The 272,114-nt window shown below is 44.7% G+C and overlaps 2 protein-coding genes across 7 annotated transcripts; both read left to right on the plus strand.

Annotated features, from left to right (window-relative positions):
• Window positions 1-63,119: 63,119 nt before the first annotated feature.
• Window positions 63,120-181,181, plus strand: ST6GAL1 (ST6 beta-galactoside alpha-2,6-sialyltransferase 1). Of its 6 annotated transcripts, XM_080809686.1 has the most exons (9): window positions 63,120-63,208; window positions 90,452-90,595; window positions 122,073-122,137; window positions 147,022-147,157; window positions 151,907-152,525; window positions 159,210-159,307; window positions 174,482-174,580; window positions 175,696-175,870; window positions 178,276-181,181. In XM_080809686.1, the coding sequence occupies exons 5-9, from the start codon at window positions 151,940-151,942 to the stop codon at window positions 178,515-178,517; spliced, it is 1,200 nt and encodes a 399-aa protein (XP_080665812.1). In that variant the 5' UTR covers window positions 63,120-63,208; window positions 90,452-90,595; window positions 122,073-122,137; window positions 147,022-147,157; window positions 151,907-151,939; the 3' UTR covers window positions 178,518-181,181. The 6 variants fall into 6 exon arrangements, with proteins under 6 accessions (XP_080665812.1, XP_080665813.1, XP_080665814.1 ...); XM_080809687.1 differs by lacking the exon at window positions 122,073-122,137; XM_080809688.1 differs by lacking the exons at window positions 63,120-63,208; window positions 90,452-90,595; window positions 122,073-122,137 and adding an exon at window positions 139,437-139,488.
• A 79,331-nt stretch (window positions 181,182-260,512) lies between these two features.
• RTP1 (receptor transporter protein 1) lies at window positions 260,513-263,018 on the plus strand (the record flags this gene model as incomplete). Its single annotated transcript, XM_080803798.1, has 2 exons — window positions 260,513-260,784; window positions 262,499-263,018. The coding sequence occupies 2 exons, from the start codon at window positions 260,513-260,515 to the stop codon at window positions 263,016-263,018; spliced, it is 792 nt and encodes a 263-aa protein (XP_080659924.1).
• Between the last annotated feature and the right edge of the window lie 9,096 nt (window positions 263,019-272,114).

Consider the following 272,114-nt stretch of genomic DNA (forward strand, 5'->3'; position numbering starts at 1 on the left):
CTTCAAATATAATCATGCATTTTTTAATTTCTCTTCAGTTCTGCCAGCTTTTGCTTCCTGTATTTTGGAGCTCTTCAATTAAGCACATACTCATTTAATAACTATGCCTTCTCAGCGAATTTATTCTTTTATCGTTATATAATGTCTCCCTTTTTCTCTAGTAATTTGCCCTATTCTGAAGTCTACTTTGTCTGAAAGTAATATAGGCACTCTAGTTTTCTTTTGATTACTGTTCACATGGTTTATCTTTTCTTATCATGTTACTTTAACTCTTTCTATACCATTGACTCTTGAGCAATGTGGGATTTCAGGGCACCAACCCTCCACATAGTCAAAAATCTGTGCATAACTTTTGACTCTCCAAAAACTTGTCTACTGTTGACCAAAAGCCTTAACAACAACATAGTCGACTAACATGTACTTTGTTTATTATATGTATTATATGCTATTTTATTCTCTTTCCTAACTTCTTTCTTATTATTTGACTATTATGAAATAGTTATCTTAATTTATTTATTGAATTTTTGGCTATGTCTTGGTATTGTTTAGTAGTTGCTCTAAGAATTACAATGCATATATCTAACTTTTCACAGTATATTTAGAATTAATATTTTACCACTTGAAATAAGGGTAATACAAGCCTAATAATCAAATAGGGTTCTGTGTCTTGATCCCTATATGTTGTGGTCAGTGTATATATTCCATTGAAATATTACAATGTTATAATTTTTGCTTTCAACATATTTTAAAGAATTTAAGAGGCCCCCAATACTCTATTTATCTAGATATTCACTATTTCTTTTGTTCTTTCTTCCCTCATCCCAAAGAACTTTCTTAGCCATTTCTTTTGGAACAAGTCTGCAAGTGATAAATTCTCTTAGTTTTCCCTCATCTGAGAATATCTTTATTCTGCCTACATTCTTGAAGGATGTTTTTGTTGGCTATAGAATTCCGAGTTGACAGTTCTTTCCTTCTAGCACTTCTTCTTCTTCTTTTTTTTTTTTATTAGATTTTATTTATTTATCTGACAGACAGAGATCACGAGTAGGCAGAGAGGCAGGCAGAGAGAGAGAGAGAGAGAGAGAGAGAGAGGAGGAGGAAGCAGGCTCCCTGCTGAGCTGAGAGCCCGATGTGGGGCTCAATCCCAGGACCCTGAGATCATGACCTGAGCTGAAGGCGGATTCTTTAACCCACTGAGCCACCCAGGCGCCCCTCCTTCTAGCACTTCTTATGTTTAAGTAATCTCTACACCCAATGTGGGGCTTGAACCTTGAGATCAAGAGTCGCACGCTCTACCAACTGAGCCAGCCAGGCGTCCTTCCAGTACTTTTTATGATTATTTATTTATTAATTTTTCTTCTAGCACCTTAAAGATATTCTGTCATTGTCTTCAGGGCTCTGAGTTTTCTGATAAGAAGTAGTCATAGTTTCCCTTATGTGGAATGTGTCATCATTTGTTTCCATGTGCTTTTTTTTTTTTTTTAAAGATTTTATTTATTTCTTTGAGAGAGAGACAGTGAGAGAGAGGGGAGACGGTCAGAGGGAGAAGCAAACTGCCCTTGGAGCTGGGAGCCTGATGTGGGACTCGATCCCGGGACTCCAGGATCATGACCTGAGCTGAAGGCAGTCGCCCAATCAACTGAGCCACCCAGGCACCCTCCATCTGCTTTTAAGATATTTTCTTTACCTTTGGTCTTTACAGTTTAATTATGATATATCTGGGTATTTTTTTTTAACTTAACCTGATAGGATTCACTGAGCTTCTTGAAATTAAATAGATACGTTTCACTAAATATGGAATGTTTTCTGTCATTATTTCTTCAAATACATATTCTGACTCAATCGCTCTCTTTTTGTGAGATTTCAATGATATGAATGTTAGATTGACAAGCACCTAAGGTTACATTAATTTTTTTCAATCTTTTTCTCTCTGTTCTTCTTATTGTGTAATTTCTCTCTCTCTTTTAAAGGTTTTGTTTATTTATTTGACAGACAGAGGAACAGAGAAAGAGCAAACATGCAGAAGGAGAGGGAGAAGCAGGGTTCCCACCAAACAGGGAACCGGATGCAAGGCTCGATCCCAGGACCCTGGGATTATGACCTGAGCCGAAGGCAGAGTCATAACCAACTGAGCCACCCAGGCGCCCCTGTATAATTTCTCTTCACCTACCTTCAGGTTTTCTTTCCTCTGTTGTCTCCATTCTGCTATTGACCACATCTAGTAGAACTGTGAATTTCAGATATTTTATCTCCTAGTTTAAAATTTTCCATTTAGCTAAAAAAATTGTTTTACTTTCTCTGCTAAGAACTTTATCCTCTTATTTATCTCAAGAATGTTCATCTTTACCTTGTGGTTATAATGGGTGTTATCAAGTCTATGTCTGGTAATTCCAGTTGGGGCCATCTGTTGATTACCTTTTCTCCCGAGTACTGGTCAGACTTTTCTCGTTCTTCGTGCATTCAGTAATTTTGAATTCTATCCAGAACATCTTGAATATTACATTAGGAGATTCTGGATTCTGTTAAAAGTCCTCTAAAGAATATTGAATTTTTGTTTGCTTGTGTTAGTGGGCAATCAGTTGGCTTAGGTCCAGACTGCAAGTTGTACCTCACCTTTTGGGAGTGGGGATTCCGATGTCAGTTCAGTTTTCAAACCTTTGCTATGGTATTTGGGTCAATCTGTCATATACACAGCTCTGAGTTTTGCCTGGGACGAACTCTTGAATTCTTGAAGCCTTTGCTACACTTCTTTGGGTCTGCCATGCATGTGTACAATTAGGATATTTTAGATATTTTTTTTTTGCATTCTGTCTAGAAATTTTGTTGCAATCAGTGCGAAAGATAGACTATTGTTGGCTCATTGCAACTTGGCTGGCACTGGACATCTTGTGTCCTGTGATACTCCTGAAGAAGGAAAAGAAGAAGGAGATAGCAGGAACCCCAGAAAGTACGGGATTTACCCTGAACTTGATAGAGTTCAAAGACAATAAGCCCAATCTTGAGATAGACCCTTGTTAAAGAGAGAACATGGAAGGTACCAAAAACTCCTTGACCAAGGGAGGCTGGGCCAAGCAAGGTTTTGATTGTAATCCCAACCTCTGACTTTTAGTGAGTGGTAGATGATGATGTGTTCCAAGCTGTGCAGAGACTAAAGAAGTTAGCATGACCCCACCAACGGGGACCAAAGCAGAAATATTTACCTCCAAATTCAGAAATCTTATTCTATATACAGCGTTTTACTTAGGAATGTTTGGAAATATCCAGGTTTTTAAGAATGTTTAGAAAGAACTAGATTTTTTCCTTTTATCTTTTAGTTTTTACTCAGGTGTCTTACAGTGAGTAAACATGATTTCAAATAAAATTCACTATGTAAAAACCACATTTTCTCAAAAGGAATTGAAGCACGATCTCGTCCCTTTCTCATTTATGTGCGTTTCACAATGTCAGTGTAAATGGAATTCCTGGGCCAAGATTATTAATGTGCAGCTCAGTTTGTGGTTAAGATTAGGGCTGTGCCACTTTAAGGGTCAGTGTGTGGTAGGGGCTGGGTGTCATGGACACTGCTGCCATTTCTCCATGCACGGTGGGCCTCCTCCTGGCTCTTCACTTCAAGCGGTGAAGGTAGTCCGTTCTGTGGTCTGTTCTGATCCCTTTCTCCTAGACGCCATTGAATGGAAGAGGGCAGGTGCTTACTCTAAGCCAGGCAAACCAGAGTGCCTCCAGGAATATGAAATAGGATGGCGGCAAAACATGCAGATTCAAAACTCATAGGTGGCCATCTTCTGCCAAGCAGTCTAGAGAGAGAAGAGGCTCACCTTGGACAAAGAAACAGTCGGAGAGAAACAGAACTGAAAGTTGGAAGGAAGGGGAGAGGAAGAGAATTCTAGTTCCCAAAAGCTTTCCTTTTTTTTTTTTATTCCATTCCTTCTTGACACTCATCTATATCCCTGCCTATGTGTCGCATGAGAGAGCAGTTCTTAGATTTTTGTACAATTTCTTCTTTAACTTCAGGTAGTTTAAATTGATTTCTGTTGTTTTCACTCAAAGAGTACACGGGGTCAGGAATTAGTTTGTGAATGTGCTCAGGAACCGGGCTGAGATCTAGTTAGGAAGAATACTTAGGAACAATGTAACAGAATTAAGTCACTAGATTAGAATTTAAAATAAAAAATTTTTTTCAGAAAAAAAAAAAAAAGAAGTTGCTAGGCCTCATGAAATCAAACCTAGAACTCAGTTTTATCTAGATTTATTTTATTTGCAATTAATTTCCTGACTGGCAAGTCTCTTGTGGGCATAGACTTTCTATTTCTTCTCTGAATTTTTTATAGAGATCTTTTAGTCATTCAATAAATATTTATTATCTAAGATGTGTCAGGCACATAATTTTAAAAAAAAATAGCAACAATAACAGTATAAATAATCATCTTGGGGCACCTGCTTGAAATGCATTTTTTTTTTAAAGATTTTATTTATTTGACAGAGATCACAAGTAGGCAGAGAGGCAGGCAGAGAGAGAGAGGAAGGGAAGCAGGCTCCCTGCTGAGCAGAGAGCCCGATGCGGGGCTCGATCCCAGGACCCTGGGATCATGACCTGAGCCGAAAGCAGAGGCCTTAACCCACTGAGCCACCCAGGCGCCCCTTGAAATGCATTTTTTTAATTTAATTCTTGCAATACCCTGTAAATGAAATATCATAGACCCAGCTGTCCCATGAGAAAATTGGTGCTTAGAGAAGCGAAGTTGTGGTTCAAAGCCACGACTAGTGAATTGCAGAGCCAGAATTTGTTCTCAGAGCTGCCTGACTCCAAAGCTTACATTTGTAGAACGAATGAACCCCAATTTCACCAGCTTTTTCTTCTTTCCAGTTTCAAGACATTGGGAGCATGGGGCATTTATACAACCTGTAGCTCTATGTTAGCAATCCTGTAAATACTAATAGTGGAAAAACTTGTCTTTGTAAAATGAGTCATTAAATTTGCTGCATGACAGAAAGTCTGGTTGTTAAAAGGAAATATGATGAAATGTCTCACTCATCATTCATGTGGACAAGTTCTGAGGACTGCACTGAAGTTCTTTGTAAGTGTGGTACAAGAAAAAAAAGGACCTTGCAAAATAGCTTGTTTATGCCAGCTGAAATAGGTTGAGTCAGTGTTCAACCATTTGTTACTGTAGTGTTTTGTGAATTAGAAATAGAATGCCATTTCCTTAGCATGATAAAGAATAACAAATTCTAAATAGTGCCTTGTGTTATAATAAGCAATGCACACCAAATATGTCCTTATCAAAATTGGGTGCAAAACAAGGACAACTACTTTTTCTCTTCGTGCTTAACAATGTTCTGAAAGTTCTGTTGCTTTATCCTCTTGTCGTTGAGCTCCCTCTTTTTTTTTTTTTTGCTCCCTCATTTTTTATTCATGTTTTCATCACTGTTTTCCATTGAACACACACACTTGGGAAGTATTTATTTTTTTAAGATTTTATTGATTTATTTGTGTGTGGTGGGGAGACAGCAAAAGTGGAGGTGTGGTGCAGGAGGCAGAGGCAGATGGAGAAGCAGACTCTCCGCTGAGCAGGGAGCGACACGGGGCTCCATCCCAGGACCCTGAGATCATGACCTGAGCCAAAGGCAGATGCTTAACTGACTGAGCCACCCTGGTGCCCCAGGGAGTTTTTTTTTTTTTTTTTTTTTAATTTTTGCTTGGCTTCTATTTTTTTCTCCCAGCCTGGGTTCTTGGCTCCTCTTTGGCATGTGCTTGATTACTATCTGATTAATCAGCTTGTTTGTGTTGAATGTGGGCAGCCATTTCCAGACCTTCAGCTTTCCCTGAGACAGTGAGGATGAGTTCTCCATGACTTCCATCCCCGACATGCGTGTCTCCCCTTCAGACTCCAGGGTGGGGCTAAAGTCTCGAGTTCTCTCTGCTCTTCTGAGACTGAGGACAGAGAGGGTAGGAAGAACACTCTGCTGGGGCTGTGTGCAGCCTTTGTTGAGTAACCTGGGTTTTAGTCTCTCTTCTGAGATCATGTTAAATATCTGGTACCAGGAATTAATCTATCATGTTGGCCATGCATCCCGTCTTCATGGTAGAATACCTCTGGGTTCCTGAGAGTTTCCTGGGGCTTTTCCTGCGTCCACTGATAGCTGAAGTTGGGGCCTTACTCTGATGGGTGTTTTCTTGGGCTGTTTGCTTACCTCTGAATCTGCTTTCCTCCCGGTTAGGCAGTACTAGTGAGAACGCTCAGGAATTTGTCCATCTTCTTCTCTCCTCAGGCCCATCATGGTGGGTAGGAGGCTGCAGTGGGATTAGAAGCCAGGCCTTGCTCTGACAGAATCTTTCATCTCTTTCTGCAATAGCCACATTTTGAAGTTTCTGACTTGTAGTTTTACTCCTTTTCTTATTTTGTTGCTGCTGCTGAATTTTCAGAGGTGTTAGTTTTTTCCTTTTGTGGTAATCACTGGAAAGAGCAAACAGATGAGAGGATATGAGAATAAAATTTTAAAAATAAAAACTTACAAGTGGGAATGGCAGCTAGCCTCAGTAGTTGTTGAAGCACGTTACAAAAACACAACAGTTAAAGTAGGGTATTCCAGGCATAAGAGGAGACAGATTAATGGAAGATAAGGTCGACCAGAATTAGACCCTAAGATATGCATAAAGAAGCCTTATGCATTTCAGTTGTTTAGAACAAAAGAAAAATCATAGGCTTTCCCTCATATATGCTTGAAAAAGATTGCACATAGATTAGATAGTTAAATGAACTTAAAGTAGAAAGTAAAACTATTAAAAATACTCTAAAAGTATGTAAAAGTGACTGCCAAGACTCTAAGTGGGAGAGAGAAGACTCTTGAGTTTAAAATGAGAGGAACAGGGGTGCCTGGCTGGCTCAGTCAGCAGAGCACTTGACTCTTTTTTTTTTTTTTTTAAAGATTTTATTTATTTATTTGACAGAGATCACAAGTAGGCAGAGAGGCAGGCAGAGAGAGAGGGAGAAGCAGGCTCCCTGGTGAGCAGAGAGCCCGATGTGGGGCTCGATCCCAGGACCCTGGGATCATGACCTGAGCCAAAGGCAGAGGCTTTAACCCACTGAGCCACCCAGGTGCCCCAAGCACTTGACTCTTAATCTCTGGGATGTGAGTTCAAGCCCCATGTTGGGAGTAGAGATTACTTAAAAATAAGTAAATAAATACACTAAAAAAAAAAAAAAGGAGAGAGAAAGAGAGGTCAAATTGGTAAGAAAAACACAATATCCCCAGTAAACATCTGGGTAGGGACAAGAAGAGACAAGCAACAAAAGGAAAAAAACAAATGACTAATAATTTTATGCAAATGCATTTCTCTCTTATAAATACAAATTAAAACAACAAAGTTATGCCATGTCATTTCAACCAATGAAAGATCATTTTAAGTGGTAATATTTAATGTAGTCATCAATTTGGCATCTTTATACACTTTTGCTGAGGTTATTAATTATACAACGCTTTGGATATAAAGTTGTCACATTTTATCATGGACATTAAAAAGTGTTCGTATGTTTTGCATGGTAATTGAATTCCTGAGATTATATATGAGGGAAATAATCCTAAATGTATGAAAAAAATCTCTGGGTGCAAAGATACATATTGTAGTATAGTTCATAATGGAGAAAAATTGGAAAGAAGTTCAGTATCCAATAATGGAAGGATTATAATTATAGTATGGTTGCATGATGAGATTTCCATGAACAGTGATATTTGAAAATAATTTTGAATTACTCAAGAAATGTGTCCATAATTATGTTAAGTTTTTTTGAAAAGGATATAGAATTGTGGTATATGATTATTAGTATGCAGAGAAAACGATTGGCATCAAAATACACAAAAATACTACAAAAATCCAGTAGTTTTTTGATGGTGGAATTAACAGTACTTCTTTTCCCCTTTTATACTTTTCTGTTTTATTGTTGACTCTCGGTTACAAGTAACAGAAACCCAACGCCAGCCAGTAGGAGCAAAAATAAACTTTTACCAGTTGCATAACCAAAAATCCCAGGGGTAAGAGCACACTTCAGTCTGGATCCAGGGGCTCCAATGACATGGTGATGAATCTAATTGTCCTCTCATTTCATCTCATCCCTGTGGCTTTCAGTGTATCAGTAACGTTTTTCCTTGATACAGATGGCTTCTTCTGTGAGACCAGAGACGATGGCTGAAAAAGATGTCTACTTCTGTCATTCTCATAGCTCTGTATTCCAGAATGGAAGACTTTTCTGATGTCTGTATGTCAAATTCTCCTGAGCACAAACCGGTGGTTGCCAGAGGAAAGGGGTGATGGGCAAAATGAGGGAAAGGGAGCAGGAGGGCGAGCCTTCCAGGTATGGAATGAATAAATCGTGGGAGGAAAGGCACAGCGTAGGGAATAGAGTCGATGGTATTGTAGTACTGTTGTATGGTGACAGATGGGAGCTGAACTTGTAGTGAGTGTTACGGAATCACTACGCCTGACATCTCAAACCAATGAAACATTGTGTGCCAACTATATTTCAGTTAAGGCAAAAACAAAAAGCCCTGCAGTATGTGATTACCCTTGTTAGGTCATATGGCCACCTCGTTCTAAGAAGCACACGCCCACTTCTGTTGCTAGTACTGGAGGAGTGGGGGGAAATGCTTGCATAGAGTTAGTCACCCCTGAATCACTTTTGATGGGAGATCTGCAGGAAAGAATGCTTCCAAAATGAGGGGAAAGAGGAAAATACAACAATATTCTACAACAAGCAAGTATCACATATAAACGGAAAAAGCAAACATTTTTTCTTCTTAATTTTAGTTAAAAAGGGTGGTAGAGGGGCAGAGGCAGAGGTAGAATCTTAAGCAGGCTCCACACGCAGTGCAGAGCCTAAGGCAGGGCTCTATCTCACAACCCCAAGATCATGACCTGAGCCGAAATCAGAAGTCAGATGCTTAAATGACTGAGCCACCCAGGGGCCTAAACTTTATTATTATTTTTTTTTAAGTTTTATTTATTTGAGAGAGAGAGAGAGAGAGAGAGAGAGAATAAGAAGGGGGAGGGGCAGAGGGACAGGGAGAGAGAGAATCCTCAAGCAGACTCCCTGATGAGCACAGAGCTGGATCCCAGGACCCAAATCATGACCAGAGCCAACGTCAACAGCAGGTCGCCCAACTGATGGAGTCACCCAGGGGAGACTCCCAGACCTTACTTTTTTTTTTTTTTTTTTTAAGATTTTATTTATTCATTTGAGAGAGAGAGAGACAGAGACAGAGAGCACAAGCAGGGGGGTAGGCAGAGGGAGAGGGAGAACCAGGCTCCCCACTGAGCTGGGAACACAATGTGGGGCTCAATCCCAGGACCTGGAGATCATGACCTGTGCCAAAGGCAGGTGCTCAACCACCTGAGCCACCCCGTCACCCCCCAAACCTTGTTTTTAAGAGCAAACTACCACCATTCACTCACCTCTCCCCAACCCTTCACCAAGAAAGGAAAAAAAAAAAACAAAAACCCTCAGCATTATTCAGATTTGACAGCTAAGAGTGTGTCATTTCATTTAGAAACTAAATGAATGAATTAAAAGAAAAAGAAATAATTCTTATAATTGAAGGTGATACACAGTTATAAATTATTGGAAGCACCAAGCCTAGCAATGAAGTGAAAAGCTATTTTGAAGTAAAGCTCATACTATTGGAGAAACAACATATATTAAGTCCTGAGTTAGGATATAGAAAATCAAGTTTCAGGGCATCTGGGTTGCTCATTCATTAAGCATCTGCCTTCGGCTCAGGTTGTGATCTCAGAGTCCTGGGACTGAGCCCAGCATTGGGCTCCCTGCTCAGCGGGAGGCCTGTTTCTTCCTCCCCCACTCCTCCGGCTTATATTCCCTTCCTTGCTGTCTCTGTCAAATGAATAAATAAAATCTTAAAAAAAGAAAAAAGGAAAATCAAATTTTGAGTTAAAAATGCTGTCCCATCCCTCGAAAGACCCCAAAAACCAAAACCAAAAAAAGAACTCAAGTAAATAAAACCTTCAAAGACATGAGAACTGGCTTCTATCCAGCAGCAAAGTGTTAGAAACTCTGATGAGAATTTGGGGACCATCCCACTCACAAGGCTTCCCACATAACATTTTCTTATAAAGGGAACTATTCTCATGGGAACACAGTAGCTGAAGGCTTCGTAAGTAAATAAGCAGGGGTGAGGTTAAGACTTAGGACAGTCTTACTCAACCCCAATCACTCATGTTGCCTCATGCATTGGCAGTTTGTTTTTCACGGCTCCATGATATTCCATTGTATGGATGGAGCACAATTTGTTTAGCCATTGATGGACATTTGGGGTTTTTCCAGTATTTGGCTATTATGAAAAAAATCAGCTATGAGCAGTTTGTACAGCTCTTTTTGGGGGCATATGTTGCTATTTTTCTTGAGTAAATACCTCGAAGTAGAATTCATGGGCCAAATGGTAAGAGGAAAATTTAACTTTTAAAGAAGCTGTCAAACTCTTTTCCAAAGTAACAGTACCATTTTATATTTCTGCTGGCAGCCTATGAAAGTTCCAGATGCTTCACATCCTTGCCAACACTTATTATTTTCAGTCTGTTTAACTGTTAGTTATTTTAGTGTATGTGAAGTGAAATTTCATGTTGGTTTTGATGTATATTTCCCTGATGACAAATGAGATTGGTTAAAAAATTTTAAATGTGCTATAATGAGTATTTCTACATACTCCTTTATGAAGTTCCTGCTCAAATCTTTTGCTCAGTAAAAAAAGAAAAAAAAAAATCGAAAGGAAGGTGCAGAGAATTCTCATGTTCTCCCCACCACAAAATTATTAACATCCTCTGGCAGAGTGGTACATTTGTTACAACTGATGTACCCACATGGATACAACATTATTATGCAGGTTCATAGTTTATGTTAGGGCTCACCCTTGGTGTTGCATATTCTGTGGGTTTGGACAAATGTATAATAATATTTGTTCTTGTTCTTTTAAAAAATGTGACATTCGGTATATATTAACTATAGTATCCCATGGAGTGTTTTCACTGCCCTAAAAATTCTCTGTGCTCTACCTGCTCATCCCCTGACTCCAAATCCTGGCAATCACTGGTCTTTCTACTCTCTTCATAATTTCACAATTTCTAGAATGCCATATAGTTGGAATCATACAGCAGTAGGTAGTCTTCTCAGATTGGCTTCTTTCACTTAATAATATGCAAACTGTCAACCAGTTAATGTTTTTATCTTTTACTGCAAAATTGCCTTATGGCCAACTAGTTATGTGATGAAAAGTCTTGTAGTAATGTCTATGGCAAAGATGCTTATGGCCAAAGTACCTACAACCCAAGTTTTCATTTCAGCTATTGTATTTTCCAATTTCTGGATGTTCACTTGTTTTTAATATTTTGCATTGCTGATCTCATTATGTTGTTTTTTTTTTAATATCATTGAGAATGTGAAGCATATTTATAATAGCTGTTTTCGTGGCCTTGTCTGTCCTCCTGCTCCACCATCTCCAGCATTTCTGCATCATTTTATGTTGAGGAACTTTTCTTCTGGTTAGGAGTCATGTTTTCCTTCTTCTTCATAGACCTAGCAATGCTTGGTTGAATTCTGGACATTGTAAATTTTAGATCATTGTGCTTTGGCTTTTGTCGTATGTCTTTAAAGAACAGTTTGTGTGTGTGTGTGTTTGTGTGTGTGTGTGTGTGTGTTTTGTTTTTGTTTGTTTTCGTTATGCAGTTAAATTATTTCTGGATTCATCTTCTAGGGAGGATCTAGAATAACCTATACTGTAAAGTTAATTTACCCCCACCCTTAAGCCTGGACCTTCTAGAGTCTCTTGCAAAGGCCCTGTGCTGCCTCTCTACCCGGAGTAGTGGGGATTTGAACAGTTCCTGGATCTTTCTAGGATCCAGTGAGTTTTTTCATTTTCTTTCTCTAGAAGTCATTTTTTTGATGTTGTGGGATTTCACCCTACCATGTGCAGACTTGTTTTTAGTGAAATATTAAAAGGGATCCTTAATCAAATTTCTGGAATTCTTTCTTGCATTATTCTCCTTTCAGGAATTACGACCCATAAATTCAGCCTCCTCAGCCTTCCAGAACTCCAGTCTTCCTCTCCTCAGGTCAGTTTGCATGCCCTCATCTATTCCACAGCTTGGACATTGAACCTAGGTGGAAAGGTTGGGCAAGTGGAGGGCTTACCTCATTTCCCTCCCCCCTTTCTCAAGGATCATAAGCCTACACTACCTGTTGTCCAATATCCAAAATTCATTTTTCCTATGTTTCCTCCAGTTGTCTACTTGCTTGTGGTGGAGGGATAATTCCAAACTCCATTACTCTGGCCTCGTTGGAAATGCAACCCCAGAATTTAATGATACTGGAGAATTGTCAGTTTCAGTTCCAACTTATAAATTTTGGGCTCTTTTTCCTTTCAATTTTATGAACCAGCAGACTTTTAAAAGTTAGTAGTGTTATTATACATTTGGTATTTCTTTGTTAATGAAAAATAAAGGCACTTGCTTTTATGTAAGTTGCTGGTCATTTATCAGTGGCCAAAACATTTAATAATAGATTTGGATTTTTTTCTGATTACAAAGATATGAATTTTCATTGCAAAACAATTGGGAAGTACAAAACAGTTTAACAACAGAAAAAAATCATAATTCCAGTTCCTGGAGACTATTACAATAAACATTTGATTCTATCAGTTCTTTTGCATATATATATATCTCTTAAGCTCCTGTATTGGGGAGCAAGGTAGGGTGTCACAGGTAATCTCCAAATTATAATTTTTTTAAAGCTTTTTTTTTTCTAAGATTTTATTTATTTATTTGACAGGACAGAGATCACAAGTAGGCAGAGAGGCAGGCAGAGAGAGAGGAAGGGAAACAGGCTCCCCGCCGAGCAGACAACCTGACTCGGGGCTCGATCCCAGGACCCTGAGATCATGACCGAGCTGAAGGCAAAGTCTTTAACCCACTGAGCCATCCAGGCGCCCCAATAGATTTATTTTTTTGTGTGTGTTTTTAAGATTTTATTTATTTATCTGACTGAGAGAGAGAGAGATCACAAGTACGCAGGCAGAGAGAGAGAGGCAGAGAGTCTGATGCGGGGCTTGATCCCAGGACTCTGAGATCATGACCTGAGCCAAAGGCAGAGGCTTAACCCACTGAGCCACCCAGGTGCCCCTCCAAATTATAATTTAAACAAAAATTGTCAGAATATTTTAGAATACAGTTTGGAGGTAAAATAATTCTATTTAAAGCATTTTTAACATTGAAACAGCTTAGGCTACAAACACATATAGCAAATCATGCTGTACATAGGAAACTAATATAATGTTATATGTCAGCTATATTGCAATTAAAATAAAACACTGCACTAGAGGAATGAATGTTAGCTTTTATGCTGGTACAAGCGTTGATAATCTTTCCTAAGGACAGGTTGAGTTTTCATTGGTTCACTCGCTCAAATACTGAAAGAATTGTGGGCATTGTTCTCAAGAAATGTAACCAAGTGTGTTGAAAAGATAGCTGATTCTTTTTATACTATTCTTGGTCCCTCTGAATAGAAGGTCAGCAAACCTAGTAATAAAAAAAATTCACATTAAAATGACAAAGAAACCCAACCCCACCCTAGATCTGTGTTCTCAACATTTTTTGATTTGTTGCGTACGTTGAATTCTAGGAATTCTGGCGGCACTCAAGAAGGGTTTGGAAAACAAGTCAATAATCATTCCTGTAATAATTATACCTCCCAGTGTGTATAAAACACCTTAGCTAACATACTAGTTATTTGGTTGCCTTACACACTGCCTCACAGTTTGAGAACTCTGAGTTCCTTGACTTTGCTCTCATATATGGTTTCCGATAAATGGATCTCAGGGTGGAATGAATCTTTGTTTAGGCGGTGGCATTTTCCAGAATGCATAATTTTTACAGCAGAGAAAGAGGCATTTGAAAGAAGGACGAATTACAGGACAAGGGAGTCAGGTTAAGAATGAGTTATTCCTGCAAGGGATTCCTGTGCTGGGATTAACTTTGGGGGCTTTTTTTGGACTTTGGCAAAAGCCATACTCTGAGCATTTCTTTCGGTTTGCTCTTCTTACAATGTTGTAATTTCCTTAATTTTCCTGAGCCCTTTATCATAGACTTTTGTGGTAGGGTTGGGGACAAGAAAGGAATAGGGCAATCAAATAAGGTGAGGCTTGCCTCACATCAACCACTGATGTTGTGGAGAGGAGGGAGTGAATTGTGGGGCTAGGTTTCCGTAGAGTCTGGTGGGGAACAGGTGGTCTGTGGAGAAGCTGCCGAGCTGCTCCACTCACGCAAGGGTCACCTGGCGTGACCTAAGACAGAACCTTTGCTTTTCCAGTATTTTTCATGGAAGAAACAAACCCTTAAAAGAGATAGGAGGAATAGGAAAGTTGGGGTACACAGCATATTTGTTGAAAAAAAAGTTGGGACCATAAAGAATATCCAGCATTTGCCCTGCTTTCTCAGATAAGTTGAATGTCATAAAATATAGTTTGTAAATGTGAATTTTTTTTTTTTTTAGAGACCACCAGATCATGGGGGAAGGGGCAGAGAGAGAAGGAGAGAATCTTAAGCAGAGTTCCACACTGAGTGGGGTTTGATCTCACCACTCTGAGGTCATGACCTGAGCCAAAATTAAGAGTTGGTCACTTAACTGACTGAGCCACCCAGGTGCCCCCAAAAATGTGATTTTTATATGGATGCATAATCTTCCATTATATGGATGTTCCTTAGTCAGTCTGGGCTATTGTAATAGAATATCATAGACTGGGTGACTAACACAATAGAAGTTTATTTCCCAGTTCTGGAGGCAGGGAATTCTAAGACCAGGGTGCCAACACAGCCCAGGTCTGGTGAGGACTCTCTTCCAGGTTTGCAGATGGCCATCTTCTGGCTGGGTCTGACTTGGTGGAGAGAGAATGATCATTTTCCTTGGGTCTCTTCTTATAAGGGCACTGATCCCATTCACTAGGGCTCTACCCAACCACGTCGCAAAGGCCTCACCTCCAAATACCAACATATTAGTCATTAGGCTTCAATAATAAATGAAATTCGGGGAGGGGACACAAAATTTTAGTTCACAGCAGGGTGTCACAGTGATTTGTTACAATAATGTTTATACCCAGAAATGAGACATGTTGGCAGATGTGTATATAGACAGGGCAAAATGCCTGACTATTAGCTATTTTGGGGAATGGTGTCAGAGCCCAAAAAACTTGGAAATCTCCATGCGGGGCTGTTTGGCTGAGTATTAATGACAGCTGGAGGATGGAGATGAGGAGAAGGCCTCCCAGACTCACAGATGAGTTTGGACAAATGTTGTTAACAGAGTAAACTGTAAAACCCAGGCTTATGAAAGTGTAACTGTTTTCTGTAACTTGAATTTGTAGAAAACTTCCTTAATATTCTGGTCGTGTGTACACACAGGTGTTGACTAGTGGAGGTCTAGCAAAGGTCAAGTCAGGGCTCAGTTAAGAGTTGAAGTAGCAAAAAAAATAAAAAATAAAAAAAAATTAAAGTAGCAGTTTCTTCTCAGATTCACGCATTCCTGTTGACGTATTCACAGTAAGATCCTATCTGGTTCATAGTCTTGATTACTTGGCAGGCACGTTTATTTTGGTAAACAGGAATACATTACATCCGAATCCTGAAGACAAAGATCTTACTGTCTTCCTTAGTCATGACAAAATCCCAGCCACAAAAAAAGGAAGCATGACTTCTGGTATTCAAATGAAGAAAAGTTCTATTGAGTTTCTTTCCCACCCTGGAAAACTTTCTCTCAGAGAATAATTTCATGATGGGTAATTCTGTGAGGAATAATACAATGCTGCAAATGTCCTCATGCCAAACTGCTTTCAACAAGGCAGTGTTTTCTCTGGAACTGGAAATCGTGACAGCTCAGGCAAGAGCTTACTCCCTGTCTTCAGTCATAAAAGAGAAGGCGCATTGAGTGGAACTCAGGTATAACAGAGGTTTAAGATACTCATAAGTAGCAACCAGATCAAAGATAAGATGAAGATTTGTCCTGATTTCCCCTATTTAACAAAAGAACGTATCATTACACCCCATCTTTTTCTATGATGGAGAAGTCTCACACACAAAAAATCTGCACTTTTTAAGAGAGATGGCTTCAAAATGTGTAGGGAATTATGGTTCCCACAGTGAACATGTGAACCTGTCATTTCCTTTGCTGTTCACTTGTCTTTCTTAAATGTGAGTTTCTCTCCTGAGGGTTAGTATTATAAAGATAGGTATTTTGCATTCAATATAGCAAATGATGGCAACCATTTTGTGTATATTCAAAATTCTTCTTTTTTTTTTTTAAGATTTTATTTATTTATTTGAGAGAGAGAGTGTGAGAGAGAGCATGAGAGGGGAGAAGATCAGAGGGAGAAGCAGACTCCCCATGGAGCTGGGAGTCCGATGTTGGACTCAATCTGGTACTCTGGGATCATGACCTGAGCCGAAGGCAGTTGCTTAACCAACTGAGCCACCCGGGCACCCTATATTCAAAGTTCTTAGAAAGGGTGGTTAAGGGTAGTTCTAGTAGATTTGGCTATTGCCTAAAGCCCGTGACACAGAGGACTGGAACACCCTGTTATTTGCCTTTGTATTCTTTGTATTCTTGTTGTTAGGTTGGCCCCATGACTAGGTCCGGGCAAAGGAGCAGAGACAGAGTATCCCTTCCAGGCTGAAGTAATGAAGTGTCTGTTGCACCTTCCCACACACTGGACTCTCCTTCCACGGGGAGAGGGGAGGCCAAATGTTAATAACGAATCATGGGAGTCACAGGATGAAAGGACCCTGCTTGCCCAAGCCACCTTCGAAGGAGAGCCTCCTTAGAGAGCTCTTCAACTTACATCAGACTGTGACATGTGCAAGAAATAAACCTTTGTTTTGTCAAGATTTATTGTGTTATGAAAAGTCTGGGATCATTTATTATTGTTGCTAGCATTTCTTATCCTTTAGAAATCATCTTCCCACCTCCACTGTCAACTGTCAGATAAACTCAGTTCTCTATCCATGCTTTCTCAAGACAGAGCACACTAGTTCCTGGTTGCAGTCCTGGAAATAAACATGTAATTGTTGAAGAGCCCATCTGAGGTCAAGGTTTTTCATTCAAACTCTCAGTTTCAAGTTTTTCATAAATTGGTAAGGGGGTTTATCCTGCTAAGAAGTGATCTTTAAAATACTTCATGTATGATTTTGGGGAGTAATATGGTAACATTTCCTGATTCTTGAATTATATAATTAAATTAAATATATCAATTTCACTGGGCTCTGAAATGAATTCTCTCACTTTCAGGTGCCTCCTAGATACATTTGGGAAAACTTCTATTCTTCCAGGCCAGATTCTAAGGCATGTATAATCACGAGATGGCCTTGAAAGGTGAAACATTGATATTGTTTCCATCCATCCATTTAGCCATTCAACAAAAACGTATTCATCACCTACTATTACACAGGATCTGTGGTGGGTGAGTAGAACTGTGTTGTCCAATTTTGTAGCCACTGGCCACATGTGCTTTTTAAAGTTAAATTCAAATTAATGTAAATAAAATAAAATAATTTGATTCTTCTGTCACACTAACCACATTTCAAGTACCCAATAGCTACATATACTTTATTGGACAACACAAAAGAACATTACCCTCATCCAGAAAGTTCTACTGGACAACACTTACCTAGAGGGAAGACAGACATTTAAACTCATAATTTCCCTTTATCATAATAATTGTTTCCATAAAAAATAATAAATTGTGGTTGAAAGTTAAGAAAGGAGGAGCTTTAGGATAACATTTGAACTAGATCTTAAAAAAATGAGAAGGAATTTACTAATCTGAGGAGCAAGGGAGGACATTCCAAAAGGAGTAAAGAGCAGATACAAAGTCAAAACAGCATAAATAGGCTGAAAAGGCAAGGTGAGAAATTCAATGTGACTGGAAAGAAACATATGTAAGAGAAAAGACCAAAGATGAAGTTGGGTATGGCAAGCTCAGGAAAAGAGACTAGTCGGGTAGAAAGTGTTCAGACTTCATCTTTGGTGATGGGAAGCCAACAAAAATCTTTTAAGCAAGAGCATAATACGATCAGACTGATACTGTATTAAGGTCACTTGCTGGCATACTTGCTGTTGAAAGACCAGATTAGAGGCTCCCCATTAGGAGTCCCAACAAGTGAAGAGAAAAGCAGTAGTGATTGAGTTGAGGCGGAAAGACCCCATTCTAGAGATATTTCTACATTAGAACTATAAATTTAGGATATAATCATAGCCTAGTTTTTGCTGTTTCATTCATTTGGAGTGTATGATGAGCCAGGTAAGAGAAGTGTGGGTGTGTCTTAGGTGGGTGTCTCAGCCCCTGCTCACAGGGAGCAGATATAAGATTTACACACGTCTCTATCCTATCACACTAAGGCTGTGTCCTTGAGAAAGTGGTGCGTATATGAGTTCAATAGGGAAACTCACGTGTGACCTTCTTCACCACTGGACATGAACAGAAGCCCACTTCCTCCTATGAAATGTTTCACTGCAGGGACTCTTTGGATGTTATCTCCGTGTTGAGAATTACTACCTTTTAATGAATTTATTCCATCATCTTACATTTCCATAATGTACTTGGAGTTATTTTAACTCGAGTCTGCCTATATATCGAGGGATGAATTATGGGTAGCAGGAGGTGAAGTATTTGGAATTTATATGAGTCTTATGAAAATAACTTCTCAGCCTGACAGGTATCCTGTATGTGAAGAGCTTTTAAGAGTTGATCAGAGTTGACAGGAGCCTGGTTCTTCAATTATGATGAGATTTCTGACTCGCTTTTTAGTCTAACCAAGTAAACTTTCAGGTCACTTTTGGTTTCTCAGAAAAGAATAGGAAGTATTTATAGTGGAGTCAGTTGGCCATATTAACCAGACGTACCACTTCCCTTTGTCAGTTAATCACTGAGCCTAGTTTCCTCCTCTACTGGGTAAACATCCTTTTTATATCCCTGTTTTCCCTCGAAGTCAGCACTTGCTTAATGATTTCCTGTTTCTGAGCAAAATCTTCCTGAACTCAAACATGAAATCAAGCAGGAGAAATTCGTAAGGCTGCCATGAAGAGAGAATTTGAAGTCCTAGAATTTGTCTGGGTTATGAGAAGTTCAGGAATTAGAAGGTGGAATGTCAGGGGTCCTCAGCCTGCTACCCATTCCCTTCCCACAGGACTGTCTGCAGTGATAGAAGGCACCAAGGGACCCAAATCTCTCCATGAAAGTTTCTTTATATAATTCTGTGGAAAAGAAGTATTTAAGCACCTCTTCCTCTTCTCCTCTTCCTCTTCCTCCTCCTCCTCCTTCTTTTTAAGATTTTATTTATTTATTTATTATTTATTATTTATAAGATTTATTTATTTAGAGAGAGCATGTGTTGGGGGCAGAGGCATAGGGAGAAACAGACTCCCTGTTCAGCAGGGAGCCCAAGGCAGGTCTCCGTCCCAGGACCCAGAGATCATGACCCAAACTGAAGGTAGAGGCTTAACTGACTGAGCCACCCTGGCGCCCTTTGAGCCCCTCTTCCTTTTTTTTTTTTTTAATTTATTTATTTATTATTATTATTTTTTTATAAACATATAATGTATTGTTAGCCCCAGGGGTACAGGTCTGTGAATCGCCAGGTTTACACACTTCACAGCAATCACCATAGCACATACCCTCCCCAGTGTCCATAACCCCACCCTCCTCTCCCTCCCCCACCCCCCCCACCCCCCAGCAACCCTCAGTTTGTTTTGTGAGATTAAGAGTCAGTTATGGTTTGTCTCCCTCCTGCTCCCATCTTGTTTCATTTATTCTTCTCCTACCCCCCTAATCCCCCATGTTGCATCTCCACTTCCTCATATCAGGGAGATCATATGATAGTTGTCTTTCTCCGATTGACTTATTTCACTGAGCATGATACCCTCTAGTTCCATCCACATCGTCGCAAATGGCAAGATTTCATTTTTTTTGATGTTGAGCCCCTCTTTATTTATTTATTTGTTTATTTATTTGACAGACAGAGATCACAAGTAGGCAGAGAGGCAGGCAGAGAGAGAGGGAGAAGCAGGCTCCCCGCTGAGCAGAGAGCCCGATTCGGGGCTTGATCCCAGGACTCTGAGATCATGACCTGAGCCGAAGGCAGAGGCTTAACCCACTGAGCCACCCAGGCACCCCGAGTCCCTCTTCTTAAATGTAAAAGGATTAAGTGAGAAATAAATGTTTCTCACTGAAGAATGTCCAGCAGCTTCTAATCAGTGTAGGGCTTATCTCTAAGGTTGAAGGCTAGAAATGCTTGAAAGGGAATATATTTTTCTTGCCTCCTTTATGCTGTGGTAATTTTTCCTGAGCCAATAACAATGTTATTAGGGGAAAAACCTTCTCCTAAGTGATCATAGATTCGATAGTTTATTTTTATTATACGCAAAAAAGTCTTTTTTGTTTCTTTTGACTGTTTTTGTTACATTGTTTATATTATTATGTCACAGCTCAGGGTCTAGTAGGAAAACTGATGATGAATTCAAACTATATTCATCGAAGTAAAGTGCTATGGAATAATTTTACTAATCCTTTCTTAAAGCTGCCTTGTATTAAAACCTATCAGAACTCAACCTGCCATGGAGTTCAGATGAACACTTTACTTGGTCACCTTCTTCTAACAGGGGAAACAAAAGTGATTCGGTAGTTTTCCTGAATATTAAATACAATGGAAAAACTTTGCTTTGTTTAAGTTGTTTTGACAGCCCACAAACCATCCTTTCCTCAATTCCTACAAAACACACAGTAACAGCACTGGTCTTGCTTGCTGAGACAGGATTATTACAGAGAGAATGCACAAAGGCTGGCTTGCCGTGGGCACCAGAAATTCTGTTTTGCAACAAGCTCCTGTGGGCATGATCTGGAAATACCTACCCGTTCTTCATGCTCTCCATCTGTTCACTGAGCTATTGTGCCCTCGTTGAGGAATCCTGGAGATGCTGCACTGCAAGCAAGACTAGCAGGTAGCAACACAGCGGTGAAGACCAATCAGAGATTGTAGGGAGATTTACCCCCACTCTTTAATAATCCACTCAACAATGGATGGGCCTGACATTGTGTTGCCTGATAGAAATAAAAAAAAATGAGATTCAAAATATGACATGGTTCATGCACAGAGAGACAGTATTATAAAAATCAAAATTATAAAAAAATTATTTAAAAAAATCTCAAATTGATCTGCAGAGTCAATGTGATTTCAATCCCAAAAAGGTTTTCATGGAACCTGACCGGAGGATTCTAACATTGCTATAGAAGAGCAAAGGGCTGAGAAGAGTCAAGATTGTCTGAAAAAAGAACATGGTTAGAGAATTGGTCCTTCCAGGTAATAAGACTTATTATAAAGCAAGAGTAATTAAGACAATGTGGTTTAATTCAGGAATGGACAAAGAAATGGAATCAGATATGAACCCATGCATATATGAAAATCTCATTCATAATGAAGGCTGCTTCACAGATCAATGGGAAAATAATGGGTAATTCAATAACTGATGCTGGGATAGTTGGTTATACAGATTTTAAATACCATGAAAATGAATCTCTTCCTTGCATCATACACATTAATGTATCCTAACAATAAGTTAAAGACTTAAACATGAAAGAGAAAACTTTAAATTTTTAGAAAAAAATATGGATAAGAAAAGATTTATAAACAAGACTCAAAAGGCATAAAAAATGAAGAAACATATTTTTAATCTTATTAGAGTAATATTAAAATCTTCTATTAATCAGAAAACGTGCCTAGAGAAAGTGAAAGGGACAAGCCACAAATCGGAAGAACTTATTTACACCACATATTACCAATGACAAAGAATTAGTATTCAGAAGATATAAAGAATTAAAAAAATAGTCCTATAAAAACTGAATAGAGGTATGAAAGAATACATAATTGGTTAATACATGAAAAGATAATTTTTTTTAAGATTTTATCTATTTATTTAACATAGAGAGAGACACTGAGAGAAGGAACACAAGCAGGGGGAGTGGGAGAGGAAGAAGCATGAGAGGGAGAAGCAGGCTTCCCGATGAGCAGGGAGCTGGATTCAGGGCTCCATCCCAGGACTCTGGAACTATGACCTGAGCCAAAGGCAGATGCTTAAAGACTGAGCCACCCAGGCGCCCCAGAAAAGAGAACTATTCTTATTAGTAATCTAGGAAGTTAAAACTAAAACCACAATGAGATGCCACTTTAAATACAATTTGTAATAACATTGAAATATTTGGAGCTTCTATGTTTAATATTATAAAACATGTTGGAGCGCCCAGGTAGCTCAGTGGATTAAGTATCTGACTCTTGATTTCAGCTCAGGTCATGATGCCGTGGGTTATGTGTTCAAGCCCTTTGTTGGGCCCTGCTCAGCAGGGAGGCTGCTTGAAAGATTCCCTCCCACTGGCCCTCTCCCAACTTGTGCATGTGGACACATATGTGCACTCTGTTTCTAAAATAAACAAATATATCTTTAAAATTACAAAACATGTTGGTAAATTTTAAAAAATCTAAGTAAATTGCGAGATACATCACGCTCATGGATTGGCAGTTTCAATACAGTTAAGGCGGCAGTTCTTCCCAAACTGACCTATAGACTCAATTCAGTCTCCACTGAAATCTCATCAGGACTTTTTGTAGAATTTGACAAGCTGATTCCAAAATGTATTTGGAAAAGCAGAAGACCTAGAATAGCCAAAATGATTTTGGTTGGAGTTTTATACTACCTGATATATAAAAATATATGTCAATATATATGTTTTATATATTGATATATATAATATATTTTATATATTAATATATAAAAGTTGGAGATTTATACTACTTGATTTCAGGACTTATTATTTGGCTATAGAAATCAAGACAGTGTGCACTGACAGAAGGATAGTCATATAGATTCATAGATTAGAATCCAGAATCCAGAATTAGACATACACGTTAGAACCCTCACGACTCAATAATAAGACAGATAACCTTATTATTTTAGAAGGGACAAAATATGAACAGATACTTCACAAAGATATATGAATGTGCAATAAGCTCATGAAAATATACTTAACATAATTAATCGCAGAAAAATAGAAATTAAAAAAACATGGGGGAGTCTGGCCGACTCAGTCCGTTGAGCATCTAACTTTTGATTTCGGCTCAGGTCGTGATCTCAGGGTCATGGGATGTAGCCCCACATCGAACCCCACATAGGTCTCTGCTCTGGGCAGGGAGCCTGCTTAAGATTCTCTCTTTCCTCTCCCTCTGCCTCTCCCTCACCCCTTGCTCTGCCTCTCTTAAAAAAAAAAAAGTAATAATAAATTAAAATCATGAAGAATGCCCACTTCATAAGCACCAGAATGGCTAAAATGAAGCAGCGTGACAATGCCAAGTATTGCTGAGAATATTGGGCAAGTGGAACACTCTGATTTTGTTGTTAGGACTAGAAAATGCTATGACCACTGTAGAAAAGCAGTTTGGTAGTCTCTTAAAAAAAATAATAAATCAACGTACATTTACCGTACACCCCAGAGAAAAGGAAAAGAGCTACAAAAAGAGTTGTATGGGGACGTTGTCATGTCAGTCTCCGATGTTACGCTTTTTAATTTTAGTTTAGGTGCCTGACATTAAGCTATTGATGGCCATGGCGTCCGTTTCAAAATCCTCCGTCTTGAATAAACACATCACCAGCCGTGTGACACAACTACTAGCGAAACAACCAGATAAAAATTCGCGCTGGCCCCACCCATGAAGTCCTCTCTTCAGAAAGCCCTGGAGAAACTAAGTAACTGACCATTTGAGTGACCCCATTTCTCCCTTCCTATATCCTAGTTCCCTTCTATGCTTTAAATTAGCCAATAAAGCATGAACCATTGAAATTCTAGACATCCCTACCCTGGGACCTTAATAAAGGCAGAACCTCAGGTCTATTCTCTCTCTCTCTCTCCCAACCCCCAACACCAGCTGCCACCCAGTTTCCTTGCTGTGTAGACTTTGGGTGTGCTGTGTATCATCTAGGACCTGTGAGTAGTAAATCTTGTTCCCCAGAATTCTCTGAGGGGTTCTGCTCAAGTATGTCCTGCAAGAAGAACCACAGGGGCTGGTCCAGCCACAACACTGGCCCCAGTTGGGGAGATATCTGTGGAGGCTCGCTACAAGTAATGTGGGCTCGGGAAAGTACCTCAGGTTTTTCTAGCGAAGACCACTATCCATAAACTGAGACTAACACAACGAGTGTTCATTTCTGGTTTATCCATAATTCCTAATAGCCACAAACTGAAAATAACCCAAATTGTCCACTACAGATAAAAGGATAACCACACTGTTGTACGTTCAGTCATGCAATAGACTACCACTCAGCACTTAAAAGGAATCAATTTCTCATTATTTGCGACAGCATAGCTTGACCTAGAACGTGTTATGTCGAGTGAATGTTATGTTGACCAGAATTGTGACTACTGTAGGATTCCATTTATAGGAAGGTATACATCAGGCAGAACTATTTTGTAATGGTAGAAATCAAATCAGGTGGTGGCAAGGGAGGATGGACAGCAAAGGCCCCCGAGGACAATCTGTATTTTGATGCAGTGGTTGCTCCATGGGAGTACACACTTTTCAAAACTCACTCCCTCATATGCTTAAAATGTGTGCATTTTGTTGCATGTAAGTTTTACCCCAGCAAACTTGATTAAAAAGGTTATACTTCAGTAAACACTGTGAATGTACTTAATGCCACGTAACTGTACTCTTAAAAATGATTAAAATGGTCACTTCTAAGTTATATATATTTTACCACAATAAAAAAAATACAACAAGGTATATTTTTCTTAAATTTTTAAAAGATTTTATTTATTTATTTGGCAGAGAGAGAGAGAGGGAGCACAACTAGACAGAACAGCAGGCTGAGGGAGAGGGAGAAGCAGACTTCCTGCTGAGCAGGGAGCTCAACGCAGGGCTCGATCCCAGGACCCTGGGATCATGATCTGAGCCAAAGGCAGCCACTTAACCAACTGAGCCACCCAGGCACTCCTATGTTTTTCTTAAATTTTAACATTTAAAATTTCAGACACATACACAAAATGTAAAGAACAGTGTAATCATTCCCTGTATATCCTCTGTGCATTATCAAGGTCTAACCATTATTAAAACAAATATGGTAAATTTTAGCTACATAAACACCCTAGAATAAGCTTAAATTTATAATTATATTATTTTGATTATTAAATTTATTAATATTGGGGCGCCTGGGTGGCTCAGTGGGTTAAAGCCTCTGCCTTAGGCTCAGGTCATGATCCCAGGGTCCTGGGATCGAGCCCCGCATCGGGCTCTCTGCTCAGCAGGGATCCTGCTTCTCCCCCTCCCCTCTCTCTGCCTGCCTGTCTGCCTACTTGTGATCTCTGTCTGTCAAATAAATAAAAATAAAAATATTAAAAAATAAATTTATTAATATTTATTGTATTTATTTTACCTGAGTAAATTAACAAAAATTCATTAATATCATTTTTTATTTAGTCAAATTTCAAATTTTCCCAAGTGTTCCAAAATTTATCCCCAAATTTCTCTTTTATAGTCTTTTGTCCCAGTTAAGATTTAATCAAGGTGTATGTTTTGTTATGTTGTTTTAGTCTCACTTAGTCAAAAACTATTTTCTTCCTCCTCCATGATATTGACTTGCTAAAGGCACCCAGTCAGATAGGGAGAGTCCCATATTCTGGATTTGTCTATTTCCTCATAGTATCCTTTCCCTTGTCATTCAATTGCTTTTACTTCTTGTGACATGGCAACTTTGCCAAACGCTTGATTAGATTCAGGTTAGTATCTCTGGCAAAAACTATTTGTAGATAAACCTATATAGTTAATACGGCATCATATCATGGGACTCACGATATCAGATGGTACCACTGTTAGTGATGCCAAATTTGGTCACTCACCTAAGGTAGCGACAGCCAGATCTCTCCATTGTAAAGATGCATTTTTCTTTTTGCAATTTACAAGCAATGGTTTTAGTATGTGCTAAAGATCTCTGATGATCCAGTGTTCCTTTGGGGGTAAGAAACCATTCAAATCCTACTATATTGGCAAAAATTAAAAAATCTGGTATTGCCAAAGTTTAGTGGGAGTACAAAACCCCTAGATCTCTTACTCACTGCTGATGGGAGTGTATGTTGATTCAACCACTTTAGAAATCAAGTTGGCATTATCTGGTAAAGCTGAAGATGCTGATAATTTATAAACCAAATTCTTTTTCCTTTTTATCTCTTTCTTAGGAGAAATTCTCATACCAGTGCACAAAGAGACATATGCAAGGCTTTTCATAGTAGTATTGTTTTGTAAGAGCAAAACTTGGAATGATCCAAATGTTCCTTTAAAAAGAATGGATAAATAAAGTGTTGTATAGTCAAACAATAGAGTAGCATAAAACAGTGAAACTGAATCGCCTAATGCCATGAGCCCAGGTCTGCTGAATCTCACAATCATTACACACACACGCGTTTTAGGAGAAAACATGCAATACTTTTGATTAAAGATGGTGGGATTGGGTCCCTGGGTAGCTCAGTTGTTAAGTGTCTGCCTTCGGCTCAGTCATGATCCCAGGTCCTGGGATTGAGCCCCACATCAGGCTCCCTGCTCGGTGGGAAGCCTGCTTCTCCCTCTCCCACTCCCCTGGCTTGTGTTCCCTCTCTCGCTGTGTCTCTCTCTGTCAAATAAATAAATAAAATCTAAAAAAAAAAATATGGTGGGATTAACATGTACATCTATCTTGGCTCTTTCTCCAAATCCCAGTAAAACACAGCAAAAATTTTTTAAAGCCATGTTTGCACAAGAATAAATAGGAGTGTAGACAGTAGCAACAAAATCTATGAGGCATACAAAGAATAGTAACCAATTTATTGGACTGGAACATTTCCTCTTAAGCTGGCAGGGAGAATGCAAAGGAGCATTTAACTGTGTGCTCTGAAACACCCAATGGGTTTAGGAATTGGTGGGACCAAGTATCTTTCGAAGTCTGACGTGGTCCTGCCATGCTGGTGAAGTCAGGTTCAGGCCTTCTGGTCGGTAGTCCCTGCTGAGCCCAGCTTTCCAGCTCTCCCAGCCCAGTGACCAGACATAGGAGCTGAGGAACCGTACGGCAAGTGCACCCTCCAACCCGATCTTTTGCAGTGCTCAGCCATTTGAGTTGCCCCCAGATGTCGGCATCACCTCAGCCGAGGCCCTAGACATTGTGGGGCATCTTAAACTCATGATGCAGCAGAACCTGTGAGCTTAATGAAATGTCTCATGCCACTAAGTTTTGGGGTGCTCTGCTATACCGCATTGGCTAACTGGAACAACCATCAGGTCTGCAAGGGACACGATACAACAAATGACAGCCAAGTTTCCAAGGTGGGAGAGCCAGTTCAGTGGGAGAGGCAGGCAGTGAACATGGATGGAAGGGTCTCCAGAGTGCAGGGAAATCAAGCCAAGGCAGAAAGTACCTTTGGTTCCTTGAAGGTCAGAACTGACTCTTAGGAGTTTTCTTGAAGTGACTGAAACTTTGAGAAAGATGGTTGTACATGAAAACTTGAGAATCAGATGTTGTGAGAATCAGAATCCTATACCCTTTGGTAACTTATCACTTTTTCCTAAGCGCTCCTTCCTGAAGTCTTCGTTTGGCTATGAATGGCTGTAGTACGAGATATGGGAACATTACTACCAACACCCACTGTCATGCTGTCTCCCCCTAGGACTGTGACAGTGTCTCTTCTCGTCAGGCACTGACATGGCCCGGTTCCTCTCTGGAACTGCTAATACTCCTATTTATGTCTTTGCTGTATATGAAGCTCAAGGTGAACTCTAGCCCAATCAAGGTGGGGAAGTTCGCTGAGTAGGGGGAAAGGTGGAAAGAGACTGACAGTTCAGATACGGACAGGGTGATCTGAGGACAGGATATCCTGAAGAGAAGAGTCTGGAGAACCTGAAACCTCACAGATGTAACCGGAGACAGGACTCAGGGTAAAATTTCTTCCTTGTAAATAGGCTGAGGCTCCCCTTCCCTCACTACCTCTGACCTCTTCAATATCTATCTCCTTGGAGCTCCCATCTACTGTGATTATCGTCATGATTACTCAAGATAGCCTTGGAACATCCCTGCCACAGTGGTCCTGAGCTGTTGTTGAGGTAACAAGTTCTTGCTCTGATTTCCAGTTAAATCACAAGAAGATTGCCCTCCGGTAATATGCTCATTCATTCATTTGGCTTAGTCCATTCATCAGTACAGCCTTAAGTGCAGTAAGGACTTGAGAGATCTTCTTGCCCAGCCTCCTTCTTTTACAAAAGAGGAAGCTGAAGTTCAGATTGGTGGGGTGATTTATAGGGACTTACAGTAGGATCGACAGGGGTAGATCTTGATACTTGGCAAAATGTCAGTTACGGATGACATTGAGTAGACTCGATATCCTTAATGATTAGATGAAACAGTGTAAATTTTTCCGACGACAGGAATCTACAGGACAGCAGAGTAACCTTATGGACACACTGCAGTCAGTCATGTGGCATAGCAGATGAAAGGGGCTCTTTTATAATGTACACCAAACCTAGAGGGAAGCCTGCAGCCTTTGGGGGTCTCCAAACGAAAGATTGACACTTCAAAGAAAGAGCGAAGGGAAATCTTTCAGATCCTAACTTCATAAAAACTCAGGGAGGGCAGAAAACATTACCTATGATATTCTTAGCAACATCCCCATTAAAAAAAAAGATTTTATTTATTTATTTGACAGATCACAAGTAGGCAGAGAGACAGGCAGAGAGAGAGAAAGGAGGAAGCAGGCTCCCCGCAGAGCAGAGAGCCCGATGCGGGGCTCAATCCCAGGATCCCGGGATCATGACCCGAGCCGAAGGTAGAGGCCTTAACCCACTGAGCCACCCAGGTGCCCTTGCAACATCCCCATTTTTACCCACTGAGAGGGAGGTGCTGTCCAGTCTGCACAAGACAAACTGGGAGATTTGGGGATGAGGATACTACAAGAAATAAGTTCCTCAAATTGAAAATTATTCCAGAAAGGAGGGAGGCAAATGAGTTTGGACAATGACCAGAAATTGTCTTTTCATGAGAAGACCTGGTTAGCCTGAGGTCAGTCCAACAGCCAACCGATCAAGCAAAAAATAACATTACACCAAAAATATAATAATCTTGATGTACATAAAGAGATAAAGTTGCTCACCACAGCAAAGTTTGTAGAATAGCCCAAGTGCCCAAAAAAGAGAATTAGTCAATGAATTCTGGTAGCTCTAACAGAATAAAATATCATTGAGGCAGTAATCAGGATAATGTCATTCTATGTTCACTGGCTTGAAAAATTTCCATAATCATTTAATGAAAAATATTATATAATTTACATGAAATACACATTATATGTGTGTGTGAGGTGTGCGTGTGTGTGTGTTTGTGTCTGTATTTAGGGAGACCTTAAAAAAGATTTCCCATAAAACTTCTGAGAGTTAGTATTTTTGTTCTTCAAAAAATTTTTTTAAAAATGTACTATAATCAGAAAAAACAACACAGTTATTTTAAAATCATGAAAGCATGTTGCTTGGAGAAAGGAACCCCGGAAAGGAAAGTGGAATGGAGTGGAATTAGAGGCACCTGTGGATACCAGCAAGCAACCTCAACTCTAAACCACAGCAGGTGTGGTTATCCCCACTTACAAACCTGTACAAGGGAGAGGAGGCTGTCTAACTACATTCTTCCTTTCCTTGTGGTGGATGTCCTACTGGACTTGAAGTTCCAAGCATGCAGTGTTTTAAACCATATGCCTTTTTATTTGCCTAGAATGGCTTCTTACATGGCCAACTTTTCTAAGTACTTCAAGGACCACCTCCACTTTGAAGCCCTCCTGGGTTCCTCCAGGTAGCTACAGAATTATAAATATGTGCTTATGTATCATCTGACTGAGCTAGATTGTGGGTGTCCAGCAACAACCACGGTGATGGTGAGCATCCTCGGTGATGTGTCCTGGGGTATTGAGAATGGTAAATGCTACAGGAAAATAGGATTTGAAATACCACAGAGAAACAAACATCTGGGGCCAGGTTAGTGGTTGTGGTGCCCAGACCTCCATACAGGGTGGGAGAAGAAAAATGCTGAAAATTTCAATTCTGAAGTTCAATAAAATATCTAAACATGTGAAAAGTCACTTAACTTTTTCTATAGCAAGTATAAGATACTATTTTTCACCCATTATATTGGGTGAAAGCAGTTTTATGACACCACATATGGACAATGTTATGGAGAAACAGAAACTTTTGCTGACTGGAGAGTACACTTGCACTTTTTGGAAGATGATTCGGTAATATCTGCCAAAATTTTAAATCCATTTATTTTCAGCCAAGTGGTTCTACTTCTAAGAATCTATGTCTACTTCTAAGAATCTGTGTCTTTGGGGTAAATACCCAGTAGTGCAACTGCAGGGTCATAGGGAAGCTCTATTTTTAATTTCTTAAGGAATCTCCACACTGTTTTCCAAAGTGGCTGCACCAACTTGCATTCCCACCAACAATGTAAGAAGGTTTCTCCATATCCTTTCCAACACTTGTTGTTTACTGTCTTGTTGATTTTGGCCATTCTAACTGGTGTAAGGTGGTATTTCAATGTGGTTTTGATTTGAATCTCCCTGATGGCTAGTGATGATGAATATTTTTCCATGTGTCTGTTAGCCATTTATATGTCTTCATTGGAGAAGTGTCTGTTCATGTCTTCTGCCCATTTTTTAACATGATTATCTGTTTTGTGTGTGTTGAGTTTGAGGAGTTCTTTATAGATCCTGGATGTCAGCCTTTTGTCTGTACTGCCATTTGAGAATATTTTCTCCCATTCTCTTTGTTTTGTTGACTGTTTCCTTGAGCATGTGACTCTTGATCTCAGAGTTGAGAGTTCAAACCCCACATGGGGAGAAGAGCCTACTTTAAAAAAAAAAAAAATCCATGTGCAGGAAAACTCTGGAGTCTTTAAAAAGAATAAAGCAGCTCCATGTATACTGGCCTGGAGTGATCTCTAAGATGCAGTTTTACATTTTTTTTAAAAAAGATTTTATGTATTTAGAGAGACAGAATGCATGCACGCACACACACAAATGGGGGCAGGGGGCTGGTCAGAGGGGAAGTGAGGGAGAAAATTCCCAAGCAGATTCTGTGCTGAGCACGCAGCCCAATGTGGGGCTCTATCCCACAACACAGAGATCATGACCTGGGCCGAAATCAAGAGTTGGATGCTCAACTCACTGAGCCACCCAGGTGTCCCTAAGATGTAGTTTAAAATGAAATAAAAGCAAAGTGCCTAACAGTATCTATAATCTGTTAAAACTGTGGGAAAAAAATACATAGTTTAGTTAATTTGGGCTGCTATAACAGAGCACCACAGACTGGGAGGCTTATAGAAACAGAAAGGAACTGCTCACAGCTCTGGAGGCTGGAAGTCTGAGAACAGGGTGCCGGGACAGTCAGGTTCTGGTGGGAACGCTCTTCCAGGTTGCAGACTGCTGACTTCTCATTGTGCCCTCACATGGCTGGCAGAGGGGAGCTAGCTCTCTGGTCTCTTCTTATAAGGACACTTATCCCACTCACGAGGGCTCCACCCTCCTTTTTGATCTAATTACCTGCCAAAGGCCCCACCTCCTCGTAATACCATCACCTTTGGGGTTAGATTTCAATATGTGAATTTTGGGGAGAAAATTCAGTCATAGATGTAGGTATAGGTATAGGTATAGATACAGATACAGATACAGATACAGATATAGATATAGATATAGATATAGATATAGATATAGATATAGGTATAGATATATATCTCCCCAAGATACACAGAGGTGTATTAGTTTGCTAGGGCTATGGTAACAGAGTGCCATAGGCTACCTTAAACAATAGAAATGTTTGGGGGCTTCTACTGTCCCGGGTTTCTTCTGGGACTTTTCTCCTTGGCTTGCAGATGGGCGCCTCCCCACTTGTTTTCTTCTGGTCTTTCCTCCTGCCTGTCTGTATCCTAATCTCCTGTTCTTATAAAGACATCAGTTTTATTATATAAGGGCTCTCCCTCATGACCTCATTTAACCTTAATTACCTCTTAAAGATCCTACTTCCAAATGCAATCATCTTCTGAGGTACTGGGGATTGGGACTTTGGCATATGAATTTGGAGCGTGTGACATAATTCAGTCCCTCACAATGAGGTACACTCGTCCTCTTGTATGTACCTTTAGGAGGCTACGCTGCCAATGGCCATCATGTTTGCTTCCATGGGAGGGGAATGCTGGACAGACAACAGGTAAAGGAAAAGACACACTTCCATCCTTTGTAACTTTGTAAGCAGCCTATGTAGGTAGTACCTATTTTAAAATTTGATTAGGTAAAAATAAAGGAAAATGTTTGCCTCCCAATCTTGTTTTTTTGTCTGCATTTTGAACATTTCTTCTTTTCTTTGCTGAAGATGAACAGTGCATGCATGAAAATAAGCCTGAAAAGTCTGGCTCTGCCTCCTTTTGAGTTTCTCTAACAGAGGAAAGCACTTGCTTTGAGCAATGCCAGCCAGCACCTGCTGGGACTTGTCCCACATAAACTAAGTACCTATCTGTCTGGGAACAGATTCCTTGACAATTCCTTTACATCAACTCTATAGAGCGGCGGTAGAAATTCTTCTTATGGGTCTCCCTTCACAGCTGGTATAACCCCTTTACAGTTAGATAATGTCACTCTTCTGTTCAAAACCCAGCAAAGGCTGCCGTTTCACTCAGAGCAAAAGCGAAGTCCCAAGAGCAGCTACGAAGCCAGTGTGATCTGCGACTCATCCTTCAAAGCAGCCCCTCTGTGCTCTCTGCCGCTTGCTCACTGGCTTAGCTTCTCAGGTCCTCTGCTGTCCCTGGAGAGCCTGTTCTGGAAGCCTCCATGCTCTGCTGTAGCTACAGGACTGTTCCCCACCATGCCTCCCGTGGTCCTCACCTCCAAGATTTTGCTCTGGCTTACTTCCTCCCACACCCCACCTATCTTGGCCACTGTATTTACCTTCACACCTATCTCCTTCCCTCTACCCCACATCATTCCCTCAGTCCTGATTTCCCTTCATGCTCTCTTTTTGGCCTTTCTTTTTTTCTATAACATTCTTCATCTCCTCATAAACTGTGTGTTTGAATTATCTGCCTTCTCCACTAGAATGAACATAAGCTCCATAAGGGCAAAAATCTTTGCCTGTCTTGTTCACAAATGGATCCCAACCATCTGGAATCAGTCCTGGTACACAGTAGGCACTCAATAAATTATCTTAAATGAGGGGCACCTGGGTCGCTCAGTGGGTTAAGCCTCTGCCTTCGGCTTGGGTCATGGTCTCAGGGTCCCGGGATTGAGCCTCGCATTGGGCTCTCTGCTCAGGGGGAGTCTGCTCACCGCCCCCCACCTGCCTACTTGCGATCTCTCTCTCTCACTCTCTGTCAAATAAATAAATAAAAATCTTTAAAAAAACCCAAACTATCTTAAATGAATGACTGAATAAATGACTGGTGACCACGTGCCTTTCTTTTGTGCCTGAGGAAAGGACCTCTCTGTTCCAGACTTCTTTGGCCCTTCTCTTTTGCCATTCCTCCTCTGTGGAGAGACACAAATATCTGTTCTGATGAACAACCAGAGTCACCGCACCTCAAGTGACAGGCTGGGGAGGCACTTCACCGATTACACTTTGTACACTTATAAATGTAACTGTACACTTTGTACACTTATAAATGGTAAGTCGCTCACTCAGGGTTATCCACAATTGAACAAGAGCCCCAGAACTTTCATGCAAGACTTTCTGTCATAAAGTGAGATCAGAAGCTATCTTTCTGGAAACGCCTCTGTTCTTCTCTGGTCCTCTCTCAGTCACCAACTGGCTGCTTATCCATCTTCCTAAAAATAAAATCTGCTTTCCCCTTTAATAGGAATTTAATGAGTGAGGGCAGCAGAATGGTTGACTGAGAGCCGTGTTTATGCCAGATACATTTCGTGGTAGAATCAGATTTATGAAGAAGGTTCCTTCGAAAAACATTTTTTGGGCTCCTGCTAGGTACCTGGCAACATGCCAGTCTCTGGGTTCTTAAAATGACCTCAAAGGGACTTGCGGGTAATCATACAAATTACTCCTCCAACCCAGCCTCTAGTTTAATGTGAGTTCGCCTGGGCAAGGGCACACTGGTCAGTGTTAGCCCCAAACCCACATGAGCCAGGGTGTGTCCATCTTCTTGACGGTCAGCACTCCTGATTTTAGACTAATTCAGGTGAGGGTGGGAGTCAGATATGATTTTGCACAGCAAAAAAAAAATCCCCAAAATATCTCTTACCAGGGAATTGCTATGCTATTTCTTCAGAAGTAAATTTGCTTTCTTAATTATGGGTGCCTGGGGCTACAATTACAGATAAATAGCATTTCCAAAACTTCACGTTCTTCCTGCTTCCTTCTCCAAAGCCTTGCTGGCAAACTTCCTGGGCTATCAGATCCTGCCGAGGTGGGAGGGGCAGGCCGGAAGGTGCAGGCCTGACCAAAAGTCCTGAAGCCCCAAAGCTGGGGTGGGGGGGGGATGGGTGGGGAGTGATGGGTGGTCATCATGCAGACCCACTGTCTATACACACTCCAAGGGAATCCTGGCCACCCAGCAGTAGGGAGGAGTCAGCTCTGTCAGACTCTGCCTCGGCTGCACAGTGGCCTCATGGGTGGTCACATCCTTCCTGTGCAGCCTCTGACGAGGGACTGTGTGAAATGAGGGATCTCCGTGCCCCATCTGAGGCCCGATGAAGTCCTCACCGCAGAGCTACCTACCAGGTTCGTGGAGATTTTGCATGGGCTTCTCCTTGTTCCTGGGCCTGGTCCTGCCCTCCTCTGTCTTCCTTTTGTAGATGTTAATCCCCAATAAACATAGCACACCATCCAACTCCAGTAGAGGGTCCACCAGAAAACCCAAGTTGTGATGGAGGGTCAGAGGACAAGGGGTAGGCCCAGCTGCAGACACAAGGAAGAAGGTTCATGATCAGGGGAGCCCACTGTTGGCTTTAGTGTGCTTCTTAGAAGAAGGGGTGTTCTATTTTTTTTTTAAGATTTTATTTTTTATTTATTTGACAGGCAGAGATCACAAGTAGGCAGAGAGGCAGGCAGAGAGGAGGAAGCAGGCTCCCCACCAAGCAGAGAGCCCGATGCAGGGCTCGAGCCCAGGACCCTGGGATCATGACCTGAGCCGAAGGCAGAGGCTCAACCCACTGAGCCACCCAGGCGCCCAGAAGGGGTGTTCTAAGTGGGGGGCAAGAGCCTAGACATGCCAGCAGTGCCCTGAGCCCCCAGTGCCTGTCCCTCCCACAGCTTTACTCTGTAAGGGTTGCTCCTCTTACCATCACTCTGAGTGCACAGGCTTGCCCTCTCTCTCCGGATTCATTTTGTAGGCTCCTAATTTCTCAACTCCCACCAGACGGATTGCTGTGAAACCTAGATCTGATCACCCTTCAAAGGCTCTTCACCGACCTCGGCATGACAGTCATGTGGGTTAGCCGTGCCCTAAGGTCTGGCCAGGTTTGCCTCTCTGGGCACATCTAGTATAGCTCTGAGCTCAGCCCACACCTCTCACCGGCTGAGGGGGCTTCCCTGTTGCTTCAGGCTGTAGCACCCTCCCCTTGTAAAGAGGACCACCTCCCTGGGGCTAGCTGAGAGGTGACAGAACCAGACCCACCACTCCAGTGATCACCACACTCTTGCCCAAGCCTGAGGAGGAGGGAGGGTGTGGGGAGCTGGGGGTTGGGGATTGTCAAAGGCAAACAGCAGAGCATTCTGCTCAGGATGGTGAAGGTCAAGTGGACACAGCTTGCTGGCACCTGGCCTTGGAGGGCTGAGTGTGGGGCCAGCTCACCCATCAGAGGGGCAGGCTCTGGGTGGGGGCAGCAGGGGTGGGAGGCTGTGGAGGAATTGAGCGAGCTCCCATCTGGGGTCCCTCAGAAGAGTTCTCACGGGAGCCTGTGACTGACCCAGCCCTTGGCCATCTGTCACACAGAGGACGCTGGGCCAGCCAGCCAGTATTAACCAGAGAGGCAGCTGCCACCGAGGAGAGGATTAAGACCCTGGTGGGTCAGGGAGAGCGGCATTTCCTCTTCTCCCTCTCCCTCCTGGCCGCCCATCATTGGAAGTGCTGCCCATCGTGACAATCTCGCCTCCAGCCGGTAGAGGTGAGTTTGAAGTTTTAAACCACTTTGTAATAAACCAGAAAGGAGGATTTGAAAGACTGTGGTTGAAGACAGGGATTGAAGAAGAAAACGATTTTGTGTTTATGTCCTGCTGAATTCTATTTTAGAATTTTGCCACCCTCCTTAAACTCAGACTAGACCACCTGCTGCCTCTGAAGCACTTCCAGGAAAGAGTAGGGATATGGGGCTGGAGCCACCTCTGCTCTGTCCCTCCAACCTACAGACTTTGATGGACCATGGACCCTGTCATTTTCCCATCCTTTCTGTCTCAGGGTAGCAGCGATTGGTTAAGTATGTTCCATCTGGCAGGCGGAATTTTAAACTCTTGATGTGTTTTAACTCATGCTATCTTTGTAAACAACTCTTTAAGGTATATATTATTGCTTTTAGGGAAGTTAAGCAGCAGAGAAGTTAAGTAGCTTGTCGATCCCTTATTTAGGTCTCCATTCCTGTTGCTATAACAAAATGTCATAGACTGGGTGGCTTAAACAACAGATGTTTATTTTTCATCGTTCTGAGGCTAGGAAATCCAGGATCAAGGTATTGGAAGGTTCAGTGTCTGGTGGAACCTGCTTCGGTTTGCAGACAACTGTCTTCTCCTTGTATCTTCACATGGTGGAGGGACAGATATGGAGAGAGAGGGAGAGAAGCAGGCTCCTCGGTTCTTCATTAAAAGGCACCAATCCCATTCAAGAGGGCTCTACCTTCACTTGTGATCTAATTATCCAAATACCATCTGAGGACTGGAGGGGGTTAGAGTTTCTGGGTATGACTTTTGGGAGGTCATAAACATTCAGTCCTTAGCCCTTAAGCAAATGACAACAGTAAGATTTGAATCAGGTAGTTTGGTTCAAAAGCCCTCCCTCCCGGGCTTGCCTTCTATACCCCGCTGTCTCCTGAGCTCTGGAAAATCTTATCCTCCAGACTTCTTGGGAAATCTTATACTATTGTTTATACTTCCCTTTTCTGACTTTTGAATTTCTGCTTCTCCTCTGGCTTTCTTCTCACCCACCATAAACTATGACTCTTTTCACTTCTCCGGGACCTCCAGCTCATTACGTAAGAGCAGACCATACCAGGTGCCTCGTTGATCTCCCTTCTTCCTCTAGAACTGCTCGCAGCTCATCAGTACTGACCCTGTTGAATCTCTCTAGAGTTTTTGCTGCTACTGACCCCTTCCCTGCTCGGAAGTTCTGCCTTGCTTGGTTTCTGTGACATCCTTCCCTGCAAGGTTTCTCTCCCCACTTCATACTCTTTTTCTGACTCAGACTGGTTTCCAGCAGGCTCTCCTGCTATGCCTTAATGTTGATATAACCCTAGAGTCCATCCTGAGCACTGTTTTCAGGGCAATTCTCTCCTTTCATAGAGACATGTTCTAGTAGTGTTCCTCAGGTGACCTATATTCAACATTTCCCAGATTGAAACATCTTTTTTTAGGGCCTATTCTTGACATAATCCCTATCAGGAGAATAGTTCTGGAACAAGACCAAGACTGGTCTCTTGATCTCCACCAAACATTTGCTCAATCCTATTGTTTTTATTTTGTAAACCAGTAAAACTTTCGGTCTCTGGATTCTTGTAGACTCTTTAAAAAATATATATCTATATATATAGATAGATATAATTTGATGGGGGTAGGGGGACAAGCAGGGGCAAGCAGCAGCAGGAGAGGGAAAAGTGGTCTCCTCATTGAGCAGGGAGCCCAACATGGCACTTGATCCCAGATCATGACCTGGGCTGAGGGCAGATGCTTAACTGACTGAGCCACACAGGCACTCCTCTTGTAGACTCTTAAAAATCATCTATAATCCCCCAAAGCTTCTATCTCTATGAGCTATATTTAAAGATGTTTATGCTATAAGAAATTAAAAGAAAAATTATGAAATATTCATATAAAATAATAATAGACCCATCACATATTAACATGGATAAAATATTTAATGAAAATAATTCCATTTCCAAAGCAAAAAAAAAAAAAAGAGAGAGAGAGAGAAGAGTTGCATTGTTTTACATCTTTTTATAAATCTCTTTAATGACTGGCTTAATAGAAGACAGGTGGATTAGCATATCTGTTTCTGCATTCGATCTGTTGCAATATATTATTTGGTTGAACTCTGTGGAAACAATCCAGCCTTAAACTGATAAGTAGCTGGAAGAGGGAGAGGGGTTTCAGCAGACTTTTCAACTAATTGTAGATCTTTTCCTTTGATACTACATCAAAGCACCAGTGATAGTTTCTTTTTTTTTTTAATTAAATTTTTAATTTATTTTCAGCGTAACAGTATTCATTGTTTTTTCACCACACCCAGTGCTCCATGCAATCTGTGCCCTCCCTAATACCCACCACCTGGTTCCCCCACCCTCCCACCCCACCCCTTCAAAACCCTCAGGTTGTTTTTCAGAGTCCATAGTCTCTCATGGTTCACCTCCCCCTCCAATTTCCCTCAACTCCCTTCTCCTCTCCATCTACCCTTGTCCTCTATATTATTTGTTATGCTCCACCAATAAGTGAAACCATATGATACTTGACTTTCTCTGTTTGACTTATTTCACTCAGCATAATCTCTTCCAGTCCTGTCCATGTTGCTACAAAAGTTGGGTATTCGTCCTTTCTGATGGAGGCATAATACTCCATAGTGTATATGGACCACATCTTCCTTATCCATTCATCCGTCGAAGGGCATCTTGGTTCTTTCCACAGTTTGGCGACCGTGGCCATTGTTAAAGGTCAGCTGTGATGTGAATTCTGAGACCTCACACTGAACTCTTTGTACTGTGTTATCGTACAATGTATCAGTCTACTTTATACTTTCAATGGCTCTCTTACAGGCATGATTTTATAATATTATACCTTGGGCTTTTGGAAATACTGGTTCACTGCTTTATGCACATTTTTCAAATGCTGACACACTTTCCTCTACAGTATCAAATACCCACATGTGGTGTTACCATCACTGTATTAGCTTCCTAGGGTTGTTGTAATAAAGTGCCACCCACCGCATGGCTTAGAATGACAGAAACTTATTCTCTCCTATTTCTGGAGGCTAGAGGTCTGAAGTTAAGTTTTGGACAGGGTTGTTTTTTTTCTTAAGGCAGGAGGGAGAGTCTCTTTCATGCCCACCTCCCAGCTTTGGGTAGTTGTGAGCAATCCTTGACATTTCTTGACTTGACTTGACCTCAATGTCTACCCCATCTTTACATGGCCCCATTTCCTGTGTGTGTTTGTGTTTGTGTATGCAAAACTCTTTTTCCTTATAAGAACACCTTGTAAGAACACCTTATAAGATTGGAGTTAGGGCCCACTCTAATCCGCAGTGATCTCTTAAATTGATTACATTTGCAAAGAGCCTGTTTCCAAATAAGGTCACATTTATAGCTAGCAGGCATTAGGACTTCAACATGTCTTTTGAGGGGAAACAATTCAACTCATAACTATCACCTCATCGGAAAAATCTTTAAGAACTGGTAAATACAGGGGCACCTGGCTGGCTCAGTTAGTAGAGCATGTGACTCTTGATCTCCGGGTTGTGAGACTGAGCCCCACATTGGGTATAGACCTTAAAAAAAAAAAAAAAAAAGAAGAAGAATTGATGAGTACAGCCCTGGGCAAAAGTTTTCCAATTCTAATTTTTAAAAATTTTTAATTTTTTTAATTTTTAAAAGATTTATTTATTTTGAGAGAGAGAGAGAGAGAGAGAGTGCCTAGGGGAGAGGGGCAATAGGGATAGAGTGATAGGGAGAGAATCTCAAGCAGACTCTGTGATGAGAGCAGAGCCAGATGTGGGGCTTGATCTCACAACCCTAAGATCATGACCTGAGTAGAAACAAAGAGTCGGATGCTTTAACCAGCTGTGCCACCCAGGCACCCCCCAAAATTCTAATTTTTATGAAGATTTTAGTTTTAGGGGTGCCTGGGTGGCTCAGTGGGTTAAACCTCTGCCTTCGGTTCAGGTCATGATCTCAGGGTCCTGGGATCAAGGCCCATATCAGGCTCACTGCTCAGCAGGGAGCCTGCTTCCCCCCCTCTCTCTGCCAGCCTGTCTGTCTACTTGTGAGCTCTCTGTGTCAAATAAATAAATATAGTCTTTTAAAAAAAGATTTAATTTTAAGTAATCTCTACACTTAAACTGGGGCTCGAACTCACAACCCTGAGATCAAGAGTCACATGCTCTACTGATTGAGCCAGCCAGGCACCCCCCCCCCCCCATTCTACGGTTTGCCTAAAAACTCAAATTTCATTACTGGTAACAAATACAACTAGTAACAAATACAATAAAACCAAGAAGAAGTTTTTTCCCTTCAAGTGACAGATTCAATTTGTTCATTTTTAAGAAAATATTTCCTAAATATTCCGGGGTGAATAACCTTAATTAGTTAATCAATTCTTTCTTATTCCTCCCTTAGCCGAAAATGGTGTTCCATAAAAAAAGTGGTCAGTGCAGCTCATAACTCACTTGCAAATGTGTTTTTCTTTGAGACAACAATTGTATTTTTCTCTGTGACTGCGATGCTTTAAGTATCCCGCCTTAATGCATCATATAGAGTATTAAAAAGGGGTGTACTCGAGGCCGAGATTTAATGAAATTAATCATTGTTATTCCTTCATCGAGGACATTTTGCAGAGGAATTGACTTTTTTCCCCCTATGAATGGATGAAGTTAAGAGTGCAAGACTATTAGCGGATTTAGTGTCTTTTTCATTGTGCTAAGGCAGCAGTGGTGTTACCCATCGTCGCTCTTGCACTGTTAGAGCAAATGTCAACAGTGAAAAAGCCAAATACTGCCTTTGTATTATTGCAAAAATATTTTTGACCTTGCAGCCCACCTGAAAGAGTTTCAGGGACCCTAGTAGTCTATGGAGCACATTTTGAGAACCATCGTCCCAATCAGCTCTCCATTGAGACTCTGTCTCTGCCTTAGGGGCCCATCAGCTCTTACAGGGACAGTTGCAACAACTATAACCGGGTTTCCGTCTCCAGAATTGTTCCTTCCAGTCAGTTCTCCACATAGCAGCCAGGGGCTCTCAGAAAAGCATATGTTCCTGGGACACTCTGCTATTTCAAACAAAGTCTTTGGTGGGCCCCCATTGACTTTATTTTTTATTTTTATCTTTATTTTTATTTTTTTGGATATCCAGAAAGGTGAAATTATTTATTTATTTATTTTAAAAATTTTTATTTTTTAAATTTCTTTTCAGTGTTCCAGAATTCACTGTTTATGCACCACACCCAGTGCTCCATGCAATACGTGCCCTCCATAATACCCATCACCAGGCTCACCCAACCTCCCACCTCCCTCCCCTCTCAAACCCGCAGCTAGTTCCTCAGAGTCCACAGTCTCTCATGGTTCATCTCCCCCTCCAATTTCCCCCAACTCCCTTCTCCTCTCCATCTCCCCATGTCCTCCGTGTTATTCCTTATGCTTCACAAGTAAGTGAAACCATATGATAATTGACTTTCTCTGCTTAACTTATTTCACTCACGATAATCTCTTCCAGTCCTGTCCATGTTGATACAAGGTTGGGTATTCATCCTTTCTGATAGAAGCATAATACCTCATTGACTTTAAAGGGTCAACTCCTTAGCATAGCATGGCACAGGAGGTAATCTCAGATCTATCAGTGACTTACCTTTCCCACCTCTTTCCCAGCCGCGTTTCTGCATGACATTCAATCCAACCACACCAGTTATTTTAATCCATCATGCTTTGTCTTGCCTGAAATGCCCTACTATTCTCCCCTCTTACCTGGCTAAACCCTACTCTTTAAAAGTCAACTTCTGTCCTCTCTTCCAGGAAGCCTTCTTTGACTACCTTTTTGAATTAGCTGGATTTTCTCCTCTAGGTTTCCATGCCATCATGTACTTAGTTCTGTTATAACATTTCTAATAACATACTATAATATCAGTGAATAATAATAATGACTATTACAATCACAAACACTTATTTCCTACTTAAATTTGCTGGACCTGATGTCCGGAACTCTAAAAGAACCATAATTTCTAGCAAATGCAGTTATTACACACATTAAGACTTGGAGTTCTTTAACCCCACCCAGGGTTAACCCCACCAGGGTGTAGGAGGTAAGGCAACAAAGTAGGTAAGTGCATGTTCTTTCTTTTTTTAAAAGATTTTATTTATTTATTAGAGAGAGAGAGCATGAGAGAGCACAAGCAGGGGGAGGCAGGGCAGAGGGAGAGGGAGAAGCAAGCTTCCCGCTGAGCAGAGAGCAAGACCCTGGGATCATGACCTGAGCCAAAGGCAGGCGCTTAACCAGCTGAGCCACCCAAGCGCTAATTGCATGGTTCTTAAAGTGTTTGAGACTTGAGTTCATATCACAGCTTCAAGTTATGTGAACGTAAACAAGTTTCTCATTTTCTTCTCTCAAAAATCTTTGTTTTTACCGAGGTGGTATATGTTATACAAAAAAGCACAAGTGAGAAAGCGATAAATGACCCCTAAATCCCACCATTCAGAAATAAAACTATTATTTGTAAACATGATTAGAAATATTTCCATGTGGGGGCGCCTGGGTGGCTCAGTGGGTTAAAGCCTCTGCCTTCACCTCAGGTCATGATCCCAAGGTCCTGGGATTGAGCCCCGCTTCAGGCTTTCTGCTCAGCAAGGAACCTGCTTCCCCCTCTCTCTCTGCTTGCCTCTCTGCCTACTTGTGATCTCTGTCTGTCAAATAAATAAATAAGATCTTAAAAAAAAAATAATTCCAAGTGGATTGGAAGGTTAGGGCGATACATCAATAAACCAAAAATTCTAGCCAGAGGATGATACTCCATATTCTATTGTTTGGAAGTAGAAAAACATAACAACAAACTAGTGAAATTCAAGGGATTGCTGAAATTACGATAAATGATTCTTTACCAGCTGGGATATTGGGATATGGATAGTTCCTTTAAACTTCTCTGAGAGCAGGACCCTCACCTGCGCCCATCCAACTGTGTACTGACCCACGCAGGCGCTGTGTGCTTGGACGCACGCAGTTTATTTAAACAAATAGAAGCTAGAGCATGTCGAGCTCTCATCCTTTCCACTTCACATGCTCCCTGAGCACTAAGTACGTGGGCTGGGGAGCCAGAATGTTGGGGTTTGAATTCTGATTCCATGACTTATTAGCTTTGGGTGGTTAGCTGACTTCCTTGTGTTTTATTTCCTCTTTTATAAAATGAGGCTAGTAATAGACTGTACTTTATGAGGTTACAGACAGGATTAAATAAATTAATCTGTAAAGAGCTTAGTGCAATAAGCCTATGGTAAACATCAATAAATGTTTGCCATTACTACTTGCTATCTGGCTCCTGTACTAAGATGAGGGGGCAAAACGATGATAAACACCATTAAAAGTTGGAGTCATTATACTTCTAAAACTGTCATATTTTGATTTTAGATCTCACCAGCTGATGGCTTGCTAGAAGATAGGAGACTAGCACCGTGGCAGTTCTTCCCACCTCTTTCTCCCCTCCTATCAGTTTTTGCTTGTCAGTATTATTTCTTTGTAAAGCTTACAACCATTCTGTTCCATCACTTCTCTGTTATTTAACTTTGCTTTATATTTAAATGGATTTCATGCGCACCACCAGGGTTTTTGCCCCCCCATTTTTATTTCACAGTTGTTTTATGCCGAGTCAACTCTCGACCAGGGAGAGCTTGTGTGTTCAAGAAGGGCTCGTGCATGCATGCTCCATTCCTTGTGTTCTTGTATATTTGAGAATGTGTGCCTTTTGCATTTATACTCAAATGGCATTTTGATGGGCTGTAATGTTGGGGTCACTTCTTCCTCTGGGAACTTTGCAGACATTACTCCACTGTCCTCTTCCATTGAACATTGCAGTGGAAAATCTGATTTTTCGCCCTTCTAGGTGATTAGTTTTTTTCCCCTGGATAGCTGAAGAATTATTATTTTTTTTTAAAGATTTAATTTATTTATTTGACAGACAGAGATCACAAGCAGGCAGGGAGGCAGGCAGAGAGAGAGGAGGAAGCAGGCTCTCCGCGGAGCAGAGAGCCTGATGCGGGGCTCGATCCCAGGACTCTGGGATCATGACCTGAGCCAAAGGCAGAGGCTTTAACCCATTGAGCCACCCAGGGACCCCTAGCTGAAGAATTCTTATTTTTTTTTTTCTAATCTTTCAACTTAAGTTAATAAGCATATATCTAAATATCTCTTTTTTTCTGTCAATATTATTGGAAAACAATATATCTTTTTGATTAAAAGTCTTAATTCTTACGCTTTGGAGAATTTTTTCTTTATCACATTTTTCTATATTATAGTTTCTTTCCTTAATTATTGCAAATTTTCACTTTCAAGATATCAGGGATTTTTATGTTAGATTGTCTTTCTCATCTGTTCTTTCGTTGCTTTACATTTCATGTCCTTTCCCTCAGTATTCATTATGATTATCTCAAGTCTTCTGTCCACGAAAGTAATTTGATGTTCAGCTGTATCTCTTCTGTTCCATGTTTATTTTTCAAAGTGATTTATTAGATCTGAATGAGGCTTTGGCTACATGCTTTGTCTCTTAAGCACTGTAATCTCCCTTTTAATCTCCCACCGTTATTTAATCCTTTTGTCTTTGCGTTCTTCCTTTGTTAAAGTCCTATTCTTGGAGTGCCTGGGTGGCTCAGTTAGTTAAGCCTCTGACTCTTGGTTTTGGCTCAGGTCCTGATCTCAGGGACGTGAGGGCAAGCCCTGGGTTGGGCTCCATACTCAGTAGGGGAATCTGCTTGAGATTCTTGCTGCCTCTCCCTCTGCCCCTTCCGTGGCTCTCTCGCTCAGATAAATCAATCAATCAATCAATCAATCAACCAACCAACCCTTAAAAAATAAAGTTGTATCCTTTATTAGAATAGGTATTTTTTTTTTCTTTTTAAGATTTTATTTATTTGACAGAGAGACACAGTGAGAAAGGGAACACAAGCAGGGTGAGTGGGAGAGGGAAAAGCAGACTTCCTGCTGAGTCTCGATCCCAGGACTCTGGGATCATGACATGAGCCGAAGGCAGCCGCTTAACGACTGAGCCACCCAGGCGCCCCCAGAATATGTATGTCTGAAGAGTGATGAATCCACAGAGTATTCTGCTGTTTGGTTGGTTTAAGCTAGGTTTTCATCCAGACTGGGTTGATTTTTTCTCTGTATGGAATATTTTCCGAGTTTCTGTCCTGTATCTTTTTGATTTAGCCTGTGACTAACATGGACTATTCAGTTTGATATAAAATACGGGTGACTTCTTGAAACCCTTCCTGTGTTATTTAAAACTCCGTTGCCTCCCCCTCAGAACTACAGCCTGTGGGCTGCGGCTGGTTGCCTGCTATCTACTTTTCTGTAGTTTTAGGAAATGGGAAGTGGCTGGGGTTGCATGCAGCCCTGGTTGGGGACCGGGGACTGGTGCTTTTCTGAGACCCAGTAAAATATCCAGTTGCCACCCCGCTGGGTGTATCTATCACTCCTTGGGCGTGCCGCCAGCCTAGCTCAGTGATCCGGAAACTGTCCTGCCCTGGGTGCCCTTCCTCACTCCCTCATGGTCCTGCTGTGGAGGGCAAGGGCTTCCGCTCCCAAGTGTTTCCTTGTGATTTCTCTCTAGTTGCCTTCTCATTTGCTCAGTCACATTCTCTCCAAATGGGAGCAGGGGTGGGGCAGTTCCTGAGTGTTACCAGGATTTTGCCATTTCACCTGTTTTCCTCCATATAGCTTCTCGGGAAGGAAGGATGAGATTATGATGCACGTGGCACCATGTCAGAACTCTTTGTTCCTTTCTTTCTTTGTTCCTTCTTTTCAACATTCATGGCATAAAGTTTATGATCCTCTCTTTTGTTTCTTAAATTCCACATTTCAGTAAGATCATATGATAATTGTCTTTCTCTGACTGACTTATTTTGTTAGCATAATAATACCCTCTAGTTCCATCCATGTGGTTACACATGGCAAGATTTCATTTTTTTGATGGCTACAATATATATATATGTGTGTATATATATGTATATACATATATATGTATATATATGTATATATATATACATTTGGGTGCAGGTGCCTCTTTGAATCACTACATTTGAATCTTTGGGTCATAGGGTAGCTCTATTTTCAAATTTGGAGGAAACTCCATACTGTTTTCCAGAATGGCTGTACCAGTTTGCATTCCTACCAAAAGTGTAAGAGGGTTCCCCTTTCTCTGCATTCTCGCCAACACCTGTCATTTCCTAACTGGCTAATTTTAGCCATTCTGACAGGTGTGAGGTGGTATCTCATTGTGGTTTTGATTTTTATTTCCCTGATATCAAGTGATGTGGAGCATTTTTTCAGTGTCTGTTGGCCAATTGGATGTCTTCTTTGGAGAAATGTCTGTTCCTGTCTTCTGCCCATTTCTTGATTGGATTATTTGTTGTTTAGGTGCTGAGTTTGATAAGTTCTTTATAAATTTTGGATGCTAGCCCTTAATCTGATAAGACATTTGCAAGTATCTTCTCCCATTTATTGGTTGTCTTTTGGTTTTATCAACTCTTCCCTCTGCTGTGCAAAAGCTTTTTATCTTGATGAAGTCCCAATAGTTCATTTTTGCCTTTGTTTCCCTTGCCTTTGGAGCTGTGTCTAGCAAGAAGTTTCTGTGGCTGAGGTCACAGAGGTTGCTGCTTGTGTTCTCCTCTAGGATTCTGATGGACTCCTGTCTCACATTTAGGTCTTTCATCCATTTTTAGTCTATTTTTGTGTACTGTGTAAGAAAACAGTCCAGTTTCATTCTTCTGCATGTGGCTGTCCAATTTTCCCAACACCATTTGTTGAAAAGACTGCCCCTTTTCCACTAGATATTTGTTCCTGCTTTATACAAGTTTAGTTGACCATAGAGTTGAGGGTCCATTTCTGGGTTCTCTATTCTGTTTCATTGATCTGTGTTTCTGTATTTATGCAAGTACCATACTGCCTTGATGATTACAGCTTTGTAATAGAGCTTAAAGTCTGGAATTATGATGCCTCCAACTTTGGTTTTCAACATTCCTTTAGCTATTCAGGGTCTTTTCTGGTTCCATACAAATTTTAGGATTATTTGTTCCAGCTATGTGAAAAAAGTTGATGGTATTTTGATAGGGATTGCATTGAATGTATAGATTGCTCTAGGAAGCATAGACATTTTAACAATATTTGTTCTTCTAATCCATGAGCACAGAACATTTTTCCATTTTTTAGTGTCTTCCTCAATTTCTTTCATGAGTGTTCTAGAGTTTTCTGAGTAGAGTATCATGTCATCTGTGAAGAGTGAGAGTTTGACTTCTTTGCTGATTTGGATGCCTTTTTTTTCTTTTTGTTTCCTGATTGCTGAGGCTAAGACTTCTAGTACTAATTTGAATAACATTGGTGATAGTGGACATCCTTGCTGTGTTCCTGACCTTAGGGTAAAAGTTCTCAGTTTTCCTCATTGAGAATGATATTCTCTGTGGGCTCTTCATAGATGGCTTTTATGATATTGACGTATGTGCCCTCTATCCCTACACTGTGAAGAGTTTTCATCAAGAAAGGATGCTGTACTTTGTCAAATGTTTTTTTGCATCTATTGAGAGGATCATATGGTTCTTGTCCTTTCTTTTATTAATGTATTGTATCACATTGATTGATTTGCAGATGTTGAACTTCCCTTGCAGCCCAGGAATAAATCCCACTTGGTTGTGGTGAATAATCCTTTTAATGTACTGTTGGATCCTACTGGCTAGTATTTTGGTGAAAGTTTTTGCATCTGTGTTCATCAAGGATATTGGTCTGTAATTCTCCTTTTTGGTGGGATCTTTTTCTGGTTTTGGGATCACAGTAATGCTGGCCTCATAGGAAGAGTTTGGGAGTTTTTCTTCCATTTCTATTTTGTGAAATAGTTTCAGAAGAATAGGTGTTAATTCTTCTTTAAATGTTTGGTAGAATTCCCCTGGGAAGCCATCTGGCTCTGGGCTCTAGTTTGTTGGGAGACTTTTGATGACTGCTTCAATCTCCTTGCCGATTATTATTCTGTTCAAGGTTTCTATTTCTTCCTGTTTAAGTTTTGGTAGCACCCTGAATATATCATGCCAGTCCTTTCTGGTGTGCCAGGTCTCTATGATAGGTCTGTTGCCAATTTAATTTTGCTACTGTTGTAGGTTACAGACCTCTTGTCCCAAGCTGCTTTCAGGATTTTCTCTTTGTTTCTGAGATTTGCAAGTTTCACTATTATATTTCAAGGTGTTGACTTATTTTTATTGATTTTGAAGGTGACTCTCTGTGCCTCCTGGGGTTGAATGCCTGTTTTCTTCCCCAAATTAGGGAAGTTCTCTGCTATAAGTTGCTCCAATACATCCTCTGGTCCCCCTTCCCCCATTCTTCTTCTTCTGGGATCCCAACTATTCTAATATTGTTTCACTTTATGGTGTCAATTATCTCTCGAATTCTCCTGCTGTGATCCAATAGTTGTTTATCTCGCTTTTGCTCAGCTCTTTATTCTCCACCACTTGGTCTTCTTGCATGATACCACTACACCAGCGGCACGGACAACCCCACTTGGTCTTCTATATCACTAATTCTCTCTTCTGTCTCATTCATCCTAGCAGTAAGAGCCTCCATTTCTTACTGCACCTCGTTAATAGCTTTTTTGATTTCATCTTGAGTTGATTTTAGTTCTTTAATTTCTCCAGGTCTTTAATTTTCTCTAGTGTCTTCTATGCTTTTTTTGAGCCCAGCTAGTAACTTTGTAATTATTATTCTGAACTCTCATTCTGACGTCTTACTTATATCTATACCAATTATGTCCCTGGCAGTCAGTACTTCCTTCTTGTTCTCTTTTTTGAGATGAGTTTTTCTGTCTTGTCATTCTTACCGAAAGTGGTCACTTTCCTATTTGTAGAGTTGCAGCTATTCTTTTCTTAGATCTCCAGTTGAATTTGCAGGTGTTCAGAATGATTTGGTAGCTATCTAGCAGGATTCCTGGGACCAGACAAAATTCAGGTCAACTCTTCCGCCATCTTGGACTATCTTCCACTGGACATAATTTAACAGCTGCCTGGCAATCCTTAACTAACTGCAACATCTGGATCATAGTGGGATTGGTATCAGTTGATTGTCTTTTCAGCCCGAGTTATATTCCCTGGTTCTTTGTATGTTGACTCGTTTTGAATTCTATCTTAGGCATTAGGAATTTGTTTTTTTTTATTTTTTTTAAAATTTTTTAAAAGATTTTATTTATTTATTTGACAGAGAGAGATCACAAGTAGACAGAGAGGCAGGCAGAGAGAGAGAGAGGGGGAAGCAGGCTCCCTGCTGAGCAGAGAGCCCGATGCGGGACTCGATCCCAGGACCCCGAGATCATGACCTGAGCCGAAGGCAGCGGCTTAACCCACTGAGCCACCCAGGTGCCCCGGCATTAAGAATTTGATGTTATAGAGATTCTATGTCCTTTTGTAGTTCTCTGAGAGAGTTGATTTTTTTTTTTTTTTTTTTTTTTTTTTTTTGTTTAAGAAGCAAATAAACTTAGGTAGATCCAAACTTCAAAGCTGTCCTTTGGGGTACAACTCAACTCAGCTCATCTCCCCTGTCTTTGGCTTGGTTACTTTGAGTCTGTCTTATGCTTGATTGGTTTGGGGTCTGACAGAAACTTGGTCAGTGTTTACATACAGAATTTGGGGCTCTCTCTCTTTGGATCATACCTTTCCCCTATTTCCCCTTTCTTCTTGCTTTCTAGCATATTCTGTCCTTTGGTTCTTTAGGACAGAAGGACTGTAGACTTTTTATAATTTAAGTTTTAGCCACCCCACATGGTGCTGACTTCAGCCTTTTTGCAGGTTAAAAACTACAAAAATAGGTAACCCACCCCTTGCCATGACATTCTTCTAAGACTTGACTCCCCTCCAGATTCTGTTTGCTTCTGTTTGTTCTCTTGTGCCTTTAGGTTGTTGTTATTCATATTTTATCCAGAGTATATAGCTATTATCTATGGGACAGCATGGTCTGGTAGGTGTTTGTTAGTAGGAATTACTGATAATTTCATTTGCTGTTTTGTTGTTTTTATTTTTGCTGGTGTGTGTGTGTGTGTGTGTGTGTGTGTGTGTGTGTGTGTGTGTGTTAAATATTGGAAAAGAGAGATGTTCTAATTTTTAGAGTTATTTGACCACCTTTACCCGGAAGTGCTTCTGTGCAAGTGTCTAATTCTCCCTGAGCTTGAGCCCTGTAATCTGTGAAATGGGGGTACAGTCCCTGCTTTGTGGAGTTGTTATAAGGGTTAGATGGGATAGTGCAGGTAAAGTTTTTCAGCACAGTGCTTGGCAGTGAAGATTATTGCCATTATCTTTGGTGGCCATATCTCATCCCTAACATAGTCCTTGGTATATGAAAGAAGTAAATAGTGATCATTGAATAAATGAATTAGACTCATGAAAACAGAGGAAGAAGAGAATGATTATAAGAAGTGGTGGAATTGTAGGGAAACTGAGGAGTGACCTCAAGATGAGCATTTTCCCCTTAGATGTGGGCACGTAGCAGACACACAGGCCTGAGGCCAGGTAGCTCTTCCTTCTGGCCAGGCTTCTATTTCACAAGGTGTTCTAACTCATGAGGTGATTCATTATGCAAGCTGCAGCAGGAGGCCAAGCCTTCAGAAGTAGGTGAAGAGGTTCTACATCCTCACTTTGTATACTTTCCAGGAGGCACAGGGGAACTTTTTGGGATTCTGGAGCCTGAGGGGGATATTCCACACCCCCACCCCCTGCGCCCCGCACTCGCACTGGCTGTCCCATTTGTGTGAACACTGGAGGAAATGGGGGAAAGTTGCATTTGTGTGGAGCAGTATCAGAGATAAAATGAAGAGGCCTGGGGACGGGGGAGGCAGCTCATTGTCCAGACATGACAAGCCTGTTAACACCCTGACTTCAGGGAGGAATAATTCTCCACACGGGAGGGCCAAAGTGCCAACCCTTAGCAGGCAGTTACATGCTCCAAAAGCATAATGGTGTTTTCCAGGGCAACAGGGTTGGTTGGGGTGTTCGGGCATGAGCTGTGGCCATGTTTCCGCTCAGCATCTGGGGGGCCACTCTGACAGGATGGCAGTGTGACCAAAGCCCAGGCCTGGGAATCTTGCTCACCTGAGAAAAATACAAGACTCCAAAAATATTATTAATGGAACTGGATGTGTAAAAATGGCTAAAATGGCAAATTTTGTATTTTACCACCACTAAAACCAAACACAATTATTAAAATAGTGCACACCCACCGTAGGCAGTTTAAAAAAATAGGAAATATTTAAAGAAACAAAATTATCCATATTCCTTCCTTCTAACATTTTGATGATTTCCTTTCTTTTCATATGCAAATAGTATTTTTACTTATTTGAGATTATGCTATATATAATGTGTGGTGGTTTTTTTTTTTTTTTGACTCTTATAATCTGAACATACTTGTTATCCACTATTGTTTGAAAATGTCATTTTAATGGTTTAAAAGTAATATATTTTACAGATTTATCAAATTGTATTTGGTTTCCTCAGTGGCTATTTAGGTTATTTCCAGTATTTTACAGAAAAAAAATAACACTTTAATAAACATCTTTAGATGTTGAGTCTTTGTCTAAGAGATCTTCTAGAAGTGTGAATGTTTTTCTTTTCTTTCTGTTTCATCCTGCTCAGATCCTTCACTTTCTTAAATGCCTGGTTCAGGTCTGGCCTCCGCTAGGACACCCTCCCTGAGCACTTCAGCCTGCAAAAATCCCTTCTTTCTCTGATTCCAAGTGCATTCATTCATTTCATTCCATCATTTACTCATTTATTCATCAAATATAATTTGATAGCATATCAAGTATGCATATATATGTATATACATCCTCATCAAATACTAATTTCTTCTCTAATAATGTGATTACTTAGAATAATAGTTATGGTTAATGTCCTTTGAGTATTTACCCCGTGTTGGCACTTTTAAAGTACTTTCCATGGATTCTCTCGTTTCATCTTAATAGTACTATGCATGCTTTACTATGGGAAAATTGAGGCACAGAGAGGTTTAGTCGCTTGCCCAAGATTGCTCAGCTATTTCTTGGGTGCCCTGGGATTCAATTCCAGCCTCTATGTCTCCTCAGTGGAATGATTCTAAGGACTGGGGACAGAGGAGTGAATAAAACAAGGATACTGCTTGTACTATGGCGTTTGCTGCACTTCACTCTGGATCGTAAAAGTCTTGAGCTGCTCCATCATGGCTGTGCCTCTTGCTTCTCCCACCTGTGACCTCCTGCAGGGCTGGGGCCTTGGCCTCTGCTGCCTTGCATTCCTAAGAGATAGTGTGCAAGGAGTACTCAGTAATGCCTTTAAACTGATGGCAGGGAGGGTGAAATAAATCGGATTTTGCTCTGGGCTCTGTCCCTGGGCGACACAGGAGGATTCTCTACCAGTCTGGCACTCTTTTCCTCATGAAGGAAAGGAGATAATCTTTGACATTCAACGAATGCAGTAAAACCTCCAGTATTACCTTAGTTTCTTCTCAGATGGTGAGGAGCAGTCACAAGTACAAGACCCTCCTTTGGCCTCTGGCTCTCTGATCCAGTCCAAGGCCTGTTACCTGAGGGTTAAACGTGACAACGCTGTCTCCATCTTGCTTCTTTTTCAATAGGACAGATATGAGCAACACTCTTTTAGAAGCTAAAAAGCAGTCTATTTCATAAAGTAGGCTTCTTAATCTGTTCAGGCTGTTATAACCACAGGCTAGGAGGGAATCCCACTTCCAGTGACACCAGAGGCTGGGTGGCTTATAAGGAACAGAAGTATATTTGTCACTGTTCTAGAGGCTGAGTGGTTCACACTTAAAACACCAGCAGCCTCAGTGTCTAGCAAGGGCTGGCTTCCTGACTGACAGATTGTCATCTTTTTTGCTGTGTCCTTGTGAGGTGGAAAGGGGCAAGGTAGTTTCCTCAGGCAGATTTTATAAGGGCACGAGTCCCATTCTTGAAGGCGTTTAGTTAGCCTTAGGACCTCACCACCTCCCAAAGGCCCATCTCCAAACACTATCCCCTGGGGTATTAGGTTTATAACATGTGAATTTCAGAAGGACACAAATAGTAGGTAATTGTGGTTACAATGTTTAATTTTTAAAGGGATTAGAAGAAGAGAGAAGGAAGAGAAGGAGGAAGCATTTTAGGCAAGACCAAAAGCATTTATGTTTTTTTCTGACTTGGTCCCGGGGAAGCGAGTTGTTTGCCTCCTTTTGGTTGGGGCCACATCTCATAATCGTCATAGCTATCATCTTTTGAGTACCTACTGGATGCACGTAATAGTATTATTGCTGATCCTTACCGTGATCCTTCAAACGCTATAGTGCTCCCACTTCATAGGCTCAGAGGGGTTAAGGGTCTTTCCCAAAGCCACCTGGCTAGTGAAAAGCAATGCAGGGGTCACATCCCGTTTTGCTTGACCCCGAAGCCCGCTGAGATGCCACTACCACACAGAGAGCTCCTGTCTCATTTGTTATTTAAGGAACGGGCTGTGGCACCAGGCTCCTGGAGAGGACACCTCAGAGGCATGGCCTTTCTGGAATTTTATTAGAGACCTTGGAGGGGTTCAGAGAGGAACATGTCAGTTAAGAGGAGCAAGTCTGTTTCCTGGCCATGGATAAAGCCAGGAGGGACCCCCACTTCCATACTTCTATGATTCTGGGCCCAAATCTGGGGCGTGGCTCAGAAGAAGATCCTGAACTGAATCAATTCACGTCTCTGAATCTGATAAAGGAAATTTTTGTCCTGATTTGTGGACTGATTTATACGAAACAATGTTTCTATGTAATATCTAATGTGTATTTATTTGAAAGTGTATTTAAAAAACCCAACCTCACTTAGGGATTTATTTAAAGAATGAAAAAAAAATACAGTCCTGGGAAATTCCGCAATTGTTTCTAAGACTTTCAAGAAGGAAGAAATGGTTTTGGACTCAAGGCTTCCTGCAGATGTTCAGGGTTGAATTGGACTTTAGAGGAGGGGCTGCGTTCAGGCAGGCAGAGCGAGACAAAGAGGACATTTCGGAGAACTGAAGAAGTCCAAGCCAGCGCTAGCGGCAGAGATAATGAGGAGGGGAGTCAGGCCAGCCTCACATCATCTCACCTCCGAGGAAAAACTGATGATGAGCACGATGGTTAAAGAGTGGCTTTGAAGTCTTGCACGCGTTGGTTCAATCCCCAGCTCTGCCAGTTACAAGGCACGTGGCCTTTGGCCAATTATTGAAACCCCTTAAGCCTCGGTTATCTCCTTTGTAAATGCTGGTAATGACGCACACACCCCGGGTCTTTGTGAGGATTAAGGACGGCATAGTTCAGTTGGCCGGGCAGTCATTTGAGGAAGTCATTACCTCTCAGATCTTTCTGGAATATCCCAATCCTAATCTTGACATGCTCCATTTCACCTCAGTAATCAATAACTGAGAATTAGGATTTCTAGCTCATAAGCTCTCCGAAGCAGTAAGGCCCCCTCAAAAATGCTGAGGTGAAGGAAATGTACCATCAGGGGTCTAGCCTCACACGAAGCTATCTCAGATGAGCGACTTCCTTCTTCCCAGCAGAAACAATAACATTTCACCAGGCTTCTGGCCGTTCTCTGCCAGCTCCATTTATCACCTTCTATGTTTTTCTTGGCCCTTTGAAAAGACAGGCTGAAAACCAGCCTAATGATCCCTGACCATTCTGAGGAGACAGAAAGTAATGAGCAGGGCCTGATTCCTCTCAGGGGTCTCCTTATGGGAGGCTGGCCCACAGCAGTTTCTGCTTTTCAAGTCTCCGGTTCTCCCTATACTTTCTGAGCTGCTCTGTGGCCCTTTATTAGCATCTGTAACAGTCAGAAGATGTAGCCTCTAGTCCAGATTTGGCCACTTTTTAGCTAGGTAATCTTTGTCAGGCCATTTGAGTCTCTAGGCCTCAGTTGATTTACCTGCAAAATAGAGATCAACCGAAAGATGTATAGCCAAGCACCTTGGGACCCGTTAAGTGAGGAACACATTTTAAAGGGGATAGATTAAAATCAAGCATCTACACTGTGCCCCTTCCTTCTTAACCCAGCCATTAACTGAGGCCCAGATTCTACAAATAAAAATCTCTCCCATATAGTTAGTTCCCTCTGAATGCGGACTTAGGAAGTGTGCTTCTGTTTTGGGCCAGGAAGTGAGTCTCCTACTCTCCACCCTTTCTGTGAGTTTGAGAAAGGCCTCACAGAGGAACTGGCCAAAGAGGGGTGACAGATGGAATCCTTGCTCCCTGAGATTACAGTTCATTTGCTAGGACCCCAAGCTGATTTGATACAACCCTTTAACTACAATGGTATATATTTAACACAGGTGCCTGTACGCCCCCTCTTCCAAACCCTCAGGGACACATATAAATCTTCGGCCTCAGTGGGCCTGCCCTGGTGTCCCTCACTTCTGGATGGAGTCACTCTGAAGCCATCAGGTCATGACTCTGCCGTGCTCTGAGCCATTTCGGTTGAGAGGTACAGGCTGTTACTCTCATTATAGACCACCTGCTTGCTAATTGAACTTGACAGTTGAGCTCTCTATGTTATCAGCAAAGGAAGGCTGTAATGGGTCATGTGGCATTGTTCGGAGGCTACTTCCTGCCCTGAGCTTTGTCAGTGCTCCTCCAATGCCTGATTGTGGACACACTTGGACCTTAGCAGAATTGGTTATGGATGAATTAAATCTCCAATGCCCACCCTGACTTCTGGCAGGATGAAGCTGCCACTGTCCTCTCAGGTTTCTCCTAGGAAGCCCCCGACGGTTTTGTGTTGTACCCTACACGAGGAGGGGCTGGAAAGCTCATGCAGCTTTCTGGGAGACATTTGACCTTTAGGAGCTATGCCAGTGATGGGGAAATGTGGTTCTTTCCAAAGAGTATTGTCCAGCTGTTGGTGGCCCATTAATTATTGGTGATGATGGTCACCAACAACGTGGCTGAGGCTGCAGCCATGTCTGAGGCCTTGGCAGAGGGTCCCTCACTCAGGGTGATGCTGGGAGAGAAGGCTCCTCTGGGTATGGAGTACAGCTGGTGGCTTTTTATCCTGTTGGAGGAACTTCTCTGGGACAAGTTAGAAAGAGCCTTAGGTGAAATCTTGTAGACTCATCTGCCAATCCTGCCATCGTCAACACTGCCTAGGGACCATGCTAACAACTACAGATACCCAAGCTCTGACCCCCTGAACCACTGAAATGTTTAGGGGGGGATAACAGAATTTATATTTTAAATGATTTCTGCGTGTGATTTAAAAGATCCCTTTGGTTGGGAAACAACTAATTTGTCCAAGTGGCCTCATTTCACAGACTAGCAAAGGGGAAGTACTTGATCTGATTTCTGCAATCTGAATTGCGAATGCCGGGGGTAGAATTCAGGCCTGCTGACTCAGAGACGGGGGCACTCTGTGTTGTGTACCTTGTCTCATGAAACGTCAGTTCTTTGCGGAGAAGCTGGTGAAGCCCAGTAAGCAAGGACATGATCCTTTGAATGTCTAACCCACCAGAATTCAACCCTGGCTGTTGGCTTGCTGTAATTCATCAGATGCCTTGGTTAAGAATCCAGCTTCACTGCTGATTCCTTGTGTGACCTTGTGTGACCTTCTCCTTGTGGAGAAGTCATTACTTCTTTGTTTCCTCAACTATAAAGTATGGACAATAAAATTGATCCTCTCGACCTAATGGGTGGCTGCAAGTGTTCCATGATGGAATGTTTGGAAAGTACTTTACATAGCGCCTGTTCAGTAACTATCAGTTATTTGTTTTTTGAGCCTTTTCCATGTGCCAGACACTATATGAAAAGCTTCGTGAATGTCATCTCTGGGGGTCACAACACTTCTGAGAAACAGGCATTTTTAAAAAAGATTTTATTTATTTGAGAGAGAGTGAGAATGAGAGAGAGAGAGAGTACATGAGTGGGGTGAGGGGTAGAGGAAGATGCAGGCTCCCCGCTGAGCCAGGAGCCCAATGTGGGGTTTGATCCCAGGACCCTGGGATCATGACCTGAGCTGAAGGCAGATGCTTAACTGACTGAGCCACCCAGGTGCCCCAAGAAAAAGGCATTCTTGATCCAGCCTTCTCAATGAGGGCGTGAAGGGAGGACTGGCTGAGTTTGTACTTTCTGCTGTATTGGTCATTTGAAATGAGGTATTTTGTAATCCCTGTCCACATAGGTGATAACATAGAAATACGTCACGGTGAAAGTTTAGTCCTGGACATAACAGCTGTGACATTTTTGTAACTGGCCGAAGGTCTTGGAGAGATCGGCCTGTCTCTTGTTCGTCTTGGTGTCTCCTGTTCCTTTCGGTGCTTCCTGACTTGGCCTAAACCCATTCTGGCCCACAGAGCTCAACAAATATCTGCCACATAGAATTAAATGTCATCTCTTCAAGTTGATTGGATGTCTCCTTCCAAGGTAAGTTTTTCTCCTGGGTCATTTATCCTGAATTTCTGAATTCTTAATACCTTATCTTGGCACTCAAATGTTTTCACAGCAGAGTCTCAATCTACCTTTCCTCCCCTGATGCATGCAGTCAATGGTTTATAGGTCTATTTATGATAGTGGAAGAATTGAAAGCAACCTTAATGTCTACCTGTAGAACAGTTGAATAATTTATGATGCAACCACATACACCATATATTGCTAATAGCTACTACTTAGTGCTTACCATGACATCTATTATTCTAAGCACTTTTCATGTAATTAACTCATTTCGTCTTTAGAACACTTTGCGATGTAGATACTACTATCCTCATTTTATAGTTTGGGAGATGGAGACAGAGTGGTTAATTAACTTGTTTGAGGTCACACAACTAGGATGGGGCAGAATCAGGATTCAAACCCAGGCAGCCTGACTCCAGTAAGTACTCTTAGTCCCTAAATGGTCTCTTGTACAGCCAACAAATGGTACAATACACCACTAGCAACTTGACTAAGAATGTTTGCTTTGCATCTAATAAGGGCTGACGTGAATGAATAAATTTATTATGACATACATATAGGAAATGTTTATGTTATACTCTCCATGGAGGGGGGAAACCTGGATATCACTTATATAGATGATGATCTCGACCATGGGAAGTTGCAGAAAATATATAGCAAATAACTAGAAGAAAATAGGCCAAAAGGTTAATTCTGCCTATGGCTGATGGGCTGACAATATTTCCCCCTTGCTTTTTTAGAACTCTCTGATTTCTCTAAATTTCCTGAAGCAAACTTGATCTGTAAATTTAGAAAACAACTATTAACAATAGCTTCTTTAAAACATGAGACCCTACAGAGGCAGGTTTGGGAGACATCACCAACAGGCATCAGATAATGATTCTTTTCCCCCCAAAACATTTGCTGATTTCAGAGACCTGATTTGTTGATTTCACTGCCTCACACAGGCTCTTGCACAAAGCCTGACCATTACCATATTCTTCTGAAGGTCATCCTCAGGTAATAAACACACAAGTTTTATTTGGTTACTTTGGTTACTGATAGAAGTCCACTTTGGTTACTGATAGAAGTCCCTTGAGAGAAGCCAATTTCCTGGATCTTTTTGAGGGAATTTATTATAAGCGTCTTTGATTTCTGAGCCTTTTTGCCTCTGCACTTCCTTCCATTGCTAGTGAATGTCATTTCCTGGGCATAGCTTCTGAGTCCTGCCCTGGGGCTCCAGGGCGGCAGTTCAAGCAGACTGCCGCCTGTGAAGTGTTACTGACAGTCTGATGCTCCCTTCTAGGCTTTTGCAGTCCTGGGCCATAGGTGGTACGAAGGAAAGAGGCCTTGGTTTCAGGGCATGGCTCAACACTCACTGATGGACTTTAGGCAACTTGCTTTACTTCTGAGCCTCAGTTTTCTCGTCTGTAAATGGGGATAATAAGGAGCCATACCCACCTCACAGGCTTTTGTGCGTCTGCAAAGGGCTCAAGTGGAATAATGTATTTGTAAGCCATTCATAAAGATCTATATTCATGTGCATTGTCTTTATTTATTTATTTATTTCTGCATCTTCCCACTCTTTTTCTCACACCTTTTGTTGTCATGGAGAGAGGCTAGTTCAAGTTCAGGGAGACCTCTAGAAGGAAGGACTTGGGAGGGGGGAAGGAGCTGGAGGAGCATCACGGGAGGGTGAAGGAGGCTGAGGAGGCAGGTGGAGAAATGTGAGAAGGTGATGTCAGAAGTAGAACATCAGAGAAAGGGATGTTGTAAGCAGATATCTAGGAAGCCCTGCATCTTGATGTTTGATGTGACCCCATTTTGTCTCCTTAAGAAACCAGCAGGAAAGATCTCTCGCTTTTTCATGGTCTTGGAATGAGATTGTAGCCGTCTCCTTGCCTCCCTTACATTAATGTCATGCTAAGATTGGCCTTAAGGCAAGAACAGGAGGGTAGCCTAAGAAGACTTAGGTACACCAGGGTTCTAGAATGATAACCCCTCCTCCAAGTGAGGATTAAAAGAGAACATGCACATAGATTGCCTTGCACACAGGAGAGGTTCAGTACATGGCAATTATTACTATTATGAACCAAAGATACTTGGCTAAAACATAAATGATTTGAGAATTAAGACTTGGTTTCTCCTTGTGTCTCCTAGGACAGGACTGGACACTGAAGCTGATTGGGCAAAGCACAGTCGAATGACACTTGTGCCCACACTATATGTCCATTTCTCCCACCATGCCTGCTTACACTATACCCATATCGCACTCTGAGGTCTTGGGGCTGTACTCCTTGCTGTACTAGGCATGGTCCGGCCAACCAGTTCCCTGTCCTGTGGCTGTGGTCCTCCCGTGAGGCCTGTCTCTGGTGTCCAACGTCTGCCCCCTAGTGTTGTTCTCCTAGAGAAGCTGTGATTCTATTTCTATTTTCTGACTTGGGTTCCATAGACTTAGCTGTGTATAGGTATCTTTATCCTTGAAGCTGAGAGCAGTGAGGCCCAAGTTAGGGGTGCGGACAGAGCCTAGGGCTGTTCCTTTAACCCTGAGCCCACTCTTACATTGGACAATGGGTGCTGAAGGTGTGCAGAGAAGAACCTTGGGGGCTGTCGAAGGTTCTATGTGAACATCTAGAGTGGGATGAGGAAGAAGGGTTTGCGAGGATATTTTCAATGGCCTGTGCTTTCTTTATTCCCTACAAGACTGTGTAATAACACGACCTCCGATTCAAGAGTGCTATGAAAGTACTGTCTGTGCGTGGATTGTTGCAAATGGACATCATAAAGTAGCGCATTATTTGTACGAGCGAGTAAACTGCCTAAAATGATGACAAGAAAGGCACATGAAGGGTGGGGTGCTGGAGATAGTGTCCAGAGGGAAATTAGATATCTGTACTTCAAAGAAAATTAGGCTGTCAAGGCAGGGGCCCCAGAGACAATGGGTGGGGAAGCCTCCTCAACAGGCTGGGGAGGACAGGCCTCCTGTCTCTCACTTATAGGTCAGAAAGCCCCAACTGCAACTTTGGAGCCCCCAAAGGGAAGGGCTCCACAGCTGCTCTCACCCTGGACATCTTCCCTACCTGCCCACTCATCTGCCTCAGCCCCAGAAACTTCTTGGGCTTTTCTTATCATCTCTGGTCATCGGGTGCCTGTAGGAACCCAGAGTGAGCCTCTTCCTTTGTTTTCTCCAAAATTTGGCTGTATTTCTCCTTATAAAGAGTACTGTGGAATGGAGACTGGAGTACCTTCTAGAAAAGCCTCTCCTCTGTTTCTTGTTCTTCATTTTTGTGTTTTTTAAGTTCACTTATTTACTTTTAGTAATCTCTATGCTCTATACTCGTGGGGCTTGAACTCATCACCCCCAGATCAAGAGTCCCATGCTCTTTTGACTGAGTCCCCTTGTTCTTGGTTCCTAAGTAGTGTTGACACAAAAGTGATTGGGAGGGAGGAAATGATTAAGTCTTTCCATTAATGTGGAAGAGGGCTCAAATTCTAGCTCTTCCATTTTTCTTGGTGATTTCAACTTTCTCCTCCATACAGTGGGGCTAAGGCCATCTTATGACCAGGAGGGACAATAGGATAAGGCAAAGCACTTTTGGTCCCCAAATGATAGGTGTTATTTGCATGTCTCTTTTTCATTCCTGCTGTCATTGCCTCAGTTCCTATTATATTTCCATGGATGGCAGCTTGCAAGCTGGTCTCTATGCTCTATGCTCACAGTCTCTGCTCCTGCCATCCATTTTCCAGTAAGCTGTCAGAAAAATGAGTATCAAACACAAGGAGGCATGCCATGCCCCTGCATAAAATCTTTTAAGAGTTTCCCATTTTCCAAGAATAAATTCTGAAATCTTCAATATGGCATCGTCCCAGAAACAGTCTTACGAATTTGCCTGCTTCCACTCTTTCACACATACATTTTACTGTTATAAGCACCTTCTATATGCCAGATACTAAGCTAAGGGCTTCATAGAGATTGTTTCACATAATCCTGAAAACAACACTGTCATTAATATCTCCGCCATACAGAAGAGGAAAGAGGGTCAAAGAAACTCATAGGGGTTGAGGAACTCAAACCAATACACAGCTAGTTGGTCAGAGAGGTTTGAATTCACTCTGCTTGGCCCCCCCAGCCAACTGGAGCTCTTTGAACTGAGCAGTAATGCTCCCTCAGGAGTTGGGAAGGGCCAGAGGTGTAGCAGGAGGTCCAGGATCTGGGAAGGGAGGAAGCAGTATTTGGAAGAAAGGTGATGGAGTTGAGATGAGGATGTGAGCGCCCTTTCTCAAGTGGGTTGTGGGGCGTGGTCACCTCAATTTGGAGATAGAGTTCTGTGTCTGGGCTTCAAGCACTAGTTGCGTTTCTCCCCATTGTGTCCCCAGAGGACCCAGACTACCTTCCACTCTGCCATTCCCTCTAAGCACAGAGCCTGGTGCCAAGTGGGTGATCAAAATACATTTGGGAGATAATTATTGCTATTGGCAGTCACATCTTGTCTTTGGGGACTGGGGTGGGAGTCCAAGGCTGCTTCTGGCCCTCCTGTAGGGTGGTTTTCTGTCTAAGTGGCCATTGGGGCCTATATCCCAAGTATACAGCTGTGTTTCTTGCTTAACCTGCAGTTTTCTCTCGCCTCCCCATAGAAATCCCAGATCAGCTTCGGTGAATGGAAGGAGCCCCGCTCCTACACCAGCCCCCCTCAGGCCTCCCTCTCCCCTCCTGCCCCCCCCCCCCCAGCCTGCAGATAGCTCAGGCCCACACTCCCCTTTTGTATTTTCGGGGTTCGAAAGCACTTAGTGCGCGCCCCGCCTGCAGTTGGGAGGTTCTTGTCAAACCCCGTGAAGGAGATTATGTGTTTTCATATTCTACATAAGAATAGTTCAGAGAGGTTAATTGACTTCCTCAGGGTCACGCAGCCAGTGGTAGCAGAGCTAGGATTTATAGTTCCCGCTTGAAAAGCCCGAGAGAGCGTCGGCTTAACCCTCTGGGACCTGCGGACTGGGGAGGTGAGCCAGGATTTGGGGACCCCGGCCCAGCCGCGTCGCCCCAACCCCCTGTTCCTCCGTCCGGCCTCCTCAGCGGGAGGCAGGGTCCCAGCATCCCGCGGTGCGCTCACCCGGCACCCCTCATCCGGAGACCCGCTTACTAGCGACCCCCCGGAGGGCCACGCCAGGGGGTTTGGGGCGCCATGTGACGGGGGACCCACCCCGTCGGCCCGACTATTTGCATAACGGAGACCGTCGCTTCCCCCGCCCCTCTGCCGCGCTCTTCTCCCTTCCTTCGCCGTCCCCTCCACCCTCCTGCCCCGGTCCCCCACTGTCCCTGGCGAACCCTCCTGCCGGGATCTGGCGCCGGGCTCCCAGCGGCCGGGCTCCCCTGCGGTAGCGGGGAGCGGAGTCGGGCGACACCTGGGGGGAGGGGAGTGCGGGGCAGGGCAGGGCTGGGGAAGACGCCTGGGGCACTGCCCGGCGCTAACAAAGGGAGCGGCTGCCGGCCCGCGAGGGCGCGGAGCGGGCGGAGCAGCCGCAGCCCGGGCGGCCGAGCGCGCAGCGAGTGAGTAGGGGTGAGCAGGGCGGCGGCGCTGCCGGGGGCCCGGGCGGAGGGGCGCGGGAGCGGCGCGGGAGGGGCGCGGGGCGGCGGGGCGCGCGGAGCCGGTGCCCGGCGCCGCCTCAGCCTTCTCGCCTGCGGGCCGGTCACCGTTTGGGCCGGGGTGTCTGCGCGTTGGTCCTGGCCCAGGGACCGCCCTGGCTTTCCCCCCGGGCTCCGCGAGCCTGCGGACCCACAACAAACCCACGTGCGCTCGGCCCCCGGGAGCCCCGCTTTCTCCCCCGCACGGTCGGTAAGGTGTGGGACGCCTGGCGGACTCCGGGGTCCTGCGTCCCCACCGCTGGATCTGCAGACCGGGAAACTGAGGCCTGCGGCGGGGGTGGGGGCTGAGGCACCATAACAAACGCACGTGCGCTCTGCCCCGGGATCCCCGTGCCTCGCGGGCCGTGGAAGGGCCGCCCTGCGGCACCGGGCCATTGTCTCCAGCCGCGGGGGAGGGAGCGGCGCTCGGGGCGCCCCTGGCCGGAGGAGGACGACAGAGACGTTGAAAAGGTACCTCTTGGCCGTCGTACCAAACTGCCAGGCTGCAGAAGGGGGAAACGAAACGCGAAAGCAGTTACAGAAAGCTTACCCCAGGCCAAGAGCCTGTCCCCGGCCGTGGTGCGCTACTTGATGGGACCAGGACAGCCCCTCACTTCCACCGCACGTCTTAAAGACCTGGGCTGAATGAAGGGTCCGTGGGTTATCCTCCCCAAAAAGCCTGTGCCTAGCGCACCATTGTCCCTGCACTCTGGCGACCGCCCCTGCCGGGAGATCGCGAGCGCCTCCCCAGCCTGCAGAAAGAACCGTCCAATTTAAACAGCGCCCGGCGCGGTCTCGGTCTTCTTGGCCTTTTGCTTGCACTGTGCCTTGTAGGTCCTTCTCTTGCGTCTAGCCGGCCCGGGTTGTCACTGGCCCCTTTTGGCTTGGGGCTCGTTACATTTGTTTACAAGCAAGTCTAGCCAAAGCCTCCTGTTCTGAGGAGGGACGGTCTATCTTCAGTTCTATCAGTTTGGGAGAAATTCTGAGGTCCAGATAGGAGAGCACTCTCGTTTGTTTTGCTTTTTCTTTGCTTTCATATGCCCTGCTCAGCTTGGCAGATTCTAGTTAATCAGACCTGTTCCGGCAGTGGTGACGTGGGTGGGAGGGTGGATTGGCCCCACAGGTGATGGTGTGGGGGCAGACAAGCCCCTCAGGTTGTGAGAGTGGGTGGTTGGTATGCGCGGGAATGGAGGCACTGCCCTCAGAGTGTGCCCGCTGAGCCATCCTGTTGCCAGGACCCGTGGCAATTAAACCTGTTCCTGGGGAGAACTGGAGGGCTTTTAGCCCTAAACCACCGCTCCTGAGGATCCAGAAGGGGATCTAGTGAATCCTCTTATTTTACAAGCAGGAAACGGAGTCCTGAAAGGTGCAGCCACTTGTCCGAGTTGAAACCGAGTTGAAACCAAGTGAAATCGGAAAGAGAGAGCACTGGAGGAGGGGCCTCCCAACTCCCACACTGCCCCCAGGCCTTGCCAGGAACCAGAAGCAAAACCAGGATTCTGGGGTTGGTGTAAAAGTCAGCAGCCATAGGCACAACAGAGTTAAACAAAGAAAGTAATTCAGATTGAAAGCTGTACTCTTCCATTATCCCTTTCAAGAGTTCTTTATTCATTTGAGAAAAGATAGATTTAGTAATCCTTGACTCTTCTCCTAGCCTTTTCCTAAGCTTAGTTATTTCTCTCCTCACTGCCCCTTTCCCCTCAGATTGGAATAGGGCCAGCTGTGGAGACTTAGATGTTTTGCCTCTCATCCCTGTGCCAGGAGGCCTTTGTTTGGGCCTAAGCATTGGGCTGTTGACATCAGCCCCGCAGGGAAGAAAGTGTCTCTAAGCGGGCTACTCCTGAGCCACTTGTGGGAGAACAAAGCATTGTTTTCATTGATTTTATTTAATTAAATTCTTTTTGAGAGTTCCGCGGAAGTAGCTGCCTATTTTTATATTTGGCAGAGGAAAAGTTGGAAAACCAAAAAAACACTTCAGGTCTGGGTTTCCCCAAAGTGAATGTGCTGTTTTGTCCTGTCCCTGTTAATCTCCTGGCTACACTTGTTTCTTTTCTTAGGGGTTCTAGACTAGTGGAGTGTAGTTTTCTTATCAGGATGCTCACCTTATAAGGAACTTCAGAAATCTCCCAGTCAGACCCTTTTCTTTTCCAAGTGGGAAAACTGATGCCCAGAGAGGAGAAATCTCCCGACCCAGGACACGCAGTCAGATGTCTGCTTTTAGTGTCTCTTTTTGCGTAAAAGGGCTGTTGTTGATACCCCAGAGTAAAGTCAAAGTTATGATGGTTGTTATAACAACACCCTTTAAGTCAGAGAATGAATTCCTTAAGGACTTAAATAGGTGTTGGTTATTAAACAAAGCCGTGGATCCCAGTGGTCGCTATGGTAAGGAGTATTACAGTCATCATCAGGGATCAGTTTTCCTTAGTGTTTACTGAATGGTTTCCTTTCCCCTTGTTCTGACCTCCTCCCTGTTCCCCTGTCTCTTGCTTGCTTGTCCAGTAGGGAGCTGCTCTGAGTATCTCATAAAGCAAAAGGCAGCAAGAAGCCAGAAGACAGAGACCTCACTTAGCTTTTTGTGCTGCTTACCTTCCTGGGCTGCAGTTTCCTCCCTTGTGGAGTGAAAGTTCTTCCTGCCCAGTCTCTGCACAGGCTGTACTAGTGGGATGGAAGAGGCTTAGGCCTTGGAATCAGAGGAATGGGTTGGAGTCAACCCTTCTCTCCTGTGTTCCTTGAGGATATGGTTGTATAATGTGAGGGGAAGGATGGGTATGTGTCTCCTGGATTTGTTTTGGGTATCAAGTCATGTGACATGCTTATGACTGCTCAGACCTCTTGGCAGGCTTGGGTGCTCACCAGCTTTTTAAGTGGTAGAGAGTGTTGGTGGGACAGTAACCCCAGAGAGTAAGCCCTCTGCTCAAACTAGGAGATCCTCTCCAGTTAGCAAAGACGTGTGAATGTCTGCCAAATTGTAAAGGGGGCCTTGGGTAGTTGTGAAGTATGTGTGATTCTAAGGTAAATAAACCTAGCAAGAAACAAATGAAATGCAAAACCATAACGTTCATACCCAAGTTGTGCAATCGGAAGTGATTCCATTCATTCGTCTCATATTCACTGAGGAGCAGGCAGGCTCAGGGTGGGGTCCCAGGCTGACCTGGAGTTACAGAGAAGCAGATCCATTGTTCGCTCTATCACCCTTGCTCAGAACACATTTGGATCTCCCTTTGGAAATTGTCCTCAGATACCCACAGAAAATAGATTTAATTTATCTCAGTACTAACCTGCATGGGGTGGAGGGTTCCCCTTTTCTTCATGAGTCAAACTAAGAGCAGGGAGTAAATGAGCCAGTGGAAGAGGGAAGGCTTCAAAGAGAATGTAGCTCTCTACTGTTGTGAGGATGTGGTTGCATTAAAAAATGACAGGAATAGTTCATTGATGAAATACACACTAATCTGGAACATTGGAATATGGAGAATTTGCTTAGACCCAGTATCAGTGATTTGTTCAGTAAATATTGAATTGGGGAAAAACACCTTTTTCTTGCTTGTATGCATGTATACTGAAATGACATGATGACATTCTGGTTCCAATAGATGGACTTTTTATAGTCTTATCTGTAACAATAATGTAGTAAGCAATGCAGTTTCAAAGTCATTACTAGGGTCATGGGTAGGGTTCAGGGTACCCTTCCGAATCCATTTGGTGATTTAAATTTTATTTATTGTTCTGATTATAAAAATCAAGTATGCCCATTGAGGATAATTGGGAAAGTACAAAAAAGTGTAGAGAAACAGAAAAAGATTTCATCATTCAAAGGTAACCACTGTTAACATTTGGCAGTCCCCCCCCTTTTTAAAAAAAATATTTTATTTATTTATTTGACAGACAGAGATCACAGGTAGGCAGAGAGGCAGGCAGAGAGAGAGGAAGGGAAGCAGACTTCCTGCTGAGCAGAGAGCCAGATTTGGGGCTCGATCCCAGGAGCCTGGGATCATGACCTGAGCCAAAGGCAGAGGCTTAACCCACTGAGCCACCCAGGCGCCCCATCCCCCGCTTTGTAAAAAATTTTTTAAAATGGATTTATTTTCTCTAAATGGTTGAAATCGGGGCACCTGGGTGGCTCAGTGGGTTAAAGCTTCTGCTTTCAGCTCAGGTCATGATCTCAGGGTCTTGGGATCGATCCCCACGTCGGGCTCTCTGCTCGGTGGGGAGCCTGCTTCCCCCCCTCTCTCTGCCGGCCTCTCTGCCTACTTGTGATCTCTCTCTGTCAAATAAATAAATAAATAAAAATCTAAAAAAAAAAAAAAAGGTTGAAATCCTGGTGTATGTGCAGTTATCTCTTGCCTTTCTTGTTTGACCCTCAGATAAACATGTCATGGTTTACGTCAGCATTACGGCTGCGTCTTTCATTCATCACCCATATCAGCAGTTCAGCATGTCTGAGGTCACGTGGCCCATGAGAGCTGATCACTTCAGTGATATTTCAGCAAGGGCCTGTAGAGGAAGGAGCCTCCAGCATCCTCCCCCTAGCCCAAACTGTCTCAACCATTCAAACTCCAGCTATTTATTTTTTTATTTTTTATTTTTAAGAGAGAGAGAGCGAGTGCGACCACGCATGCGTGAGGGTGGAGGGGCAGATGAAGAGGGTGCCAGAGATGCTTAAGCAGACTCCAGGCCTAGCCCGGAGCCCGACACAGAGCTCCCTCTCAAGACCCTGAGATCATGACCTGAGCTGAAACCAAGAGTCTGGTGCTTAACCGACTGAGCCACCCAGGTGCCCTGAACTCTAGCCATTTTTATGTAATTTTTCATTTGAGGAAAAGTTTACTAAGGTGGAGGGGAGGGGCCCTGCGTATGACCTTGGGTTCTAGTCCTGCTCTCGTGACTTTCAACAACTTGAACAGTTTCTGTAGGTATCAAATAAGCAGCTCCATGGTCATTTACTAATTTAGTCCTCACATATTTGAGTGCCCACTCTGAACCAAAGATGTGTGAGAAGAGGTCAGCTTTAAAGAAACTCGCCGTCTAGTGGAGGAGACTGGGGAACAAGAGACTGGTACAGGGTGCTGTGGGAGCACAGCGTAAGGGCAAGCACCCAAAACTGGAGCATTGGGAAGGCTTCTGGGATACAGCATAGCCCAACCACTTCTAATATGCCCTATGGTAATTGATGCTGTGATTAACATATTTGCAAATACATCTCTGTCTATATTCTAAGCTAGTTTCCATAGGATAGAATCCTAAGGTTAAAATGATTGGGTCACATTTTAAAGAATATGATCATTTAAAAACTTCATAGGAGTGCCTGGGTGGCTCAGTCGGTTAAGCATCTGCCTTCAGCTCAGGTCATGATCTCAGGGTTCTGGGATCAAAAGAGCCCTGTGCCAGGCTCCCCACTCAGTGGGAATGCTCTCTGCCCTGCCCCCTCTAGTACTCTCTCTCTCAAATAAATAAATAAAATCTAAAAAAAACCCAAACCAAAATAAACAAAAACCCCTTACAGATTTAGTCCCAATTATGTATAAAGTCTTAAAGTACTGAAGTATTACATATTGTGGGAGCAGTAGAAATTAAGAGCCTAAGTAATTCAGGATTTGATTTGTTTTTGCTGAGCCATAATTGACATACAACATTATATTAGTTTCAGGTGTACAACTTAGTGATTTGACATTTGTGTATATTGTGAAATGATCACCACAATATGTCTAGTTAAGGGGTGCCTGGGTGGCTAAGTGGGTTAAGCACCCGACTCTTGGTTTTGGCTCAGGTCGTGATCTTTGGGTTGTGAGATGGAGCCCCACATCAGGCTCTGTGCTAGGTGTGGAGTCTGATTGTCTTGCTCCCTCTGCTTCTCCCTCTGCACGTGCTCTCTTTCTCACAAATAAATTTTAAAAAAGTCTTGAAAAAATAATCTGTCACCATATATAGTTACAGAACTTTTTCTTGTGATGAAGGATTTGAATTCTTGCTCATCCTTTATCATGAGTAGAGATCTGGACAAACTATTTTAAGCTCATTGAACTTTAGTTTCCTTTTCTATAAAATGGGCAGCACGGACAGCCCTTACTTCCCTGGGCCATTGTAAATATTAAATGGAACAGAGCTAAAGGGTCTAGTACATTGACAGGTATACAGGTAACCCTCAGTAACTGAAGGCTATTATTGTTCTAATTACAATATTTCACAATCTGCAGAAACTTTGGCCCTAGTATTTTTTCTTAACATGATAGCAGGCCATTGTGTGGCTTTCTGTGCTGAGGAAAGCAGAAAGTTCATTAAAATGAAATAGCCTACCAGGTGACAAATTGAGAGGGAAGTGGTCCACTTGCATGATGCATTATTAAAAAAGCCTTCTTCCTCTTCTTCTTCCCCTTCTCTTCTTCTTCTCTTCTTCTTTTTTAAAGCAGGCTCCATGCCCAATGTGGAGCCCACTGTGGGGTTTGAACTCACGACTCAGATCAAGCCCTGAGCTGAGATCAAGAGTCAGATGCTTAACTGACTAAACCCCCAAAAACCTCTTCTTAAGGACAATTTCAAAGATGCAGAAGTAGAAAGAGTAGTGTAATGAACCCCTGTAAATAATCACTTATCTTCAAAAATTATCAAAATTCATAGCTGATCTGTAGCCCCACAGTCTGGCCCAGTGAACTTGGAAGCACATCCCAGACATCTTAACAGCATGATGCATATCTGAGACATTGAGTGGTCCTGCCCTTGGACCCTGTCTTTGGTGTCACTGTTATGAGACTGTGTGTGTGTGTGTGTGTGTGTGTGTGTGTGTGACAGAGGGAGAGAGAGAGAGTGACAGCTGGCGAACTTCTTAAGTCTTACTACTCAGGTGAGGAGGCTTTGCTGCCTCCCAAACTGACAGCATAGAAGGAGCCCCGAATTTAGAGTCAGGAGCCCCTAATTTTGCAGAATGTCCCCCGCCCATTACCAGTTGTATGCTTTTGAGCACATTTATAACCGTTTGGCAAGTACTGCATGAGGTCATCTGTGCGATAACCCAAGCAGCTCGATGGTAGGTGGACCCAAGTCAGACTGGACTCCAGCCTTCCCTTCCTGAGAGGCAGAGTTTCCATATGGAGTCAAGGTCACAGATGCCGGCCCCACCACCCGGGATGCTTTCAGGGATGCCAGTCTTGTTCTGAGACTGTGCTGCTTGCCCAGATGAACCCCCGGCCCACAGAGCACCCCATGCCCCTGATTCTCGCCTTGTCCCCTCTCACTTAGCCTTTCCCTCTGATTTATCGATGAGGGCAGGAGGCCCCAAGGAGGGAGGGCCATCCAGCTGTGCCTGTATGACAGGCCCCGAGGCTGAGACCCCCTTTCCGTCCCGGCTCCATGAGCTTGGTTTCTTCTCTCTGGCTCTTCACCCAAGCAGGAATTTCTAACTCAACCAAAAGAAGGAAGTTGATTTGTTTTAATAACTTAGTTGAAGCCCTCTCTTTAATCCCCTGGGGGTCCCATTATGCCAGCACTCTGCCTGGGCTGTGACTGTGGTCTCCGGCTGTTGCTAGCAAGCTGTGTGTTAGGCAAGAGGTAGGCCACCCTGGGCACCCCGCCTCAGGGACCCGACTCTGAGTTCTCCAGGCCCCTTCCAGCTCTGAGGCGACCAGTGACAAAGGGGCAAATGTAAACCTAAGGTCAGGAGGCTTCTTCATACACTGTAGTAAATGAAATCTGATTTGGTATTCAAACAGGATTAAAAACGAACCACCTCACTTTTTGCCATTTTCCCTGATCCCACTTCTCCCTGAAGTGACTATCTTTGCTCTTCACGGGTACTTCAGCCCCTTTGGTATATATGTTTATGTGTGTATTCGTGGTTATATGCAGATAACATTTTTTAAGAAATCAGTAAATAGGGGCACCTGGGCCTCTCGGTGGATTAAGCTGCTGCCTTTGGCTCCCGTCATGCTCCTGAGATCAAGCCCTGCATGGGCTCCCTGCTCAGTGGAGAGTCGGCTTCTCCCTCTCCCTCCGCCTGCCACTCCCCGACTTGTGCTCGCTCTCTCACACAGGATCTTTGCCTCTCTCTCTCCAAAAAATAAATAGAAGTTTAAAAAAAAATAAAAAACCAAAAACTCCGTAAATAGATTTCATTATAACTACCACTTTACAAACCTGCCTTTTTCACTTTACTATACAAATTGGAGATCTTTTCCTATCGGTATGTACAGATATTTTTCTCATAGTTGCATTACACTCTATATTTTGATGTTTACTTAATCATAAATATGTTCCATAAAAATATATTTCTAAGTGTATTTAGATCCTTGACATGTGGAACAATGGTTGTAAATGTCAGTGGCTAAATGAAGCCAATCCATTAAGCTCTGGGAAGGGTGGCGAGGGAACGGACGGGCACAGGGACACTGAGAACCACACCCTGGAAAGCTAGAATGAAGGGCCCCTGGGAAATTACTAAGAGGCTGACTGTTTGGACGGGGTTATTTTTGGAGATAGCCTCCCGGCTTGGGTGCCTTAGGCTGCAAGGGAAGACACAGAGCTGCGTCATCACCTTCTCCTCCTTGCACTGACCCTGGCACTGCCAAGTTTGTTTTTGTTCCCAGGGCCTGAGATACTCAGGGGGAGGTCTGGACCTGGAGGGAGAGGGATGAAGGAGGGAGAAGGCAAGGGGAGGAGTATTTGATATCAGGCTTGGAGGATGAAGTGCCCCAGTGCTACTTGGCTCTGTCTTCCTGATCAGACCCATCTGGAGGGTTCTGTTTCCCTGGCTCTGAAATAATACAGATCATGGTAAAATGCAGCACACCCAGAGATGGGCTGCTTGGAAGACAGAGGTTTAGGCCACTGTATTGGAGATGGGATGAATGTGGAAACTGGGCTTTCTAGCGGGCAGGAGATAAGAAGAGGCACCTCCTTCATGTGGAAAAAGGATCAGAGGCACACTGGGTGGCTGCTGTGGAGGGGAGAACCAGCATAGGTTGGGGGAGACGTGGTGGCATGGCAGATTAGGGAGTACTTACTCAGCAGAGCTGCCCAATGGTGGAACAAGCTATGTCACAGGGCAGTGAACTCCCTGTCAGGGGAGTATTCAAGCCAACGTTGCATGTGAACTTGTCTGCCATCAGAAGATTCCTGCTTTGCAGACCAGTTGACCTAAATGCCTGCGAAGAAGGCCCTTTCCAACCTTGGGTGTCTATGGCCACCATGGGGCGGGAAGCAGAACAAGGCAAAGTAGGACTGCGGGGTTGGGGCAAGTTATGGAGGACTGAGGATGTAACCAGAGCAGCTCTCACCTGCTTTGTAAAGGTGGAAAAAAATGGATGCTTTCAAAGGAGGCTTAACCATTGTTTCCCCTGGATCTTGGCAACCCTCCTCCTGTTCTGTCCTTGACTTCAGCCTGCATGACTTTATATTCATAAATTATTTCCACAGTAATAAATATATCACATACACTTTAGATGACCAGGAAATCTGGCAACCAGAAAAGAACTACATGTCCCAGGAGGATGATTGTAAGTTTTTTTTCATTACAGTCTTTCCAAATCTGCATCCATCTTCTGGTTTCCCTAGCACAGAGCTGACATGTCATTCAGCTTTAAATTTAGCAATACTCTGCCCTTTGCAACCTCTTGAAAGTCCTCTGGGCTTGAGTTGACAACACCCGCCATATTGAATGCTTGTCCCTTTCCCAAGAGGAAGAGCCTCTTGGACTTAAGTGTTAGTTCACGTTAGGCCACGTAGCAAGTTTACCGTTTTCAGGGCTTTTGCTGTGCTCCTAGCCTTGATGAGGCACTGCGTATGTTCTCTCATTTAGTTCTCATAGCCACACTGTGTGTGTGGGTATCATTAGCTCCATTTTGCAGATGAGAAAACTGAGCTTCAGAGTGAGATAGAGACTCACTCAAAGGTTCACTGCTGCTAAGGACTTAGGCTGGCATAGGACATAGCTTTTTCTCTGTGTTACATTACCGGTTTTTTTCACTGCTAAGAATTCTACGTCTTTTGAGTCTGAGAAATGGTTCATTCTTAGTTTCGCTGGAGGCTTGGCTGAATTTCTCCCTAGAGGTGCTGATGGAAGTTTTCTGTCTTTCCCCTGAGAACATATGAAGGAAAGAATTCATGGGAGAGTCATGTGTGGATAGCATTTGCTTATTCCCCTTTTTGGTAAGAGTTTGTGTCAAGCCTGGTTTGCCCTTTTTAAAAACTTTTTGCTTGCCCTTTAAAGCTACGAGATCCACCTGACTCATTATCTGGTTATGACTGGGCATAAACACACTGGTGGTGAGTGGGGCCACAGATTCTCAGTTACCGCTGCTTGGCCTTTAGCTCGTAAATGCGACTCAGAGGCATTGTGAAGGCCTTATCTTGCACCTGTGGTTCTAGGCTCTTAAACAGTTTCTTCTCTTTTGAAGTTTATTTGACATTAATTTATTCACCAAATATTTATCGAGTGCCTATTATGTGCTAGTCATTGTGCACAACATTAGGAATATTTACATAAAGAGCCCGTGTTGTAGATAGCGCACACACACACATTCAGTGTAATGAACAGGGCCTTGGAGGTCAGTGACTGACAGACTTCCTGTGTCACCCTCTCCCTCTTCTCAGAGTCCTTGCTTTGTTCATTCAAAAACTTCGAATGTGTGCCGTAACCTCTGTACAATGTGCACTTTTAGAACAGAGACCCAAACCGTCCCACAGTTCTGTTCTTCAGGAGCTTGGTTGAAGGAAGACATGAAGGTGTTAATTATAATATTGTATGATAAATATTATGAAGTGGGGAAGAAGGTATAGTGAGTCTGAGAAAGCTTTCTGGAGTAGGGGGCACCTAAGCTGTGTCTTGAAGGGCAGTGACCATTAACCTCCAGGGAAAGGGCATTTGAAGAAGGGGCTGAGAGAGCAAAGGTGTGGGGTGAAAAACGGCTCACTGGTTGTGGGGGGAACCACTAGTAGGTTGGTGATCCTGGAAAGGAGCTCATAAAGCAGAAAGTGGTGGGGATGGAGCTGGACCATTTCAGGCATTATCTATAATTTTCATAACTTCCCTATGTGGGCTCTGTACCATTATCTCCATTTAGTAGGTGAGGAATCAAAGGCTGAAGGAAGTTCAGCGACTTGCTCAAAGTCAGCCAGGGAATGAATTGAGGTGCTTGTACTTGAATGTAGGCCTAATCAGCTCCCACAACAGTACCCGCAGAGGCAGGTTGGGAAGGTCTGGCTTGCTGGTAAGGTGCTTGTTCCTTCCCTTTTGATCTTTGAAGGGTAATAATCCTGCTGAATCTTCTTCCTTCCACTGGCATCATGGTGTTTTCCAATGTAGTGAAATTGGAACTGGTGGGGCTGGTGTTGAAGGCTACCTCTGAGTATTGGTTCTAGGTTTTGCCCTGCTTTTTATTCAGAAAATCAGTACCCCAGAAGTCTTCAAGGAAAACCTTTATGTGCCTAACCATGTACGAAAAGGGAGATGAAGATTCACACCCTTTCTCAAAAGTTCCAGTTTCACTTAGTAGCCCAAGCATTACCTGTGAATGTTTAGTTCCAGTAAACCCCTGGGGACTGGAGAAGGAGCAGTCAGTCTGGGATGGGAGAGTCTGGAACAGGGGGCTCTTGTGCTGTTCCTTTAAGAATGAGTAGAATAAAGAAGGTGGATGACTCACAGATGACCTATGAGTAAAATTATTCTGTCCTGGCCAGTGAAAAGTGGGATCCCATTGACCTATTCTCCCCAACTCCCAAGCTAATTTCTGGCTTGGAGTTGGCTCTTGAGTTGGAGAGACAATATCCATTCAAGCATTCAAGCAAAGTTTTTTTTGAAAAATAGTAGAGATCTCAGAGACAAGATGATCAAACTATGGAATGAAATAAAGAATAAGGAAACAAATGAGATACATCGCTATGGAAAAGTTAATGAAGGAACAAAGCAACATACAATGAAAACTAAATTGTTTGAGAGGGAAGGCTTGAGGAGAATCACAGTGGATGCCAAGAACGATAAGGAAATTAATCAGAGAAAATCAGAGATCTAAAAGTCCTCTGGAGGTGATGTCTCAGAACGGTAATTGGGGCATCCACAGAGACACACGTCACTTCTGCTCACAGTCTGTTGCCCAAGCATGGACACACCTGAGTGTAAAGGAGGCTGGGAGAACATCTCCAGCTGGGGAGCTGGGCACCCACTGAAAACTCCAGTTTCGGGAAGGCGTTCTATAACAAAAAAGAAGAGGAGGAGTATGGGTATTGGGAGCCATCTGTCTCTGCACAGAGCAAAAAGTCCTCTTGGCCTCTGGCTTGGTCAGCAGCAGGAAAAAACTTGAGAACATGAAGAAATGTTCACAGGGTTCTGAGGGAAAGGCAGCATGACTGAAGACTTCTGCACTGACGTAACTCACTCCACAAGCATAAGGCAGGTGGCCAGTTCTCATGCGTGCAAGAACTCAGGGATGTAGCACATAGGAGCCCTTTGTGGGAAAACCTACTTGTGGGTGGAAAGGATGAATCCGAAGTGCACTTAGGAAGGCATGGTTAAGGGTCATTGGGTGAGCCCCCTCCTTTTTTTTTTCTCCTTTTTATGATTATTTATTTATTTTAAAGAAAGGGGGTGGTGAGCCCTTAATCCACTCAGACAGAGAGAAGTGCAGCAAGGGTGGGCAGGATGGCGAAGGCGTGGAATGTGAGAAGTAGCAAGAAGGTGAGGGGGGTAGAAGGCTGGGACGTGGGAGCACGTGTGTGTGTTAACTTTCCCTGTCTCAGATGGTCGAAAGAGAAAAGTCACGGCTCCAACCTTTCAACTCATTCTTTTCTTAAACTGGGAGGGATCTTTAAGGAAAATATCTGTTTTGGTGGAGAAACAGTTATGAGAAGTAAAGCTTTTTAAAAATTTTACTTTTTGGTAGAATGGAAATAAAATATAATGTAAAAATAAAAAGTAGCTATTTTTTCAAGCTCCTTCAGCCATCCTTGTTTCATGCATTCTGTCCTCCTCCATGCTTCTATCTGCATGTAAATGTAGAGACATGCAAAGAATGATATTAATCTTTTTCTTTTCTTTTTTTTTTTTTTTGTTTATTCTGGGTGGTGGGATATTGGGTGGCTTTCAGTTCTATACAATTTTGTGTTAAGCATCAAAGGTATTGTTGGGGTGCCTGGGTGGCTCGGTCAGTTAGGGGTCCAACTCTTGGTTTCAGCCTCAGGTTGTGACCTCAGGGTCTTGGGATTGAGCCCTGTGTGGGGCTCCCTGCTCAGCACAGAGTCTGCTTGTCCCTCTCTGTCTACCCCTTCCCCCACTCACACTCCCTCCCTGTCCCTCCCTTTCAAATAAATGTGATCTTTTTTTTTTTTTAGATTTTGTTTATTTATTTGAGAGAGAGACACAATGAGAGAGGGAACATAAGCAGGGGGAGCAGGAGAGGGAGAAGCAGGCTGCCCGCTGAGCAGGGAGCCCAGTGCGGGGCTCCATCCCAGGACCCTGGGATCATGACCTGAGCCCAAGGCAGGCACTTAACAACTGAGCCACCCAGGCGCCCCTCAAATAAATAAAATCTTAAAAAAAAAAAGGTATTGTTAAATACTGATGCTCAGGTTGTGGAGAGCAGGTGGGAGATACAATGCGTGAACAAGACACTGTCTTTTCATGGGGAAGTTTGCGAGTCAGTTATGTGAACACTGAACTCTAGGCAGAATGAGACACTGTAAACCAAATGACCCAGTGGGTGGCAGGGCCCAGAGGATGAAGGGGAAGGTTTCAAGGAGATAGGGTTTGAACTGGATGCTGAAGTATAGGGAAAGCTCTGATGGGTGGGGGATGGGAGAAGAGCATCCCTGGCCTAGCAGGGAGCCAGAGCACGAGCTTGGAGCAGTGAAGGTCGGGGTAGCCCTGAGTAATTGGTGGCGGTTGGAGAACAAAGGATGGACGAAAGAGTAGCCACTGTTCATTAAGTGTGCCCAGTGTGCCAGGTATGACGCATCATATCTCTAGGCTGCCCAACAGCCCTACTATAGAATGAACATAATTATCCCTATGGTACAGATGGGGAAACTTGAGGTTAAGAGAGATTTATTTGCCCAAAGTTACACAATGGGAGACTGTGGCTTGAACCCCTCTAGCTGCCTGCACGCCTAAGCCCATGGTTTTTCTACTGCGCTGTGATTTGTGGTGCACAGGAGACTGAAAGTGGCCACCTTTGGGCAACATAAAATATAGAAATACAAATAAATATAAAAAGATATTTTTTATAGGTAGGCTTTCTAGATAACCAAACTTTATATAAATTTTATCTACATAGAGACTTATGAAATAGAAATCTCTTTTCCGTCTAAGTTTTAGGCAAATATAAGAGCCAAATTGTGGTCCAGACTGCAGCTGTGCATAGCCTCAAGCTACTTAATCCTAACCCTAATTTCCTGATCCATAAAAGGGGATAATAATTGTGGGCCTGCCTACTCTCAGATTTGTTTTTATGTTCAAATGAGATCATAGATGTGAAAAGATGACAAAGAATAAAAGAACCACACAGAAGGGTTTGTTATTGCTGGCACGCCCCTTGCCCTTCTGAGAACTTACAGACATCTGTTAGAGCATCCACAGGTGTCCATAAAAACTCCCACAGTCACGGACCTGCTCCCTGAAGGCTTGCAACAAACTGCTTGGTCACCGGGCAAGAAACTGTGGCCTGCTGATTCAGACAAGCAGCTGGGGATTATGAGGGGAGGTGGTGGACAGGGAGGGGGCAGGTCCTCTGTCTGGGTCTCTCCCATTGCCGGCGGAGAGAGGACTCCTGCCTGCCTTCCTGGTTGCTGGCAAAGTCTGGGTGAGAGCTGAGTTGGGACCGCTGGGAACAGCGTGGGGAGCTCTCCTGGGCAGAGGAGGGTGTCCCAGACGTGCCGGGCCACGGGAAGGAATGCCGGAGCTGCCAGGCAAGCAGGCCCCTGCCATGTCTGTCTGGGAGAGGCTTGTGGTCTGGAAAAGGGATAGGAGGGACAGAGATGCCAGGGGCCTCTGGAATAGGCTTTACTTTTCAGGAGTGCTGATGAGAACAAGGCAGGGCCCTGTCCTCGAGAAATTGGTCTCTAACACAATTCATCAGTGTGGGCTGGCAGCCAGACTTCAGGACTGAGCTGTTGTGGCCTGAGGCAACTCACATGTGCCCCAGGAAGGACTGGGATTGTTCAGGAGTCTGGACTGGGACCTACCATGCCACTGGGGTCGGGAGTGGGGTGTCCGAAAGCCCTGTTGTGTATGTTGTGTGTGGGGTGATGGAATGGTTTTAGTGAGAGCCAAGCTACTCCTAACTGCTGAAGAAACCAGTTTCTTCATCCTACTGGTCTCTCTGCTATGCTGACACAGGACTTTAGCTCCGCATTAGCTCAGGATGGGCCCCTCTAGTTGCTGGCCCCTACAGCAAAGAGAAGACGTTTCATCTCAGACACCATACTCCTGTTCCACGAAGTCAGCTGTGTTAGACAGCCGCCCCTTGGATGGCCCAAGGCCCAGCACAGTGCCCAGACCTCCCCGGGCTGGCCCTCTGCCCTCCGAACCAGGGCACCGTCAACCCCAGCGAGCGTGAGAAGGTGCTCTCTAGGGAAGGTCAAGGTGTGAGAGCACAGGGGGAGAGGCAGGAGCCCAGAATGGGGAACACTCAAGGCAGTCCTTTTTAACCAGTCACTTCTGGGCTCGGAAGTGAGACCTAAGAGGAAATGCTCTCTGGGCTGATCCGTGGAGCTGAGCCCCCGGGCCGGTGGAGTCAGGTTTAGGATCTTGCTCTTCTTTTTCTTATCCTGTTGGAAACCAGGATCGTAGGGATTTGTCCCAGGTCAGAGGAGGGCAGGGCAGTGAGGAAGCTCTGACAAAAGCAGTTGGGTCGGGCCTTCATTTACCCAAGCAGACAGCCTTTGTCAATTGTATGGTGGTGGGAGGATGCTGGCCCTGCCTCGGAGGGGATGGTTAATGACGGTGTGAGGGATAAATCCTCAGAAGATGCTTCCTGCCAGAGGGCTTGTGGCGGTTCCTTTTTTGCCCTAAACAATGAACATTTTATTCTGCCCATAAATCGGGAGGAGAGGAAAGATCAGGTATGGAGGAGATGGATGAAGAGTCCTCCTCCTCTTATCTCCTACATGGTCCGGGTGATGCCCAGAGTGGGGGCTGGGAGGCAACTCCCTGACTTGCCCATTGCCATCCGCAGGGTCCTCTTTCTCAGAAAACCTTATAATGTGAAAAACACCACATGCTTTGCAGCCAGATAAACTCGGGTTTAATTCCACATATGCCTCTACTTCTTCTTTTTCTTCTCGTTCTTCTTCTGACCACTTACTTCCCTGTATGAACTTGGGAACTCACCTTCTCTGACCCTCGGTGTCTCGTCTGTCATCTGTATTAATCACTGCTACCTCATAGCATTGGTGGGAGTCCTGTGTCGTGCCTAACCTCATCCCAGCACGTAATTAGTGATAATAAATGGTGGCTCTTTTTAATGTCATAGTGATTTTCAGTTATTGGCTGCCTGACGGGTCTGACGCTGTGCTAGGCACTGCGGATAGGAAGCTCCGTGAGGTCCAGTCTTTCCCCAGAAGAGCCTCTGTCTAGGAGGAGAGGTGGGCGCAGAATCAGGGCACAGGTCAATGGGAGCTGCAGGAATTGCTGCTGGAGCAAGAGGCAGGGGCTGGGCGGAGGAGCAGGTGAGATCGCCATGGGGGCTTAACCTGTGCAGTTGGGTGGGGTAGAAGGACATTCACACCCAAGATTTGGCATGAAATCCACTGATAAGGGTGGGTAGGAGTTGACAATGGGGAACACTGGGGGACCAGTAGGGGAGCCCCCAGGGCTTCTGCCCTCTGCTGGCATTCAAGCTCACACAGTTTAGGCTCAGGAGAGAGTCTGCAGTCTTTTTCCAGCAGTTGGGTAGACACGGACAGGGTCCTAGCCAAGAGTGGCTCGGGGATGGGTTGTTGAGATGGCATGTGTCACCACAGAGATCTCTCCAGGCCCAGGGCTAGAATCAAGGGTGGACCTCCCCAGAGGGAGTAGCACATCACCAGACAGGAGTTGCAAATATGGAACCCCTAAAGTGCAGGCTTCACCAAAGTTTGGCACAGAGCTGTTGTTGTCACATTAGGACTCGGGGAGGCTGGGCGCGAGGGGTGGCCAGTGAATTCCAGTGAACCCATATGTAGTGCTGAGTGTCACAAAGAACCACAGGACACCTCCTTAACATTTCAGGATAGACATCTGTGATTTCAGTTATTTGCAAGTGACTTCAAAACCCTGTGGTAGATACAAATCGGGTGAATCATTTAGATGAGATAAAAACAGAATTATATTTGATATTTGCTACAAGGATAGTTTATGTCACTTTGCTGGTGATAAAAATAAACAGCAGCTCCCATTTACTGGACTCTTAGGATGTGCCCCTTACCGGGGTCTCACGTAACCCTGGTTCCCTCCAGCTCACGGTCCCGGCCACGTCTGCGGCCCACGGCTGAATGCCACAGTAGAAAAGCAAGCAGCTGTCTTGACGGCTCCCGCTCTAATTCACAACCACCATCCTGAAGTGGACTTGGGCATCGTCAGGTTATCTTCACGCCTTGGCTCTGGTGGTTCTCAACTCTGGCTTCCATTAGCATTACTGGGGGGGATCATAACAGGTGCTGCTGCCTGAATGCCATCTAGAATGAATGAATTCCAAGTCTTCACGGAGAGGACCTGGATCTCAGTACCCTTTTTTAAAGCTTGGCTGTTGACTCCAACGGGCAGTCTTGGCTGAGAACCGCTGCGCTTCTCTCTAATCCGGGTGACTGTTCACACCTCTTTCTCGGTCTTCAGACCTTTAGTGCCTCTTCTCCCTTCCTTACTCTTAGTCAGAACTTTGTTTCCCACTTAGCTGAGAAGGTAAAGGCAGCCAGAGAACTTTCACACCTTTCCGCCACCAAATGTATGCCCATAAATTCTGCTTTCTGCCTGTGACAGTGGATGAGGAGTTATTTCTGCTCCTTTAAGACCAATCCCTCCACTCATTTACTGTATCCTGTTCCCTTACTTAATTAAGGACTTGACTCCAGCAATATTCCCTTCTCTTTCCAATGTTTCTGTCTCTCTGCTGGACCGTTCCCATCTGCCCGCCCCATCTGTCTATCTGTGGCTGTTGTTTTTCTCCCACTGAAACCCACCCACACGCATATGCACATGCACTTCCTTCCCCGATCTCATCTACCCCACCAGCTGCTGCCTCATTTCTTTGTTCCTTGAAAGAATCATTTGCTCCCTGTAGTTCATCTCTCCTGATTTAAGCCCAGTTGAATCAGTGCTTCGCCTCTATCACTCCACAAAAAGCACACCTGTCAGGTTCACCGGTGACCTCCATATTGTCAATCCCAATGGTTAAATCTCAGTCCTTATCTTGATTTATCAGTAAAGTTTGATATGGTTGGCTATTCCATTTCTCTTGAAAACGTGTTTTCTCTTGGCTTCTGGAATAGCGCACCCCTTGGTTCTCCTCTTCTGTCGCTGGCATCTCCTCCATTTCTTTTGTCAACTCATATTCACTTGTTCATTTTGGAGCACCTCAGGGAGCAGCCCTTGGACTTGACCTCTTCTCTGTCCCCTCATCAACAACCCTCAAGTTATAGCTCCATTGCAGACCTTTCCCTGAATACCATACTCTTAAATTCAGTCACCATATTTTCTTGGGTGTCAAATAAACATCAAAATGACAGCAGGTCCAACACTGAACTGCTTTTCCCTCGAAAACCACCATCCCTGGGGCGCCTGGGTGGCTCAGTCGGTTAAGCATCTGCCTTCAGCTCAGGGCATGATCCCAGGGTCCTGGGATTGAGCCCTACATCGGGCTCCCTGCTCAGCAGGGAGTCTGCTTCTCCGTCTCCCTCTGCCCCTGCTCATGTGCTCTCTCTCCCTCCCTCATTCTGTCTCTCAAATAAATAAATACAATCTTAAAAAAGAAAGAAAGAAAGAAAGAAAGAACACAGCCATCTCCACTTTAGGAGATGAAAACTTCATCTTTCCAGCTGCTAGGACTTCAGACTTGGAGTCACTCTTGACTGTCCTTTCCTCATGCTGCATCCAGGCTATCAGCAAACCACGTCAGCTGTACTTGCAAAGTAAATCAAGGAACGGACTACTTGTTTGATCCACTGAATTCTCGCTGGTCCAGGAAAGCTCAATCTCTGCTTTTATTTCCTGGAAGAGTGTCGTAACTGTTCCTTCTATTTGCATTCCTCCTCCTATGGTCTCCTCAAAACAGTAACTAGAATGATTGTGTTGAAAGATGTTGTATTGTGTCATTTTTCTGTTCAGAAACTGACAGGGGTCCTCATTTCACTCAGAGCCAAAGTTCTTAGAAAGGTCTACAAGGTTCTGCATGATTCAGTCCTCAGGTCCTCATAGACTTCAGCCTCTACAATTTTCTGCCTCTTCATTCTGTCTTATTTCATGTCCCTTAAACATAAAGCACTCCCCGCCCCCCCCCAGAGCCTTTGCACTGCTGTTCCACTCAGTTGGAATACCCTTCCTTCATGCACTCTCATTGTGTTCCCCTTCTTTTCCTTCAGGTTTCTAACTAACTGTCATCTTATTTGAAAGGTCATTCTGACCACCTTGTATAGGATAATCTGGTGCCAGCCTCCTCCCTCACTCCCTTGGCTCTCTCTCCTTTATCCTGCCTGTTCTTCAGTGGCCTATGTGGTCACCTGACTTACTTACTCTGTGTCTCTTCTCACTGAGAAGTTGTTTCTACCAGGGCAGGGACTTTATCTCTTTCATTCGTAACTCTTTTCTGAGGACCCAGAGCAATGCCTTGGCAATGGTGGCTGAATTTAACTTAACCCTCATGAAAATACTTTAGAATTCATTGGAATTACCCACAATTTATAGATGAGGACATTGAGCCTCAGGGAGGGTAAGTAACTTTTTCAAAGTAACAGAGCTTGCTAGAACCAGGACACACATTTCCCAAGCGACTATGCCACTAGGCGCCCTCGCTGTTGAACCCGGCCTCCCCACACCCCCACATTCCAACTTGTCTCATTTTTTCCACTTCTCACTGCAAGTAGGCAGACCCACAGAGTGACAAAATCCCTGTGAAAATGCCCCAAGTGTGACTGGAGGTGTAGGAGGTACGTACGACACGCACACACCATCTCTGATCGGCAATTTCCAAATCCGAAAAAATCTGTGAAAACCAAGTTTTATTTTTAACCTGTTTGGTGGCAAAACCTGTCCCGGACTCATGTGAGGCTATTTATAAATCCTTAACCTACTTCATATAAACTCGTATTTATCCTGCGGCAGAAATACTAATCCGTATCATTAGGAGGAGCTGGCCCACCGGCTGGCCCACCCCGGCTGCAGATGTTAGGCCATAGGCAGTGGGGGCGCAAACCGCTTTTCCACAGTATGAAGCATTCCAAATCTCAACACTTAGCAGGCCTCGGATATGCCTGATAAGTGCCTGGTAAGTGATTATGAACCTGTGTTAAAGCTTGCCTAAAGGTCTGGCTTTGAAACTATGCCAGGAAAACAAGCTGTTTTTATTTTTATTTATTTTTTATTTTATTTTTTTTTATTGTCTTAAAATATTTTTTATTTCTTTTCAGCGTAACAGTATTCATTGTTTTTTCATCACACCCAGTGCTCCATGCAATCCGTGCCCTCCCTAATACCCACCACCTGGTTCCCCCAACCTCCCACCCCCCCCCCCCGCCCCTTCAAAACCCTCAGGTTGTTTTTCAGAGTCCATAGTCTCTCATGGTTCATCTCCCCTTCCAATTTCCCTCAACTCCCTTTTCCTGGTCACTAAAACTGCTCTTGAGGATCTTTCCAGGAACAAACTCAACTTTAAGACCTGACTAAGATCAGGCAGAGCAGGCCAACCTGAGAAGGGCATGTGTGAGATGCCTTTCTATAAGAGGGAATGAATAAAAGCCTACATATTGAACAGTGAAACCATCTCTCCCCAACTTTGTTTTTGTGGTGGTTACCAGTGACTAGAAGCTAGGGGTGGTTATCTCCCCTTTTCCCTAGTCACGAGCTTAGAGAGGTCTCTCTGCATAAACTTAACAGCCCAAGAGAAAAGGAAAAGGCCTATAGATATTGATATTTAGAGTTCTTTAAATAAAATGGTGGGATTACTCTCAACCCTCCTCTGGTAAGCCACCGGCCCAGCAGTTCTGCCCATACAGGGAGCTTCTGGTCAACCTTTAGTGTCTCACTTTTGAATTTAAAAAGACCAGTAAGTATCTCCAGATATTTGAGAAAAGTTTGAAACATAAAACACAGAAACCAAAAAGAGACAAACAACGACCACATGATAAGAGACTCTCAAGAAATAGAGACAGTGCAGGGAGAGAAGCAAACGTCACAAAAATTATGATTACTGGTGTCCTGGAGGCAAGATAAGGTAGCACAGTAATAAAATACAGTGTGCCACCAAAGGAGTATTCAGAGAATAGGAAAGAACCCCTGGAAATTAAAAGTATGATAGAAATCAATGAATCAGTACAGGGTTTGGAATATAAAGTTGATGAAGTCTTGGACAAAGGCTAGAAACCAAAAAAAGGGGGGCTATGCATGAAAAATAAGAAAGGATCATTCTGAGAAGTTCGACTTCTGAATAGGAGGACATACAAAAAAAAAAAGAATAGAGAATAAAGAATAGATAGAATAGAGAAAAAAGAATAGAATGGAAGGGAAGACTCATCAAAGAAATGATACAAGGAAAATTTTGAGAACTGAGGAACATAGGCTTCTAGATGAAAAAACTCACTTGCATGCCCAGTGCTATGAATGAAAAAAGACACACATCAAAGCACATCATTGTGGAAAAAAACCCACAGAAACCAGAAGCAAAGCTTGAGGACGCGAGGGAAAAAACAAATCCTAAACTGATTACATAGAAGAATAGAAATCTGATTCTATGGCAGCACTGGAAGCTAGAAGGCAATGGAGCCATACCTTTAAAGTTCCGAGAGGGATTTATTTCCAACCAAGAATTTATATTCACAAAAAGTATTAATCAGATGTGAGGGAAGAATGATGGCATTCTCAGATATAAGAAACTTCAATTATTGTATCTCCCACATATCCTTTCTGAGGAAGTGACTTGAGATATGTTCCTTCAAAATTGGGGGTGGGTAAATTAAGACGGACCAATAGGAGTCTTCCTTGAAGTCTGGAGAGCAAGCTGCTCAGTTTGGAGTAGGAGGACAGAAGATTCCAGAAGGGAGAGCTTCAAGGAAAAAAAAAGTTGGAAATTTGAGGGCTAAATTAGTGATAGGTATGTAGAAGATGAAGCTGATAAATAAGACGTGAACGGACTCCAGAAATGACAAGGAATATACACGAAAGGAGTGAACCATAGCACACCACAGAGCTTGCCTGTGAACAATCATTTGTCTGGTCGTAATCATGTAACATCTAGTGTTGACTTAACGAAAAAAAAAAAACGGTTTAACTATATTAGAAGTAGAAGAGGTACGTGGGATGGTGGTAAAAGCAAGCTAAAAATTCTCGTTTTCCATAGTAGGAAGTAATGAATAATATCTAACATTGAACAACAACCAAAAAAGCCATGTAAGTATGCTATTTAGATACACGGCGATCCTTCTAGAATTAGATCAAAGAGCTAAAAGTCATTGCATTTGGGCGGCAGAGATTAGGGTTCTGCAGGACTGGGGCAGGGGCTGGAATCATGTATGTGTATGGCTCTGACTGTGGAAAGGGCTTATATGTCTCCGTGTATATCCAGGCTGGCAGCTCAAATAGGCAGAGTCAAAACCGAAGGATTGTCGCCGACAACATGTTAACAACACAGTCAAAGAAATGAGCAGGAGCTCCCCTCTTTGGGTGTTTTACATACGGTGGTGGCAGAAGAGCTTCCTTTTTCTGTTTCTCTGGAAATACATTCTTTACACCATTTCTTGTCTTGTCAGAGCCCATGTATTCAGTGTTGAACTCCTTTTTAATTTTAGCTTTTGTTGAGAGAACTTGGCGGAGTTCTGTCCTAACACTGGCAGAAGAAGGCCTTGGGGAGACGGGCCAGCGTGTAGAATTCTGGCCTTGTCAATTCCCAGCTTTGGGCCCTGACTAGTTACTTAAGCCCTTTTCCTCGTCTGAAAATGGAGAAAACACTCCTTGCCTCATAGGATTGTACGAGGAATAAATGAATAATTTAGTATATTAAGTGCCTGGCACACAGTAGTTGCCAAAAACATTTAAATTAAAAAAAAATAAAATAAAGGAACACTGTGGTTAGCCCTTGGTCTGGTACAGAAGCCCTATATAATATTGGGTCTGGGCCCTGCAGATGAACCTTCCAGAAGAAACAAGAGCTTGCAAGGAAAGGGAAGGCAGAATAATCAAGGAAGTCTTTTGATTTTAGCAGAAATTCTTACTGTATTTTGGTGCAGTGTCTTCTGATCTGACTATAGAGCTCAGCAAATTTGTAGAGACCCAGACCCTGGAAAGTTTTATGTACAAGGATCGATAAAAGCTCTTAGCCAATTTAGATTCCATATCCAAACAATCAGAGCAGTCGCTCACATTCCAGATAATGTGGAATAATGGAGTCAGGGTTCACAGGGTTATCTGTTACCCCAAGGCTCCTGTGTGCCTTACGGTGATGGTTCATTTAAGCCAGGGACCTGGGGCCCGAGCCCTACTCTTGGGATAGGCTGACCCATTCTCTGACTCAAAGCCAAGCCCATTGGTAATCGTTCTTGTTTGAGGGATGCTTATATCAGGGGATGCAGGGCCATGAAATTCTGTATGTGCTTGGCTCATTTTATGACTTCTTTGTGTTCTTTGGGTCTTGGTGGGCCGTCTGTCCTGGCTCTGGTCTGTGATCAGCACCCACACCTTGTATATCTGAAGGAAACACCTACATGAAGCGTGAGGGAGTAAGGTGGCCTCTCATTTATCTGCTTTCTTCCTTAGAACGTTCTTCTGATGCTTTGGGGGCTGCCAGAGGGCCTTAGCTAGGAGCTGCCAGAGGCAGTCAGGTGAGGGAGTAGGGCAGGAATTGATGGGGCAGAGAACAGGCCCCGAGCACACAGAAGGCATGGAGTACAACTTTGGCTGGTTAGGCCGTGGGAGACAAGTGGTGAAGCCAAAGCTAGATGTCAAGCCAGTGACCCTGGTGGAATTGGAGGGAAGTCAGGAAGCACAAGACACTGAGATTACAGGGGCCATCAGTTTAGCAGGTGCTGTATGAACACTGCAAGGAAGCTCACCAGTATATAGGTGGCTCCGGGGCAAGGAAACACAAGGGTCCTCTGTGGTCAGCCGAGTGGGTCACACTGGTGGAGTGATAGGAGGAGTAAATACAAGCCACTTAATAGCAAAACCGTTTTATAGAAAAATCTACGGTCTGTAATTACTGCTCTGTTATTGTTTATTTCTTATGTTTCTGCAAAGTACAAGTTGTACTTGCAATCCAAGACTGTCCCATCAAGTTGCCTCATCTGTCAAAAATCCAGCTATAAACTTGGGAAGGAAGTTAAAAAAAGAAAGAAAGAAACAAACAAACAGGCTTTTGAGCAGCCACAATGGATGGCCAAAGCCCAACCCCAAAGCCGTGCACTGGGTGATGGTGGGAGAGCTGAGGAGCTCTCAGTCCCAGCCCTGGAAGACTTCAGTGAGCTGGAGCCAGCTGGGACCCCAGAGCTGCTCTGAGCCTAGCTCTTCAGGGGTTTCTGGAAGGGATTCAGGGGATGCTTATAGGAACAAAAAAGAGGAAGTACAGATGAGCTTTGTAGTTTCTAGAACATCACCAAGCATCTGCTCTCTCTGGGGTGCAGAGTTTCCTGTGTGCCTCTCCCTGGGCCTCTCCCTGGGCCTCTGCCCTGCCAGCTTCCTCTCCTGCAGTGCCCCGTGGCCCCATCACTTGATCTTGTGCTTGACGTTATTTCTTCTAGCACCCCTACTACTCTCCCTTGAAGCTCGAGGCTCCACCACTAGCTGATTGTAGTCTTTCTTCACAGTTGCAATTTTGAAAGTATCTGGCCCAGCTCCTTTATTTAGATGAGTTGCTTTTAAGTCCAAGTTCCACCCGTTGTCCATCAGGGGAGGCCCCACGTGTGAGTATGGGTTGGGTAGCAGGGAGACAGGTAGAATGTCTTGCCTATTTGAGTAATATGGGAGCTCTGCAAGCCATCTGCTAAAGGATTTAAAAAGCATAAATGGAACCTCGCATTCTCTCGGTGGTCTGCAGGTTGCTGCGGCTGGAGTGTAAGGTGCCTGGGGTGGAGTGGCAGGGGTGCTGGTCAGCTGGGAAGGGGCATGAGGCTTGGCTTCCTAGCGTCTTTGCCTGGGTCACAGGGCCACGGAAATCCATGAAGTCTGTTTAGACAGATTATGTGGTGAACTATTCATGTCTCACTGGAGGTTTGGCCTGGATCCAAAGGAGGGATGAGGAAGGCTAGCTAGAGAGAGATGGAGAGAAGGGGCCTCTCTTCTGTTACAGGGGCAGGTGCATCAGCAGCTCCTAGTACCCCAGCCCTCGGAGTGCCTTGCTCCTTCCCTGGGGAAGGCTGGTTACAGGCAGGTTCCCAGGTGGTCACCAGGCCAGCTGCATTTCCCCTAGAGATCTCTTGCCAGCCTGCCCCAGTCGCTGCACCGTGACTGTGGTGCCTGGTGTTTTGTAGGCATCAACCATAGACAGCAGCAAAGCACCCAAAAGCTGCTAGTGACTTTTTATTTTCTCACATCCCCTGATGCCTCTGTCCTTGGCTCTGCGCGCCCCGAATCTTTGCAAGACCTCGACATTTCCATACCCTCAGTGGCTCGCTTCATCTTCGCTTTCATCTGGTGGGACATCCTCTCAGTGTCTGCACTCTCATGGCCGCACTGTTGTTTCTCATGACATCCCAGGGTCTCTTCCTCCTAGACACCACACTTGTGTGTTACTTCTCCTCTCTGTTCCGCACAGCTTTCTCACCATTCCCCCTTCCAGTTCCTTCCTGCACATCCCCTCCCCAAGCTTGATTAGGGAGAGCTCGTTTAATCATCAGGGCTTACACTTGGGCTGAGCTGAACGTGAACAGGACAAGTGTGCTGAATGTGCTGGCACCGGCTGCTCATTTGCACTGAATGTTACACTCGTGGTGAAGGAGGATGTGGGGGAGGGAGGGGCTGGGTAGAGGGGAGGGAAAGGAGGCTAGGTCCGGGCACCTCTCACCAGTGCCCAGAGGGGGTTATACGGCACCCAAATCCTGGAGGCAGCAGGCCAAGGCTGAGACATTTGGAAACTCCTTGACTGGGTCTTAAGGAAATAACCATGGATTTCCCCGAAGATTTAGTCTTAAGGACTATTTGTAATTACCAAAAAAACATTGGTGGCGGCCCAGGTGTGGGCTGACAGTTCTGGTCTGGCTGCCGAGGGGCAGGTTCCGTGACCCCGCGAAAGGCCGCTGATGACATGGTGCTAAGCCTTACCTCGTTTTAGTGCATCTTGGTAAAAACTCCAGATCACCAAAGAAAACCAGGAAGGGTGTGTTATCTGTGGTTATCTTGGAGAGAGAAGAATAGGTAATTATTTTCCTTTTGTTGAGTTAACTTTAGTTTCTAACATTTCTAGATTGTTCATAAATTTCTTTGATACTTGGAAGACTAACAGTCACTTTCAAAACAAATGGCATCCACCCAGCCAGCTATAACAATAATAGGGTTGAAAACTAAGTTTCCGTTAAAAAATGCTGTCAAAGTAAATCAGGACTTGAATTCACGTTTGTAACATTACACACCCTGTGCTGTCGGTCAAAGGGAGACGGGGAAAGGGTGCAGTATTTGTTGATTGAAATCAGCTATCCATAAGCCATATCTAAACATGAAACTTGGGGCCAGAACTGTAGTTTTCTTTTCTTTCTTTTCTTAGTAAGAACAGCAAGTAGCAGAGGATTAAGGGGCCATGGTAGAGTTTGCTTTGCTTCACCTACAGCTCACGGAAGTGGCTCAGCCCCAGAAGGGGTAGGTCTGGGCCAACAGATGGGCGGCTTGAGCCCTGGAAAAGCGGCCGGCTCTTTTCAGGTGGGGCTGTCCTTCTGGAAGGGGCTCCCAGGTGTCAGGAGTGACCAGGGTGGGGCGTGGGAGGAGGAAGTGTGCTAACCCTTCTGCATGTATTAACATTCGTGCTTCTGGAGCTCTGTCTGCAACTTTTCTTTATGTGCCTGTGTTTTTTTTTTTTTCCTCTGCAGGCAAGGTAGAGCCAGCTGTGTGGAGCTTTGAGGCCAGCAGCCCAGAGAGAAGCAGTGAAATCCTGGAGCCCAGCTGAAATGAACTGGCCTCCTTGAGCGGGCCCCAGCCCCCGTGCCAGGCCAGGCCTCTGTCCCAGCACTGAGGTAAGACTACCTGAATCCCAGGTTGGGGGCAAAGAGGGTAGAAGGCCTCTTCTTCTGAGGAAACCTCTTCCTTTAAGGCTCAAGGGAAAAGGAGCAGTTGTTTCTGGTACAGTCCAACCATCTGCTTCCACCTCTGCCTGTTGGGGGGCAAGGTCATCTGATGGCCGAAGAGGCTTTGATTTTTCAGAGTACGGCTCATTGACTTTTTTTTTCTTTTAAATATATTTTTTTAAATTAACATATAATGTATTATTTACCCCAGGGGTACAGGTCTGTGAATTGTCAGGCTTACACACTTCATAGCACTCACTATAGCATATACCCTCCCCAGTGTCCATAACCCCACCACCCTCTCCCTATCCCACCCCCCAGCCCGCACACACAACCCTCAGTTTGTTTCATGAGATTAAGAGTCTCGGCTCATGGACTCTTAACAGGGAGTTGTATTTTTTCGATTGCTGGTGAAATTGGAACTCCAAAGGGAGGATGAATTTGCCCTCCAGGTAAGACTGCACCAGATTCAGGTGAATGGCTAAACTTGGGTGCACCTGCTCTGTTCTCCCAGGGAAGTTGGGCTCTTAGGAAACTCTCTCTTTCTCTCTTATGCCCAAGGGAGACAGAATGACAAATGATGTAGGGAGGTGATTGCAAAGCATTCCACTCAGCTCACTAAAAAATGACTCATTACTCAGGTATGTTCTGATTGCAAAGGTACTATGTGCTCATAAGATATTTGGGAAAATAACAAACGTGGAAGAAAATGAAACATGGCTGAAACCCAACCCCTGCTAACAATCCTTCAGGTAGGTTTCATGATGGTTCCTCTTTCAGCCCCTATAGCACATCTACTCCTCCTGGCAGGGGGCAGAGAGATGAGACAGAAAGAACACTCAACTAGGAGCCAGGAGAATTGGCTTCTAGTCCGGAGGCTCTCAGAGTGCTGATTTTTAAATATTCAGGAATTTTGCAAACTGCTTGTTAAACATTGTTGACAGCCGGAAATTGGCCATGGTGGGGAAGTTCACAGCATGGAAATTAGCTAGTGCTATAAACCAGGGCCTTTTGGTTTCGGAGAATCACATTTCCAGCTTGCTGTACCACCAACAGGCTGGGAGCCGTGAAGCAAGTGCTTCCCTGCCCCGTACACCCCTCTCCCTCCTCTCCTATGCCTCTCCATGAGCATTGGTTACATGGATGAACAGGAGAGTTCTGGTCTTCTTATCCCCGAAGACAGTTGCGAGGCTCCCTGCCCATGGGAGGGGGTTTAGTTGCTTGGTAAACCTTTGGTTTATCAGTGGAGAGAAGTCAGCTGGCTTTTCCCCCTGCCTTGGCCCTCACTTCTTGGGAAATCTGTGAATTACTGACGCCCTTTTATAAGAGCAGATAAAAACTCTTCTTTTACTGACAGACATCTGGGGCATATTTCCTTCCTGGAAAATTCAAGGAGTTGGTCAAAGAAGTGTGAAAAGGAAGCCCCAGTGCTGCTAGATGTGAGAGCCAGGACTGAAATTAGAGCTTTTGACTCTTGAACTCCACTGGGGGTGATGGGGGGTGGGATAGAGGGGGGAGGAAAAGAAGGACCACTTCCTGCCAAATGTGAAATTTAAACAAAAGCCTCTTTCTTCAAGGCCCTGCCATGGGCAGATTAGAGCTAATTAAATTAGCATAATGAAGCCTCAGCCTCTGCCCTTCTCCCTCTACTTTCAGAACTTTTGGGCTCCCTATGTCCCCCCACCCCCCACCAACCCCTTCATGTATCTGAGAGGAGGGGATGGGGAGAAGGTGGGGGCATCAGTAAATACCAGTTCACCTTGTAGAATTGTAGTTGAGAAAGATTATGAAGGTGGAAAGGACTAGAGGGGCCGTTTGGTCCCACACCCTCGTTTTAAAGAAGCCAGGTCACGCAGCCGGTGACTGTTGGTGGCTGTGGGGGAAGGCAGGAGCTCCTGGGAGGCAGAGAACGAGGTTGGTGGGATGGGGACTGCTCAGGAAGCCTCTCAATCACTGAGCCCTTGTATGTGACCAGCAAGGGGACAGGGTGGACGGTCACCGGGGCCAGCCCTGCCTCTACCATTCTCAGATCCTTGTGGCTGCTGCCACAGCCCCAGCTCCCTTCATGCAGCAGGCTCCCTGGTGTGCTTGGAATTAAGACCCCTTTCTCATCAGGGATTTGCTTTTCCAGGTCAGTGAAACCAGCTGGGCAGATCTAATTCTGAGGGCTTTTAGGTGTATGAGGAAGGGCAGGGAAGGGTAGGGAAAGCTTAGTCGTGGCTCTAGGCACTGTGCTTTGTGCTCTGTTTAGGATCTCACTGAACTCTGCAATGACCTAACAGGGTAGGTTTTTCTATTCTCATGAGGCAGATGTGGAAATGGAGTCTCTTGCAGAGGTGAAGAGACTTGACCGAGACTGCAGAGCCCACAAGCAACAGAGATGTAAGCTGAGCTGGGCTGGGACTCCACAGCTTCTCAGAATTAGTGGGTGCCCCTCACAGCAAGTCGGCGCCTACATGGGCGGCGGTTCCCAAATGCAGTTCCGACAAGCAGGGTCCCTTCCCTCGGGGTACGCCCTTCCATCTCTGCCGCTCTGTGAACAGCTGTGGGGGAGTGCTTGGAGCTTCACAAAAGGCCACACTGTTCCTCTCAGAGGAAGAGGGCTCTTCAGTCTACAGTAAGATAGCGTCAGAGCTGGGAGCAACCATAGAGTTCCGTAGCATATTCCCTTCACTCATGTGACACCCCGGGAGGTGAGCTGGGGTGCTGCTGGCCCCAGGTCTCTGAGTCATCTGGAAGTAGAGGCCCTCACGAGGGAACATGCCGAGGTGGATCTGTTTGGTTTTCCTCCCTGTTTGGGTAAGTGATTATTCCTCTGGCAAGAGGGACTTAATTCAGCTTCCTCAATACTGTGTACCGAGCCACATATCCTGTTTGGGCAAAAGAGAGTCTGGCTCGGCCTTGAGTGTACAGGAATGACAAGGGACAAGGGGAGGAGCACTCCTAAATCGTGACTATATATGACATATATTAGCTCATAGTCCTACATCAACTCTAAGAATTCTAACGGGAGAAATTGTGTGTCCTGGGACTCCCAGACCCCTAAAAACAGAATTTTCAGTGCTTACCCTGCTAATGAGGGAACAAAGCAGTAAATGGTGGGTCAGGGTCTTTGGAAGATTGTTGCAGAGGAGGTAGGGCTTGGGAGAGGAGGCAGAGGGGCAGAGGGAGAGGTTTGGGTTGGCCCTAAGTGGGGCAGGTGTCTTTGTGGAGCTGGGGTTGAGGGGGAAGCAGCATGGACGGTTTCGTAGATAATCAAGAATCCTTTTCCTCTCTGGCACCCATCAACTTTAGGAGGAGGAAAAGCTCACTTCAGGGGGGCACTCGTAATGTGAATCAGGGCTGAAAGCAGTCCTTGGAAAGCTGGTCAGTTGGCCTTCACATCTTCCATCTGAGGAAATGGAGGCCCAGAAAGGGAAAGGGCCTCATCTAGGACATGAGTGGAACTGGAGTCTGCTCTCCTGAGTGTCTGGCCAGGGTCCTTCCCACCAAGCAGCTCTAGCTGCACAGGGAAAGATGTTCCCAGGGGCAGGTCTAGCCCTCTTCCTGACTTGGCCTGTCTGGCCCAAAACCTGTGAGGGGCTGGGTTTGGACGTTGGAGGAATTTGTGGCAATGGCAACCCAGTAGGGAGAGGGTGTCCTCTCAGTGAGGCCACAGATCCCTGCAGGTCTATGATGCCAGGCCTTCACCCTCCTCTGTTCACATCCTAGACATCTTGTGGAGCCACGGGGTATCATTTCTGGCTTCTCACTGGAAGTTCACCATTGTTGGAAGACCTCACAATACAGAGAAAAGTGCCCCAGCTTTGAGGACATTTGAAGTGAGTTTGAACCTCACTTGACCATAGTTGCACGACTACCTAGCCTTTCTGACTATTTCCACACATGTAAAATGGGGGCTGAAAAATCCCTACCTTAAGTGAAGATTAATAATTATTTATATAATGCTCTTCCCACAACTAGATGCCTAGTGAATCGTCCCCATTATTTTTTTTTCATGCAGTTCCATTGAGGTCTAATTGACAGACAACATATTGAAACCTTTACAGCTAGATGAGTTCTGACATATGTATACACTCATGAAATTCTCCCTACAGCCAAGTTAATGAACATAGCCATTACCCCCAAAGCCTCCTCCTTCACCTTATCCTTTCCTCCTCCCATCCTGCCTCCCATGTCCTGCCTCCCATTCCCAGACAAAGCCTAATCTACTTTCTATCACTATAGATTAGTTTGCATTCTCTAGGACTTTATGTAAATAGTATAATACAGCACATGCTTTTCTTACTTTCAGCATAATTTTTTAAAAGTTTTTATTTTTTTATTATTTTTAAAAAGTTTTTATTTAAATTCCAGTAGTTAACCTACAGTGTAATGTTAGTTTCAGATGTACAATACAGTGATTCAATACTCCCATACATGACCTGGTGCTCATCACAAGGACGTTCTTTAATTATTTGACATTCATCCATGTTGTGTGTATAAATAGTTCGTTATTTTATTGCTGAATAACCTACTATAAGGAAATAACCTACTATAAGGAAATAACACTATCTGGTTATCCATTTATTAACAGATGCTTGGGTTGTTACCAATTTTTGGCTATTAAAATAAAGCCAATGTGAGCATTTGTGAAAAAATTTTAGTGAGGACCTATGAATTCTTTTCCCTGCCTCCACACCCAAGAGTACAATACTTGGGTCCTATGGTGGGCGTGTGTTTCACATTTTAAGAAGCTGCCCGATTGTTTTCTAGAGTGGTTGTACCGTTTTACATTGTCTCCAGCACTCCGTGAGAGTTTCAGTTGCTCCATTTCCTTGCCATCACTTGGTATGGTCAGTCTTGTGAATTTTAGCTATTTTAATAGGTCTGTGGTGGTATTTTGTGATTTTATTTGCCTTTCCTTAAAGAAATACTCATTTTAAAAAAATTTGTTTGTCTTCTTATGATTGAGTTGGGTTCTTTATGTATTCTACAAACAAGTCCTTTATCAGAGGAGTCTGAAAATACATTTTCCAATTCCAAGGCTTGCGTGTGGTGAGGGATAATGGCCCATAAAGCCATAATTATAATTCAGTTGAGAAAGTATGTATAGGGAAGTTCAAAGAAAGATAAGTAATGTTTAAAAAAAAGGATTTATTTATTTGAGAGAGAGAGAGAACGCGTGCATGAGAAATCTCACAGGGGGGCAGGCAGAGGGGAGAGAATCCCAGGCAGACTCTGTGCATGGAGCTGGATGCTGAACTCAATCTCACAACCACGAGACCACAACCTGAGCCAAAACCAAGAAGTGGATGCTCACCCAAGTGTGCCACCCAGGCACACCCCCAAAGATCAGTCATCTTAGCACAGGACGTCAGGGGAGCTTCTAGGAGGCGACGGTGTGCCAACTGGGTTGTAAAGAGAATGGAGAGTTAGCTAGGTGGAGGGAGGGCCGTCTGGGTAGAAGTTTGTCTGTGCAGAGGCATGGCAGTATGAAATATCTTGCTGCATGTGAAATTATATGTAATCTAATCGGAGGACTCCGATTTTGGAGAAGGATGTGGGCTGTAATCCCAGCTGCCCTGCTGATAGCCTATGCACCTCTTTTTTATTGTGTTTTATTTTGAAACAATTGTAGGTTCACTGGAACTTGCAAAGATAGCACAGAGACGTCCATGCATCCTTCAGTTTGTTTCAAGGGCTTCATCTTACATAATTAGAGTATAATAGCAAAACCAGGAATGTGAGGTTGGTACAACGTGTGTATGTTTCTATGTCATTTTCTCACATGGGTGGATTAGCAGAGCCACTATTGCAATCTGGAGATAGACTGTTCCATCACCAGAAAGATCTCCCTCCTGCAACCCTCTCATTTTCACACTGCTGCGGCCCCTCCCCTCTGTGTTGCATTTCTATGATTTTGTCATTTTGAGAATGTTCTGTACATAGAGACCTACAACATGCAACCTTCTGAGACTGGCTTGCTTTCAGTCATCATCACACACTTCAGGCCCATCCAGGTGGTTGAATGTATCAATAGTTTGCTCTTTTTTTTTGTGGCTGAGTGGTGTTTCATGGGATGGATGCACTAGTTTCACTATTGACCTTTCTTGAAGGACCTTTTGGTCATTTCCGGTTTTTGGCTATTACAGATAAAACCGCTCTGAACAATTTTGTACAGGTTTTTGCGTAGATGTAAATTTTTGTTTTTTCAGGATAAATGCCCAGCCATGCAATTGCTGAGTTGTATGGCAAGCGTAGTTTTAATTTTTTACGAAACTGCCAAATTGTTTTTTAGAGCGGCTGTACCATTTAACATTCCGACCAGAAGTGGGAGTGGGAGAGACCCACTTTGCCTAACCCCTTGCCAGCTCTGGGTAGGGTCATATTTTCATGTTAGCTGTTCGGATACATGGGCAGTGGTGTCTCATTGCCATCTTAATTTGCATTTGTCTGATGGCTGGTTGTGTGACTTTTTCTGCACCTTCGCCTCTGGCTGTACGAATCTGGACCCCGTCCTTTTAAATGTGAGAAACAAGAGGAGCTCATGCTGATAACCCCCGTCCCTCATTTCTGGAGCTGCCCTGAAATCTGACTTCCTTGTCCTTTAACCCAGTTAGCAATTCCAGGAGATCTTCTTCATTGTTCTGGGTGGCTCCAGGAAAGTGATATTTTCTAGAGCTGTGTATTTTTCCAGGGAAGGTTTTTTTTTCCTTTACCACAGACGAGCAAACGACCTGTGAGTGTTGATTTTTTTTTTTTTTTTTTTTTTTTACTGTTCTGTGGGATAAGTTCTCTCTCCCCGTCCTGTCCTTCCCTGGTACCAGTATGCCAACATCTGTATTTACTGGCAGCCGAGAAAAAGAAGCCTCTGGAATTAGGCCAGGGTGGCTATTTTCTCAGTGTTTGCAGGCCTGAAATGCCAAGGGAATCTGCCATGGCCTCAGGCCTTCCCTATGCTCAGCATTTCACGTTCCTTCACTCACAAATGGAGAGGCAGCTTTAATGTGCTGGGGAAAACGTGCATATCGCTAACAATTCCATAGCATTTATTCTGTGCCAGGCACCAAGTGCTTTCTACGTAGGCGCTCATTTAAGGCCCATAGCAACTCTGAGTTAAGTGCTATGAATACCCCACTTGACGAATGAGGAAACTAGGGTCCGCGAGGTCTCATAGCGAGTACGTGGTGAGTAAGTTGGGACTTGAACCCAGATGGTTTGGCACCCAATCCTATCGTTGTCGTCACTGTGCTGTACCATCTCTGCGAGGGCAGAGATGTGTGGAATGCACCTTGCTGTTGGAAGCTGTGGGCCTCAGGCTCTTCCCTTGGGAACAGGGTGGGGGAGAGGAGGTCATGCTATGAGCGTCCTCTGGGCTGTCAGCCCCTGGTGATGGGCAGTGGGAAACAGAATCGCTGGCAAGTGCTTTCCCAGGGGTAAAGGGGCGTTCCTTGGAGGCCTGTCCCGGGCATGGGCTGCTGTCCAGGTGTGAGTGAGGCTCGGGCCCTGCACCACAGTCTTGTGAAGACACAATTCTGTTCCATGAGCCTGCTGTGCACCCAGGCCTGACTCACGCACACTGTGGGCAGAGGCTAGGAGGAAGATGACGTGGAGGCCCTCACCTTGGGCAAAGCACCCACTTCACTGGCCCCCAGACTCTCAACCACCAGTCTGAGCACTGATAACCTTGAGCAGGCGCTGAAGGGACTCCCCACCCCAGAGATGACTGGGAAGGATCTTGGTCTTTCCAGCCTGACCGATCTGGGTTCTGGTTGCAAAACCTCTGTTTCCACCTGTAAACAGGACAATAACCGTATCTAGTGTCTAGATTGCGGCGAGGCGAAGAGGGGCTCTGTTGTGAATTGCCCTAAAGAACGTTGGTTCCCTCTTCTCTCCATGGGGCCCTTTCCAATCTTAAATATCCAGCTTCATGGCGGTACTGCCCTGAAGGAAAATGGGTGTGTGTCCCTTGTCCTAATTCATTTGGTGAAGAGTGTCCATTCACTCGGTCAGTCAGCTCAGTCGGCTCCTTCGTGACCCTCTACCACGTGCTTACTTCAGTAATAGGCCCTGGGAACCCAAGATCCGGCTCCTTGATCTCACGTAGCATATGGGCTACAGAGAGAGACAAATATTAGTTACATAATAGCCCAGCTGAGTGTGTTATTATGAACTGTGGACTTGCTGTGGAGGAGGCTCACGGGTACGGAGTGAGAGAGCCACAGTCTGAGGCTGGAAGACTTCCTCAGGGGAGCGATTCTGATCTGGGTTGGATTCTTTAGCCTTGATCCACTGAAGAGGCCCATGTGGAATGTTCTGTAGGATCAGCTCACTTGACACTGTGTCCTGCTGACTGACCCGAAGCCTGGCCACCCTGGTGTTCTCTCCACCCCAGCAAGCCTCACTGTTCTGGGAGGTTCCCCAGCCTTTGGCAGCTGCTGCTGACCCATGGGGGCTAACGCGGAACTCAGAGCCACACCTTACAGACTGGGTTACGTGTTTGTTGTTAAGTGTGCTCGTGACTCAGGGTGTTACTCAGCCGAATGTAGTACGCCACCATGAAATCACACAGTTTTTAAAACAACTTTACTGAGGCACAATTTATATGTCATGAAAGTAACTTCCTTTAAGTGTAAATTCAAGGACTTTTAGCACATGTCCCGAGTTGTGCCACCATCATCACGGCCCAGCTTTACAACATTTTTTATTGTTGGAGGGGTCATTCATCATCACATGGAAAAGGCAAGAAAATTATTTTTTGTATGGAAATCATTCTGGAATTACTTTCTCTGGAGTTAGTTCTGTGCTCCCAGCACGAGGATCTCATTAATTAATTCAATTAGTATTTATGGAGTGGCTGCTAGAGCCCACAGCTGGGCTAGGTGCAAAGGGGAGGAGAGAAATGGTGGAAAGGGCAGTTTTCCTGTGGCCGACAAGCTTCCTACCGAAGACACAATGTTCTGTGTAGCCTGCCTGCAGGCGTGGGTCTCAGCAGGCCAGGTGTTTGCTTTCCTCCCTGTGGCCCATCACGGAGGACAACACAAGGGCCTTGCTTTTGCAATATTGACATATTGAAAATACTAGTGGAGCCGAGAGAGGGAAGTGTACTCTCCGACATCTGCAAACAGCTCTAGGCTTTGCCAAGCCTGAATGCAGGACCCGCAAAGAGAGGAGAGTGGGTGTGCTGTTTACAGTGCAAAGATTCCACTAGTGGAACTGGGGTGAGAAGTGAGGGTACCTGAGGGAAGAAAGGACCAGGAGCAAAGTCAGGGCAGGGGGCTCAGGTGAATTCAGGGAGTAGTGGTGCATTAGGTCCCCTACAGCTTCGGGGCACATTTGCATATAGTGGAGGGTTACTTGGAGGCTTGGGGGTGGAGTGGAGGTGAGGAATTTGGGCTTAGTGGAGCAAACATGGAAGATACCATTTTGTCTCCAAGGAGGGGTCTAATTGTCCAGAGCTGGACTTGGAGCATAGACGTGCGTGTAGAGAGAGATGGGAGGCAGGTATGGTTCAAGAGGCTACTGTGAGGGCCCTAGTATCAGGTGATGTGCACCTGACTTTGGCTGGGCCAGTGGGGTGAGGAAGGAAGAAGTGGAGGGGAGAGACATTTCACAGAGGAGAGGAGAACGTCTCCCTGTTTCAGCTGCTTCTCTTGGGGTCCAGACCTACCTTGCCCGCCTGCCTCTTGCCCTTCATCTAATCCCTCACACTCAGCTTGCTCAACACCAGACCTGCCGGCCCCTCTGCACACTGTCTTCTCCTTGATGGCTGTGCTTTTCTCCCCTCCACTTCTCCATCCCATTCTTCTTGCCCAGGAGGAAGGAGAGGAGCCAGAACGCAGAACACTACCTGCAGAAGGCAGTGCCATAGAAGGTAATGGTGAGAGATTTCCAGAGAGGGAAGGGCCAAATGCCGAAGATGGGCACTGAAGAAGGGCTGGGGACTCGGGGCTGGTAGTGGCCAGGCAAGCCATGTGCCTTAGGTGCCGAATTTAAGGAGGCACCAGTCCTGCGCTCACCTGACCCCGAGGGTGTGGGCCTCCTTAAATTTTGCACTCCAGGTGCCTCCCTTCCCTTACCTTAGTCCTCCACGAGGTTCCTGGAGAGAACTGGTCTTTGGGAGAACACTGGTGATCTAGGACAAAGCAATGACTTTCAACAGAGTCAGGATGGAGTGTGGAACTGTTTCTTCAGAAGAAAGCCTTCTGTGGGAAGCTTCTTGAAGCTGTGTGAGGGCCTATGTGTCTCTCTCTTCCCCACCCCCATGAAGGCCCCTCGGGGTCTCCACGGACTTTCTAGGGTTCCTGGAGCACAGTTTGAAGAGCACCGATCAGCTCCAACCCCCATAAGGTTCTAAGACCCACAGAAATGCACAACTTTCCAAGGCCACACAGGCAGGTAGGTGTGACCTTAGAGGTCTCCCTGTACTTTCTTTTGGTTCATCATCTTCAGTTTTACACTCTTTTTGTTCCCCCCAATGTCCTTCCCTGCTCCACATGAATTAGAAACAATTGATACTGAGGGTCTGAAGATACTTGAAGACTGTACTCCGAGCAGTCCATTTATTGAGTGCCTGCTACCTACCAAGCACTATTTTAGGGGCCTTTACATTCATTGTTTTAATTCTTTAAGAACCTTTCCAAGTAGATGTCATAATCCCATTTACCTGATGAGGAGACTGAGGCTCAGAACAAGCACTTGCCTATATTCGCAGAGTTATGCAGGTGCTCCTGTGTCCAAAGCCTGTGTTCTTTCTCACATTATGTCTTTCTTCAGTCCTTCAGACTGACCAAGCTTTGCTACCAGGTACTGGTTTTGGTGCTACTGTAGTACAAGGGAGACGGAACCCTGTTAAGCCCCACCCGCCTTGTCCCCTGCTCGCAAGGGGCCATGGGCCGGCTCTTCATAAGGTCTCCTGTTGCAGGTGTCTCTTGGCTGCCTGGGGTGGTCATAGTGATTTCTGGCTGTTGCAGAGATGAAATCCATGGCCCCATTCACTCCCCAGCCAGCAAGTCATGTGGGCTCTTTTCTCCGTGCCCCTGGGATTCTGGAACATTCCACCGACACACATTCAGGCAATACAGTTTGCTCTGCAAGGAGCTTGACACCCTCCTCCCCGCCCCCCCCCCCCGTTTCCCTGCCTTTCTTGGCATTTATCACCAGTAGTTTCCTTCGGCCCCCCACCCCCTAGCAGAGCTCTGATTCACTTCCATGATTTAGCCCTGATAAAGGCAAGTTATTTTGGCCTCTTCTGCCCTCAGTCCCAGTGAGAATTTGGACCCAGTGTTTTCACTTGTCACGTCAGAATGTTTGCCAGAGTTTGCGGAAAAAGGCCTGTATTATTCATGTCCTTGCCAGGAACAGCTGCGCCCTGCCAGCTTGTCATGTGAGCCTGAGGAGCTGTCCCGGGAGCACAGCCCACAGCCCCCCGGGGCCTGCCGGCTCAGGTGGGAAATGTGATCCACTCGGACAGAAACAGCAAACAGTCGAGGAGGGCAGAAAGCAACTTGGAAGGACTGATTAGGGCCTCCCCTAGGAATTCACTGCAGCCTAGCATGTGTCTGGTGAGGGTGCGTCGGGGGTGGGTAGGGGGGACGCTGATTCCATCCTTTGCTCCATGGAGCCCGTTCTACACCTCCCTCCTCCACAAGATAAAAGCGAGGCTGTTAAACAGTTTAGTAATATCTAGAGGTGCCCAGGACACTGTGCTGCTCACTTGAAACAAACCCTTAGAACAGTCTTTGAGGTGTTGCTGATATCCATTTAATGGATGAGAAAACAGCCTCAGAGAGATCAAGTGCATGACCTGAGGTCGTGCAGGCAGTAAGGGGTGGAGGGTGGGATCTGAATCCAGGTCTGTCAGGCTCCTTTCGGGATGCTGTGAGCCTCCAGACACAAAATGACATCTCTCCCCCTCCCCGCCTCCCGCCGGCTCACCTGCAGGTTGTCCCTGCAGTCTGTCCCAACTGTGTCTCTTACCTTCCTCTCTTCCCATCACTCTGTAAACATGGAAATCCAATTTCTGAAGCTTGGTGTTTCCATGGGGACTTGACTAGAGTTTAGGGCCCACCAGGTCAGTGGTTGGTGGGACTGAAGGTCAGACCAGGGGTGAGGAAAGATGGTCTCTGGCACCTTCTCCTCTCTCAACTGAAATGGCTCCTCTTCACACCCCATCAAAGCCCTTTTTAGTGCCAGGAACTCAACGCTGAGTTTAGAGAAAATTGTAATATCCCTTGCTTGCTTAGAAAAACTCCACCAATTTGAGAGGCAGGGCAGGGGGTTGTGGGGGTAGGGAAGGAAAAAATGAAACAAGATGGGATCGGGAGGGAGACAAAACATAAGAGACTCAATCTCACAAACTGAGGGTTTGTGGAGGGGGGAGAGGGTGGTTGGGTTATGCACACTGGGGAGGGTATGTGCTATGGGGAGTGCTGTGAAATGTGTAAGCCTGATGATTCGCAGACCTGAACCCCTGGGGCAAATAATACATTATATGTCAATAAAAGTAATTAAAAAAACAACAAAAAACAAAAACAAACTCCACCAGTCCCAGTTTCTTTCAGGATGAATTGGGACTTGAAACACTTAGGTCTGGTGCAGATAATCCTGTTGAATCCCATCTCCCATCACGGCAGCCCTCATACCCTCACCCCTCATAGCTTCTCACCATTCCTTGACTACAATGGGCCTGCTTTCATGGCTAAGCCTCCGGATTACCATTCTCTCTGCTGGGTATGCCTTTTTCTGCCTGTTAAACTCCTATTCATCCTTCAGAACCCAGGACGAACATTACCTTTCCTGGCTTCCCCTAGTGGAGTTGGTACAACCCCAGCCTTTAGTTCTGAAGATCTTACATAGGTTTACATCCACCATTTTATGCATCTTTCTCTTCCTCGAAGGCTCCAGGGGCAGGGGCTGGCCCCTGTTCACCTGTAGCACCTGTCCTTAATGCATATTTGTGTGAACAAATGAATGGGGGCTCATTAATGAACTATGTGCTAATGTGTCAGTCATAGGTAACTCCACTTTAAGTACAAGGTCGAGGGATTTCAGCGAGAGGTGGTGGGTCAAGGCTGGGGTGCTGGGGTGCTGAGTTGACTGTGAGCTGGGTACTGTGCTAAGAGCACTATTGCAGATGAGCCCTGCAGTGAAGAGGGGGGTCTCCCAGAGGGTGAGAAGACCTCGCAAAGCTTGAAGTTGTGAAGCATAGCACAGTGTGTTCTGTTCCCCAGGCCAGCCACTCCAACTCTATACCCAGCCTGCCTCCTGGGAGAGGAGCTCCTTAGGGCTGGGCAGGGTGCAGACCTGGAGCAAGAGGGGATTCTGGATGATCCCTCAAGGACAGGGAATGGGGATATGTAGGTCATTCTGTGCCCCTAGGCCTCCTGCCCATTTAATTCCTCCTCCCCCTCCTGCTGGGTGTAGGCACTTATGTTTTACCCAGGGTCAGATCTGCGTTTAAATCCTGGTCTCAGACACTTTAAACGCGAATGGTGTGGTACTGAGCAAAAATACTAGCATTGCTGTTTTTATTTTTAAAATTTTTTAAAATTTTACTTCCAGTATTGCTAACATACAGTGTTATTAGGTTTAGGTTTACAACACAGAGCTTCAACAGTTCTCTACATGACTTGGTCTTCAACTCGACCAGTGTACTTTTTTATTTATTTTTTTAACGACTGGTATACTCTTAATCCCCATCATCTACTTCCCCCATCCCTCCACCCACCTCCGCCCTGATAACCATCAATTTGTTCCCTGTAATTAAGACTCTGTTTCTTGGTTTGTTTCTTTTTCCTTTGTTCATTTGTTCTGTTTCTTAAATTCCACACGAATGAAAAAAACCTATGGTATTTGTCTTTCTCCGACTGACTTATTTCACTTAGCGTAATACCCTCTAGGTCCGTTAGGGTTACAATTTTTTTAGGATTATTAGGACGAGTGATGACGCCGCTCTGGGGAGGCTGTGTGCTAAGACATCTAATTTATTCCTTTGCCTATCCTGCAGGTAGGTATACGCTGTTATCATTCCGAAATCACAGGTCCTTAACCAAGGTTCAGAGAGACTCCACAAGCTGCCCAGGGTCCCACAGTGAGAAAACGAGAGAAGCATAGGGTGGACCCACGTGTCCCACTACCTGATTCTACCTGATTTACTTACTACGTCATCAGTGTCTAATCTGAGTGATCCTAAGAATCACCTGGAGCTCTTGTTGAAGGAGCCGTTCCCAGGCTCTGTATCCGATTTTGATGAAGCCTGCTTTGCTGGGGTTGTGGGGGGTACCGCTGGAAAGCAGAGGCTGCAACAGGTACCCAGGAGGAGGTTAGGATCTGGCAAGTTTAGGAAACATGGAATTGTACTTTCCTGCCAGCAAGGTGTGGCACCTGGTTGGCCCTCAGTAAATATTGACTGGGAGTATTATGACATGAATGGATGGAAAGGATATATTACTGTGAAAAGCTTTTCATCTTTTAAAAGCTCATTAGTCCTACAAGTAGATCTTAAAGATAGGAGTTAAGGGAAGTGAATTCTGGATCAGTCAGTCTACATTCTAAACCTCTAAACTCCAAACCGTCTGCAGATGGAATGAGCTGCCTTCAAAGGTCCCTATTGACGGTGATCAAGCAACCAGTGACCCCATGTGTCAAATGCGCTGGTCAAGAGGTCGGCTCTTTGAGGACCTGGTGCCCGGTCAGCCTCTGCACTGTTCATGCATGCACTGAGGAGTTGTTCCTGGCTCTGGTGTGTTAATATTTTGGTGGAGATGGGGTGGCACAGCTATGCAAATTCAGGAAGGATCCCGACTCCCAGAGGGAAAGCAGGGAGGCAGGGATGGCGCAGGCCCGGAATGAGTTGGTTTCGAGGGACCATCACTCCCTGCTTTGTGCCCAGGGAAACCTGCACTGCGGTTTCCTCTGTAGCCTCTGAGTCTCCAGACGGCTCAGTCCCTGGCCACGAGGGCACAGAATACTTCCTTTTCTTTAGGGATTGATGGTGAACTGAGGTATGTCTCTTCTCCATAGGTCTGGGTCTTGCCTCTGTTTTTAAGTTCTTAAGGCCAATCTTGTGGACATCTAAATTATAGGATGTAGGGAGTATTGTCCCTTCAGAGCCTGGAGAATAGCTTGACCTCTATCCTGTTTTCAACCTCAGCCTCATTGCCAAAACTCAGCAATGACTTTCCTAGACACCAAGAGCATCTGTGAGACTCCGCTAAAAGCTGATGGAAACCTACTGAATAATTGTCTTGGATGCTTTCATTTCTAAGAACCATGATAATAGCTGCCACTTTGAACACTGGTTGTGTGTTGGTGCTTTATATATCTTTTTAAATCTAATCTTTGCAGCAGCCCTGTGGTACAGGTAACTCTGTCCCTTTTTACAGATGAATAAAAGAGACGCAGAGATTCAGCTGAGTTGCCCTAGGTGACAGAGTTAGGAAGCAATGGACTGGGACTTTAGACCTATGTTTGTGTGACTCAAATTAGAACTTATTATGCCTACACCCTTTCGTCTCATTGGAATGATAGGAAGGTTTGCTTCTCTCCTTGAGGAGGTCAGTTAGGGATTGGTTACCTTTATTGGAGATGGAGCACAAAGATAACATTCAGAATGCATCAAAGGGATGGCTGATCCCTGCATTCAAGTTTGAAGTCAACCCAACGGTTATGAATGTGGATAACCATGACCTTCCTCTAGCTGTTTCTTGGTGATGGCAGCAGAGAGATTTCCGGTCCCTCAAGACCCTGCTCGAGGCTCCATCCTGGCCAGAGTTGTTGGGGAGTGTGTGTCTGCACACTGCTGGGCTCTGGGGCAAGGATGTTGGGGACCAGGAGTCTGACTGCTCATGAGTGATGACAGCTGGAAGACGAGATGGGAGGAAGGGAGCATGAGCTGTGCACCATTGAATCAACCTGGAGCTTGAGACCAAGGGATACCTGTGTCATTAATTTGGACAAGGAGACCATTGGAGCCCCCATCTCTGTCTGCCAAACACAAGGAAACTGCATTTCTGGTTTACAGATCTGATGTGTTAGAGAAACAAAAATCCTCCAAGGGAGGTGAGGGACTTTGAGGGCTCTTTCTAGTTCAAGCTAAACTAGAAACATATTGTACTTTTTGGCTCTATATCTCATGCATATTCCTGTCAAGATGGAGGGTCTTCCCCCACACTCCCCTTTTTTACTGCCTATTGGCCATCTTTTCTTCCACCAGCTTCTTTGGCCTCCATCTTGAGGTGGGTGCTCTCATGCACTGCCCCTTTGTTCTTCTTTTATCTCTTTGAACCCTGACGAAGCCCTCCGTGGCTGGCTTCACCTCCCCACCTTCTGCTTAAAACCCCTGTTCCCATCTTTCCTTTTTGAAGGCTTCTGGCTATAGCCAGCCATTCCAATAATAGTTCCTGTCTTCATTTCTAATCTAGCAGAGGTGGTGTCTTATTCTTGGAGTTATGTAAATAAGGTTCACATTATACAGCTTGCCCTCTTATTATAGTGGTCTCATTGCATTTATTCAGCTGTTTTATTTTCTGCCTTGGTGTGTCTACGTTTGTCTCTCAAGACCCCTCGTGGGCGGGGACTGTAGTTTTTGTGGGGGTAGTGATGATCGTATTTTAATTTCAGTGTTTGGCAGGTAATAGTAGCCAATAAAATTTTTTCTTCATTTGATCAACTGGTGATAGTTGGGTACTTACCATGGCCTGTGCCCTGGACAGAAGGAACCAGGGATATGGAGCTAATTATGACTTAGTGGTTGAAATGCTTATAGTTTTAAGGGATGAGAGACACAGAAGCAAACTGAAACTATTTGAATTTGATTTGAACTATAATTGAGGTTTAGTAAAATTCATTGGGAGCTCAGGTGAGAAATAATGAGAAGAGAGAGATGGAGACAGACTTAAGAGTTTTGAGAATAGAAATAGAACTTTGTTTCCTGTTTAGTTTGATTTGTACGTTTAAGGGCTTTTTCTAGGGGCAGTGAGGTTCCAGGATGAGCACGTGACCCAGGAGCACTTGGGGAGAGGAATGGGTTGAATATGGGGTAAGAAAGAAGGAGAAGTCAAAGATCCTGAGCTTAGGGAGATAGTAAGAGCTGGGGGTAGTGAGGGAGAGGGTTTTAACTGCTTACGTATCTTGTGTGCTGATTACTGTGTGTGTGTTGGTGGGGGGTGGTTAGTTAACATGAATTGCCTCATTTTTCACCTATAAAACCCCAGAAGACGTAGGTTCTTTCATTTTCTCTGTTTCACAGGTGAGGAGACACGCTCAAAACAGTTGAGTAGCTTGTTGAAGATCACACAGCTAGAAAGTTCTAGAGTCAGGTTTAAACCCAGGAGCTCCTGCTTCAGAGCAAACACCCTAGAACAACTCAGCCAACTGGTCAAGCACCTCCAAAGGGCCCTCGGTGCCCATCGCTCCCAAATTTGTACCTCCAGCCTGGACCTTTCTCCTGTCCTCTGACTCCACCTTGGGCTGCCTGTTTGCCCTCCACTTGATGATGTGATCTCAAAACCACGATACCCCAAACCGAACTTCAGCTCTTCCCTCCTCTCCCCTTTTCTACTCAGAGCAGCACCAACCTTCCGGCTGCTTCAGCCCCAAACCTTGACGTCACCCTTGACCTTTATCTCACACCCACATCAAATTCATCAACTTGAATTTCAGAGCACACCTGAAATCTGTTCCTTCTCACCACCTCCGCACTCCAAGCTATGGGCATCTGGCACTGGGATCTCCCCAGGGATCTCCTGATGGTCTGCCTGCTTTTACCCTTGACCCCTCTCCCTATCCCCATGTGGCAGCCTGAGCAGGCCTGGCAACATGGAGTCAGATCAGGTTGCTTTCTTGCCAGACCCTACAATGCCTCTCACTTTGACTTAGAATAACAGCCACAGTCCTTACCATGACCTGTAAGGCACTAGGTGATCTCTCACCTACCCACCCAGTTGTGTCTGTCCCTCTGGGATCCCGTCCCTCTGTCCCCTTCCCCTTGTACCTTATCTTCTGGCCAGCACACACCCATGCACTTCTGCCTCAAATGCTCTTCCCGAGATACTTCGGGGCTCACTCCTTCACTACCTGTAATTCCTTGCTGGAATGTTCTCTTCTCATTGAGACCTACTCTGACCTTTTTAAAATGGAAACTTGCCTCAAACCTGCACTTCTGATTTTCCCCTTGCCATGCCCTGCTCTGCTTTGTTTCCCATAGCACTTAGTATCCTCTCATATACTAAATAATTTATTACATTTATGGGTTTTTTTGGTGTTTCACTCTGCCCTCTAAGCACAGTGATCTTTATCTGCTGCGTCCTAAGGCACTAAGAGTTTTGCTGAGGACATAGTGGCTCATGCATTTAAGACAATGAGTAACTGTAGGGTGCAAAGTTTCTGTACAGGTGTTCAGTTCAAAAATGTTTTTTAAAAATGTGGTCTGGATCTGAGGGAGGTGCAAGAAGGGCTGGCCCCATGGATGCAGGAATTGTCTGTAAGAGGGGAGAGAGTGAGCAGAGCCCCTGCTGAGGCCGGACCCCCTGGGGATGTGATCATTTCAGGGCGGCTCTGGAAGCTGCTCAGCAGAGGAGGCTGAGATGGGAAGGGAGGAAGGAAATGGGAAGTATGCCTGTTAGACTTTAGAAGGAAGGAGTTTGAAGAAGGAGACCTGGAGAGGCCTCACAAGGTACGCGCTGGAGAGGAACTTTCAGATTTTGCAATTAGAAATGCAGTCTCAGGGGAATGATGTGCACCAAGTTCAATTGTTTGAGGAACAAGTGGAAAGAGAGGAAGTGTAAGTAACTCAGAAAGCCCTGCTATGAGGAAGGAGAGATTAGGTGGCTGTTTGAGGAAGTGATTTGTCTGAAGGACTTGTTTTTAGCTATTAAAAAACACTCTTTGGTGGGTGGGTGGGTGAGTGGGTGAGGAAGTGACACACAGTAAGCTAATAGTTTATGTGGAGTTAAGCTAATAGCATCCAGACTGACAGAACGTAGTGCAAATTATACCTTGTCCTTGCCAAAGAGCTGCTGCTCAGTCCAGCTCCCCAGCACCCTGCCTGGTGCACAGTAGGTCCACAATAAATAGTCATTGACTACAGTATGAACCCCTGTAGACCTCAGTGACCGGTTCCTGTATCAGCAGCAACAACCACAAAATAACAAGGATGTCTAATGTAGGGAGATCGCTTTTTGACCCACTGACTGTTGGCTCCTGGCATTTCTCTCCCTGAAACTCCACCCTCCTGAGCGCTTTGAGCAGCTGTGTTTGGTTATACTTTGGGTTCCTTTACTGCACAGGGGCTCTGTTTTTAAGAGGTAAATCTTCGGGTGACTCATTTGGATAACTAGAATGACAAGTTAGTGAGCAGTTCCACATGGATGTAAAGGTTGTGATGGTGTCTTTGTCCGTTCAAGCTGCTGTAACAAAATACCAGACAGGGCAGCTTAGACGACAGAAACTTATTCTTCACGGCTTTGGAGGTGGGGAGTGTGAGGTCCAGGCGCCAGCATGGTGACATTCCAGTGAGAGCTCACTTCCTCCTTCCCACTGAGAGCGAGCTCTCTGGGGGCCTCTGTTATAAGAGCCCTAATCCCGTTCCTGAAGGCTCCACCCTCATGACCTCATCACCTCCTAATACCTTCATGACTGGGGGTTAAGATTTCAACATGGAATTTGAGTGTGGGGGGAAGGGGGATGCAAACACTCAAACCAAATCTGATGGTGATTCCTGGGAAATAGGAGGAACGAAAGGACTGGCCAGGGGTGGCAGGAAGATCTGTGTGCTGTTGTCAGAGCCTGGCATTGGACCAGCTTTGTCCCACACCAAGTTGTGCCACCTCTCTGGGAGTGGGATTTCAGTGCTCCGAGTTTGCTTTCTTTGGATTTTATAAAAAGAAGAGTGTCAGGAAAGGAACCATGACTTGAAATATATCCAGAGCCAAAGCCTTTCTTCTTCTTCTTCTCTCCCCCCCCCGCCCTTTTTCAAAATGCGTCATGCAAAGCATGCTGGGTTAATTCCCTGGTGGTGGCAAATGACCTAAAGTTCAGAGATGTCCTGGGAGAGAAGAGAACGAGTTGACTCCTCTTTAACTCCTATCTTCTCTGAAAAGAGTCAGATTGGTAGACTGCATAGAAAGGAGTGAAAGAAAGAAATAATCACTAATATTTATTAAATATCCTATGTGCCTGAAGCTATGCTAGTCCCATATGCACCTTATGTCCATCCTCATTAGCTGATGGGCATTAAGTCAGTATTTTTCATAACCTACCCAAGGTCTCACAGTCAACAAAGGGGAGAGAGGCTGGAATAAGCCCCAGGAAAGAAAATGGAAATCTGTGGCTAAAAAGAGACTAATGTAAGAAATGTAGCTGCTTGAAGTCAGCCTGAGTCCCTAGTGCCCAGCCCAGTGTCTTATTCTCAGGAAAATTTTGAGAAATACTTACCAAAGGCATGTTGAGTTGACTGAATGAATTACCAGGACCCTGAGAAAACCCATAAATATTTTGCTCAAGTGCTACTGGAGGTCTTTGTTGTCTTCTGTAGAATGGGAGAAACCATGGGAGAGAGAAATAGAATTTAAATTTTCAAAAGGTGTAATTATGAACCATGAGCATCAGGCAATAACTGAAATGTCCTATGTACATGCACAGCAGACGGTAGCACTTGATAATGAGAACTATGATACTTAAGGGAATTATTAATTATTAAATAAATCTAGCCCACTGCTTCTTCTCACCCTGGGACATGAGACATGGAGTTCCAAGACTTAAGACTTTTCAATTTGGGGCTCATATTGAAAGGCGCTGTAGCTTCTCTTATCTATAATGTCTTGTTACAAAAGATAGTATCTCTCCCAGCTGACAGTCCCGCACAACCTCTTGTACCTTAGTTTAGTGGCTCTTTGTAGGGTCTACACCATGAAACTTGTGTATGGTCCCATAACCTACATTTTGAAGACCATCCTAAGTATCCCCTCAAGGGCAGACATGTGAGCTCATATCAAAAGACATGTTGATTATGATGATAGTTAACTTAGAACTCTTCTATCCAACAATAAGCATCTTTATATCCTCAATAACTGAGGGTTTCTATTCTCAGGAACAAGATGGGAGATGTGGATTGCAGGATGTTTCTGTTGGCTCAGATGTACTGCCTCTATGGCCATCACTAACGAATGCTAGTTGGTGTCAGGAGGGTAGTTCTTGTCTTCAACTCTAACCCGTGATTTAGAGGAATACAGAGAGAGGGCTTGCTGATTTATGGGTAATTTAGAGCCATCATTTGTGGTAGCACAGGTTGCATGTGCCACAGTCAAGGTTCTGGATAAGCTTTATAGGCTAAGAGAGGAGCAAAGTGTAGAAAGCAAGAAGGACAAACAGGAACGTGTGTGAGCTCCAAATACGGATGGCACAAGTAAGGAAGGCCAGCTGGGTGTGGCTGGAGAGGAGGACTTGGAAAATGAACTTGATTTCAGTGGCACTCAACTGAGGGTCACTAGCATGAGACTGTTAAAAAGTAGCCAAAAATGCTTGATATTTGCATTGTAGAGGTGTAGTCAGTTTCCTGTTCTATACTAGTTGGGTCACACCTGGAAACTATGTGTAGTTCTATTCAGGGTGATGTGGACAAATGCTAGTGGGCCCTGAGGCAGGTAAGTGGAAAGGTTCAGAGTTGAGACCATGTTTTTGAAGGAATGGTTCGAAGAAGGAGAATCTTTAACCTGAATAAGAGAAGGTTTAGGGGACTGTAAAAGTCTTAAAGGATTTCCCTAAGAAAAAAAGAACAGACATGTGTTTCCCTCTAGAGAGTAGAATTAGAACGAGCAGGTGGAAGGTGAGAGGTGCAGGAGTGCAGCCCAATGTAGGTAAAAAGTTTTCCAGAATTAGTATTTCGCTCTTTGTGGCTTGGCTGCCTTGGAAGAAGAGATTATCATAATTCTAGATATGAAAGAAGATGCTAGCTGGCTGGCCATTTTTTGTTGCTATCAAGGGGGGAGTTCGTTCATCAGGGGGCAGGTTGACCACCTGACTGTCCACTGAGGTCATTTTTTTGGTAAAGATTTTATTTATTTGACAGAGATCACAAGTAGGCAGAGAGGCAGGCAGAGAGAGAGGGGGAAACAGGCTCCCTGCTGGGCAGAGAGCCTGATGTGGGGCTAGATCCCAGGACCTTGAGATCATGACCTGAGCTGAAGGCAGAGGCTTAACCCACTGAGCCACCCATGCACCCCCACTGAGATCATTTTTAACTGTAATGCTGTGTTGTAGGGCATGGAGAACATTGAGGCCCCATATGCTGTGTTCATAACAGTGCTGATGATTTGATAGGCAGGGGAAGTGTAGAACACTTGAGCTTTTGATGAAGAACTAATGACCGAAATCTTCCTGTACATACATGACTTTCTCTGTGATGAATAAAAATTAGAATCCCAAAGTGCCCATTGGGTAGCATGACTGCAGAGCACTTGAATTTGAGTTTCTTCTCCACAGGATCTCAGGGACTGTCGGGATCTCCCGGATGTCCTTCCAGCACCGTTCCAGCTGTCCACATCCTACACATCCTTCCAGGTCCAACAGAAAACCTTCTCTTCTCTGCCCTTATTTGTAGGGGGTGGCCTTTCTTCTGTGTGCTCTAAACATGGACTTCGGAGTTGGGTTTGAATTCCAGCTTTATTCTAGCTGCTTGCATGACCTTGGTCACGGGGCTTAGTCCTTCGTGTAAAGATACTCATCTATAAATGTAGGTGACTTGCATTAACCTTGCGGGATCATTGTGATAATCGGAGAGAGACAAATTGCCTTGCACAACACCTGGCATATAATTCATGTTCAGTCACGGGTGTTGATATTTATGATGATGTATTTTTTTAAGGACTTTTTTATGTATTTGAGAGAAAGAGAGAGGGAGAGACTCTGTGTGTGGGGGAGGGTCAGAGAAAGAGAGAGAGAGAGAGAGAGAGAATGAATCTCAAGCAGACCCCAACCCGAGCATGGAACCCACCATGGGGCTCTATCCCAGAGTCCTGAGATCATGACCTGAGCTGAAATCGAGTTAGCTGCCCAACCCACTGAGCCACCCAGGCACCCCTATAATGATATATGGATTGACATCAGAAAATTGACCCCTGGATTCAACTACCTGTGAATGGCTACTTGGAATGAAGAACGAAGTCCCTCTTAAACCACTGTAGTCCTTTCCCACAACTTGGTCTTTCCTAATTGCCTCTAAAAATTCCAATTATACACGCTAGGTCCCGGCTTTATCTGGAACCAGCTTACTCAGGTACTTGACCCAGTGAGTTCTTCATCACTGCCTGTCACGGTTGCCTGCCTCCCCACATTCTCTGCCCCTGCTTTTAGGTCAGCTGCAAATAGCTGGGCAGGGTTTGACAGTATTGTTATGAATTTCTACGTCACACTCCTACCCTATGCACCTGGTGGTAACTGACTAATTCTCTTTTTTTCATGTGATTTAGACCTTTCCATTGAAACTGTTAGTTTATAATATTGGAGAGGCAGGTGGGATCTGGTTGGTTGCCCTCTCCTGGACTCGTTTTGATTTGGCTTTTCAGTCAGGTCAGGCCTTTATTTTTTCTTGGGTAGAGTATGAGTCTCCTATAAGTACCTCGTTCACAGTTCACGCAATCAAGAGTATGCTGAAGTCATTGCCTAAGATCTAGTCTGGACTTAGCGATGTGGTAGAAAAGTCTTGGGTGTAAGGTCACACCCTAGCAGAGAAGATGGGCACAGAAACTGTGAAAGGGGTGTTGTGGGGCTCAAGGAAGGGGCTCCTAACTCAGACTGGGAGTCAGGGAGACTGGCTCCTGTACTAAATTGCCTCATATTCAATATGCTCTTTACATCAGACTTACTGGTTCTTCCCACATATTAGGTCAAAGAAGACCAACAACTCCTTCCTGGGTGGCCTGACAGAGACCTAGGATTATCTCCTCTGGCCTCCCCAGGTCTCACCTGTGAAGGTATGTGTTTTTGTGACCAGAGTCCCTTGGAAGCATGAGTTATTTGCCTGATGGCCTCATCTCATACTTGTCAGGGGTATGAGTTGCCCTGGTGCCTTCTGTAATGGTCCGTATTCATCTTGCTGCCTTTACTCCCATGATTCCACTGTTCCCAGGGTTGGGGGCCACTGAGTTTATGGGCAGAAATGAGTTCCACTGAGACACAGAGCTTCTGCTCACAAAAGAAGCTAGAGGGGTCTTCAATATCCAGTCACCTCCCTTCTGAGGACAGAAGGTGGCCTGCCCTTTATCTCTTAGGATGTCAGTGGTTCCCAGCCTTTGAGAGGCCTTGTGGGTATCATTCTATCATCTCCAGCTGCCCCTAAGATGGCCAAATCAATTCTGAGGGCAGGAATCTAGTTCCTCAAACAGACTTTCAGAATCTGTCGTGCCACCTGAGAACAGTTTCAGTATTCAACCATAAATATCTTTTAACATTGTAAATATAGTACCTGACCGCAATCGGAAAAACCCACAGCAAATATTCGGGGCCTACTTTTGTGAAAATACAAAGGCAAATTAGACATGGTCCTTGCCCTTAAGGTACCCACAGTCCACTATAATTCTCTGTTGGATGGTTTTCATTGCTGGCCAGTACCTGTGAGGCAGATCCTTTACTAAACTCTCCCAAACCACCCATCCCTCTAATCTCTTGGGGATGGCAAAGCATAGGCTCCTGTGACAACAGATGGCGGGCTGACCTCACACCCACACACCATGATGCCTGGAGCTACCTATGGACTGGGACTCTGACTTGAGTGTCCTTGTGTCCCACAGCCCTTAGCCTGGGACTGGCATCTCCCTTTGTAGGCACTTGATAAACTCCTACATGAAGAATTACAGTAGCAAGTTCATAAAGGGATCTGTTCTGGGGTCAAACTCCCCGGGGGTGCCTAAGTCACTGCTTGGCTGGCCTTTGGACAGAGCATGTGCTTTGTCAGTTCACTTTCATGAATAGCCACTCTGACTTGGTTATTAAGTTGCCATGACAACCCAATGGATTTGAAGTTTAAAGGAGGAAAAAAAAGTGTCATAAGGGGCATCTTTTTTTGAGGGGGGGGTGGATTCTGGGATCACCTGAATTTCTATCATTACAAACATAAGAGTCGTTCTCTGTTCCATTCTCTTCAGTGTGTCAAGTGGATCCGAGCGACATATGGCAGCCAGAGAAATTGGAAGTGAGACTAAACAGACGACTTCTGCACGTTCATTCTGCCACGAACGTGTAGAAGTCATCCCGTGACTCACGGTGCAGTTTTCTCTGCTTTTCAGTTTGACAACAGGATTTCGTTTGTTTTTCTTTTTTTCTTTAAAAATGTTTTAGAAAATAAAGGGGTCTAGTTAAAGAGCTGTGCTCGAAGGCCCTGTGTTTCTGCAGCGGTAGCACTGTGCCGGAAAGGGCTAGGCTTGGGATCAGGACTTGAATCTTGGATATGTCCGCTTCTTGCCGTGTGGCCTTTGGGCAGTCACTCACTCACTCTGAGCTTCAGCTTCCTCACCTGTAAAACAACCCACAGAGTTTTTCAGAAGATTAAAGATAAAATGGAAAGCACCTAACATAGAATAGGGCTTCACCACCATCAATGATGATGGTGACATGATCATCATGGTAATGGGGTGCTAGGCTCTTCCTTAGGTAGGCTCTCTTCCTACATAAGGAAGAAATGGCTGTGCTGCTTCCCCAAGGATTGTCTGTGTCACCTGAACACGGCATGCTCCTTACCGTCCCTGTATTTCTGTGTGTTCAGATGTGATTATTTTCTTTTCCTAAATAGCAACTCTGACCCCGGAAGCAACCTCAGAGAAGCAACATACAGGCATGTCAGTGTAACTCTAGCCACTCAGCACATTTTTAAGAAGGGCTGGGGTCAAAAAGAAAGAATAACTGAAACCACGACCAATGTTCTGATAGCCACTCAGTCCTATGGATCTAAGGCCCACACAAGGGCGAGGGCATGAGTCCGACTTGCCCTCGGTCTCTGTAGAGTGACCGTCTTTGTGCAGGGTCTGATCCCAGTGTTTTTCTCGTGCTGCGTGGAGCTAAACTCGAAATAATTGCTCCTTCTGTTACCCAGAGGAAAAAAAATGTCCTCTGCTCCGGACCGGGATGATAACCCTGCTGTGTTGGGTTCACAGAATGAACTTGTGTGTGAGCATTCAGTGTTGTATAAGCAGACTGTGTGTTTTATTTTATGGGTGATTAAAAGTAGGAGGACTTTTCATTTAATGCTCATTTACTGCCCATAATTAGCCACACAAAATAAGATCTTATTTTACCTGACTTGTAATTCAGCTGTTTATTTATTTATTTTTTTATTTTATCTGTATAAGTCCATATTTTAGTGATATGCTTAAAAGATCCTTAAGAACCTTTTAGGGGCATCTGGTGGGCTCAGTAGGTAGAGCATGTGACTCTTGATCTCAGGGTCACGGGTTCGAGCCCCACAGATAGGTGTAGAGATTACTTAAAAAAAAAAAAACAATGTTTGTTTACTCAAATCAGGATCCAAATACAGTCCTTACATTATAATAGGTGGATGTGACTTGTAAAATTCCTAAGATGCTTGTCATCAATAGTTTCCTGAGGGAGGAGGATTTTGGGCCCTGGTGCTGATTTTGTGACTAGCCATTGGTAAGATGTGGCTCTGCTGTCCATATAAACAGAGGCAGACGCTGAGGCCACTGAGGCCACTGATGCCGTCCCGTTGCCTCAGGGGCCTTATCTCCTCTCATTGCTCAACTGTCCCTCTTAAAATCACCCACTTCCTGATCTCTTGTCCTTTTATTCTTGAGTGAAAATAGGACCATATGAGATTCTTCGCTTCTTGAAATATTTGAATACCAAAGTGATGGTGAGAAGCCCACCCTCCCACCCGCAGGACGGTTAAGATTTGTGCTTTTCACACTTGTTGGCCCTGGGGGGAGGTTGATAGAGCGTAGATGGTAAGGAGGTATTTCCTGGCTAAAAATAACAACAGGGTGTTTTGAGACAGGGGCTTTTGCTCTTGTAAGCCTCAGTGCACAAAGCTGAAGTTTTTGCCGTTGCCACAGGTGGTAGTTCAGCTCGTAACAGCAGATGGCATATGTCCAAGTGGCCTGTGGGGTAACCTGGGAGAAGCTGAAGTAGCACAGTCAGAAAGGCCATCGTGTTCCGTCTGCAGGAAGGACCTCTTAGTTAGGGGCCTCTCATTATAAGATTTATCTTGTTAGGCAGCCCATTGTACAGCGTATGCCGATGTTTACTTTGGATTAAATGCTATCGCTTTCCGTGCTCATTCATGCTTTCATCCCCTTCTGATTTGCGCATGTCAGAAAGAGTCCTTCCTGTTGGCCATTTCGTCCATCTCCTCGCCACCGTGCTTCTCTGCTTCTTCCAGGTAAGGGGCACCCAGCTCTTGGTCCCTGGTGCACTTAGACTTCTCGATTGTTCCAGTCCAAGCACGGTCTGTGTTGTATTGTCAGATTTCTTGCAAGGCCCTCCCCGCCACCACACTTCATGCCTGGTACACAGGACACACTCTGTTCGTGGGGCCTGTCTGTAGCATGCTGCTTTCCTTACGTAGGGGCGCTTGTGAGAAGGGGAGGCGGGTTCTTGGAGAGACTTGTTTTTAGAGACAGGAGACATGGAAAATAGTGAGGTGTACAAAATGGAAGGCCGAGAATTCCAGAGCAGGCAGGCAGGGCCGCCACCTCCTCCTTGCCCTGCGACTTCTACTACTTGGTCCTGACCTCTGCAGTCCTTGACAGTTTACCGAGCACCTTCCACCTGCACTCTCCCATGCCACGAACTTGCTGGCGGTACGCTCTGTTTTGTAATCGACAAAACTGTGGCTCTGTGGAGTAAAATGGCATGCTGAGGGCTCCTTGACTAGTAAGGGTAGTGCCAGGACGGGAGCTCAGTTTTCGGATACTGAATCTAATCTTCTTTCTACTTTTTGTCACCTGGCTCAGGTTGGTAACCTGGAGCCTGGGAAGGAGAAAGGACTCAGCCTGAACCGCAGATGTGATTCATGACTTTAGGTAATGCTGGGCATGAACCTCTGTGTGGCCAGTGAATGGGGAGCGGAAGTAGAGAAAGGGTGAACATCAAACGGTTACCATGTTCGGTGGAAATAGAAAGCAAGCCACAGATGTGGGCCACGCGTGTAATTTTAAATTTGGTAACAATCACCTTATAAAAGTAAACATAAAAGGTGAAGGTTAGTTTAATATCTTTAACCCAATATCTACAAAATATTTACTATATTAGGCAACTGACATAGAAGTTATCAATCCAACGTTCTTCCATTCTGGTTTTCCATATAGTTCACATTGACGGCACGTCTCAGGATGGCTTGGGCACACTGCTAGGGCTCCATAGTGCGTGCGCCTAGTGACTCTGGTGCCAGGTAAAGTTGTGTTTTATGTATATTGCAACAATCACAGTACTGCCTAATGGCTGAGGAAATGGGCGCAGAGAGGTTATATGACTTGCCTGGGGTCGCAGAGCTGGAAAGTGAGAGCTGGGTTGTGACCCAGGTCTGTCCCTCCTCTCCCTGCTGCTTGATCTGAGCCTGGAGGGATGGGGGAATTGAATAGGTGGAAATGAGCAATGGCCTTGATGTGGTGTTATTACCCCTGAGGGTTTGCCTTGCTGCTGGCGTTGATAGTATTGTGTGCAGTGGACAAGGGGGGCGGGGGCAGAGCTGGGGTAGCCGATTTCCAAACCATTGTTAGACTTGCTTCTGGGAAGGTGGCTGAGGGATCACAGGAGAGTAGAGGGAGCCGCTGCCTTCAGCCGAACTCAGAACTCGAGGGAGTCCTTTCAGTATGCAGCGAGCCTGTTATGGGAAGGTTCGGGTTATAATTCAGAGAGAACTCAGCCCCGGCCAGGCCGTGGAGTGCCAAGCAAATGTGTTTGCCCTCCCTGTGCTAAGGCAGGAGAGTCTGTGTTTTATCTGAGTTTTATGCCTTTCCTGGAAGACTGCGATAGTTGTAATGGAGGGGAAACTGGGTTAGGAGGGCCGCGTGCCTGCCTTGTGGGCGATCGAGTGAGTTCTAAGTTGTTTTTCTTGTTTTAGTCACAAATATTGCAAAAGCAGTAACGATATACTTTTTAATTCCTGGCGTTCTGGCACATCAGTGTTCATTTCACAGTGTTCTCTTGCCGTCATCCATTTTTCCATTTGTGGAAAAGAAAAAGAAGGTTTTTATTATAATTGTAGCATGGATGGTGTTTATTGTGTTTCTCCTTTTACCATAAACATTTTTGTATCTTTACAGTGCGTGTGGTATGTTAATGGCCTCTGAGGATATCACTGAATTCTATATTTAATTTGCCTGTTTCTATGACTGGAGATTGAGATTATTTCAAAATTGACAAATTTAATGCTCTAGCCTACAACCTCATGCCTAGGTTTCTTTTCTATCTTTTGTAATTAGGTTATAAAATCAGAACACTAAGATTTGTAAATATATTTATGAATTGTTTTAATTACATTGTAATATAATTAAATACAATTGTTTATAAATAGTAATTATAATTATAAATTTAAAACTTTCTTTAAAAATTTATTTATTCATTTATTTATTTGTTTGGAAGAGAGAGTTTGAGTATAAGCAGGGAGGGACAGAGGCAGAGGGAGAAGGAGAGAGAGAATCCCAAGCCGACTCACGCTAAGCATGGAGCCCGACACGGGGTTTGCTTGATCCCATGACACTGAGATCATGACCTGAGCCGGAACCAAGAGTCAGACCCTTAACCGACTACACCACCACCCAGGTGCCCCTAGAACTCTTTCTTTATAATAAATACCCCAGCCTTTGAATTCTAGGCCAGAAAGCTACGAACGTTTTAAAATATGTTGGTTGTTCTGCGGTCTTGCTTCCATTTTCTCGAAATACAGTTTGTTTTTTTTCTCTTCCCTACCAGTTTTATTGAGATATAATTAACAGACAGCACTGTAGACGTTTAAAGTGAACAACACGCATTTCCACTTTCCCATCAAGTGTTATGTGAGCTCACCATTTTTGCCACAAAATCACAAGCACCGAGTATGAAAATTTCCTCAAAGTTTTGTGAAGTTGAAAACGAGGGTAAACATGTGCCAAGTGTTTATGTGGACTGACTTCCTCATATGCCTCTTGGAACACCACTGACGTCACTGAAAAGAGGGACAGACAAGGCCACCATAGGTGCTGGGGGGCTTTCCTTGAGGCAGGTTGGTGAAACAGTTTCCTGTGTGGACTGATGGTGAGGGCCAAGCCCCAGTACTCACCACCTTCAAGTCTGGACACAACACTCCCCACAATTCAGCCTCGGTTTCCCACGGGGGGACCAAAAGAGCAAGAAGCTCCATCGTGAACCGGATGTAGCCTGCAGAAAAGGGCTGAACTTCCCGTTTCCCTCCGCACCTCCTCTTGCTGGTGGATCTATCTTGTGCCTCTGCTTTGGAGGCAGAGAGATGTGTGGGGGTGGGCACGTTATTTAATCTCTCATTGGCTCATTTTTCATCTACGGTTGCCAGGAGAGTGAAACGTGTTCCTCCTTGAGAGATACTAAGAGCAGTGCTTGCCACGTAACTAGTGCTCAGAGAGACTTGTAAAGGTGGGTTTGCATCTCAGACCCAACACTTTCTAGATGCCTGCTTTGGGCAAATCACTTAACCTTTCTGTTCTTGCTTCTGGAAAATGGGATGATAGCCCCTGCCTCACAGAGGTGTTTGGGGGTTTTTGTGAGATGATGGGTAGCATAGAGCTCGGCACGGAAAAGCCCCTGCATAAAGGAAGCCAAAGGAAACACGTTGTTTTAATTTTTCTTTTCTACTCTGCGGAAGGGAGAGCTTTATCCCCTTCTACTGGTCTAAGCAGCAGTTCTGTTGTAATGAGCTCCTGCGTTTTGACCACGTTTGTTGTTATGGTGCCTTTTTATGTCTTACATTGTAGGTAGGAGCAAAGCAACATTTTTCACGTCCCTGAAGCTTTTAACAGGTTTTCATAAAGTCTCATTTTGAAGGTCAGCAAGTACCTAATTTCAATGAGAGAGGGTGATACTTCATAGACTTACTAATTTAGTGGCCTGTCCCCACAGCTGACATCAAAAGAAACCATCAGGTTTATGGAAGGTATCAGGTGTTTCGTTATGCTCAGATGAAATTTGTCTGAATGAAAAGGTAAAAGGCACAATCTTTAGGAAATACAAAGACATGGCCAAAGGGGCACTTGAGCATGGCCCGCCCACACCCTGCTCCTGTCTGTCCGATTCCTCCTCATCTTTCCGTCTGGGTTGAGATGTCTCCCCCAGGGTAGCCTCCCTGAGCCATCGGGACCCGGTGACTGGACTCTGCTCATGGTCACTTACTGGGCGACTGTGATTCTTTCTTACCTGCCTTTCTCCCTCGGAGGCAGAGACCTGCCGTAGTCACCCTTGTATCATTGTTATCTTTGTTACGTAGCACTGAGCCTGAGTCACCGTTGGATCCATGTCACCTACCACTGGGCCCGAACAGCATAGCACTCCGTAAGTATTTGTTGGCTGAATGGATGAACTTGTGATAATCCACCTCGTGATGCTAGAAGGGGTGTTCTTGACAATGGTAGATGGATTTGCAAAGGAAGGTAAGCAGAAGATTAAGTGCCATTTTCCCCGCTTAGGCAAAGGACAAATGAATGCAGCAGTACTTCCCTTTGCTTCTGCGGCTTTGTACCTTGTGAGGCATGGGTTTATTCCTTTATCCCAGCTGTTTCTCATCCCTAAACGTCCTCTTTCTTTCAACATCTCCCCAGTTCCCATCTGTGCCATTGACCTGTGCCAAAGAGTTGGCATGAGTCTAGTTCCATGGTGTGTTCATGTCCGGTTTGAACTCTGGGCATATCGCAGAAAGGATGAATGTTTCCTTCTTCAATCCTCATGACTTGTGAGTTAGAGAAGAGCCAGAGCGAGCCTCACTGGCTTTCCTTGAGCAGCAGGAACTGATGGGACAGAGTGCTAGGCAGGTATAGGATTAATCTTGGTGTGAAATACGCTTTGCCTAGAAATGTTGCCTCTGGGGCCTTCTGCTTCATCACTGCTCCTCTGGGAAGTCCAGTCTAACATAACAACAGTATTCTCTACTGAACACCTATTATATGCAGGGCAGTGCACTGAGAGTTTCACTGATAGCCTCTCAACTGATAGCCTCTCAAATCCTCATATGTAAGGACTAATGCAAATCCCCTACATCTCTCATAAAGCCTGGCCGGCTACTGAAGTCAGCAGCATGACACAGTGATAAAAGGAGAATTTGAGAGGGAGCCAAGAAATTTGAGTTTCGGTTTGGCTCTGTTGCAGACCCGTGATGTGGCCTCCTCTATGCCAGTGGGCCTGTTTTCTCATCTCTAAAAATGGGATGGCGAGAAGCCATGAGATGCTTTCTCAGTTCCCTTCTGTTTCATATCCTCAGTATGTCTACTCCAACCCAACCTGTTCTCTTCTTTGCCTGAGTTATTGTAGATTACAGATCAGAATTACCTGGTTTAGTAGCACCGTACGTTCTGAGTGAGGCTTATCTCCTAGCGATACTCCACTCTTCCAGTGCCAAAGACCTTATCTTGTTCTCTTAAATGCTTCTTAACTCTGGGCCTACCACGTTGGTGAAATATGATGCTATTACCCTTGTGTGAGGCCCTGGAACGTCTTGGGTACGTGTTGCCCTGAGACGGTTGTTTCTGGGCCCCTTCAGTCTTTTTCACGTTAAGACCTGAGGTTGGTTGTCAGATCCATTTTCGAATAAATTGGACTTCAAATGGGATGAACTTCTGCTTAACCGTTACTGTCCCTTTCGTTATTTAGTGCCTTTTGTGCCCTAAGGCATCCTTGTCTGCTCCAAGTTCATGAAGATACTCTCCTATATTTGCTTCTAGAAGTGCTGTCATTGGAACTTTCACATACAGGTCTAAGATCCTTCTCAAACTCATTATATGGATAAAGTGAAGTAGAGGTTCAAGGTCAATTTGTTTCCCCTGCATAGATATCCAGACATTTCAGAACAATTTATTAAGAGGATTTTCCTTTCTCCATTGAATTTCATTGGCAGCATTGTAAAATGTTATTCTTGTATATGTGTGGGCCCGTTCAGGGATTTTGTGTGTGTTTTTGTTTGTTTGTTTGTTTTTCCCTGTTGTAGTTGTCTGTCCTTACCCCAACAACACATTGCCTTGATTACTATGGTTTTATAATAAGTTTGGTAATGTAAGTTCTTTAACTTTGTTCTTCTAAGTTTGCTTTTGCTCTTCTAGGTCTTTGGATTTCCTTATAAATATTAGACTTAGCTTGTCAGTGTCTACAAAATAACAGTGGGGATTTTGACTGAAAATGCATTGAGGCTGTATCAGTGTGTTTGAGTTCTACAGAGAAATAGAGCTTTCTTTCTCTCTCTCTCTCTCTCTCTCTCTCACACACACACACACATAGTTTATTCTATTTTTAAAAAAGCTGGTAGTGATGCTCTGAATTGATTTTGAGAGCAACTCATGTAAAATACATGTTTTTGATCAACACTGGTGCAGTGAGGGAGAGGGACCTATAAAATAAGGAGTTACCACCTACTGGGAAGTGCTACCAGGGTATACAGCGAGCTTTAGGACACAAGGGAGGGAGGACCAAACCAGGCAGTGTTGGAAAGTCTGGGAAAACCTCTCAGAAGTCCTTGAGGAGTTGGCATAGAAAAGGAGGCATTTAACATATTTGACAAGAGGGTAGGGAGAGGTATTTGAGCTCAAGGATGACAGCAGTGGTGTGAGTGGGAAATGGTGAGGTAGGATGGGTGGAACTTCCTTAGTTTAGTCCAGCTGGAATGTGAGAGCTGTGAGGGAGTGGTGGAATATGAGGTTACAGATAACAACAGTAGCAGTAAAAATCACAAAAACTCTGACAAATTTAAATTTTATTATGTGTGTATCTGGAAGGCGCTAGAGGGTAAATTAAGAAATGATCCAATTCTATTTGCCTTTTACAAAGGTTGACTCTGTCCGCCATGTGCAGCTAGACCGGTCTCTGCCCTATGTAGTCATGAATTAGAACAGAAAAGCCAGACCCAAAGGAAACCCAGTTCTGGAAGCCAGATCCTAACCCACGTTAGGCAATTATCCTTTCATTCTACCATGCAGCTTCTTAGAAGATTCATCCAGATATACAAATTGTGCTTTTTTGAGCATATACTGAAATTATTATAGTCCCTTTCAGGGCATAGTAAGAGGTGGAGATAGAGCTCATTCTGTCTGTTCTTTCTTATTCCCTGGGTAGGGTTACTTCATCTGGAGAGCAAAGTTATGGGAACCTGTGAGAGAGTGAAAATCTCTTACACCTACAACATGGCATTATTTTAGGTGCTTTCTAACTATTAACCTAATTAATCTTCACAATATTTCTCTGTGGTATAATTATTCCCATTCCATAGATGAGGAAACTGAGGTACATTGAATTAAGTGACCTGCCTCAAGTCACACATCCAGCAATTAGCAAAGCTAGGTTTTAGGTGAAATCTATTCTCCTAACCACCACGAGGCTTCTTGGTTGGGTTTGATTTCATTCCAGCCATGTCCTTGAACGCAGATCTTTGAACAAAGATGGTCATGAAAAGATTTGGCTGTGAGTCTCAATATTGCCAAATTGTAATCATCCCTAACATAGAGGAAGAGGAGAGTTTTCCTAGCTAGGAGAAAGAAGGGTGGCTTCTTGGAAGGAAATGATATTTTAATGGAGCTTTGGAGAGATAAGTGAAATTTTGAGAAGTAGAAACTGCTGAGAAGGAAGGGCAGCAGTACCAGCCGAGATGATGTAATCCAACTATAACCTCCCTCTGTTTATAATGAAAAAACTGGATAGAATGCAGAAGTAACTGCATGAGAGCCCTAAGAGTAATAGCAGGCAGGTAGGATACTGGACCTGAAACTTGGACAATGACCCATAATGGTCCTTGTCACGTGGAATTGCATAATGGTGTGGGAGGCTAAAACTGTAGATAGCCCCATCTTTCCAGCCAGAAGAACCCAGCAAAGGAGCCACCAGGGAGTGGGAGGAAATCGCTGAGAGGAGAGAGCTGGAAAAAGGGCCCCACTCACTCTGTACATAGACTGATATAAGTCATGGGAATGCTCCAAGGTGTGTGTGTGTGTGCATGGCGTAGACCCAAAGAAGCACAGCAAAGGTCTGGAATACTTGACTATGACATTAGCACTACCCAGGTCCTAGATGAACCCCGTGTTGCCTATGGGACAGGCAGACCCAATTAGCCTAGTGAAGGCTTTGAAACCTGAGCTGGCATCAAAGCTACCAGTTGCAAAAGAGGAAGACAGAATTTCCAATCTGAACCTAAGTGGGTTAATTGTCCATTAAATTGATAAAAATATCAACATTTCTTTCCAGAGAATTTTAGCAGAATTTAGTCTCATATTATTCAAAAGTCCAGGATACAATCCAAATTTTCTCAATATAAAACGAGCCAGGAAAATCTGAATAATACTCAAAGGAAAAGACCATAATAGGTGCTAACCCTGAGATGACTCAGATGGTGGAATTATGAGACAGACGTACGGTAGCTGTTATAACTGTTCTTCACTCTTGAAATGAATGAAAAGATAGAAATTATCAGCAGAAAAATAGAAACTATACAAAATAACCTGATGGAAATTTTAGAGCTGAAAAGATGAGAAGTAATAAATTCATTGCATGGGCTTAGTGACAGAAAAGACATGACAGAGGAAAAAAAATCCGTGAACTTGAAGATAGATCAGTAGAAATTATGCAGTATTTTATATTTGTAAATATACATTTTTTAATTGGGAAAAAATGAACAGCATCTCAGGATACCATGGGACAACATCAACAAGTTGAAAATTCATGTTATTGGAGTCCCAACCCAGAGGGTGGGGAGAAAAAAAAACAAAACAAAAACAAAAAACCTATTGGTGCAGAAAAATTTGAAGACGGAATGGCTAAAAATGTCCCAAATGTGGGGAAAGACATAAACTTACAAATTAAAGAATCTCAGTGTGGGGCACCTGGGTGGCTCAGTTGGTTGTGTCTGACTCTTGGTTTTGGCTCAGGTCATGATCTCAGGGTCTTCAGATCAATACTTGCATTGGGTGGGGTGCCTGGGTGGCTCAGTGGGTTAAAGCCTCTTCCTGTGGCTCAGGTCGTGATCCCAGGGTCCTGGGATCGAGCCCCACCTCAGGCTCTCTGCTCAGCAGGGAGCCTGCTTCCCCACCTCTCTCTCTGCCTGCCTCTCTGCCTACTTGTGATCTCTGTCTATCAAATAAATAAATAAAATCTTAAAAAAAATAAAAAAAGACTTGCATTGGGCTCTGTGCTCAGTGGGGAGTCTGCTTGAGTTTCTCTCTCTCCCTCTGCCCCTCCCCTCACTTGTGGGCACTCTTTCTCTCTCTAATAAATAAATAAATCTTAAAAAAAAATTAAAAAAGAACCTTAGTGAATCCTAAATAGGATAAACTCAGTAACAACTACTCAGCCACATCATAATGAAACTGCTGCATGTGAAAGATAAAAAATATGAGAGTAGCTAGGGAAATAAGATACATTTCCTATTTAATAGTCAAGCCTATTAAAAGCCTATTAAAAGAACTATAGGCTTCTCATTTATAACCAGGTTGGCCAGGGCCAGGGGGATAACATCTTGAAAATACTGAAAGAAAAGACCTGTCAACTCCAAATTTTATACCCAGAAAAAAGTACCCTTTGGAAGTGAAGGAAAAATAAAGATCTCAGGTGAAGGAAAAAACAAGAAACTTCATTTCTAGTAACTCTACTCTTTTTTTGTTGTTGTTAAAGATTTTATTTATTTATTTGACAGAGAGGGAGATGGTGAGAGAGGGAACACAAGCAGGGGCAGTAGGAGAGGGAGAAGCAGGCTTCCTGCTGAGCAGGGAGCCTGATGTGGGCTTGATCCCAGGACCCTGGGATCATGACCTGAGCTGAAGGCAGAGGCTTAACAACTGAGCCACCCAGGTGCCCCAAGCAGCCCTACTCTCAACTGCTAATGGAAGTTTTTCATGCTGAAGGGAAATGATGTGAGTGGGAAACTTTGAATGTATATGAAAGAAAAATAAGAGAAATGATAAATAGGTATCTAACACCATAGATTGCTGTTAGTAAAACTACAGACAAAAGTACAAAAGTAAACAAAAATCCTAAGGCCATGACACAGGGGCAACTATATATTACTGGCAATATTTTGGACATGGTTCCTTCAAGTTACTTTCTCTATGAATAACATTTCTTTTTCTCTTCCCTCCCCCTCCCTACACAACACTTTCTTTCAACTAAGATTATAGTATATGTGGTTTTATAATATTCTTTATCAATTCACATTGTATTTTAAACACTTTTTGCTTAGAAACCTTAATTACTGCAAGTTTTATTAGGTTTGATAATTTATGTTTTGGAAAATGAATATATTTTAGAAATACATACTGATATATTTATGGATGCAGTGCTATGGTGTCTGCAATTTGTTTCTAAAACCCAAGCTGGGGGACTCGTTGGATATGGTTGAGATAAGATTGGCCATAAATTGGGGCACCCAGATGGCTCAGTCGGTTAAGCGTCCAACACTTGGTTTTGGCTCAGGTCATGATCTCATTAGTGGTGAGATAGAGCTCTGTGGCAGGCTCAGTGCTCAGCAGAGCTCTGCTTGAAGATTTTCTCCCTCTGCCCTTCCCCCAACTCATGCTCATGCTCTCTCTCTCTCAAATAAATAAGTAAATCTTAAAAACAAACTCCGAAAAACTAGTGACCATAAATTAATCATTGCAGATGCTGGGTAATAAGTACCTGATGGTTCAATTTACTACTTTCTGTGGTTTTCTCTATGTATGCAATCATTCATTCAAAAGCTTTAAGAAATCTTCATGGATGTGATTTTTAATTATTTCATCATATCCCGTTTTGTGGACATTCCATAACATTTAGGTGTTCCTCTATTGTAAATGGTGGTTCTTTCAGGTTACCTGTGGGCTGAGATGGAACTACAGGCTTTGACAGCTTCTCTGATTATTAACTTTTTCAGATGTGACCACCGAGTTAAGAGAGAATGGTTATTTTGGTGCTTTGATACATTTTGCCAAATCGCTCTTCAGAAGGGATAGTGTATGTAATTTCCATACAAGACGTGTATAAAAGTGCTCTTGTCAGCTCTCTGTTATATACATTTCCAGCCTCTATTAATTTGATAGATTAATTTACTGTTTTCATGTGTCTTTCTTTGGTTTCCGGTGACATTGAGTTCCCCAGCCTGACACTGAATTGCTTCCCAACTTTTTAGGGAGGGAGCAGGCGAGGAGAGTAGAAAGAAAGAAGACCTCTGCATTCCTCACTTTGAAGATGAAAGGAGAACAGACACAGGGAGCCCCGGGTTCTAATCCTGGCTCTGTCCTTTTTTAGCTACTGACTACACACCCTCAGCCTCTCTGTGTCTCAGATGTCTTCAGTGAAGACCTGGAACAGGCTGCCAGCCTCCGTGGGGGTGAAGTTACAGAGATTCGCCGGGGTCAGCCTGGTGCACGGTGGTCCATCAGGGGATGGTGGCTGTCGTCCTTCGGAGGCTGAGGATCAGGGTGCGATAAAAGGACCCGCGCTGTCCCGTGCTCAGACTAGGTGTCCCCACTTCCCTGCTCCCTGCACGGGGTAGGCCCCTGAGGGAATTGCTGCTCCTGTTTGTGTCACTGTCTCTGTACCTTTCGTTCTTTGCAGTCTCCCTGGTCTTTCTGCTGTGGTAGGGAGATGGAGGCAGTGTCATAAGCCGGGAAATCCTGGGAGCTGGGTGAATGAAGAGGCAGGAGTTCTGACTGACTGCTAATCATATTTCTGTGGGCCAGTAGGAATGCATGTTGCGGTGCTGGGCTTAGAGGCTTGGGGTGAACTTCAGGTGGGTGTGTTTGGCCGTGACTCACCTTATTTTCTGGAGCAGAATTCAGACCTGGAACGTGATCTTTCCAGGGCAATCCAGCCAAGGTGTGGGATGGGTGGGTGGGGGGGTCTTTGCCTCAACTTGCTGCCCCCTCCCCGGCCCTTCATCTTCCTCACCTTGTTTCTCTATACCTAAGCCCAGAGCCCTTAAATTGGACTTGTTCTTACTACACACACACACACACACACACACACACACACACACCCCACTTCTAGAAGGGCGAGAACAGCTGAAACAGGAAAGAGGACTGTGGCTCTAAATAACCCGTCTGCTCACAGACTAAGAGACAACCCAACGTATTCTTTCTCCATTTATAGCTTTTGATTGGTGAGAGGTCGGGGTGGTGAGAACACTTTGGGTTATTTCAACACCAAGTAAGAAGGCCAGAACACCCCCCAACACCCCCCAACACTCAGCTCAGAGCAGGGATGTGGCTGACTAGGCACAGAAGCGTTTCTCCTGAAATTAAAGTTGGGTGCCCAGACCTCAGTGCTCCCCGCCTACCCTGGTTTCACTCTGGGATCACTTCACTGACTTCCTGTTTTCTTCTTAGGGGCCCAGTACAGTTGCAAGAGACCTAAGGGTAAGGTTAGGAGGGGAAATAAGTTTGGACTATTTTCTGAATCAAGGGAAAATCCAGACAAAGGACAGAAGGCTTTCTTGTGGGAATTTGGGTCTACTGGCTTTTCCTGCCCTGGCAGGCAGTGAGCTCCCTGCTCCATGGAAATTGGGGCAGAACTTTCCAGCCCCCTCCTCCTGCGGGACTCCCCTCCCCTGTGGGGTCTGCAGAGGTCTCTGGGGGACAGACTCTGAGGGAATTGAACAGCTTTGTGTTTCCATGCATATGATCACAGAGAAGGGATTCTAACGGTTGTAAGTCACCTCTATTCATAATCGAAGGATGCTTTAAGGAGAAATCTTCAGCGTCTTAAGTAGGTGTTCCTTAAACTGTGTTTCTTTTTCCTCTTTGAAATGGGCAGGTGCTTTACCTACAAGCTTTATTTCCAATGGCTTTATAGAGGTGAAGAAGTTATATCATGATCTTAGAGAAACTTAAAACAACAATAGTTTCATCTGTGTGCTGGAAAGTTCCTTCTCCCCTGTTTTCTCCCCTGGGCCTCACGATGGCCCTCTGAAGTAAGGATCGTTCAGCTCCCTTCCTTGTGAGCAAACAGAGGCTCGAGAGGATACGTGACTTGCAAGGACACACAGTGATTTGAGTGGACAGCTAGGGACCACTCGCCTGGGACCTGGTTTCCAAGTTTTCCAGGAGTTCAGCCTTCCTAGAACCACTCCCTCAGCTTTGACTTCCCAAGGGTCCAAATCTGCTTCTCTCGTCTATGCTGCAGCGTTTGAAGGAGTTAACACTGAAAGCAGCAGACATCGACTTTGTCGAGGTGAATATTGAGGTCCTGTATTTAGCCAAAGACAAATATTGACTCATGACACTCCCAGAAAGTTCATCTCCTCTCAAAAATGAAGACTTCCTCTACCCACGGCAGCAACGCCGGGCTGCCTCCTCTCGTGCCTCCTCCCCACTCCTGCCAGGTGCAGGTCTACAAGCCACCACTTAGTAAGCATGGTCCTTACTTCCTTACTTCCTTACTTCCAACCCTTACAGCAGTCCTGTGAGGTGGGTGGTTTTGCATACATTTTACAAAGGAGGACACTGAGTGCTTATATCACATTTACCTAAGATCACACAGGGATGAATAATGCAGCTGGGATCCAAGTCTAGATTCTTCCGATGGCAAAGCTGCTTGCGTTCCCATGAAATTTTGCTCCGCTCTCTCAAACCGGGTCCCATCTGAGTGTCTGTCCTCGTCTTGTCTGCACGGGGGCCTGCACCCAGGTTTTCCTGGCCTGTGGGACTTGGGTCAAATCTCAGTTGAGATCCTGGCTCTGTGTCCTAAGAGTAGGGTGCTCGTGGGCACCTCTCGCAGCCTCCCTGACCCTCGGTTTCTGTGCTGCGCTGCCTTGAGGGGTTATTTGGAAGATTCGGCAGGTATCTGGCCTTAGATGTGGCCTGCGGCAGGTGGCCCAGAAGCAGCAGCTGTTCTTGGTTCTTGGCCGCTTCCTTTCAGGGAGTGGAGGGGGTTGTTGTGAGCTGCAGCAAGCAGTCTCGTTCTGCTGGCACTGGGTAGTCTCTGCAGGCTCAGCACTTCCCTCCCCTGCTCTGAAGCTTTTTATCTGCTCTCCACTATGTGCCTGATAATCACTGGACTCATCTGCGCCGACTCACAGTGCCACGGGCCGAGGTCCCAGTCTCCCTTTCGGAGTCCCCTCGCCCACCTCCGTGCTGTTTCTCTCCTGTCCTCCAGGCTTTCCCCCTCCATGGACGCTTTGATCCCAGGTTGGATGTAGGGCCCCTACTCCCGGGCTATGACTCTGGAGCACCTTCTTTGCAAGAAGAAAATGTTCACTTATTTGGCACATGGAGCCAAGCCACAGGCACTGACCGTGGCCCTGGCAACATTGAGGTAACTAGCTGATTCAGGTGCTCACTGTCGGGCTGTGCCTGTGGGGGTGGTGGGATGAAAAGTAAATAGTGCATTAGGTATTTAGGTCATTGTCTGATTTCTCATGGTATTTAAGGCTGTTAGCATCGTGAGTGCAGGGGAGTGGCAGTTACCTGTGGGTCTATAGTTCTGCGCTCAGAGCTACCAGCATCTTTGTCAGATTGGTTGTTCCAAATAGATGTGGTCCGAAGGTAAGCTCGCAGCTTTGCCAAGCCCAGGCCAGCAGTGGTCGGGGGTGGGAAGGATGGCGGGGAACCCAGGTGCAGCTCTCTCCTTTCCCCCTTCCTCCTCCTTTCCCCTCCATCCTCCTAAGTCATATTCATTGATTGGGTCAGCATGCAGCAGTTGACAACTTTTTTTGCTGACTTGCCAGTGGGCTATTGGAAGGAGAGCTCACAGGCTTCAGGGCCAGACATTGTCTGGGCAGGGTGCATGACTCCCCAGCCTCACACTCCTCTTCTATAAAGTGTTGCAACAGCAGACTTGACATTCGTGAGGGTGTTCTGTTGAGATCCTTGAGAATTCTCTTTTTTGTTTTTTAGGATTTTATTTATTTATTTATTTATTTAGAGAGAGGGCGGGGTGGGGGGGCTGGGCAAAGGGGGAGGGAGGGAGAGGAAGTCTCAAGCAGACTCAGTGCTGAGCATGGGGTCCGACCCGGGGCTTGATCCCACCACCCTGAGATTATGCCCTGAGCTGAAGCCAAGAGTCAGATGCTCAACTGCCCAAGCCACCCACGTATCCCAAGAGATCTTTGAGAATTCTTAACCTCCTCTTCGTCATTGTGACCAAGTTCTCATTTATTGACAACAGCCCTAAGGTGAGACATTCATTCTCTTCTGACAGATAGAGGACTCATGCATATGCTACCAGAGCACAAAATTTCCCCCGTATATGCAGTCAGACATAATTGAACAGTTAACTAATTTCTGTCTCTTATGATTTCATGAATCATGAGTTCATGATTTCATGAATAGGGCTATAGGCATTAATAAATCTGTTAGTAGACATTCATCATAGAGTATAAACTTTCCTTCACAAGGACTAGCAGCCTTATTTCTTTGGGAACTGTAGTTCACAAGGAGTTATTTGTATCATTTCCTGGTGCTTGGAGGGCACAGAGCCTGCCCATTCCCCTCCACCTCCCGGTACCCTGGGTCGTGACCTGGGGATGAGCTCTCTCACATACGAAGGGACTGGCTTCTGCCAGCTTTCTGTGCACATACTTCATATTCATTCATGAGCAAAATCAGCCTGTTTTATGTTTAGGACCTTTGGGGTTGTTTTCCAATAGTTAACAATTTCAGATGTTGACTCTGTAAATGCCAAAGTTCCACCGTAATACCAGCAACCATCCGGGGCTGTTGTAAGATCCAGTTCACCATATCAAGTATCTAGCATCCCAAGTGTGCACTGGGCTTTGATCTCAATACTGTTGGTTTCCTTATAACTGAAACCATTTGCTTCTGGGGTTAGGTGGGCACGGCTGTGGCCCAGAGAGTCACAGGTCAGACAAGATGGCCACTGGAGCACAGCCTTTAAGAACATGGTCTTCAGATTCAGACAGTGCTGGGTTCCAGTTTTGGCCCTTCCATTTACTAGTCAAAGCCCTTCGACATCTTTAAAATTCAGCTTCCTTCTCTGGGAAATGGAAGCGATAATGTTGCCCACCTCAGAGGATGGCAGTTAGGGTTGGACGAACTCTTCTGTGTACAGGTTTAGTTCTGCACCTGGCATGGAGGAAGCCCCCAGAAGGAGCCACGGTGACTTCTCTCTCCCTCTCTCTTTCTCTGCAGGGATACACACCCAGTAGGGGCTTCATGTTCGTTGATGATTTCGGTTCAAGTCTGAAATCATTGCCCTATTTAAAAATTAGCCACCTCCCCCCTCCCCACCCCAACATACATATTATAAGGCCTGGCAGTGGGCCCTAGTCTGATATTGAGTACCACTTGTATACCTTGTGCTTGGCAGTGCTGAAACAGCAGAATGGGTGTTAGTGAACTCTATCCCCGCAGAGCCCTATCCGATTGGAAGGATAAGACCTTCACCCTTCAATAGCACCGAGAGGAGCCTATAAGAGAACACTCACTTAGGTCAGGAGTGTGGTGCAGGTCCACACAGGAGGAGGGCTCCTCCCTGGAGGCTGGGAAACTTCCTCTGTGGAGAAGGGCAAGGAATGGGTCTGCCCTGGGATCCCTGAAATGAAGGGAGGGGAATGACGAGTAGGGAGGGTTGAGGGTGGGACGAGCTAGTGAATGTTGAGATCTGTGGATCTGGCCCCTGAAGAAAACTATCCAAGCCTTCTACTGGTCAGCACACTCCAATGAGCACCAACTAGGTGCCGATATAAAGTCGTCTTTGCGTATGGGTGGTGGGGAGGGATGCAAATATAGAAAACTTCAGAAAACCAGCCCTTGCCCTCTAGGGGAGAAGGACCATTTGCCAACAGAGCAAGTTGAGCGCGAGCCCTTGTCTGAGACAGCGCCGGTTGCAGCACACTCCGTGCCCGCAAGATTAATCTTCGGTCACGTTGCTGCCTGTGTCATCTGGTGACCAGACTCACCCTCACAACTGAGGGGAGAGAAAGGTGAAAGATGCACGTGGAGGCGAAGGGCAGTTAGCACTTTCTTTGGTAGGCCTGACTCCCCCTGACCTCATAACAGATGTGAGTTGTTCACATCTCCCCTTGGAGAGGGTGGTTCAGAATTGACAACGGTTTTGGCCTGAAATTCTCAAAGACCCAGACTGAGCCCGAGGCCCTGCTCCCTCCTCAGGAACTCTGGGCCATGAAGGGGCAGCGGACGCCCCGGGTTGTGGAGCTAAGCAAGGACTTCACATGCTTGAGGTCTTGTTGTTGACTTGCCACCCACGTTCACCCTAGGCTGAGCCAACGCGGCCCCTCCCACTCTGCCTGAGGCCCCCTCTTGCGAATGTTCCCGTTCTTCAAGGGCTCCTTGTTTATTGGTCTGGAGCAATTAGATCAGAAGCCACTGAGGACAGTATTGGGCATGTCTATTTTTAGGTGCTTCCTAGGTGATGTTAAGGCCAAGGTAATATAGAGAAGTAGTGAGTGCCCTAGTGGTTCCTTTCACCTGTACTGACCTTGATGGCTATGGGACTAGGGGGTGGGTCTTCTCTGAGGACAGACTCTCGGCATTCTCTTCCCTTTTCTCTTTGTATGGGGGCCCAGTTGGCCTGGGGCCTGACCTAGGAAAGAGCTCAATTTGCTAAGGTGAGCAAGGTAAACATTCCACACTTTGGTGGCCTTAAGGAGTGGCAGCTCACGTCAGTGACTTTGACCTTCGGGAAATATCAGGAACTCTGACCTGACATCCTTCTGTCCGGTCAGGTAAAAATCAAGATGGAAGGGAGGAACAAAGAGTCCTTGGCATGATCTCCGGCCCAGGAATTCCTGGGGAAAATTATGTTTAGAAAAACACTAGCGGACATCCTTGTTCTCATTAAAGACACAGTTCAACTGAGCTTAAAGAAAGATGTAGGTCATCAGACCTTCATTATCAGGATTTAAGAGAAAATTCTTAATCTTTGGTCTTTCAGTAGAACTCTTTCCCTCCTGTATCGTCATTTGGTCTTCCTCCACTCTTAAGCGAGAAATCCGGACACCCCCCCGCCTCCCCACCAGTAACTCTGCTGGGCTGTAACAGCTCTGTTCTTCAGTCCCTGAGAGGGGCGTCTTTCTGGTGTACCCGCTGCCTGCGTCAGCTGCTGAGCCCTGAGAGGATGGGCGGGGTGCCTGTATCTGTTTGATCTGTAGTCAGTAAAATACTGGCTTTATAATGCTGTGCTCCGGAGCCTTACACACTTGGGGGCCAGATTGTTCCAGATAAGAATGCCTTACTTCTGCCTAGTTGGGGGCAGTTGTGGGTAGTTTTTTTTAAGCACCCTACATATCTAGCCAACCAGTAAAACCTGTTTTTCAGGAGGCCAGCTGGGATCAGAAAGTTATGATTTTAGCGGGGGGGTAAGAATCGGGGCATACAAACCAGAATTCCTTGCCCAGGGTCTCCAGAGACCCACCAGAAGCTTGGAGTATTTCCAAAAGCCAGATGGCAGAAGCACATTTATTAAAAAAAAAAAAAAAAAAGAAAAAAGAAAAGAAAAAGAAAGAAAAAAAAAAGAAAGAAAATCTGTACAGGCCAAGGAAATTATCCAGTTTCTTTGCATCATGCTGGAATTTTACCAGCTGATTGTGATAACAATGACAATCTCGTGCTGATCAGAATCTCTTATTGGCAGCAGTATCTCTGTTCATTTGATAACAAATAAGAACTCACACTCTTAATTAAATTTGGCTGATAGCATCTTCTAAAACCTGGCAGGCATAACAGGAGGAAACAAATACAAGAGGCACTTGGTGTGGAAGAATTTGGGAACCTCTGGCTTTGACTGCGTTAAGGGACACTTCTATTACTTCCCTGTACTGGGGAAGTGCTGGGATGAGGAGAAATTTGTGTGGATGATGGAAAAATCTATTGTTGGGAATTTTTTTTTTTTTAAGGATTTTATTTATTTATTTGAGAGAGATATACAGAAAGAGAAGGAACACAAGCACGGGGAGTGGGAGAGGAAGAAGGAGGCTTCCTGCTGATCAGGGAACCCGATGTGGGGCTCGATCCCGGGACCCTGGGATCATGACTTGAGCCGAAGGCAGATGCTAATGACTGGACCACCCAGGCACCTAGACCAGTAGAAATAAAAATTCAGGAAGTCTCTACCAAGAAGCTGTGTTGGGGTAAGGCCAGCTGCACTTGGCTATTTTGCTCACCTTTCATAGTCCACTGCTCTTACCTAGATGCAGGGTGAGTGTGTGTGTGTGTGTGTGTGTGTGTGTGCGCGCGCGCGTATGCATGCGCACTTCCTGGAAAATGTAATCCCGGGCTGGGCTGCCGATTTCAGCCACAGCTCCATCATGGCAGAAAGATCGCATCGCAGTTGGGGTGCCGCAGCCAGCCATTCCTGACATGAAAAACAGGAAGAGGTGTCATGATGGGATTAAGTGCTAGTCCAGCTGACACAAGTCAAGAAAGGGGAGCCCATCACGGTGAAGGCTTCTGGAAGCCAGGACAAGTGGACTGCTTCTCAGAGGCTTTGTGGTTAGCTGAGGTACCCCTCTGGGGGCAGTGGGGAGTCAGGGTCTCTAGGGACAGAAAATTTAGGTTCTGAGGTACAGAGGAGGATGAGGTTTGCACACTGAGGAGTTGAGGAGATGGTGATCAGGGCGGAGGAAAGAGATGTTACTGTAAGGTCCAAGATCGTGACCAGCCATGGCAGCTGAAAGCAGCCAGACTCTTAGGGACCTTTTGAAGGGCCCTGAGTAGAGAGACAGATGTTGGATAGCACAAGCAGTTTGGGGGATTAGAATCATCTAGTTTAACCATTGGTAATGACATCTCAAGCAAATGGCTTAAACTCTTGGAGCTTCCTTTTTGTTTATAAAAGACGATTCTTAAATGCCCACCCCCTAGGGTGCTGGGAAGGATTTAGTTGGGTAACATCTCTAAATTGCTAGCACCAGGAAGGACCTTAGTAGATGGCTCATGGGCCTTTTTCGCCTGTATTGTTGCAATAAGGTTTTGAAAGGTCTTCCTTTTTTAACTTCCTGCAACCTACTATGTACAGCACTTGAATCTCAGTGCAGCAGCCAGGGGATCCCTTTCAAACTGAAGTCAGCCAAGTCTTCTTCGGAGTGAAAGCTAGAATCCTACACCAGTCAAAGGCCCTAGGTGATTCGGTTCCCAACACTTCCCAGCCTCACCTTCTGTTACCCTTCTCGCCTGCCCTGTTCCTGGCCCCGGCGCTGTTCTTAAACAGGTCAGGCCTGTCTCCTGCCTAGGATTTTGGTGTTCCGTCCACCTGGAATTGCCTTCCTTCAGAAATCTGCATGACCCAGGCTTTCTCTCTCATCCCCCTCCAGTCTTTGCTCAAATGCCTTCTTCTCAGTGAGGCTTTCTGATGATCGAATTTAACACTGATTTCCCTCTCCCCTCATACACCCTACTGTCCCTATTCCATCTTCCCTGCTTTAATTTTCCACATGGCAGCTGTCTACTTCCAAAGCGTCACATACATATTTATTTTGTTTTACTCTTTTGCCGTTCCCCTCCCTGGAAGGCAAGTTCAGGGGGGGTGCGGGCTTTCCGGCTGATTTTTGCACGGCCGTATCTCCGGATGGATCGAGATAGGCACTAAGCATCAACAGCATGAACAAACCTCTCCCTGAGTATTTGTGCGTGTTGGACTCGGACTGCTGTGAAGTGGAGGAGCTCAGGCCTCTCTTCTCATGTCCCTTACCCTGAAGTCCCCTGGACAACTCAGGACTTAGACCCTCCTACGTACCAAAAAAAAAAAAAAAACCCTTGGGAGAAGCATTAAACTTGAAACCACTGAAATCTCAACAAGACTTGAAATCTAACACTCCGTTTACAGGAAACAGAGGGCAGAGAGGAGTAAATTAAACAATACGGTAAGGAGGTCCTCAGTGAGATTCAGTACTAGGCACATTCCGTGGGTCAGATGACTTCGTTTCTCCCACAAATATATGTCCTAAAAAAGGAAAATAAGGGCGTGGGGAATGACTCAAAATTAAAAGAGAGTTGAGAGTGGTTTATCACCCACACAAAATGTTTAGATCCTCACTTAAGGAGTTTAGTGTAAAAAACACTTTGGGGAGAACTGGCAATAATTGGAACGTGGTTTGGGTTTTAATGGCATTATGGTGCTATATTTACACTCCTGAGTTCTCTGGCAGAACCCAGGATGTGTGCAGCGTATTATAGAGAATTAAGCTCCCTAGAAAATTATTGGAGGGCCTCTGGTCCCATGTTTCCTAAGGGTGGCGCATAGCAAATACCATCCTGGATGCCAGCGAGGGAGGTTCCTTCATGACATAAGTGGATGTCCTAGGACATGAGGACAGTAGGACATTTCTCGTGGAAGCCAATGGAGAAGAGCTGGTGGTGGAGACAGATATGAGGGGTGTCATTGGCTTTAAGTTACTCCAGAGGAAGAAGAGGGGGAGGGGAACAGATCAAGTTGGCAAGTTGTTGGTACTCTTTGGAGCTGGGCTCTGAAAACAGGTTCACTGTGTTAGTCCCTATACCTATTTGTCTGTGTAAAAACTTCTGTCATGAAAACATCATTCTTTTTAAAATATTATGAGGAGGTGAAACAGTCCCACTTCCTGAGGAGGAGGGAGGCCCATTTGCTCTTTGCTTTCTCTGTTGGGTGTAGGTTGAAGGAAAAAGGGGTGGGCCTGTTACTTGGGAGGGGCACAGTGCTTATTTAACCCTCCTTATAGGCCCTTCTGCTCCTTTGTTGGCTCGACTCTGACTGGCCGAGTGGAGTGCACTGTGGTTCACGGTGTGGTAAGATGGGGCAAGAGGCCGGCTGGGGTTGGGGCTGTGAGCACTGGTGTGGTGCGGGGCAGTGGGCAGCATCCAGAGAGGAGCCGATGGGGTGTGAAGTGTCTCCTTTCAGCCAGGTACCTGTCAGATGGGAAGGCAACTATTTCTACAAATACACAACTGGAGAAGGCACGCGGTTGAAGACAGGAGCAAGTGGCCCGTGATTTCCCTTTGCCGGGGCTCTGTTCATCCTGAGTTCAGAGCTCTCCTTCCCCGTAGGGAGTGGCTGGCTCTGGTCAGAAACCACAGAGTGTCTGTGGTGGGCACCCAGTACCCCCCACCAAATTCTATTCCCATGCTTTTCAAAAACCTCAGGGAAATGTACTCAGGCCTGCCTTCTCCATCAGTGCCTGCCTGGCTGGGAAAAGATGTAATCTCTGTTAAGAGACACTTTTTATGCAACCTGGGTCTGAAACAGTTGGGGCAGGCAGGAATGAAAGCCCCTTTATCTTTAGGGCTTTGAATTGGACAGGATGTCCCTCCCCCCACCATTAGCTGGGAGGCTGGGCTTGCCCTCAGGTAAACACCGGCAAACACAGCTACCCAGACACCCTGTGAAATCTCTCCTGGATTCCTTTCACCCTCTCTGCAGATTGGTTAACTACAAGTTGGTTTCCTCTTGCTTAACATGTTTCTGACGAGCAACACTGTGGCTTGTCAGATATAACTATTAATTTTTTGACCTGCACTGGCACCCACTGATAGAACTCAGATTAGGGTCTTGGGAGTGAGTCAGCAGCCTCAACCTTTGGGGGCTCTCTGGGGACTGTGGAAGGGGCTATTAGTACACCTGGCCTCAGCACTCGTGGTTGCAGGAATTAAATGAGCTTCACTGAATTACAGGAGCTTTACCATATGGAAAGCACTCAGTGCACGATAAAAGCTCAATAATTATTAGCTGCAACAAATGATAAAGTCTATCGTTAAATTGTCACCACAACCCTGCAGGGGCAAATTTTAAAGTATTATTATCCATCCTTTACAGATGAAGACACCAGGCTTATAGAAGTTGGCAAACTGGACTATCCTCCTTTATTGGACAGATAGAAAAGCCAGGATTTGAATCTGGGCTTTTGAGATAACAGAGCACAAGCCCTTTCTCCAAAGCCAGGGCTTCTCAAACTGTCCATGAAGAATCATGCCCCTCCCCCCAACCTGTCACACATCAGTAGTTTTTAAAATACAATGAAAAGGATTTATTGGACTAGTGAAATGAAGGACATTGAAAATACAAGCCTTATTTTTAAAAAAAGATTTTATTTATTTATTTATTTGACACAGAGAGAGAGAGAGAGAGAGATCACAAGTAGGCAGAGAGACAGGCAGAGAGAGAGGGGGAAGCAGGCTCCCCGCTGAGCAGAGAGCCCCCGGTGCTTGATCCCAGGACCCTGGGATCATGACCTGAGCCGAAGGCACCGGCATAAACCACTGAGCCACCCAGGCACCCCACAAGCCTTATTTTTAAAGCAATTGTTAGATTCAATAGGCACGAAATCACTCTTTCAAATTAGTATAAAAGATGATTACATTCGATATCTGTACTCTTCTCATCATGGATCTTGAGAAAGCTTTCTCAAAGTAGCCCCAACTGTAGATCTCGCTTTGCAGAATGCTGCCCTCTGTTTCCCAGAGCGTGGTGTGCGGGGGGGACCCACTCAGATCAGCGTCTTGTGGGTGCTTGCTAAATGCCCATCTCTGAGCCCATCCCAGACTGTGGGGATCAGAACGACTGAGGGAGGATTTGGGAATCCGAAGGTCAACAAGTCATTTGATGATCGTGGTGTGTTCACAGTCTGACCATCAGTGCTCTGTACACTGCTGCTTCTCCTCACGGATAATAGAGGATAGGGAGATGGTCAAGGGCGTGTAGTGCTTTAGTCTATACCCCTCTCCCCACCTGGCTTTTGTGTTGTTGTTGTTGTTTTTAAATTCTTAAAAAGTTCCTTTCCTTAGAAAGTCACTGACTGAACCTGGTTTCTCAGCTACCTGGTGGAGAAAAACCAGGAGAGAGAATGTAGGTTCTGGAAGCCAGAAGGAGGAAATGACTAACTTGGTAAAACACAGCTGATGGGCTGAACAAGGTGAAAACTGAGCCCTGACCATTTACTTAGCAACACGGGAGTCAGGAAGGTCTTTGGTGACGTAGATGAGAGCAGTTTCCCAGAGATGGCAAGGCTTTCTGGGGTGCATTCAAGTGCCAATGGCAAGGTGGACATTGGAAACACTGACCTCATGAAGTTCTTTCAAGGAGGTTTACTGCAAAGGAAAGGAGGCAGGAGCTGGGAAGTAAGATGAGGTCAAGAAGCTACCCAGGAGGGACAGGGGATGAAGATTATTTGGAACTTGTGCCATGGTTAAATCTGTGACTCTTATAAAGTCTTATATCTTTCTTTAGTGAATTCTTTCAGTAAAACAGAAAAATTGTCTCCTATACCTTCTTTTAAAGCTCTTTCAAACTCTGCCCACTCCCAAATGATATTGTCTGGAAAGAGTCTGCAGCTCATTCTTATTCCTTACATAGCTTAATTTGAGCACATTTTTTTTTTCATATGACATTGCATTTTTTTCATATTTGCTTCATCTATATTTTGGCTGAAGTGTTCTAAAGTAGATTTCATCTCTACCTGCATGGGACTTTTTTAAAAAACCAACATAACCATATTATGTAATCATAATAAAATAAGACATTATTATACCTAACAAAATTAACAATGATTTCTTATTATCATATAATGCCAAATCTATATGCAAATATCCCCATTTGCCCCCAGTGGTATTTTATTCAAATCGATTCAGGCAAAGTCTGCATATTGCGTATGATATTTCTGTCTTTGTGACATTTCTGTCTGATTTGTCTGCCATTTGTTTTTCCTGTCCATTGACCCGGTAAGGAACCCAGTTCAGTTGTTCTGTAGAATGCCTTGCTTTCTGGATTTGTCTGATAACGTCTCTGTGCTGTCATATAACTTATTCTTTTTTTTTTTTTTTTAAAGATTTTATTTATTTATTTGACAGATAGAGATCACAAGTAGGCAGAGAGGCAGGCAATGAGAGGAGGAAGCAGGCTTCCCGCTGAGCAGAGAGCCCCATGCGGGGCTCCATTCCAGGACCATGACCTGAGCCAAAGGCAGAGGCTTTAACCCACTGAGCCACCCAGGCACCCCAACTTATTCTTCTTTTGTCTGTGTTTTCTAAAAACTGAGATTACATATAAAGGCTTGATTATATACAATTAAGCATTTCAGGTGAGAATTTTTCTGAGGCACATATTGCTTAGGTGATGATGCTAAGACTGATCACGTTCAGGTGGTGGCTGCCTTAATCAAGAGAGGGGTGTGTATGTGTGTTTAAGATAGGAGAAACAGTAGCATGTCTGTGTGCATGTGTTTAAGATAGGAGAAATAGTGTGTGTGCTGATAAGCATGATCTTTGCGAGATCTACATACAATGCAAAAGCAAAAGGGGAGATTTTGTAGAAGAATATCCATAAGTAGATAAGACTATACAGGATCTAATGGAACAAATGTTGGTTATTCCAAGTATTGGGTGCAGCCAATTCATCTGTAGCAATAAGAGATCATTTGGATGTAAATTCAAGTAAGATGAGTAGCTGTGGTACAAAGGTGCATTGTGTGTGTGGTAATTCTGTTCTGGTCACTTCCTTTTTCTCTATGAATAAGTAGCAGTTCATCAAGGGAGAGGGAAGATAAGGGGACTTTTCATGGGGAGGAAGTCAGTGGCCCTCTAAGAGACAGCAGGTGAATTGACCAGAAAAGTAATATGTGATTGCTAGGAAGCATGAAGTAGCTGCTTGCACTTAGTGATCGTGAACTTGAAGGGAAATCCATAAGTATTATTTTGTGATTTTCCTTAGCCGTGTAGCTGCACATCTGCAGGTGTGGAGGAAGACAGAGAGTTGGATTTGACTAGGATTGGGGTTTATCCAACATTGTGTGATGAGAGAGGCCAAATGAATGACTGACCATGGAGTTGAAGCTGGGTAGGAAGGGAAGTGAGGACATGAAGGAGGTGAGAGACAGTGAGAAGGTGGTAGGAGCAACCACGGGAAGATCGTTGGAGTAGAAGAGATCAAAGGACGAGAGACCAGGGAACTAGAATGATTCCAAAGGTAGCTGTGATATCCCCAAGAGGCAGGGCAGAAGAGTAGTGTGAGGAGGATCAGAGTGAACCAGCTGTGAAGATATTCAAGGGATGAAGAAGAGTGTCCTGGTGGAGGGGAAATGACTTCACCAAGGTGGGGAGCAGGTGCCGTGGTCTGCACTGGGTTGTGTGAGAATGAATTGTGTTGGTGCGTGTGAGGTTCTCAGCACTGAGCACAGGCTCGGCATGTCTCAGTGCTTAACCCATTGGATTTATTTTTACGGGAGTGGGGGTGGTGGTGGTGATTTCTCTTCATTTTAAGACCTTTGAAGAGGCAGAGCTGTTCACCTAGCTCTGTGTGTCCCCGCCAGATGGTAAATTCCCTATCACTTAGTAGATCCCGTAGATCAAATGAACATCTGCTGGCAAGGAGATTCGAGCAAGTGGAGGTGATGGGTGGGTGAGTGAGTCTGCATCTAGCGGCTGAAGGACGTGGGGGATGGGAAAGGGTGGTATCAGAGCCAGCTTCATTCTTTGGTTCAGACGCGACCAAGCACGTCCCACTTCTGGCTCAGAACTGGCTAGATGTGGAGCGGGCAGAAACAAAGCTTAAAGGAACCCTCAGTCTGGGTGGGCTATCCCATCTGCAAATGGAGAAATGTCACATAGGCTCCTGAGACGGGTACAGTAGAGTCGTGTCAATCTCTGTGGGGTCAAGAAAGTTTTCAGAGTCCAGGGGCACTTAAGCTGGTGCCGGGGGCGGTGAGGCGGCTGAGCAGGTATGAGCCCATGTGAACAGGGTAGGGCATGGTCCGTTTGTCAGAAGGAACCCACCTTGCAGGGTGCAAAGGACAGAAGAGCACAGGGCACTTGGAGTGCCATCATTAACTCTGAGAAAATCACTCCTCTTCCCTATTTCAGTTTCCCTATTTGTAATTTGAGACAGTAATGACACACATAGGGTAGGTCATGGTGAGAAGTCAATGAAATTATGCATATAATCTTTGTCACCATCCCTGTTGGGATCCCTTTGGGTGTATTACCTTACTGGATTATTTAAACTCTCCTACGAGATAGGCTCTTTTATTATTATTCCCATTTTATAGATAAAGAAGCTGAGTCTTAGAGGGTTGAATAGCTTGCTGGAGGTCATGTAACTAGTGAGAGATGGTTTGTATTCTTGCCCCGATCTGTCTAATCCCAGAGCTCTGACCCTCAACCCCGAAGCTCATCTCAGTGCTGAGCGCATAACTAGTTCTGAATAAATGGTAGCTGTTACGGTCATGATTGCTAAAGCTTCTTACTCGGAGGACCGAGGACTCTTACGATTTCTGGAGCTGGGCGAAGTTCAACAGGGCGGCAATCTCCTGACCAGCAGTGACTCTTTCTGGAAGATTCTCATCACCTATGATAGATGTACATCAACAATTGTGCTACTTGGTTTCAGCTAGTTGTTTTTAGAAATCGAGGGCAGGGAGTGGTTGTTACCTCCTAGGAGGACAAATTGTTCTGAGCAGATGATAGGGGGAGGAAGACCGGTGTTAGCTGCCCTCCTCTGCTGTTCTGCACTGAACTCAAACCAAAGTCGCACACCCCAGCAGCTTACTTACTGGGGGGCATGGCAGCACACCAACATAGGCAAGCGGCATCCCCTCAAGGACAGTGGGCTGCCCATGGTGTTCCTCATGAGGGTGACAAGAAAGAACCTTTTCCTTTAGTGATGCCTGAGAGAAGCACAGACCTCTTAAGAACTGGTGGTCCTTCATTCACTCAACAAATAATTTGCTGAGTATTTACCACGTGCTGTCCCCTCATCTAGGCACTGATGATAGTAGTGAAGAAGGCTGACAAGGCTTCTGCCGAAGGGGTTTCCATTTTTACTAGAGGCGGCAGATGGCAATCGAATAATAATATGAATGCATGCCTAATTACAAACTCATGCCACAAAGGCAACCTACATGACATGAAAAGGAGTGGGGCCTCAGAGACTTTAGGACTCTCCCAGGAGTCATGGGAAGGAGCTGGTTGTGGCCGCTGTGGCTTCCTCTCAGCTCAGTTAATGCTGCATCTCCTAGGACAGGCTTCGAGATCAGCCCAATAGTGGGAATGGAGTTGATGCGCAAGGTATTTTCAATACTGTCCCTGAGAGTTTTGTCTTAATTACTCTGCTAACATAATAAGCATAATAAAGGAAGTCAAACGGAGAGATGAGAATTCCTCTCATCTCTTTCAGAGATGAAATCATTTCAGCATTTTGAAAACTGCTGTCTAATGGAAATTCTATAAACTGGCATCTTAGCATGCCAGTTGTCCCTTTTGGGTTTCTCTCAAGATTCATCATAATTTATATGCTTGTTAATTATGTTTTCTAATTTTGTGATTTGTCCATTCATGTGGAGTGCCTGTTTATTTTGAGATGCATTGATTCTCTTTACCCTTTGCACAGCTGGACTCTTTTTTTCCTTTTAATTACAGCATTTTCTTGGAGACAGGTGGGAGTTTTCATGCAAGCAACTCTATCAAAGTTTTCTTTTACTATTTTTCTGCATTCCGTCAAAAGAAAGAGCTGACAAATATAGAATTCTGTTTTTAGCTTTCTAAAATTATATTTTTATAATATTCTTACATATTATATATTTTTATAATTTACATAATTTTTTATAATTTATATAAAATAAATTTTATATAATATTGTATATTATATATTTTTATAATATTTTTTCCAGCACTAAGAGTAATTCATATAAATTTAGAAATTTTGGAGTCTACAAAATGTTGTAAAACATGAAAACATTCCTTATTCTACCAGCCCAGTTTGCCTTATTTTGTTTTGTTTCTAGTCCTTTCTCTTTTTCACATGTATATTAAAGAAAATTTTTTTTATTTGATTAGAATATTATATACAGTTTTGCAACCTATTTTTTCCAGATAGCATTATACTGATTGAAATTTCACATATCATGAAGTGTTCTTTGATAATAAATCATGGTCTAGAGTGTATTTAGGGATGATCTGAATCTTCTCTCCCCAAATTACTATTTAGGTAACCAGTGACTGAACAATCCTTTCTTCCTAGATCGGCCTGTGGTACCTGTTTTATCCTTCTAGCATGTTCTTATCTAGTATCAATCTAATTCTATGCCTTCTCTGCTATTCACAACCCTGAGCACAGCACCTATAATGGGCTCTTGTCTCTGTGTTTCTTTTTCTGAGCTCTCCAGACTTTCTGGATTGCGCTGTAGCGGAGGCTAGGGGACTAGGAGACGGGCCTAACAAGATGCCTTGTTAACCTTTAACACTGCCTCTTCTGGAAACCAGCTCTTACTTCTTCTTTGTTTTTTTTTGTTTGTTTGTTTGTTTTTGTTTTTGTTTTTTCTTTTTTGGCCTTTGCAGATGTTTTTTGATCATGCGGAGCAAAATGAGCCTTGGCCTCCAGACCCAATAAAGCAAAGATTCCGCCCATGGAGAATAGCAGTGGTTCTTAAAGACCTGAAGGGCCTACAGCCCCAGGGGGATTAGCCAAAAGCAGGTAAGGGACACGTGGAAGCATGCACTGTGGGGGCAGCAAAAGGGGCCATTCTTTTTTTTTTTCTTTTTTTTTTAACACCTTTTCTTTTTATTTAATTTCTTTTCAGTGTAACAGAATTCATTGTTTATGCACTGCACCCAGTGCTCCATGCAATACGTGCCCTCCATAATACCCACCACCTGGCTCCCCCAACCTCCCACCTCCTGCCCCTTCAAAACCTCAGGTTGTTTTTCAGAGTCCATAGTCTCTCATGGTTCATCTCCCCCTCCAATTTCCCTCAACTCCCTTCTCCTCTCCATCTCCCCATGTCCTCCATGTTATTTCTTATGCTCCACAAATAAGTGAAACCATATGATAATTGACTCTTTCTGCTTGACTTATTTCACTCAGCATAATCTCTTCCAGTCCCATCCATGTTGATACACAAGGGTCCATTCCTTTTTTTTTTTTTTATGATTTTTTAATTTATTTGATAGAGATCACAAGTAGGCAGAGAGGCAGGCAGAGAGAGGAGGAAGCATGCTTCCCGCTGAGCAGAGAGCCCGATGCGGGGCTCAATCCCAGGACCCTGGGATCATGACCTGAGCCGAAGGCAGGGGCTTAACCCACTGAGCCACCCACGTGCCCCAAAAGGGTCCATTCTTAATTAAAAAATGGGGTAATGGAGTGTGCCGGCCACAAGTCACAGAGTCTCAAGGTCTGACTCCAGCTTTGCTCTTTTCTTCATGTATTTATTTAGTCCTGATTCAGGGAGGGCTGGGGACAGGTGGTTTGCCCATGTCCATAAACCGAAAGTGTGAGATTTGAAGTTACTCTGTGATTCAGTCCACCCTTTTTGAACACCTCCTTTGTGCCAAGCCCTGCCTTAGGTACTGGGCATGTAGTGATGAGTAAACCAGGGCAGGAACCTTACTTTGAGATTTTCTTTCTGTGGCTTCAGGGTTGGCTTATTCTTTATAGGTGACAATGTGGGTTGTTACTGGATTCTTCTAGAAGCCTGGTGGGGGTAGTAAGGATTTATTGATATAGTCGCATCTGTTCAGTAATGCTTTATTGAGTACCTGTCAATTTTGGGGACTCTGCTGGACACTGGGGTTTCAAGCATGAGCCAGGAGGAGTTCTCCTCTAGCAGGGGATCAGCAGGAAAAGCTAGCATTGCTAAACACTAGAAATGAATGGGGGGGGGTGGCGCCTGGGTGCCTCAGTCCTTAAGTGTCTGCCTTCAGCTCAGGTCATGATCCCAGGGTCCTAGGATCGAGCCCCACATTGGGCCCCCTGCTCTGCAGGAAGCCTGTTTCTCCTCCCACTTCTGCTGTGCAGTGGGAGGTTGGAAGCAGAGGACAAGCAGCAAGTGGACAAGCAGCACAAAAGCCCAGAGGCTAAGACATTTGGAAAACCCAAAGCTTGATGTGTTTTCCCAAAGAATCAGGGGAAGAAGAATTTTCTACTCCTTTCCTTCAGTTTGGGCTGCTTAGAGGGAACTGCCTCGGTCCCTGTCTCTTTAGAGCAGCTAGAGAAGTGGGGGGGGAAAGGGTCTTGAAGCTCTCTGTGTCTATCCTTCTGCTCATAGACACAGAGCCAGCCAGTGGGTGCACTTGGAGCCTCAACAGAGGGTGCGTCAGGACACCTGGGGAGCTCCAAGGTGAGCTTTTAGATGAGTGTCCTGAGGCCAGGACCCTGAAGGCTAAGGCCTCTTAAAAGTGGCAGAACTCTTGTGCCTGGCTCTTTGGAGGAGCTCTTCTTTTCTGGGACTCTCAGTCTTGGAGTGTAGGTGCTGGCAGGAAGGTGACCACCATCCCCTTCTGAGCCTTAGCTCCTAGACTGTGAATGAGGTCCCACCTCCCTACCTCCTGTCTCATTTCACTCCTACACAGAAAAGTTAAGTCCTGACTTTCAGCTGCACTGCCTCCCAATCACTCGTGCAACTTTCGAGATCAAATAAATAAATGATAAATTGATGCATCTAAAACCTCAGTTTTCCAACCATAAATGGAGCCAATACAATTTGCTGTGCTTAAGAGACGATTTTTCTGGCTCTCGTAAGCCCAATAACCTTGAACGGGCTGCCTGAGGGGAAAACAGTGCCGGTGTTGGAGGGCTGCAGCATGCCCAAGGCTAAGGCGGTTTTTCTGGGATTGTCTGACCATTTGACTTGCCCCTGTACAGCCCTTGATTCCTGAGTCCTGTTTGGTCAACAGTGACTTTGCGCTGTCTTTTTAATACAGAGGCCTGTCTTTCAGTGCAAAAACCATGAACTTTTGGAGTCAGACAGACGTGGGTTGGAATCCCGGTTCTGGCACTACCTGTTGATTTTGGAGAGGCCGTGTAACTCTGCTAAGCCTCAGTGTTTTCATTTTCTCCAGTGGGTCTGTGGATATCGATGCCATAGGGGCACAGTGAATATTAAATTAGACATTGCAGCTTAAGTGCCTGCCCTGTTGTAGGCACTGCTTCAATGCTCCATTCCCTTCTTGAGTTCTTTAGCTCTCATAGCAGTGGGATCAGCTGTGCCGAGTGAGGAAATGTAGTTCCTTAGTTTTCTGATCTGCCACAAGCCCTCTCCCCATCTCATGACCACACGTTTGAATTTTTCTCCCTCTGGGTACATTCTGTCACTTGCGCAGCTCAAGGCAAGCACCCGTTATCCCCAGAGCCACCCGTTCCTGAAGTCTGGGGTGGTGGGAAGCACGGTTTGCTCAGTACTGCCCATGGATTCCGGGAATGGTCTTGATGTCACTTACATTAAAGAGTCTCAGATGAGGACGTGAGCTTGGGTTGATGAGTCATGGTCTGTGTTCCATTCTGCCATCTATCTCTCCCTGTCCCGCACGGCCTCCTCATGGCCCCCAGCCAAGGGACTGCTCTCTGGTCTCTGTTCAAAACATTTCCTGTGCCTTTGCAATGACCTGGTTCAAATACCATTTCCGTTTGTCCTCCTAGCACTCTGTGAGCACACGAGAGATGATTCTACAGAAAACCTAGGTAGAGACAGGATTGTGACTTGTCCAAAGTCACCAAGAATGGGGGGGAGCCCAGGTTTTGTGAATACCTCATCCAGTACTCCTATCCCTTGTCCCGGATATCCTTAGCCCTGGGCTCCATAGGAAGGAACTGTGGGTCCCTAGGGGGTTCGCAAAACCCCAGGGGTGACTGCTTAGACTCATTACGGTAAATAAACCCAGTTATTTAGGAAAGAATTTAATGTTTTCCAAAAGGTACAGACATTGTTTGAGTTCAAAGTACTTCCATCTTCCATTCAATTACACAATAAATTCTGGGAAAACAAAGTAGGGCCGTACCCAGATATAAAGGGGACTGTGAGGCTCTATTTTTGTAATAAAATCCATTTGCCAGAACTTTCAGCAGTTCTGTGCATGTTTATGTTGAAAAGGACATGTATTATGGAATCAAGTGTGCTTGGATTTGAACTTCAGTGTTGCTGTTTACTTAGCTTTGTGATGCTAGGCACTTCTCTTAACCTCTCAGAGCCTTGGGCTGCTCATCTATAGACAAGGAGACTGTAACACCTTCCTGGCCAGTGACGGTCAGGCCTCGCTGCACAGCTCAGGGGATGCCCTTTCTACCAGACTATCATGTGCATGGTGCTGGCTGGAGCTCTACATGACTGGGCCCTGGTCTACAGTGAAATTAGGTGAAGTAACATCTTAATGCTTGATGCCTCTTTGTTTTTATCTCCTTAATTGGTGTCTGCCGTCTTACCAAAATTTCCTCTCCTTTACCACGAGCCGAGGCAGCTTCCTGCCACGTAAATTCTTTGGGGCATTCTTGAAGGGCATTCTGTGAAGCCAGGTGTTGTGCTGTAAGCTAACTACTGGTCTTCCTCTCAAAGCAGGGGTCCAACCTTGCAGCTTCTTAGAGAAATGTGTCATGGGTCTGTGGTGCTGTCTGTGGACAGAGGTCTGACAATTTTATTTTATTTTATTTATTTTTTTAAAGATTTCATTTATTATTTGACAGACAGAAATCACAAGTAGGCAGAGAGGCAGGCAGAGAGAGAGGAAGGGAAGCAGGCTCCCCGCAGAGCAGAGAGCCGGATGTGGGGCTCGATCCCTGGACCCTGGGATCATGGCCTGAGCCGAAGGCAGAGGCTTTAACCCACTGAGCCACCCAGGTGCCCCAGGTCTGGCAATTTTAAAAGGATGCTGGGCACTTTAGGATTTTAGGGAGGTTGGATTCTTGTGAGGTAGACCAGCCACCCTCCTCTTCCTTTTTTCACCTAGTTTTTCAAGCACGCATGCCGTCATTGAACAGACCGCGTAAGGCCCCAGGAGCCTATGTAAGTTGTAGTTCCCGACCTCACCGAGCTCAGGGTGCAGTCAGGGAGCTAGACCAAGACAACACAAAACTAAGAGTTGGGGTGTAAAAAGGAATAGCAGGAGAATACAGAAAGTGTTCATGGCTCAGAGAGGAAAAGGGGAGTGTCTGAGGACTGCTGTCTACATTCAAAACCAAAACTGAGGTTGAATGTTTACTTCAGGTTGTTACAGGCTGCCGGCCTGGTGGGAGGTAAAGCAAAGGCTGGACGTGCATCTCCTCACTCTGAATCCATTACGCAGCTCATCACCACACCTCTTGCCAGGTGGGGTGATTGTAGATTTTGTTCACATTGGTTTTGTTTTTTGTTTTTTTTGTTGTTGTTGTTGTTTTGTTTTGGGGTTTGTTTTTTTTTTTGTTTTTGTTTTTTTGTTTTGCCTCATCTCACCTTTTCTAGGCTTGTTTTCTGCTCAGAACAGAGTGGCTGCCCTGAACACATCTTTCATTATGATTCACACCAACCTGAAGAAAAAGTTCAGCTGCTGTGTGCTGGCCTTTCTCCTGTTTGCAATCATCTGTGTGTGGAAGGAGAAGAAGAAAGGGAGTTACTATGATTCCCTTAAGCTACAAACCAAGGAATTCCAGCTGTTGAAAGGTCTGGAGAAACAGGCTGTAACTTCAAGCAGCACCCAGAACCCCCCCAGGATCAACCAGGCCCTCAGCAGTCCCCGGGGCCCAGCCAAGCCCAAGCCTGAGGTCTCCTTCCAGGTGTGGAACAAGGACAGCTCTTCCAAAAACCTCATCCCCCGGCTGCAGAAGATCTGGAGGAATTATCTGAATATGAACAAGTACAAAGTGTCCTATAAGGGGCCAGGGCCAGGTGTCAAGTTCAGCGCAGAGGCCCTGAACTGCCACCTCCGGGACCATGTGAACGTCTCCATGGTAGAGTCCACAGATTTTCCCTTCAACACCTCTGAATGGGAGGGTTTCCTGCCCAAGGAGAACATCAGGACCAAGGCTGGGCCATGGGGCAGGTGTGCTGTGGTCTCATCAGCTGGATCTCTGAAGTCCTCCCAGCTGGGCCGAGAAATAGGTGGGTTCTGCAGTGTTAGGGCTTGGGCAGGGGGAGACTGGGTATTTGGTCAGGGCTGGGGAGGAGCACCCTGGGCACCCCGCAGTGTTCTACAGCCTTCTCGTGGGCCTCAGAGGTACCCCGGGGGCAGCCAAAAGGGCGGGGATCCATCCAGGCTCTCATCTTTATCAGTGAGAACAGCTTTGCTTTTCTCTGTTTTAAATAGTGCTGTTCTGCAGAAGATACTGTTGGAAAAATGAGTTCTGCCACTATCAGTACACACCACACTGTAACTGACTTTTAAAAATTATAGAAGCATCGATTTCTCCTGTCTCTTCAGGTTCTGAAACTGTAATTTCACGGCTAGTTGAGGACTAATTGTCTTTCTTGGCTTCAACTACCCGAGTAATTTTCAGCCTTTCTGTTTGAGGATCATTAATTAGAGTAGGAATTCTTAACTTTGGGACTGTGGACCAACTTTAGGGAGTTCACGAATCCCTAAAGCTATGTGCCAAATAATTGTGAATTAGGTGTGCATAAAGTGTGTGTGTGTGTGTGTGTGTATGTGCGTGTGGTAAGTCAGTCTGTACATTTTTCCAGAGAAAAAGTCCATAGCTTCCAGTCAATTATTCTTAGAGGTGTCTGGGACCCAAAAAAGGCTACAAGTCGTTGTTCAGAATGTAACAACTTGCTTTTTTAAAAAAATTCTTCACTGTTAATAAAGATAGAAAAAGTCTGTCCATGTTTGCAAATATGTGTACAACACAAAGCAATGGATTTGCTTAAGGCGCCCTACTTCCTTTATTTTGAGAGAATGTGTTTTCCATTATTGTGAAATCGATCAGGCTAAAGGAAGCAAAGCACAGGAAGCCTGGCTCTTCTCGCAGGCTCTGGAAGGCACTGGAGCAGGTGAGGTCATACGTCTCCCGTTTTATTCCCTTCCTGAGACTGCCGGGAAAAATGGTCTGAAACCAAGCTCAGGCTCTCAGAGGAAGAAAAGTAGAACCAAATTGGATTCTCTGGAGCAGGAGGAAGTGGTGAGATCACCTTTTGTGCCTCCCCGAAGAGGCAGCGCTCACTAATCCAGACGGCCAAGATAACCGGCCCCGCCCCGACTTTTGCTTTTGGCTTTTTGGTTTCTTTTGCGCTTTGTTTTCTAGAAGCACAATGTGATTGGCTTTGGTTCATCTGTAATGGAACTAAGTTCCCTTCTTCCTCCTGATGTTTGCTCTATAATCGTCATGTTTCAAGTATCCCCCGTGCTTCTGTATCCTCTTCTTCGTGTTAACTCATCCCCAAGCGCCTGACCGGAATGGGTTAAGGTTTCAGGCACAGCCCGGTACTTCTATGAACTGGAGCTACACTCTTGACGCACTGCGTGAAAGTTTGGAGTGATTTACATGCAGACTAAAACAATCTCCCGCAGACTACAGTTATAATTTCAAGGATGTACTTCCCTGGGAAGACTTTGCTCTTGAGACGGAACAAACATTGCACGTTGGCCTTCCAGTGTTCTGCCCTCCAACAGGGCATTCCCCTGGGCATTTAGTCTAACAAATGTTTTAAGGAATTCGTTCATTCTTTTATTCATTCATGGGGCTTTCAACCACTCAGAGCCAGAGCTTAGAATACAAAGGGGAAAGAGACAGGGAAGGCCCTTTGCTGAAGGCCTGGGAGTACCAGGCAGTGTGCCAGGCCCGTGGCCTTTCCCCTCTACTTGCAATTTGTCCCGTTTCTTGTGAACTATTGAGTGTATTGGATGGTTTCAAATTGTTTGCTCTTACAAATTGTACTGCTAACAGGGTTTTTGTGCAGATGACTTAAATGCCTCAGGGGAACTATCCACAGCTGTGGGGCTAGAAGACCAAAGGCAGATAAGTTTTGTGGCTCTTTTTGTCCATGGCAGAATTGTTTACCAGAGGGATCGAAATGATGGGATGTGTCTCCAGCAGTCCCTCAAACCAGCCGGAGGTGGGCACAGCCATTTTCAATTATTTTTAGTACATGTACCCATAAGATATCTTAGATTTGTTTGTGTTTTCATTTCAAACAATAGTGTTTTTCTAAAACATAAGCAACAGGAGTCATGCTTACCGTGCACCTGCTGTGCTCCCAGCATGCCTTGCATTTTAGTCTTCCCGGGAATCCTGTGATGTGGGGACAATTATTGTTCCTGTTGAACTGGTGACCTAAGTGTCGAGGCTCAGAGATTACACAAGGGGTAAATAGCGGACTAGGACTTGAAACTGGGTCCTTTGACTCCAAGGCCCACACAGTCTTCCCCTCTGCTCTTGTGCCTGTCATGGTTGTAGCATTATAATAAAATTTCGAGTGTGATGTTAAGACCCGTGATATTCGTGCTTACTTGCTCTCCTACAGGAAAGGAGAAGCACGTTCTGAGTTGAGGCAAATGCAAGAAGCAAAGCTGCATGGGGACAAAGGACAGAGTATGTTGGGCTGGGATGTGGGACCCTGCAGGGTGAAGGGGACTGAGGAGGACTATGGCCAGAAAGGTAGGCAGGAGTCAGCTCCTACGGAATGTCGCTGGTCACAATCAAGACTTTGGATTTCATTCTTTAAGCCATAGAGTCCTAGAAGGGTTTTGAATGAGCAAGTGTTGGGATCATGTACGTTTTGGAGAGATTTCTCATTTCTCTGAACCCCATTGCCTATGGGGACTGCTATGTCATCTGTTATTAGGGATTACTGCCACTTCTGGGTGAGAAGTGCCAGGTCTGTTTGAGCAGTGATCGTGGTGGTGGAAAGAATGTGTCTGATTTGAGAAGAGACAGAAACTGGTGCCTAATTAGAAGTGACCTTGAGTGACAGGCAGGAGTCAGGGTTTCTAGCCTGGAAGCAGGCCATCTCGTATCACAGGGGAGCATGCTTTCGAAGGAGGACAGGTGCTGTCTCAGAGGTGCTGAATCTGAATTATTTGTGGATTTCCCTGAGTAGTTATCTATGCAGTTGGGTGTTTGATTCCCGGGAAGGGTCAGGCAGGGGTAGATGAGATTGAGGAATCATTTGTGCCGGGGTGACAGTTGTAGCCTGGAGAGAGGGCTGAGGATAAAGCCTAGGGAAAGTGTACATTTAAGAGACAGGGAAAAGCACAGAGAAGGCAGAGACATTCAGAAGGCCAGTGAGAAGGACCGGGGAGAAGCAGGTGTAGGACATATGATGGAAGGCAAGGGGAGTGGAGTTGGGGCAGGTTTGGGGCAGATGGAGTTCTCGTACAGAGTGAGGACTGAGAAGAAAGACATGTTGGGTTGTGGAACAATATGATTGTTTATATCAGGGAACAATATGATTGTTTATATCAGGGGTCTTCAGACATTTTCTGTGAAGGGCCAGACAGCAAATATTTTTGGTTTTGAGGAATATAGTGTCTCTCACAGCTCCTCAGCTCTGCTGTTGTCGTGCAAAAGCAAACTAGGCCGTCATAACTGAATGGGCCTGGCTATGTTCCAATAAAACTTTATTTACAAAAATGGAGAATGGGCCAGATTTGGCCTTCAGGTCATAATTTCCCAGCCCTGATTTCTATTATATCAAGTTTTCCTAACCAGGACCAGAATTTAGCCTTCCAAATATGATTATATGATTCATTAAGCTACTTTGAAAATATTAAAAAAAAAAACCAACCTTGGTCTAAGTTGTGATAAAATTTCTTTCATAACAATTTCCAGCTATTTAGAGTTACTACTATACCCGCAGACAGCGGATTCTGGTATATTGATGAATTTATTAAGGAGCAGATTCTGTTGAGTAGTCTAGGCATGGAATCATATCCTGTGCCTATAGTAGTGCCTTTATTTCTGCATTTTCTAATTTGTGTCTTTTTCTGTCCTCTAATTCTAAGTTCATCAGAAGTGGTGGTCCCCGTTTTCTGCAGCCTTCCCCTTGCAAAGGCTCGCTTGCTGGGCTCCCAGAACCTCTTGATTTCTCCTGGTGATTTCCTGGAGGCCCACTTGATTTCAGAACCTCTTCAGCCATCAACAGCAAAGGACAATTTGGCTGACAAGGATGTGTTTCTCTTTCTCTGTGAGGCCAACTTAGTGGCCTATTTGCAAGTTTCCTTCTTTGTCTGATTTTTTTTTTCCTTAAAATAAAGTCCAAACTTCATACCTAGCCTCCACAGCCTGTGTGGCCTGGTTCCTGCCAGCTTCTTTAGCGCCATCTTGTCTTCGTCTTCCCCTCACTCACTTGTCTCCAGCCAAGTCCTTACTGCCTAGGGTGTCCCGACAGTGCTACCTCCTCCGGCTGGAATGTTCTTCCCTGGACCCTTCCCGTGCTCGGCCCTCCTTTGGGTTCAGCTCCGAGGCGTGTCCTGAATCCTCAGGGTCTCCAAAGGAGAGTCCCTCGGTGTCTCGGTCCCACCACTGGATTTATTTGTGCCATAACATCGGTCATGGTTTGTCATTATCTCAAGGGTAATGGTTGTATTTATTGGCTCCTTCCTTATTGTAGATTGCAAGATCTCTGACAGCAGGCACTTGTCTTTCTTGTTCAGGGCCATTGTCTCCAGCATGTAGAACTATGGGGAGGAGATGCTTAATCCGTATTTGTTGAGTGAACAAAAGCTTTTTCTTTTCTTATGGTCAGTAAGGGTGGATTGTCAGCCTCCTGTGCTGGGCGTTCTCCATTTACCCCTCCAAGCCCAAGCTCCTTCTTCCCTTTTCTGTCGGACTCTGTGCCCTGGGAGATTGAATTTGGTGACTGTGTCAGCTGGGCTTCCTGGCCCTCTGGCTTTTATTTGGCACCAGACAATAGATGTGCTTCTCCAAACCTGAGAAGGAGGAGAGTGAAGTCAGTGTCCCCCCAGCTCTCTCCTTGCAGAATACCATCAGCTGCTGCTTTCCCTTGGCTCACAGTTCAGCTCCTTTCAAGCAAACTTTCTGTCTGAGGTCTGCTTTCTCTCTCTTTTCCTTAAGGCCGAGAAGTCAGAGGGAAGGAGGAAAGAGACGATGGGGTTTTCTCTTCTTTCCAGCTGGACCTTACTTAGCAGGAGTCGTGTTTTCCTTAGGGCCACCATTCCCCATGGGTGGCCGTCTTCAGTTCAGGGCCCCCGCTTTTCTGGCCCTATCAGGTTTGAGGAGTAGTGGTGGCGCTTTTGCAGCTGACCCTGCGATATTGGCCATTCCTTAATGATTTCTTGAAATCCTATCTACAACGTTGTAAATAGTGCTTTTATTCGGTGACTTTTATTCTCAGCGACTCCATCTGACTTTGCCATGTTTTGGTCTGGGGATGCTCACATTAATAATTTGCTCACCTGTGAAATGGGGAAGCTGACCCAGTGAAGCTTCTGATACATCTGCGTTTCTGGTGTGATTACTGCTGGTCACTTTTGAAGCCAGTGACTGATATGGACTGACATGTTGCAATCTAAGTTGTGTAAAGATGCACCTTCTGCCCTCTTTGAACTTCAGGGTACTGGCCCTATAAGCTGATAAAGTCTGGACTATGCACATCCCATGTGACTTTCAAACCATTTTGATGAAATTTGTCCTAGGATTGAGATAGGGTTGTTTTTGTGACTAGATGATATGTCTAGAGTCCCGAGGTTTAAAACATATGTTAGAAATGAAATAAAGAGGGAGGATTTCATCCCTTAATTCTGTGGTTACTTTTTTCCAAATCGTCTTGTATTGAGCCAAATTCCACCCCCCCACCTTCTGATGTCACCTTTGTGAATGAAGAACCACCCCAGATAAATTTCCCACAGAGAGGGAAATAGAACAACAGAAAATTGGCCTGACCTCCCAAACTTGGGCAGATTTCAGTGGTGAGCCCCAAACTTGCTTGATCAATTCAGGTTGGGATGAACTCCTAGGAGGCTGGCTGAAGGTTGAGAGAGAACTTAAAAGTCAACTTAGTTCTCTCTCCCAGAGATTGGTCAGTGACACAGAGAGAAACTTCTCCAAGTCTTCCAAACTCTGCTGAAACAGCTACCGGGAGAGGGAACTAGAGCCAGGAAGTGAATGGATTTTTAAAAACGTGGTCTGTTTGATCTTGCCTGGATTTAGGACCTTGTTTCTGACAAAAGGGTTTTTCTTTTTCAGTAGACAAATGTGGGATTCAGTTTTGATCTGTGAACTCCTTTTCCATCTCTGCCACCACCCAGGCTTGTGACCCTTCCTGGGCCTCAGGTTCCTAATGGCACACTCAGGGCGTTGTCTTGGAAACCACAGTAAATCCCTCTGATTTGCTGAGTGCTGCAAGCTTCTCAGAGGGCTGTGAGGACTTTGCACTTGCGGGTGACACTGAGCTTATGGTAGCGTCATTTTTCTGACAGGGATGGAAGTATGACCTACTCATTACACTAAGAAAATATTTGGGTTGCTCCTTTGGTGACTGGGGTAGCGAGCCCATGTGAGGCAGCACGCCAGCCTGGGTTACCCCTCTGCCATACGCAGGCTTGCTGGAGTCATGGAAGGAATTTCAGGGGTGCTTGATACGAGCCTCGTTATCTTCTGCAGTGGCCAGGCAAGCAGGCAGTCATGCCCGGTCTACAAACTGTGCCAGATTGCCCCTTACAAATATGATCATTTTCCCCTCTGATGGGGATCCTGATGGGATAAAGAGTGGGAAGTATGATTCTCTTGCCCCTCCCCTTCTTCCTGCCCTCTCTTCCTCCAGACCTTCCTCTGTTTCTGCATGTTGCTGGTGCTCATCACCTCTCTTCTGTTTCCTTATGGTTTATAGATGATCATGACGCAGTCCTGAGGTTTAATGGGGCGCCCACAGCCAGTTTCCAACAAGACGTGGGCACGAAAACCACCATTCGCCTGATGAACTCTCAGGTAAAATTTCTTCTGTGCAGATCTATAGTGAGAGAAGGACCACAGTGTGGGCTCTAATGTAGACCCCACCTGCTGAGGGCACATCAGAGACGCTAAGTTAATTAAGTCCTGTGACCTTGCTGAGTCCTGGAGTCCAAGACCCAACCTGCTGATGTGTTCATGAGAAAGCCCCTATGGCATCAGGTGGCATTAACAGAGTTGTCCAGTGTCCTGAGAAAGGAGAGTTCTGCTGTCCCTATAGCTGCCAGGTTTTTCCTGGAACATTGCACGAGGGACAACATGGCAGAGAATATCAGAGTGAGGGATGCTGGGAAAAGTAAGCGAAGTAGTGAATGTGGGTGTGTTTGAGAAGCTGTAAAATAGTATGCAAGTATTGTGAGACCTCATCACCAGATGATGCTATGTGACATGGCACTTGAATTCACGTATTGCCTCATGAATTCCCCTTGAGAGTTAGTTCCTGAAGTATTTCCAGGTAGCATATGCTGAATTCTCAAAACTAATGGGGACTTGAGAAATACTCCTGCCACAAAGTTCTGTTAATAGATTTTAACAAAACAAAACTGGGTGACACATATATCAAAACTAGCGTGAGAGGTCTGCAAACCCATTCACCTCACTCACGACCATCCATGTTTATTGTTTTCTGCATAAATATGTAAAGTTTGGGTGTTCTTCTGTCAATGTGCAGGCTCTGTACACTGCCTAGGACTCCATGGGCATGGAGCACATCCTGGGAGTGATCGTAAGTGCCCTTTCAGCACTATTTCAGTACACCCTCATTTCTCCCCTCCTCTGCCACAAGGCTCTACTTCCGTTTCACTGCCTGCCCCTCAGGAACTCACCAGCTGGGAAGAAGCTGCTTCTTGCATGGCCCAATTTCCATCTGAGGCCCACAGTCCTAGGAACCCTTGTATGAAGGAACTTGGATTGATGAACTTAAACTTCTTTGCAGGTGGCTGCCATCTTGTTTTCTGTTCTTTCTCAACTCCTTGAAGATGATATCATTTTCTGTCACTGTAACATCTGACTGAGTCGACTCTATATGCTTTCAGTTCTTATTTATTATCCAACCTTACATTTGGGGCTTTTATATTACTTTTATTATAAAGTAGAAGAGGGCAGATTAAAAGAAATAGATTGGTTAGCAAGAGACTCTCTGGAGGACGTGGCACCAGAGCTAGACTTTGAAATATGGGCAGGATTTGGAGAAACAGGAAGAGGGAGACGTTCTAAGAAGTGGTATTGGCAGGACAGAGACACACAGGAAATGAGGGAGACATCCAAACAGGTCTGACTGGCGTGCGGGTGAGGACGGATTTGTGTTGCCCTATAGAGGGAGATGAGGCTGGAGCTTCATGGCTGCTTGGACTCTGGCAAGTCTAGAAAATCAGGCACAGGAGGTGGGAGGAGCTTCCCCTACTTTCTCCTTTTCCTTCTCATGCCCCAGAGAAATCCTCACGAAGTGCTACAGCGTAACCTCTACTTCCATGTAAAGTGTTACCTGAATATCCACCCTTACCTCCCTCCCTCTCTCCCTTTCCCCCTTTCACAAATATGGACAGTACTGAGTAGAAGGTGGTAGTCAGTACATAGATCTCCAGTCAGCCTGCCTGGGGTTGAAACCCCGGCTCTGCCTCTTAATAGCTAAATGATCAGGCGGAAGTTCCTTATGCCTCCATTTGTTCATGCGTGGAGAGGGAGAAGAGCAGTACCTTCTTCACAGCACAGGTCAGGAGGAGTGAGCCAGAAGACCGTGCAGAGCACCGAGTACCCAGGACTTACGTCACTGGATGATAGCTGCTCTCATGTTCCTGTGGGCCGACACTCAGATGGGTTTGGGGGATACAGTGGTGAGCCCAGAGGGCTGGGCCCCTTCACGGGCCACCGCCCACAGCTACAATCAGTCATCACGTAGAGAGATAGACATTGTAACAGAGAACTACAAAGGACAGGATTAAGGTGCTCCCACAGCCCCCAGGGGGAAATTTCCCCTGGTCAGGGATGTCAGGGGCCTTGAGGAGGTGAGACAGTCATGTAGGCGTAGAGGATGAGAAGGGCTAGGGCCTCTCCTGAAGAGACAACAGCCTAGTGAGGCCACGCGTGGGAGGGGGCAGGGGAGTATGTGGGGGGTGTGTGGTGAGCACAGAGGCTGAGGTTACAGAGGAGCCATATCCTGGCGCTGTGGTCAGGAGATAATCTCTGTGGCATGACCAGACTCGCACTCTGCAAACATTGCTGGCGTCCATCTGCTCAGTGACCCTGTGTCCGTGGAGAGACACAGTCAGGAGGCTCTCGCAAGGAAATGCTCACAGTTGCTGCACAGGAGAAATGCGGGTGAAGGTGAGAACAGAGTGGATTTGCGAGCTATTTGGCATGTGTGGTCCAGAGGCGTTAGTGGGTCTGTGGCGAGGGGTGAAGGGAGAGGGGCCGCCGGTACTCTTGGGTTTCTGGCTCACGTGGCTGGCCGGCTGGAGTCACTGGGATTACCAGTGCTTGGAGACATTTTGGGTTGTGTAGGCAAGGGTCAGAGAGGAGGGTGGGGTAAGAATTGTGGTTCTAGATATGATCTGAGCTGCCCCGTAGATACTGTGAAGAGATGTTAAGTGGGCAGCTGATGAAACGGGGCTGGAGTTCAGTGGACAGCTCTGGGCCAGAGGGGAGAAGTTGCCAGTCATCTTTATCTGTGAGGCAGTGGAACAGCTGGGCTGAAGGAGAACGTGAGGGACAGGGTGTAGACAGAAATTCTACACAGGGGCTTTGGGTAACAGACAGAAAGAGGAGGTTAGTCAGCACCGCCCGATGCTGCTGAGGCCCACTGAGGTGAGGACTGAGAAGCGCCGTTCTCTCTTCGGCAACAGGGAGGCCATCGGTGACCTTTGGCAGCAGCTGTTTGGGAAAGCGGTGAAGTCAGAAGCCACACAGAGCGCAGGGTCAGGAGTGTGTGGGGGAAGGCCACTGCGGATCGTTCTTTCAAGAAGGACAGAAGAGAAGTAGGGCTAGCGCTGTAGAGAGTCTTGGGTTCCAGGGCCAGTTTCTGTTCCTTTCATTTTTTTTTTTTTTTAGATTGGAGAGACTTGAGTACATTTAGAAGGCAATGGGAAGACAGTCACAAGAGGGCACACACCGTATGACATGACAGATTCACATGCCGATTCACAGGCAGAGAGTAGAACGGTGGTTTCTGGGCTCTGGGGGTGGCGAGGAATCGTTGTTTAATGGTTAGAGAGTTCCAGTCTGGGTAGAGGAGGAAGTTCTGGAGATGGAGGGCGGTGATGGTTTTATAACAGCACGTCCCTGAGCTGTACACTTCAAAATGGTGGAAATGGTACATTTTGTTACATATATTTTACCACCATAAAATTTTTTTTTAAGTCAATGCGGAGAAACCAGCTGACAGAGGGAGAAACTGAATATAGTGAAGAGAGGGGACAGTAAGTGAGTGATGGGGAGGAGGGGTTGACCCAAAGCCCTGCCGAGGATCAAGCCCCATGGGAGGGAGTCAGAAGGGAAGAAGGCTAAGAAAGGTGTAGCCAGAGGCCATTTGTAGTTTGTAGTGAAGGATGAAAGGGCTGCAAAGTAGGATGCAGAGAAAGGGAGGCCTTTTGTCAGGAGGCTGAGGGAGAAGGGTGTCCCTAGAGGAGGCTTGAGCAAAGAAGGCCTGGTGTGAGGAGAGCAGAGGAAGGAACCAGCCAGAGGAACAGAGCAGGAACTCCAGGCCATGCTGGCCACTTTGGGGCTGCAGAGTGTGGGTAAAGAATAGGTATGACCTCCAAATTGGTAGGTGGCAGCAATTAAGAAGAGAGAGCATGGAGGATCCCTGAAAAGTCTCTTGGGTTTGGGAGGGTACCCCCTTCCTCGGCTTCTCTTCCAGGTGGTGAGTGAAGAGGGAAATCTCCATCCTGCAAAGATTTCATTTAAGGCTATGGTAGGTTTGCCTAAGAAGCTGTCTTCCAGGTTGAGGAGAGAAAGCCCATATCCCATGCGTGACAACAGGGTGTCCTAATTGGATTTCGGCGGGGACCTTCTCAGATCGCTCTGCGGGGCTTATCCTGAGACCGCAGCGGGTGCCACTTGTTCCCTACTTCTTCTGTCTGAGGCCCATAGATATCTTATCTCATCTGACCTTTAGGACGATGCTGTGACATATGATCACCAACCCCCATTTTCTGTGATGACACCAAGGTTCAAAGAGTCAGAGTGAGTTGCTCAGACAGTGGCAGAAAGGATACAATAGAGGTGGGATTTGGATCGAGGTTGGTTTGCCAATTTTTCTGGAAGAGTTTGTATGGAATTGGTATCTGCCCCCTTTATTTTTTAATGTTTGGTAGAGTTTGCCAGTAAAGCCACCTGGACCTATAATTTACCTTGTGGGAAGTTTTTTAGCTTTTTTAGTTTTTTAGCTAAATTCAGTTATGTTAGTAGATTCAGGGCTGTTCGTGTTACCTGTTCCTTGACTGAGCTTTGGAAGTTTGTGTCTTTCAAGGAATTTGTTCATTTCTTCTAAGTCATTGGATTTATTGGCATAAAGTTGTTCATAATACTCCCTCATTATCTTTTTGTAAAAGATCTATTTATTTCCCTCATTATCCTTTTTAATGTCTGTAGAATCTGATGTTATGTCTGATGTGCTAGGAGATCCTTTGTGGTGATTCAAGCAATATTGGAATTCACAGAGCTTAAAAGGACTTTGAAGATCAACAAGTCATGAATTCATTCCGGAAGTTCTTATTTGATCACCTGCCCTGTGCCAGTCTCTGTGAAGGGAGCTGGAATTCAGCTCACAACAGCAGTAAAACAGAGACAGACATGCTCCCTGCCCTTGTGGAGCCCAGGGTCTCATCGGGCATTTCATTTTCCAAAGGAGATGGCCCAGGCCTGGGAACAGAAGGTGGCCTGCACAATGCACAGAGGGTAATGGCAGGCCCGGGGCAGCACGAAGGCCTCCTCACAGCCCGGTCAGGCTCCCTCTTGGCTCTCTGCTGGCACTTTCCCCATCCATGTCTCTCACTCCCCTCATCCTAATTGCCCATCTCACTCGTTGCCTAGTTCTGCCACCAGGACCTTTGGTCTCCGAGAGGACACGCATTTGTCTGTTTTGTTCACTCGTAAACCCGAGTGCCAGGACCAGTGCCCATTATGTAGTAGATGTGCAATCAATATTTTTTGAATGAAGTAGAGTCTAGAGAACCTTCTGCTCACTCAGGGGATGCCTCCAAACTTCTCCACATTCTTTAAAAATTTTTTTTGAACTTATTTGGAAATACTTTGAAACTTTCAAAAAGTTGCAATGTCTACTACAAAGAATGCCCATATACTCTTTATCCAGAGTCACTTACTATTTTTACCCCATTGCTGTATTATCTGCTCTATTCATCCTTTGTAATGTTTTTTTCATCTGAGAGTAAGTTGTATATATTATACATGTTAATTCCTAAATACTTATTATGGGTAAAAAGTTTATGTTCCCCACGCCCTGCCAGTTTGTATGTTGAAACTCTAACCTTCAATGTGATTGTATTTGGAAATGGGGTCTTTGGGAGATAAACACATTTAGATGAGGACTTGAGTGTGAGCCTCCCGTGATGTGTCTGCCGTTTGAGGACGGTGGCCATCTACAAGTCAAGACGAGCACCCTCACCAGGAACCAAATGTGCTGGCACTTTGACCTTGGACTTCTCAGCCTTCAGAACCATAAGAAGTAAATGTTGTTTAAGCCACCCAGTCTATGGTATTTTGTCATAGCAGCCTGAGCTAAGATTTTTTTGGTTCTGAGAGGAGGAGTTTTGCTATGACAAAAACTTTACAATGTGAAATGGCTTTGAAACTGGGTAATTGGTAAAAGCTGGAGGAGTCTTGAAGGACATGCTAGAAATATAGGTGCTAAGGTAAATTTTGGTGAGGGTTCAAAAAGAGTAGAGGAGAGCTAGAGAGAGAGCTTCTGTCTTTTTAGAGAATATGTAAATAATTGTGAACAGAATGTTGGCATAACTATGGATAATAAAGGCCCTGCTGGTGAGGTCTCAGATGGAAATGAGGAACATGTTCTTGAGCAATGGAGAAAGAGTGATCCTTGTTCTAAAGTGACAAAGATTTCGTCTGAACTGAGTTCTAGTGTTTTGTGGGAGGTAGAACTTGTGAGTAAAGAAACTGGATGATTTACCTGAGGTGATTCCTAAGTTGAAGGGACTGGTTTGGCTTCTTTTGTGAGGTGTGAGTAGAGAGAAATGAATTTTTAAAAAGGAATTGTTTAGCATAAAGGAAACAGAGCTTAAAGATTTGGAAAATTCTCGGCTTCTCTATATGGCAAAAAAAATGAGAAAGCTTGTTCTGAAGAGGAAACGAAGGGGTGGTCCCAAAAACATTTGATAAGGAGATTGGCAAGGGTGTGAACCATGGACCTACTCAAACACACCAGCAGAAACACTGTCAACACTGTCAGCTTGAGCTGAAGGGGATGGATATGGGATGAAGTGAAGGAAGGCTGTGGGCCTCTTAGGTCCTATAGGACTGGACTATAGAGCTCTTGGACTGTGAATGGCATTGTTCTTCATGACAAGAAAAGCATAATCCCAAAGGAGATTCAGAAATCGTCAAGGCTGCATCCTTATTTTCAAAGATGGGAGGGGGGGCTTGGTTTTAATAGGCCTGATGGTAGCTGCTCAGAGCCACAGAGGTGGGATCACTGCCCCCGTGAGTCCATAGGGCACAGCACTGAACCAAAGAGGAATCTTCTCAAGCCTTAACATCTAGTGGTATTTACTTTGCTAGGTTTTGGACTTTCTTTGGACCTGTCAGCTCTTTCTTCCTTCCAATTTCTTCCTTTTGTAATGGGAATGTCTATCCTATGCGATCCCACCACTGTATTTTGTAAGTACATAACTTTTCTGGTTTCATAGGTTCACAGTTGGAGGAGAGTTTTGCTTTAGGATGAACTGTCTCACTCTTATCTGATTTAGATAATACTCACATGAGACTTAAGACTTAAGATTTTAGAGTTGACGCTGGAATGAGTGGAGACATTGGGGAGGTTGGGTGGAATCAACCTATTTTGCATGTGAGTAGGAGGTGATTTTGGAGGATCCAGGGGCAGACTGTTATGGAATGAATGTGTCTCCCCTGAATTCATATGTTGAAGCCCTAACTTCCAGTGCAGTGGTATTTGGCAATGGAGCCTTTGGGAAATGACTAGATGTAGAAGAGGTCTCGAGGGTGGGGCCTCTATGATGGGATTAGTGCCCTCATAGGAAGAGATAGAGACCAGAGCTCACTTTTCTCTCAAGAGGACATGAAGAAGGCAGCCATCTGTAAGCCAGGAGGGGGACTCTCATTGGGGAGCCAAGGATGCTGGTGCCTTGATCTTGGACTTCCCAGACTCCAGAACTATGAGAAATAAATGTCTGCTATTTAAGGTGCTCAGTTTTTGGCATTTTATTATAGTAGCTCCTGAATAGACTAAATTAATACACACCTTAGGCTGTATATCCTAAGAATTTCCAACAATGTTGTCTTACACAATCAAAGTATAGTTATCAACTTCCTACATTTATGGTGATAACATAGTTTTTTTTTTTTTTTTTAATGGTGATAACATACTTTAATCTTTCTGAATTCCAGACAGATCTGTTTGCTAACTGGCCTAATAATGTCTTTTATGGCATATTTTTTTTTTCTTTAGGTCCAAGATCCAGTCCAGGATTAAGTAGTGTGCACTTAGTTGTGTCTCCTTTGATCTGGAATACTTCCATAACCTTTCTTCATCCTTTAAGGCACTGGCATTTTTGAAGAATGAAGTCCTTCAAAAAAATACATTTGGGTTTTGCCCTATGCTTTCTCAATATGAAATTCAGTTCATACATTGCTGGCTGGGATGTCAGGTCCTTCTAAGATCATCACAGCGGAAGGGATCCAATGTCTGTCTGCCCCTCAGCTGATTTTAATTTTGATCACCTGGATAAGGTATTGTCTGATTTGTCCACTTTCATAGTTATTTTCTTTCCCATATAGTCTATGGTTGAACACTTTAATACAGTACCACAATTCTGCTCCTCATCAAAATTCCCTCCTGTATTTAGCATTCATGGCTCACTTTTGCCTGAACCAGTCTTTACTCTGATGGTTGCAAATGGTGGTCTTCTCACTATAGCTTTCCCTGCTCTGTGGCATTGGGTTGGAGCTCAGAATTCTATTGTGAGTGAGAGCCCTCCCTTCTCCTCTACTTACATCCTCCTTCCTTCCCGTCCTTTCTTTCTCTCTTTTTTATTGGTAACAATGGTTTGTAATTCATCACTGTTCTGAATTACTTTGGCATTCAAATTTTCTTGGATTTGGCCAGTGGGAGCTCCTTGAAGCTGGCTCTTGTTTCCCTGCCACATGCATGCCCTCATCATGTTTTTTCTTTTAACACTGGTATCTTCTGGCATAACAAGATATTCCAATTCATTTTAATCTGTTGTATTTTAAATTTTTTTTTAAGATTTTATTTATTTATTTGAGAGAGAATGAGTGAGAGAGAGCATGAGAGAGGAGAAGGTCAGAGGGAGAAGCAGACTCCCCATGGAGCTGGAAGCCCGATGCGGGACTTGATCCTGGAAGTCCAGGATCATGAACTGAGCCAAAGGCAGTTGTTCAACCAACTGAGCCACCCAGGCGCCCCTAATCTGTCGTGTTTTAAATGCTTCCTTTTTATTAGTTTTATCTGGAATATAGGTATACACAGTGTTCTGGATCAGAGACAGATTTTTTATTTCATACTTTACAGTAGATAATGAACGTACTCTAGTCTCTCTTTGCCCAAACCCCTACTTCCAGGGCAATGCAATGAGAGTCAGATCAATTATCCTACAGGACTAACCAGATACCCCACAGGCAAGGGACAAAAAGTAAGTGATCCCCCCCAACACATGCACTGCTTATAAAAGGCAGGAGGTGGCTGTCATCTACCCCTCCTCAAAGGGGCCCCTTCTTACTCCAGTCCTTTAAAATATAAACACACTCTGATGTGAAATGAGAGCTGTCTGTAAATTGCTGGGCCTCTTTCCTCCTGCACTGGTCTTCCTGGTCCCTTAGCATATCTCTTTATTAACATAGGGATGATATTTGGGCTATCACCATTCAGCTTCTCGGGGAGATAAGAGAAGTTTTATTAGGTTTTAAACCTGAGCAAGCAATTAACTAGACAAATAGCTCCAGAGTTTATACTGACGGTATATGAAGAGTTCAGGAGTCTAGGGCTTTTTGGAGCAACACCGAGATATGGAGGGAAGTTTTATTTCCTCATACTAACCTACCTTAGCTCTGGGATATGTCATTTTTTTCCAAGGAGTCTTGGCTCTTTTAAGTAAAATTGGTATTAGAAACCAACATCTGGGGGTTGGGTGGTTCATGCCTCCTACTGAGGTATCTTCACTTCTTGGCCCTTACAGCCAGGAGAGCTAGGAAACAGAGCACGTATGTACACATATGTAAACCCGTACACACACAGTTCAGGTACACATGCATCCATATACTTACTATATACATACATGCACCTGCGTGTGCACATAGATTCCTCTGCATAGACGCATGTGTGCGCCTGCTGACATGCCTGCTTTGGCAGTGACAGACCCTGACCGAGTTCGGTCTGTCCACATAAGGTATCCCTTGCTTTCCGCATTCTATATTTGCACTCCCCTCCTCCCATAGTGAGAATCCTGCTTCTAACACCTTCACCTGTTTCTTTATTTGCTCACGTGGGTGATATCCCTCAGAGAGTTTGAAAATTGCTTTGCACATCTCTCCCTCCAGCAAACGTAGCAGAGCGCGCTCAGGCTGGGTTTGTTGTTTTCCCCCACACCCTGCCTGAGACTGAGGTGGTGCAGTCACATGATGGAGCCCTAAGTTACCTGGATGAGTCCTTCTGTTTCTCTTCACTGAGCTTGTGGAATTCATTTGGACCTCAGCTGTATCCATTTTGTTTCAGTTTGGGGGTTTTCTTTTCCTCCTTCTTTTGAAATCACACAGAATATTAACATGCTCCCCAGATTCAAAACTCTCCGGGAGTGTATAATCGGAGACATATTAACTCCCTCCTAGATTCCTGCCACCCGGTTCCACCAGCACCCGTGGTGGGCAGCCACCTGCACTGTGTTCTGATTTGTCCTTCTGTGTTTGTGTTTGTCAAGACAAACAGACGTACATATGCTTTCTTAATTCCCCTTGTTTTCTCACACAGAATGTAGTGTGTGTGTGTGGGAGTGTCTGTAAGCTCTTTTACACTGTTTCCCCCCAGTATCTTCTCGGAATCGTTCCCTGTCAGCTCATAGAGCTCTTCCTCTTTCTTTGTCATAGCTGCATAATACTCCTTGGTGGCTCAGTTTCCTAGCTTATTCTTGTAACCTCTTCTGTTTGGACATTTAAATACTTTCCAAATTACTTCTTCTTCTTCTTCTTTTTTTTTTTTTAAGATTTTATTTATTTATTTATTTGTCAGAGAGGGAGAGAGCATGCACAAACAGGCAGAGTGGCAGGCAGAGGCAGAGAGAGAAGCAGGTTCCCCTCAGAGCAAGGAACCCAATGTGGGACTCAATCCCAGGACCCTGGGATCATGGCCTGAGCTGAAGGCAGCAGCTTAACTGACTGAGCCACCCAGGCGTCCCCAAATTACTTCTTCTTATACTTCTTGGTTCTTTTGATGACTTCCTGGTATGCTGGTAGAATCAGAGGCCCCTCTGATTTGGGGTTTGTGGTGGCTTTCCACTTGAGGTGCCCTTCTCTCTGTCAGAGAACCTGCTTCCTATCCCGGTCCGGTTTACCGTGGTCAGGCCTTCATTTTTCATATCTACTCAGGACCTCGGCTACCCCTCTATTTGTCTTCCTATGGCACTAACTAGCGTTGTCACTCTGGCAAGGCTGCAAGTCTGGCAGCTGGAACGCAGACTGTTTCCTCATCCCTCACTGTTCTGAATGAAGGTCGTCGGGTACAGTGGGAAAAGATCAGACAGGCCTTGATTTGTATCCTAGCTCCATCCCTCTCCTGTTGTGTGATCCTGGGTCAGTTATGTAACTTCTCCGAGCTTCCTTTAATGCCCTGTTTGGGGCTGGGAAATATTGTGAGGGATATACGAGAAGACTTGGACTTGGATTGTTGTGTGAGTTTAACAAAACAGCTAAGTCTAGACTCTGTAGTTACCAGTATCTACACACACACACACACACACACACACACACACACACGGCATATTAGTTTCTGACACCTGCCATAACAAAATGCCACGGATGGGGTGGCTTATACAACAGAGATTTATTTTCTCCCAATTCTGGAGGCCAGGGGTACAAGATCAGGGTGCCATCAAGGTTGGATTCTGATAAGGGCTCTCTTCCTGGCTTGTGGATCCTTCTCGCTGCATCTTCACACGGTCTTTCCTCTGTGGACGTGTGGAGGGAGAGATCTTTGGTGTCTCTTTTCTTATAAGGATATCAATCTTATAAGATTAGGGACCCATCCTTGTGACCTCATTTAACCTTAATGATCTCCCTGAAGGCCCTGTCTCCAAAATAGTCACATAGGGGGTTAGGGGTTCAACATGGGAATTTTGGTGGGAGAAGGGGGCACAGTTCAGCCCATAACTGAGGGAAAAAAGATTTGGGAAGAAAAAAGACCAACATATTCATACAGGTGATATCTGAAGAATGCAATGATTGATGGTTGTTTTCTTACTCTTATATGTATATAGATGTGTGTGTTCTTGTCTCCTCTAACTTTCTGCAGGGAGCACGTGTTGCTTTGTGACTGGAGAGAGGACTTTCAACAGGTTTCTGTAACAGTACCGCCCGTCCCCCTGGTGTAGCCTTTTCCTGGCAGGTGTTCCCTGGGGCTCCGGTGCTGTGGCAGGGACTTACTTTCCTCATCGTGAGGCTCCTGGGATCCCTGAACTCGGGTCGGACTCTGCACAAGGTCAAGCACAGGGGCATTTGAGAAGACCTTGATCTCTCCCCAGTGTCTTGTGCTACAGCTCGGGAAAATGACAGACGGAGATGCCATCCAGGTGTGGCTGGCCACCTGGGCATGGCCTTGCAGGGCGGTCCTGTCCTAGAAACAAGGCACCTGAGCCTGGAGAGGGGCAACAGCCCTCCTAAGACCACAGAGTGAGTCAGACACAGAGCGCTGCCCCACTTCCCCAAGCAGTTTGAGGTTCTCTTGTGTTTGAGGAAAATCTGTACATGTCATGTAAGGGCCACCAGAATGAGTATGGTAAGTTCAGAGCTGTGTCCATTTAAGCTTGAGGGGTGCTGCCTAGCTTCTCCCCTGTCCCCACATAGGTCCTGGCTGTGGTCACTTTCTGTTCCTTCTCGGGATAAACTAGCCCTTACCATCACCCCTTCTCGGTTTCATGCTTTGTCATTTGCCTCATCAGGTAGCTCGAGTGAATACCTCCCTCTCTCCTCCTCTCCCCAACCCCCCATATGTTGAGAATTGAGGGTGGCTCAGGCCCCGCTCGTGTGCTCACTTATTCAAATGCCTCGTGGTTTATGAATACAGCCCTGTGAGGAAAGAAAGAACACTGGGGAGGAGCCAGTCTCTAGACTCTGGTTCTGGCTCTGTCCCAGGCTCCCTTGGAAGCCTGGGACAAGTCTCTCTTTTCTTTGGATCTCAGTTTACCCACCTGGAAATGACAGACTTGGGTCCAGCCCTCGAGGGTCTTCCAGGTGTGACTTACTATGACTCAGACAAGAAGCGACGTTCTTGTGACATGTTTGTGTCCCTCATAACTGCTTTCTTTGGCCTGTCCTCCTGACACCACGGCTGACCCACCCTACCTGCTTTGTGGGAGACAGTGCAGTATGTAGGTCAGAAGTGTGGACCCTGGAGACCTCCAGTTCAGACCCCCTGCTTACTAGCTGTATGGCTTGGGTGAGTTTCTTAGCATCTCTGAGTTGACTTTCTTATTTATAAGATGGGCATATTAATAATTACCTCCTGGGGTGGTTGCAAAGATGAGCTGAGATCATGTGTGAACGTAGCTGGCTTGGAATAAACATGGTCAGATGGCATCTGTCACTCTCACTGTTGTTCTTCATTGACAGAAAGGAGAGGACTTAAGTAGCTCTCGGGATTTCTGTGAAGCCACAGATGCTGGCAAAGTCTTAGGGTGCCAGAACTTGCTGCCACTGGCCTCTTTCTTGTATACTAAGAAGATGACTGGAGAGGAGCAGGAGACATTTTAAAAATCTCAGTTATCTCTAATTCTCTCGAGTGCGCACACATCACCAGGCATTGGTACTCTGCAGAGAAAGAAGCGTGGCTCAAGAAAAGACTTAGGCTCTCTATGAACCAGCTGCTTTGAAGGGGATGGAGTGAGCTGGGAATAGGGAACAGAGTTGTAGAATTGTGTCTCTGAAGACAGGTATAGACTAGTGGGAGGATACCTGCTGCTCCCTGGGCCTCCCTGTCACCAGCTCGATTGTGTCTGTCTTGCAAAGCCCCATCTACTGGGTGCCCAGCCTGCCTTTGGACCGCAGGACTGAATGCCTGTGCCGGAACTTACAATACTCCCCATAGACAGAGGATCACACTTAATGTCCGAAGACATTCCTTGATCCTGTGGTCCCTCAGCTGTGGGCCTTGAGGCCACTTGTCTCAACCCTGAATTTCAGATCCCCATATGCACATGCCAGTTGCTTTTCTTTCCACATTCTCATTTTAGGAGATGACCTGAAGTCTAGGAGTCACCTTTAACCCCCCCTTGCTCCACTCTCAACTTCCAGTGAGTCTGGAGGTCTACAGCTGACAGTTGGAGATCCTGGTCTTTGTTCCTTCTCCATCATTTCTTAGGCTGCAGCAGCAGCTTCTAGCTGGTCTCCCTTTCTCTCAAACTCTAGAGGTTCCAGAACACTGGTCAGTTTACATCCTTCTCACCTAAGAGCCTTCTCTGGTCCCATAATCTGTTGAAGAAACCTGAAGCTCCCTGGCACGGCCCCTGACTACATTTTTCTAACACCTAGCTCCACTGGACAACCTGCAGTTCCCAGACAAGCTCCTCATGGTACTAAGTAGAATTAGGTTTGGCTGTTTGTGACAACAACACTCTGCCCACCCCTCAACACAAGGTTAACAAGGGAAAAATGTATTTCTATCCCATGTAAAAGAAGTCCAAGGGTGGACATTCCAGAGTTGCTATGGTATTCCAGTGTGTCAGGAACCTGTGCTCCTCTTACCTTGTGCATTTACCGTTCAGTCACATGACTTCATCCTCATGGTCCAAGATGACTGTTCCAGCTCCAGCCATCACCTCTACCTTCAGCCAGCAGGAAGGAGAAATGAACAAGGAAGGACACTTCCTGGAAGTCACACTTGCTTACACACCCTTGGCCAGAATTTTATCATGGCCAGGCTTAGCTGTAAGAGAGGTTGGGAAATTTTTATTTCAGATAATCTTTATTTTAGATGGCCATGTGTTGAGGTAAACAGAAATGTTTGTTTCCAAGGAAGAAAGAATGAATGCATATTGGGTGACACCTAGCAGTCTCTGCCACATATTCTTACATCTGGGAATTTGCACACATTGTTTCTTTTGTCTGGGACATCGTCCCTCTCCTCACACCTCACACCCGTGGCTTGGCCTGCTGTTGTTTGTCCCTGAACGCTCACTCACCTCATGGCCATACTCGTGCTGGCATTCTGTGACTCCCTGGGGACTCTTTAGCACCCAGTACAGCCACACGATCCCCAGCCAGGGTGGGCCCAGCACCAACAGTTCTTGTCTCAAAGATACACTGAGAAAGTGGGATTATATTGTTCAGGCTTCTGTGCCTTTGGGAGAGGCATGAAGGAACAGGGTAGCTCAGAAGCTCGTGGCAAGTTGCTGCTCTCTGGGTCGTACCTAGTCATTCTTGAGATAATACAGTGACTCTGATTACATCTCCACGTTGGGATGGTGAGTGGTTGAGGTGGGGAACGAAGTCTGTGATGCTTGCTTTCATTTTCAGGTAGTTCTTGATTTGTGTTCTGCCATTTGTTTCTCTCAGTTTCTGCCTGGGCAACATGTGCTTTTTAAGGTGAACATCTGACAGCTGATCTCCTGGATCACTGAACCGAAGTGCCTAGGGTGGCACTTGCCACCTGTCAGTCATCACTCACCACAGGACATTTACACGTGAGCATCCAGGTGACCGTTTGTCTCTTTCTTTCTGCAGCTGGTCACCACTGAAGGGCGCTTCCTCAAAGACAGTTTGTACAATGAGGGAATCCTAATTGTGTGGGACCCGTCTGTTTACCATTCAGATATCCCAAAGGTAAGTGGGTGTCCTTGGGAAATAGGGACTGAGTCTTCTGTTGGTCCGTAGACGGTCCTGAGTTTTCCTGGGTTTTGAAAGTCATGGCTGACCTGGGCCCCCCCTGAGGACTGTCTCTTTCCACGTGAGGGGAATGCACTTCATCTGGACTTGCGGCGCAGAAGTATTCCTGTCTGATACCAGTGCTCTCTGTGCTTTGCCCCGCAGGGCCATGTTTTTCTCTCCTATGACGGTTGGCTCAGGAGTAACAGTGACAGGATTTCTCACCGTCTGGGGTGGGGTCGTGTCCATCTAATACAGTTATTTCTGAAGCAAATCAGCAGGAAATAGACAGTAGTTGCTCATTCCTAAGACAGAAGCATCATGCTTGACCTACTTATGGTTTCCAGAATTCTTTCCATTTCACTCATAACAACACAGGGAAGTAGATAGAGGCATGGCTTCTTCCCTTTTACAGGTGAGGAGACTAGAATGTGGAGAGGGGAAGTCGCCTGTCCCCGAACTTGGTTTACTAAGTGGAGCACTCTTTTTTGGGAAGAGGATGGGAGTCTCAGGCCTGTTGGCTCCCCAGCCTCTCCGGAATGGCGCCCTTGCTGTTTGTCATGCGTGTCAGCTGGCCTCTCCCTGGTATGGCTGCAGTGTCGCAGGAGAATGGCGTTATGGTGGAAGGACAGAGCGCACTGTCCTGGGGACACTGGATTCTGAAGTCAGACCCACCAGGAGCTGACAGGCTCTGGTGATCACTGACACCCTCGCCACCTCAGCCTCCACAGTTTTGCTTGGATCTCACTTACAGCTGAAGTGTGTCTGAGGCAGGACAGGAGCTCCCAACCCACAGTTGTGGCAAGCTGTGCCCCAGTTTTCGGCCCTTTAAAAATGAGAGGTGGGATCAGATGGTGCCAAGGGCCCCATTGAGCATTCCCAGAGAGTGATCCCGAAGTCTGAAGCTGTTCCAGGGTCCCCAAGCTCAAAATTCACTGGGAGCATAGGCTGTGTGCTGTGTCCCCTCTGCTAGCAGGTGAGAGCTGTGACATGGAGAAGTCTGGAATCCACTCCGAGGAAGGGGCTCTAAGGCACCTCCCTCTCCTTAAGGAGACCATTTCCTTTTCTTTCAGTGGTACCAGAGCCCTGACTATAGCTTCTTTGAGAACTATAAGAGCTACCGCAAGCTGCATCCTGACCAGCCTTTTTACATCCTCAAGCCCCAGATGCCTTGGGAGCTGTGGGACATCATTCAAGAAATCTCCCCAGAGGAGATTCAGCCCAACCCCCCATCCTCTGGGATGCTTGGTGAGTCTATATCTGGGGAAAGACCTCTCATGTTTGTTTCTAGAAGAGATTAGAGAATGGGATCTCATTCATTCATTCATTCCTTTGTTCACCAAACAGTTGCCAGGTTTTTGCTGTATTTCTACGCTGGGCCAAGTTCTAGCTAAGATCCAGAGATCAGTAAGAATCCTTCTCCTTTAGGGTGTTTGGTTGGGGAGTTCAGCCAGGAGAGAGCACCCCTTCTGGGGGTGCTGTCTGAGGGCTCAGTGGAGGAGTGGCATTGGGCCAGGCCTGGGTGAGGGGTAGATTTGGCTTGGGGAGGGGGCAGGAAAACGGGAAGAGCAGGGCTGGGATTTGGAAGATGAGGCAAGAGAGGCACTTGCCTCAGGTGTACCATTTGAGGGGACACCAAAAAATACAGTAACAAGCTAAATAATATTAAAACAATATCTTTTAAAAACCATAATTAATGCAAGATTTTATCCTGAATGAAATACCAAAATTTTAAATAAAGATAGGATCAGTGATAATGTTACATTGAGCCATATTGGCATCTGAAGACAAAGCAACAGTCCTAGTCCTGGCCCTGAGAGAAGAATGAGAGGCAGAGTTTTCCTGGGTTTGAGGGTCATGAATGGAGCTGAGGGAGCTGGTGTAGGTGGGCTGGGATCTGAGTCCAGAGGGTCCTGAATGCTGGCTTCAGACTTTCTTCTTAGATACATGGAAGAGAGACTCCCTTCTCTGGGCCCCTGCAGGGTAGGCACCCCCCTCACCGCCACTGTATGATGAGCCTGCCCTCTTCCTGGGATGCAAACTCCCTCAGGATGGGGACAGAGTTTAAAACATTCTTCCTCCTTTTTAAATTTTACATTTTTGTTCAAATTTTTATTTAAATTCTAGTTCGTTAATATATGATGTAATATTGGTGTCAGAAGTAGAATTTAGTGATTCAACACTTACATACAACATCCAGTGCTCATCACAAGTGCCCTCCTTAATGCCCATTCCCCACCTAGCCCATCCTCCACACACCTCCCCTCCTGCAACCTCGGTTCCCTTTTGTTAAGAGTCTCTTAGTTTGATGCCTTCTTCTGGGTGCGGCACAGGCTAGCCCTGTGGTAATGATCTCTGAGTTCGTGAACAACTGAGTGTTTACTGTCAGAAGCACTCCTTAGAGAAAGGGATGGGGACCATCTCAGTAGAGTGTCTTTGTACAATTCTCTTCAACTTTTGTATGTGTGCATTTGGGGCTCTTCCAGGAGCCCTTTGGAGCAGGAATAGTTGGAAAAACATCCCAGGAAACACTTTCCCATCACCCCACTGTCCCCTCCCCTTGCCCATCCTGATGGCCGTGGCCCCTGCTGGGCCCCACCCAGTGTCACCAGGAGGTTTACATGAGACCTCCCCCATAGGAAGTGCTCCCTCCTGAAATTTCCAGAAGCCACTTCTGTCATGCCTTCACAGTTTAGTTGCAGAAGTGTCTTTTCTCCCCCGCTGGACCAGGGGCAGCCAGAGAGGGCTCTTCCCCTATCTGATTCCTCTAGAACAAAGTTCCTGCTAGCAGTTTACAGTTTTGCTCTTAGTGAGGACTATTTCATCATAAACTTTATATTTATGGTGGTCAAAAGGGGTGTGAGAGCCATGATTGTATCCTAGCAATAGCCTGTGTGGTAAGAGGCAGATGGAGAAACTGAGGCCCAGAGAGGGACATGTCCTGCATGAGGTTATTGAGCCAGGTGGGGACAGGTGTGTGTGTCACAGGAGTCTCCTGACTCTTGTTGGGGTCATGTCTCCAGCAGAGTGTTCTGTGCCTCCTCCCTGAGAGCGCCAACCTGGCCTCACCCCCTGCACTCCGTCTCCCACCAGAACGAGCAGAGCCCATCAACACGAACCAGGCAGGCTCCTGTTTTGACCACCTTCCTCCCAGCTGGGGAAAGACAGCCTCCCTGCCCACACTGTTTCTCCTAAGCACTGTAAGAATCACCTCTCCCAGTCAGCGCCATCTGCGAGGCTCCTACAGGATATAAAAGTGCTAGAAAGTTCTATGTACATGTGATGGTACTGTCCCCCCAGTCATCTTGTCCTCTCTCTTCATCTAGCTTATTCACACTGATTAGCTCAGTGACTGATGGATGGAACACGTCCGTCCCCTGGTGTTTAGGGAGAAGCTGCCATGCAGCTGCCAAGCAGCCCCTGACCTGCCAGGGATTCAGAGGGGCATAGGGCTCAGCAGCCCTGCATCCTGAGGAACAGCCTGCTGGACTGGCTTACTGGCCGAGCTCAGACTGGGAATCACAGTAATACATAAAAACTCCAGATAGACCTCTCCCCAGATTTTGGTTCCTGAGCTGCTGGACTCATGGGGCAGCGCTCCAGGGTGCAAGGTTGTGTTGTCGGGCCGAACTTACCTCTGGTCTCCTCTTCAGGAATCATCATCATGATGACACTGTGTGACCAGGTGGATATTTATGAGTTCCTCCCATCCAAGCGCAAGACCGACGTGTGCTACTACTACCAGAAGTTCTTTGACAGTGCCTGCACGATGGGCGCCTACCACCCACTCCTCTTTGAGAAGAATCTGGTGAAACACCTCAACCAGGGCACAGACGAGGACATTTACCTGCTGGGAAAAGCTACACTGCCTGGCTTCCGGAAAATTCGCTGCTGAGCCTGGGCTCCCTGGTCAGGTCCCCTCGCCCTTCTCTACCACATCCGGGCAAGTCACGTTCCCGAACAATCACAGCCTGCATGATGGGCCTTCTTCACCAAGGGCCTCAGGCTGCAAGAGTTCCAACAGCAGGCAGTTAGGTCCAGCCTGCCCGGTAGCTGCAGAAGTGTGCGAGCCCAAAGCCTCCAGCCGCACACCTAGCATTCTCTCCACGCCGCCTTTCCCACCAGGGCTGCCAAAGCTGAGCTGTTTCCCCCCCCAGAATGACATTATCCTCACAAACCAGCGCTCTCCATTGCTCGACATCTGCACCTAGACACTGATTTCACGTGTTAAAGAAATTCTCCCAAATTATGATTGTGTGTGGGTACAGGGTGGCTTTGGGGAGCCAGGGAGTGGTCCAAGGCATAGGAAACATGCTCGATTCCTCCAGAACAAAGCTGCTCTTGAGGTCCGTGCCCTTGGGAGATGAGGCATTCCTATCACTCTAGCTGGCTTGGTGGGTCCTTAGCCTGGGTGCTCATGCGCAAAGGGTCGTGATGAACCCACATCCTCTCCGTATGGAGAAGAGAGGCACAGAAGGGCACGGTCTCCATCCTCTGTTTGCTCACAGTTCAGTGGGAGGGAGACGGAGGGTGCAGTGTGCTCAGTGCATGGGAGGGTGGCGGTGATGCCGATTTGCCGGGTTATGAGCTTACATGCTCAGGGGGACACGTGTTTGCTGTGTCTGTGGGTCGTAGGGGGCTTCACTAAGCTGGGCTGTGGAGATTTCAGGGGACTGGAGGACCATGTCAGCAGAGGTTTGAGTCATTTGAGTTGTGTTTTCCTTTTTGCCTTTATTGCCCATATTTATTCTCTAAGGTCTGCCTGACCTTCGAGGCTCAAGTTATTTTCTGAGGAAGCTGCTTCCCCTGTTGCAGTGCAGCCCCATGGGAGACACCTGGCAAGCCAGATGCCAAAAACCCAATTTGTCCTCGCTTGGCCTGGCCTGACCCTTCGCTGCAGCTGGGGTCACACACCGTGTCCACTGCTTCCCTGTTAATGCTCGCCCCACCCCCACCCCTGGCTACCATCTTGTTTTCCCCTTTAAAGTAGACTTTTTCCCTCTCTCAAGTTACTTTTAAGCATTTTGTACTTTAAAAGTATCCTGATCTGAAGATTTCTTTCACCTTCATGGACCTTTCACAGAATGTCTCTCAGGGAGTGGGGATGTGGTTCCCTAGAATTTAAACTTGCTCTCAGAAATGAGCACCTTAGAGACCGTAATGGATTCTCACAAGGTTTATCAGACAGCCATGCCCTCCACCCCTCCAGCAAGGGAGTGATATTGCAGTCTCCAGACAGAGGCCCTCCCACTGTGGTGTGCAAACATGTTTCCTGGGTAGTTTTACTGCAACCCCCTTCTCCAGTGGAGAACCACACTGGACTGGTCTGGCCCCTGGGGAGGAGAAGGTAAAGGACTTGCTCAGGGTCACAAAATAATGCTGTAGAGCCAGGGTTCAGGGCCTCTTAAGCTTGAGCTCTGGACCAGTCATCTGGGAGCTGGAGTGCTCATGTGCTGCCAAACCCTTGGCTTATATGGGCAGTAGCAGGAGCCCTGGGGGGAGAAGCTCTGGGTTTTCCAAATGATACTCCCCTATATACTAACCATGCCACCATGAGTGAATTTTCCTGAGACTCTGTTTCCACATCTGTAAAATAGGGGTGGTGAGCCTACCTCACAAGGCTGTTGTGTCACATGAAACACCTGTCCCAGTTCTGTACTTGGCACATAGCAGGTGCTCGGTACCTGGTGGCTTCCTCCCTCCCTCCTTCTCTCCATTCTTCCCTTTACTAAGGACCTGCTCCAAACTCATACCTGGGCCTGACCTTGCTTTGAGGTAGGTCAGGGAGGGAGTCCTGTCATCAGGGAATTAAGTATCCTACTGGGAGACAACAACTACCCTGCCTGGCACCCAGGAAACCATCCACACAATGGAGGGTGTAGGTATAGAAGTGTCCCTCCTCCCCCTTCTCCTCCTCACCTCACCTTCCCCCTCCTTGCAGCTCTGGTCTTTCTGCTTGGGAATGGGCCGAGCACTTGGGCTGCCTCCTGCTGTGTGGAGGGAGTCTTTTCCAGCTCTCTGAGCCCATGAATTCCCGGCTTGCTTTAGGTTCCTATTTGATGCATACATTGCAATCTTTGAATCATACATAGTGTGAGGAAGGAGGCGTTCCACCAGCAAGAGAGAAGCATTGGTGTGAGACTACACTGGGTAGATGCTAGCTTTTCATTGTTATTATTAATATAAGGGATCAGATTAATGTCAGCGTAATTTGGGGTCTATAGAACTTTTAATTCTGTGTTCTCTCTATATGGAAACTAGTAAAATGCAAATCAGAGGTATTATTGTTGGTCTGGTAAGAGGTTTCATATTTGTGACAGATAATTTAAAAATGGTGACCGAGTGCTGCCGGAAAGTCCCCGTCCTGAGGGGATCGTGTCTTTTGTCAGTAGCCATCTCTTCATCCTATATCATGAGGTCCCCCAATCCTTCAATCACATAAGCTATTCACCTTGGTTTGGAGACCTTGATCTCAGAAGTGTCTGAAACATGCCTAATCAAATTCTGAATTACCCAAAGATAATGTAAAATTTTAAAATAAAGGTGTTTTTAAAAAGCTTCTCCCTCTCTTCTTACTTGCTAAGGGAATGACTGCTGCTTCTCAACTTTTATCTCCAAGGAGGCACAACAGGAATCCCAAAGCCACCGATCCTCCCCCACTAGCTTCTCTTCCGTACTTTAGGAAGAAGAATGGTCACTTATGTGGCAGATAGCGTCTCTGAGATAGCGACCGATTGACAGTTCTTCCTTTTGGTCTTGCTTAGATTCAAATGACTAAGTTGTTTGCCCAATACCTCAGGGAAAGGGTGCTGCAGGGCAGAAAGCAGAATGGACACAAGGTCTTTACCTTAGTTTCCAAAAGCCTAAAACCCTTAAGGGAATGATGTCCTAAGGGGACAGCCAAAATGTGTGGATAAAAAATCCCGAAAAGCAGGAACAGGAGAGAAGGGAGAATTCCTCTTCTCTGTGGACTGTGTATCTCCCATTATGGCTTGAATATGTCCCCTGAAACCACACTACGCTACACTGTAGTCTATTTAGGTGTGCGCTAGCATTGTGTCTACAAAAATATGTACATACCTTAGTCAAAAAATATTTTATTGCTAAAAATGCTACCCATCATCTGAGCTTTCAGTGAGTCATAAGTGGAGGGTCTTGCCTGGATGTTTCTGGCTGCTAACTGATCAGGGTGGTGGTTGCTGAAGGCTGGGGTGGCTGCGGCGATTTCTTAACACAAGACAACAGATGTGGGGCACTTAGGTGGCTCAGTTGGTTAAGCGTCTGACTCTTGATTTCGGCTCCCGTCATGATCTCAGGGTCGTGGGATCAAGCCCCGCACTGGGCTCTGCACTCATGCTCAGCACAGAGTCTGCTTTAGATTTCCCTGTCCCCACTTGCACACTCTCTCAAAAAAGAAAGAAGAAAAAAAAGACCATGATGAAGTTTGTCACATTGATTGACTCTTCCTTTCACCAACAATTTCTCTGTAGCATGCAGTCTTGTTTGATACATTTTGCCTACAGTAGAACTCCTTTCCAATTTGGAGTCAATCCTCCTCTCAAACCCTGCCACTGTTTTATCAACTAAGTTGATGTAATATTCTAAAGGCTTTGTTGCCGTTTCAACAATTTTCACTGCATCTTCACCAGGAGTAGATTCCATCTCAGGCAACCACTTTCCTTGCTCCTCCACGAGAAGCAACTCCTCATCCATTCAGGTTTTATCACGGAATTGCAGCAATTCAAATATAACCATGAAAATCTTTGAAATATGGCGAGAATTACTAAAATGTGACACAGAGACAGGAAGTAAGCAAATTTGGTTGGAAAAAGTGCCAGTAGACTTGACGCAGGGTTGCCACAAACCTTCAATTCTTAAAAAACGCATATCCACAAAGTGCAGTAACACGAAGCACAACCCAACAGGGAATGCCCGTATTTCCTTCTGACACCAGCCCCCAGTGCTCGAGTGCGGTCAGCCCCCTGGAACTCAGCTGGAAGGTCCTGCCAACGAAAACTGGTTTTTTTTTTCTGGATCCCAGTGGAAAGGGCACTCGGACTAGAAGTGACAGAAAAATAGATTCCAGTCAGTATGGGAACTGAGATTTGCGTTGGCCACATTTACAGTGGCCCTAAATCTCTGGGAGGTCCTCTCGGCTGGTGAGGTAGGTGGGCTGCGCCCCACTCTCTGCGGCTGGAGGGAAACTTCCGCAGTCTCCTCGCGCTGCCATTCCCCTGCTTTGACTCTAGGTAATCTGCTCCTTTTTCGTTTATGTTGGGCACGAGGGAGAAAGAATGGGGTCCTGGCTCCTCCTTACCTCACCAGCCACTTGTGAGAGCCAAGCCACAGAGGGAAAGGCCATCGAGTGAGAGATTCATCTGTTACCCCACATCTCCCTCACCAGTAGCTCTCCTCACTGACCAAAGCCCAACTCTTAGGCCCTTTCTTCTTATAGAAGACTCAGCACCCTGACGGCGTGCTGAGCCCACACCCACACCCACACCAGTATCAGTCTTACAGGCAGGAGTGGGTGGGGAGAGGGGTGCACTTGGACTCCCCAACTGCCACCCCATCTATTCCTAGTTCCCGGCCTCTGGTGTAGCCTTGGTTTCCTCTTCCCTTGTGACCTCCAGGGCAGCCTTCCAGGATGTGCGGTGATGTGACAGGGGCTGTGTTATTGGCCCAGGGTCACTTTCCACTGTTCCAGCCCTGAACACTCATCTCTGTGGGCTGGGATCATGACATCAGTTGCAGGAAAGAGGAAAAGGCCTTACCAATGCCCACAGAATCCCACCATCTGATGCACTTAGGCCACCAGCCAGTCCTTTTCAGGATTGACCAGACAACAAGTTTCTTTTCTTTTCTTTTCTTTTTTTTTCAGACAACAAGTTTCTAATGGGAGGAGAGCTTCTCTTCCATCCATTGAGTCCAGAGGGAGCACCTCCAGTGAGTGGTACTAGGAGACAGTGACAAAGAGCCACAGAACCTGGGGGAACGGGCCTGCCCCGCCTGTGTCATCCCCAGGAGAGAGAGCAGTGAGGCCATTTTCTGGAGCACTAAACCTAGGTGGTACACTTATGTTGTTAGGGATGCATTTATAACAGCACAGGAGAAAGATACCACGCAAACGCCAAAGAAGAAGAAATGGGATTATACAAGAAAAGGAACAATCATGAAGTTATAGGAAAAAAGAGATTGATTTTGACAGGGATTTGGGTAGTCTTACTGGGTGACAGTCTTGAGGGATGGGCAGGACTGCCCCTTTTTTCTTTAAAGGTTTTTTCTGATTATAATAGTAGTACATATTCACTGTCCAAAGCATAAAAGGGAAAAAGTCATCTGCACCCTATCACCCCAAAATAATCCCTGCTAGCAGTTCCCCATTTTATTTTAATATACTATAAAAACATACACATACACACACACAAAATATTACACAGACACATAAGATCATGTCCTGCTTTTCTAAACTTAAAAATCCATCATAAAAGTGTCTCCAGAACAGTAAGGGTCTCTTTGTAATTGTGCTTTGTGATGGGTGCATGATAGTCTATCATAAAAATGTGTTGTGATTTATATAGTTTTCCTTACACTTGGACATGTGGTCTCTTTACACTTGTTTCCCCCCAAGTAACTGCACATGCAAGCATACATCATCTCCGACTACATTGTGAGGTGGGCGGTAGATGGGATAGGTAGTCTTCTCTCAGGGAATTATCACTGGAAGACTCTCAGAATCATCTTAGAGGAACTTCTGGAACAGTCTAAGAAAGTCAGAAAAGATAGCCCAGGGAATAACCAAAGGCAGCACTGTAAGATTGCTAAAAACGTCATGACTTTTTCTGGTTTATCGTTTTGTTATTCCTTTCTGTTTCTCCATGGAAATTAGTAAAAACCTAAAAAATGAAGAGTGTGTTATTAGTTATATTGCTATCTAACAAATGGCTCGAAGGTTAGCAGCTTAAAATGACAGGAAACCTTTCTGCACACACTGCCTCTGTGAGGGCTGCAGCCATCTGAGTGCTTAACTGGGGGCTGACTGGTCTCCCTCCAAGGTGGTTTTCTTACAGGGCTCTGATGTCAGGGCCGGGGCCACTGGCTGGCTCTGCCATCACTGATCACTTCGGTCGTCTTCCTGAGAGGACACTTCTGCTGGCTTTACTCTGTGTTCAGGGAGACTCTGGACAGGGCCTCAGACTGTGCTTTGAGATCAGTCAGGGCTGGAAACTAGGCCTGGAAACTAGGATCTGGAAGCGGTGAATATATTTTGCATGTGGCAGGGGGAGGATCAGTAAGGCAGACTGTCATAGCCAGGCTTCAAAATGACCCCCAACTGCCCTCGCTGCCTGGTATTGGTGTCCTTATGAAATCCCTTCCCACACGGAATAATGCCGATCTGGGTTACCCATAGGATACTGAGGAAATAGCAGTGTATTACTTCTGTGTTAGGTCACAAAGACTTGCCCTCATTTGGATCACTTGCTCTAGGACAAGCCAGCCACCATGTCAGGAGGACAGTCCAGCAGTTGGAAAAGTCCTGTGAATGGAGGCCTCTTGTCAACAGCCAATAAGGACTTACCAACCATGTGAAAGCAAGGTTGCTGGGCGGATTCTGTGGTTGGGAGGGGCCGCCAGCTACATCCTGCAGCTGGGTGGGGATAGATAACTGTGCTCTGCAATCAGGCAGAGTTGCTGTCTGGGTTTTCTTTCATCAGGCTGGGCTGCCCGCTATCACTCTGTGATCAAGTCAAGTCACCATCTGGGCTTCCTGCCTGTGGAAGGCTGCAGGCTGTGTTCAGCAATCAGGCAGGGCCAGAAGCTGGAGTCTGTTGCTGGGTGGGGCTGTAGGCTGGGCTGCGTGGCTTGGCAGGACCACAGGCTGGGTTCTGAGCTTGCTCAGTGTCACTGTTCAGGCTCCCTGGTTATGCAGGGTCAGGGGCTACGCTTAACAGATGGACAGGGTGGCTGTCTTGGCTCCCTGCCCAATCAGGGTTGGAGGATGAGCTCCACAGTCGTCCCAGTTCCTCGGCAAGGCTTCCTGGATAGGTGGAACTGGAGGCTGTGCTCAGCACTTGAGTGGGACTGCACATCTGCTTCCCCACACCAGCAGAACAGAACAGGCTCCACAGTCAGCGTGGCCTTGACTAGGGACTCAAATCAGGCAGAACTGCCAACTGAGCTCCCTGGCCAAACAGGGCCACCAACTTGGTCTGAAGATATATGGGCAGAGCCACTGGCTGGGATCTCGGCTTGAGCGCTGCTGCAAGCACAAATGAGACCCATCAAGACCGGAGCACTGGCTGTGGTAGGCTCTGTCCCCTTCTTCCCCTCTCTCTCATACCTGGTAGTTGACCCCTGCAGATTCCCCCAGTGATCCCCTAGAGGTGAAATCCAAGTGGGCCCTCTGGGAAACATCCCATAATGCTGGGGGAACTGGATGTCCACCCTGGACTCTGGTTTCCCACTGGAGAAGTCAGAAGCCCCGGGTACACATTCAGTGTAGCATGGTGCCAGCTGGGGGAAGAGCAATGAGTTTACAGTGAAGAGTAAGGCTCTTCTTACCTTTTTTTTTTTAATTGTTTTTTAAAGATTTATTTGAGAGAGAGAAAGAGAGAAAGAGCGTGAGCTGGAAGGAGAGAGAGAGAGAGAATCTGAGGCAGACTCTGTGCTGGCCACAGAGCCTGACACAGTGCTTGATCCCATGACTGTGGGATCATGATCTGAGCTGAAGTCAGTTGAACAACCCAGGTGCCCCAGAATGTCAGCCTTTTAAGTAGGGAGATTTTAATTTAACTTAAACTCATTCTAATGTACCATAATTGTTATCTTTAACTATCACCTTCTTCCATTCTGTTTTTATACTTCCAACTATTTCTTTTGTTTTCCCCTTTTATTATATGGGTTTCTCTTTTTATCTTTTTTAGAGCTTTGTATAATATACATTGGATACTGTGTAGTATATGTCCTATGTTTCATTCTACTCAAAGTTTTACAAAAGCACTTTAACCCATATTTTACTCCTTGTCAGAGTCAGAAATGAAATGATCTTATATTTCTATATAAGCAAGATAAGTCTGACAAACTTTTATTCTCTATTCCCTATCTTTAATCTTTGTTAATATTAGAATTTTAGCCTAGCAATTGCACTACTAGGTATTTACCCCAAAGATACAACTGTAGTGTTCTAAAGGGGCACCTCCTCCCCAATGTTTGTATGTTTATATGTTTATAGCAGCAATGTCCACAATAGCCAAATTATAGAAAGAGCCGAGATGTCCACTGACAGATGAACAGATAAAGAAGATGTGATATATATATACACACATACACATGTATACACATACACACACACACACACACACACACATAATGGAATATTGCTCAGCCATCAGAAAATGAAGTCCTTCTATTTGCAATGATCTGGATGGAACTAGAAGGTATTATGCTAAGTGAAAAAAGTCAATCAGAGGAAGACAATTATCATATGATTTCACTCACATAAAGAATTTAAGAAACAAAACAGAAGATCATGGGGAAGGAAGGGAAGAATAAAATAAGATGAAATCAGAGAGGGAGATAAACCATAAAAGACTCTTAACTACAGGAAACAAACTGAGGGCTGCTGAGAGGGTAGGGGGGTAAAGGGATGGGGTATTAAGGAGGACATGTGATGTAGTGAGCACTGGGTTTTATATAAGACTGATGAATCATTGACCTCTACCTCAGAAACAAATAATACATTATATGCTAATTAACTGAATTTAAATGAAAATTTAAAAATTAGGATTTTAGATTCAGAATATTATTGTTCGGAGAACAATTTTTGATGACATCATTCAGTCTAAGAACCAGAGTTACAATGTATTTTAAGGAACATTTCTATTTTAAATTGATTAATTACTCAGCAACAATTATTTTATACTGTAATATCCCCAATCTTGATGCTCTTAGTTTGTTCTCTTTATTATTCTGTTGCAGTACATATTCAAAAACTTGTTTCAAGGATACACAAGTCCTTATATACCTGAAAATGTCTTTCTGTTTTCATGAAAAACAAATTGCCTTGGTATAAAATTTTACTAATAAAGATTATTTACTAATAAAGATATTAATAAAGTTTCTTTCTAAAACTGCACAGTGGAATCATATTCCTATCTAGTTGTAAGGTTCAAAAGTTAGTATAGAAGGCAAAAAGCACATATGGTTAAAATTTCTCCTAAAAATTCCTTAAAGCACCCTGACCCCAGATCTGGACCTGGAAAACTCAAAAGCCCAAGATTACATTCTATGTCTTTGTCTTTTGGCTCAAGTTCCCCTTTCCCTAAAGCAGTGAAGGCCCAACATATGCCAGCCAAACATAATTTTGAAAGTGGACTCTTGCTAGGCAAACCATGAATTATTTTATAGTCATACAGATTGCTCCCAAAGGTCCAGGCCTAGGGGAGCAGTCAGTCTGTCCTTCTAGGCTTATCAGGCCTGGCTCCGGTTCAAGGGGTCACAACAGGAGGGGAAAGGGACACGGACTGTTCTATTGCTCTGTTACGGAGTTAGGACAAGAGGACTGTGGTGTCAGCATGAGAAAGATTCAGATTCCCTGCAATACCTACAGGAAATGGAAAACTCAGTGTGGCGTGCAGCAGGGAGTAGGGTGGTAAGCAGAGGCAGCAAGAATGGCTGGTGCCTGGCACCGGTGTTCACAGAAAAACATGAAGAGGAGGAAAGTGCTGACTACCATGAAGACAACTGCACTTCAGACCAAGGCCTCGCTGTCCTGTTCGGGTCCAGATTTGAGGGAGCTGGAGCTTCAGTGAAAAGGTCAGGGTCACGGCATGAAGCAAGGTTTGGAGAAACAAGAATGGCCTCTGACAGAGAGGTCCTCATGGAGGGTGTGCAGGTGCATACCTGGTCAGCCGGGAAGGGGACCAGGGGCAGCAGGATGGTGGAGGCTGAGCAGGAGTGTGGTCGCTTGGGAGTAACTGCATTTTTCAAGTCTTTAGCTACAGAAGTGACTCACTCTTTCCAGATATGAGGTCTAGTCTGTCCTGTGGTGAGAAGGGGTGTGTGTGTGTGTGTGTGTGTGTGTGTGTGAACCTCTCTGCTCTGGGGCAGCCTGCAGGTGGGCCTGCGCAGCTGAACCAACAGGGCCCGAATGGCAGCCTCAGGCCCTGGCATCGCCCAAGGCTCTCCCTGTGCTATGTCAGATGTTTGTTTTTCCCTCTTTCCAAAGAAAGACTGAAGGATCCTGAAAACGGGTGGGGAAAAGTGACATAAATTTCTTTATTGGGACACTCTGAAACCCACTTGCCAAAGGTCTATCATCTATTGGAGACGTGACTGCTTGAAAGGGAAGACTCAGTCTTGAGCGCAGACATGAAAATGGCTGGAAGTCTTCAATTCTGCAGCTCATGTTGAGACAAAGCTGTGAGCCCCTATGAACCTCTGTGGAAGGAGATCAAGAGGGAAGTGTCTGCTAGGTCTTTATATGAATCCCTATTTTCCAAATAGGAAACCTCCTGTTCCTGGAAAATACTGCACAGGGAGTGCGTGTGGCCCTGGGAACTGAGTAATAAAGTAGGATTCAACCGAGAGTTCTAGATGAAAGTAAAAACACAGAGAAACCCTGAGTAGCCACTTTTATAATAAAATAATCCAACCGTAGTTGATTCGAATGCTCCAGGCAGTGCTTACTTACCAAGAGAAGGGAGTTAGTGGTTTGGCCTGGGGTGACCATGCTGATCTCACTGTCTGCTCTACTTGGCCAGCAGTTACTAATCTCAGCTTTTTTCCCTTCAGTTTCACTCATGTGAGTTATTTCCTATCAGACCATGGTAAATTCCATCAGAAGCCACAGAGCAGTATTCCATGCTTGACAGCTGGAAGGACACCAGCGCTGCCAGGCCACTCGAGAGTAGAAACACTTTCTAAGTTTATTCTTGCATTGACGTTTCCAGGCTTGCCCAGCTCAGTAATTTTCACTTAGGACAGACCCTCTAGTTCAGACCTAAAGTCCTTTCCAAACTCTTTGAATCTAGTGCCCACTAATCCTGCCATCTATCTCTTTGCACCCTCTTCTTTCAGAACTTCTAAAAAATATTTGTTTAAATTTTTCCCCATCCGTCCGCCTGTCTGTCCATCCATCCATCTATCCATCCATCCACCCATTCATCCAACTGATAAATTCTGATCTATATATATAATGCCCAGTCCTGGTGTCATGTGATGAAGTAACAGTTATAATGAAAATGATGACAAGGAGAGTGACATCACCAAAATGGTGACCCCAGCTCCTGTCCCCACATAAAGATCAATAGACAGCTAGCAATGAAAAACAAAACAAAACAGCTCTGGGGTCCACTGAAGAAAAGTTAGCAACACAGTGGAACAGAGACAACCCGAGCATAACTGCAGGAGGAGGAGGGCAGCTTCGTTCTGCCTGCATTGTCCCGCCTCGCCGGCTGCTGTGCTCAGTGCCAAGTGGGGACTCCCCAGCTAGAAAGCGGCCGTCTAGTCAGGAAAGGAAAAGCAGGCTGAACAACCAGCTTCTCCAGCCTTTCATGGCACCACAGACAAGACCCGCTTCAGTTTCACCCCACTGGACGGGCAAAACTGAGCTGTACAGCAATGGCTAGGGACAAAAAGGAAAGCGGGGGCTACGGACAGCAGCCACACGGCCCGAGCAAGGGTGGCTCGCAGTGACCTGCTCCACAGACAGCCCCAGCTGCTTTCACCGCCGAAGAAAGAGCCAATGGCCAGTACAACTGCCAGACCCCTGCACATTTCACCCGCTTTGGCCATACAGGTGTTTGTGTTCGCAGATGCCAGCCACCTGAGTCCCTCCTGCTCTGTCACCACCCCCTCCCTGCCCCTGCCAGAGCCCAGGAAGCACACTGGCAGCCAGCCTGGGCCTCTGTGACTGCCTCCTGGCAGAGTACCAGCCTAGATCTTCACGGCTGACGCCCCTACCTGCCCCCCCCACTGCTATGTGTGAAGTCAGGGCCAGACCCTCTAGCTGTTCCCTTGCATGCCGCTTACCAGCCAGCCAGCACCAGACTTTACCGCGAAGCCCATGCCCAAGGAGATTGTGCAGCCGTGGGGAAGCATGCTGGTGGCCAGGAACCCCGTGGCTGCTTGTGGGCCCAGATCAGGCCCCATGTTCCGTCACTGGCCTGCACAACTCTACTAACCTGTAGCTAGCCTCCATCTGCGTATCTGCATAACCTGGCCCCACTCCTGTTACCAGCCTCCACTGAAGTGCACACATACACACATGTATGGGAGACTGTACAACAGAAACATGTCGGCATCCAGGGCCTCGAGAGCCGTCAAAGAGCCCGTGGCTGTCCCCAGCCCTGGCTGCCGGCCCTGGATCTGTATGTAGGCAGCTGGCGCCTGCTGTTACATAGGCACCTGATGCTGAGTGTGTGCACACCACTAGCCCTGGCCCCCAGCTGCTGGGCCCAGAGGGGGGAACTGCTGAAGATCACAACAGCTGCTGCAGCCATCATGAACACCCCACGCCACCCCACCCCCCGCCAAGTCCTCACCAAGGACACATAGCTGTCGATGCCAGGGACTCTGGTGGCCTGAGCTGAAGGGACATTCTGCCTTCTCCTGGACCTGCCACATGCTCCCACGGCCGGAGCCTTACACCACTACACCGGGGCTCACAGCAGACTCCAGCACGCCTCCATCTTCAAGGGGAAGTCTTCCCTGACCAAAGGCCATCCCTAAAGCCTGTGCTTATTCCACTGCACAGGCACCTACATGGGGCTGCAGGAATCATTAAGCATAAAGGAAACACGACTCCACTAAAGGCATACAGTAAGCCACCAGTAACTGGTCCCAAAGCATGGAGCTTCGAGAATTGTCTGGCCAAGAATTCAAAATAATTGTTCTAAAAATGCTCAGAGAGCTGAAAGAGAACACAGATGAACAATTTAATGATATCAGGGAAACAATACAAAAAACAAAAGAAGTTCAGCAAAGAAAAAACACGAAAACAAACAAACATGGATTTGCCAGTGTGGTTCCTCACAGGAACCACAGAACAAAAACCTACAGTGGAATCACAGAAGATAAAGGGCAGAAAATCAGAGTGTACCACTAATGGAAAATCATTAATTCACAAATTAACACAGCAAGAAATGAAGAAAGGGACAAGGGAACTATAAAACAGCTAGAAAAGAATACAATGCCATTAATAAGTCCTTATCCATCAATAATCACCCTAAAGGCAAATGGACTGAATTCTTCAATCAAAAGACATCAAGTGATGGATGGGTGCAAAGACAAGAACAAACATTATGCTGCCTAGAAGATATCCAATGGGGAAAGGGTAGTTTCTTACAAATGGAGCAGAGAAAACTGGATAACCACAGATAGAGGAATGAAATTGGACCCCTGCCCCACCACTCACAAAAATTAACTTGAAATGGACCACAGATTCAAATTAAACATAAGAACTGAAACCACAAAACTCATAAGAAAAAAACCCACGTGAATAGGACTCTTTAACATTGGTCTTGGCAATGATTTTTTGGATATGGCACCAAAAACACAAGTAACAAATCAAAAATAAACAAGTAGAACTACACTGAACCAAAAAGCTTCTGTGTAGCAAAGAAACAATCAACAAAATGAAAAGGCAACCTATAGAATGGAGAAAATATTTGCAAATCCTGTGTCTGATAAGGAGTTAAAAATCCAAAATATATCAAGAACTCATACAACTCAATAGCAGACGAACAATCCATGAAAACAAGGTCAGAGGGAGAAAGAACTAAATAGGTATTTTTCCAAAGAAGACATATAAATGACCAACAAGTCCATAAAGAAGTGCTCGGCATCACTAATCATCAGGGAAATGAAAATCTAAGTCACAAAAGATACCACCTCACAGAAAGTTAGAAAAGCTGTCATCAAAAAGACAAGAACTAACAAGGGTTGGCAAGGATGTGGAGGAAAAGGAACCCTTGGTCAAAGTTTCTGGGGGAAAGCTTATGAGAGCCATGTTAATGAGAAAAGCCACAGCCCTCACTGCTGCTGTTGGGTCCTGAAACTGTAGGTAATATCTGTCATTTTTCTCCACTATTACATGTTCTTGATTCTCCCCTTGCCCTTGGCTACCATTTCCTGTAGTCTAGGTGGCTAGGCTGGTGAGATGACCCAGACCTTCAACCTGGGGGTTCTGAGCTCCTGGTTACCATGCCTTTATCAGACCATGGCTCTGTAGCTCCCCATTCACACTTCATCCTGGCCATGGGAGTACCAAGGAATATCTCAGTGAGCCACATGAACACCAAACACATTCCTCTGCACCTTCATTATGAAGCATAGTTCTGCCTCCTCGGAATCAATTCCCCTGAGAGTATGGCAACTCATTGCTGTATCTTTTGGTTTACTGGCAATAACCAGATGGTAGCTATAGCTTTAAGTTCAATGGGATTCTTAATATATCCCCTGGTGGAAGCACACCTTCCCTGGAAATCAGGACCTTTAGACCCACGGAGCTGAAGTTTGCTGGAACAAGAAGTACACATTCTTCAAGTGGGAGTGCTGGTGCTGGGGGTCATTTCCTACTTCTACCAGCTGACTGCCAGACTCCTATGTTCTCCCCATTGATTACGCAGACTCCAATCCTCACAGGGTATCCCCTGCCACTTTAGCTGTGCCTTTAAGAGGCTGACTCAACACTCTAGAAGGCCAGCAGCCTCTGGATGATGCGGTATGTGGTAGAACCAATGGGTCCTACAGTTTTGTGCCCATGGACACACATTCAAAGCATTGTTATGCAGTATATCATGCTGGTAAATCAGGTACTCTGTGGGCCCTTGGCTAGTGAACTGAGGCCTGTGTGCAGGAAAGGCAAGTCCGTTCTGGAATGTATATCAAACCCAATCAGGAAAAATGCTTCCGTTTTCAGAGTGGACAGGGTCCAACGTAATCAACTTTTCACTAAGTAACTCATTGTTCTTGAGGGCTAACACTATATTTGGACTTGGTGTTGTTTCTGTTTCTGATAGGTCAGACATTCAGCAATGCCAGCAGTTAGGTCAACCTGGGTGAAAGGGAGCCATGCGCCCCAAAACAGTGTGTCTTCATCTCTGCCTTCATGGCTGCTTTGTTCATGGGCCTATTGTACAAACATGGATATGGCCAAGAAGGAGGCAAACTGACATCCACTCGAAGAGTCACTCCATCCAACTTGTCGCATGCCTCTTCTGCAGGGATGCTTACTGGTGGGCCAAACATGTGGTACAAAGATGCTCACAGTTTGAGCCCACTCTCATAGGTTCATCTGTATGCTTCCCCTCCAGGCTACTTTATTCCTGATTTCCCCATCTTTCTCCTTTTAGGTCCCTAACCAATCAGCCGAGCCATTCAGTGTTATCCATGAATCATGTACATATCCTCACCGCAGGCCACTTCTCTCTCCATGCAAGGTAGATGACCAGATGCAATGTCCAAACTCTGTCCGGTTGGCGAATTTCCCCTCACCACTGTCTTTCTGGGCCACCGTGAGTGTGGATACATAGGGTCCACGGTTGATTCAGGGCTTATACCAACATACTCAATCCATCTGTGAGTCAGACCTGGTTATTTTCCTGCTTTGTTGGTTGATCAAAGGAACTCCCCCATGAGACTGTAGTTGTTAGCAGAGAAGTTATTGGTGCATTGGGGATAAGTAATGAGTGAAAACAGAGCTGACTTCCCTCACAGATTATTTGTGTCCTCTGCACCAGCTCCAGCAACATCCAGAATATATCACTTCCGTTACACAATGACTTGTTGCTGGGCCTGCCCAACATTACGACTTGGTAATTCTGAGTTACTTGATTTCCCAAGATCAGACCCTGTGTGTCTATCAGGGCTCAGTACCATGCTAGGAGCTGGTTTTGGTTTTGTCTTTGTTTTAATGGTATATAATTCTATGCCGCAGGCAGCAGGCTTTTCTTTGATATATCAAGGATGCCAGCTAGCAAATTCTGTGGTAGTCATAATTATGATTTACCTTGTATCACTCAAATGCTAATGATAGTGAATAAACCAATACATTCCCTCCCAGCTGTGTACCGTCTGAGTTAACCCCAGCTGAAAGTTTTAGTGACTGCAACGCTGCAGGGTGTCAGGGCCTATCACCACAATGGAGTCGTTGCCTTCTGGCCAATGTCTGACCAGCTCCAGAATCTCATCCCTAGAACCTGCTTCCTAGGACCATTTCTGGTATGAACTGTCTTAAATTGGATTCTCCCAGAACCAGATCCTGAGTCAAGGATTCCGATGCTAGTGATTTATTAAGGAAGCAACTAAGAAAGGAAGTAGCAGAAGCAGGAGAGGGGTGGAGAAGAGGCTAAGCAAGGCTGTATTTTCTGGTGAATTGCCAGCTTCAACCTGACTTGTAGATACTCCTGGGAGTAACTGACTCCTCAGTTTGTTTCACCTGTTTGTCTCCTAACGAAGGAGCAAAGGGTGTGGGGGGGGGGAGAGGAAGGGGTTGAAAGTAGATGTAAGACACCCAGGCACCTCCAGGTCTCAGTAAGAGGGGCAGCCCCATTGCCTAGGAGAGAAAGCCTGTGAAGGTCAGAGGTGCTGGCCGTTAACGGCAAAGCACGCAGAAGCTGGGGGATGGAGACCCACAGTGATAAAATGGCTCTCAGGGCACCTGGGCAGGGCCCCCTCTGTCTACTCCAAAGTGATCCAGAAAGAAATATCCTGAGTTCAGAAAATTAAGAGATCATGAGTGAGATGGGGTGGCTGGATGAGGTCAGACTTTGAGCAGATTTGCGGAGAGGAAGCAAACCCGTGACTCCAATTATTGTATTAACAAGGGCATCATCATTGCATTTGGTGGGGCTGTCAGTAGTTACTGGCACACAGAAGGCTCTGAAGGAATGAATTGGATTAACATAGTAGCTGTATTAAAATGCTTTAGTAGGGGCGCCTGGGTGGCTCAGTAGGCTCCCCGCTGAGCAGAGAGCCCGATGCAGGGCTCGATCCCAGGACCCCGGGATCATGACCTGAGCCGAAGGCAGAGGCTTTAACCCACTGAGCCACCCAGGTGCCCCAGTAATTGCATTTTTTGCTATACAAATGTTATTAGGTAAGCCATATTTCATGGTTACATTTTCTTTCTTTTAAAATCTTCCTATCCCAGAGTTAATGTTTTTTGTTTGTTTTAATTAGGCTCCATGCCCAGTATGGAGCCCAGTGCAAGGCTTGAACTCACAACTCTGAGATTAAGACTGGAGCTGAGATCAAGAGTTGGATGCTTAACCAACTGAGCAACCCAGGCGCCCTACATTTTTGTTGCTGCTGTTTGTTTAGTGTTCTTTTGTAATATCCCTAGTTTATCCCCCAATTCTGACAGAAATATAAAACTTTTCTTGATATATTTACTTATGAGATACTACCTTCATGTTTTGAGGGGGGCTGTGGGGGAACTCTCTCTCCAGAGCTAATCTCTCCAGGCAATCTCTAATCCTACACTAAATAATACGGTCCTGGGACTTCATTTCATTCTCCTCTTAGGAACTCCCTTTGCTCCTCTCTGTTCTTTGGAATTCTGTTCCTCTCTGCTCCCCCCAATTGGTTTTTTCTTGGTTTACATTTCCTTGTTTTTGTGGGAAATACCAAAACAGTGGTTTCAAGAGAGAGGGAAGCAGGGAGGGAAGGTGGGGATGACCCCAAGAAATCGTCCCATATAAGGAAATGTGAGGTGAACACTTAGAGTAATGCAAGAACACTTTTGGGAGCTCTTCCTGAGAAGGCAATACGTTTCAACCACACAGAACTGGAAAGGTGAGGGCGTTAAGATAAAACTTTATATTCTTCAGCGCACATCACAGGCTTGGATTTCACATGGAAGAGAGATAATCCCTCCCTAACTACCAAAAACAAACATTAAGAAAAGCTGTGCTTTACCACATATTGACAGGAGAGGGCACCATTAAACTCAGAATCTTGTAAACCAGCCCAAATCCACAAAAAGAATTGAAGAAAATTATGCAAACTTGCTTAAAAGTTGAGGGAAATTGGAAGGGGAGGTGAACCATGAGAGACTATGGACTCTGAAAAACAACCTGAGGGTTTTGAAGGGGCGGGGAGTGGGAGGGTGGGGGAACCAGGTGGTGGGTATTGGGGAGGGCACAGATTGCATGGAGCACTGGGTGTGGCGAAAAAACAATGAATACTGTTACGCTGAAAATAAATAAAAAAATTAATAAAAAAAAAAGGTAAAGAAAAAGAGAATCAATACATCTCAAGGGATAAAATCCTCCACCATTCTGAGGGAGATAGAAAACAACAAATAAATCCAAACAACATAAAACAGCCATGAAGCAGAAGAAAATTGCATGACAACATTCTAGACTGAACTAAATAACCTCAAAAAGTATCCGGAAATATAAAAAACTGCCTATAATCAGAAATTAAAAGCAAAAATGGATTTGGACAAAGAACAGGAAGAAATTAAGAGAGTTGCCTGAACTCAAGAAATAAATAGAACAAAAGAAAAATCATCTCAGGATTGAAGAGTAAATTTATTTATTTATTTTTTTCTGAGAAAGACAGAGTGAGTGGGGAGAGGCAAAGGGAGAGGGAATCTTCAGCAGGCTTCATGCCCAGTGCAGAGCCCAATGTGGGGCCGGATGCAGGGCTGGATCTCACAACTCTGAGTCAAAACCTGAGCCAAAATCAAGAGTCGGATGCTTAACGGCTGCGCCACCCAGACGCCCCTGAAGAGTCCATTTTAAGAAGTTAAGTGTGTTAGTTTCCTAGGGCTGCCTGAACGAATCACCACAGGCTGGGTGACTGGAAACAACAGAAATGGATTCTCTGGCAGTTCTGGAGGCTGGAAGTCTGCCATTTTGGTGTCAGCAGGGTAGGTTCCTCTGGAGGCTCTCTCCTCGCTTCTAGTGGCTGCCAGGATCCCTGGGCTTTTTCGTTTGTACATGCATCACTGTCATCTCTGCCTCCAACTTCACATTCTCTTCTTTCCTATGTTTGCTCCCCTTCTTTTCTAAGGACACTTGCCATTGGAATTAGGGCCCACCCAGGTAATCTGGGATGATTTTATCTCAACATCTACACTATAATTACAGCTGCAAAAACTCCTTTCGCCTGCAAAATCACAGTGACAGTCTTTGCGTGGACATATCTTTTTTTGGGGGGGCACCATTCGACCCACTACAACACCCAAAGCAGAAGAGGCTCAAATGTAAACTTAGGAAGTGGCGTGAAAGAAAGACAAGCCAAAAGCCAAGACACTCAACGAGACAGCAAAGTAAAAAGGGTCAGGAAGGAAACGGTTGACACAGAAGATAAGCAAAGCAACACAGGTTAACTTAAAGAAGTCTTTATGAAGAAATATAAAATGTGGGTTAGCTATAGCAGAAGAAATAAACACCAGTCTACAAGCTGAAAGGATCTACCAAATAGCTGAAAAGATGAAGCTGAAATTGTCAACTCCAAAATAAGCTAATAAAGCTATCTCATTCCTGCCCTCTCCATGTCTGTTCTTTCACTGAGCCCACAGTGGCTTAGTTACTGTGGCTTCCCAGTAAGTATCAAAATCAGGAAATACAAGTGCTTCAACATTGTTGTTCTTTTTCAGAATTGTTCTGTGTATTCTAGGTTCTGTGCATTTTCATATAAATTTTACAATCCATTTGTCTATTTGTGTGACAAAGCCTATAATGTTTCTGATTTCAGTTATGTTTAGCCTTTAAATCAATTCAGAGAGCAATGCCATTTTGGCAACATCGAGTTCTCCCATCTATGAACACAGTGTATCTCTCCATTTACATAGGGCTTTGCGTTCTTTCATCTGTTTTGTAGGTTTCCGCATACAATCCTATACATATTTTGTTAGATTTATACTCAAGTATTTCATGTTTAGTGTATTATAAATGGTACTATTTTAGAAAATTAAATTTCCAATCACTGACTTTTACAATATAGAACTCAATAGTTTTTATATTCACCATGTATCTTGTGGCTTCATAACTTCATTTATGAGTCTTCGTACATTTTGTAGAGTTTGGAGGTTTTCTATATGGAAAATCATTCATCTATGAATAGAAACAGTATTTTTAATTTTTAATTTTTTAATTAACATATAATGTATTATTAGCCCCAGGGGTACAGGTCTGTGAATTGCCAGTTTTACACACTTCACGGCACTCATTATAGCACATACCTTCCCCAATGTCCATAACCCAACTCACCCTATCCCTACACCTCCCCCTGCAACCCTCAGTTTGTTTTATGAGAGTAAGAGCCTGAATAGAAATAGTTTTTTTTCTTCCTTTTCAATATGTATAAAATCACTCTTTCTTATTGAACTCAGTTTGATGTTGGATGGGGTTTTGGGAGTAAACATCCTTACTCTGACTTACCAGCAAAGCAGTCCATCTTTCACCAGTTAAGTATGATGTTGTAGGTTTTCTGCATCTTTATCACAGAAGAAATAGCTTTCTTCTATTCATAGTTGCTATATTTTTACCATAAATGTAATATTTTACCTGTTATCATGTTATTTCTATGTGACACTTTATAATTTCCGTCTCTCTGAGCCCATGAGGACTTTTCTGCTCCTCCCAGCCATAATCAGTCTTCACCTATCCTCTGGGAGTAACAGGGATGCTGCCCTTGGCCCAGTGGCTACATTTCCAGACAAGGCTTCCTGCCTTTCCTGCAGCAGACATTGCTCCCCTCCTCCAGGCCTGTACCACATGGATGCTTTCTCCTCTAGTCCCCGCTCTGCCAACCAGACTTCTTTGTGAATACCTTGTAGGGGGTCCATCGAGAAAAGTCTGCAAGTATGAAATTCCTTATTTCTGTGGCTCCTTGGGATCCTGTTCTCTCAGACTATCCCACATTCACATTGAGACTTTAGCAACTAGGTAAACGTGTTAGCTGAATCCTTCTTCCCTGCTTATGATTTGACCCCATAGTCTTCCTGCACTTTTCTACAAGTGAGTGTTTGAGTCTGGTCCCTTTTTAGAGACTCCTTTATTTCATTAGAGTCAGGATAACTGGCTGTCCTGTAACCTTATCTAATGAGTTCAAGAAAAGTTGCACATTTTATAGATGGTCTTCTGGCTTCTTTCGGGATTTTTAAAAATCTTTGATTTTCTGTAATCTTAAAATGATATACCCAGGTAGAGTATTTTAAAAAAAATTTATCCTACTTGGTATTCTCTAGACTTTGTGGATCTGTGCTTAATGCCTGACATTTGGGGGAAATTCTGTCATTATTGTTTCATATGTTCCTTCTCTCCTCTTTTCTCCTTTTGACATGTCCATTATAAGTATGTTACAACTTTTGTACTATCACGTAGTCTTTGGATATTCTATTCTGTTTTTTTCAGTTTTTGTTCTCTTTGCTCTGCAGTTTTGGGAGATTTCTACTGGTATATTCTCAAGCTCAGGGATTCCTCCTCATCTGTGTCCATCTACTAATAAGGCCACCAAAGGCATTTTTTCATTTCTGTTAATGTGTTTGATTTCAAGTATTTCTTTTTGGTTCTTTTTTAGGATTTCCATCTCTCTGCTTACATTGCCCATCTCTTCTTGCATGTTATTTTACCCCTTAGATCCCTTAGCATACTAATCATAGTATAGTTGTTTTAAATATAGTATAGTTGTTTTAAATTTCCTGGGCTGATGGGTTGTTCTCAGTATTGCAATTACAAATGATGCCACAGTGAATATTTTCATGACACATATGGTCATATTGGTAGAGGTATAGATTCCCACAAATGGGTACATTCCCAGAAGTGGAACCACTGAATCAAAAGGTAAATGATTATGTTGTTTGTTAAATACTGTTGAATTTCCTCCACAATGATTTTATTGGTTTGCATTTTTATCCACAACATATGAGGGTTAGTAGTCTCCTCATAACTTTGCATAATATTATACTATGCAATTTTTCCCAATCTGAAAGGTGAGAAATGGTATTTGTGATTTTAACCTCCATTTCTCTAACCTCCAAATCTCTAAGATTTTAACCTCCATATCTCTAAGACTGGATATCTTCTCCTATGTTTATGGGCTATTTTTACATCGTGTGTGCGTGTGATATGTTCACATCTTTTGCATATTTTTCTGTCATATGTGTGCTCTGAGTATCAGAGCAGCCTACGAAAATAAGGAACTTGATCTGTTATTAGATCAAGGTCTTCACAACATAGAGAAAGCTATCATTCATAAGAATCAAAATCATTTTTGGTGTGGAGACAAAGAAACCTCCCTGTGGGTCTTCACAAAGACACTGAGAGATCTTCCTTCGGTTTGGCTTTGCTTTCAAGGATTTTTTTGTAGTTTTGGTCCAGTCCTGGCCTGGGGATAACCACCTTGTTACATAAATGCCCACATGCACAGTGACGTCATTAGCCTTCTGCTGTACTTGTTCATTGTGAAGGACACGTTTCCTCTCATCCGGACCACCTTGCCAGCTTGCTGACCTTTGTAACGTCCTCGCACAAACTGAACTCAACATCCTTTTTGGCTGGGCGTGGATTGTACATTATATGTCCATCTTAACAACTTGGAAAGAGGGGAAAGCAATCTTCCTATGTGTGTAGGAAGTTGCACTGAAATGCCTTTTAAGGTTCTTGCTCTAGTCAGAAGTTAGAGGGATTAAACTTCACTGTGGCTGCTATTGTTTTAATAATGACCAACAGAGAGGGGAAAAAAAAAGTCTGATATAAATGCTTTTACTTACCTTTTCCACTGTTTTCCATGATCATCACTATCTCAAAATAGCTGTCAGAGGGAGGGCAAGTGAGGGACTGAGCCTGAGGAGCAGTGAACCAGTCCTGTATGGGCTGTGATGCCCAACAAGCTAGCAACCAAGTGGAGGGGAGTTCTCTAATGCATCTGTTAAGGGTGGTGTTGGTGCCTGAGCATTACCTTGACTTTATAGTCCCCATGAAAGGAAAAAAGATCTCAACTGACCATGGGTTCCATTAGGAGACAGATGTCCTATGGTCAGAACATAATCTGTCTGAATCAGGAAGCTACCTGTTGTCTTGGATCTGTATGACAAATTAAACCTTTTCTAGTCATCAATGCTAGAGTGTAGTCAAAAACCCTCGATGCAGCCAGAAGACAGATGGGCCCAGACCTCTCCTCAGAAATGGACCCCTGCAACACAGAGGTTCAGCCAACCCACCCAGCTCAACCCAGCTCAGGGGCAGGCATCTAAAACTTGGAAATATGGCATTTCAAGACAAAAAGGAGGCTTTTACTTCCTTTCAGTTCACAAAGTTTTATCTCAATATCTTTTGAGGCTTGTAACCCAGTGAGGAAGGCAGCCTCCTAATTTCAGATGAAACAATGAAGACTTGGAGAGGTTTTCTCCACCTGTCCAAGATCATACAACCATTGGGAAGAGCCAGTACTCCAAGACACCTGGCTCCTCATCCTTTGCTTTATGTTTCCGGGTTTCTTCTGGCATGATTCTCCCCAGAAGCAGAACCACTCCCATGAGCTGAGAGTCTATGATTTCAAAACTGAGACCAAAATATTAATATTAAGGGAGTGAAGCTTTGTTTAATTAGCCAGGCTCAGCAAACAGAAAACAATCCATGATTTTATAGATGACCCTTTTCCTCTCCCACAGCTTTCCCCAGTGTGATGTGTGCACAGTCCATCACCCCGTAGAACCACCTTCCTGATGCACAGGCAGATTATTTCCTCCACTGTCCCATCACGAGGTTGTCTTTATCGACTTGGCTTAGTTGTGTATAACACTGCTCTAAGTCCTGTGGATGTAGGCTCTGTTCTTAAAAAATTACACCCTTAATACCCATGTCCTAAGCCTTCTTTAGACTCCATTTTTTTCTTACCTTCCAATGGTACCCACTCATGCTATGACATTCACCTCACATGCATTTCTGTGCTCAAGGCAGCTACACATTTATGAGCAAGAGCCTGCCATTCCATCTTGAGAATAAGGAATTCCCTTCTGAGAAGAAGAGCATGCTGACCTCTAGGACACTTTGGTACCAAAGAAAAAGGTACCTTTCTTTCCTCTAGGCAGTTGTAGCCTTGCACAAGGTTTGGGTTGCCAAGGGAAATTCTGGCAGAGTTTTCAACCCTGTTAGCTTCCTTAGCCAGGCATCTTTGTGCAACACTCAAATTGCACAATTATATCAGGTAGCCCTGGGTCTGGGAGCCATGAAGAGTGCTACCTTAAGATTTTTGTTAGTGGCTAACAAGACAAGTTGACATGATCACCTCAGTTTGTAATCACACTTGCAGGACTTAATATTTACTCTCACTACAGTAGGGACTTTTTACTCACCCAATATGCCAGTGCCCGCTACAGTGCCTGGCTCGTAGTAAGCACCCATTATTTGCTTGGTCCTTTCATAACTGTGGCTTCAGTACTTTGGGAAGAGCAAAGATTTTACCTTGTAACTCAGACATGACCACTGTCCAAAAGTTTATCTGTGGTAGGGACGCCTGGGTGGCTCAGTTGGTTAAGCCGCTGCCTTCGGCTCAGGTCATGATCCCAGGGTCCTGGGATCGAGTCCCACATCGGGCTCCTTGCTCAGCAGGGAGCCTGCTTCTCTCACTGCCTCTGCCTGCCTCTCTGCCTGCTTGTGTGTACTCTCTCTCTGACAAATAAATAAATAAAATCTTTAAAAAAAAAAAGTTTATCTGTGGTAAACATAGGAACCCATATAAGGAAGAGTGAAGAAGATGGACAGTCATTTCAAAAGCAGATAATGCTAACTAGTAGTTAGCCAAGGTTACAAATTGTCCATCAGACTCTGCAATTGCCTCATTTAAATAGCTATAGAAATGACTGGCCCTTCCCTGATCATTATTCTTTCCAATCCCTCTCCTGTCTCTTCCTCCAATCCATTTCCGGTACCACAGCCAGTGTGAAAACTAACCTGATTCAGGTATTTTTCAGCTCAAAACATTTCAATGGTGAGACTGCTTAGGAAAAAAAGACAAAATCCCATCAGAATTTACAAAGTCCTGTGTGATTTGGCCTCCACTTACCTCTGCAAACTCATCTAGCCATTCTCTCCACTTTCTCTTCTCTAGCCACCGTTCTCTCACTCCCTTCACCAGAGCAATAAGGTTCACAGCATCTTGAGGTCCTCACGCATGCTGTTTCCTCTGTCCAGAATACTAGTTCCCCTCACTGTAACTGTCCCATACCTGCTCTTTCCCCTCCTACAGTTCTCAGCTTGGGTGGGAGTTCTGAATGCACAGGGCAACGAGGGTCTCCCCACTTGTCCAGTGACTCAATCTCCTAGCAGCCTATTCTTTCATAGTCCTTTCATTTCCCCATTCCATACATCGGGATGGTCTGATTTGCATCTCTCCCCCTACTACACGCTAATTCCATGGAGGCCTGTTATGTTCCTAGCATTACTCAGGGGTTTGGCAAATAACCCAAATTCTAGTCTTTACTGAATAAATAAAAGCACACTTTTTAAGCATCAGAGAGACATGTTGACATGGGATGGGGCAAGGCACCATGAGGAAGCAAAGGCAGATGACAGCGAGCATCTCTGGTGTCACAGTCAGGGCTCACAGCCACTCAGGTCCCACCAGCAGCTCCGGAGTAGTTCACGAGCCTGGAGCAGCCAGGGCTGTCAGCTGTGGTGTCTCTGCAGCAGAAGTGGGCAGCCCTCAGGTCCTGCTGCTCCCGAATGCTCTGCATTTCTCAGCCACATTCTGCTGTTTCTCTTCTTAAATGTCCATCAAGAGGATGTCTTTTCATTTTGAAAAAAAATTATTCTGATGTAAAAGTGGATACCAGCTTATTACAGAAAAATTAAATAGAACACTCAGACTATATTATCTATCCCATGATCTAGAAAAAAACCAGTCACAGCTTGATATTATATATATGTGCCTACAGAAATGATCGTTCTGTAAACTGGGGCATTTGTAGATTCTACTTTGTGACCACAATTAAGTAACACATAACTTTTTGGAACTTAAAGTTGTTTCAATAACCCTCTATAGTTGTAGGTTTTACACCTCCTCCAGTGTTGTACTTTTACAAACAATACAAAGCTGGAATGACTGGCCGAAAATAAATAGGAATCTAAAAAGAGAGTAGTTCACCTCCACAAAACTTAAAATATGGATCTAGACATTTAAAATGGGTAATGTGTTGTAAAACCATCTCATGGTACACTTATATTACTACTATTTTAAAAGCCAGTTTCTGTGGATATTAATTTTTAAAATCTGTGAAAATTAACCAAGTTGCTGTCAACTCAATTGTTTTCAAATTGTATACCATGACTCCCCTGGAGGATCTTAGGCCTTCCATTCATAAGAAGTGTCAAGTTTTGAACTTGGGGCAAAGAGGTACCAACAGCTAATTTTAAAGGACTTAGGTATATAAAAAAATCTCAGATGGTAAGAGTAGCCAGTAGCAGCACAATCTTATGGCAAACAGTGTTAGAGATGTCGGCGTATGGATCTGTATGACAAAGGGTTGCTTTCACAACCTAAGGCAGCAGCGGAGGCGATGGTGTGCACAAACTATGCAGTGTGAGTTCACACACAGTGCCCATCTGCCCTGTTAATAACCCAGCCTTTTCAGATGTAACTCAGGCTCTTCGCTTGGCTTTTCTCACGTGGTCATATTGTTGCAAGGTGCCTGCTTTACGTACAGCATCTCCTCTAAGATACAGGGAGGAAGAAGTGGGGGAAAGAAGAGCAAAAGGGCACATGCCCTGAAGTTATCCCCTTTTAAGGAGCTTTACTAGAAACCCCTCTCAACACATTTAGTTACCCCTCATTGACAAGAACTGTGTCACACTGTGTCATCCTTATTGGTAGCAGATGAACATCATTTTTGTTTTTTTAGCTGAGCGCATTGCAAATGTGCTCCATGCAAATCAGGGTTCTGTTAATAAAGAAGAAAAGAAGAAAGAATAGATGGGTAGATAACTAGCAGTCTTTCCTATGCACAATTTTGGAAAAGATGGCTTCGGAAGCCTTCTGGTATTTCAGCTCCCAAAATAACCAAAAGAAAATGAGGGAGGGGAATGTAAAATAGAGGGGGAAAAAGAGATTCCAGTAGAAAGACTTATTGGTCTAGCTATGAAGACAGGTTGAAAAACAGCCCAAATTGATGGGCAAACTATTAATGGTCATGAGAAGGAAATACCAAGAGAAATAATAGTCAGCCATGTTGTCTGCCCTTCAACCCTATATCCAAACTTCAGACAGTTCTGAGACACATGCTCCTAGAGGGGAGGCCCATGACCCCAAATTAGGACACTTCCTCTACTGGGAACACTTGGGAACAGGAGGCTTTATCTGCAAGTAGCAGATGTGTGGGTATGGAGGGTGGGGTACAGAGTAGGGTGTGGTTGAGACACAAGTGTTTCATGAACACCAAGTCACAAGGAACCTTGCAGGAGTCTACAGGCTAACAGAGATAACAGGCCTGAAAATACTGAATAGATAATAAAAATAGGGAAGATACACTACTATCCCTCTGCCCCATCCTTTCCTTTTCTCCCCACACAAAAAAGAACTTTCAACTACCTATCACAGTTCATCTTAGGTTGACTGACTGATGACCTATAGAAAGCATCTAGCTGACCCTGTTCTACTCTCTGTATAGGACTCCACCATTCCCTCTATAACAATTTCTACCATTGGCTACCTGGGTCCAACCACTTCAGAAACAAATTTGGAAAGATTCAGGGGGAAGAACTGGACTGAGTTGCTGCCAAACCAATGAGTCTACCATCTCCTCTGCTGAGGACAGTGGTTGTATTGGCCACATTCTGGAAGTCATCCTTATTTGAAAGTCTTCTCAAAGAAAACTTTATTGTAGTAAGGCAAAGAAGTTCAGTAATACAAAGATGCGTACTGTATTATTCCAGGTACTAGTTCCCAGTGAAGAAGGGGAGTAGAGTGCGCTCTTCTGGGGACTCTCTGGCTTGGAGCACTGACCAGGCATTGCCCAACAGTTCAATGCCAGTCACAGATTGCTACAGCTGGAGGTAACTCTGCAGGGAAACTTTCTGAAAGAAACTCAAAGAGGTCTCTGCTACCTGCACCGAGGACACTGAATATTAGTTATGGAAGGGCTAACTATAATGCCAAGTTAGAGAACATTACAGCCAATAAGCCAGTAGTCCTCATTTGAGTACAAAAAACACCGGCTATAGTTTTATCTCGAAGGAATGATCACAGTCATTGCCCTAGACATCTCAGGTGATTCATAACACCCGTGGTAATTGACTTTTCTCAGGAAAATACTAAATTGCTTATTTGGCTCTACGCCAAGTTATCTATTTAGTCTAGAGGCTGCAAGTACAGAATAATACATATCCCAACTGTTGGAGATACTTTATTCTAGAACAATTGAGGGATGGGAAATCATGGTACTGAGTAAAAAGCCAGGCAGAATCCAGAACTTGGATAGCCTAGGCAAAGACTAAGCTTAAAAGTAATAATAAATGGAAGGCTCTACTGTAGTTGAGAGAGAAAGTATATGTGGGGATGGGGAACATTATACTTACCAAATCTCTAACAGTTGGAACAGGGTTGATTGTACCTGACCATTTAACTGGACCCATGAGAGAGATGATCCATTCCCAAACCCTGAGACTTCCTGGCTCCGGTTGTCCTAAGGCATAGTCCCAACCCCATCTAAATGTGTCTTCTCTGAGTCTGAGCTAAAGGGAATAGTTTCCAGCACTTGTAACATCAAGGAGGCTCATAACAGTCCTATATTATAGTATCCATATCAAGTGCCAAAAATTAGACCCCGAGTTTTAGCAAAAAGTGCAGGTCCACTCCTAATTCTCCCACTTACTGGATATGAGGACCACAATGTACGCCAATGACTGCCTGAGGCCTGAGGAATACAGGGGGAGATGATACTTGGAACTAACTAGACCAGCACTGGGAGCCATTAAATGGCTTCCCCAAATCCCTATTGGGCTCAGGAACAAAATTGAGAATATAACCTCCAAAGTTCACATTAACAGGGTTACTTCAAAGGTCTGTGATATAGCTATACATGAGCAGCTACGCCAAGAGTAACGCTAAAGAAACTGTAGCCATAAGATCTATGGTGGTCTCCAACCACATGCCCTTAAGGTTCTATTCTGGCTGGGGAGGGAGGAGCAGCATGTGCTATTGCACAGGGAAAATACCTATATCCCAGACAACTCCCTGGACACATGGGACTCAGCAAGCTATGTCCACAAGGAAATGGTTAAACTGAGTGGGCTTCATGTGGTCCTAGTTCTCCACAGCTTTTAGTAAAGTCAGAATTATAATAAGGGAGTTTATTATTTGTGACAGCACTATTTCTATTTTTAAGGGCTGAGTTATGTGAAAATAATAAATAATGGCATCATATTGGTCTGGAGATCAATGTGTTGGTCCACATAAAAGCTATCAACTAAGGGGTGGATTGTGCTGGGTCATTTTTAAGTATCGTAACTTAAGAAATCCCATGGTTGGAAAGCCCCCATGTTATACGGAAAGCACCCTCCTCCCACCCACACGCCCACTATTTGTAGTTCTGAACTGGAGAGTTCCTACATCCTGGGGTATAGTTTGAAAGTCTAGACTCAAAACATGAACTTTAGGTCCAGCAACAAAGTAGCAAGAATACAGGTTTACTGATTTATATATCAATGACATCATCCTCTAAACTGATAAAAGAAAAACACAAACTGAGGGGACTCAGTGTCCCTCTGATATGGTGGGACTCCCATCCTGCATTAGTGACATAAGCCTATGCATAGATTTTGGGCACATCCCAGGGAGAGAAAAGAAAGGTGGAGAAAGGTACTGGGGAGCAGCATGTGCTTACTGCCTCAGACATTCTCTGCTCTAACTAGTTGGGATATAGCCTTTGTTTGAGATATTTGAGATATGCTAATGCTTGCAACCATCAGGATTAAATTCTGCCATTTCTCCTGACACACAACTTAAGAGAGGTTGTGTGCTCCCCACAACTAACCCTTACCATCCTGACATTTATCAAATGACTGTCAAGTATTCTAAGGACTCTACAAATAGCTCTCAGAGTTTGTTTATTCCTACCCCAAGCCTAGCCTACATGGATTGCTATGCATCAGTGAGAGTTTTCAACATAAAGTGTCTCACCATATTACTAACAATCTCTGACATCTGGAAAGCCTACCAGTTTACCTTCCAAATGCACATGTGTACCATTAGTGTACTTCCATCTCCAACCCCCCTCAAAAGACATCTGAAGATAAATACAACAGACTCATTCCTATCTGGAAAGAATGTATTCTGATTTGGCAGCAACAGAATGGGAAGGGACATTTTCTCTTCGAGAATCTTGCCTATCTCAAAGGAGTAACATGACATAGGAATCAAACAGGAAAAAAAGATGATATGACATACTTTTTGGGGAGAGAGGGAGGTAGTTAAAATATCATCTATCAAGTGCTTAGAACTTGACAGTAAACAAGGTTTGGGGCATGCCACATGCTATCCCAGACAGAAACCACCTTAGGGATAAAAGTGTAGCCATCTCTACTTCCTAAATTTGGTGTGTCCAGCCGGGTTAAAGCTACAGACAAAAATAAACCTCATAGAAAGTGCCATAAACTGCAAAATGGATCCTGTACTAGGCCCATCTCCGCATTTTGTCAGGCTTTCTCAAGTTGCGGGAAGCATTCCTTGAGCCTTTTGGAGTGGTTAAAGGTCATAAGTATGCAACCGTGGAAATCTTTACACAAGGAGAGTTTTTATACCAAAACCATCTTATGTGTCCCATGTATGGGAGAAGTTGTAAGCTAAAAATAAAAGTTTTTTAAGGATATAAATATCCATAGATTTTTAATGTTTTGAAAAACCACAGTATTTTGGGGGAAAAAATACTGCACATTAATAATTTATTTCCCAGATTTCCCTTCTGGTAAAAGTGGTTCAGGTTGTTCACACCAGTCCTGTGACTGAAAACAACGAAAAAAACTGGATAAAATATATTTAAAATAATCTTTTCAAAAGCATCAAAGAGATTACAAAATAGTAAGGAATTATTAGGCCAAAAGTAAAGAGAAGTCAAGAATCTAGAGAGGTGAACAAGCCGGAAGCCACTTTTTCCTTGAGAGTACTAGCTAATCCCAGAAACCCAGACCCTCCATTTTCATGGCCTTTCCAGGTATAGAAGGGAAAAAACGCTGAATCCAAACAAGTTGAGGAATCTGACAGGAGGCTTTCCCCTACAACGGTCTGCATTCTAGGATCTCAGAGAGAAGGGGACAATAACTGGGATGATCCAAAGAGAATTCAAACATAGTAAGAATCCCTTGAGTTGTCCAGGAAAAATGAAACTTTCAACAGGCGATCGCAAACTGATAGCGCCCTCAGGCGCCTGGCAGAAGCAAATGCAAATATTCTTTGGAGCAAAGTGCTTGCATTACAGGCCTCACAGTTATTCCTGCAAAATAAAAGTTTCAAATGCAATGACTAGCACAGACTCAAACATGCCCAGCACATAAGAAAATTAGAATCAGTGAATAAAACAGACAACCAGAAAGAGCTCATCAAAAACTCCAGGTGTAGGCCCCAGCACCTCTGTTTTAATAGGCCATCCAGGTCATTCCCATACATGCTAAAGCTTGAGAATCCCTGTTTTAGACTTTAATTACATAAATATTCATCCCCCACACAAAAATGTGTGGGTATGTTAAGGCTTGGGAAGGGCCCAAGAATTTGCATTTCTAACAAGTTCCCAGATGATGCTCATGCCAGATGAGGAACATTGCTACAAAGGTATTACTCTACAGATCAGAATAGTGGTTACCTGTGGGGAGATGGGCCATAATTTGGAAGCAATATGTGGAAGGCTGAAAATCCTCTTTCTTGATCTCAGTGGTGGTTACACAGTGTAATCATTAAATTTTAGGTTTTATTTTAATGCATGACAAGATCAATGGTTGTCCTTTTTCCATTCAATCATCTAAGTCCAATGTCACTGCTATGTCACTAAATCTTATCTACCTCCATCCTACCACCCTCGTTTATAATCAACTCCCAAATTAGAAAGTGTAAAAGGTTGCAAATTTCTAAGACACTACTTCTTTCACTTTAGTTCCTAATGTAATTAGCTATGAAATTAAATAGCTTTAAAACTCAAGACAAGAAAAATTTAGTCTAAGTTTCTAAAAACCCTGTTTAAAAAGTTGTTTAAAACCCAGAGATATGATATTTGCTTATAATCTTAGTTCTTTGTCACCAAAAATACCTGCAAAAATAGACAACTACCTTAAACTTTTCCCCTCAGTTAAAAGAAAGGGAGGAGATGCTACCTTTTACCAGTCTGAACTTCCTACTCCAAAGAGGCAAAGATGCTTGCTTCTCTCCAAATACAGCCTGAAAATAAAATACCTAGTACTGCTTATAGTAATGGTAAGATCCATTCTACTCTCTTAATTAATCCTCACCTATGGGGAAAAGTAATACTCATCAACTGGCCTTAAATCTGTGAACACTTTAAGAGAAAATAAAGAAAATCTCTTTGTGGGAAGGGGAACAATGAAAATAAAAAAGGCTGAGAAGCACCAAATTCAATTGACCAGTGCAGGCTGTACTTTGAAGTTCCCACACAGGTTTCTTATATTTATACAAAATACTTTTTCCGGCGGTCACATTCTTCTGTGAACTTCAAGAAACAGTTACTACTTGCCATTTTTGATTCATAGTACCAATACCCTCTATTACCCAAGCCCTCACCATTACTCTGTGAGGAAACAATGATAACAGTGGAGTTTCTGACTCTGGCAACTAGCAGGGGCCTAGGCCTTGTGATATTCCAGACAGGTATCTGAACAATCAAATGGTTCCTACAGCCGGGTGTGGCTAACTACTGAGACCATGGGGCGGGGGGGGGGGGGGGGGGACAACATATGCAGCTGGGTTTTGTTATGCCCATAAGTACCTTGAGAGTGGTCACAAATACCTTCAACACCTGGACATACCTTCCCATTTATGTGGTAAGAACTGACCAAAGTGCTTTGCTTAACTCCCACTGTAACTCTGACCATTGCAGACCTGAATTCATATGCCTCTCACAGCTTCCTCTTTCTTACAACATCAAAATATGACCATGTAAGATGCCTAATCATTATTATGTTAACTGTAGACAATGTAGCAAGATAATGTTGGTAGCTTAGCAAGGATCATTCCTGGATCCTGAAGGTTAGAGGTCCAGATGATCTGGCTTGTGAAAGGCAGTTTTTGTAACCATGTAATATACTGGGATTTGGGGACAATGTAGGTGGGGATTTAAGAGGCTTGGAAAACTTCTCCAACCTGGGCAGGCAGAACACGAGTTTCACCAGCCTCAGCAACTGTCCTGGGAGGAGCCACATTCACTTAACACTCCAACCCAATGCCCTCTGTGTCCATTATCCAACCCTAACCAAGCCTCAAACCAAGTCTTCTGTGGGATCATTTCAATTCAGAAAGTAATACTCATTAAAAAAAAAAAAAAAGCATAACCACCATTTTGGAGTAGAGCTGATCCTAGTAGAAAAGTGCTCCCCTTTCTGCTCGTTGCTGACAATGCCTTGAGTACTGAATTGGCCCTTCAAAAGTACATCCTCATTCAATTAAGTAGAAAACTCCAAATTATCATAATGTAGCTGAGCTTGTTATATTAAATTCTTTCACTTGTCTGGAGGACAAGTACTACAGTAAAGCAAATATATCATCCTTTTACTAAGGGCTATCAGCTAGATGAGATTACCAGCACTCTAAACATTTTAGTCCCTAGTCAAAATTAACTTTAAGAAAACATCCTACAGAATTTATGATTATACCTTTCAATACAATCTGAGTACTTTCTTCTTACTCTTGGATTACTTTTGCCTCTGTGAGAATATCAAATTCACATGTAAATGAGTGCCTATTAAGAGCTGTTTAAAGTCATGTATGTCATCCATACATATAGAGATGGTTTTGGTGATTGCTCTTAGATTAAAGATTTCATCCCATCTATAGTTATTGTGAGGGCCTGGTTAGCCAGGGGAGCTTACTTGCAAACCCCGGATATAGGGGCGGGCCAGGCCAGATGGAGACATCCAATCAGTGGGGTGTGCATATATTTACTGTGGTGAGTTGAAATCTCATTGGCCACCTGTGTGTGGGCCGTGCTCAACCACCTCTATAAAGGTTAGTCTGTGAGGCTCGGGGCAGGGGTAGAGTAGTAGGAGGAGTTAGAATAGCCGTTGGGCTAGCCGTTAGGGTAGTCCCCAGGAGCGTGGGAACGTCATGGTTGTCATGGTCGTCCTGGTCCTCGTAGTGGTCCACAGCGCCGAGGTAAGCGGCCTCGCCTGAGCGGTCTCGCTGGGGCAGCGTCATTCCGGGGAGCAGCCCTGTGCGGGGAGCGGCCTCGTCCGGAGTGGCCCCATCTGGGGAGCAGCCTCCTCGGTGAGCAGCCTCGTCCAGAGCGGCCTCATCCGGATTGGCCTTCTTGGGAGCGGCCTTGTCGGGGGTCATCGTCATCGCCTCTTCGAGCGGCCTTGTCTGGAGCGGCCTTCTTGGGAGTGGCCTTGTGGGGGTCGTCCTTGTGTCCTCTTCGTAATAGACGGCCCCTACCACTCGGTTTGATTTTCGATGCTTGGTGCAAAATAAAGCTTTGCTTGACTTTTGCTTTGCATCAGTCTCGTTCCTTTGATCACAGACCCTAACAGTTATAAACAATATTTTCTGATAATAATCACTTGATTTGAAAAACCAAAGCATCCTACTTTTTCAGCAAAGTCAGAGTCCCTGCCAACAGACTTCTCGGAAGTTGTGGATGTACCTGTTGACTGTCCTGCTCCCGTAGGTGTCCTCTGATTACAAGGATTGGTTTGGAGGGTTATGGAATTTTCTAGTCATTTGTGAATCTCACTGTGCTTCATGTGAGTTACTAATGTCCATGCTGTCACCCTTAAACCAAAGTTCTTTTACATACCGTTCACTGGTTTTGTTCTCAATCACTCAATCATAAATGGAATTGATAAAACTTTTCATCCTCAATTTCCTCTGTAGGGCAAGTGGCATCTAAGTCATCTTTGATTTTGAAACTGAAAGTATCCAAGTATTCCCTGAAGAGAAGTAGAGCTTGTCCTGCACGTTGTTTTGCAGCATTTCCACTATTACTGGGTCATCTGTAGTACGTGAACTTTAAATCAAATATCTGACCACACCTGTTGCTGTAATTCATACTATGTTGACTTGTAGTGAGTACGAAAACATCACTTTATCATTTTTTGAGTCCTCTTCCTTAGTATGTCCTCTTTTAGCTTTCCATACATCTCTGTTTGGTACATAACCTAAAATCAAAATGTTATTTGAAAGGCTTTTTTTGTTCACATATACACAACTCCCACACTACTATATACCCTCCTGAAAGTTGAAATCTTTACCTCTTTTTTTTCTTTGTCATAGTGGCTAAAAGAATTCTGGAAACAGACTACATGAGCTTAAGTCATCTTTCGTTCAGTGTGACCTGAGCACATTACCAAACTTCCTTGGTCCTCATTTTTCTAATCTGTGATATGTAGATAATAACACCTAATGTTCTAGGATTGTTATGAAGTTTCTTTTTTAAAAAATATTGTATTTATTTGCGAGAGAGAGCAAGAGACCACAAGCAGGGGGATTGGCAGAGGGAGAGGGAGAAGCAGATCAGGGAGCCCGCTGTGGGGCTCGATCCCGGAACCCCAGGATCACAACCTGAGCTGAAGGCAGGCGTTTAATTGAGTGAGCCACCCAGGCATCCCTGGATTGTTATGAAGTTTCTATGTATGAGGATTCAATATGTTAATAGATGTAAAACTCTTCGGACAATGCTTGACACATGATAGACACTCTACATCTTAGCTCTTACATCTACTGCCATATACACCCCCCAGCTGTTGAGATTATACACGCACCTGGCCTTAAGATTTCCATGCTGTATTTCTTACACTAATTAAACGATTGACAATTTTAATAGGAAGATACCATATATACAGCCTACAAGCTCATCGAACATCTTTAACTATTTCTCTTGGATACTCCAAGGCATAACTGAGCAAATGATAGAGCCTTCAACATAACACAAAATATAAAGTATTGCCTTGAGGCTGCCTACCTTATTACCATTAGTGCTGGCTGGAGGGGTCAGAAACACTCTCAGGCTCCCTTGATATCTGAAATAAAAACCACAAGACCAGATGCAGCACAATGGCAATGTAAATCAAACATGTTCCCAGCAGTTGATAGCAAAATTATACACACCCGTGTACACATACCTACAGCACATTTACCCAGAGGTGGTCACTATTCTTGTTGAAAGCCTATTACTGTATTCAGCCTTCTTCCTCCTCCACAAAAGGACATTAAGATTCTTTCTTTCTTTCTTTTTTTGGTTTCACTAAAAAATCTGTAGGAGCTGCTCACTCGCTGGAAGTAAAGTCCAAATCTGGTGCTAGCTGAATGTTGAATACAGTTAAAAGAAGAATAGGTGAGAATCTACCACTTCAGCTGAAGTTTATTTAGGTAATGAGATAAATCTCTTGTTGACAGACAAAAGAAGGGCAGAAAATTTTGCTTATTCTCTATTTTAGGGAAGATTTCACAAAAATCTGTCTGCCTCAGTAAGAAAACAGATGTTTACCCAATATGGCTTTTTACTATCTCAAGAACCATTTTTGTTCATAGTCAACATGTGTATTTCACTAATTTGGCTTCTATCTAGGAGTAGTAACCTAGAATAAACATCACTCTTACCTAAACAACTAGCAAAACTATAGAAAACCTTTTCTTAAACCTGTTGGAGATCTGAGGTTAGGGTAACCAATTGGACTTTCCGTCATTTTAGTCCTGTAAGTCCTGGGAAACTCCTCAGTACCACACAAATTGGGATGGCTGGACATCCTAACAAGGGTCACAGACCAAGCAACTAACCTGAGCTCCAAGGAAAAGACTGGTCCTACCAAGAAGATAGGATGTGAGCACTGAAGAAGAGACATCAAGAACTAGGAATTCAAGACATCATCCAGAAGAGACATCAAGGTGCTAGGAATTCAGCTAGAGTTGTTAACAAACTGCTAAAGGCAAACAGGGGACAAGGATGCCCTGAAAGCCTCAGATAAAAAAGGATCTTGCTTCCATTTATAGCCTCTTCTCCATGTTCTCACTGGGTGCTGATGAAAAAAACTGGGGACAAGGCAGGAGGTCAGAGAGAGCCTCTCTTGGAGGTGAAGGCCTTGGTGGAGGAGAAAAAGCTTCCACCGTGGAAAGTGCAAAAGTCCTGCCATCCTCTTTCTATGAACAATAGCTTCAAGCCCCTGGGAAAGGGGCAGCAGACTCTGTTATTTCCAAGGCTCAGGTAAAGGGCCCTTGATATTGGGTAAGAATAGGAGTAAGAGAGGACAAACAAAGAGCTTCTGTCCCTGGGTAAGGAGGGACAGGAAACAGTTTTGGGCCCAAGATCTTATGTTAATACAATTCCAGGAATCAGGAGACTCTTATCTTCTCAAGCCTCATCAAAGATGCAAGGTAGAATTCTGTCTGTCACAGGGAGACTGAGGGGCTGAGGAAGCCCCCACTTAGAAGGCCTAAACATATAAGGCTCACTTAAGAGAGGCTGGACCGGGGCACCTGGGTGGCTCAGTGGGTTAAAGCCTCTGCCTCCAGCTCAGGTCATGATCCCAGGGGCCTGGGATCGAGCCCTGTGTCGGGCTCGCTGCTCAGCGGGGAGCCTGCTTCCCTTCCTCTCTCTCTGCCTGCCTCTCTGCCTACTTGTCATCTCTGTCTGTCAAGTAAATAAATAAAAATCTTTAAAATAAAAAAAAAGAGAGAGAGGCTGGACCAAGATGATTGATCCTCTGGCTCCCACTACCACCAACCTATCAAGCACCACGTTATAAGCAGTGGGAAAGGCAAAGGCATGGAGAGAGGCCCTTTTGGTGCAGATTAAAAAGAAGGCTCGAAGCTGAGAATAGAAAAGGAATATTGAGAAAAAATCCCTCCAGCATTCTAGCCCACCATAAGTATAAGGTAACACCAAAGGAAATTGAAACCAGTGGTGTACTGAAGTCACCTTAAAACCCAATCCCAGCTCAACTACTATCTGATTCAACACCCCGCATTACTAACTTAGCAGCAGAAGAAACATGCTTATTTGAGTCATACATTATTTTAATGTCTACTGTTTTATACAAGATGCCTAGCATTGGATAGAAAATTATAAGACACATAAAAAAGAAAAGGAAAAGAAAAACCCATTGTTGAGAGAGAGATCAATCAACAGAATGAGGTTCAGAGATAACCTAAGTGTTGGAAATATGAGAGGGATTTAAAATACCATTTATTAACATATTAATCATACATATTAAAGGTGGATAACAGGAATGATCAGGTAGAAAATTTCAGTAGGGATAAAAACTATGTCAAATGGAAATGCTAACAAAAAGCACAGTAACAGAGACGAGGAATACCTTGAAAAAGCCAATCAGTACACTTGATACAGCATGCACTTGGAAAGCATGAACTTGAAGCTGTATAATAAAATTACCCAACTAAAATACAAAGAGAAAAAAGTGTGAAAAAAACCTCAAATAAGTGTTCAGGTGTTGTAGGACAAGAGCGAACAGTCTAATAAAAGTATATTTGGAATTCAAGAAAGAGAGAGAGCAATAACAAGAAACATTTGAAGAATGGCCAAATCTTCCAAAAATAATAAAATATACCAAACCACAGGTAACAAAAGCTCAGATTCCCAAGCAGAATAAACACCAAAAATACAAACCCCAACGTATTATATTCAAACTGCTGAAAAGTCAAAGTTAAAGAGAAAATCTTGAAGGAAACCACAGAGAAAAAGACACAGTACAGAGAAACAGAGAATTACAGCTGACTTAGGAACTATGCAACTCAGAATACATTGGAGTTAATAACTGTAAAACACTAAAGGAAAAATACTGTTAATGCAGAATACTGTGCCAGGGAAAATATCTTTCAGATATGATGGAAAAATAGACTTCAACAGATAGACAAAAAGCCAAAAAACAAACAAAACCGAGAAAATTTATTATCAATAGACCTGTACAAAAATAAAGGTCAAAACAACTTCCTTCAATACAAAGAACATGATACTAAACAGAACTTGCTTCTATAGAAGGAAATGAAGATTTCCTGAAATAGTTAAAACGAAAGTAAAATACAAAAGATGTATTTTTTTTTTTTTTAACTGCTCCAAAAGGTAGCCTAAAACAGTGGTTCTCAACCAGAGGTAATTCTGCCTCTCAGGAGACATTTGACAATGTTGCGACATTTTGATTGTTATAGTTGGGGTGGGGGTAGAGATAGGGATAGAGGAATAGAGATGCAGTGCTACTGGCATCTAGTGGGTGTAAAGGCCAGGAATGTGCTGGACACATCCTACATCCTAGAAAGGTGAACGCTGTACAATAAATAACTATTCAGCCCAAAATGTCAACAGTACCAGACTACTGTAGCTTGATTGATAAAAAAAGAGAAAAAGACAGAAAATACCAAAACAATGAAATGAAAAATGGGCAATCACTACAGATCTTGGCCATTAAAAGAATATGACAATATCACAAACAACGGTATGCCCATAAATTCGAAACTTAGATGAAATACACAAAACTCCTTTCAAGACACAAATAACTAAGACTCACTTAAATACATAACCTGAACAGTCCTATGTCTATTAATGACATTGAATTTGTAGTTTAAAAACTTCTAACAAGAAAGACTATAGGTCAAGATGCCTTCACAGCCTACAGTCAAGATCATGACAAGATCAAACTAGCTCTTCTTAGTGTACCTAGATTTGATAAATGTCTTATTAGATGCCAGGAGAAATGCTTGAGCTTCAACCTACTGGAAATTGCATCAAGTCCAGAATTCCAAGTTATCCCCTCCAAGGCACCAGTCCTCACCTCCTACCCCTGCTTCACTCACATTCCCACACTAGGGCCACTTTCCAGGGAACTAGAGGCTCTAGGACAGTTAGGGTTAGGACTAGCTTCCAACACACACTGATGTAGAGCTGACATCTTCGCTTACCACATTACTTTTTTTTTTTTTAAGATTTTATTTATTTATTTGACAGAGATCACAAGCAGGCAGAGAGGCAGGCAGGGGGTGGGGGTGGGAAGCAGGCTCCCCGCTGAGCAGAGAGCCCAACTCTGGGCTAGATCCCAGGACCCTGAGATCACAACCTGAGCTGAAGGCAGAGGCCCAACCCACTAAGCCACCCAGGCGCCCCTAGCACATTACTTTTTTTTTTTTTTAAAGATTTTATTTATTTATTTGACAGAGATCACAAGCAGGCAGAGAGGCAGGGTTGGGGTGGGAAGCAGGCTCCCCGCTGAGCAGAGAGCCCGATGTGGGGCTCGATCCCAGGACCCCAAGATCACGACCCAAGCAGAAGGCAGAGGCTTAACCCACTGAGCCACCCAAGTGCCTTACCTTTAAGAGACATTCAAAACACTGAAGATACTAGAGTCTACCCAGTATGTTGTATTTTCCATAACTGAAGGAGGCTGCTTAAGTGGGAGCTTAAATATAGATAATTTTCTGCTCCTATCTATACTTCAGACCAGTGCACCAGGCAATTTCTTCACTAAAGCTTATTACTTTCAAAGGTAGCGTGACTGACAAAAAGGAGTCAGGCCAAGGCTGCTGTAATCCCATAATTTGTAACAATAATTGAGAGCTAAGGTTGGTGCAGTGACCTTCCCTTGCTTCCTTCTCTTCTCTGCATTCTCTATAATTTACTTCTACAAAACTAGACAAAGAAACAGTTCTGCCAGCATCCGAATTGGTTCTAGCGGCAAGAGTGAACAGAAGTTTGAGACTTTCCTGTATGAGTGACTATAATTTTTTAGTTCTAGACTACGCAGGAGTACTCTCTGGGAGAGAAGGGCAATGTGAGTTTTTTTAGGAAAAGCAGTTTTTCTGAACATTGTAAGTAGTTTTCAATACTCTGCAATCTTTAGAACAGGGCTCTCCAAAAGAAGCATAATGTGAATTACATATATAAAATTTCTAGTAGTCACATTAAAAAGTAAAAATGAACAAGTGAAATTAATTTTAATATATTTTATTCAACTCAATATATCCAAAATATCATTTCAGCATGTAATCAATATAAAACTAGAATATTTTACTTTAAAAAACAAGACATTAAAATCTGGTGATCTGGTGTACATTTTACAGCACATCTTATTTTATTTTTTATTCTTATTTTTATAAAGACTCTTGTTAACATCGATATTTTTAAGTTTTTATTTAAATTTCAGTTAATATACGGTGTAATATTAGTTTCAGGTGTGTAATATAGTGACTTCCATACATTACCTGGTACTTGTCACAAGTGTCCTCCTTAATCCCATCACCTATTTAACCCATCCCCCCCACCTCCCCTCTGGTAACCATCGGTTTGTTCTCTATAGTTCCGAGTCTGTTTCTTGGTTTGCCTCTTTCCCCCCCCCCCTTTGCTCATTTTTCTTAAATTCCACATGAGTGAAATCATACGATATTCTCTGACTTACTTCACTTAGCCTAATACTCTCTAGCTCCATCCATGTCATTGCAAATGGTGAAGATTTCATACTTTTTTGGGCATATATATATATATATATACACACACACACGTATATATATACACACACACCCCACATATATATACGTTATGTGGTATACTATATATATATATAGTGTGTGTGTGTGTGTGTGTGTGTGTGTGTATCTTACATCTTCCTTATACCTTCATCAGTTGATGGACACCTGGGCTGTTCACATAATTTGGCTATTGTAGATAATGCTGCTATAAAGACTGAGGTGCATGTATCCCTTTGAATTAGAATTTTTATACTCTTTGGGTAAATACCTAGTAGTACAATTGCTGGGTTATAGGGTAATTCTACTTTTAACTTTCTAGGCACCTCCATACTGTTTTCCAGAGTGACTGCACCAGTTTGCATTCCCACCAACAATGCAAAAGGGTTCGCCTTTCTGCATATCCTCACCAACACCTGTTTCTTGTTTTGTTGATTTTAGCCATTCTGACAGGTGCAATGTGGTATCTCATTGTAGTGTTGATCTGCATTTTCCTGACGATGAGTGAAGCACATCTTGTTTTAGACTTGCCTCATTGTAAGTGCACAATAGCCACTCGTATTTTGTGGTTACAGTATTGGACAGCATAGCTATAGAGCCTCTCAGTTTCCTTCTTGATCTGTCCTCCCTCCCCTCCCCCCACCACACCTGCACCAGCCCTTCCAGGGCATCTGTAAAATTAGTCGCAGAGCACTGATTAATACAGCTGATTGCTCACCTGCCTCTCTCCTTGGGCAAGGAACCAAATGTCGTAGCCTTCAGAAGCTTGGCATTTTCACATTCTGCATATTCTTCAAAGGCCCTGAAAAATAATGAGGGGTGGGGTGAGCACTGGATCAGAAAGGTCTCATGATTCCAACAACTGTTTAGTTAATAGAATCATCCCTCCTCTGTCTCTTGTCTTAGCAGCTAAGTGGTCCAGACAAGAATCCCTTTTTTTTTTTTTTTTTAAATTTTTTATTTGACAGAGAGAGAAATCACAAGTAGGCAGAGAGGCAGGCAGATAGGAAGGGAGAAGCAGGCTCCCTGCTGAGCAGAGAGCCCGATGTGGGGCTCGATCCCAGGACCCTGGGATCACGACCTGAGCCGAAGGCAGAGGCTTAACCCACTGAGCCACCCAGGTGCCCCAGACAAGAATCCCTTTTAACGCTATTTTTATATCATTGAATTTTATCAAAGACAGCCTTCAGGAAAAGATGAGAGTTGGGGCCAGTACCAGGTTCATAATTTGCTGGGCCCAGTGGAAAAGAGAGAATAGGGAGCCTTTGGTTCAAAAATTAAGAACTTGGAACGGTGACCGCAAAGCATTAAAACAAGTGCAAGGCCCTCCTTCTGAGCACGGAGCCTTGTGTGACTGCACAGGTTGGACCTCGGTGAAGCTAGTGCCAGTTGAGGCTTCTGTCCTTGGAGGAAGCAAGGAAATGGTGACATTACCTAGACTATCCCTGAGGACCTGATCCTTAAAGGAGACTCCAAAATTATGTGTACTAGAATTCACTGCGGAAGAGGTTTCCAGGCCGGTGAGAGCCCTTCGGAAAAAAAGTAGTGAGGGAATCAAGGAAGTGGGTAAGACTTGGCTTTGCTGGTTAAATCACTAAGTATCCCGGGTATTCCTAAGGTCAAGCTTCTGTGACCCCAAGTGGGGTAACAAAAGATTGCCACCTGCAACGTGACTCCACGCCTGAGCAGGAGTCCCTTCGAGGGCTGCTTCAGAGCCAATTTGCCCCTCTCCAAGCCACAAACGGGCGCCGCCGGTGAGGGAATTCCGGGAGTCCCACAGACTCCTGTGGGAGTCGGTGGGAGCCGCGGTCCGGCTTCCGGCCCCTGACGCCGAGAGGGCGGACCGGGTCAAGGCCAGGGGAGGGTACTCGGCGTACCCGCGCCCAGCAGCGCCCCTTCCCGCGCCGGCACTTCCGCCTCTCCCCAACGAGGGCAACGCACACCTCCAGCTGTAGGGGGCTGGGGCGGGCAACGGCCGGTCGGTCCCTGGGCCCCGAGGCCCGCCCGGGCCGGTGCAACCAACCCGAACCATAGTCGCTGTTGCTGAAGCCCGCGGCGGCGTCGCAAAGGGTGACCAGGGACTCGCCCCTGCCCCTGGTCTGGCCTAGCCGCGGCCACACTATCGCAAGGGCCCTCGGTGCCCGGAGCCTCAGAGACCCCTTGCCTTCCACTGACGTCTGGGGGAGGCAACCGTTCAGGGAGTCTGCCAGCAGCCGCTCAACGGAAACGCCGGCCGGGAAGCGTGCGCTGCCAGCGGGTGGTTTCCCCGGGCGACAGGCCCCGCCCCCAGGCGAGAAGCCCCGCCTCCTGACGACAAGCCCCGCCTCCGGCCGCGTGCGCGCCAAGCTCCTCGCGGAGTCCCGGTTGGAGTGTGGGTTTGGGCGGATTCTGGGATGGCTTGTACCTGCGCCGGCTTTCGTGTCCCTACTCTTCCTAGTAGTCTGTCTGGTCGCGGTGCGCTAGTGGCGCTTGGCACCCAGCGTGGCGTCATGCTGGATGTTGGATAACGAGAAAAAGATTCGCTTTTCTTGGCGGGTGCCGGGTGGCGGCCGCTAGCTTGGACTCCAGTGGGCCAACGAGCGAGGAACGGCCATGGCCTCTAGGGAGCGCCCTCTCCACGAACAACGTCCAGGCTCCCCGCGGCTGCTCCGTTCCTTCCTCGCTATGGATTTACTTACAGCCCAGAGTCAAGATGTCCATTTAATATCACAGATTTCTTACACAACTGAACTTTTAAATGACTCACTTTATTTGAAAACAGTATTGATAAATTAATAAGATCCCTATTAACGCAACATCTACGTTTAGTTCTAAATTGAAAGGAATGTCAAATCTGTTAGTTATTAGTTCACTCTTGAAGTAGCTGCAATTGAAATCTGTTTCAAAACAAATACGTAGCTGGAGATACTACTGTAAAAGTGTACCTTCTTTCCCAGTAAGTGGATATAAAAGTTTGAATTAGATCTGAAACGTTTCCTATTCACACTAATCAAATCACGCCACAGGAAAAAAGGTTATCTTACCTACCTACATTATCCTAATGCTGTTTTACATAATCAGAAATGGATTAATCTCAGAGATCTTTAAATATAACCATCATACTCAATGTCAGTGTATTTTCAAATCTGTCTTTAAGTCTATGTTATTTAACTCATGCAAATATGTAAATTTTGAAAGATGTCCGTAAATGGGGTTAACATAGTACAATTTTGTTGATAAAGATCACTTTAATTTCTTTCATGTTAGGGAGATTGATTTTATTTTCTTCCATATATCCATTGTCAGTAATTATTAACTCTGCTATATCCATTGTTAGCTGTCAGTTTAAGAAGGACTTTAACTTTGAAATGCATTTGAAATATATGTCAGTTTCAAAGTATTTACATTTTTTTGTTTACTTCTTTGATGGAAATAAGCATTCCCCAGTCATTTCAAATAGCAAACATATACAAATAGTGACTTTTTTTTTTACTTAAAAATTTTTTAATTTATTTAATTTAAAGAGAGAGAAAGAGTGTGTGAGACAGGGGAGGAGCAGAGGGAGAGCAAATCCCAAGCAGTCTCCCTGCTGAGCACTGAGCCCTTTGTGGCACTGGACCCCAGCACTCGGAGATCATGACCTGAGCTGAAATCAAGATTCAGGGCTTAGTTGACTGAGCCACCCAGGTGCCTCTTGAATAGTGAATATTTTAAAGACATTTTTCTTTATAGACCTATCTGATTTCTGTGTGCAAACTATAATATCCAAACTCTTATTCTTTATTAATGTGAAATTTTAAAATATTATTCAAGGAAATTCATATTACTGGATTCTATAAGGCTCATTGGTTGTGGTTTTTTTAGTCTTGGTGACTTGAAGAATAATGCAAACAATTGATGCTACACATTACTACCCAACTGCAGCTGACATTCAAGTAATGACATTGGAATATGATTTTTAAAAAATGTTTTTCTTGAACTAATGTGTGTGTCAAACATGAACAACTCTGCCATATCCATTGTCAGTAATTATTGAGGGTAATTCTGTATCAAATTTTTAAAAATTAAATTTTGGATTTTGTGACAATTGTCCATTCGTGAGTAGTTATAAGAAATAATGCAAAGATCTGTACCATTTACCCAGTTTTCTCCAAAGGTCACATTTTATAAAACTATACTATAATATAACTAGGATAAGGAGATTGATAATAGTCAAGATACAGAACATTCCATGGCCAGAAGAATCCCTCACATTGCCCTTAATAGTATACCCACTTTCCACCTGTTCCTACCCCATCCTTAATCCCTGATAACTATTAATCTGTTCTCTACTTCTATAATCTCGAAATTCTCACTTCAGGATTGGAATATAAGTGGAAGCACTCGGTATGTAACCTTTTGAGATTGGCATTTTTTACTCAGCATAATTCCCTGGAGATTCAGCCTACTTGTTTCCTACGTCAGTAGTTGGTGCCTTTTTGTTGCAGAATATTATTTCATGGTGGATATCCCACAGTTAAACTATACCACAGTATAACACAGTTACACTATTCACCTATCGAAGGACATCTGGGCAGATTCCGGTATTGGGCTTTTATGAATAAAATTGCTGTAAACTTTTGTGTGTAGGTTTCTGTGTGACTGGGCATCTTCATTTCACTGGAATAAATGCTCAGAAATGCAATTTGCTGGGTTGAATGGCTGTTGTGTGTTCAGTTTTTCAGAAACTGTCAAACTGATTTCTAGGGGCTGCACCATTGTATATGCTCACCAGCAAGTTATGAATGAACCAATTTCTCCAAATTCTCTCCAGCATTTGGTATTGTCACTATTTTTTATTTTAGTTATTATGATAGGTATTTAGTGATATCTCATTGTGGTTTTAAGTTGCTAATATTTCCCAGTTGCGTAATGACATTGAACAATTTTTCATGTGCTCATTTGCAATCCATGTATCCTCCTCAGTGAATTGTCTCTTCATGGGATTCTGGGGTTGTGCGTGTGTGTTTGTTTGTGTGTGTGTGTTTACTGTTTGGACACCCCTCCCCCTGCCAGCTTTATTATTGTAGAATTGACAAATAAAATTGTAAGATAAAGTGTACAATGTGATGATTTAATATATGTATGCATTGTGAAAGTTTCCCCCTCGCAATAAAGGCATCCGTCACATGTTTATCTTTTGCGTGTGTGTGAACATTTCAGTGCTACTCTTAGCAAATGCCAGTGATACAACACAGTGTTATCAACTAGAGACACATGTTACACTTTAGATTCTCAGACCTTATACATCTCATAACTAAAAATTTGTATCTTTTTACCAAACTCTCCCTATTTAAATTATGTTGAGATTTGTTTATATATCCTAAATACTAGTTCTTTGTCAAGTACATGTTTTATAAATATTTTCTCCCATTCTGTAGCCTGTCTTTTCATCTTCTTAATAGTCTTTCAGAGAGCAAAAGTTTTTAACTTCATTAATGTTGAATTTACCGATTTTTTCTTTTATGGGTGGTGTTTCGTGTTAAGTCTTAAGCTCTTTGCTCAGCCTTGATCTTGGAGATTTCCTACTGTTTTTTTTCTGAAAGTTTTATGGTTTCCTTTACGTTTTTGACCCGTTTGAGCTAATTTTTGCTTAAGGTGTGGGACTTAGGATTCATTTTTGTTGTTTTGTTTATGGCTGTGCAATTGCTCCAGCAGCAGCTAGACTTCTATCTTCTTTTTTAAAAAGCTTTGCTTAAGAGGAAAAATTATAAACTTGATGAAACTACAAAATTAGTTGAGGATTTGATAATTAAATTCTATTAAGAAAGTAGTATATTAGCTATGGAAGAAGTAAAACAGTACCCTTTGCATTAAGAATGACAGCAGGAGGAGGTGCCTGGGAGGCTCAGTGGGTTAAAGCTTCTGCCTTTGGCTCAGGTCATGGTCTCAGGGTTCTGGGATAGAGCCCCGCATTGAGTCCTGCATCGGGCTCTCTGCTCAGCAGGGAGCCTGCTTCCCCTCTCTCTCTGCCTGCCTCTCTGCCTACTTGAGATGTCTGTCAAATAAATAAATAAAATCTTAAAAAAAAAAAAAGAATGACAGCAGGAGAAGAAATAATCCAAAAGGAGAATGTTCTTTATAGCATTAAAAAAAAAAAAAAAGATTTATTTAAGAGAAAGAGAGAGAGAGACCAGGGGAGGGGCAGAGGGAGAGGGAGAGAGATAATCCCAAGCAGACTCTGCACTGAGTGAGGAGTTGATCTCACAACTCTGAGATCATGACCTGAGCTGAAATCAAGAGTTGGATGCTTAACTGACTGAACCACCCAGTCACCCCTTTATTCATGCATTTTTAATCTATTTCTCCACATAACTCATGCATTTTTATTTGTGGATATTGACGTGATGTTACTTGGTGCACAGATATTTGTAATTATTATTTTTTCATTGTTATTTGTATGCCTTGTCATTATAAAGCACTCTTCGAGACATCTCCTTATATACTGTTTTCCTTAAATTCATCTTATATGATATGTTAGTGATCTCTCTCCCTGTTGGTTTTTTTGTTTTGTTTTGTCTTTGTCTAGTATACATTTCCCACCATTTCACTTTCAGTTTCAAACCCCTTTGTTTTTAAGATCTCTTGTATAAGGTGTTAAGCTGATTCTGCTTTGTAATGCCATATGAAAGTCTTCTTAGTTGATTGAAATTTATTGCTATCAGCCACTGTGTGCTGGAGCCTCTCACACAAACTCATGAGTTTCTAACTCCGCATTAAGTGGTAGCATCTCTGTAGCTTGAAACCGGCTGTGGGAGGGTTAGATAGAGGCTAGACAAGAGTGGTGGAAGGAATGTTCTGAAGCAGAGTTTAAGTCCTTCAAGGGGAATGAAAGGCGCCTGCGCTGGAGGCAAGGACAGTGGGGAATAGCTTACACAATAGAAGTCCAGGTGCACAACATCCAGACCTTGGGGCTCCAAGACGCTGGCACTGACAGGTCAAGAGTCACAGGTGCAGAGCATGTCCTCTCCTCTTCCACTCCTGCCCCAGGGTCATCCCTAGACTCATTATAATGTATTTGCATTGCGGTTACAGCCCCATCCCCATGGAGAAAAGCTGCCATGAAAATGGTTCACATACAAAGCTTATAGGGTCAAAAACTCCCCTCCCAACCAGTGGGAAGAATCCCCCAAATGACTGGAAGCAACCTCCATTAGAGACCTCCCCACTGTATGTCCCAGCTCCTCTTAGCCAGAGAGACACAACAAATATCCAATCCCAATTCACTCAGAGTTCCTAGGCTGGGACTAGGGCCAGTTCCACCTCTGGCTTTCCAACCTTGAGAGTGTACTTTCTCTTTAATAAGCTGCTTTGTGATTGCTACTTTCCTTCTGGCTGTCTTTATTACAGCGTGGATCCCCATGAAAATTTTCTTCTGGGGAATCCAAGGACCCAGACCTCCATTCACACAATGTAGACTTTCCCATATGTGATAGTAGGAGTATGCATGCACACTGTGGAAATCAGCAAAAGCTACAAGTTAAGGTGTTTTGATTTGTTTTCCCAAGGACAGTTGTTCAGTATCAGCTAGCACACCACTGGCTATCAGTGATATGTGCAACTTAATTCTGTCATACTATTTTATCTTATGTTTTCGTTATGTATTATGTTTTAATACCTACTATGCAATACGTTTTGTACTTGTTTTTTGAGTGTGCAAGTGTGGTCCAATACTTTGGAAAGTATTTGTCATTGATCTAAAAAGGACAGTTATAAACATAACCTAGGATCAAACTATCTGTTTAGACAGAATCTATTAAGTCCCCACTGTGAGCGGTCACAAATTAGTACATTTCCTTTTTCTTTCCCCTCACTCCTCCGTTCAATTTTAATAGCTATCTTTCTTAGCATTTACCTTTGTATTGCTAAATAAATTTCCATTATTTTTACTTGATTTCTCACCTTCTAACAATATCAAAAGATATGACCCCTTCTGACCCCTTACTATAAAGGATGAGTGAATTCAATGTTCATTAGTACCTACTTATTCTCCAAATTCTTTTCTCAAATCTGTTAGATAAGTCCTTCCCATACGGGAAGAATTACTGAAACCGCTATAGAAACGTACAGATGGATGGAAATTAACATGGACGCACTCGTACTTCATCAAGGCTTGACTTTGAACACATTTTTCTCTTCCTCATTCTTGAAGCTTCCCCTTCCCCTTCACCTGTTTTTCTGTAGAATCCTCTGTTCCAGGAACTTGGCATTGATATAGACATCCCGCTGACTTCAGCATATACTTGGGAGACTTAGATGGCAGGTGCCAGGTGCTGGTCCTAAGACCCTCTTCGAAGATATGGCGGATTCAGCTGGCGGCGCTACCAGATTCCTTCTGAAACCACTCAGATCCTGCATTTTCCTGGAAAACCCCTCAGCCTTTTACCCCAGGCGGGCTTGCAGTCCTGGAGGCATTAGGCTGCTGCAGCCTCCTTTGCCTGGCGAAGTAACACACTATCTTCCTTTTTTACCCAAACTTTGTCTTCACATTACGAATTTCAGCTCAGAAGCACAGAGGTCGGTTTTCGACATGACTACATTTTCTTCCCGCATTGTTGCCATAATCCCCACATTTGCTCTAATTTTATCCTACAGCAAAGTAGCTTCAATCTCACTGGTAAGCCTGTTGTTTTTTCGTTTATCTCTTGGCTGAGAGAACTTCATCTTCCAGTGTTTTGTACAAGAAGGGCTCATCAGATATTCAAAATGTTCTTGCCTTTATGCTTGAGCGGCATTTTGAGTGAGTAAAATATTCCTTGGTTACAGCTTACCTTCTTGAGGGTATTATAAACATTGCTCCACTATTTGTTGGTATGGGAATTTGCCTTGGGGAAATCTGAGGTCAGCCTTATTTCCCGCCACCCTTGTAAATAAATTAGCATTTTTGCATAGCTCCCCAAAGATTCTTTGTCTTTGAAGTTTAGTAGCTTTGTGACAGTATGTGTCTCTATTTCCTTTGTCCTGGATCATGGTGTGTCCTTTCAATTTTGCAAATCAAATCTTCTTTTACAGGATTTTAAAAAATTAAGTAATTTTCAATTTGTTCAAAGCAGCTATTTTTTTCCCCTGATAAATGTTTTCCATATTCTGTTTTTCTTTTCCTCATTTGTTTTTATAGGCTCTTTGCACTGATCTTTTGCAGTTCCTATGGGTAACCTCATTTTTGAGTCAGCGGTGAGTTTTTCCTAAGCAGGCATTTGTAGGAAGCTCACATGGAGCTGGGCCACACCTGTGTTTTAAGCGAGCAGAAATTTGCTTTTGAGTCTGAGCTTTAGGTGTAAGGTGTGTGTGTGTGTGTGTGTAGGTGTGAGTTTTGACAGGCTTTCCTTCTCCCCAGTAATGGAAAATGGCTGCTATAGGGCTTTCCACTTTGCAAGTCTCTCTTCTCCCCCAACCACATGGGTAGACTCTTGCGTAAAATGACCTCTTGCCTGTGTAATTCAACCTTGCCTCCTCCACCTTTCACATCGAAACTGGGGCCAGGGAAGCTGCCATTGTGTGCACACTGTACTCCTGTAACAGACAAAAGATTTTGGTTTTGCAGAGTGTGCTCTTATCCTTTGAAAACGAACTTGATGATCTCTTTCTGAGCTCTGTAGCCCCCTTTCCACTTTCTGCTGTACTCTTCACACATTTCCAGTGCTTTTCCTAACCCTTCCTGCTTTTTCCAGTTTTGTGACTAGATGTTTCAGCAATCTCTCTTTCTTTGAAGGAAGAGTTTGCATTTTTGCTTCCCGTTCTGCTGGTTGCTTTAGGATGATTTCCAAGAAAAGGCAGAAATGGTAACACCAAGCTCCATCTTCAAGCTGGAGGTCTTTTAACTAAATTCTTACTTCGCTAAAGTTTTGTCAATTATAGTTTCCAGCTTCCAGCCATGAGAACTCGCTGGAGACTTGTTTCGATGCATGCAGAGACAGACAGCAGAATGTGGGGGAAATGTGGCGGGTCCATATTTATCTTACTGGATATTGCCTTTTGAGTCTTCTTTGACCTTTGTCCTAACAATGAGCCTTCTAACTTAATCAATCTCAGTGCTAAGCCTGTTGTTTTTTCACTTATCTCTTGGTTGATAAATAGTCCTAGATTAATAGATAAATAGTCCAAGCCTTAGCCTAAAGAGATAAAGGATGATTTTTCCCGGGTCCCTCTTCCCTGCGTGATACATATTATCTCAACCTTTGTTGTCTCCCTAGTTCCCATCTCCTTTGTGAGCCCCCCCCCACAAAAAATCCCCTGTCCTCGGAAAGGAAATTGATATACCCCAAATCCTCTTCCAGTAATGGACTTCAACATTTCCTACCTCCTGAAAATACCTGAAATGGAACCAAATGGAACAAAGACCCTTTAGATTCCAACAGATGAAGCAAAGCCCCACAATCTGCTTGTCCCGAAGAGATTTCTTCTCTTCAGATTCCTTCCCCAGCTGCTTCTAAGGGCAATAGATTTCTCTGTGTCATCAAACTAAGAATTCTCTTCCTCTTTCTTCTGTGTCGGATCCTTTGCTTACTATGTGCTCAGGCCTTCCTCTTTGATTTATTCTTATTTATTCTTGATTTATGCTCTTATTTTGGTGTAACAAACATCTCCACCTGCAGCTTGCTAAGAATGAGGGCAGAAGAGGAAAACAGTATTTTGAGGCATTCTATGTCTGAAAATATCTCTATTCTTCCCTCATTTTAATTAGAATATTGGCTGGGTATAGACGAATAGGTTGGAAATAATTTTATCTCAGAATGTTGAAGGCCTTACTCCATCTGCTAGCTTCTGGACCTATTGTGGAGAAATTTGATGCCTATCTGGTTCTTGAACTTGTGTATGTAACCTCCCTTTCCCCATCTCTGGGAAATTTTATTATCTTTTCTTTATTGCAGCTGTTCTGAAATTTCACAATAATGTCTTATTGTGGTTCCTTTTATAGTTAATGAACCACAATTTGGTGGGTCACTTAAATTAAGAAATTCATGTTTTTCAGTTCTGGGAAATTATTTCTTTTTATAACTTTCTCTTTCGGGAACTTTTGTTAATCAGATATTGACTCTCTTGGATTAAATTTATTTTACTGTGGGAAGAACACTTAACATTAGAACTCTTGAGCTCATTCATCTTGCTTAACTGAAATTTTATGCCTTTCGATGGGGAACTCCCCATTTCCCCCTCTGCAGCTCCTGGCAACCACCATTTCACTCTTCGATTCTATGAATTTGACTATTTTAGATATTTCGGATAAGTGGAATCATGTGGTATTTGTTTTTCCGTTACTGGCTTATTTCACTTAGCATAATGTTCTAAAGGATCACCCATATTGTCACATATTGCAGATTTTCCATCTTCTTTTTAAGATTGAGTTGCATTTTATTGTGTGTATACACCACATTTTCTTTATTCATTTATCCACCAGTGAACTTCAAGGTCTTTTCCATTTCTTGGCTGTTGTGAATAGTGTGGCACTGAACGTAGGAGAACTAATATGTCTTTGAGGTCCTGATTTCAATTCTTTTGCATAAAGACTCAGAAGTGGGACTGGTGGATCATATAGTAGTTAAGGGGTTACTCTTCAAAATATATGAGGAACTACTACAGTTCAGTTAGCAAAATGCCCTTAATACTCTGATTAAAAATAGCCTGAGGGCTTGAATTGATATTTTGCCAAAGAAAACATAAGATGGCCAACAAATATATATATATATATATATATATATATATATATATATATATATATTTTAAAAAGTTTAACATCATTGATCATCAGGGAAATGCAAATTAAAAATGCAGTGTGATACTGAGGCCCCTGAGTGGCTCAGTGGGTTAAGTGTCTGCCTTCTGCTCAGGTCATGATCTCAGGGTCCTGCGATCTAGCTCTGCACTGGACTCCACATCAGCAGGGAGTCTGCTTCTCCCTCTCCCCCTGCCCCTCCAACCTCTCAAATAAATAAATAAATGAAATCTTTTAAAAAATGCAATGTGATACTATTTTAAGTCTTTCTGGATGGCTATTATAAAAAACCAAAAAACAAAGACAACAAGTATTGGTGAGAAATTAGAGTCCTTGCATACTGTTGGTGAAAATACCAATAGTTATTGCTGGTATGAAAAGCAGTATGGAGGTTCCTCGAGAAATTGAATCTTTTGGATTGATCCTCTGATTCCTTTGTCTTTTCTATGTTCTCTTTGCTTTTCTGTTGTTATTGTTCTGATTTCTTAGAAATCTTAGCTTCACCTTTCAGTTCTTTTCTTTCAATCTTCATTTCTCTTAATGACTCTTAATAATTTCTAAGAACTCTTCTTTGAAAGGATTCACCCAAGGCAGAGCAAAGGAGGTAGAAGTTTCTTGAATACATTGCAAGGCATCAGCCAGCAGAGACCCTCTGCCAGGAGGCAGTGGTGGGGGGCTATAGTTAAGTGGGAGAGTGAGGTGGTATGGGAACATATGAAATTTTCCTTTTTTGGTACCTGTGCCCGGTTGTAAGTAGCCCACTGGTCAGTCGGGGTCTATGGCTATTTCGTGGTGGGTAGCTTACTGGGCCTGTGTACATTCAGCTCAGTGGTTGCTGTGGGCTCTTTGACCCTACACATGTTTCCATGATTCAAGCTTGTTGCTTAAAAGCAGCCTCTACAATAATTACAGTTTTGAGGCCATTTTTTTTTTTCTGCCTCCTGCCTTATCTCTCTTTCCTTAGAGTTCCTTTTCTTTCTTTCTTCCTTCCTTCCTTCCTTTGGTCTGCTTTTGTGTCGTCAGCATTATATTCTTTTTTAAAACCTGAAGTACCATTGACACCCACTATTACATTATCATTATATTCTTTCTTGAAATATCTTGTGATCTCTGGCTGCCTCTTCACATTGAAAAGAGCGCTACTGTGCTGATTGGAAGTGCCTTGGTGGGGCTCCTCGGATGATGGGCTTCACTGCAGGGCGGAAGGGCCGCAGAAGACCCAGCCGTTTTTTAAGGTGGGGGGGCGGTTACCGCATCATGTCAGTGTCTGTAGGCTACTCAGTTTACCTACAGACAAATTCTCCCATCTCCTGCTTGGGCGGGGAGGAAATGAGAATCTTGATTTCCAATGTTTTGGAAGCCAAGAGGTCGAAGCCGCTTTAATAAATAGGCTCTTCTGTCATCTCCCTGTTTGGACTGTAGGGACTCATTCTTACTCCTGGCCATTTCTGGTCCCTCTGATTCCAGTCCACCTGCTACACCATCTTCTGAAAGCAAACCTCTTGTCTGTATGGTCGTCTGGCTGCTTGAGTGGAAAGAAAAAACCTGGGGTTCTAACCCCTCTTCAAACAGACTTTCAGCTAGTTCTTTTGAGATCTAGCCTCTGAAGCCCTGTCCTCAGAGACAGCAGATGCTCACAATTCCTCAAACTTTGGGTTTTTCCCACCCTGCTTAGTGCAGTGCTTTTCAGACTCAGCATATAGAAACATCATTTGAAAAACTCGTTGAACCACAGATATCTGGACTCCACCCCCAGAGACTCTTAGGTGGTGGGTCTGGGGGCTGGGGAACTAAACTATTTGCTTTTCTGACAAACTTCTGGATGGTGCTGATGGCACAGGTGAGTAAGGCCTTCTGCTTTTATCTCCAAGCAGTTTATTTCCAGTTTTACCTCAAAAAAATTTAATTTCTTTTAATATTCATCCAAGCAATTCTATTTTCCAGGATTGAATTAAATTCTGATGTGGGGTGCCTGGGTGGCTCAGTCAGTTAAGCATCTGCCTTCAGCTCAGGTCATGATCCCAGGGTCCTGGAATCCAGCCCCATGTGGGGCTCTCTGCTCAGCGGGGAGTCTGCTTCTCCCTCCTCCTGCTCTTGCATGCTTTCTCTCTCCCTCTCAAATAAATAAAATCTTAAAAAAATAAATTCTCCTGAAGTGCGTAGTCTCATTTCCCATTCTGTCTGTCCTTACGGATTTACATATTTAAAAAGTTATTTTGTCTTGTCTTCCTGTGGTGTGGGAAGGGAGTAGAAATAAAAGCAAGTATTCAGACTGCTGCCATGTCACACCAGGAGTCTAATCTGATTATATGCAAGCTTGGGGCAAGTCCTGCTGGTGGCCTCCTCACCCTTTTCCAAAAGGCTACTCCTCCATTACCAACAAAGATCTTTCCAAACATCATTACTTCTCCCCAAACCTCCATCCTCCCTTTTCCTAGAACTTTCTCTTCAACTTAACTCCTTTAACATACCGCCTGCATATCTGAAACTAGGTTCTTTTTTTTCTTGGACAAAGAACTTGTTCTCTTGTTCAAGGAAAAAAAAATCCCTTTATCTGATACCATCATTTATTCACTGCTTTGGAATTCTGTGTTTTCAACTGCTCTCTCTCTATGGGTGGTAGAAGCTGTGTATGTCTCCTCTTTATAAAATGAAAGACCCCAAATTCCCACCCTCCCCCAATGAATTATCCCTGGAATGTAGGTCTACTTCTCTTTTATTTTAGCTCTCTGTCTTTTAGGACTGAACTATAGGGAGTCTTATGCTTGAGGTATTTTGGGGTGATGGGTAATAGAACGCCACTGACACCAACAAGGTCAGTAGCCAACAAAGAACCCAATAAAAAGAAGCATGGAGATGGGTTGGGGTTGGTGGGCTCTGAGAGAGGGTATATGTAGCAGCTATGTGTTCTAAGGTGTAATTCCTTTCAGTTATTTTCAAGGGTGGAAACAGCATGTTTTTAATCGTAACATAAACTAGTCCACCACTGGCATAAAGAAACCGGACTTAATTTTCTCACAGAAGTCTGAAGGGAAGCCATAGCTCTGTCACATCAGGGTAAGCAGCTACCTGACATTTTTGGCTTTTTCCTCACGGTTGTGAGTTGGCTGCTAACTTCTGACCAACACAGAGGGTGGATCTCATCGAATGATAACCATAGACGGGCCAACTAACTGTGTCTCTCAAAGAGTAGGTTGTCCTCCCCTTGGCCATTTTGGGGATTCTGGTATCATTTTAATAAGGGAACCACTTCCTGACAGTCATCTCTGGAAGTTGTCAAGACAGCTGTGTTTTCCCCGCTTCTGTCCTGGTTCTCTACGGTGAGGCGTTGCTCTAGCTGCCAACCATGAGCTCTGCTGACACTCATCCTAGTAGTGTTCATTTCATTAAATTCATGAATCTGCATGGTCACTCTTCAGCTCACACCATCCTCATGCTGGATGCCTTTGCTACTTGCTTTCTTCTGGATACTACTGCTTTTCTCAGGAACCCCATTTCCCATTAGGTACCACTTTGACTGACTGGGTATTGCTGTTGTTCTCCTGGGTACCGTAGCTACCACTGGGACTGGTAATTATGACACAGTGAAGCTCTCAGGCACCAAAGCTCAATGACATTTCATGGGGGAGAGAGCTCCTCTCCTTTGTGTGTTACATTTGCTCATTGGGTACCGTGACTATGATGCTGTGCCTCATCATTTAACATGATGACTAGTGAAATAATGTTTTAATTTTCATTCCACCTCCCACTCCACCCCCATTTCCCAAGACACATGACAAGTAGTTGTACTCGGAATGGTCTTTCCCCAACTGATATCACTGGGTCATCAAGTTGTTTTGTCCAGGCTTCCCCCCATTTTCCATGCTGATTGCTTTTAATGAGCTAGTATAGCCCATTCACCATTTGTCCACATATCTACTAATTCAAAGTATAGGTTCTGACATCAAACCCCATGTTTAGTTCATCCAGGCAGTGGGCTCCCAAGAGTTCCCTTGGGAGGAGATAATGCCAGGTATACAGCAGGAAGGGTGAGAAAGGGACTGGTTAGTTGATGCATTCATTAATCAATCCAACCTACTTGCACTGTACCTTGAAGGAAACTTCTCTATCCAATGGGATAGTTACTGAGCATTCACTAACTTTGTATTTCACAATCTGCTCAAGGGAGTTAGGGCTGAGATCTCTGATGCCCCAGTAGTATGATGGTGTGACTATGACAAGCAGAGTTGATTGCCTAGGAATAAGGTGCTGAAATTAGATGAAGCTTGAAGAAGGTAGCCTTGGCTCAGGAGGGTTTTTACTAAGTTCCCAAAGATGATAGATGGTTATGAGCTCTTCAGTCCACAACACACCCCTTTGATCCTTCTCAAAGTTGCCTCCTGTCTCAACCTGGCAGCTTATGCCTTGAGAGGTCTGTGGAGCTGCTAGTCTCCCTGTTGACTAGCAGCTGCTGGCCTGAGTTGCTCAATTGTTACCAAGGGGAATTCTTTGCTTTCTCTTTCTCCTCCCTCCACATTGATCCCTTCCTCCATTTTCTTCTTCTTAGTTTTATTTCCTTGCTTTTGTTTCTTTCTTTTCTCCACTTCTCTTTTCCTATGTCTATCTTTTTTGCTTCCAAGAATTTCACATCTTCCTTTCTCTGACAGTCTTTGTTCAGTTCATTTGAACACACACAGCAAGCATGCTATGTGCCAGGGTGTATGTTCGGTGGGAAGGATATAAACGTCTATAAAACCAGGTGAGTTTTTCTGAAACACGGTTCATTGTTGGCATCAGAACTGTGATCTGCAAAACAACAACAACAAAATCATTAAGTGTAAGGGCCTGGTTGGCCAGAGGGAGCCATTTCATTGTGGGCTTAGATTGGCCCTGCCCCTCCCGGAGGAACTTACTCGCAAACCCTGTGATACAGGGGCGGGCCAGGCCGGATGGAGACATCCAATCAGTGGTGCACACATATATTTACTGTGGTGTGTTGCAACCTCATTGGCCACCTGCGTGTGGGCCAGGCTCAACAACCTCTATCAAGGTTAGTCTGTGAGGCTGGGTGAGGGGAGTAGTAGGAGGAGTAGTAGTAGCAGCTGGGATAGCTGTTGGGGTAGCCGTCGGGGTCACCGTTGGGGTAGTCGTTGGGAGCGTCGTGTTGGAAGCAGCGTCATCATCAGAGCGGCATCGTCGGGAATGGCGTCATCGTTGGGAGCGGCGCCGCAGCAAGCGGCCTCACCGCGGGGAGTGGTGTTCTTGGGAGTGGTGTCGTTGGGGTCGGGTGAGCGGCCTCCTCCGGGGAGCGGCCTCGTCAGGGTAGTCGTTGTCGCCTCTACGTAAGAGATGGCCCCTACCAGTCAGTTTGATTTTCGATGCTTGGTGTGAAATAAAGCTTTGCTTGACTTTCGCTTTGTATCAGTCTCGTTCCTTTGATCACGGACCCTAACATAAGTGACTACAGTACTTCAGGTGCTTTACACACATCATTGTATTTAATTGTCATAAAAAATAGTCAAGTTGTACAATTGTACAACTTTGTACAATTGAGAAAACTGAGACAGACAGGATTAGAGTTAGGCACCTGTGTCCTGTTTCTGACCCAACCCTTTCTCTTTGCTCCTGTCTTTCTTCAATTTATGTTACCCCTTCATTTCCTTCTTCTGCTTCTCATCCTCTTATCTATACTTTGCCTCCATCCCTAATTCTTTCTCTCTGTGCTATTGCTCTTCCCCAGCCTCTTCCTGGTCCAGTTCCCCTCCTTCTAGTTTGCTCTCTCTCATCTCCCACTCTTCTCCCCTTTCCCTCTGCATGCTTTCTGGCCATTTTGATGCTGTCTTCCCTTATTCTTTGCTTCCTTCATCCATCTCTGCATCTCAGGGCTCTCCTTCCTCTTCCTCCTATCTCTTTGTCTCTCAGTCTCTGTGTGCCCTTCCTACCTCTGCTTCCCTAGTTTCTATCTCTTTGCTGTTCTGCCCCTTGGTCTTTCTTGCCCAGTCTTTGTTCTCTTTGTTGTCCTTCCTCTGTTTTCTCCTGTTGTTCTTGTCTCTGACTCTGTTCCTTTGCTTCTCTTCCTCATTCTCTGGTTATTTCTATCTCACCCTGTACATCTCCCTTTGAGTCTCTGCTTAACTCCCATCCAAGTACTAACCTGGCCCAACCCTGCTTAGCTTCTGAGATCAGATGAGATTGGACGCATTCAGGGTGGTATGGCCGTGGACTGAGTCTCTGCTTAACTCTTTCTAAAGATTCCTTTTTTCTCCCTCCTTTCTGTGTCCTTCTTCCCTCCTCTCCCCCTCACCCTTCCTTTCCCCTTCTTCCCTGCTGCCCATTTATCACTATTACATTTTTTTCTTCCTCTCCATCCACTCTAAGCTTTCCATTTTCTTTTCTTATTCCTTCCCCTGCTATGGCCTGTTTCTCCTCCAGTCATCATAATCCAGGAGGAGAAGCCCTATGCTTGATCTTTCCCTCTCTTTGGCTGTACTCTGGTGAAGCTGGGGCTTCTTCCTGCCCTGGAGGCTCTCCCTCCTACTGCTCCCTCTGGGCAGTGTGGAGAGGTCCCAGGCTAGCAGGGGCATGATCTTGTCTACCATATTCACAATGCTGAGAGAGGCCAAAGAAGTCAGAACCCCATCCCCAGGGAGAAGGGTCATTTTCTGGAGTGTCCAGAGTGGGGACTGCATGATGGGTGAGGTCACAGTGTCAATATGGAGCAGCAAACTGCTTTTCCTTGACCACTCTCTTCTTGTCCTGTTAATGTGCTCAGGACACCCCCAGGAGCGTCATGGTACTGGTGAATTCTGTGAGGGGCAGCTGCTCCAGTCATGCCCTCTTGGGGCTCTGGAACTTTGGGTTACCTGGTCCAGGCATTGATAGGGCAGCATCTAAGAACTCTTCAGTCTGGCTTTATGAAGGCAATAAGATTTGAACCTGCCTGTATGCACCTTCTGCAGTGGTCCTGAGTACACTTATCTGTACCTTCTCCTAGAGAATGGGCTATGCCCATGGCCAGTGGGTGTCCTGCATTCAGAATGCATCCTCTGCTGAGGCTGGGCCAAGGCTCTGTGCTGGGTGTGTCCTCTTTTGTGTGTTCTATTTGACCATGTCTCAGCTGAGGGCTCTCCCTGGAGTATCTGCTTCTTGGGTGCATGTTAAGCCAGGGCATCTGTTTTATGATTATTACTGTGAACCCATTGGGATGGGTACAATAGTGAGGTCTGGGCCAGATAAGTGACACAAGGGCTAGGCCTGCACCTTGATCCAGCTTTCCCCAAAAGGCTCTGTGCATGCTGCTGGCATCATGGGATGCTACGCCTCTCTCCAAGAAGGCTACAGGAGAAAACCGTAAAGTGACCCTTGGGGTCAGAGGAGAGAGAAATTGTGACTGGGAGAGTCAAGGAAAACTTCTGGAAAAGGTGGCATCTAAGGTAGGCCTTGAAGGATGGATTTGCTTGATAGGGAAAGATAGAGAGAGGGGCACTGAAGTTCTTTTGGAGATAACTTTAAAACTGCTCAGTAGACTTTAGACTTTGGAATCGAATGTATTAGTGGATGGAAGAATCCAAACCCCTGAAATGAAACAGATGTGCAGAATGAGAGGGGGATGAAGTACAAGGGGGTTCTCGGGGCTTATGACTTGGCTTGAGCAGTCCAGTGCTTGCTGTTCCCTGGTGAGGCTGTGCCTTGTCCATAAGCCCTCTGAGCCCCCAGCTGCCTCCTAGCCTGGAGTGCACAGCCCTGGGGCTGACGCATGTGAGAGTTGGGGCTGGCTTGGGGCACTCAGAGGACTTGGCCTGTTCCAGGGTGGAGAGCTGCCAAGGGCTCTATCACCTGACATGCATCCTGTCCCTGCATTTTCCCTTTGACTGAGACACCAGGGAGATGCCGCCAGAGGGAGTGGAGCTTTTATCTGGGACTGTTAGATATGAGGGTAAACTTCCCAAGGACACTTTCCTAACTGTCCTTGCATCCTGGCCTTGAAAGGCCCCGAATGGAAAATACCCAAGTGAGAATTATCTGTGATCAGGATCTCATAGCACTCTCTTGTTCACCATCAGCTATCGACTGTGAACCTTTAAAAAAGAAACACAGCAAAACAAAAACCTGTAATATCACCCTTGAAAGAATCTCCAGGGGTCAGCTTCACAAATTGAGCTGGAAGGGATTTTAAAGAACATGTTTTCTCATCACACCATGTTTCACATGGGAAAACCAAGAACAGTGTCACATGGTACTTTTGAGTCAGGGAGTTCATAAAACACAGATCTCCTGGCACAGAACTCTGGCCATGTCATGAACTCTTTAGCTTTTACTGGAATTACATGAGAGGAAACATCTTGTAGTTATTTAAAGCCTGGGTTTCAGGGTCAGACCAGCCAGGGTCACGTGTTGGTGCCATGGAGTTCTGGTCAAGTTCTCTTTAAGCTTTGGCTTCTTTATCCTTGAAATGGATCTAAGTCTGGGATCTGCTCTATTGGTGTTACATCAAGATCAAATGAAATAATGCACGGAAAGCCCCTAGTGCAGTCTGTATACAGTTACTCAGTAAAGCTCACCTGGGATTGTTAATGCAGATTATTAAATTTTTTTTGCATTGTGTGCTTTATCTCTCAAGAACTATTATTCAGCCTATGGAGTTTTAGAACCATGTTTTGCAGTGAGGAGTTCATTGTTTGCCATGACTTTGTTCTATTTCATCTTTCCTTGCCAGACCCCAGCTGCCCAGGGCCTGCCCTTGGCCCCAGCTGCCCCACTCCAGTTGGTGGCTTTGCAGATGCTGGCAGAGCTCCTACTCACTTTTCTCTAGCATTTATGGACCAGCCTTCTCCCAACTTACTGGTTGGTCAAGGTGTTTCTCAATCTCATCCTAGCCGTGCCATCCCCTGAAAAAAAATGTCTTCAAGCTACTTCTCCACTGACAATGATGCCACTTCTTGTGGCTCGGGGCTGTTATAGATGATGACTCAATTTTTATATACCTTTCTGTATTTCTATGAAGTTTGAGTGGAAGGGGTGCGTGTGGATCCCAAAAGGCATATTGGCCAGGACACATTGGCAGACCCAGGTCCCATGTGCAGGCATCAGCAGATGGTAGTTGGGTTCAAGTTGCTCACAATTCTGGCTCCCCCAGAAGCCCCAGTTCCTGCTCAGGACATCATGTCCTCCTCTGGCTCATCCCAAAGCTCCAGATGGCCCTAGAGAACACATGGGCTGTCTCCCTCTGGGAGCACCTATGCTTTCACTCCTTGGCCAATCTGTTCTTTCATGACTGAAGCCAAGCTTTGAATTTTAACTACAATTATAATTAGATTCCTCTAAGAGAAAGGCCTCTCGAAACAAATCAGTGTTGGGATTTGGGTCCCCAGAGTTGTGCCTTTAGTTAAATTTCCTGTGTGGGGAAGACATGGTTTGGCTGAGAAGAGGAGACAGGATTAGATCATAAGTAAAAATGGCATTTTTAGACTCCATTTCCTGATAACACTTGCATTTTTCCAAACCATGGAAGTCTTTGTTGTGAGAAACCAAGTAGTGATAAGGTGCTGAGGAGGGTAACTGAAGGTCCTTCTTAACTGATCAATTTACCTACTCATGCTATAATTTTGAGTGAGTATCTTTCTCTGAGCAATAGGATGGGCTGTGCCCTGGCTTGTCCCACCTCTTACCCCAACTTGGAGACCATGGGTGTCTCTCCAGGATCAGCAGTATGTCCAACGTGTTCACTGAGGCCCAGGACTCCCATAAGCAGGGCTGGGGGGAGAGAAGGAGGGAAGTTACAGACAAAACCTGAGAATAGGCCAAGAGAAAGTCCTGGTAGAGTTTACATCAAAGTCCCCAGGAAGACGGGCACTTTGAAGTCTAGAGTCCGTACTTCTGATGGATATGGAAGATCATCACTCCTTCTTGGGCCCTGGCCCCGCCTTTCGCAGCTCTGTAAGAGACAGATGAAGAACTCTTCCTGACAGCGAGGTCTCCTGGCATCTTTCTGGAGCGTCATAGTATTCTAGTTCCTGTCCAGGGCAAGATGGAGCCTCCCTGAATTCCCCGGGACACCACCAGACCCTAACCTGGCCAGACTGCGTGTCTCCTGTCCTTCTGGATTTCCTGTTTGAGTGGTCCTCCCCATAACTCTCTATATCTTTTCCCTTTTCTGTCCATAACCCTCCTCACTGACTCTCTGTTTCTCCCTTCATCTTTGATTTCTTTCTTTATTCTTCCCTCTCCTCCTGACCTTCGTTACTTCCTTTTCTTCCTCACATGTCTTCCTTTAAAATTTCTTTCTGGACTTTCCCTGTTCTTTCTCTTTCTTCCCATTTCTCCCTCTTTCTCTCTTTCATCCTCCTTCTCAGAATCTCTCTTCTCTTCCTATCTAACCAATCTTCTCTTTGCTACTTTATCTCTTAGACTCTACGTTTCTGTCCCGTCTCTGTGTATCTTTCTTTTCCTTCACTTTCTTAACTTTCTTTCTCTTTCCTTTTCTTGAAAACACCTTTAATATGAAATGTAAACATGTGTTCAAAGAAGCCTAAACCATTAAGGTAAAGCTTAGTAAATAGTTATGAATTGGGCACCAGTGTAACTCCTACGAAGGCAAAACCAAAAACAAACAGATTATCACCTGGACCAGTAGCCACCAGTGTGGCCTCTCTGACCATGGGCTCCTGTCCTCAGAGTCTCACTTTTGTGACTATCATTGCCTTGATTTTCTTTACAACTGGACCGCCCATGTATGCTTTGTAAACAATATAGTTTAGTTTTGCCTGGTTTTGAATGTTAAGTACATGGAATCACACCATACATATTCTTCTGTGTCTTATATCTTTCACAAAGTATCATGTTTATAAGATTCATCTGTGTTCTGCTGTATTTCATTCATTTTCTTTTTTTAAAGGTTTTTTTTTATTTATTCACGTGAGAGAGAGAGAGAGAGAGTGAAAGAGAGCATGAGCAGGGGGGAGGGGTAGAAGGAGAAGCAGGCTCCCCACTGAGCAGGGAGCCTAATGCCGGACTCCATTCCGGGACCCTGGGATCGTGACCTGAGCCGAAGACAGATGCTTAACCAACTGAGCCACTCAGGTGCCCAAGTTCATTAGTTTTCACTGCTGCCTAGCACTCATCTTATGCACGTGCTGACATTAATCCTATCTGTTGAACAACAAATTGTAGTTGTCAGAACATCTGTTTCGCCTTTAAAACTAAGAGCTGGATTTGCTGCCCCCTAGTGTCTTACTGTCCCATAACATCTTTAGTGGTATCTTTTCTTACTCCTTGTAGTTGAAACAAAGGGCTCCAAAAAGCAGCTAGGGTTTCATCAGGCCAGCTGCTCAAATTACACCTGGGGGGTGGGGAGACCACATGTCTCAGCTGCAAAGAGCTCTAAGGAGAAGTTTGTTTTTTGTTGTTGTTGTTGTTGTTATTGTTTTGTTATGTTTGTTTGTTTTAAATATTTTATTTATTTATTTGACAGAGAGAGATCACAAGCAGGCAGAGGCAGGCAGAGAAGAGTGGAGGAAGCAGGCTCCCTGCTGAGCAGAGAGCCCGATGGGGGGCCTGATCCCAGGACCCTGAGATCATGACCCAAACTGAAGGCAGAGGCTTAAACCACTGAGCCACCCAGGTGCGCCCCCCCCCCCTTTTTTTTTACCTGCACCAATGTGAGCTCTGACTTAAGGTTTGGGTCACGAAGACAGAAAGGAATTTGGTATGGATAGGTTCGTTAAGATAGGGTTGGGGGGTTCAGAAGGCCCCAAAGAGTTTTTTTTAAAAGAATATCTTTTACAGTATTATTATTCAGACATCAAATCCTCCTGGGAAAACAGGCTGGGGAAGTTCATTTCAATGGGTAATTTTTTTTTTATGAGTTATTTTTTTCTTTTTTAAAGATTTATTTATTTATTTATTTGACAGAGAGATCACAAGTAGGCAGAGAGGAAAGCAGAGAGAGAGGGGGAAGCAGGCTCCCCGCAGAGCAGAGAGCCCGATGTGGGGCTCGATCCCAGGACCCTGGGATCATGACCTGAGCTGAAGGCAGAGGCTTTAACCCACTGAGCCACCCAGATGCCCCTCAATGGGTATTTTGTTCTTTTATTTATTCGATGTTTGCTGAGTCCCAGATTATTCTAGGCACTAGATTACAAAAAAGAAACAAATCCCATACACAAATGATGAAATAACTATTATAATATGCCGCCATTTAGGGAGAAGCACTAAAAAGAAGTCAAGTGAATGGGAAATGGCCATTGGCCAGGCGTGCCCATGGAAAGCCACTCGAAGCCAGTGACAGGCAAAGATGGGCATGAAGTACTAGAGCAAGCTCTGGGAAGGTCCAGGGGAAGGGCAGAGGTAAAGGAAAAGAGCAAGGGTGGCAGCGCTGAGGTGGGAAAGAGTTTGGTGTGTTTGAAGCACAGCAAGGAGGTCGGTGTGATAAGAACAGAGGAGAAAGATGGGAGATGGAGAGATAGGTAGGACAAGGTAGGTGTGATGAGAAAATCGGACTCTCCTCTGAGATGGATGGAAATCCACTGGAGAGTTTGAGCGATACGATCTAACTTATATTTTGAAATGATCACTCTGGCTGCTGGGCAGAAAAACTGATGCTAAGGGGACAAAAATAGAAGCAAGGTGGTAAAACAGAAAACTATTGCAAAAATTCCAGCCAGAAATGGAATAGCTTTGGACTGGGTGAAATGGAGAAGATTGTGAGAAGTGGTCGTATTCAGGCTGTAATCTGATGACAGACCTCCCAGGGGATGTGGATGTGGAATGAAGGAAATAGGAGTCCAGGAGGACTCCTGGTTTGGGCTTAGCTGGTAGCAGAGGAGTGGGGGTCAGAATAGTCGGCGGGGGTGCCCATCTCCGGTTCTGCTGGGCACATGAACTTTGAGATGTTTATTGTACACCGAAGTGGGCATGTCCAGTGGATAGTGGTACCTAAGTCTTGAAGTGAGATTGGGGCTGGAGGTATCTAGGTGAGAGTCATCCTGGAAGAAATGGAACTGAACGAGAGATTGCACAAGGAGTGAGAGTAGAAGAGAAGGCTGAGGCCCAGGCTCTGGGACACTCATCATTTAGACAGCTGGAAGAGGAAGTGGGACCAGCAACGGAAGCAGCAGGAATGGCCAGTGTGGTGGGAGGGAAGTGGGTTTTGCATCTCAGAAAACTATTTTTAAAACTAGTTAAAGGGGTGGCTGGGTGGCACAGTCAGTTAAGTATCCGACTCTTGGTTTCCAGCTCAGGTCATCATCTCAGGATTGTGAGACTGAACCCTGTGTAGAGCTCCAAGCTCAGTATGGAGTCTGCTTGAGATTCTCTCCTTCTTTCTCTGCTCCTCTCACTAGGGCTTGCTACGCATGCTGGCTCTCTTTCTCAAATAAAGAAATCCTAAAAAAAAAAAAAAAAGTTAAAGAAGGAAAGTGAATAAACTACCAAAAAATGCTATTGAGAAGCAAGTAAAATGAGAATCGAGAATTGACCACGGGCGTCTCCAGATGACCTCGGCAAGAATGATCTTAGTAGGGGTGATGCAATGGAAACTTGGTTGGGAAAGATAGCATTAAGAATGGTGAGGGAGATGTAGAAATTGTGAGTAAAAACAATTAAAAAGTTTTCAAGAAATGCAATCCATGCTTATGGGAATTTGAGCTTACTAAAGATTGATTAATATTTCAGGTGGCTTCTGTGCTTTTGAATTTATATCTGCCAAATGCTAAGTGTAGGTCCCCCCCCAAAAGTTTTAAAAGTGCTTCTGTGGTTTGCTGAGAGGAAATCACTGAAAAGTTTTAAAGGAATCTGTTTTGCATCTAAATGGGTAAAAGTTAAGTACAAACACAAAGCCCCCAAGATCATGCACCATTAGAAGATGGAGTACTAACCAATATCAACCAGAGTGCTGGCTTGGCTCAGAAGAGTATACCAATGGTTGCGATTTTGAGCACGATCTCCTTTTTAAAATACAAGTTTAATAACCTTACAAATTTGTTTCATCTCTTCACTCTTAATTTCTCTTTGACCGCAGTGTCTTGCCTATTTGATGTAGCTTTTTTTGTTTAATTATTGAATTATTATTCTTAGAATCTGCTTTAATATGTTTTGGAATAAGGCTTAGCTGACCAGTGTAGTTATTGAAATGTTTATAGATTTTTATCCAGATGGCATTCAGAGGGGCGCCTGGTTCAGTCAGTTATGTGTCACAGAAACTTCCTGAGTAATATTTGACCAAATATTTAGATAGTTAGTTAACCACCAGGGGAAGTTAACTGTCACTTAAATAATTAACTAAAAATTAACTGTCACATTAAATAGATGCCATTTTCTTTTTAGGTGTTGAAGTTGAGGATGACCAAACTGCATTTAGTTGATGCAAGGTTGTAACAGACAAGTGGCATCTGGAAATAATGAAGACTTTTTGCCCAATTCCCTGAATAAATGCAACAGGCTAGGGATTTCTAAGTGTGTAGCTCAATTATACATGTGGAGCTGTGTCTAAAATCTGATCAGAGTGAGGATGATCTGGGATCTCACGCAGGTACTGTGGCAGAGACTGCTGATTATCCCCTGGTAGTCTGTCTCCCGGTATACACTGTCCAGAGCCCTCAAGCAACTCTAGAGGATGGGAATGTTCTGGATGGATTCTATGGTGGAAGATATAGCAAAGTACTAAGCCCTCAGGGGCCTCAGCCTATCCATCCCAGCAGAATGTCCGTGACAGGTAGATTCAGGACTGATATGGGGAAAAGTGGACAAGGTAGGTGACATCATTGGGTCCACCTTAGGGGGTTGGAGTAGCTCTGAGCTACTCTTCTCCCTGGCCTTTTTCCTACTCCCTCTGGGAGCATCCCTGATCCCGATCCATGGGGAGTACTGGTGAGGCTTTTTCATAGCTTGGGAGCTGGAGAATATAGGATGTCCTTCAGCATCTTGTACAGGCTTTCTCCCCTTCCTGACTTTTACTGCTTCTCATGCCCTCTCTTTCCAGAACCGTCTTGGTTTCAGGCAGGGTGTTGTGTTTAGAGTTGGGGGAACAGGGTCTGACTCCCAATTCTGCCTTGGAGTGGCTCTGTGACATTGGCTGGTCCCTTTAACGTTGGGATGCCAGTTTCCTCATCTAAGGAAACACTGAAGGAGTCAAAGGCATGGTGTGGGCATGGAGGTCATATTCAGGAAGTGAAGTGTTTGGATCTGGCTGCCTTCTCCAGCATCATCCTGACATAAATATATCATTGTACCTACATTATGCTGTAATTTTGAGTGAAAACCACTGTTTTCTCTGCTGCAGTCTTTTTAGTGTACTTTTTTTTTTTTTAAGATTTTATTTATTTATTTGTCAGAGAGAGAGAGAGTGCGAGCAAGCACAGGCAGACAGAGTGGCAGAGGGAGAAGCAGGCTCCCTGCGGGGCAAGAAGCCCGATGTGGGACTCGATCCCAGGACGCTGGGATCACGACCTGAGCCTAAGGCAGCTGCCCAACCAACTGAGCCACCCAGGTGTCCCATCTGCTGCAGTCTTTTTAGGCACAGCATGCTTTTCCAGATTTGTTCACCGTGGACTTTCATTATACTCCTGCTTCGGTCACCCTGAAGGATGACTGTTTCTTCCCCCTGTCCCTCAGGGTCCTTTGTAACTTTTAGATGTACCACTCAGCTTCTAATTCAGATCAGACGATTCCAAACTTACCACCCAAGTTCCGTGAAAATGTGTCCATTTCGATTTGAATTCCGTAGCGACAGGGAGGATCTTAATTTTATTTTTAAAGAGAGACGATCTGGCTGGACAAGTTACTTGAGGTAAGGAGCATGTCCAATCTGCTTCAAACGGAGCTGAGTTTGGAAACCACTGTAACATCGCACGGAGCAGCTGAGTCCTTGTTGGGGGGTCCCTGATCAGGCAGTCCTCGCATATTCATTCAGAGGACATGCAGAGGACCAGCACAGGCTCTGCGAGGACTTCCTGGTGGGGAAGCACCCTCGGGTCCAGAGCATTTCTGAGCAAACGGAAAGAAAGGAGCAGGGGATACATCTATACTGCTTCCCTCGCCTGAGCTGTACGTGTTTCTGAGGGGCAGAGTCTCACAGAACTAAGAGAGCTCAATGGTGAGGTGCAGACCCGGGAGGTCAGTCACGGCCCCAGGGAAGCCTTCCTGGATTTGTTTTGAACGTGTTGTTGAGGACGATGCTTTTCAGGGCACCTCTCAGTGGCTCTCTAATGAAGACCCATAGGAGAGGTTTTGCTTAGGACTCGGCATGGGGAATGGTGCGGTACCTGAAAGTCTTGTTTGTTTTTGCTCTATAGATGCTGAGAACCTTCTCGCTACTCCTCTTTCCTTTTCCACGCTGGTGGCTACCAGTCCTGTGGCCACTCCGGGAACATGTGTGTAAGAGCACATAGGATTCATCTGTGCAGAAACTCTAGTTCTAGATCCATCTGACTGAGTCTTTCTCTTATTTACTCTCTCCTTCTGTTTTCACTGATTTAAAATGTTTAGTACGAAATGGCTAATGTACTTAAAAGTGGAGAGAACAGTACAATAAGCCTCCATGTATCTATACCCCAAACTAAAGTTATCAAGATATTGCTACATTTGCCCGTTGATTCCTTTTATTTTATTTATTTCTTGTTCTTGTTCATGGCTGGGGGATTTTGAAGCAATTCCTAAATATCATGCTGTTTCACCCTTATGTACTTCAGAGTATGTCTCTAAAAAATTGGACAAGTTCTCCTTTTTTATTTATTGAGTTTTTAATTCTAATTCCAGTATAGTTAACATACAGTGTTATGTTAATATGAGGTATCTAGTGATTCAACAATCTAGTGATTCAACAGTTCTACACATTACTCAGTGCTCATCATGAGAAGTGTACTCTTTAATCCGCATCACCTGTTTCGCCCATCCCCCACCTACCTCCCCCTCTGGCTGGGCAAGCTCTTAAAAATCCACAATGATATTACCACACTAAAAAAAATTATTGATCATTCCTCAGAATTAGCTAAGTCAGTCTGTAATCAAAATTTCCATGTTATGTTAAATATGTCTTTTTAGGGGCACCTGGGTGGCTCAGTCAGTTAAGCATCCGACTCCTGATTTTGGCTCAGGTCGTGATCTTAGCGTCCTTGTATAGAGTCCTGTGTCAAGCTCTGCACTGGTTGTGGAACTTGCTTAAGATTGTCTCTCTCCCCCTACCCTCTTCCTCTGAGCCTGCTCACATGCTCACTCTCTCAAAAAAATAAAAATAAAAATAAATAAATAAATATGACTTTTTATAGTTTATTTGAGTCATTCAGTATCCAAAGAAGATCCACTTATCATATTTGGTTGCAGATCTTAATTCTCTTTTAATTTATAATAGTCCCCACTCCTCTTATTTTTCCTTTGCCATTTATTTGTTTGGAAAAGAAAAATGTGTCTCGTTTTTCATATTTTCAAATTTTCCACATTTTGGATTTTGCTGATAGCGTCCTTGTGGTGCTGTTTGAGATATGCCCTCTTACCCTGCATTTCTTCCTCTAAACTATCTGGAAGCCTGACCAGATTCAGGTTTAATTTTTTTGATATAAGTATTTCACAGTTAGTGTTGTACAATTCCTGTAGCATGACATCTGGATGCCCATAATGTCTTATTGCCTTTCTTTTCATGATTCATCCATTCTGTTCCTTCCTTCTTCGATAGGCAAGAACTTTCTTTGGTCTTTTTTAATTTATCGTTGCAATTTTCACTACATGCAAATATTTATCTCTCATACTTAGATCAAAGGCAGCAATCTTTATATGCAGTCTACCCTTGTTTTTTTTTTCTTTTTCTTTCCTGTTTTTAAAGTTAAGAGTATTTCCTGGGGATTACTGTGCTGCAGTTTATGGAGATAATCCTTCCTTTGTTCAACATCCACCATTGGGCAATGCTCCATTTTTTATTCATCTAGTATCTCACAAATAGGGATTTATGTTGTTTTCAATCTTTGGTAGCTACAAATGACATTGCAATATATAGTTTTTGTTTACTGCATTTTCAGTTTTTGCCAGTATATTTAAAACATAGATTTCTAAACATGGATCTGTTGGGTCAAAGAGAAATGCATGTATTCTTTTGTCACATATTTTTGGCTATTTAAAAATATAGAACATATTGTTATATTTTGTGAATCTCTGAAGGCTACTTTAAACTTTTTCTAGACAGGGCATAAATTAATTTTTATTTTCATTATTTAATAATGCTTTATAGAGCACTGAAAAAAATAAATTTATATATATATAAAATTTATAGACATATGACCCTGTTGTGAAAATTAATATTTTTTAAAAGATTTTATTTGTTTATTTGAGAGAGAGAGAGAGAAAGAGTGCATGAGCGGGGAGAGAGGCAGAGGACGAGGGAGAAGGAGACTCTCCACTGAGCAGACCCTGGGATCATGATCTGAACCAAAGGCAGACACTTAACCAATTGATTCACCCGGGAACTCCATGAAAGTTAATATTAATCAGGGATTATCCATATATTTCTCTCTTGTCCCATGAAAGAGAACAACACCTTGCCTCTCCCCCACGCTTTTCCCACCCTTTACACCCTAAACTTGTCACTGCCAGATCAGTTTCTAGCCTTTTATAAGAATGGATCAAGAAGGATTTTAGAGCAGAGACAAGCCTCCTAGGGAGGAAATGAGAGGGATGGGAGGTGAGCAAAATGAGGCCACAGTGTCTGGAGGTGGGCAATGTGGTGGGAAGTAGAGGTAGCAGGTGAGGGGTGGCAAGTGCTAGAGGACACGGAAGGGAGGTGGGGGAAGGAACAGAAATGTGAGGAATATGCTATAGCTTGTGACTTTGATCACTTTCGTCTTCTTTGGGAAAAGCAAGTGAATAAAATTCTTCTATAATTACTTATTTGGCTCTTGTAGTATGCATCTTGAATGTAATGCCCTGTAGAGATGGACCCATGTGGACCATAGAATCGAGTCTTTGTGATACAAATACCTAAGGCATTTTCAGATAATACTGGATTGAGATTCAAGTTGGCTGTCAGTATGAAATCTGTTATGTGAATTAATATATGTGTACCAACTTCTGTAGAAATGGAAGCCCATCCACATACCCACCATGTAGGGATATCTTTTCCTGATTATAAGCAGACCTAAAGACAAGGCTGAGTCATGCCAAATGTCCACTTACATCCTAATGCAACATTTCCAAAAAAGAAGAAAAAACAGCAACAGAAGATAAAGCCTGACCCTACACACTGCAAATGCATTAGCTGTACAGAAGAGGCTGGGTTGTCAAAGCATTGGCGTCTGGGGCTGCCTTAGAAAGAGAAACCGAGATCAGTTACCCAAGATCGGAGCCCCGGGAGCCACTACATCTGCCCCGTCTAGGACTCTTTCAGAGGATTGCAGCCTTCTGGGCTTGGTCCCTGATGGCCTTGAGGGCCAACTGGAAACCCATTCCCTGAGGGCAGTGCTTTGCAATCCTCTCCTCAGTCTGCCTCCCTCTGAATTCAGGATTCTTTCTCCCAGAGAGGATGTAGACTTTCATTTGCAGCAGTATGGGGGAAGTCAACAGACCTGTTGCCGTTTGTCTGCCTTCTTCTGGGAACCTTGGTCCAGTCTGCTTTCTCTCTGCCCAAAGCTGAGATCTGGATTATTGTGCTGATATTGGCATTTACCCAAAGACAGCTCTCCCTTTTTCTACCTACCACTGGTTGCAGTTCAAGGTTTTAAAAGCAAATATGAAGCTTCCATATGCAGTGGACCTGTGAGCATCACGGGTTTGAACTGTGTGGGTCCACTTATGCACAGATTTTTTTTTTCTAATAAATACACTACAGTCCTGTAAATGTATTTTCTCTTTGTTATGGTTTTCTTCATAACGTTTTCTTTTTTCCTCCTTACTTTGTTGTCAGGATACTGGATGCATGTCACATACCAAATATGTGTTAATTGACTGTTAATGTTATCAGTAAGTCTTCCGATCAATAGTAGGCTATTAGTAGTTAAGTTTTAGTGGATCAAAAGTTATATGAGTTCTAGTGTCCTGGAACACTGAAAAACTAAAATTAAATAAAAAAAATTAAAACCACATACGTGCACAAAGTTATATGTGGATTTTTGACTATGCAGGCATCCATACCTGTAACCCCTGCATTGTTCAAGGATCTACTGTTTTAATCTCATTCACCCTCACCAGTAGCCTGGGAGATGGGAACCATTATTCCTCTTGTCCCAACCCCAAATCAGTCAAATGAGGAAACAAGGCTTTGGAGGATACAAACTTCTCCAAAGTTACATTCCTCGTAAGTGGTGGGGCCTTGATTTCAGCCTTGTCTTGGATTCCAAAGGGCATGCCCTTAACCACTGTGCTCCCTGCTGCGTCCTACCTGGAATGGACTGTGGCCCTGATGGCCACTCTGATGGCCACTCTGCTGTTTCTCATTTCAATCTACCCTGCATGCTGCCAGCCAAAGGTCCTGTGTCAAATACGGCGGTCTATGATAGTATCTGCCTACCCATCCCTGATGTCCCACCTCCCTACTGCCTACCAAAATGTGCCAAAACACATGAAGGACACAACTGTCACAGCACTGGGAATTAAGGGAGGTGATGCACACCATTTGCCAATGTCTGGGAAATTTCCCATCACGTGAGATGTGGAGGGGCTTAAAATAACAAACTTTTCACTTCAACCAGTGAAACTACCTCGAAGTGAGTCATAATGCCAGAGAGTAGATTTGACACTCCTCTACCCAATTCCTCTCTCCAGGCCATGCAAACTTCCCATCTCTAAGTCGCCACACCCACCGCCATGGCAGTTCCCTAGGTGAGAGGAAAATAAAAGAAGAGTCTGTGCTAATTTCTTCTGGTACAAGATACAAAATCAGCCAGACAGAAAATCAGAGCCTGGAGGCAGTGCTCTCGAGGGCTCGGTTTCCTGAGACAGCTCTGCCCTGCTCCTCTCTCCTACCCCTTGCCTTAGTTGTGCAATAGAAATAAAGGGTGGGGAGAATTAGTAAGTCAACAGGTTTAGGGGTACTTAGGAAAGGGTACTTAGGAAAGCCAGCAAGGGATGGGGTTCTGTGTGGTTTGGGAGAAAGGACAAGAAAAAGGTTTTAGAGGAATAGCTGCTATTAAGTGGGAAGTGGATGGTGGCAAAGAAATTTAGGATACTCTGTTTCATGTTACAAAATGTAATTCTCCATCTGGCACCTCTCAGAAAGATGTCAATAAAAATGTAAAGTAAGTTTCAATGCCTTTTTCAACTGTGCTTCTTTTTACTGTGGCTCTGTTTAATGAATGATTGTAGGGTAGTCCAAATTCATCTTGTCTTCACAAGGACGCTGTGGAAGAACTGAAGGATTCCTTCTTAGTCTGGGTGAGTCACACCCGATGCATGTCTGCAGGAGAATCTCCTCCATCCAGGGTGTGAGCTGAATGAGGGAAATTCAGGCCACCTGTCTGCTGGAGAACATTGAACCTTCATGGATTTCTGTCAAATTTGAGCAAATAGGAAAATAAATCAAATTAAGGCAAAGGAAAATATAAGCCCAGTCCTAATGGATCTATAAAAACAAGCCACAAAAAATGACATTCTATAATATTCTATATTCTATATTCTATATAATATTCTAAAGTTGTAAAATGAGCACAAATTTAAAACAGAATAGCAATCAAAAGCCTGTTTTAGAAGAATCTGCTTTTTTCCTTTTCTCTCCCTTTCTTTCTTCCCATGGCTCCCTTGCCTCTCTCCTCAGTCCTTCACTATTCTACACACTCTCCTCTTTCTTCCCCTCCAACTGCCCTCCCTCCCTTTACATCTTACTCTCCCTATTTCCCCTTATCCTTTTCCGTTTAGGTAACTCCTGCTGAGGGTGACATGATGGACATCTTTAAATCTTCCTCTTGTTGTCCATCCCGTGTCATGGAGGGACTGTTGGGGTCTGAAGTTCCAGATCCTATTAGTCTTGGGGCCTTTTGGAGTGGGGGGAAGCTCTTCCTGCAGCTCCTTTCCTTGCAGCATTTGACTTCATGTCTTACATCAGATTCCCTTGGATCCGTGTTTACTTGTTGAGGCTTGTTAAAGAAGGTGAGATGCACCAGGTGTGGGGCAGCAGTGACCCTGTGTAGAGTCTAAAGGTGCCTCAGATTGAGTTTCCTGGAAACAGGCTCAGAGATAAAAAGTTGCATGCAGAGTTTACTGGGAAGTGCTCTTGGGAGTTATGTCTATAGGGAGGCAAGGAAGGCAGGATTGGATAGACAAGATACTGTCCAACCGCATGATTGCAAATGAGGCTCAGCTGATCCTAAAGGGAGCTCTGGAACTGAGATAGCCTTTCAGAGTTGTCCCAAATCAGGCAAGGGGGCAGGACTTTGGATCCTTGAATCAGCCAGTCATTGGCTGTGGTGAGTCTACTGTGACAGGCAATTCCCAGTGAACCATAAACATTTTTAATATTCCCAGCTGAGCGATGGGAGCATCTATAGAAAGGTGAGAATCTGAGGTGGGAATTTGGAATCATATCTGGGGATGGACATAATATGGGTGTTTTAGGGGCACCAGGATGGCTCAGTCGGTTAAGTGTCTGACTCTTGATCTCAGCTCAGATCTTAGTCTCTTGAGTTCGAAACCCACACTGGGCTTTACACTTAGTGTTGTGCCTACTTAAAAAAAAAAAAAATGGGTGTGTTAGAACCATTCATTCAATACACTCCATTCTCTAGCCATAGTGATGAATGAGACAGAGGGTCAGACGTGGATTTGTTCTTCATACAAGGTACAAAGTAATAATGACCAAAATAATGAAGGATCAAGAAAAAGATTGAGAAGGGAGACATCCTCAGAGGAAGATTTGGGAAGTCTCTCCGGGGGCGGGGGGAGGGGGTGTAGCTTAGAATTGAGCCTGGAAGAAACACCAGATTTGATAGGTAAATGTGAGATATAGGATGGCAAGAAGGTAGACAGAGGGAGTCATTTTGAAGTACAGTTCGCCCTTGAACAACATGGGTGTTAAGGGTGCTGATCCTCTTGCCCAGTCAAAATTCATGCATAACTTTGACTCCCCCAAAACTTAACTACTAATAAACTACTGTTGACCAAAAGCATTACTGATGGTCATATTAACACATAGTCAATTAACACATATTTTTTATGATATAAGTATTATATACTATTTCTTAAAATAAGCTAGAGAAAATGTTTTAATAAAATCATAAGGAAGAAAGAATACATTTATAGTATATTTTAACTTACCAAAAATATTTGTGGGGTGCCTGGGTGGCTCATTCACTTAAGGGCCCAACTCTTGATTCCAGCTCAAGTCATGCTCTCAGGGTCCTGAGATGGAGCCCTGCATCAGGCTTGGCACTCACTGGGGAGTATGCTCAAGATTCTCTTTCTCCCTCTCCCTCTGCCCCACCTTTCCCCTCCCACCCATTGTGCATGTGTGTGCTCTCTCTCCCTCAAATAAATAAAACTGTAAAAAAATTTGCATGTAAATGGACCCATGCAGTTCGAATCCACGTTGACAAAAGTCAACTGCACTTTAGAGTCTGTGCTGGTCTTCAAGCCCCAGATTATTGTGCATAAAGAAGTGCTGCTTTCTCAAAGTAAATATCTCTTTAAGACTTGGGATAAAGCATAGAAGGGATAGAATGGAGTGGAAGGGAACTCGAGGGGCCTTTCCCCAGAAATGTTTTCATGAATTAATACCTCGAAGATGGCAGGAAGCTACAGGTATGGAGGTGTTCCCTGGAGACCCCCTAACTTCAACATCCTGTATTTAATGGAATTTTAGTCATGACACCATTACTGAGGCTTGCGTCTTGAGATAAGGTTAGGAAAGCTCCAAGGATTGTAATAGCTGCTGCCTTGAAGTGTCCAAACAGTGCCATGAAGTGGGTCAGTGGGCGGGGGTGGGGAGGTGGGGGTGTAAAGGTTTCCCCTCAACTGAAAAGGCTATGGATGCCAAAACCCTAAGTCTAGCCAGGTGTGGGTGGCCGCCATGTTAACAGGAAGTGTGGGTCACTATGACCCATGAGCTCACTCTGGTGCAGACTTGGCCAGTTCTGGGCCAGAGTGTTCAGGTCCTTGGGTCTTCTGTACCTGTTCTCCATGGAACCTCAGATAAGGGGCCTTAGGTCTCTTGGCTTTCTACCGGGTGTGAAAGCTGTCTCCCTTCTGGTGGGGCTTGTCAGGCTTCTTGAGCAGGGGTATTGCTCCTGGAAACTAAGAAATTCAGAGTAGCTTCAGCTGCTGGTGCCCCAGACAGCCTGGAGGCAGAAAGACCTCACACCTGCCTTGCAGGCAGATCTCCCAGTAAGGTCATTTGATAAAGAGTAAGTTGGAATGCCATAGGGCTGTTTGTCTTGGTAGAAATATTATTTTATTAGAGAAAACATTCTGCTATACAGAAGAGTATATCACATTGGCCTCTGCATTGCAAGCTCAAGTTCTAAATTAAACTTAAATTGTGCCAATGGGGATTGCATCAGCTGGTTACACACACACACACACACACACACACCCAACTCTGGTGATTCTTACATTCTGTGTTCTTGTTTTTCATCATAATGTTTATTGTAGCAACAACTGCAAAATACTAATAAAGAATTCATTCCTGGTATTGGGTGATATGCTTTGGCTCCAGGGCAATAGCAGGTTTATATGTTATTTTCAGCATCATATCCTTTCTGAAATAGCTCCCAACACACCTCGGAGGCTGGTTAAGCCCATTGACTTCTCCAGGCATCAGTTGCCTTAATTCAGAGGCAAGAATACTGACTTGAAGGATAAAGTTTAACAAGCTTAAAAATCCTTTCCAGTGTTAACATTCAGTGGTTCTGATTTAATTTCTACCCTTCTTTCAGTCCACTACAAAACTAGCACAGTGAGACCTCCCCAGAGCCCTTCAGCAGTGCAGCGGCCCCGAAGGAGACAGACCCTGACTTGGCTCTACCCACAGTGAGTATAAAGCTCCCTGGAACCATAAATGGCTATAGTCACAGGGGACTTTAGTGTTGCCGTGGACTCCATTGAACAAATGGACAAACAGGCCAAGAGAAGTGACTTTTCCAAGGAAACAAAGCTAGCCAGGAGCAGAGCTGGGTTACACATTTCTATCTCTCTACTTCCAGTTCATCGATCTTTCCATGGAACCTGGTGCTTGTCATCAAACAATCACAATTTCACAGGAATTGTGTACCCACAGATGGCTCTATGCACTATATTTTCTTTGGTACGATTTCAAGATGAATTTCTCTTCCAGCTTCAAAATATTTGCACTGGGGATCAGGGGTCTGTGGACACCTGCAGAGTGGTCCCTACAATAGTAACAGGGAGATTTGCAAGTCAAATACACCTCACTCCTCTTCCAGGGTTGTGGCCTCAGGAGGGTCCAGCGAACCATTTACTGGAAGGATATGAATTCCAATTCTCGGAGTCTGGAATGGCTATATTGAGTGATGAGAGGGTAGAAAGACACATTTATTTAGGAAATATCTTGCTCTAGATTCCATGCTGGGCAAAGATGATGAAAGCTGTGGCTTTGGAGATCTTCATATGGGCTCAAATCCCAGTTCCATTAATTATTAGCTGTTGAATTTTGTTATCTAACCTCTCTGCTTTAGCTTACATATCTGCAAAATGGAGCTGGGGCTGCTGTTACCTACCTATAGAGGTTGTTATTAGGATAAAATAAATTAATATGTATAATTAAAATAATAATAATCATACAATTATAATAATACATAATTAATACACAATTAGTATGTATAATTATATATATAATATGTATACTATTATATATTATAATAATTACTATGTATAAAGCACTTCGGATACTGCCTGATATGTAGTAAGTGCTATATGGCAATTGCTGCTTCTATGCACATTAAAAATATATTCACATAAAATACTAACAATGTTTTGCCAAAATGAAATGATACACATTAGATATATAGGAATAGCTACTCATGAGAATATGAGAGGATTACGAAAACAAATAAACAAGAACAAAAACCCAAGCAAGTGATTTCAGAGCCCTTGCTTTTAATCACTACAGATACTGCTTCCTTATCATCCCATTGTCAAGATGAATAAACCGAGGCTAAAATAAAGTAAAATGAAGGCACTAAGCATTCATGCAGAAGCAGGAGTACTTGAAAGATGGTCTCCAGTACCAGATGGGAGATTTAGGCTTGCTTTTTTGTCTGTAAACTTCAGGATCAGCAGGCTGCCCACAAGTCACAGTGTTTGAAAAGCTCACTCAGGTTCTTCCAGCTGCAGCAAGCTTCTGCAGGGACGGGGTCAAGAGATGTGGTTTCCTAGAATGCAGGGGTCATCGTCTCTGATACCTCGAGTGCGGGACCATGAGCTTCAACATGGTCCTGTACAAATAGGTAGCAACAGTGAAATTATAAAAGACTGAAAACAAATCTTAGTACCTCAACATGGAGGATTAGCTAAATGTATTATGCCCAACCAGATTACAGAATATGGGCAGGCTATAAGATGGAATAATATTAATTTCTTAGAAATATATTCATGGGGGGCGCCTGGGTGGCTCAGTGGGTTAAAGCCTCTGCCTTCGGCTCAGGTCGTGATCCCAGGGTCCTGGGATGGAGCCCCACGTTGGGCTCTCTGCTCAGCAGGGAGCCTGCTTCCTCCTCTCTCTGCCTGCTTCTCTGTGATCTCCATCTGTGAAATAAATAAAATCTTAAAAAAAAAAGAAATATATTCATGATATATTATTGTTTAGAAGACAAATCACAGTGGGGTATGTATGTGTATGTATATGTATTATATATGTATATATGTGTATATATACATATACATACATGTACAGATAACTGGCAGTCAGGGTGTGTATATCATAATATTAACAGTGATTGTTTTGAACATGGTACTAGGAAGAGTAATACTTTTGCTTTATTTTATCTGCATTGTCCAGTTTTTCTAAATATGACTTCTTTTTGAAGATTTTATTTACTTATTTGAGAGAGAGAGAGAGAGAGGTAGCAAGAGAGAGCATGAGTGAGCGGAGGGGCAGAAGGAAAGGGAGAAGCAGGCTCTTCATTGAGCAGGGAGTCTGATGCAGGGCTCCATCCCAGGACCCTGGGATCATGACCTGAGCCCAGGGTGGACACTTGACTCACTGAGCTACCCAGGATCTCCAAACCTGTATGACTTTCATAAAGGAAAAATAATTTATTAAAAAGTAGAAGAACAGGCACCTAGAATAAAGTCTGTTTTCCCCAAGGATACTGCCCTCCTTTTCTATAATCATGTTGAAAATCATCATTTCTGCTCCTGCCAGGCTGATGCAATGGCTCCCTTCTTTGTGCACAGGTGGTGCTCCCATACAAGGCTGTCAAAGCACAGATACCATTGCATTCTGGGCTACATATCCCATTGCATTATTGGGTACCTACCTCCTTACAACCACCTGGCATAGAGCCTGGTACATAGGTATGTTTGAAATGGATGATTTATTGAATTATTGTGGGCTCAGTAGCTTGGAATCAGATATGAGCTCTGCTATCCACTCATTCTGGGTTGGGCCAGACTCCTGACAGGGTCTGGCAATCCAACCTGACTAATCACTGGGGGGAGGGAAACTGAGGCAGGAGGCAGCTACCTGGGTTTGCAGAGGGATAAGTTTAGCCCAGTTCACAAACATCCCTACTCCAAGCTGTCAAGGTGTGTGGGTGAGCGGGAGCCAAGCTTCCAGGGGTGGGACATGCCCATGCCCCTTCTGGGGTGTTGCTCCCTTCCACTGTGTTGTGAGGATCCCTCCACCTAGGAGCTTGTTCTTCGAAGGATGCTGGGCCCAAAGTGGGCACAGTCAAGTACTCCCACCCCACCGGCCTGATTACAGGCTCTTTACTTGGAGGAAGGGAAACGCCCCACCTCCTTTCCCATCCCTCTGGATTTGTCACCGTTCTGCACTCTTAACACCTGCCAATAAAGACTGTCTACACTAAAAAAATAAAAAACAAAACAAACAAACAAAAAACCCAACAGGTATGCCTGGGTGGCTCAGTTGTTGTATAAGCTAGATGAGTCCCAATCTCCTGATCCGTATAGTGACGATAATAGTCATGGGTCAGGAGACTTCCAGTAGGTTTTGTAAATGGCTTGGTGCCAGTCACAAATGGTGGGAGTGCAGAGAGTTTATTATTATTGCTGCATCTATTAACAGGTCTGCATCTTCCCATCCCTTATGTCTCTTTGGCTCCCTAAGGCATCATGGTTACCATAGCAACCAGATGCTGATGATGCCTCCAGGGGCAGCAAGGTGAAGCCCAGCCAGCTCCCAGGTTCTCCCTCTGTGCGCCCTTCACAGGCCAGAGTGAGATGGTCTGAAGCTCCCTCAGCCTTTTCTCAAGCCCCCCACCTGTCTCAGGTCCCTTAGCCACAAACCCTGCCTCCACAGTCTCAGTGAAGGGCCTCGAAACATCACTTTGGAGACGCCCTCCTCCCCACGCTCTGTCTCTTGGCGCCCTGCCTGGTTGCTGTGGAAACAGGTTCCACTGCGGACAAAGGAGGGAGCTGGGTCCTGCTTCCTCCTGGTCCTGTCGATGAGGATTTTTAGACCGTGGAGACTGCGCTGCCCTGCCCTGCACCTGCCTTCTCTCTCTGTGTTCTCGCTCAAGTGGAGCTTGCCCTCCCTCCCCACTGACGAGACCATGTGTAAAAGCGTGACCACAGGTGAATGGAAGAAGGTCTTCTATGAGAAGATGGAGGAGGCCAAGCCGGCCGACAGCTGGGACCTCATCATAGATCCCAACCTCAAGCACAACGTGCTGGCCCCAGGCTGGAAGCAGTACCTGGAATTGCATGCCTCGGGCAGGTGAGTAACCCAGGAAGTAGACGCCCTGCCGGCAGCCCTGGGGCATCTTCCAAGAACAGACTGATGGGGAGGACCCAGGTACTTAGGATCAGTCTCACTGTTGGCAGGTGTAGACTAGGAAGCAGAGAGAGTCTCTACCTGGGAGGTGGGACCCCGGAGTTTGATTCCAGCTCTTCCACTGAACTCCTGTGTAACTTGCCCTCTCTGAATCATAGTTTCAAAGAGGTGGGATATACTTATTAGCTGTAACTCCAACATTTTACATCTTTTCAGATTTTAATAATGTAAAATGGTTGAAAATCAAGAGAAAGAGGCTCAAGGTCTCTGGGGATCGAGTTCTGTGCTCTGGTCCTGGGACAGTTCAATTTCAATCTATTTAATTCAGCCTGACTCAATATAAAATACTGAACACATGAAGTGGGCTAGAAACTGGCTCTACTATTAGCTCCACGGCCCTTGAGTGATTCAGTTTCCTTCTTGGACCTCACCTTTCCCATTTGCAAAAGGAGAGCTTAGTCTGGATCCTTGCCTTGCGGAGCATGGACCTGTAGCTTCAGCATCACCTAGAACTTGTGAAAGATGCAGAATCTACAGCCCCATTCTAGACCTATTGAATCATTTCAACAAGGTCTCTCAGTGATTTGGGATGTACAATAATATCTGAGATGACTTTCCAGCACTCTTGTCCGTGGGTCTGTTATGTAAAGACTTCCTTTGGGGACAGAAGATGGGGAGTCTCTGTGGTGCAGTGTGGGGGTCAGAAGTAAGGCCTTCCTTCCTTCCCTGGTACTGTGCATTCAAGTCAATTCAACATCTGTTGGACACCAGTTTTGTGCTGGGTACTGGCTCTGAACTCTAGCTGTGTGTATGTGGGTCATTTTCTAATTCTTTATGCCTGAGAGTGAAACAAAATGTTAATCAGGTGACTTTGAAGATTCCTCCAGTTCTGACATTTTCCAATCCTAGTTTTATAGTCCAATCTCTGAGAGAGAAAATAGTCCCCAAAGGATGTAGGTAAAAGAGAAGACAATGAGAATATGAGACTCCTAACCTCTTGGAGTTTACCTGTCTTAGAGGGGTACCAAGAGCTGGACATTTGCTGGCGGGGCCCAGGAGCTTCTTGGATACCTGGAAGGTTTGTAGTATCTCCAACCTTGGTCAGTGACCTGTGATCACCAGCTGGCCTCAGTCACCTCGCTCTGAGCCGAGACCCTCTCCAATTCTAGGCCTTGGGATGCATTAACCCAGGCACTGATTTGGAGTCTGAGAAGTAGTGATGGTGTCATTTTTCTCCTGATTTGGGTCTATCCTATTCACAGGCATTATTAACAGGTAGAATGTGAGGTAGATTGCGCCTTTCCCAAATGTTCGGGTCATCCTGGCTAGGAGACTTCAAGGAGGTCTGAGCAGGAAGGACTCACCCCGTGCACCGCGAACATTTTGCAGGTGAGGAAATATGCCCAGAGCCGAAGCCCCAAGGGCAGGGCCTGAAGGCATTGGATTGGAGGAGACTGAGACCTGTGCAGAGCACAGGTGAGGAGGATGCCAGGTGCGTCTTGACGAGCCCGCTCTGGTCCTAAGGGCACCCTCGAAGGGACAGACTGGACAGACACCCCAGGAAAGCTAATGACGCCTGTAAAGACACTGCCTTCTGGGGGCTGTTTCCACCATCTCGACTCGGTCTTCTCCTCTTACCTCAACCCCCTCCCCGCAGGTTCCACTGCTCCTGGTGCTGGCACACCTGGCAGTCTCCCCACGTGGTCATCCTCTTCCACATGTACCTGGACCGCGCCCAGCGGGCGGGGTCAGTGCGCATGCGCGTCTTCAAGCAGCTGTGCTACGAGTGCGGAACCGCGCGGCTGGACGAGTCGAGTATGCTGGAGGAGAACATCGAGAGCCTGGTGGACAACCTCATCACCAGCCTGCGCGAGCAGTGCTATGGAGAGCGCGGCGGCCAGTACCGCATCCACGTGGCCAGCCGTCAGGACACCCGGCGGCACCGCGGCGAGTTCTGCGAGGCCTGCCAGGAGGGCATCGTGCACTGGAAGCCCAGCGAGAAGCTGCTGGAGGAGGAGGCGACCACCTACACCTTCTCCCGGGCGCCCAGCCCCACCAAGCCACAGGCCGAGGAGGGTTCTGGCTGCAACTTCTGCTCCATCCCCTGGTGCTTGTTTTGGGCCACGGTCTTGCTGCTGATCATCTACCTGCAGTTCTCCTTCCGCAGCTCGGTCTGATTCCCCCATGGGCTCAGGGTCCCAAGGCCTGTGGGGGCCAGCCAGCTGGAGGGAGGGGCAGAGAGCGACCTGGGCTGGGAGTGGGGTTAAATTCTAGTGCTGGTGCTGCCGCTGACTCCATGGGGACCCTGGACAAATCACTCATCTTTACCATCTATAAAATTAAGGTTTGGCCTGGATCCTTGGTTTTTCAAAGTGAAACCCAGGGCCCCAAAGTTCTGCATAGGTCCCCCAGGGACTTTTGGATTTGGAAGTTAGGCTGAGGGAGTAGATTTCCCATCCTGGTCAAACTGCTCATTCCCAGCTCCTACTTCCTCCTCTTGCCTTAATCAGAACAGATCTGTCTTGGAGTTTCGTTTAAGAGTTGTGGATGAAAATAGGTTTCACTGCTTTAAAAGAAAAAAAAAAAAAGCTTGAAAATGACAGGACTTGGTGATCTCAAAAGGCCTTTCTGGAGTGATGAGCTCATTCTTGCTTTTTTGTTAATACCCTACCCTTCCCCCTTATTAGCTCCCACATCTGCGGCATTAAATTAGCCTGTGCCTAGTGTAGACGCCTCATGAACAGCTCAGCTTCCATGCACAAGCAGAGGTTCTTTTTGAAGAAAGACAGGTGGGCACTAGGCTGTCCCTTTGCTGCCGGGTACCCAGGGTCCCTTGCTTCTGTTCCCCAGATCCCCCAGCTTCCAGCTTCCCTCCACTCAGGGTGGATTCTGAGGCCTGCCTGGGGCCGAGTCCCATAGAACTAGGCTTCCCACCTAATGCATATCAACTGACAGAGAATTTAGGGGAGGTTTAGAAGGGAGAGTGTTAGATGCAAAGCACAAAATCTCTACAAAGCCAATATACGACTCTCCATTATAATGACGAATCTGCAGAGTTCAGGGACCCAGTCTGCCTGATTCTTAGCAGTTCTGATGGTCACAACGCAGGGGCAGGGGCCTGGCCTCCTGGACTCCTTGCTGAAACCCTACTTGAGAGGCTTTCCCACATTGGCCATGCATCAATCCTCTCACCAACCATCCACTGTCCTCCTAGAACCACAGGGATGGGGTGTCGTTATCAAGAGAGAGAGCATTAAAGATGGGAAGTGCTTTGCCTATAGAGAAGTGCATAGATATGTGGGAGAAACTTACATCACTTTAAAGTGACATGCGGTCTGGTTTGGGGTAGGAGGAAAGATTTTTTGATAGTAGGAGTATGGGTTGGGCATGGGGTGGGGAAAGCAGAAGGCAGGAGGAGGGATACCACCTTGCACTTTCAAGGGTCCTCATTCACCTCACCTCTGTTAATAAGTTGACTCCTCCCACTTCCCTCCTCCTCCCTTTTTGACTTCTCCCCTTTTTAATGGAAAACTACCACCATCTGTAGTGGTGGAGGGGGGAGGGTCACATATACAAAGATGGGATACTTTAATAAAGACAGGATACCTTCAGTCAGGTTTAGCCATCATTAATGTGTGCTTGAGATTCACCACAGTGTCCCTGAAACACGTAATGGGCTGTTGGATCCCCCCCATCTCCACTCCCCATCTCCCCTTTCTGGGGATCCCACATAATGTTTTATCTAGCTCCAGTTTCAAGGTCGGGGCCGATCGTGTCCATGCCCAGGAAGGATGCGGGCAGCCCTTGGTCAGTCATCTGGGGGACTCAGCCTAGGCCAGTTTCACCCTTGCCCTCATGAAATTCTGGTACCTGGCTGGTGATTCATGCAGTGGTCATCCCTTTATCTATCTCTTTATCCACATGTCCTGAACAATACCTTCTGTCTGGCAAGCCCTGATTTGGGTGCTGGGATCCAGTGGGCACTAGGTGGGCAGGCTCTGTCTCTCAGAGATCTCTGGTTATTGTAGAAGTTCTCAGCCCCAGCTGAGCTTTAGAAATGCTGGGGAGCTGCATGCTCTGGGCATGAGGCCTGAGCATTTGAATTAGAATAAGACTTCTGGGTGACCCACCTGTGCTGCCTGGTCTAATCTTTCCCACTGAGGAACAGGCTTCCTTCTGCACCTAGTCTAATTGTAATGTGCCTGGAGGTCATCCTTGATGACCTGCCTTGGATTCTCTAGGGCTAGGACTCTGCTTCTCTCCTACTCCCTACTCCTTGTCCCGGGGACTCGACTCTCCCTCAGAACTCCCAGTTCCTTCTTGTTCCCCTGCTACAGTGGCTTTGTCCTGCTCTGAGAATCTCCATTATTGAGCTCTGTCACCCTTGCCAGATGCTTATCAAATTTTGTTAAAATTCTTTCCTATGGCTGTACTCCCCCCTGAAATGTGGCTTCAGTGTGTAAGTGACTTACCTTGTGTCCCTTTGCGAGCTAGTGGCAGAGCAAGGAGTCTGACCCTCACCTAGTTCTAGCTCAGACCTCTTTCTTAAAGCATGAATCCTCTTCCTCTGCTATAAGAAGGTGTCTACAATCTACGGAGGCCTACTTTGTCTCCCATATTTTTCTTATTCTTGCTGCAGCTGGGGTGGCTGTAGGTTTGCTCACTGGTCTGACCCTCATCTCAGCAAAGACTTCTCTGGGACAGTTCTCCCTTTGCCCATATTACCCCATGCCCCAAGATGAACTTGTTAGATGTGCTGTAGTCATTATAAGGAAACTTCTCGGAGACATTTCAGGATCCCAGCCCTTTCCCACTGGAGCTTTTGAGTGCAAGATATCTTGATGTGCAAGCCAGGAGCAGACCTACAGGCCCTGACTTGTGGTTCTAGAAGCTGAAATCCTCTGTGTGGGGTCAGCAGACAGTGCAGCCTTGATCACTTCCCTCAGACTCTTTGGGACCTGGCCAGCCCCATGGGAAAATAATTCTTGGGGGTCAGGACAATTTTCTACATAGTGTTCCATAGACCAGCAGAGCTACAAAACAGATTCGATCTAGGGCCTTTATGTCACAGGTAAGGAACAGAGGCCTAGAGAGAGTAAGAAACTTGACCAGCATTACATAGCACAGAGTAAAGGAAGATGATGTAATTCAGGGTTAAGAAACCCCTGAGTCCTGGTTCTTATGAGCTCTATGGCCTTAGGCAAATTACTTAAACTCCTTGAGCCCCATTTTCCTTCTCATCAAAATGGGAATAATACTTGTGACTTACCGGGCTATGGTAAGAAATAAATGATGCACTGTTGGTAACATTGCCTGATAGAGAGCCGATGGCCGTCCTCTTCCTTCTTCCCCTTTTCCTTTCAGCTGGGAGCCTCTCCTTCGAGTCCTGAGGGGCTCTTTCTCTCTGTGTTGCAGCTCTGTTGGTAAATGTTTTAGGGGGGAGGAAAAAAAAAGGTCGAGGGGGAAGGTAAGGGTTAAACTCCCAGCCCATGGCTGAGACCTGGTTTGTGTTAATTTAATATGTGTAGAGTCATTTCTTTTCTTCCCCTTAAATTTATTTCAAAGCAGTGACTTCATTTTTCCAGTGGCATGGTAGCCGGCCACTCATCATTCTTCAAAGATAGCTATATAAAAATCATCCCAGAGCCACCTGGGTGGCTCAGTGGGTTAAGGCTCTGCCTTTGGCTCAGGTCATGTTCTCAGGGTCCTGGGATCGAACTCTGCATTGAGCTCTCTGCTCAGGAGGGAGCCTTCTTCCTGCCCCCCCCGCCCTGCCTGCCTCTCTGCCTACTTGTGATCTCTCTCTCTCTCTCTCTGTCAAATAAATAAATAAAATCTTTAAAAAAATAAGTAAAAAATAGGGGCACCTGGGTGGCTCAGTGGGTTAAAGCCTCTGCCTTCGGCTCAGGTCATGATCCCAGGGTCTTGGGATCGAGCCCTACATCGGGCTCTCTGCTCAGCAGGCAGCCTGCTTCCTTCCTCTCTCTCTGCCTGCCTCTCTGCCTACTTGTGCTCTCTGTCTGTCAAATAAATAAATAAAATCTTAAAAAAAAATAAAAAAACAAAAAAATAAGTAAAAAATAAAAAATAAATAAAAATCACCCCAAACAGAAATACCAGTGATTTCTGGGCTCCATTTCCACTGACTGAAATACCCCAGAAGGAATTCAGCTGGATTCCAAGTCCCATTCTGGTTCTCTATAGGACTCCCCGCTAAGGAAATTCCTCTGGAATCGTTTTTGGCCCTGTGCGGATACTGCTACATGCGTCAGGGAAATGAAATCTCCCTGCTGTGTGACTATCTTCTGACGAAGCTTGTGAGGGTGGGTGGGGGTGGGGGTTGTGCCTGGCGTCTGAGCAACATGGGTCCCAGCTCTGGGTTAGATGTTATCCGGGCATCTTGGCAACTGACCTCGGGTGACTTCCTCTTTCTCCTCTCCTGGGTTTCTGTTTCCTCATTTGTAAAGCAAAGAGTGACAACTGGGATTGGGTCTGGGTGTGTTTTGAAGGTAGCTGAGAGGATCTGCTGATGTCTTAGACATGGGGTTTGAGAGAAAGAGGAGCCAAAGAGGGCTGAAGGTTTTTGGCCTGGGCAACCGGGAGAATAGAGTTTCCACTTGTGGAGATGAGGAAGGCTGCGTGAGGAATAGATCTGGGGGCAATGTCACAAGCTAGGTTTTGGACATGTGAAGGTCGAGATGCATCACAGACATTCTGTTAGACGACTTAATGCGAGGCATTAAATGTGAGAAATGTAAGGTGGCAAGGGAGTGTTCACGACTGCAGTTCAGAGGAAAGGCCCAAGCTAGAGATAAATTAGAACGATCAGCGTTTAGGTGTTATTAGATGATGTGAGATTAGCTGAGGGGACTCAGGGAGTGAGGGTAGATAGAAAAGAGGCCACGGACTGAGCCTGGGGCTCTCCACGTAGACAGGTGGAAAAGAAGGAGCAGCCCTCCAGGGGCTCTGGAAGCTGAGGCACAGAGAACATGACGTGTTTGTGTTTCCAGAGCCGTGGAGCAGCAGAGCTTGGCCTGGAAGCTGGGTCTTCGGGGTCAGGGTTTGGAGCTCTTTCCGTGGCCCAAAGCACCTTCCCTGTGATGGTGCCGACTTACTCCCTGGCTGGAGTCCTGCCCCTCCCTCGACCAGGAAATGTCACTTCATCAAGTCTGAGCAGGACGTGGATTTTTGTTTCTGTTTTTCTCAGTATGTTTGAAGTATTTCATAATTTTAAAATGAGCTAAAATTAAAAGGCTTTGTGGGAGGCCTAGACTGCCAGTATGGATTTGGGCATTGGACACACAGACTCAGACCAAAGGGAGATGTTGCCAGAGTTGTTTAAACGAAGAATTCTGTTGTCTTGGATCCTGTTGGCAGGCCTGGGCCACGAGTGAGCGTTTCAATAGGCATGCATAAAATAAGCCAAGATAGTGTCAGGAAATGGGCAAAATGGAATAATGTCACAGGATAAACAGCTCTAGGGGAGATGAAGATCTTCTCTTTCAAAATAGGTCAGCATCTTGGGCCTGGACCACATTCTACTCTGTGCCTCCCAGATTCCCAGGGCTTGGTCTGTCTGCTTCTGGCCTGTGGTAAGGATTGGTCTTAACCTGTAAATTTGCAGAGACCTCCCCCGGGACTGGCAGATGTTGGTGGGGGTGATGTTTTCCCACCCACGCCGATCTGTTCATTCACCATGCTTCCCCTGGGTACCATCTGGCCTTGACACACCTTCCCTTGTCATAAAACTGTCTTGTCCTAATAGCCCATTCCTCAGAGGGGACTCCATTGGAGCCTTTGTGATCTGCTTAGGTGTCGAAAGGGTCTGGGCTCTTTTTCCTGTCATCAGAAGCTCATTGCTGGGAATTGAGCCTGGGTTTCTGCATCCAAATGATTTTTCTAAACTTTGTCAAAAAAAAAAAAAAAAAAAGCCAACATATACCAGATGCTGGAGACAGTTGCAGAAGCCCTTTGCAACCATGTTTGTGTCCTTCCCTCAAATTCAGGGAACCCTGTGGTTTCCTTTCTGGAGATAAGCACGGATGCCTGCACTCACAGAAAGATCAGGAGCCTGGAAAACCATTACCACCCTTGGGTTTGGGATTGTGCCCTATTTCCTCTCTGCTTCTCTGCTAATTCACCCCAAAGTGTTAACAGAAGCTAGGAGTCTCTTAACAGTGTCTCCTTGAGGCTCAGCCCTAGATTCCCAGGGCACTGAAAAGCAGATTCCTGCCCTCCCCACAGGCCCGGCCTCGTTCAGGGCCAGCGGGTCTCTTGTCTGATGTCTGGAAGGCATGTTGACTCCCTTACCTTCACTGTCTTTTCCCGCAGTTTCTTCTCTAAGTTGAGGGGTCATTTGAAAGGTCAAGTGATCCCATGTCTCCTTGGTTCAAAAAACTCAAATGTCTCCCCATTCCTGAAACCAAGTGAGCATCTAAGGCCTGCACTTCAGATCTTCCTGATGGTGTTCTTTTTTCTCCCGATTTATCTGGCTCTCCAGGGACACCAAGTCACTCAGTTTCCCCCAAACACCCACTGCTCTTTCATATCCTTGTTTTTGCATATGCTGTTTCCCCATGCCTAGATGCCTTTCCCTTCTTCAGTTTACGACTGCAAGGTAAAAAAGATTATCCAAGAAAACACTCATGCAGAAACGTTGTAGTTTGCTTTTGTGGCCAAGAGTCACGGAAAGTTCTGGATTGTGTGCTAGAGGAGCAGGTGCCTACCTCACCTCTGCTTCCCACCAGCTGTGTGGCCTAAGTCAAAGATCCAAGCTGGGGAAATAGAGGCTCCCAAAATTCTGCAGGGGTCACATATGGGCAGGATCGCCTAGAAGTGTGATTCTCAAACTGGATGCACATTAGAGTTACCTGGGTAACTACTAATCCCACCTGTCAATGCTCAGGACTTAATTCACACTGGTTCCACCTGAATCTCTGGGGGAGGGGGCACCCAGACTCTGGTATTTCTGGTGCCTCCTGCATGCAGCCTCCTTTGAGAACCACTGGTGTCAAACCAGTGGAGTAAGAGCTGGGACCCCAGAGTCCATGAGAACTGATTTCAAATCAGTGTCCTCAACTCCTGACAGAGAACTTGGGTCACATTTTTAAAATATAAACTTTTAATTTTCAAATAGTTTTATATTCACAGAAAATTTGTAAAGATGGTACAGAAAGTTCTCATAAAGCTTTCCCCAGTTTCCCCTATTATTAACATCTTATGTTAGTGTGGTTCAATTAATAAACCAGTGTCAAAACATTCTTCTTCTTCTTCTTAAGATTTTATTTATTAATTTGACAGAGAGAGAGGAAGCACACACACAGGGGGAAGGGCAGAGGGAGAACCAGGCTCTCCACTGAGCAAGGAGCCCTATGTGGGGCTCAATCCCAGGACCCAGAGATCGTGACCTGTGCCAAAGGCAGACACTCAACTGACTGAGCCACCCAGGCATCCTGTCAATACATTCTTCTTAACAGAAATCCATCTTTATTTAGATTGCTTTCATTTTCACCTAAGATCCCTTCTCTGTTCTATAGTGCCATCTAGGATCCCATGTTCCATTTAGTTGTCAAGTCTCCTTAGGCTCCATTTTAGTTCCCTAGAGCTGCCATGACAAAGCATCCCAAGCTGGATGGCTCAAAACAACAGAAATCTAGTCTTTCATGGTTCTGGAAGCTAGAGGTCTGAACTCAAAGCACTGGCGGGGCCATGATCCCTCTGAAACCTGGCAGGGGCGGATAGCTGGGTGGGGGGTGGGCATCCTTCCTGGACTATTCCCAGTGTGTGAGGTTGCTGGCAACACTTGGCCTTCCTTGGCTTAGTCGTAGGGCTTCCACCTGCCTCTGTCCTCACAAGGTGTTCTCCTTCCTGAGTCTGTGTCTCTGTGTCTCATGTGCTCTTCTAGAAGGTCACCAGTCATATTGGGTGAAGGGCCCACCGTAATCCAGTATGACCTTGTCTTAACTAGTTATATCTGCAAGGACCCTATTTCCAAATAAGGTCACATTTGGAGGTCCTGAGGATGAGAACTTTACATCTTTCTCAAGGATACAATTCAGCCCATTATAGGCTTCTCTTGTGGGACAGCTTCTCCGACTTTCCTTAGCTTTGGTGACCTTAACAATTCTGAGGAGTATTGGTCAAGTATTTTGTTGACTATTCCTCAAATGGGATTTTTCTGATGTGTTTCTCCTGATTAGGTTAAGGTTACAAGATGAAGGGAGGAGGAACACAGAGTTAGTGCTATCTTCAGTATGGCATATCAAGGTCACATACTACCAACATGACTTATCACTGTTGATACTAACTGGGATCACCTGGCTGGGGTAGTGTTTTTGTTAGGTTTCTCCACTCTAAAGTTATTCTGTCATCCACCCCCCAATTTCCATACCATATGCTTTGGAAGGAAGTCACCATTCGAAGCCCACCTTTAAGGGAGGGAGAGTCATGCTCAATCTCCTTTAGAGCAAATTATTTATGTAAATCATTTAGCATTCTCCATGGAAGATGTATCTATTCTTCCCCATTTACTTATTTATTCAATAACTTACTCATATAAGTACGTACTCAAGGATATTCATTTTATACTTTGGTTTAAATAATCCAATACTATTTTCTTTTGTTGCTCAAATTGGCTTTGGCCATCAGAGCTCTTTCAGTTGGCTCCTTGTGTCCCTTTGGCATACCCCCATCACGGTGTGTGACTACCTTACTTTCTGGAACAAGACATTCCAGGCTCATCTTGTATATTTTCTGCCCTACTCCTAGAATCAGTCATTTCTTTAATGTTCCTTTATTGGAGAACAGTGTTAGAAACCAAAATCTGAACACTATTTGTGCTTGTTGCTACTGGGATGTTGCTGTTTATTGGTTAGGCCACATTTTTAACCTCACTGTATTTCCATTTTCTCACCCTTAAATGGCAAGAATAACAGCACTCTGTAAGGAGAGATTAGAGAATTATGTCAGAGTTTAGTACGGTCTCAGACAGTAAATGTTCAGAAATGTTAGTGATTATTTCTCATAGAACTTTTTATATTTGAGCTACATTTAGTTTCCAAAGTTCTTTCTTGTCTGCTAATTCATCTGTTTCTACAACCCTCAGACAGAGGTAGGGCAAAGATTTTCCTGCCAGCTAATAGACGGAGAAATTAAGTGAATGACAGGGTCAACCTACTCTGCACTAGAACCGAAGTCTCTTGATTTCAAGGCCTGTTCTAGACCCAGATTGGCTATCATCTCTGTCACATGATTGGTATAGATTTCCCTTCCCT

Source organism: Martes martes, assembly GCF_963455335.1.
Source record: "Martes martes genome assembly, chromosome: 1".
NCBI lineage: Eukaryota > Metazoa > Chordata > Mammalia > Carnivora > Mustelidae > Martes > Martes martes.

Bases quoted from the DNA above. Each gene is read 5' to 3' on its own strand.
- ST6GAL1 (XM_080809683.1), top strand. From the start codon at position 150,779: ATGACTGGGCCCTGGTCTACAGTGAAATTAG. The intron at 152,526-159,209 runs GTGGGTTCTGCA...TATGGTTTATAG, and splicing joins CCAGCTGGGCCGAGAAATAG to ATGATCATGACGCAGTCCTG. The intron at 159,308-174,481 runs GTAAAATTTCTT...TTCTTTCTGCAG, and splicing joins TTCGCCTGATGAACTCTCAG to CTGGTCACCACTGAAGGGCG.